Source organism: Symsagittifera roscoffensis, chromosome 10, assembly GCF_963678635.1.
Source record: "Symsagittifera roscoffensis chromosome 10, txSymRosc1.1, whole genome shotgun sequence".
NCBI lineage: Eukaryota > Metazoa > Xenacoelomorpha > Acoela > Convolutidae > Symsagittifera > Symsagittifera roscoffensis.
Window position 1 is genome coordinate 42,209,623 of NC_087071.1, and position 277,323 is coordinate 42,486,945.

Consider the following 277,323-nt stretch of genomic DNA (forward strand, 5'->3'; position numbering starts at 1 on the left):
TGGACTCACTATTTTTGTGACAGGCAATTTGGTGCTATTCGAAATTCGCGCTGCATCCCTCGGTCTCGAAGTTCTCTCGTATTCGATTTCCAGCTGACTCATTGTCATTACTGACCTGGTCACTGAGGTCATGATCATCCCCGGCGTGGTTACTGGATCTGGTTGGTGCCAAGAAATCACTTGAATCCTCTATGTCACTTGAAAATGTACTTAACGTTCTGCTTGTCTCAAACTGGTCTCAGTAGCCACTCCCTGATGTCATGGGTATTTCCATTCCATCGGTTGAACAGTTGGAACTTATTTGTATCCTATAGACATCTTCATCCTGATCATTATTGATGTTGATCTCATCATTTCCGCCTGTTCTCATCGAGATTGGAAAGAAGATCACCAGAGTTTTTTGAAATCTTTATGAGAAAGAAGAAAGCGTTACCATCTTTCCCGGCGCTCCGTGCATCATCGTGAAAGCTGTGAGTAAACTCACAATCGCTTGGTTGTCAATCGAAATTCCAGCGTCTCCCGACACTTCTTCCCGATCTAAACTTTCGGTTGAAGTCGCGCAGTCATGTCACTGGTCTAATCACAAGCCAGTTGTCTAGTGCTGTTCCATGCAATTTCCCAATCTTCACGACCTTGGTCGAGTACTGGACTATGGTGTACATCTAACTCCCTCGTTGCTTGTTTGTCTTTGTCTTCAGAGTCCTTTTGAATCCCGGCTAGAACCATTTCTTCTAAAGTTATCTGTACCTTCTTTATTTGATTCCTTACCAGAAAACGATCATTCATTGAAGTTTTCTCTTTCTACAGTAACAATTTCCTAGAATTATCACTCAGCTTAGGTATCATTAACTTATTTAGGTTCATTCCTATTGATTCCTTATGAATTTTACTGTGCTATTAACTTACAGATTTCTTGCGTAAAGATGATCAATAGTAGTAAGACAATACGACAATATTCTAAGGTTAAATTCCCTAGTGACACCGATTTTTTTTGAAATCATTATAGCGTAAAGCCAATTTATTTTCAAAAGCAAGCAATAGATGTGTTGTTCGGTTCAAAACTGCTTCAATATGATGATCCCTATTTTATAAAACATAGATATATTGCTAACAGGTTTCTTTAAATTGAAGCAGAAACTTTTTTTTCTAATCGAATAGAAAATCGCAACTAAATTGCTTCTTCTCGAGTTAAACTTTTCTCGAGTTAAACTTAATTTTCTTAGATCAATTTTAGAGTTGCTGAACAAATACTTTGTACCTAATTCTAGAGTTGCGTCAATATGTGAGTATTTACTTAATTTCTTGAGTGCATTTTTAAGTGATTATTTTGAGGTGAGGCGAGTTTTAGGTTGATCCATCTGGAATCGATTAAAGTTCCACTGTTCAATAAAAACTATCGGTATATTTAAGCGTCCGACCCTGTTCTTAATGCTTTCGCGGGAATAAGCTCGCGTACGTGGGAATAAGCTCGCGTACGTGGGAATAAGCTCGAGCTTCGAGAATAGCGCAGCCCAAACACACGGCAGTGAGACCGATAAGGAACGGAATCAAGCAGAAGAGAAGGCCGAAAAGAACGGAATAAAGGACACTTCGACAATATCTTCCACTCGGGAATACGACTTAGTAAATGACACACCGACCTCACTCAGCAACAATGAGCGACCCAAAGGGAAAAACAAACTGATGACACGATACGGGGAACCAATTTCATCATCATGTCCTAACCTTATCAACAAATCTAAGTGTTAGGAAAACCAGATTGCAGGAAAACTCAGTTTGTGTTCCTACGATGCAGACGATAAACGTTAGAATGTTGGAATATCTTCAGTTATGTGCAGTGCGCATATAGCCGGAGATATCGCAAAAGGAGTGCTAATTATGCAATGCGTGGATACCTGAAAGCTGGCAGTGAACGGCGCCAAACAACCGAAATCAAGGTTTGCTAGTCGCGGTGATCAGGAGAAACAAAGCTTGTCATCAGAGAAAAATGCCCCAATAGCAACTAAGTCGGCGTGCAAGTTTTTACTGTTACGATTATCAAATCGTTGAACTGGGAGCCAATTACGATTGATATAACGAAGCAATCAAGGCAGATTATGCCAGATGTGATCATGAAGCCTCCTGAAGAAGCCTTCTGACGCGGCCCAGGAATGGTACCAGACCCTAATCAATCGGCTATACGTGAATCGGATTATTGAATGCCTGACCCAACATTGTTTGATCTCGGGCGGAAACGAGATGAAAATATTGATACGGCATTTGGACGACTTCCTTTCTGGTGGAACGACGGAATGCGGCAATCGACTGAGACGATCGTTATAGGGGGGAAAAATGGGGTCAATTAAACGAGGTTTGAACTTCTCTGTCTATCAGTCAATACTTATTGCAATCATATTGAGGTGAGACCACGAATTAAAGTTACAATGTTTATCCAGAAAATCGGGAATATGTCAGCAGCAGACAACGAAATGACTGTGTTTATTAAGTTTGTAAACATGGCCAGACGACTGATCGGAAAACTAAAATGCGTGACAATACTAATCAGACCGGACCATGAAAAACGACCTAACAATTTCTTGAGCCTGCTAAACACGTGACCAACTTGAATTGTCACACGAGCGCTCAACATTGTGGCGCGACTGCACAGGAAACGTCCAGTACAAGCAAAATCGTTTCGAAAACTAGATGGCCCATTACTGTTAGAAATTAGATGGCCCATACGGAGATGCAAGCTACAAAGGGAGATTGACCAGGGGTCGAAAAAAGCAGTCGTTAGAGCCAATACCGAAGAGCAAAATTCACTGATTCACTTGCAATCGAAAACGGTGCGACGGACACATAAAGACCTTTTTGGAGCAGAGTCATGTGCGGCGAGGCGAGACTGACTAATGAGGAATGTTTGTACTAGAAAAAAATCATTTTTGACATGAGACTACAAGACAAATTCGACAATAATACTTTTTTGACTTTTAAGAAGTTGTTGAAATCATTCGTCGACTCGTCGCGATTCAATAACAACGTGAAATTGCGCACACGACTCAAAACGGTGGGGAAATTGCTGATGTACGAGGGAGTTTTTTTTCCAATTATAACCCGACGACGTTGATTTCAGTCAATTGTCTGACCAAAGCATTGAGCGACAGTGAATTGATGTGTGTAATCGAAATCCGGGATACTGATGCAAATCGACTTTATCATTTACAACGCGTTGAAGGAGTTAAACATGTTTGATTGCTTTAATGGAGAAGGAGTTGGAACCAAAATACACAAATGATGACATGTATGCAAGTAAACAGCCGGCATGGTCTTCAAAACAATTACAATGTGAACAAGCTACAGAGGGTGATGAAAATATGGACAGAAAAGAAGATACCAAATAGTTTTTGATGTATGTATATATATCGAAATCGATCGAAATTCCAGCGTCTCCCGGCACATCTTCCCGATCTAAACTTTCGGTTGAAGTCGCACCGTCATGTCTGTGGTCTAATCACAAGCCAGTTGTCCAGTGCTGTTCCATGCGATTTCCCTATCTTCACGACCTTGGTCGAGTAATGGACTATGGTGTACATCTAACTCCCTCGTTGCTTGTTTCTCTTTGTCTTCAGAGTCCTTTTGAATGCCGGCTAGAACCATTTCTTCTAAAGTTATCTGTACCTTCTTTTTTCGAGCTATTTGATTCCTTACCAGAAAACGATCATTCATTGAAGTTTTCTCTTTCTACAGTAACAATTTCCTAGAATTATCACTCAGCTTAGGTATCATTAACTTATTTAGGTTCATTCCTATTGATTCCTTATGAATATTACTGTGCTATTAGTTTACAGATTTCTTGCGTAAAGATGATCAATAGTAGTAAGACAATACGACAATATTCTAAGGTTAAATTCCCCAGTGACACCGATTTTTTTGATATCATTATAGCGTAAAGCCAATTTATTTTCAAAAGCAAGCAATAGATGTGTTGTTGGGTTCAAAACTACTACAATATGATGATCCCTATTTTATAAAACATAGATATATATATATATAGCTAACAGGTTTCTTTAAAATGAAGCAGAAACTTTTTTTTCTAATCGAATAGAAAATCGCAACTAAATTGCTTCTTCTCGAGTTAAACTTCTTCTCGAGTTAAACTTAATTTTCTTAGATCAATTTTAGAGTTGCTGAACAACTACTTTGTACCTAATTCTAGAGTTGCGTCACTATGTGAGTATTAACTTAATTTCTTGAGTGCATTTTTAAGTGATTATTTTGAGGTGAGGCGAGTTTTAGGTTGATCCATCTGGAATCGATTAAAGTTCCACTGTTCAATAAAAACTATCGGTATATTTAAGCTACCGACCCTGTTCTTAATGCGTTCGCGGGAATAAGCTCGCGTACGTGGGAATAAGCTCGCGTACGTGGGAATAAGCTCGAGCTTCGAGAATAGCGCAGCCCATACACACGGCAGTGAGACCGCTAAGGAACGGAATCAAGCAGAAGAGAAGGCCGAAAAGAACGGAATAAAGGACACTTCGACAATATCTTCCACTCGGGAATACGACTTAGTAAATGACACGCCGACCTCACTCAGCAACAATGAGCGACACAAAGGGAAAAACTAACTGATGACACGATACGGGGAACAAAATCCATCATCATGTCCTAACTTTATCAACAAATCTAAGTGTTAGGAAAACCAGATTGCAGGAAAAATCAGTATGTGTTCCTATGATCCAGACGATAAAAGTTAGAATGTTGGAATATCTTCAGTTATGTGCAGTGCGCATATAGCCGGAGATATCGCAAAAGGAGTGCTCATAATGCAATGCGTGGATACCTGAAAGCTGGCAGTGAACGGCGCCAAACAACCGAAATCAAGGTTTGCTAGTCGCGGTGATCAGGAGAAACAAAGCTTGTCACCAGAAGAAATTGCTCCAACAGCAACTATATCGGCGTGCAAGTTTTTTTGTTACGATCGTCAAATCGATGAACTGGGAGCCAAATACGGTTGATATAACGAAGCAATCAAGGCAAATTATGCAAGATGTGATCACCAAGCCACCTGAAGAAGACTTCTGACGCGGCCCAGGAATGGTACCAGACCCTAATCAATCGGCTATACATGAATCGGATTATTGAATGCCTGACCCAACACTGTTTGATCTCAGGTGGAAACGAGATGAAAATATTGATAGTGCACTTAGACGACTTCCCATTTGGGGGAACGACGGAGTGCGGCGATCGACTGAGACGATCGTTATAGGGAAAAAATGGGGTCAATTAAACGGCAGAGTTTTGAACGTCTCTGTCTATCAGTCAGTAGTTATTGCAATCATATTGAGGTGAGACCACGAACTAAAGTTACAATGTTTATCCAGGAATTCGAGAATATGTCAGCAGCAGACAACGAAATGACTGTTTTTATTAGGTTTGTAAACCTGGCCAGTTGACTGGTCGGAAAATTAAAATGCGTGACAACACTGATCAGACCGGACCATGAAAAACGACCTAACAATTTCTTGAGCCTGCTAAACACGAGACCGACTTGAATTGTCATACGAGCGCTCAACATTGTAGTGCGACTGCACAGGAAACGTACAGTACAAGCAAAATCGTTTCAAAAACTAGATGGCCCATTACTGTTAGAAATTGATGCAAGCTACAAAGGGAGATTGACCATGGTTCAAAAAGCAGTCGTTAAAGCCAAAAACGGTGACCAAGTTTCACTGATTCACTTGCAATCGAAAACGGTGCGACGGACACATAAAGACCTTTTTGGAGCAGAGTCATGTGCGGCGATGCGAGACTGACTAATGAGGAATGTATGTACTAGAAAACTATCGTTTTTGACATGAGACTACAAGACAAGTTCGACAATAATACTTTTTTGACTTTTAAGAAGTCATTGAAATCATTGAAATCATTGAAGTCGCGATTCAATAACAACGTGAAATTGCGCACATGACTCAAAACGGTGGGGAAATCGCTGATGTACGAGGGATTTTTTTTTCCGATTCTAACCCGACGTCGTTGATTTCAGACAACTGTTTGACCAAAGCATTGGTCAAACAGTTGTCTGATGCAAATCGACTTTACCATTGACAACGCGTCAAAGATGTTAAACATGTTTGATTGCCTCAATGGAGAAGGAATCAAAATACACAAATGATGACATGTATGCAAGTAAACAGCCGGCATGGTCTTCAAAACAATCAGAATGTGATCAAACAAGAGAGCATGATAAAAATATGAACAGAAAAGAAGATTAAAACTGAACCCTGATTAAAACTGAAGCTATACCCTTAGATACCCAAGTAGAGAACTAAGTTGATTAAATTTTACGTTAGAATGATAAAGAGGGGATGTTTAATGGTATAGTAGAGATGAATGTATTGTACTTGGCTGCGACCAAGTCTAGACGTTTGACCTTCAGGTCTGTAGACACAATGATAACATGTCCGATCTAGATTGGAACCTAGCATATCAAAGAGAGGTAATTTAAGTCATGTCTCGTTCATCCGCCTAGCAAAAATATGGCTCTAAGTTTTATCGAGTGCTTTTGGAATATGATTTTTTTCCCAGCTCAGTAAACATTTTAAGAGTAAGCTCATTGAAAATTACACCTATTAAATGTAATTTTTTCTCATTGGCAATGGATTTCCTTTGACTGCCCGCACCGAGCGCCCATGGATCATAATCGATTATATTGTCATAATATTGTCAGCATCTATAAAATGACAAAATAATCGATTATAATCCATTCAAAATGGATTATAATCCTAATATTTTTTATCCTAATAAAATCCATTGTAATCGATTATAATCGATTACAATCGATTATATTGGATTTTTTCGAGGGGTTATTCATTAAATTTACATTTTTGTTCAAAATTATCTCATTTCCTGTTTAGTGTAGTTGCTACGTGTTATGTTTCATAAAATGTTACAATTAAGAAAAAAAAAATATATATTTTTTGTCTCTACCTTTTTTCTAATTCATCGCAGTTTAACACTTCATTTTACCCCCCCCCCCCAGCCAGTTAAGCCCTCAGTACCCAGTATACTACCACCCACCAGTTTACTATCCCCCCCCCCCAGTTTAGCCCCCCCTCCCACCATTTACCCCCCCCCTCCAGTTTACCTTGCCCCTTTAGCGGGGGGGGGGGTTTAGAAAGCTTGACGGGGCGAGGTGATGACCAGTTTAACCCCCTCCCCGGTTTATTTACCCCCACCCCGTTCGGTTTATTTTACCCCCCCCCCCCCCGGTTTACTTCCCCATCCCCCCAGTTTATACCCCCCAGTTTACATCCCTCCCCCCAGTTTACCCTGCCCCTTTAGTTGGGAGGGTGGGGGGGGGGGGGGGGGTAAAAAGCTTGAGGGGGCGAGGGAACGAAGTTGAGACACGGCATTTAATAAAAGACAGGGCATAAATTCTGCAAACTTCTCGCTAAATTTGCAAAATTTTGCAAAATTAATCGAATTTAGTTCTAAAAATGAAATGGATTATAATCAATGGATTTTCATTTCAAAATAATCGATTATAATGGATTATCTTGGCAAAAAAAATCGATTTCAGTGACAAAAATATTGGATTATAATCGATTATAATGGATTATAATGGATTATATTTGTTCAAAAATAATCGATTATAATGGCTATATAATCAATTTCGTGGTCTGAATTTTACATCCGTAATGGATTATAATCGATTATTTTTGTCTCGGGAATCCATTATAATCGATTAGAATCCATGGGCGCTCGGTGCGAGTGTCCTCGGGTCGATTGCAGAAGTTTCATTTAGATTTTAGGCAGTATCTGCTTTAGAGATGTTTGATTTGTTTTTTTTAATCGTTACACATGATGATCTTATGCTATTCAGTATAGCTCTTTCCAAAGCTTTTTTCGGTTCGATGAGCTGACTCCTGGGGAATGAACAGTTATCAATTTTTCAACCACTAATAAGCAAGAGAATTTAAAGGTCGATTGTTTTCTCTTGTCAAGTTAAAACTATCTGTCTCGAAGATTTTTTAACACATAGGATAAACAAACCGTTTTATCGACAATATTTACACACCTTTTGGAAAAAATGTATACAATTCATTAGAAATTAAAAAATTAATGTAAGAAAATTTTACTAATCCTGAAAAACGAAATATGTTATATAAATTAATGAAAAAACAACTGGTTAGGTTGTGAATTTTTGATAATTTTTGAATTAGTTTTGGAAGATATTAGATTTAAAAGACAAACAACAAATTAGAATGGAAATAATGACACTTTTGGTGAAAAATCCTCTTTAATAAAAAGTTATCACACAGCTTGCCTCTCTTTTCAACTCCTAACGTGTATGACTTGTGTATCAGTTTGAAAGAAATCATTATTTAGGAAATGTCAGAGCGGATTTAAAAATTGCACTTCGGTGATCACAAAAAAAAATCACTTTTGACCTCAAAAAACTTTAAAGCATTTTTTTAAATTGTGTTTGAAAGAACTTGGGGTAAATTTCAGCCCTTATGTGTTTGCCAATGGAATTAGAGAACATATTAATAACTTCCATCAGATTTCCTCAGAATTCTTAGAAGCCGTTTTTTTGAAAATTCTACTCGAAACAACTTTTGAGCAACATTTAGATCAACATTTTGCTCAACATATTAATAACTTCCATTATGGCCTCAGAATTTTTAAAAGCAGTTTTTTTTGAAAATTCTACTCGAAAGAACTTTTGAGTAATATTTTGAGCAACATGTTGCAACCGTATTTCTTAATGGAAATAAAGACCACATTAAAATCATATCGCAAATTTTTTTCTAAATTACCAAAGGTTTAGTCTGGTTAAAGACAAGGACTTCATGTTTTCTCAGCGAAGTTTTGTTTGTTCTAACCGCTTGCTTTTCGAATCCTCCACTAACTTACTCCTATCTTTATTGAGTTATTGCATTGTCTTCTGGTAAAAAAAATCGGTCTGGTAAAAGAACTAGCCCCACTCCCCCATTATAAGTTTTCATTGAGGCAAAATTTATCAACAACTTGTAAAGAATGCAAAGTTATCACCAAATCACTTTTAATTTTTGATACCATATCTTTTTCGATATCATGTTTTAGGGCCTTCAAAACATTTTCTCTGCTCAGACACAAAATTGTTGCTCTTTTAAAACGAAACAAAATTTAAGGCTCATTTGAGTTAAGAGTTCACACTAAAAATTTTCATCCGAAACTGTTTCTCCCATATATCAGTAAACGAAACTATCGCATTTGTTCGGACCACTCAGGCGTGATTAGTTAATTTTTATTGTATTTATAACTTTTTCCTCGCAAAATTAGACACGCAACGACAAGTCGACTAATTTCGAGTAAAACAAAGCATAATAAACATTTTTTCCAACCTGATTTGACCAAAAATTGACGAAAAATTGGTTTAAAAAATAGTTTTTAGTCAAATTTAGAGCAAGTACAAAAATAGTGTAGATACGCAAAAAACTCGACAAAAAAACTTAAGTATTGCATATTAAAAAGAAATGCAATACTGATGTTGTAAGCCTACCTTTAACTGCTCTGCACTAACCACGCGCAAAGCAAATTCAAAAATTGAAGAAAAAGTTTAAGAATTTAAAATTTTATATGTAACACAAAAAGCAATTCGCCATTCGCCTGCTCCTTGAGGATTTGTGCAAGAGGTCGAAGATTCAAAGAATTTAGGGTTTTTATTAAATAATGAATCGAATTCGACTTTCCGGGTTAAACAATAATTCTTATCATTGATTTTCCAAAACGTAAATGAAAAAATTCTTGTCATACTCCCGCGTTGACATCCACGCAACAAAAAGACTAGTCATGCAATTTCTCCTTGAAAAATTAGTCAAACACTCCCATAATATGAGAACTGTATGACTAGCAACTTTTCCAAAACAAAAAAATTGTTATTAAGAGTCGATGAACATAGTTAAGACCCTTATATAGATCGTGATAATTTTTAACAGGAAAATTCAGAAAATGTTTTCAGGCAGAAACTTGAATTGTTGTTGATTTCAGCTCATTTCCTTAGTTCAAAGGAAGGCAAACTCCACTATCGAACAGCATAACGTGATCGACTTCTAGGTTGGAAAAAAAAAGATTTTATTTTTAGATTTCCCAGCGTAATGAAAGTTTGACCTATTGATCTATCAAAAACTGTCCATCAAAAAAATCGTTAGTGAGTTTCAAAGAACTTCAAGGTTTTTACTGAGAAACTCGAAAGTTGAGTTTTTCAAACCAAGTCAGAACTTCGTTCTGTTTTATTGACTTCACTGATTCTTTTTCAACTGTCTGTTGGCTATGTTCTTAATCATGAAGCTCATAAAACTAGTTAATGGTCAAATGGTAGTCTTCAAACTTGTTCGAATGGACAAAAAAAAATTTAATTCTTTTTTTTTGAAAAAGGCTAGTCATTCAGTTACCATACTTCGACTATATTTATAGCTGAATTAGGTTTTATAAGGACATTTTCATAGGGCTTCAGGAGAACTATGATTCTTGGCTTGTTTGAACGATAAAATTTATTCTGACTATGAACGAAGACTTTTAAAGCAAAATTTCGGTATGGTAAAGTTGAGTCAAATAAAGTCGTTTGTAAATCAATTCGAAAACTTTGACTATCGTCAAATATATCATTAACACAGTGCGACTTGCCTCTTTTCATCAAAAGTTATTAAACACGGAACTGCTCGTAGCACAGCAAAACCATTAGTATCCCGATTTTCCGTTAACGTCAAGGGAAATGTCTTTGGCTAACCAAAAACAGAGGATTTTTTTTTCCTTTCTCAGTTTATTTTCCTTGTTATTTTCCTTAGTTTTTTGGGCCGGGCAACAAATAAGAACCTAATTCAGTTTTTATGGATTTTTTGCTACTGATTTTCAAAAATAACGCAAATTAATTAGTCCAACGCTGTTCAGTCTTTGAACAGCATTGGACTAGATAGTTTGCAATAACTTTTGAAAATTATTAGCATAAAAGCAAAAAAATCGAATTAGGCTCGGACCCGAGCTTGAAATTTTTGCCTCCCAACTGGACCGGGCCTCAAACTCAGGCCCGGTTTCAACTCTGGTTCACAGTCGCAAGTAGTCTGACAATAAAGCACACGAAAACAACCAAATGCTATAAGATTTTTGAGTTTGAACCTGGACTTTTGAGACTGTTTACAATAACTAAGGTTAAAAAAGAACTTGGTCAAAAAAGCTTGTCGAAATTCAAAAGCTAGGTCAGTCAAGAGTCTACTTGCTGATTATAGGGTTTCAGAAACTCTATTCGATACTTATTTTGAAACAATCCTGTTCAGTCAGTTATCTCATTTGCGTGTTAATTTTTAGTTTTTTTTTCGGCAAATACTTTTTCCTTGTCGTTTTTTCATAGGCACCGAAACATTATGTAGTTGAATTATACACAATAAGTTTAAATAATTGGAGCTGCAAAGCACTGTGAAACAATAAAAGGTAAAACTATCGTTTGAGGTAACAAGACTGCAGGTAGCAGTGCTGAGATTTGAATATTCGCCCTGACGAAAAGGTATCTCACTGAACTTGTAGAAATTTTTTTGGCTACTCATCCCTCCACGCGCAGCTTTGAGTACAAAAGGGTATAACCCGTTTATATAAACCAGTGTACATAAACCAGCCAAAGTATAAACCAATCGAAAAAGTGCAGATTGTATAAACCCGTCGAAAAGTTACGACAAACAAAACTAAAGTATATAAAGCAGCCGAAAAGTTACGTCAAATGAATCAAAGTTGCATATAACTTTCGTAACTGTTATATTATTTTACATAACTATTACATAACAATTACACATTTTTGGCTGGTTCATGTACCACCGTATACACGCGTTAGTGGTAAAAACAAGCTGAATTTACCTCAATATGGAATGTTTGTGAGATTATTCAAGTAACTGGTTGGTTACTTGTAAACATGCACTTGAGAAAAATCATCATAACACTTTTAAGATGAAAATAATGTTCATTTCTATCCTTCCTATTTTTTGTTGCGAATGATCAGCGCAATGGTTTTTTTCGGCATTTGTTTTCTGTTTTTAAAAAAAGCTAAATCGAAAACGCCTAATTGAAAAGTCGAAATCTGATTAAATATAAACACTATCCAATCTTAATTTTTCCGTCATTTTAATCCAAAAAAAAAAGATTTCGATTTGCAAACTGACTTTTTTGAGGAAAAGAAAATAAAAACTTTATCTTTTTGAATTGCTGATTAAACTAAAAATTTTTGCAAACAAGTTGACTTAGCGGCATCAAATCTTCCAAATGGACTTCAAATCCGATCAAACATTGATAGTAATTATGAACAAAAAGTATATACAAATTTGTTTTCGACATAGCGCAATCTCTTTTGTTCAATTGCTTTTTCCAGGTAGTATAAGAAAACGATAGCCAGTATTTGAAAAACAAATTTTGATGTCATAAAAAACTGTTTCATCAATTTATTTGAATGAAGCTCGAAATTTGAAAAAAAAAAAAATTCTAAGGACGATAAAAAACCGTTTCCTGTGGAAGCTGCAATCAAACTAAGAAAGCCCATGAAAAAAATGAAATAGCGACAAATCGAAATTGAAATCCTGGCAGTCATAGTGTTTTGGGAACAAGTTTTTTATTTAGCTCAATCTTTCTGGGTCTATTTTATGGCACTACAAGAATAAGATGTGTTCTCACACGTGTGAACAAAAAACGGCGCGACAATCAGTTTATGAATCATTTAGGTTGAAGAGAAGCAGTTTTCTTCCACTGAATTGCCACTAAGCAGACAAAAATCTCGTCAGTTTGATCAAAAAGTAAAGTCCTTAATTTTTGATAATTTTCAAAAACCAACAGACTGAAGAAATGTTTGCTTTTTTGTTATAAATTCCATCTTTGAGATCTGGTTACAATTTAAAAGCAATACGTTCAGATTAATTCATTGGTGTTTTGTTTGATTTACTGCTTACACTTTTAACTATTTTATCGCTTTTACCTAATTGATTGATTTTCTGCTTACTCTTTTCTGCGAATTGTTTCACCCAATTTGATTTTTTATGTTCGAATTTGACCCAAAATGAACCCCTCAACTGACCAGTTTCGAAACAATTTTTTTTGCATCAAGATTTTTCATACTCCGTTAAAAAACCGGTCAAAAGAAGAAATTTGTTCATAGAAAAAACTCCTAGGCGCAACTTCAACGATCCTTGTCCTAACGAAAATTATCCGAGTCTTTGGTCTTCTCCTCATACAAAGTGACTTCATCACAAACCTTTAAAGACTTCTGTAATTTTGCTGAAAACCGAACAACAGTTTGTTCCCGTGGGTTAAACCAAATTTTTGAAGATAAACCAATTTTTTTAAATCAGTATCATTCAATCAGATTCCAAGTTGAAAATAGATGCTTTTTATACGTACATAATAAAGTGCCCATACCAGGGCGAAACAATGATTGTTGCTATTGTCATTTGATGACGATGAAAAAAATTTTGTATATTGAAACAAAGTTCATGCATTTTTTTAATTTTTACATCCCCACAGTCAATTTAGTGACACAATTTGTAACAAATTGGCAATGGCACCATTTTTCAGGGTAAAATGATTGCCTTAATGCTCCGCGACCACTGAAAGTGGGGAGGAACATTCTCTTCGGGTTTTAATTTTTTACTCATGTTTTTCAAAGCCGAATCAGGTACCACAAAAATGCATGGAATAATTTATCAATCTACGTACTTTGCAGTTCAACTTAAAGCTTATTGATGTGTCTTCATCAAAAATTTCTAAAGGTAACGAAAAAAATTGTCAAAAAATTTTTCAGTGTTGATTTGAAATTTAGGATTTTTAGTATAACTTCCAGCGAAACTGGTTTATAATTTTGAGCAAGCAGTTGTTGTGATAGAGGAAAAAGAAGTCAAAACTTATCAGTACTTTAGGAAAAAAATTCTTTTTTGATGTTTGTGTAAGCTCCTTTTTGTCAATAAGTTATTTTCAATTTGTTTTCTTTTTTTCAAAATTAGGTTGATTTTTTTGATATTGTTTGTTTATATATTTTTTTTCACTAAAACTGTTATCAATTAGGCAATATATCCATACTGTCATTTAACAATAAGTAAAAATGACCTAGACAATTTTCCTAAGTGTTATATTATGATTGATATCGGAACATTTTGTGCTATTTGCACAGCAGCGGGCTACCTTTTTTCTGATTCTAAATAACTTTTTTGGGCACAACAAAATCAATTTATGCGAAACTTTTTAATTGTTTTTCTCAAAATGAGACTTCTATAAAAGATCATAAATGGATATAAAATCTCTCCTAAAATTCTCTAAAAAAAATTGGGCTGGAAAATTTTTTAAAAACAAAATAAAGTGTATACTTTTGAAGTTGCACTCCTAAGGACATCAAGCCATACAAAAAACTTTAACTGAGCTCTGATGTTCATCTTATTTTGAGAAAAAAAATTGTGTGTTTTTTGGTTAGTTTTATCTCTCTGAGTATATTTTTTGAACCAGTTGTGAAAACGCAATCTGGTATTGGTCTTATTATTAGAGCAAAGCAAAAAACGTGTGTTTTTGGAGTAGTATAATCTCAATGAGTCTATTTTAAGAACCAGTAGCGTAACCTGTTGTCACCGTGGTAAAAATAAAAAAAAATTAATTTAAAAAAATTTGATTTTCAAAGTTTTCTGTTCAAAACAAGCAGAATTTCACCTAGACCGACCAAACGAAAAAATTGCCTATCATCAAATTAATCAGTAAGTTAAGTGATCTTGATTTTTTCCAAGTAAATAGAAACAATTAAAACGGCTTCTGTTAACACAGGTAGAAGAAAAATTTGAAAAGTTTTTTGTGATTTTCTGATCGGTTAACATAATTAGATTAAGTGACTGCCTACACTTCAAAATCACAAAACTAATCACGAGCGTTACCTAGGCCAATTTGAATGCTTCTTTGCATTTGATTTTGGTCTTTTTTGCGTTTTCCAAATTTTTTTTTTATTATTATTTTTTAAATTCTGTGTTTTTTTAAATCCGGCAACAATTGATGCCCAGTAAACTCTAAGTTCAAGTGGCAATAGTTTTTTCACTGCTTGTGATATGACAAAATTATTTAAATATCGCCAGACATCAAATCCAGCTTAAATGAAACAATGAACCGTAAATGAAATAAAGAAACTTTAGTTCTTTTATATGGGATAATCTCCCTACACAGAAGAGTAAAGAGAAAAAATTTGTGTCCCGCAACGTATTAATAAGGCAAATCTATTTTCGCGAATTCAATTAAGAAGGTATATTGAATTTTATTTTTCTAGAACCAAACCAAGACTGAAAAATTTATAATCTTTGAATTACTATCTTACGCTAGCAAACCCTTGAAAGCTTTGAATTGTAAAAAATATCTTCCGAACGGATATTAAACAACCCTCTCGCACAAGCATTACTTTGAAAACTGTAGAACAACTTGTCCACTTTGAACCATTTCAAGCCTATTGCTTTAGTGTTTCTCAAATCAGGATCTTGAAGTAGACTATTTGGACATATAAAGTCTTCCAAATGTCATCTAACCCGCAGTTTGGGCTGAATTTTTTTTCGGAACAACAGCAAAAAATGAATGAGTTAAGGGATGAGGCTCATATCAAAAAACCCCATTGAAAAAATGAAATGAAAATATAGCGGTTTTAAATGGATTTTGAAACGTAACCAATATTTTGAGAACAACAAAAACAACTTGTTTTTTGTCGAAATTCATCTTTTCTGCTTCTATTCTAGATCTACAAGAAAAATCATTTTTTCATCCCAATTGAGGTTTTTGAAATTGTTCAATGTTACCAAAAAATGTTTTAAAGTTTTCTAAGTTTAGGCTTGAGAATACTTTAAAAATAACAAAAATTGTGTGTACTTTTTAAATTGCACTTGAAAATAGGACACTCTCTCAAGAAATTGAATTGGTGAAATATAGTCACCCAAAAAACTTAAATGAAAATTGACAATGCTCTAATTTTCCAGAACAAAAAAGGCGTGTTTTTTTAGCGTAGTTAAACCTCTTTGATTCTTTTTTTAGAACCAGAAGAAAAACCCGTTGCACGCACACATATGAACCCTTCTCAAAAAGTGGAACTGGCGACATAAAATCATCCGGAAAGAACTTACGTGCAATCTGGTACTGGTCTTTTTAAGAGAGCACGACAACAAAAAAATGTGTGTGTGTTTGGCGTAGTTCAGTCTCTCTGCGTCTATTTTGAGAACCAGTAGGGAAATCTGTTCTCAACCGGGCCAATAATTTCACTTGAAACAAATTTCACTCGAAGACCAGTTGATTTTCAAATACTTTTAGTCACAACAAGCAATTTCTTCCATCAAAGATCATCAAAATCAAGCAGACGAAAATGTTGTCTATCGCCAAACTTATCAGTGAGTAAATTGCATTTTTTTTTCATGTATACAGTAACAAGATTTTCTTATCATCGCAAAATAATAGGTGTCCCAGGTGATCTTTAACGCCGAACAAACTGTTTAGAGGAAAAATATTTTGTTTTTTTTGCAATTTTTTTTTCATCGGGTAACAAATTAATACCAAGATGCTCGCTCTGATTCATTTGGATTTAGATCAATTGACTGCATACATTTTGAAATCACAAAATAACGGTTATACCACATTGGCTAGCCCAATTTGATTACTTTTTTCAATTGATTTTTGTTTGTTTTTTAGTTTTCCAATTTTGTTTAAGTTTTTTTGTAATTTATAATGAAATGTTTTTATTCTGACAACGAAATATGCTCAGCAAACTCCGCTGAACTTATTGGGAATAGTTCGTTCTACTGCCTATGCTTCGGAAGTATTAAGCAAATAGCGCGAGTTATCTAATCCAACCTAAAAAAAAACGAGTAGTTTGAAAAGTAAGCTCTAAATTTACAAGCCTCTAATAACTTTCAGTTCGCAGATCTCTGCAAACAAAAATTTCGTGAAAAACACTGTCAGGGATTTACAAGGTGATTTTGTCGTGACATTTGTGAGTTTGTTTCGAAGCTGTCCTTATCAGGGCAAAAAATTTTTAAACTTCGAATGCCTTTAATTGTCAATGAAAATGTTTCGACTAATTGAAGCAATAGAAACTTTCTAAGTGAGATTAATAAAAAATTCCTTTTTTTGCATGGACTAAATCAACAAAATGAATTTGCGTCAAAACAAAATTTATCAGACACAGCTATTTTCATTAGCTCTTTTTGGTATATATATTTATCGACTTTTGTTCTTCTAAAAGAACGAAGTGCTTTGCATGTGACTTTTCAAAGAGCTGAAAGCTGAAAAAACTCAATTGAGTTTCTCGCAGCGGCACTCTTCCCCCACCATTCCTCCTATGAGAATCAGTTTTTTGATCTGACGAGTAGTTTTCCGAGGTTAATTATGAAGAGCCAATTATTGTCATGGCCTAATTTTTCTGAATATCAGTTTTCATGAGAATCCGGCAATTTGAGCAGAAATTTTAATTAGAAAAACTAGTAGGCGGGAGTTGGGGAGGGGGGAGGGTAAGAGCCCTCGCAGCTTCGGACAACAATTATTTCAACTGATATTGAAAACTACTATAACAATTGTCTTGATAAAAAGTCAAACTTGTTTGAAAAAAAAACGAGTTCGAATAAACAATCAATTAGTTCTAAAAACGGAACAGGAAATGCAAGCTTTTCCTGGAAACTTTTGAAAAATTTGTAAGAGAAAACAAAAAAATTTCAACAAATCTCTGAAATGCAATGGCAAGAATTCTACTGTTGTAAGAAAAAATAACTCGACATTAGTTGCTTAAGGCATTTCAATTGAATTTTCTCATTCAACTGTTTAAATTATGCACTTTCAATTGTTTAAGTTAGGTTCTTGAACTCCTCCTAGTAGAAAAAAGTCTACTCAAGCAATAAAAGCTTTCTAAACTCTTTATAAACTCATACTACAACGAAGAAAGGACTCGACCTCTGAAAAACTGATCAATTTTGAAATACTACTTTAGCTAGCAAACCCTTGAAGCAGTTGAAATTAAAAAAATGTCTTTCGAACGGATTTTAAACAACCACCTCGCACAATCATTATTTTAAAAACAATAAGACAACATGTCCACTTTGAACCATTACAAGCCTAATGCACTAGTGTTTCTTAAATGAGGATCTTTAAGTAGTTTATTTGCAGATATAAAGTCTTCCAAATGTCGTATAAACCGCAGTTTGGGCTGAAGACTTCTTTCAGATGAAGAAAAAACATGAATGAGTTAAAGGCTGCAGTTCATATCAAAAAGCCCCATGCAAAAATTGAATAGAAAAATAGAAGCCTTCTAAATGTTCTTTGACTTGCAACCCCGATATTTTGAGAACAGCAAAAACAACTTTTGTTTTTTCGTCGTAGGTCAATTTTTCAGACTCTGTTTGAGAACTACAAAAAAATTCACTTTTTCATCAAATATGAGCTTTTGAAATTGTTCAATTGTACCGAAAAAGACATTGTCTGTAAACTCAATTTGGGCTTGAGAATATTATAAAAACAAAAAAGTGTGTTTACTTTCCAAATTGCTTTCGAAATTAGTAACCCCTCTCGAGAAGTTGAATTGGCGACCTAAGTCATCCAAAAAAAAAATAAATGGAATGTGGTATTGGTCTTATTTTAAGAAGAAAACAAACAATATCATTTTTCGGCTCAGTTTAGTCTCTCTGAGTCTTTTTTAGGCATTAGTAGAGAAACAAGTCACAACTCAAAATAGGAACCCCTCTCTAGAAATTGAATTGGCGACATAAAGTCATCCATGACAAACTAAATGCAATCTAAAAAGGTGTGTTTTTCAGCATAGTTCAGTCTCTCTGATTCTAATTTAAGAACCAGACGGAAAAACCGTTGCAATTAAAAATAGGAACCCTTCTCAAAAAGTGAATTAGCGACATAAAGTCATCCATGAAGAACTTGAATGCAATCTGGCACTGGTCTTTTTAAGAGAGCACAGCTAAAAAAAATGTGAGTTTTTAGGCAAAATTCAGTCTCTCTGCATCTATTTTAGGAACCAGTAGAGAAATCAGTTGCACTTCAAAATAGGAATCACTATCGAAAATTGAATTGGCGGCATAAAGTCATCCAGAAAATCTTGAATGCAATCTGGTTTTGGTATTTTTAAGAGAGCAAAACAAAAATATGTGCGTTTTCGGCAAAAATCAGTCTCTCTGTGTCTATTTTAAGAACCAGTAGAGAAACCAGTTGCACTTCAAAATAGGAAACACCTTTCAAAAAATTGAATTGAAGACATAAAGTCATCCAGAAAGTTCTTGAATGCAATCTCATATTGGTCTTTTTAGGAGAACAAAACATAAAATGTGTGTTTTTGGCAAATTCAGTCTCTCTGCGTTGATTTTAGGTAGGGAAACCCGTTTTCAAACGGGCAGAAGAAAAAATTAGTTTCACTTTAAAAAACCTAAGTGAAATCCAGTTGATTTTCATAAAATTTTGTTCACAACAAGGAACTTTTTCATCAAAATTCATCAAGACCAAGCAGACGAAAATTTTGTCTATGGTCAAACTTATCAGTGAGTAAATCGCAATTTTGCTTTTTTTTCAAATAAACAGTAACAAAAATTTCTTATCATCGCAAAGTTATGGGTAGCCCAGGTGATCTTTAACGCCGATCAAAGCGTTTTCGCCTTACACATTTAGAGGAAAAGTGTCTTGTTTTTTTGTAATTTTTTTTTCATCGAGTAACAAATTAATACCAAGACGCTCGCTCTAATTCATTTGGATTTAGATCAATTGACTGCAGACATTTTGAAATCACAAAACAACGGTTATGCCACATTGGCTAGCACAATTTGATTACAATTTGATTACTTTAAATCCAAATGAATTTTGTTTGTATTTTAATTTTCCAATTTTGTTTAAATTTTTTTTGTAATTTATAATTAAATGTTTTTAGTCTGGCAACAAAATATGCCCACCAAACTCCGCTGAACTTTTTGGGAATAGCTCGTTCCACTGCCTATGCTTCGGAAATATTAAGCAAATAGCGCGAGTTATCTAATCCAACTTAAAAAAAACGAGTAGTTTGAAAAGTAAGCTCTAAATTTACCAGCATCTAATAACTTTCAATTCTTAGATCTATATACACGAAAATTACGTGAAAACTGTCAGGTTCATACAATGTGATTTTGTCGTGACTTTTGTTAGTTCGTTTCAAAATTTTCCTTATCAGGGTAAACAATTTTCAAATTTCGAATGCCTTTAAGTGTCAATGAAAATATTTCAATTAATTGAAGCAATTGAAACTTTCTAAGTGAGATTAATAGAAACTTTCTTTTTTGCATGGACTAATTTAACAAAATGAATTTGCGTCAAAACAAAGTTTATCAGACAGAGCTATTTTCATCACCTCTTCTTGAAATAGAATGATTGATTTTTGTTCTTCTAAAAGAACGAAGTGCTCTGTATGTGACTTTTCAAAGAGCTGAAAGAGCTGAAAAAACTCAATTGGGTTCCTCGCAGCGGCTCTTTTTCTCCAACAATTTTTTCAATTGATATTGAAAACTACTATCAAAATTCACTTGCTGGAAAGTCAAACTTGTCTGGAAAAAAATGAGCTCAATCAAACTATCAATTAATCACTTAGTTCTAAAAACGGAACAGGAAATGCAATCTTTTCCTGGAATTTTTTGAAAAATTTGTAATCGAAAACGAGAAGTTTTCACAAAAATCTGACAAGCAATGGCAAGAATTCTCCTGTTTAAGGAAAAAATAAGTCGACAGAAGTTGCCTCAGGCATTTCAATACACTTTCAACTGTTTAAATTAGGTTCTTGAATTCCTCCTAGTAGAAAAAGTCTACTCAAGCAATGAAAGTTGTAAACTCTTTATAAACTCATGCAACAACGAAGAAAGGACTCGACCTCTGAAAAACTGTTGAATTTTGAATTACTACTTTAGCTAGTAAACCCTTGAAGCAGTTGAAATGAAGATAAAACGTCTTTCCAACGGATTTTGAACAACCATCTCGCACAATCATTATTTTTAAAAACAATAAGACAACATGTCCACTTTGAACCATTGGAGTTTTTGAAATAGTTCAATTGTATTAAAAAAAAACATTGTCTATAAACTCAATTTGGGCTTGAGAAAAATATATAAACAAAAAAAGTGTGTTTACTTTCCAAATTGCTTTCGAAATAAGTAACCCCTCTCGAGAAGTTGAATTGGCGACCTAAGTCATCCAAAAAAAAAATAAATGGAATGTGGTATTGGTCTTATTTTAAGAAGAAAACAAACAATATCATTTTTCGGCTCAGTTTAGTCTCTCTGAGTCTTTTTTAGGCATTAGTAGAGAAACAAGTCACAACTCAAAATAGGAACCCCTCTCTAGAAATTGAATTGGCGACATAAAGTCATCCATGACAAACTAAATGCAATCTAAAAAGGTGTGTTTTTCAGCATAGTTCAGTCTCTCTGATTCTAATTTAAGAACCAGACGGAAAAACCGTTGCAATTAAAAAAGGAACCCTTCTCAAAAAGTGATTTGGCGACATAAAGTCATCCATGAATAACTTGAATGCAATCTGGCACTGGTCTTTTTAAGAGAGCACAGCTAAAAAAAAATGCGTTTTTGGCAAAGTTTAGTTTCTCTGCATCGATTTTAGGAACCAGTAGAAAAACCAGTAGCACTTCCAAATAGGAACCCCTCTCTAGAAATTGAATTGGCGATATAAAGTCATCCAAGAGAAATTGAATGCAATCTGGCAATGGTCTAATTTTTGAGAACCAAAAAAAATTTGTTTTTCTACTTTAAAAACCAGACGGAAAAACCGTTGCAATTAAAAATAAGAACCCTTCTCAAAAAGTGAATTAGCGACATAAAGTCATCCATGAAGAACTTGAATGCAATCTGGCACTGGTCTTTTTAAGAGAGCACAGCTAAAAAAAATGTGAGTTTTTAGGCAAAATTCAGTCTCTCTGCATCTATTTTAGGAACCAGTAGAGAAATCAGTTGCACTTCAAAATAGGAACCCCTCTCTAGAAATTGAATTGGCGACATAAAGTCATCCGTGACAAACTAAATGCAATCTAAAAAGGTGTGTTTTTCAGCATAGTTCAGTCTCTCTGATTCTATTTTAAGAACCAGACGGAAAAACCGTTGCAATTAAAAAAGGAACCCTTCTCAAAAAGTGATTTGGCGACATAAAGTCATCCATGAATAACTTGAATGCAATCTGGCACTGGTCTTTTTAAGAGAGCACAGCTAAAAAAAAGTGCGTTTTTGGCAAAGTTTAGTTTCTCTGCATCGATTTTAGGAACCAGTAGAAAAACCAGTAGCACTTCCAAATAGGAACCCCTCTCTAGAAATTGAATTGGCGACATAAAGTCATCCATGACAAACTAAATGCAATCTAAAAAGGTGTGTTTTTCAGCATAGTTCAGTCTCTCTGATTCTATTTTAAGAACCAGACGGAAAAACCGTTGCAATTAAAAAAGGAACCCTTCTCAAAAAGTGATTTGGCGACATAAAGTCATCCATGAATAACTTGAATGCAATCTGGCACTGGTCTTTTTAAGAGAGCACAGCTAAAAAAAACGTGCGTTTTTGGCAAAGTTTAGTTTCTCTGCATCGATTTTAGGAACCAGTAGAAAAACCAGTAGCACTTCCAAATAGGAACCCCTCTCTAGAAATTGAATTGGCGATATAAAGTCATCCAAGAGAAATTGAATGCAATCTGGCAATGGTCTAATTTTTGAGAACCAAAAAAAATTTGTTTTTCTACTTTAAAAACCAGACGGAAAAACCGTTGCAATTAAAAATAGGAACCCTTCTCAAAAAGTGAATTAGCGACATAAAGTCATCCATGAAGAACTTGAATGCAATCTGGCACTGGTCTTTTTAAGAGAGCACAGCTAAAAAAAATGTGAGTTTTTAGGCAAAATTCAGTCTCTCTGCATCTATTTTAGGAACCAGTAGAGAAATCAGTTGCACTTCAAAATAGGAATCACTATCGAAAATTGAATTGGCGGCATAAAGTCATCCAGAAAATCTTGAATGCAATCTGGTTTTGGTATTTTTAAGAGAGCAAAACAAAAATATGTGCGTTTTCGGCAAAAATCAGTCTCTCTGTGTCTATTTTAAGAACCAGTAGAGAAACCAGTTGCACTTCAAAATAGGAAACACCTTTCAAAAAATTGAATTGAAGACATAAAGTCATCCAGAAAGTTCTTGAATGCAATCTCATATTGGTCTTTTTAGGAGAACAAAACATAAAATGTGTGTTTTTGGCAAATTCAGTCTCTCTGCGTTGATTTTAGGTAGGGAAACCCGTTTTCAAACGGGCAGAAGAAAAAATAAGTTTCACTTTAAAAAACCTAAGTGAAATCCAGTTGATTTTCATAAAATTTTGTTCACAACAAGGAACTTTTTCATCAAAATTCATCAAGACCAAGCAGACAAAAATTTTGTCTATGGTCAAACTTATCAGTGAGTAAATCGCAATTTTGCTTTTTTTTCAAATAAACAGTAACAAAAATTTCTTATCATCGCAAAGTTATGGGTAGCCCAGGTGATCTTTAACGCCGATCAAAGCGTTTTCGCCTAACACATTTAGAGGAAAAATGTCTTGTTTTTTTCGCACTTTTTTGTTTTTCACGTCGGGTAGCAAATAATACCAAATGCTCACTCTAAAATCAATTGTGTATCCTTAAATTGCGCATCGTCAGTTGCGTATCGTCAAATTTATCAGTGAGTACAGTGCTTTTTTTTTAAGTAAAACAGTATCAAGAAATCCTCTGAGAAGAAAAACTCTACTCGTGCAGTGAAATTATTATGAGAGCAACGAAATTTTCACTCGTCCTCTTTGAAATATGAAAAAATTTGTGAAAATGATTAACAAAAGAGATTGCTTGATAGATTTGAATATTAGAAACATCGTCTTCCGGACGAAAATTAAACAACTTTCACGCACAAACTTTTTTATAACCAAAAAGACAAAATTTCAGGTCTTTTGAAGTTGTGTTTCTCAAAATGAGGATATTGAATTAGTTCATTTGTTGATATTAGTCTGCCAAATGATCGCTAATTTTCCATATGGGCTGATGACTAGAGTAAAAACAACAAAAAATTGTGTCTTTTCACGGTTGCTTTTCAAATTTGACTCGGTGTCATGAAGTCTTCCAAATGGTCTCAAGTACAATTTTGACGTAGATAGTTTAAAGTAACCGAAATGGAAAAATTTGTCAAAATTAATAGCTTTTTTATTTTTGTATTAAGCTAATTGTTTCACTATGTCTGACCTTGAAAGTGCACACTCCTTTGGAATGAAACTATCACCATTTTTTAGCTCGCATTTTATAGAACATTTTAATACAGTCTTAGTTCGTATTCTTATATATTAATTTAAATAAGCTTAGTTTTTAGGGGCATACTATTTTAACATTTTAATAAGAGAGAATCTGTCTAGGTACGTCTTCTTTTTCTTTTTTTCAGTCAAACAAATTGATTTAGGTTTTTCTTTAAAAAAAACTAATTGTTTATTTAAAATTTAAAGAGCCCCTGTCATTGTGTAACTCATCTTAGATTAAATTTTTGCAATTTTTTCCCCATAAGTTTTTGATTTTTTTGTCAACAGGATCCACTAGAAGCCGAAAAGATAATGAAATGTTTTCGAAAACTTTTTTAAATATTTTTTAGCACAGCATGTTTCGCGCACCGAAGAAACATAAAAAAAATTCCTCAAAGTTTTGTACGTTTTCTCGTGTGTAGGATTCGAAAGTACTATTACTGGCTCTTCAGTAAACTGAATTTTTGCATTTTGTATAACAAAAAACTAGGATTTTAAAAAAAATAAATATCAAAAAGAATCATATAGTTTCATTTTTTTCAATTTTTTTGGTGCAAGGCGGTTTAAGCTAAATGATTGTTTTATAGCTTTTTATTTTGTACGCGTTGCGCTCGCCCCTCTTTCTCCGCCCAAAATTAGACTAGAACATTTTAAAAAAAAAACCTCGCACCAATTTTTCTCAGCACTGAGAAGCTTAGTTGAAAGTAGTTGTATGGAGTTCGAGTCACGATTACAAGCACATTCCGTAACCGAAACTGAAATTTTGAAAACGAAAAAAGTGCATGTTTGATTGAAATGCAGCTACTTAGCTCAGATTGATTGTTGGAAGGATGTTTAAGGTCGTGTTCTGCTGATGTGTTCATTGGTCTGCATCGGAGGTTTGAAAGGGTGGACTTGGCATTCTCTGACGACAGGATCATGTGGCTATTCTGATTGGATCCTTCTCGAAGGCAAATGTCACTTTATCAGTCCGAATTATTATCAGAAGCAGGAAGAGGCAGCAGCTTACTGTTCGAAATGGCGGTTCGTTCAAAATAATTTAAATAACACCAAGACCCCTTAACTTTTTCCTCGAGATGGCTTATGAACTGTGCGTTTGATCCCTGTGAACATGATTTTGACTGCTGTTTTTAAGTGTAATCTTCAAATAATTCAAACATTAAAACATACCGAAAACAACAAATCGTATTGAGAATACCTAGTTACTAAAAACAAACCAAATGAACTACAGTGCTGATTTAAATTATCCGGACGAAACGAACAAAACTTGAATTTTCAAACGCGTTTTTCTCAAATTGGGTTAAGATTAGACAAAAAGTGAAGAAGACAAAAGTTGCTTAGAATTTCACCAGAATTAATATGGTGTCATTTTTTCTCCGAAATTCTCAACAAAAATGTTACCCCAAAAATGGGTCATTTTGGCTTTTTTCAATTAATCAAGAATTACGCTGAAACTATTTTGTTAATTGATATGAAAATTATATCACAGGAAGCCTCTTACGCAGTTCAACAAAGTTTAAGAAGGGTTAAATCTCCAAAAACCAGTATAAATGAAAAAAATTTCACTTGATAGTCAATAAATGTGATTTTTACTATATAAAACCCAGAATCTCTGTTTAAAAATAAGTTTTGAACAATTTGCGCAAATTTTTGGCAAATTAACTCTTCTTAAACTTTGTTGAACTGCGTAAGAGGCTTCCTGTGACATAATTTTCATATCAATTAACAAAGTAGTTTCAGCGTAATTCTTGATTAATTGAAAAAACCAAAATGACCCATTTTTGGGGTAACATTTTTGTTGAGAATTTCGGAGAAAAAATGGCACCATATTAATTCCGGTGAAATTCTAAGCAACTTTTGTCTTCTTCACTTTTTGTCTAATCTTAACCCAATTTGAGAAAAACGCGTTTGAAAGTTCAAGTTTTGTTCGTTTCGTCCGGATAATTTAAATCAACACTGTAGCAAGTGGATGAATTAGAAACAATGAACTGAAGGAGAAATTCAACGCTACGAGCAGTTCGAAATTATCAGACACTTTGCTAAATTGAAATCGCCAATTTTTAAAGATATAAATTGTATGACCATAACTTTTTTTGATGGCGACAACAAATTATTTGCAAGTAATTTTGAAATTGCTCCGAAAAATTTTTTTGTTTTTTTTCAGCCATTTCATTTTGTACTTAAATTAAATTTTTCCAAAAAAAAAAGCAAATTTTAATTTTTTGTGTGCATAATTTAATCCTGGATAGACCAATGTTAGATTTTTTTTTTCGACGTTTGGCTTTTTTCAAAAACGTTTTAAACTCCTATTGCTTCTGTGTGGAATGTTTATGTTTGCCTTGATCAATATCTAGTAATTTAAAACATCAAATTTCAAAAATTATCATCTTGGGAAGTTTTTGACAAAATTTGAAAAAATCATGCTCTCAGGATATCTTTTGTAAAAGGAAACTTTTATAAAATTCAGGTCGCTTCCAATGCATTTTAATGGGAGACTGTCAAATTTTTGATGACTCTAAGTTTGAGTAACCAAAGTTTTTGTTACCTCTGATGATTTACGAACACAGCCCAAAAACTTCTAACCTAAAAAACCTTTAATTTTGGTTTTCGGGAAAATACTAGTCATACATTTTCCATATATGAAAAATCAAAAGTCATAGACTTTTCATGCAACCTTCTCTGTACCTATGGAAAAAAAATCGAAAAGTGCATGCTTAGAATTTTTCCATAATGAAAATTGTTTGATTAGGATTGGTCAACATGGGAAAGTTGCAAAATAAGAGATACGCATGAGCTGATGTAACAACTAATTTTGAGCCTCCTGTCGGGTTAGAAAATCGGCGTAGTGCGGTCCATGAGTTTGAGTTCTTGAGTTTTATGATTTGAGTCCAGAACCAAGGGACCAATTTTATATCAATTTCAGATCGATTATTTTAAATTGCTTCAATATTTTCATTATGAATCAGGGAGCATACGAAAAAAAGAAAGCGAGAGAAAACTTCATGCATTGTAGATAATCTATGAAAAAATTAGGAGACAGAAAAGCTTACGATTAATGCTTAAAAAATGTTGACTCTTATTATTTTACGATTGGTGCTAAAGAAAAAAGATGGTTATAATATTTAGTTTACCTTGCAGATGAAAATTTGCTAGTATACTTGAACCTCATTGAAAAATTGTTGTCTAAAAGTTTTTCTAAGGAGGTTTATTAAAAAAATTTTAGTCATCATGAAACTTATGAATAAAAAAACAACAGACATGCAAATACTTTAAAAGATCGTCTGAAAAAAAATCTAGGCATCAGTTTCAGAAGTGCAGGCATGCAAATACAACAACAGACATGCAAATACATTCGAAGACCGTATGAAAAAAATTATTGTCATCGATTTCATACATGCAGCTTTTGAAAAAAAAACTATAGACATGCAAACCCATTCATGGATCGTATAAAAATAAACTAGTCATCGACTTCATACATGAAGCTTATCAAAAAAACCACAGATTTGCAAACATACTCATGAATCCAATAAAAACAATCTAGTCAACGTCTTAAAACATGAAGCTTATGAAAAAACAACAGACATGCAAACACATTAATTGATCGTAAGAAAAAAATGTAGTCATCGACTTCATAGATGCAGTTTACGAAAAAAAACAGACATGCAAAATCATTCATGGATCGTATGAAGAAAAATCTAGACATCGAGTTCATACATGTAGTTTTGAAAAAAAAACAGACATGTATATAAATTCATAGATCGTAAGAAGAAAATAAATCTAGTTATCGACTCCATATATGAAGCTAATAAAAAAAAGTAGCAGACTTGCGAGTACATTCACGGATCGTTTGAAAAAAATTTAGTCACCGACATCATACATGAAGCTTATGAAAAAAACCACAGATATGCAAATATATTCATGATTCTTATGACAACAATGTAGTCATCGTCCTAAGACATGAAGCTTATGAAAAAACAACAATCCAGCAAACACATTCATAGACCGTATGAAAAAAACAGGCATCGATTTTTTACATAAAGTGTAAGACAAAAAACCACACACATCCAAAGACGTTTATGGATCATATGATAAAACATCTAGTCATCATTTCATACCAGAAGCTAAAGAAAAAAACAAAAGACATGCGAGAACAATCATGGATGGTATGAAAAAAAATTAGTCATCGACTTCATCAATGAAGCTGATGAAAAAAAAAGGACTGATATGCAAATGCATTCATGATCATATGAAAAAAAAACCGAAAAAATCTAGTCATTGACTTCATACATGAAACTAATAAAAAACAACAGACTCGCAAATTTATTCATTGATAGTGTTAACAAAGACATTTGGTCATTGACTTCATGCATGGACTAAGAACAAAACAACATATGCAAATACATTCATGAAAACTTTGAAAAAAATCTAGTAATCGACTGCATATATGAAGCTATTGAAAAAAATCAAGAGCCCTGCAAAAGAATTCATGGATCGTTTTAACAAAATATCTAGTGATCGGATTCATACATGCAGCTTATGAAATCAACAACAGACATGCAAATACATTCATAAATCCTATGAAAAACAAATGTAGTCATCGAATTCATACATGAAGCTTATGAAAAAAAAAACCACAGATATGCAAATATAATTATGAGTCTAATGAAAACAATATAGTCATCGCCTCAAAACATGAAGCTTATGAAAAAACAACAGACCTGCAAACGCATTCATAATTTAAATGGAAAAAAATAGTCATCAAGAAAAATTTTTTACTTGAAGCTTAAAACAAAAATGTATGCAAATACATTTATGGATGGTTTGATAAAAACATCTAGTTATCGACTTCATACCAGAAGCTAATGAAAAGAAAACAAAAGACATGCAAGTGCATTCATTGGTGGTATGAAAAAAATGTAGTAATTGACTTCATAATTGAAGCTAATGAAAAAAAAAACAACTGATATGCAAAGGCAATCATGATCATATGAAAAAACGAAAAAAAATCTAATCATCGACTTACATGAAGCTAATAAAAAAAAACAACAGACATGCAAAAGAATTCATGGATCGTAAGAACAAAATTTCTAGATAGCAACTTCATACATGTAGTTTTTGAAAAAAAAGACATGCAAACACATTGGTGAATTTTATAAAAATTTCTCACCATCATTTTCATACTTGCAGCTTATGAAAAAAAAACAGATATGCAAATAATTTCATTGATTGTGTTAACAAATACATCTGGTCATTGAATTCATTCATGCAGCTAAAAACAGAACAACAGATATGTAATTACATTCATGAATCCTATGAAAAAATGTAGTCATCGACTTCATACATGAGGCTAATGAAAAAATCAACAGCCATTCAAAATAATTCTTGGTTCGTAAAAACAAAATCTAGACATCGACTTCATACTTGTAGTTTATGAAAAAAAACAACAGACATGCAAACAAACACGTTCGTGAATCATATAAAAAACTCTAACCATCCTTTTCTTACATGCAGCTTATGAAAAAAACAACAGACATGCAAATGTATTCGTTGACCGTGTTAACAAAAACATCTGGTCATTGAATCCCATGAAAAAATCTAGTCATCGACTTCAGACATGAAGATAATGAAAAAATCAACAGACATGCAAAAAAATTCATGGATCGTATGAACAAAAAACCTAGACATCAATTTTATACATGCAGCTTATGAAAAAAAAGAGACATAAATACAAACAAATTCACGCAAACACATACATGCAGCTAAACACAAAACAACAGATAGGTAAATACATTCATGAATCCTGTGAAAAAATCATGAAGCTTATGAAAAAAAAACAGACATGAAAAATTTTCATGGATCGTATGAAAAAATCTAGTCAACGACTTCATCCATGAAAAACAGCAGACTTGCAAAGACCTTTTTGATCGCATGAAAAAAAATTCTAGTCGTCGACTTCATACATAAAGCTTACGAAAAAGAACAGACATAAAAAAAACTTTCGTGGATTGTGTGAAAAAATGTTAGACAATGTATGACATATCAAATAAAACGACTAGACAACGACTTCTTACAAGAAGCGTATGAGAAAAAACAAGAGACGTGCAAATACTTTTATGGCTCGTCTGAAAAAAAATCTAGTCAACGACTTCATACATGAAGCTAAAAAAAACAACAGACATGCAAACACTTTCATAGATCTTATCAAAAAAATCTAGTCATCGGCTTCATACATGAAGCTAATGGAAAAACAAAACACATGCAAATATCTTCATAGATCGTATGAAAAAAAATCTGGTCAACGACTCATACATGAAGCTTATGGAAACAAAACCAACCTGAAAAAACATTCAAAGATCGTATGAGAAAAACATCTAGTCAACGACTTCATACATGGAGCTTATGAAAAAATCAACAGATATGCAAATGCATTTCTGGATCAATTAAAAAAAATATCTAGTCATCGACTTCGTATATGAAGCTAATGAAAAACAAGCAAAGACATGCAAACAAATTCATAGATCGTAAGGAAAAAGATTTGGTCAGCGACTTTATTCATGAAGCTTAGGAGAAAAGCAACAGACATAATAATACATTTATTAATCGTATGAAAAAGCATCCAGTCAGCGACTTCATTTATGAAGCTAATGAAAAAACAAAAGACATGCAATACATTCATAGATAGTATAAGAAACTAGTCATCGACTTCATACATGAAGCTTAGGAGAAAAGCAACAGACATAATAATACATTTATTAATCGTATGAAAAAGCATCCAGTCAGCGACTTTATACATGAAGCTAATGAAAAAAAAAAGCTAATATGCAAACTCATTCATGATCATATGAAAAAAAAGAAAAAAAAATATAGTCATTGACTTCATACATGAAGCTTATGAAAAAGACAAGAGACATGCAAAAGATTTCATGGATTCTATGAACAAAAAATCTAGAAAGAGACTTCATACTTCTAGTTTTTGAAAAAAAGCACACAAGCGAACATATTCATGGATCGTATGAAAAAAAAATCTTGTCATCGAATTCATCCATGAGGCTTATGAAAAAAATTTTTTCATGCAAATACCTTCATAGACCGTATGAAAAAAAATCTAATCATTTACTTCACACATAACTCAAATAAAACGACATGAAAAAACATTCCTCAATCGTCTGAAAAGGTCTAGTCAACGACTTCATACATCAAACTCATGAGAAAAAAAAACATGCAAATACAATTACGGTTCGTATGAAAAAAAAACAAGTCAACGACTTCATACATGGAGCTTATGAAAAAAAAAACAGACAGGAAAAAACATTCATGGATCTGAAAAGAATATCTAGTCAACGGCTTCATACATGAAGCTAAGGAAAAAACAACAGACATGCATTCATGGATCAAATGAAAAAAAAAACATCTAGTCATCGACTTCATACATGCAGTTTATGAAAAAAAAAACAGATATGCATACACATTCGTTGGTCGTATTAAATAAGTTCTAGTCATTCACTCCATACTTAAACCTTATGAATAAACAACAAGCACGCAAAACTTATTTGGATCGTATGAAAAAAAAAACATATAGTCAACGATTTCATACATGAAGCTAAACAAAATACAACAGACATGCAAATACCTTCATCGGCTATATAAAAAAATATAGTCATCGACTTCATACATGAATTTTATGAAAAAAAAAACTAGAAATGAAAACAGATTCATGGATCGTTTGAAAAAAGTATCTAACCAACGACTTCATAGATGAAGCGAATGAAAAACCAACAGACATGCATACACCTTCATAAATTGTGTGAAAAAAATCTGGTCAACGACTTGATAGATGAAGCTTATGAAAAAAAACAGACATGGAAAAACATTCAGGGATTGTATAAAAAACTAGTCAAGGAATTCAAACATGAGGCTTATGAAACAAAAACAACAGATATGCACAGATATGCAAATGCATTCATGATTACATGAAAAAAAAACATCTAATCATTGTCTTCATATATGAAGCTAATGAAAAAATCAACAAACCTCTAAATAAATTCATGGATCGTATGAATAAATCTAGTCACTGACTTCATACATATTGTTTATGAAAAGAAACAACAGACAAGTAAACGTATTCGTGGATCGTATGAAAAAAAGATCTAGTCAACGACTTCAGACAAGAAGCTAAAGAAAAAACAACAGGCATGCATATACATTCACGGATCATATAAGAAATACACAGTCATCTATGTTATGCATGAAGCTAATGAAAAAAGCAACAGACATTCAAATACAATTATGGATCGTATGAAAGACTTATCTGGTCATCGACGTCATACATGAAGCTAATGAGAAACCACCATATATGCATATACATTCACGGATCGTGTGAAAAATATACTTAGTCATCGACGTCATACATGAAGCTGAGGAAAAAAGCAACAGACATGCATAAACACTTATGGATCTTATGAAAAATCATCTAGTCATCGAACTCATACATTAAGCTAATGAAACAAGCAACAGACTTGCATATACTTTCACAGACCGTATGAAAAAAATACTTAGTCATCGACGTCATACATGCAGCTGATAAAAAGCAACAGACATGCATTTACATCCATGGATTGTATGATACAAACATCTAGTCATCGATGTCATACATGAAACTTATGAAAAAAGCAACAAAAATGCATATACATTCATGGATCGTATGAAACAAATATCTAGTCATCGACTTCATACATGAAGCTAAAGAAAAATAACAACAGACTTGTATGTACATTCATGGATTGTATGAAAAAAAAACATCCAGTCATTGACCTCATACACGAGGCTAATAAAAAACAAGAAACATGCATATTTTTTCATGGATCGTATGAAATAACATCTAGTCTTCGACGTTATACATGAAGCTACTGTACAAAAAAAACATACATGCATATAAATTCAAGGATCGTATGAAACAAATATCTAGTCATCGAAGTCATGCATGAAGCTAATGAAAAAAAAAGAAACAGACCTGCATATGCATTTACGGATCGTTTGAGAAAAAACATCTAGTCATCGAAGTCATACATGAAGCTGAAGAAAACAGCAGAAGACATGCATATACATTCATGGATCGTATGAAACAACTATAGTCATCAACATCACACTTGGAGCTAATGAAAAAAAATAACAGACATGCATAAACATTCATGGATCGTATGAAACAAATATCTAGTCATGGAAGTCATACATTAAGCTATTGTAAAAGACAACAGGCATGCATATACTTTCATGGATCGTATGAAAAAAACATTTAGTCATGGAAGTCATACATAAAGCTATTGTAAAAGACAACAGGCATGCATAAACATTCATGGATCGTATGAAACAAATATCTAGTCATGGAAGTCATACATTAAGCTAATGAAAAAAGCAACAGACATGCATATACACTCATAGATCGTATGAAATAACATCTATTCATCGAAGTCATGTATGAAGCTATTGAAAAAAAAAGAAACAGACCTGCATATGCACTTACGGATCGTATGAAACAAATATCTAGTCATCAACTTCATACATGGAGCTAATGAAAAATTATATATATATGCATATACTTTCATGGATCTTATGAAACAAATATCTAGTCATCGAAGTCATACACGAAGCTAATGAAAAAATTTACAGACATGCATAAACATTCATGGATCGTATGAAACAAATATCTAGTCATGGAAGTCATACATTAAGCTATTGTAAAAAACAATAGGCATGCATATACATTCATGGATCGTATGAAACAAATATCTAGTCATGGAAGTCATACATTAAGCTATTGTAAAAAGCAACAGGCATGCATATACATTCATGGATCGTATGAAAAAAATATTTAGTCATGGAAGTCATACATAAAGCTATTGTAAAAGACAACAGGCATGCATATACTTTCATGGACCGTATGAAAAAAATATTTAGTCATTGAAGTCATACATAAAGCTATTGTAAAAGACAACAGGCATGCATATTGGATTGGATGAAACAAATATCTAGTCATCGATGTCATTTATGAAGCTGATGAAAACAAGAAACAGATATGCATATACATTTAAAGATCGTATGAAAAAAAACATCTATTCATCGACTTCGTACACGAAGCTAAGGAAAAAAGCAACAGTCATAACTTTACAATCATGGATTGTAAGAAAAAAAATCTGGAAGTCTAAGTTCAGACTTCTATCCTGACAAAATCAAGTGAAACATAAAATCAATCTATTTAAGTCATGCCGCAATTTAGTACATGTAAACGCTCAAAATTCGTTGTTTTTTATCCAAATGAAAGAACTTTTTTGGTCACTAAAGGGTTCTGTGTGAAAAAATAAGCTAATTTAGATGGAATTTATCCATAAACAGTTTATATGTGAAATTAAATTCAATTAACAATTGAGTTTTCTACATGTGGGAAAACTTTTAAGTTTGGGGCTGTAGAACACAATCTTCTAAGTGGAACTCCAGAACAACTGACTTGCATTAAGGGAAAAAACTGTTGGAAAATTAGATGACACTCATACGATGTTTTAATACGCAATAGTGTAACTTTCATGCAAATTTGTAGACACTGGTTACAAGTGAAAATTCAAGTTTCGTATATGTCTGACTAGTTTTTTTTTTCAAATAAGGAGTAAATTTTAAAAATTTCGTTCGAGTGCGTCCTAAAAAAATGTATGTAATTGTTTCATGATATTGTCCGCATCAGTCACTTCACTTTTTATTTTAATATTCAGAGCCAAAATGTTCACGCCCAAAGAAAAAGAGACGGGGCGCTTTGCAGTTGACTTCGTGAAAATGCAAAAAACAAACAAAGCGCAATATGTTTGGACAAGCTGGAAAATAGAACCCGAGTCTGTCAACAGTGGAAAAGGACTCGTGATCAAAAGTTCTTCCCGCTCCGACTGGGTGTGGCCCGAGAATATGTGGATGCCTAAAACAGGAGAGCCACACTCTTTAAACGGAGGAATAATACAGGATGATTATCATCGAGAGCTGTGTGTCGTAATGGGGAAACACGGGGCTGCTGATATCATGTGTGGAGACGCATCGGTGTGGCGGCGACAACATGTGTATGCTCTCTGCACATACGACTGAGACTTAAGCAGCAATGATGCAGCCCACAATATCAAGCAAAAAGTAAACAAGCAACACAAACCCTAAAAACATACTAAGCGTAGACGAGGGGAAGTTACAAGTTATAACTGGACTCGATGACAACACTTGCTCACATTTTATGCTATCAATTTGACAGGATATGGGTAAACAGAGTTCAATTTTGGGTTTAAAAGCGCCTAAGCTTTGTTGGTGAAAAAGGTATAGTCTGGGTATAAGAAATAACTTTCATCCATGTCTGTTTTTTAGTAGTTTTCTAGCATATTTTATACACAAAAGCATTGCAAGCTAGCAGAAAAGAAATAAAAGGAGAGTCACTAAAACCAAAAAAAAGAATAAAAAGGAAAAATGACTAAAATTTTGGCTCTATATGAGAATTTAAAAAAGTAAATTGTGCGACAACTAGGCCGACAAAACTTTAGAACATTCCCGTAGAACCAAAAACAAAATTGTTGTGATGAAAAAGTTTGAATTTTAATTATATTCCAGGACTTTTAGCACTAATTGCGTTCCATAAAAGGTATGTTTCCAAATAGGTCATCAGGCCGATAAAAAAGAAGCCGAATTTTTTTGCGCAGAATAAACTTTTTAAGCGAGAAAAAAAGAAGAAATTATACGAACCCAAGCACAGTAAAAATACCAATTGCAGCAGTGATTCAAAACGCTAAAAATAACTGAGAAGAAAACTGCCTACATGAGAAAAAAACATTTCTTAGACATGGCAATTAAGCGGACAAAACATAAGAATTGAATAATGGTCAAAAAATTTTTTGAAACGGCTATATTCCGTTTGAACAAAAACAGGACTTGATCAGATTTCAACATAGAACTTCGACGTTCTAGGCGTATTCAATATAAACCAAGATGTTATATGATTCAAGTGATTCTGTTGAAAAAGTGATTGACCAGAAAATATGACTAAATAACAATTTGATATCGCTTGCGATTAGCTGGTTATTTTACATTGTATGATTTTTTAAGGTTGTTGAAATCTTTGAATTGATCAGCAATAGTCTTTCTTGTTGCCACGATATAATATCTGACTACCAGTGGTCCTAACGTAAAAACACTGGTAAAAATTCTTTCCTAAGTTTTTGCAAGGGTGGTGTGATGTAAATGGAAAAGTGTTGAATTTGGTTAGATCGGCCGTTGCTTTCCGTTTGTGACAGACGACATTTTAAATCTCATTGCAGCCGAGACTGTTTCAATCTGTAGGTTTTTTTGCGTTCTGGTTGGTAGTTCGTAGCGTTGGTTTAGTGCTAGGTTGCGTCTCTTTCAGCGGTTCCTGAGCTGAACGTTGTTAGAACTTCAGGGAAGAGTGTTTAGCAAAGTTGACTACTGATTAGCATAGTAGCGGAGTTTGGGTTGAGTCAGTTGTTGAGTTATGGTTTTCTTTTTTAGAGAGTACAACCTTTTCTACTGAGTTTTGACGGAAGATCGGCTCAGTTTTCAGACTCGACAAGCTTTGTGTACTATCTAAGTTTTCGGTTTGAAATAATTGAGCTAGAAAAATTTACAATCATTGTCATCTGACAGCGATGTACTATTTTGAGATCCCCCTTTGTACTATTTTGAGATATCCATTTTTGGTGACGGACCCTAAAATTTTTCTAAAAGCGCCCTTGGCGCCAATATATTTTAATTTTGAGGGGGGAGCTCGCGCCAAAAAAACGCGATTTTTTCGTAAACATTTTCCAAAAACTGCCTAAAAACGCCTTTTTTGACTTTTTTTCAAAATTTTGCCTGCGGCGTTGAAATTTTTGCCAAAACAGTGTCTTTGTAGTGCTTTAAGAGAGCTCAATAAATCAATTTGGTCGACCTAAAAAAAAGGTCGACAAAATTTTAAATTTTAAATTTTTTTTTGAAATTATGCCCCCCCCCCTCGGGAAAATCCTAGATCCGCGCCTGTTCAGAGGGATTTGCATGTGGGTTCTTAGTTTTTGTTCTTCTTCTCTCAGCAATGATTCTTGAAAGAGAAAATCAGCGATTTTTTGACTTGTAACAACTAACTATTCAGATCTTCCCAACATGTTTTGCTTGTGTTGGCGAGATGCTCAACTATTGAAATTAACGTTTCTGGACATTTTTTAAGTGCTCTGTGTGCTCTTTTTGCAGTGCTCTTTACTGTTATTTGCCGTTTATTTTATGGTTTTTAGGAAAATGTGAGATTTCGGTTTTTTGAATATCTTTTATTTCGACAATGCGGTCTCAAGTTTAAAAGCGTTTAAGCATTGAAGAAGGTATTTAGGATTTTATATGGCTCCATCATTCGTGATTTTTTTTCAATTTTTAAAATCGATGAACCCATTTGACTTTTAATGCCAAGTCAACATAGTGGTGCAGAAGTAGCTTGCACTTCAAAAATGAAATATTTTTTCGCATCGGGTTTGGCGGAGTTTCTGTTTATCTTTGTTGCTTTTTTTTGTGTTTGTAGATGGGTGTGTTTGCTAAATTTTCCTGATTTTTGCGCAGCAATTCCGACAACACAAGTGCATTAATAGGTGCCAGTGGACAAATTAGGTGATGTTAGCGAAGATTATCAGAAAGTTCGATATTCACTACAAACAAATACCCAACTTGCGAGTTTGTGGCTGCGGATAAAACTGTTTTCCACGTTGAACGTGTCATTTAGCTCCACAGATTCGCTTTTTCCGATTCAGAACGTTTTATTCTGTGCTGTTCTATCGTAAAGGTTTTTAGCGTCAACCATAAACATACTAGTCTCTGGTTGATTTTTGTCGTAGTTCTGAAGCGCCGGGGCATTGGCTTTACTGTGGCAACAGTCGAAAATGTTTCACAGTGAAAATTAATAAAAAATTAATCCCTAAAAAACTAACAAAAAATAATCCATTAAAATGACAGATAAAACTTAATTCTCTCAAAATGAAAGATAAAGTTAATATAAACTCACATAAAATCATCAGTTAAATTATCCTTTTTTCCTCATAGCACCTTTTTAATCATTGAATGGTAATTTGAACTAATAGCTCTATTGTAATCTAACCTCATCTGATAATTTAAAACCACCGCCAATTATAAGCTCGAATACCACTTTTGAAAGTTGCAGTTTCCAAACAACTGATAATCAAAGCGAATATAATAGCAAGTGATTAAAAGACAAAAATAATGTTAAAAAAGAAACTTTTCGAAGAAAGTCATTTTAACATGCCGGAATCAACAACAGAACATTTTTTCAGATATATGTAATTTATGGGACGGCTGATTTTTAACGGCTTCGTCGTCGGAAAAAGTTTTTCATCCTGCTCGAACTATACTTTCCAGCAACTCTTCAATCCTCTCGAACTATGGTCTTCAACCTTTTTTCCTTCAAAACTTTAAGGGTATGTGCCCCCCCCCCCCCCCCCCCCCTCGTAATTTCAAACAACTGCATAGTTAGTTTTGAAGAATTCAACACAAGAATCGATTTCTTCAGTCGACAAGTTGCTGAAATCGTCTGGATTATTAGCCTAAAACTCAGTGTGATTCTAGCAGAACTGTCCTTAGCAAATAGTGCAACTGCTCACTTGAAACACATAGCGCTGATCGTCGTACGTCGAGAGGGCATTTTAATTCAAGATGATGATCTTCATATAAAGTGATCACAATTAATTCGTGTAATCATTGCTCGATAATAGTTCTCATTATTTTAGTGAAGATGGTTTTGATTTATCAAAAAATGATGAGCTGATCTGCATAAATGATGCCTGAAAAAAAATTATATTTCTTTTTCCTGATAATTCTTACTATATATATTTTCAATTATTTTTCTTTTTTTTTCACAAAACTTTTTTTAAATTCTTTTTTGATCTGAACATTCTGTGAAACCATTTGTTAGTTGTAGTGTTTATCGTTATTAGTTGATGCTAGAGCTGGCCAGGGGGGTGAAGCTTGGCTGCTACCCATGTATTAAGATGCGCTATAGAGTTCAGGTCAGTCATGCTATGTATTAAGATTAGTTATAGAGTCTACATTGTATTAAAATAGGGAATACCAATGGTAACGTTTTATGGCATGTGTAATGGTAAGTAGCTGAGTCTCTGAGAAGATACAATAGGCACTGAACCATTTATTGAAATGCGGTATCTGAATTACACGAAGTACATTAAAAATGAGTATAGAAGCATCTCGTAAGCGGGACTACCAGCTATGCCCCCCCCCCCAAATGGAGGCAGTATTGTCCTTCAGTTTGTCGCGGTAGCTCTAGAGACCCGCTGTCTAGAGGTGACATACTCTGAATACTTGGTCGTCTGTTGCTTGTTGATTCTTGCAGATTTTCGAAGCGGCTCTGTAGGAGGCGTCAATATCGTCGCTGACTGTGTTTGAGGTATGGCAGCGAGGGATCGACCGCATGATGATGGGCTTGACGACTCAACTGCCAAGCGACTCTGATTGTCGACGTTCGCTTCAGTTCCAGTCGCACTTTTGTCTTCGGTGTGGTCACCACTCTGTCGGTCTGGTGTATCAGTGCATCGACTGTGTCCGTTGGCGTTTCTTCCTGGGGCGATAACTCGACTGCTAGATCGTCCGTCGTCTATCGTTAAGAGCCAACGAGAGTCGTGGCGATAGCTACAGTTGGCTGTTGGTGCAACCGTTGACAGGTCTGGGAGTGGATTTTGGTGTGATAGTGATCGAAATCTCCGAATGTGTTTCCTGTTGCGCAATGTTAGACGTTGGTCAATTGGTAAGGCTTTTTTCACAATTCCTCTTTTGTCCCAACAATTAGGGTGATTACCTGACAAATTTTGCAGCATGACACGTTGTCCAGTGGTCAGACTTGGGAGTGTTTCAGCTGAATTTGACCATTATTCTTGATCTGCAGTGGAGCGTTTAGCAAGGGCTAATTCTCTCCAATCAGCGTCGCCAGGTCTCGTCCAAGTCGGCTGAACTTGTGATAAACCTGTATCACAATCTGGCGTGTTTCGATAAGTTGAAATTGTTTTGGAAAGTGTTATTGTATTCAGACCTCCGTCAAGTGGTAGACTTTCTCTCAGTAGTGTTTTGGCGGTTTTAACTGCAATTTCGGCGCGCCTGTTGGAATGCGGGTTGCCAACATACGTTTTCCTGTGATGTTTATATCAACTCCTGCAGGTTTCGCTTGTTTTTGCGATATCTTTCGTCATGCCTGGCCAGAAAACTGACTCTTCTGCTCTGAGGGTCTTACTGGTTACACCTTGGTGTGCACTGTGTAGCAGTCGTAAGACGGTTGGTTGAAGTGACTTTGGGATGACAGTACGCCCTCTGAAAAACAGGCTGTCATCGCTTACGCTCAAGTTACTGCAGTGCTTCAAAGGGTTAGAATATCATCTGCTTAGTCCAACGGGACTGTTCCACCAGCAATATGATGAATAACTGTACTGATAGTCGAATCTTTTGCGGAAGCGTCTTTGATTTTGGGAGCATCGAGTGGACCTTCGCTGTCGTCAATCGAGCTTATGATATAGTCAATCTCGCAGAGTGACTCGTGTTGTGTTCCATAGTTGTCGTTGGTTGACAGACATGCAAGTGTATTCCCAAGTGTCGCGTTTTTTTTGAGATCATCAGTACCATATCTTGATAAGGAGTCTGGTGCTCCGTGCAAACGGCCCGGTATTTGGACAAGTTTGAACTTCCACGATAGCTTTCTGTGTTTAAGCCTAGCAATCCGGGGGTTGTATATCTGCTCGAATCGTTTCTTGTTCAAAATACCAAGCAGTGGTTTGTAATCTGTGCAAATAACCAAGTTTTCGCAACCAAGGGTGTAGTACCTTGTTCTGTGGAGACTGTCGACGACATCGAGGCATTCTCCTTCTTTATGTGCGTAATTGCTCTCGGATGTTGTTGTAAACCTTGATCCAACCATATTAACTTTCGAACCTCCATGGCAGCAGTTAGGGATGAGCGACTCGCAGTTACAGTGTTTCTGCATGAGTAGATAACCTATCCCGGATTGGCACCAGTCGGTCAATAGCGTTGTCGGTTTTGTAGGATCAAAAGAGGTGACTCCTTTCCTTATTTCGAAGGCAATTACGTTCTTCGCTTCGTCAATTAGCGCTTGAACTTTGTCATCCCAGTATCATGAGCCGCCTTTTTTCAGAAGGTCCCTGAAAGGAGTTAGTTTAGGCTGGGTAGCGAAATAATGTGCCACTTGATTGACAAGTGCAGAGAATGATCCTAGGTCAGTTGCGTTTAGTAGTAGAGGGCACTGGTTAATGGACTCAATGTGAGCGGGTAGTGATCCCATCTAGTCTGGACCGATCCGCATGCCTGCCCAGTCAACTGTTTTTCGACAAAATGTGAATTTGTCCGGATTCTGAAGTATTCCATTCTGCTCTAGCAGCGATAAGTATTCGGATACCTGTTTGAAGGACTCTTCGATGGAGTTTGCGAACAGTAGAGAGCCGTCAACAACTCGTTTTACGTTCTCAAGGTGCAAAGTGACCTTGTCGAAGCGATGTGTGTGTATGCGTCACCTGATGATAAGTATCCTTGCGGGGCAGGGCAATACCGAAGTCGTCTCCATGGGGTGATGAACGTTGTAAGGTGGCGATCCTCTTGTTTGATTGCAACAGAGTGATATCCATTCCAAGCATCTGTGACTGTTTTATATGTGTCAAGCGAAACTATCGACGCTTGTTGAAAAGGCCACTGTGTATGGTGGGTCTGCCTTTTGCTAGCGTCATTTAGGTTTTGCATGTCTACAGCACTCCGTATCTCGCCGTTATGCTTACATACAACGATTAGTCTATGGCACCATGTTACTGGTGTATTCAGTGGTACCCATTCTAGTACGCCTAGTGCAACGTCTTTTTCGATGTAGTGCTTGACTTTTTCCATCCAGTGCACCGGCAATGTTGCTGGGGTATGGTTGGTTGGATCAGTGGTTAGTTCCTGTGGTGGACCGTGGAAGAGCGGCAATGGTTGGTGGGAACATGTGTTAAACGTTGATGACCGTATGAAGCGTTCCAGTTCATCGATATTCGAGTCCTCCAAGCTCATTGGGCCATCCGGGGGCTCTGGTGCTGCGCAGCGCTTAGGGAAGCCGCAAGGTGCTGACTCAGAAATATATAGTTTATTTAGGAGAGTAATATTATACAGACAGGTAAACAATAAACCGCATGTACAAATCAAACCCACCAAGGATCATGCAAAAAGCTATGCAGCTTATCGATGCATGACCCTGAAAAAACCTGCGACAGAAGTTGCGAGATAGTATCCGACTTGATGATTCAAAACAATAAATCTAGAAAATCTCCATTATCTTTAAGAAACAATGAAAACAATTTTTTAAAATACTCATTTAGTTGATGCTCAGTTAATTGGTTTAGGTCATCTGGTATCAGCTCGTTTGATTTCAAAAAATTATAATATTTAAGAGACACATTTTTCCATGAACGTTGCATTATTTGTGTTCTAGTTTTCATGCTTGGTAAAGTTTTTGCCACAGAGGCCCGAGTAACCCGACGATTATTCAGAGAATCCAAATTAAAAGTTTCAAGGGGAGTTTTACAACGAAATTGATTAAAAGTCTTTTTGAATATTTGTCTGAAATATAAGTCAAAAACGGTGTCAACCTCAAACAAATGTAGGATATATGAGGCTCAAATTTTCTCTTGAAACAAATAGTTTTAAAAATACGTTTTTGCATCACAAATATTTTTTCTAATAGGCTTTTCGATGTTGCACCAAATGCAATTGAAACCGTAGGAAATGAGTGGCTTTGCATAGCAGTTATAAAATTTAACCAGCACATTTTTCGAGAAATAGTTTCTACCCTTGAATAGTAAACCGTTAAATTTAGCTTATTTACCACAAACATTTTTATTATGACATTCAAATTTGAGTCTGTTGTCCATTTGAATTCCGAAATACCTAAAATCAGAAACCTCGGCGAGTACATTATTACCAAAAAAAATTTTTCATTTAAGTTATCCCGTCCAAACTTCATTATTTTGCACTTCTTTTGATTTATGAGCAGTTTGTTATTGTTGCACCAATTACATATTTTATTCAATTCTGTCTGGAACTTCGTTTTGGATGCAACTTTTCGAGCATCAACTACCGTTGTATCATCTGCAAATAATGTTAGCTTAACGTTGCTGGCCGAGGGCATATCATTTATGTATAAAAGGAACAGAAATGGCCCCAAAACTGAACCTTGAGGAACACCTTTTGTACATTCTAGCATATTCGAGACGGATTGATTCGAATAAACATATTGTTTTCTCCCTGTAAGATAGTTTGTCATTAAATTGTGAATTTTCCCTCTGAGTCCATATTGATAAAATTTGTCAAGCAAAATTTTCCGATCAATTGTATCAAATGCTTTTTTTAAATCAATAAAGCAGGAATAACCAAATTTTTTATTATCGATTGATTCACGAAAAAAGTCAGTAATGGACAAAATGGCATGAGTACATGAATGATTACTTCGAAAACCAAACTGATGCTCATCAATCAAGTTGTTTTTAGCGGCAAAATTAGATATGCGCTTGAAAATTAGTTTTTCGAAAAATTTACTTATACAAGACAACAAACTAATTGGACGGTAGTTATCGTGTTCAATTTTATCGCCATTTTTTTACCATGGTAAAATTTTTGCAATTTTGAGAAAATTAGGAAAACACTCTTTTTCGAAGCAGATATTGAAAAAATGCGCTAAATGGTCAGCCAGCACCGGAGCAGAAAATTTTACCATTTTACTACATATCCCATCATGACCAGTAGACTTTTTATTGTTCAAGTTTTTTTAATTTCCGTCAGTATCTCATATCGATCGGTATCATATATAACGAACGTGTTTTTATTAACTGGAAAACTTGATCTATACAGGTTTTGCTTGAAGTTTTTTGTTAGTTTTTCTCTAATAGTAACAAAGTGTTCATTAAAAACATTAACATCGAACGAAGCGGTATTCACATTTTTTTTACCACAGAAATGTTTTAAAGCATCATAAATTCCGAACGAGTTCTTCTTCCTCGTTATCAAGTTATCATAGTACCGGCGTTTACTCAACCTTATAGCTTTAATAACATTGTTCCTACATCAGGTGAAATTAGTTCTGTTTTCAATGGATGGTGTCTGAACCCACTTTTTGTGTAACACATTTTGGTTATTCATCATTTTCTTGATTTTCAGATTAATCCATGGGTGGTTGTTTTTATTCTTTTTTCGGATTTTTGTAAGCAATACTTTGAAAACTCATCAATCAAGATTTGGGTCATTTCAATGATGTAAAGGTCAAGATCATCATAATTAATTTTGTTCAGTCGATTTTTTAGCGAAAATAAAAATTTTAAACAATAATCATCATTCAGTAGTAAATCATACTTGAAATCCGAATGATAAGAATCCACGTTTTGCTTTTTTGAAATAATTTTTAGGTTACACATAAGTCCATAATGGTCACTAATAGTACAATTTATTGTTGTTACCTGAGTTTCCTCCACCGCAATTATATGGTCAATGCATGTACTTGATGATTTAGTTACTCTAGTTGGCTCGATATTTTGAACTTCTAAATCAAAAGAAAGCAGAAGATTTTTGTAGTCGAAAAAGTTGCGCTGGTTACCTATAATATCGACATTTAAATCACCCATTAGCAAAATTTCACCGCTTAATGCTTTCAATTCAAGCAATAAGTCTTCAAATAAAGTCAAAAAAAGTTCTAGTTTGAGATTTCGTCGACGATATATTATGCAAACATTTTGTGAAGTGTGATCGACAAAACACATTTTGATAACGATGTGCTCCAAACTGATTGGTAACTTAAAGTAACTATAGTTAAGGCCAGTTTTAATGAAATCTGCAACGCCCCCACCTCTAGCGTTTACGCGGTTTGAACAAACAATATTGTCATAACCTTCTAAGTTATATATGCCAATAGGATCATTGTCTGAGAGCCATGTTTCAGTCAGCCCGATTAATGCAGGCTTGTTATCAAAGGATTCAATTAAAACTGATAATTAGTTATGATGGGCTCTTATCTCTTATGGATTCAACATTTAGGAAAAATGCTGTTTGCGCTGTTTTCAGGTCAGTCATATCTCGCAAAAGATTTTTTCTAATGAAACAAAAGAGATTTACGGCAAAAAACTGTAAATAGAGTTGAAATGCTTTTGCCACTAATCAGAATCGTTTTCATGATTAATTATTTCCGTTGTTGACGAACTTGGACTGTGGAGAATCTCTTTGAAGTGATTCCACAAATTGCACCAATTTGACGGGATCCGATACCCTACTGTACAATTCATCAATCAGATGATTTCTTTCCACCTTATTTGGGGTTATTTCTCTGTCACGTTTCCTCACTGAAACAATAGGAGGGCGAGAAAAGTTGTTTTGATTATTTTGTACCACACGAGGATTTTGTTTTCTAGCATTATTTGCCTGTCTTGCCATCATTGGATTCTTGTTTTTGTAAATTTGATCAGCATCCTTCATATCAACTAAGATGTGCCTTTGAAATCCACCATCTGCTTTCGAAACGAAAACTTGAGGAGCACAATTATTTGTAACTGTGTACATTCCCAAACCCCGAGAATAATCAAGAAGCTCTGAATCGCGCTGAGTAAGTCTCTCTGTTATATACACTGGCTGCTTATTCACAGGGTGCAAAAAATCTTTCAATAGGTTTTTCATGCCATTAATTCTGTTTTTTATATCAAAGTAGACAAACTTCACTATAACCACACATTTTTGGTTTTGACTCACAGGGCCAGGGGGATGGCGTGCCTTCAGGTCGTAGCTGTTCACCTCCACGCCCATAACTTCGCTAAAAAAGGCCAGGACATCTTGGGTGAAATTTCCGGATCGTAAAAATAAATTTTGCAAAATAACACAATCTTTTGAGCTATAACTTTCCATTTCATTAACTTTATTCTCCAGAAAATGCACCCGATTTTGCAATTCAACAATGATATCATCCTTACCTTTTACATTCTCAATTAGCCCTTGTAATAGGCCTTTCAATTTAGGATCAATATTTACTGAATCTTTTATTTCATCGAATAGAGTATTGAGATTCGCCATTGAATAAGTTTGCGATGTTTTAAATTCGTGGCAAGCAAAAAGAGCAGTTTAGAACCGACTGTTTCTCATTGAAGGTCAATCTGTTCTGCTAAAAATGTCTGAACTCCACCAGAAATGTTGTTAACGTGGTCTGCTTATGTCTTCCTCGTTGGTAGAGGGAAACTAGCGTCAATGCATTCGAGAACGACCAGACACGTTCTACTCCAAAACAGTTTGTCACGACCTTGTACCACATGAAGGGTTAGCACTGTGGTTGTAGAATTGCTTGCTCCGTTGAATTTAACGTTCATCGGGATAGTTCCAATGACTGATAGTTCACGATTATCAGTGCTTTTTAGCACACTATTTCCTCGGTTGATATTTCTTGACGAAAGGTTGAGCTGCTTCATCAATCTTGGACCACAACACACCACCGATGCCCCTGTATCGGCAATTCCCTGGACAACTACAGAACTTGGCTTTGATCGTTCCGATGCTTTATGAACTTTGAGAGACACTGTCATCGTGTGGTTATGGATACTGTTTACGCCATTGACTTGTTGCTCAAGGGCAAGTATGTGCTCTACATGTGGATTAACCTTAGTGTTATCATGCTGATGAGCGATTCAATTAATGTTGTCTTGCTGAGGGACACCATTTCGTCTACACATGCTCTCAAAGTGATTTCTCTTCCGAAAGTACACGTATTTCCGTGTGCCGGGCAATTTGCACGCCATTCACTTGGAGTTCCTGGGTGAGCTGCATTACCGCAGTTGTTGCATTTTTCCGGTTTTTTGTTTCCTAGATTTTTTCAGATTCTTCTTGTAGGTACTGAGTGCTGCTGCCGTATCTGATTGCAAGGTACCTTGACTTAGTTTTGTGCTTCCCTGTCCATCACTATTTTTTATGCTTTGGTAAGCGTGATTGTGTCCAGTGCTAACAAGTATTCTTCAATTTGTCATCAGCGAGTCCAACGAGGAGTTGATCTAGTACCATGTGTTCACTGTAGTGTGTTAGGATGGATCTCTTAACTCATAGAGTAATTTCAGATAGGGTACACCGTCTGCTCGTCACGCTATCTTATTTTCGGCCGGATAGATACGTGCAACTTCTTAGTCTAATACCGATCTTAATCTTACTCTTATATCTCTTAGTCTCAATAGATCTAGATTATACTGGTTTGTTACGAGTCGGTCTCTTGGAAAAGGCACTTAAGTTGTAAGTTAAATTCAGAATGCTCTGGTGCTGAAATTACAAGTAATTTCAGCACTTAACAAATAAGTGGGTTGTTAGTTAGATGGAGTGTGATTGGTTGTATTTAATATTTTATAGGGATAAAATATCTAATTTATAACCAAAAATAAAATATAGTTTGGATCAGGTTCCACTAGTCTACCATGTTGTTGCAAGTGCACTCCACCTTCAGATTTTACTGACGTGCGGTGGCTTTCACTTGGGCTGAAAATGTCTGAACTGACTGTTCTGAACCTTGTCGTAGCCGCAGAAGTTCCACATTGGCTTTCGGGCTCTTACTATTGGTCGTTTGACATTCTTTAGCATCGTATCTTTGTTTTGACTCTGCAGATTTGCTCCATAGGTCGAGAACAGAACTTTGTTAATCTCAGGAGATAGGCAGTCCTGGAGGTAAGCTGATACATTAGTGTTGATTTCAGCGAGTGTTTTGCTTCGCGTCCTGAGTCACTGAGAAGATACAAAAGGCATTGAACTATTTATTGGAATGCAGTATCTGAAATACACAAAGAGCATTATAAATTGAGTATAGACAGATCTAGTAAGCGGGACTACCAGCTAGAAACAAAATTTGAATTTTTATGGTTTTTGTGTAAAAACTTCGAGTTTTTGGGAAAAATTTCAGGCGCGGTAATCAATTGGTGACTATCCTAGTTGTATTAGTTGTATCTTTAACGGGTTACATGGTAAATACTAACACTCTATCTGGCTATGCTGGAACTTGCTGAAAATTTGAAAAAAAAATCAAGTTTTTGGGAAAAATTGCAAAAAAATTCAGGTTTTTGCCAAAAATGCAAAATTTTCAAGTTTTTGGCCAATTTTTTGTTGCTTCTGATCTAATTGAAAAAATGTATTCGCTTGAAGAGTTTGAAGTTCACCTCAATTTTTATTTTAATTGGCATCAAGTTGAAACAATGACACAAAATTTTAAATAAAAAAATGAATTTTTCACAATTTTCTCTCAAAAGAATTGAAGGCGATAAATTATACCCTAATTTGAGCTAAAAAGTGGTTTTAAATTGCTCTGAACACTAAAAGGAAAGCTCGTATTAGCCTAATCAATATTGAAACTTCCATTTCATTGGGCAAATAGTGAAAATAATCGTAGTTTTTGAGAAAAGAAAAGTAATCAAATCTATCCCAAATTTTTCATTTTCAACCTTTTATTTGTGTAGTTAACTGGTTTTTTGTACAGTTCAGGGAGAATATTCATTGAAACTCCTAGATCAAACTCAATGATTCAACTCCTCCTCAGTTTTTTCTCAGAGAATAACCCAAATTTGTACCAAAGTTACAAGTTCCGAGAAGTTTTTCCACGTTAATAATCATTATAAACTTCAGATCAATGATGAAAAAAGAACTGTTTACTGCAAAAACTGACTAGAAAAAATAAAGAAAAATTTTTTCGAACAAGAATATTAGATTTTGGATGAAGTTCAACTTTTTTTAAAATTGATGATTATCTCTCTGTTGCTTCTACAACAAATTTTTCTTGATTTTTCTGTAGAAATGTTCTAGGATTTAGAGTTTTTCTTGCTTTCTGCTCAATACGCGTTTTCACTATTGATTTCACGTTGCAACACAACTTAGTCAGAACTGGGAAATTTCGAAAGAAATTAATATCAATTGAACAAACAATTTGCTAACAGAGATAAAATTAGAACTGATGACCTCTGATTATTACTATGTACATAGTACATGTTTGCCTTGAGGTTCCCTTGTTCAGTTGCTACAGTAAACCATTCAAGCAAAAAGACAATTTTTTGGATCATTAATTCTCACTTTTTTTGCAAAATAGTTATTGAATCGTTTTTTATTCTTGGTTTTCAACGGAAGTTTTCTCAAATAGTCTAAGTGAGAAAAAATCAGTGCTAGTTAAAGCATTCAAAAGCCCACGCAAAAACTGAAAAGATGAAGTTTTATTTTTAAAACAAATTAAGAGCAGCTCTATTGGTTATAACCTAATAACTTTAGAAATACGCTAGGGTACCTATATACTAACTTCTGCAACATCTAAGAACTTTCAAGAAAACGCTTAAAGAATATCACTTTAAAAAAGGAAATCAATGTGCAAACTGTACCAATTGAAAAAAAATTCTATTGCTCTACCTAAGTTTCGTATTGAAAAAAAGTGAAGCTAACCAGAAGAAAATTTTTTTGTGTGTCTAGTTGAAACCCTTCATGTTAAATTTTATATAATTAACAGATCCTACATCTGGTGCAGCCAAAGTATCAGTTTGCTTAGAAATTTGCAGCAAGCACCATTTTTTTTCTCTAAAAATCTTTCTTTATCATTTTTTTTGTTTTTATCCAAAATAACGAACTGTTAATCTTGAAAGCAAGTTTTTGATTTCTGCTTCATGTATCATCTTCCAAAAGATGTTGGAGTTGGGTTTGGTTCAAAAAAGTTATCCTCAAAACATCAGAATTTTCATACAAAATTACCTAATATATCAAATGATAACAAAATTTCCAATGATTCACACATGAGAAAAAATCCAACATAAAAAATCTCGAAGGTTTATTTTTATGCGTAAGATATAATTAATAAGCTAACTTTTAGGAAAAAAAATCTCAAAAACCTTCATGATATAAAATTAGTTTCTATCTCAATGTTTTGTTTTCTCAGTTACTGCTTCATCTACTATCATCCAATTTAATCCAATTTGAACAAAATTTTACTTAAAAATTGAATTTTAGTTTGAAAAATGTATCATTTCAACGACCGTTTAATAATCCAAAGCAGAATTACTACCATAAATCCTTTGCTGTAAAACTTTTCAAATGATTTTTTCAACCTGATAAATCTATGATGCTGTTTCAACTTTGAAAGTGTCAAAATAACTGTAGAAAATCACAATTTTGAATAAATCAACCCCATTATCTGCTAAATATTGCACTACTCCCTGAACATTTTTACAAGCACTAAAGAAGGAAAAGTTTAAAATAGTAACTAAGCAAAACTTTTCAATTTGTCAATGTTATAAAAATATCCAGTTTTGTACAGTTCTTGAAGAAATATTTGACCACTCATTAGCGTATATTATGCCTTTTTAATACAAAATTATCGCAATCAAAATCTCCTCAAGCTTGCAACCAATGGAGTTTTTACTGTAAACTAAAGTCTTTTGCATCGATTTCTATTGAAAATTTCACGACACTTTGAACTCGATTGTTGCTGGTTTTATCATCAAATAAAAAAATAAAAATGGCAAATCAAAAATTATGATGAAAAAACAGCATAGTTTTTACTAGAACTTTTCAAATTTACACAATTGTATAGACTTTCCAGATTCAGTAAAAAATTTTACTCATAGTAACTTTTCCTCTTTTTTTAACAAAACAAAATTATTATTACCTTTTCTTGGAGTTTGGAGACTGCTGAGAGTCTTTTCCATATTTAACTTTATATTCACAAAAAGAATGCTTCTTCTTGATATGGTTAGTGAGTTTCCCGCTGCTATATGTATAAGAGATACAGCTGGAACACTTCAAAACATCACAGGTTGTAGGATGTCTTGATGCATCTTTACGTGTATATTCTCTCACACATTCAAGACATGAATTCTTTCGTTTGACTTCAGTGGCTGCATCTCCAAAAAAAGGACGAATTTGAGAATAAAAATTTTTAGCTAAGAGGAGTTGAATAGCCTCAAAAATGAAAAAAAAAGTTTATGAATATTTGTATGTAAATCTCTTAACCAATTGTTTTTAACGGGGAAGAAAACCAGAATGGATATCATCCTATTTGGCCCAGCTGCCAAAAATCATCCAATCCAGCCATGGAGTTTTCAAAAGTTTTGATATCAACCAATTAGAACCGATCATTACTTCAGTTTTCAACAGTTCAACAATCAGAATTCCTCCACAGGTAATATTTGTGGTATTAACTAATCAGAATGAAGTATTCACAGATTTTAAAAAAATTCTTCGATCAAATTAAAATTATGATTATGAAACTTCCCAATCAATCAATTTTATTGATTTTTTCTATCATTACTAACACCTACATTTGACACCAAAGTAATATATAAATGAGATTTCTTGTGTGGATTATAAATTTTTTGATACTCATTTCAATTTTTGAAATTTTGATCAAATTTTTTTGAATTATTTATTTCTAATCAGTGCAAAAAAGAAATTACAAAAATATACAATTTTGTCGGTTTTCTGGTATATTGTAAGATAAACAACCGGAAAACTTTTAAATTTGGATAATCGGTTGAAAGTTACTCTGACAATTTTACAATTTGTATTTGTATCAAATTCAAAACTAAATCGAAATGATGTTCCTCATCTGCATTTCTTGTTTCCATTGATCTGTTTTTTACTGATCGACCACTCAATCTTAGTTATAATTTCAAAAAAAACTGCTTCCATTCAGATTGTAATAATAAATAGTTATTTATTTATTTCCAACAAATTTTGCGAAAATAACATAGTAATCCAAGACTATTGCGTGTCTACTTACGATTACTTCTGTTCCTTGGAGAATTGCAAGTTTCAATGATTTTTGAAAGGAACATCTCTTAGCCAAATTGTTCAGAGATTAGACAAATATCAATATTTATATCAAGAATTGATTGTTTTTACACTTTGTACAAACACTGAATCTATTCAAGTTTTGCCACATCAATTTGGGATGTATTCACTCAGCTTAGTTGCGGTGTTCATGGTGGAAAAGATATTTACGATGGAAAGGAGCTAAAAAACAACAAGATTGTCGATTCGTTCGGAAAAAATTCAAAACAAATTATCTAAATTCTATTCAAAAACTTGCATCTACGCAAACTCTGGGATCAGCATTTTAGACAGAGTTCAAAAAGTTGCAAACTTAAAGAAAGATTCTGATTTGTTCAAAATAAATAATGATTTTTGTGAAGGTTATGATTCTGTAATTGGTGAGCGTGTCAATTTTTCTAATAATTTTTGAATCTTTCTTCATAAAAATCTTGTCAAAGTTATATTTATTTCAACTTAAAAGCTTTTTCAACAAACAAACTTATCTTATTTTTTTTTACAAAATGCAAAAAGTATAATCACATTTTAACAAGAATGCGTATTTTTTGAGAATTTTTTTTTCAAGACGTGTTTTTTTTTTATTTTTTCGAAAAATTTCTGATAAAACGTAATTTTTTTGTTATGCAAATGCCAAAAACGCAATAATTTGGTTCGAAAAAACTTGTTTAATTATTGCTAAAAAGTTTTAATATTGGTGTTTTTGAGTGGTATTCCTATCTTCAAATCTTAATTTATTGATTTTTGATGTCTTAGAACCAAAGACGTGCAAGAAGTAAAATTCTTAATGATAAAAACCAGAACAAAGAATTTCATACATATGTTATTAACAATGCAAGAAAAACTTTCATGCTTATTGAACCATTTATTGAAACGCAGTAATTGAAAATACATTATAATATGAGTATAGACGCTTCTAGTAAGAAAATTGGAATTTTTATGGTTTTTGTGTGGAAATTTCGAGTTTTTAGTTAAAATTTCGGGCGCATTCTTTAGTTGGTGAATATCCTATTTGAATTAGGTGTATCTTTAACGGGTTAAATGGTAAAAACTAACGCTCTATCTGTTTATGCTGGAATTTACTGAAAAATTGAAAAAAAGTCAGGTTTTTTTGGAAAAATTGCAAAAATCTCAAGGTTTTTGGCTGATTTTTTGTTGCTTCTGATCTAATTGAAAAAGTATTTTTTGTGCAGATTTTAAAATTAACCTCAAATTATATTAATCTCAAATTGTAGACGATAAAGTTTACCCTAATTTGAGCTAAAGCTAAAAAGCGGGTTATAAAATGCTCTGTACACTAAAATGAAAGCTCATATTAGCTTATTCAATATTGAAACGTCCAATTTCTTGGCAAAAATAGTAAAATTTATTGTAATTTTTGAGAAATGTAAGTAAAAGTTAATCAAATCTATACAAAGTTTTCCATTTTTGAACTTTTATTTCTGTAATTAACTGGTTTTTTGTCCAGTTCATGGAGAATTTACCTAAAAATCTCAATTCAAATGAGCAATAAAAGCAATATTTATTGAAACTTCTAGGTCAAACTCAATGATTCAACTCCTCCTCAGTTTTTTCTCTATGAATAACCCAAATATGTCAAAAATTACAATTTAGAGAAGTTTTCCCACGTTGATAACAATAAAATTGAGATCATGATGAAAAATGAACTGTTTTCTGCAAAAACTGACTAGAAAAATGGAATTAAATTTTTTCTCGAAAGAATATCAGATTTTGGATGAAGTTCAACCTTCTCCAAAACTGATAATTATCTCTCTGTTGCTTCTACAACAAAATTTTCTTAATTTTTCTGTAGAAATGTTCTAGGATTTAGAGTTTTTCTTTCTTTCTGCTTAATACGTGTTTTCTTTATTGATTTCACTTTGCAAGAAGAAAATTTAGTCAGTACTGGGGAATTTAGAAGGAAACTATTATCAGTTTTGTACAATTCTTGAAGAAATATTTGACCACTCATTAGCGTATATTATGCCTTTTTAATACAAATTTATCGCAACCAAAATCTCCTCAAGCTTCCAACTAATGCAGTTTTTATTGTAAAAAAAAGACTTTTGCATCGATTTCTATCGAAAATTTCACGACACTTTGAACTCGATTGGTGCTGGTTTAATCATCAGTCGGAAATTTTAAATAAAAAAGTAAAAATGACAAATCAAAAATTATGATGAAAAAACAGCATAGTTTTTACTAGAACTTTTCAAATTTATCACAATTGTATAGACTTTCCAGATTCCATAAAAATTTTTACTCATAGTTACTTTTCCTCTTTTTTTAACAAAACAAAATTATTATTACCTTTTCTTGGAGTTTGGAGACTGCTGAGAGTCTTTTCCATTTTTAACTTTATATTCACAAAAAAATGCTTCTTCTTGATATGGTTAGTGAGTTTCCCGCTGCTATTTGTATAAAAGATACAGCTCGAACACTTCAAAACATCACAGGTTCTAGGATGTCTTGATGCATCTTTACGTGTATATTCTCTCACACATTCAAGACATGAACTCTTTCGTTTGACTTCAGTGGCTGCATCTCCAAAAAAAATGACAAACTTGAGAATAAAAATTTTTAGCTAAGAAGAGTTGAATAGCCTCAAAAATGAGAAAAAAAAAGTTAATGAATATTTGTATGTAAATCTCTTAACCAATTGTTTTTAACGTGAAAAAAACCAGAATGGATATCATCCTATTTGGCCCAGCTGTCCAAAAATCATCCAATCCAGCCATGGAGGTTTCAAAAATTTTGATATCAACCAATTAGAACCGATCATTACTTCAGTTTTCAACAGTTCAACAATCAGAATTCCTCCACAAGTAATATTTGTGGTATGAACCAATCAGAATGAAGTATTTACAGATTTTAAAATAATTCTTAGATCAGATTAAAATTATGTTTATGAAACTTCCCAATCAATCAATTTTATTGATTTTTTCTATCATTACTAACACATACATTTGACACCAAAGTAATATATAAATGAGATTTTTTGTGTGGTTTATAATTTTTTGATACTCATTTCAATTTTTGAATTTTTGATCGAATTTTTTTGAATTATTTATTTCAACCAGTGCAAAAAAAAATTACAAAAATATACAATTTTGTCGGTTTTCTGGTATATTGTAAGATAAACAACCGGAAAACTTTTAAATTTGGATAATCGGTTGAAAGTTACTCTGACAATTTTACAATTTGTATTTGTATCAAATTCAAAACTAAATTGAAATGATGTTCCTTATCTGCATTTCTTGTTTCCATTGATCTGTTTTTCACTGATCGACCACTCAATCTGAGTTATAACTTCTAAAAAAACTGCTTCCATTCAGATTGTAATAATAAATAGTTATTTATTTATTTCCAACAAATTTTGCGAAAATAACATAGTAATCCAAGACTATTGCGTGTCTACTTACGATAACTTCTGTTCCTTGGAGAATTGCAAGTTTCAATGATTTTTGAAAGGAACATCTCTTAGCCAAATTCTTCAGAGATTAGACAAATATCAATATTTATATCAAGAATTGATTGTTTTTACACTTTGTACAAACACTGAATCTATTCAAGTTTTGCCACATCAATTTGGGATGTATTCAATCAGTTTAGTTGCGTAGTTGCGGTGTTCAAGGTGGAAAAGATATTTACGATGGAAAGGAGCTAAAAAACCACAAGATTGTCGATTTTTGTTCGGGAAAAAATCAAAACAAATTATCTAAACTCTATTCAAAAACTTGCATCTACGCAAACTCTGGGATCAGCATTTTAGACAGAGTTCAAAAAGTTGCAAACTTAAAGAAAGATTCTGATTTGTTCAAAATAAATAATGGTTTTCCTGAAGGTTATGATTCTGTAATTGGTGAGCGTGTCAATTTTTCTAATAATTTTTGAATATTTCTTCATAAAAATCTTGTCAAAGTGATTTTTATTTCAACTTAAAAGCTTTTTCAACAAACAAACTTATCTTATTTTTTTACAAAATGCAAAAAGTATAATCACATTTTAACAAGAAAGCGTATTTTTTGAGATTTTTTTTTGATTTTTTCGAAAAATTTCTGATAAAACGTAATTTTTTTGTTATGCAAATGCCAAAAACGCAATAATTTGGTTTGTAAAAACTTGTTTAATTATTGCTAAAAAATTTTAATATTGGTGTCCTTGAGTGGTATTCCCTATCTTAAAATCTTAATTTATTGCTTTTTGATGTTTTAGAACCAAAGACGTGCAAAAAGTAAAATTCTTAATGATAAAAACCAGAACAAAGAATTTCATACATATGTTATTAACAATGCAAAAAAAACTTTCATGATTATTGAACCAGTTATTGAAACGCATTAATTGAAATTACATTGTAATATGAGTATAGGCGCATCTAGTAAGCGGGACTACCAGCTAGTAAGAAAATTGGAATTTTTATGGTTTTTGTGTGGAAATTTCGAGTTTTTAGGTAAAGTCTCAGGCGCATTATTTTGTTGGTGACTATCCTATTTGTATTAGGTGTAGATTTAGGGGGGTTATATGGTAAACACTAACGCTTTATCTGGCTATGCTGGAACTTACTTAAAAAATGAAAAAAAAATCCGGTTTTTGGGAAAAATTGCAAAAATTTCAAGGTTTCTGGCTGATTTTTTGTTGCTTCTGATCTAATTGAAAAAGTATTTTTTGTGCAGATTTTAAAGTTAACCTCAAATTGTATTAACCTCAAATCGTAGACGATGAAGTTGACCCTAATTTGAGCTAAAAAAACGGGTTATAAAATGCTCTGTACACTAAAAGGAAAGATAATATTAGCTTATTCAATATTGAAATTCTAATTTCTTGGCAAAATAGTGAAATTAATTGTAACTTTTGAGAAATTAAAGTAAAAGTTAATCAAATATATACTAAATTTTCCATTTTTGAACTTTTATTTGTGTAGTTAACTGGTTTTTTGTCCAGTTCATGGAGAATTTACTCAAAAATCTCAATTCAAATGAACAATAAAAGCAATATTCATTGAAAGTTCTTGATCAAACTGAATGATTCAACTCCTCCTCAGTTATTCTCTATGAACAACCCAAATATGTCAAAAATTACAATTTCTGAGAAATTTTTCCACGTTCATAATAATAAAATTGAGATCATGATGAAAAATGAACTGTTTACTGCAAAAACTGACTAGAAAAAATGGAGTTAAAGTTTTTCTCAAAAGAATATCAGATTTTGGAGGAAGTTCAAATTTCTTCAAAAATGATGAGTATCTCTCTGTTGCTTCTTCAACAAAATTTTCATGATTTTCTATAGAAATGGTCTAGGCTTTAGTATTTTTCTTTCTTTCTGCTTAATAAGTGTTTTCTTTATTGATTTCACTTTGCAAGAAGAAAATTTAGTCAATACTGGGGAATTTAGGAGGAAACTATTATCAGTTCACGAACAATTTGCTGGCAGAGATAAAATTAGAACTGATAACATCTGATTGTTACTATGTGTGTTGTACATGTTTTCTTTAAGGTTTCCTTGTTCAGTTGCTACAGTAAAATATTCAAGCCAAAATACATTTTTTGGGATCATTAATTGTCACTTTTATTGCAAAATAGTTATTGAATCGTTTTTTGTTCTTGAGTTTCGTCGGAAATTTTCTCAAAAATGGCTAGGTGAGAAAAAATCACTGCTAATTGAAGCATTCAAAAGCACATTAAAAAATGAGAGGATAAAGTTGTGTTTTTAAAACAAATTAAGCGCAGCTCTTATGGTTATAATCTAAAAATTTTTAGAAGTAGAAATACGCAAGGGTATCTAGTTCCTTATCTTATTCTTTTTACAAAATGCAAAAAGTATAATCACATTTTAACAAAAATGCGTATTTTTTGAGAATTTTTTTTTTCAAGACGTATTTTTTTTTGATTTTTTGAAAAATTTCTGATAGAACGTAATTTTTTTGTTATGCAAATGCCAAAAACGCAATAATTTGGTTCAAAAAAACTTGTTTAATTATTGCTAAAAGTTTTAATTTTGGTGTTCTTGAGTGGTATTCTCTATCTTAAAATCTTAATTTATTGTTTTTTGATGTTTTAGAACCAAAGACATGCAAAAAGTAAAATTCTTAATGATAAAAACCAGAACAAAGATTTTCATACATATTTTATTAACAATGCAAGAATAACTTTCAAGCCTATTGAACATTTTATTGAAACGCAGTAATTGAAAGTACATTGTAATATGAGTATAGGCGCATCTAGTAAGCGGGACTACCAGCTAGTAAGAAAATTGGAATTTTTATGGTTTTTGTGTGGAAATTTCGAGTTTTTAGTTAAAATTTCGGGCGCATTATTTAGTTGGTGAATATCCTATTTGTATTAGGTGTATCTTTAACGGGTTATATGGTAAATACTAACGCTCTATCTGTTTATGCTGGATTTTACTGAAAAATTGAAAAAAAAAGTCAGGTTTTTTTGGAAAAATTGCAAAAATCTCAAGGTTTTTGGCTGATTTTTTGTTGCTTCCGATCTAATTGAAAAAGTATTTTTTGTGCAGATTTTAAAGTTAACCTCAAAATATATTAACTCAAATTGTAGACGATAAAGTTTACCCTAATTTGAGCTAAAAAGCGGGTTATAAAATGCTCTGTACACTAAAAGGAAAGCTCATATTAGCTTATTCAATATTGAAACGTCCAATTTCTTGGCAAAATAGTGAAATTAATTGTAATTTTTGAGAAATTCAAGTAAAATTTAATCAAATTTACACAAAACTTTCCATTTTTGAACTTTTATTTTTGTAATTAACTGGTTTTTTGTCCAGTTCATGGAGAACTTACCTAAAAATCTCAATTCAAATGAGCAATAAAAGCAATTTTTATTGAAACTTCTAGGTCAAACTCAATGATTCATTTCCTCCTCAGTTTTTTCTCTATGAATAACCCAAATATGTCAAAAAGTACAATTTAGAGAAGTTTTCCCACGTTGATAACAATAAAATTGAGATCATGATGAATTAAATTTTTTCTCAAAAGAATATCAGATTTTGGATGAAGTTCAACTTTCTCCAAAACTGATAATTATCTCTCTGTTGCTTCTACAACAAATTTTTCTTGATTTTTCTGTAGAAATGTTCTAGGACATAGAGTTTTTCTTTCTTTCTGCTTAATACGTGTTTTCTTTATTGATTTCACTTTGCAAGAAGAAAATTTAGTCAGTACTGGGGAATTTAGGAGGAAACTATTATCAGTTTTTTGTACAATTCTTGAAGAAATATTTGACCACTCATTAGCGTATATTATGCCTTTTTAATACAAAATTATCGCAACCAAAATCTCCTCAAGCTTCCAACTAATGGAGTTTTTATTGTAAAAAAAAAACTTTTGCATCGACTTCTATTGAAAATTTCACGACACTTTGAACTCGATTGTTGCTGGTTTTATCATCAGTCAGAAATTTCAAATAAAAAAGTAAAAATGACAAATCTAAAAATTGTGATGAAAAAACTGCATAGTTTTTACTAGAACTTTTCAAATTTATCACAATTGTATGGACTTTCCAGATTCAGTGAAAAATATTATTCATTGTAATTTTTCCTCTTTTTTTAACAAAACAATATTATTATTACCTTTTCTTTGAGTTTGGAGACTGCTGAGATTGTTTTCCATATTTAACTTTATATTCACAAAAAGAATGCTTCTTCTTGATATGGTTAGTGAGTTTCCCGCTGCTATATGTATAAAAGATACAGCTCGAACACTTCAAAACATCACAGGTTCTAGGATGTCTTGATGCATCTTTACGTGTATATTCTCTCACACAATCAAGACATGAACTCTTTCGTTTGATTTCAGTGGCTGCATCTCCAAAAAAAATGACGACTTTGAGAATAAAAATTTTTAGCTAAGAAGAGTTGAATAGCCTCAAAAATGAAAAAAAAGTGAAGCATTATTTGTATGTAAATCTCCTAACCAACTGTTTTTAACGTGAAAGAAACTCAAAATGGATATCATCCTATTTGGCCAAGCTGTCCAAAAATCATCCAATCTAGCCATGGAGTTTTCAAAAGTTTTGATATCAACCAATTAGAACCGATCATTAGTTCAGTTTTCAACAGTTCAACAATCAAAATTATTTCACAGTTTTTAAAATAATTTTTAGATCAGATTAACACTATGTTTATGAAAATTCCCAATCAATCAATTTTATTGAATTTTTCTATCATAACTAGCACATACATTTGACACCAAAGTAATATATAATGGGATTTCTTGTCTGGTTTACACTTTTTTGATACTCATTTAAATTTTTGAAATTTTGATCAAAATTTTTTGACATATTTATTTCTAATCAGTGCAAAAAGGAAATTACAAAAATATACTTGAAGGACTATAACATCTGTGTTTGTATCTTAAGCTTATTTGATAGATGAAATCGTTACTCTAAAGAGTTTTTGATTTGGTTTGAATTCAAGATCAGACATATATATTTTTGTTTAATTTGATTAGTGTTATCTTGATGCATTTGATACATGTTTTCTTTAAGGTTTCCTTGTTCAGTTGCTACAGTAAATTAATTAAGCAAAAATACATTTTTTTGGGATCATTAATTGTCACTTCTATTGCAAAATAGTTATTAAATCGTTTTTTGTTCTTGAGTTTTGTCAAAAATTTTCTCAAAGATGGCTAGGTGAGAAAAAATCACTGCTAATTGAAGCATTTAAAAGCACATAAAAAAATGAGAGGATAAAGTTGTGTTTTTAAAACAAATTAAGAGCAGCTCTTATGGTTATAATCTAAAAGTTTTCAGAAGTAGAAATACGCAAGGGTATCTAGTTCCTAACTTCTGCTACATATAAAAAAAATGAGAAGAAAACGCTTCTGAAAGAATATCAATTTAGAAAAAGAAATCAAGGTGCAAAAAATTGAAAAAACTCTATAGCTCTACCTAATTTTCTTATTAGACAAATATCAATTTTTATATCAAGAATTGATTGTCTTTACACTTTGTACAAACAATGAATCTATTCAAATTTTGCCATATCAATTTGGGAAATATTCAATCAGCTTAGTTGCGGTGTTCAAGGTGGAAAAGATATTTACGATGGAAAGGAGCTAAAAAACAACAAGATTGTCGACTCGTTCGGAAAAAATTCAAAAAAATCTAAATTCTATTTAAAAACTTGCATCTACGCAAAATCTGGGACCAGCATTTTAGACAGAGTTCAAAAGTTCCAAACTTAAAAAATGACTCTAATTTGTTCAAATTAATTAATGGTTTTCGTGAAGGTTATGATTCTGTAATTAGTGAGCGTGTCAATTTTTCTAATATTTTTTGAATCTTTCTTCATAAAAGTTAATTTTATTTCATTTTAAAAGCTTTTTCAACAAACAAACTTATCTTATTCTTTTTACAAAATGCAAAAAGTATAATCACATTTTAAGAAAAATGCGTATTTTTTGAGAATTTTTTTTTCAAGACGTATTTTTTTTTTGATTTTTTGAAAAATTTCTGATAGAACGTAATTTTTTTGTTATGCAAATGCCAAAAACGCAATAATTTGGTTTGTAAAAACTTGTTTAATTATTGCTAAAAAAATTTAAAATTGGTGTCCTTGAGTGGTGTTCCCGATCTTAAAATCTTAATTTATTGCTTTTTGATGTTTTAGAACCAAAGACGTGCAAAAAGTAAAATTCTTAATGATAAAAACCAGAACAAAGAATTTCATACATATGTTATTAACAATGCAAAAAAAACTTTCATGACTATTGAACCATTTATTGAAACGCAGTAATTGAAATTACATTATAATATGAGTATAGACGCATCTAATAAGCGGGAATACCAGCTAGTAAGAAAATTGGAATTTTTATGGTTTTTGTGTGGAAATTTCGAGTTTTTAGGTAAACTCTCAGGCGCATTATTTTGTTGGTGACTATCCTATTTGTATTAGGTGTATATTTAGGGGGGTTATATGGTAAATACTAACGCTTTATCTGGCTATGCTGGAACTTACTTAAAAAATGAAAAAAAATCAGGTTTTTGGGAAAAATTGCAAAAATTTCAAGGTTTCTGGCTGATTTTTTGTTGCTTCTGATCTAATTGAAAAAATATACTTACGTGCAGATTTTAAAGTTAACCTCAAATTGTATTAACCTCAAATCGTAGACGATGAAGTTGACCCTAATTTGAGCTAAAAAAACGGGTTATAAAATGCTCTGTACACTAAAAGGAAAGCTCATATTAGCTTATTCAATATTGAAATTCTAATTTCTTGGCAAAACAGTGAAATTAATTGTAACTTTTGAGAAATTAAAGTAAAAGTTAATCAAATATATACTAAATTTTCCATTTTTGAACTTTTATTTGTGTAATTAACTGGTTTTTTGTCCAGTTCATGGAGAATTTACTCAAAAATCTCAATTCAAATGAACAATAAAAGCAATATTCATTGAAAGTTCTTGATCAAACTGAATGATTCAACTCCTCCTCAGTTTTTCTCTATGAACAACCCAAATATGTCAAAAATTACAATTTCTGAGAAATTTTTCCACGTTCATAATAATAAAATTGAGATCATGATGAAAAATGAACTGTTTACTGCAAAAACTGACTAGAAAAAATGGAGTTAAAGTTTTTCTCAAAAGAATATCAGATTTTGGAGGAAGTTCAAATTTCTTCAAAAATGATGAGTATCTCTCTGTTGCTTCTTCAACAAAATTTTCATGATTTTCTATAGAAATGGTCTAGGCTTTAGTATTTTTCTTTCTTTCTGCTTAATAAGTGTTTTCTTTATTGATTTCACTTTGCAAGAAGAAAATTTAGTCAGTACTGGGGAATTTAGGAGGAAACTATTATCAGTTCACGAACAATTTGCTGGCAGAGATAAAATTAGAACTGATAACATCTGATTGTTACTATGTGTGTTGTACATGTTTTCTTTAAGGTTTCCTTGTTCAGTTGCTACAGTAAAATATTCAAGCCAAAATACATTTTTTTGGGATCATTAATTGTCACTTTTATTGCAAAATAGTTATTGAATCGTTTTTTGTTCTTGAGTTTCGTCGGAAATTTTCTCAAAAATGGCTAGGTGAGAAAAAATCACTGCTAATTGAAGCATTCAAAAGCACATAAAAAAATGAGAGGATAAAGTTGTGTCTTTAAAACAAATTAAGCGCAGCTCTTATGGTTATAATCTAAAAATTTTCAGAAGTAGAATTACGCAAGGGTATCTAGTTCCTAACTTCTGCTACATCTAAAAACTTTCAAGAAAACGCTTCTGAAAGAATATCAATTTAGAAAAAGAAATCAAGGTGCAAACAATTGAAAAAACTCTACAGCTCTACCTAATTTTCTTATTGAAAAAAAGTGAAGCTAACCAGAAGAAAATTTTACTGTTTGTCTAATTGAAATCCTTCATGTTAATTTCATATAATTAAGAGATCCTACATCTGGTTCTGCTAAAGTATCAGTTTGTTAGAAATTTGCAGCAATCTCCATTTTTTTCTCTAAAAATCTTTCTACGTCAATTTTTTTGTGTCCAAAATAGTGAAATGTAAATCTTGAAAGCAAGTTTTTGATTTATGCTTCATGTATCATCTTCCAAAAGATGTTCGAGTTGGGTTTGATTCAAAAAAGTTATCCTCAAAACATCAGATTTTTCATACAAAATTACCTAATATATCAAATGATAACAAAATTTCCAATGATTTACTCATGAGAAAGAATCCAACATTAAAAAGTCTCGACGATTTATTTTTATGCGTAAGATGTAATAAATAAGCTAACTTTTAGGAAAAAAAATATCAAAACTCTTAATGAAATAAAATGAATTTCTCTCTCAATATTTTGTTTTCTCAGTTACAGCTTCATCTACTATCATCCAGTTTCATCCAATTTGAACAAAATTTTACTTGAAAAACTGACTAGAAAAATAGAGTTAAATTTTTTCTCAAAAAAATATCAGATTTTGGATGAAGTTCAACTTTCTCCAAAACTGATAATTATCTCTCTGTTGCTTCTACAACAAATTTTTCTTAATTTCTCTGTAGAAATGTTCTAGGATTTAGAGTTTTTCTTTCTTTCTGCTTAATACGTGTTTTTTTTATTGATTTCACTTTGAAAGAAGAAAATTTAGTCAGTACTGGGGAATTTAGGAGGAAACTATTATCAGTTTTGTACAACTCTTGAAGAAATATTTGACCACTCATTAGCGTATATTATGCCTTTTTAATACAAAATTATCGCAAGCAAAATCTCCTCAAGCTTCCAACTAATGGAGTTTTTATTGTAAAAAAAAGACTTTTGCATCGATTTCTATTGAAAATTTCACGACACTTTGAACTCGATTGTTGCTGGTTTTATCATCAGTCAGAATTTTCAAATAAAAAAGTAAAAAGACATATCAAGAATTGTGATGAAAAAACTGCATAGTTTTTACTAGAACTTTTCTAATTTATCACATTTGTATAGACTTTTCAGATTCAGTAAAAAGATTTTTTTTCCTTGTAATATTTCCTGTGTTTTATTCATAGTAATTTTCCATATTTTTCTTGGAGTGTGTTTGGAGACTACTGAGCATCCTTTCCATATTTTACATTATTTTAAGAAGAAAAATGCGTGAATGCAAGTAGTGAGTTCCTCGCTGCTATATGTATAAAATTTATAGTTCGAACACTTCAAAACACCACAGCTTCTACGATGTCTTGACGCATCTCTTCGTGTATATTCTTGGACGCATTCAAGACATGCCACTCTTTCGTTTCAGTTCAGTAGCGGCACCTCGATATAAAAACGAACTTGAAAATGAACGGGAGAGTTAGAATATCCCTAATTTTTAGATAAGAAGAGTTGAATAGCCTCAAAAAATGAAGAAAAAAAAGTGAATGAAAGTTTTTATGTAAAACTTTTAACCAATTGTTTTTGACGTGAAAGAAAATCAGAATGGATATCATCCTATTTGGCCAAGCTGTCCAAAAATCATCCAATCTAACCATGGAGTTTTCAAAAGTTTTGTTATCAACCAATTAGAATCGAGCATTACAAGGAAGTTTTTATCTTTTTTGACACCAGAATCGAGCTTTTACCCAAAAAGGAGTTTTTAACAGTTCAAAAATCAGAATCGAGCATTCCTTCACAGTTAATGTTTGTGGTATCAACCAATCAGAATGAAGTATTCACATATTTTAAAATAGTTTTTAGATCAGATTAAAAGTATAATTATGAAACTTCCTAATCAATCAATTTTCTTGAATTTTTCTATCATAACTAACGTATACATTTGACACCAAAAAAATATATAAATCAGATTTCTAGTCTGATTTATTTTATTTTTTCGATATTGATTTCAATTTTGATGTGCAAAAAGGATTTCTTAATGATAAAAACCAGGACAAAGAATTTCATACATTTTTCTGTAAACAATGCAAGAAAAACTTGCATTGTTAGGTTGTGTGTCTTAGGGGGTGTGTGATTTCTTAAAAATTTACATGTGGAGGTTGTGTGTCTTGACTGTGACATACTCCGTCTTCATGTTGTATGTTGCTCTTTCATATACTCTATTATACATGTTGAGCTCCTGATCTATAGTTGATTCTTTTCCAGATTTGGCGTCAAATATAGGTACGAGTCCAAGGTTTTCAGCATCGTGAAAAACAGTATTCCGGGTTGCCTACATTGCTTCTTCTTCTTTTTCACTAAGATAGACATGTTGGGACTTTTCAAATTGTCAACTTTTCTGTAGTACATTTTTGAAGAGCAAACTGATCAGATGAGTAGAAAAGAGAAAATAATTTTGAGATTAAATGAAAAAGGAAGTCAGCAGTATGAATCATCGCGACTTCCATAAATGGAAGTAGTAACAAAAATGGAAAGTTTTGTATGAATTTTCCCCAAATGGAAAATGTGTAGGTGTTACTACTACTATATAAATCCACATTTTTCTGCAAAAATTGTTCTTCCCAACGGCAGCTGCTTTGTGTCAAGCTCTTCCCAGCTTTTATTCAGATGGTAATAATAAATCATTAATTATTTGTTTCTAACGAATTTTACGAAAACTTCTGTTCCTTGGAAAGTTGCAAGTTTCATTTAATTTTAAACGGAGCATCTCTTAGCCAAACTCTTCAGAGATTAGACAAATATCAATATTTATATCAAGAATTGATTGTCTTTACACTGTTTACAAACACAGATTCTATTCAAGTTTTGTCACATCAATTGGGGAAGTATTCAATCAGCTTAGTTGCGATGTTCAAGATAATTTACGATGGAAAAGAGCTGAAAAAACACCAAGCGTGTCAAGGACACGACTCGTTTGGGAAAAGTTCAAAAAACATTATCTAAATTCTAATCGAAAACTTGCATCTACGCAAACTCGGAGCTCAGCATTTTTGGACCGAATTCGACAAATGCAAAACTCAAAAAAAGAATCTGATTTGTTTAGAATAATTGATTGTTTCTTTGATGGTTATGTTTCTGTAATTAGTGAGCGTGTCAATTTTTCTAAAAAGTTTTGGAAATTTCTGCATAAAAATTTCGTGAAAGCTAGTTTTTTTTCATTTAAATTTTTTTTTCAACAAACAGTTTTATGTTATTTCCTTACAAAATGCAAAGATATAACCACATTTTAACAAGTATGTGTGTTTTTCGAGAAAATTTTTTTCAAGACGCAACTTTTTTCATGATTTTTTAAATAATTTTTTGACAAAACCGAATTTTCTTTTGTTACCTTGTGAAATTGTTGGGTAGAAAAATTTGATTAATATTGCTCAAAAATCTGAATACAGGTGTCTTTGAGTGATATTCTCTATTTTCAAATCTTAATACATTGTTTTTTGATGTTTTAGAACCAAAGACGGGCAAAAAATGATTTTCCTTGTGATAAAAAGCAGAAAAAAGTGTATCATAAATCTTTTTATTAACCATGCAAGAAAAAATTCATTTATCATTTTTTTCAAAATGCAAAATTTTTTTTATTTCATATCAAGTATGCAAAATTCGAAGTAAAATTTTTTAAAAGATTTCAAAAATTTTTCGATTCTATTAAAATTTTGCAAAAGAATTGAGAAAATTGTTGCAATTTGCAAAATTTGCAATGGATTTTCAACAAGTATGCAAAAAATTCAAAAAAAAATTGGCAAAAACTTAACATATTTTTTGTTATGAACATGCGAAAAATCACAGTTTTCAATGTAAAAAATTGTTAAAATTTTTTTGTTTAGAAAATATCAATGTTGATGACTTCGAATGCTATGCCTATCTTAATACATTTTTTTTCTGATGTTTTTGATCAATATACAAGCAAAAAATAATTTTCTGCATGATCAAAACCAAAACAATGAATTCCATTTACTTTAATTATAACAGTGCAAAAAAAAGTTGTATAACCTTTCTTAAAAATGTGGAAACAATTAAAAAATTTTTTCTGAATTTGCTAGATTTTCTTTGATTTTTTCAACAAATGTACAAAAAGGTTATGAAATTTTTCGCCAGTTGCAAAATATAAAATGACTTTTTCAACAAGTATGATAATTTTTTCGAGAAGAAAATTTTTGCATGATGCAAATTTTTTTTTTGATTTTTTGAAAAACATATACAAAAATCCAATTATCTTTTTCTTAGGAACATGCGAAAAATCAAAAAATTTCATTGTAAAAACTTGTTTAATTATTGTTTAGAATATATCAATATTGATGACTTTGAGCGCTATTGACTATCTGAATACAAAGTTTTTCTGATGTTTTTAATGAAATTTTCTCAATTTAAGAGATTTACTTCGCTTTCTTTAACAAGTGTGCGAAAAATTTTATGAAAATTTTCGCCAGTTGCAAAAACCGTTATGATTTTTTCCACAAGTAAGCAAAACTTTTCGAGAAAAATTTTCGCTTGATGAAAATTTTTTCATGATTAAACGAAATGCAAAAATCCAATTTTCTTTTCCTTATGAAGATGCGAAAAATCAAAGTTTTCATTGTAAAAATTTGTTATTTTTTGTTTAGATAAATCAAATTTGATGACTTCGAGTATAATTCATCATCCTAAAAAACTGTTTTTATGATGTTTTTGAACAACATACATGAAAAAAAAAAGATTTCTTTATGATCAAATCTGAAACAAATAAATTTATTTACTTTTATTATTATAAGTGCAAAAAAATGTATATATTTTTTAAAATGAAAATTTGTTCAAGGAAACTTTCCTAAAATTGCAAAGTTTTCATTGATTTTTTAAATAAATTTGCAAAACACATTATGAAAACTGTGTAAGTTGCAAAAACTGTAATGATTTTTTTGAACAAGAATGCGAATTTTTTCGAGAAAAAATTTTTGTACGACGCAATTTTTTTCATGATTTTTTGAAACACATATTGCAAAAACTAATTCTGTTTTTCCTTATGCAGATGAAAAAAGGCAAAACTTTATTGTGAAAAATTTGTTGAATCATTGGCAAAAAACTTTCAACATGTTTGACTTCGAGTGCTATTCCCTATCTTAATACAAAGTTTTTCTGATGTTTTTGATTAACAACCATGCAAAAAAATAGATTTTTTTATGATCAAAACTAAAACAAAGAAACTCATTCACTTTAATTATTAACAGTACGAGAAAAAAATTATATTTTTTTTAAATGCGAAAAATATTACGAATGTTTTTTCTTAATATGCAAGATTTTCTTTGATTTTCTTAACAAGTATGCAAAAAATGTCATAAAATTTTTCGCCAGTTGCAAATTATGTAATGATTTTTTCAACAAGTATGCAAAACTTTTCGAGAAAAATTTTGCAAGATGCAAATTTTTTAATGATTTTTTGAAAAACATATACAAAAATTGAATTTGCTTTTCTTTAGGAACATGCAAAAAATCAAAAATTTCATTGTAAGAACTTGTTAAATTATTGTTTAGAATATATCAATATTGATGACTTCGAGTGGTATTGACTATCTGAATACAATGTTTTTCTATCGTTTTCAAGCAATATACATGCAAGAAAAAAAATTTGTGCAAGATCAAAGTTAAAACAAAGAAGTTCATTTTTTTAAATTGTTAACAGTGCTAGAAAAAGTTGTATAAAGTATTTTTAAAATGCGAAAAATTTTAATGAAATTTTTCTCAATTTAAGAGATTTACTTCGATTTTTTTAAAAAATTGTGCAAAAAATGTTATGAAAATTTTCGCCAGCTTCAAAAACTGTAATGATTTTTTCTACAAGTATGCAAAATTTTTCGAGAAAAACTTTAGCTTGATGCAAAATTTTTCATGATTTATTGAAAAGCAAAAATCCAATTTTCTTTTACTGATGAAGATGCGAAAAAAAAAAGTTTTAATTGTAAACACTTGTTGTTTTGTGTTGAGAAAAATCAATATTGATGACTTTGAGTATAATTCTTCATCTTAAAAAACTGATCTTCTGATGTTTTTGACCAACATACATGCAAAAAAGAGATTTCTTTATGATCAAAACTGAAACAAACAAATATTTTTCCTTTTATTAATAACAGTGCAAAAAAATGTAAATATTTTTTTTAAAAAAATATGTTCAATGAAACTTTCCTAAGTTTGCAAAATTTTCTTTGATTTTTAAATAAAGGTGCAAAACATATTATGAAAACTGTGCAAGTTGCAAAATTTGTAATAATTTTTTGAACAAGTATGCAAATTTTTTCGAGAAAAAACTTTTTTATGACGCAATTTTTTTCATGATTTTTTGAAAAAAATATTGCAAAAACTAATTCTATTTTTCCTTATGCAGATGCAAAAAGGCAAAACTTTATTGTGAAAAATTTGTTGAATCATTGGCAAAAAACTTTCAACATGTTTGACTTCGAGTGCTATTCCCTATCTTAATACAAAGTTTTTCTGATGTTTTTGATTAACAACCATGCAAAAAACTAGATTTTTTTATGATCAAAACTAAAACAAAGAAACTCATTCACTTTAATTATTAACAGTACAAGAAAAAAATTTTAATTTTTTTAAATGCGAAAATTTTTACGAATGTTTTTTCTTAATATGCAAGATTTTCTTTGATTTTCTTAACAAGTATGCAAAAAATGTCATGAAAATTTTCGCCAGTTGCAAATTATGTAATGATTTTTTCAACAAGTATGCAAAACTTTTCGAGAAAAATTTTTGCATGATGCAAACTTTTTAATGATTTTTTGAAAAACATATACAAAAATTGAATTTACTTTTCTTTAGGAACATGCGAAAAATCGAGAGTTTCATTGTAGGAACTTGTTAAATTATTGTTTAGAATATATCAATATTGATGACTTCGAGTGCTATCGACTATCTGAGTACAATGTTTTTCTAATGTTTTCAAGCAATATACATGCAAGAAAAAAAATTTCTGCAAGATAAAAGTTAAAACAAAGAAGTTCATTTTTTTAATTGACATTAGTGCTAGAAAAAGTTGTATAAAGTTTTTTTAAAATGCGAAAACTTTTAATGAAATTTTTCTCATTTTAAGAGATTAACTTCGATTTTTTTAAACAATTGTGCGAAAAATGTTCTGAAAATTTTCGCCAGTTGCAGAAACTGTTATGATTTTTTCCACAAGTATGCAAAACTTTTCGAGAAAATTTTCTGTTTGATGCAAAATTTTTCATGATTTATTGAAAAGCAAAAATCCAATTTTCTTTTACTGATGAAGATGCGAAAAATAAAAGTTATAATTTTAAACACTTGTTATTTTTTGTTGAGAAAAATCAATATTGATGACTTTGAGTATAATTCCTCATCTTAAAAAACTGTTCTTCTGATGTTTTTGACCAACATACGTGCAAAAAAGAGATTTCTTTATGATCAAAACTGAAACAAACAAATATTTTTCCCTTTATTAATAACAGTGCAAAAAAATGTAAATATTTTTTAAATGAAAATATGTTCAATGAACCTTTCCTAAGTTTGCAAAATTTTCTTTGATTTTTAAATAAAGGTGCAAAACATATTATGAAAACTGTGCAAGATGCAAAAACTGTAATAATTTTTTGAACAAGTATGCGAATTTTTTCGAGAAAAAACTTTTTTATGACGCAATTTTTTTCATGATTTTTTGAAAAACATATTGCAAAAACTTAAGCTATTTTTTCTTATGCAGATGCAAAAACGCAAAACTTTATTGTGAAAAACTTGTTGAATCATTGGCAAAATACTTCAATATTTTTGACTTCGAGTGCTATTCCCCATCTTAATACAAGTTTTTTTTTGATGTTTTTAATTAACAACCATGCAAAAAAAGAGATTTCTTTATGATCAAAACTAAAACAAAGAAACTCAATCTCTTTGATTATTAACAGTACGAGAAAAAAATTATAATTTTTTTAAATGCGAAAATTTTTACGAATATTTCTTCTTAATATGCGAGATTTTGTTTAATTTTTTAAACAATTATGCAATAAATTTATTGAAAAATTTCGCCAGTTGCAAAATATGTGATGATTTTTTCAACAAGTATGCAAAACTTTTCGAGAAAAATTTTTCCATGCTGCAAATTTTTTTATGATTTTTTGAAAAACAAAAATCCAATTTTCTTTTCCTTAGGAACGTGCAGAAAATCAAAAGTATAATTGTAAAAACTTGTTAAATTATTGGTTAGAATATATCAATATTGATGAATTCGAGTGCTATTGACTATCTGAATACAATGTTTTTCTGATGTTTTTAAGCAATATAGCTGCAAGAAAAATAATTCTGCAAGATCAAAGTTAAAACAAGTAACCTCATTTTTTTAAATTGTTAACAGTGCAAGAAAAAAATGTATAAAGTTTTTTTTTAAATGCGAAAAATTTTAATGAAATTTTTCTCAATTTAAGAGATTTACTTCTTTTTTTTTAACAAGTGTGCGAAAAATATTATGAAAATTTTCACCAGTTGCAAAAGCTGTTTTGATTTTTTCCACAAGTACGCAAAACTTTTCGAGAAAAGTTTTCGCTTGATGCAATTTTTTTCAAGATTTATCGAAATGCAAAAATCCAATTTTCTTTTCCTTATGAAGATGCAAAAAATCAAATTTTTTCACTGTAAAAACTTGTTATTTTTTGTTTAGAAAAATCAATATTGATGACTTCGAGTATAATTCCTCATCTTAAAAAACTGTTTTTCTGATGTTTTTGACCAACATACATGCAGAAAAGATATTTCTTTATGATCAAAACTGAAACAATTAAATTTTTTTACTTTTATGATTAACAGTGCAAAAAAATGGATATTTTTTAAAATGAGATTTTGTTCAATGAAACTTTTCTAAGTTTACAAAATTTTCTGTGATTTTTAAATAAATCTGCAAAACATATTATGAAAACTTTTCAAGTTGCAAAAAAATTGTAATGATTTTTTTGAACAAGTATGCAAAATTTTTCGAGAAAAAATTTTTGTATGACGCAATTTTTTTCATGATTATTTGAAAAACATATTGCAAAAAAACTAATTCTATTTTTTCTTATGCAGATGCAAAAAGGCAAAATTTTATTGTGAAAATATTGTTGAATCATTGTTTATTTTGAGTAAATACTTAGGTCTTTTGATTTTGGCGTAAGATTGAGAAGATAGCTCGAAATTAATGACTTTTTCAAAGCAAATCTCTGGAAATCTTATTCCAAAACCTGACCATCCAGGGTTTCGAGCTTTGAAAATCTTCCAAGAAACGATGAAAAAAAGACTTTTCTGGGGAGTTTTGACAAATTTGGGAATGGGGTAGGGAATAAAAAGGGTTTTTCCTTGTCAAATAGAGTTCAGCCGTAAGTTTAGAGCTTTGATACCCAATACACGGTTCAAAAGTAAAGTTGATTGAGTAAATTTCCCTGAATAGGCCTTTGCTTAGTCGGAGAGCTCTTTTTTGGACAACATAATCATCAACCAAAAATTGTGAAAAAAAGTAAGAGTGTACCTCTATTTCATCAATAAGGAAATCACAAGGAATATTTTTCTTTTTGTTGTAGAGTAACCAGAGGAAATTAAAATGTTTTTTAATTGACATTTTTCAAATCATTTTTTTTTCATCCTAATTATGTCTGGAAACTGCTGAGTTATGATTGGTTGAAATGTTTTTTCAATATACAAAACATTTGAAGGAAAATTTTGTAGGCGATGACATCATTACCATAAAAAAAAATTGCGTGGTTGATGACGTCACTTCTATTTAAAACATGACGTCATTACCATAAAAGGAAAATTGCGTGGTTGTTATTTTAAACTGCAATTGTGATCATATTTGGAAATATGCGTAGGCGATGACGTCATAAGTAGTATAAGTACGCTTTTTTATTGAATAAAATCATTACCTTTGCTCGCCAATCAGAAAACATTCGATTGATTTTTACTTCAAATTGTTACTTTACGAACAAAAAGTAAAATTATTATTTAACTGGTACTTTAAGTTTTTAAGTTTGGATCATTCGAGAAGTCCTAGTTTATATATTTTTTAAAATAATGCCTGCCCTTGACTGAAACGAGAAAGTCACATGTGAGGACTTTGATCGGGAATGCAGGAGATCTGATGCTGCAAGACATAGTAGGATATGTGAAAAGCAGGAAGAACATAAGTGTTCCAACTGTCACTTTTGTAGTAAGAAGGAAGAGGAGACGGTCTATCATGTTGTCAAGAAGCAAAAACGTTCAAGTTTCAAGCAGTCGACGGTTTGTTCTTCTTTTGAAAAAGAGTTTGCGAGCTAATACTCTCTCCAACAACATCGATCGATGGAAGGGGCATGGAACATGGAGCAAAGCAAAGGAAAACTAGCGGAATTGAACAAGATTATTGAGGAAGAAGGGCCAGATGGCGAAAAACTGAAGCAGGAACTGAGTGGTTGCCAACATTTTCTGCTGGATACGGAGATGGAAAATGGGAGACATAAGGTATTTAACTTCTATTTGTCCACAGATATTTCACGAGAAGCTTGAAGAAGTCTTCAACAAGCTCGATTATTCCGCAAAAATCAACGGTTTGTTTTTTATTCTTCGAGATATTGAGACTGGTGAATATCGATACTTCCATGCCCATAAAAACAACACTTTGTTTGAAAAATCCCACATATTGTGTAACAAAGCAGACTTGATAACAATCCAAGGAAAAGTAGAAAAAATTGATATTGTGGAACAAGGTACCCAAGAACTTCGAAACACAAAGTGGCGATTCAAGATGATTTTTAACGTTACAATTTCTGCTGCTCTGCTCAAAAATATCCCAATGGGATGTCCGGACTTTATCTTACCCGAACGTTTACTGAAAAACCATTCTGTTAACTGTCTTTTATCTAACAAAGACGAGAAACCATAAAAAAACCATTTCTGTTTTTTCCGCGCATTGACCATGTACATGAACAGACACAATGATCTCGACTCTCACACTTCTAGATATTTTTCCGAATTTGTATCAAAATCTGGTTATGATCCTAAAAATTTTCGTGGATTTTTTGTAGAAGACTTACCTGTTGTCGAGGAAATTGTGCAAAGAAACATTTTTATACACCATTTTGATATCCAGAAGGGGAATATCTAAGAGATTTAGCTCGATGATGTATTGACAGATATGTAAAAACAGTCAAACGATTGAGATTTAAAAATCATATCATTCATACAAATACTATAGATAATTTCATCAAATGCTTCCGGTGTACCGGTTGTGACTTTTTCTTCAATAAATCCGACAATTTTAATAAAAAATTTTTGAGATGCAAGAATCGAGTGAGGCATGTTTACCCAAAAAACGTTTAAAAAAAGCCAGAAAGATTCACTTTTCTAGATTCCGAAAAAAAAAACATTTTATTAATCTAGCAGTTTTCGATTGTCAGTCAATTTGGAATCCCACAGAAAAACTAAAGGAGACACAAACTACAACCTGGATTGGAAAATATGTTCCAAATTTAACCTCTATATAATCGAATCTGATTGATGAAACCATCATTTGTACAACAAGGATCCACAGAACTTGATAATTGATTTTGTCGCCAACTCGAGCTGTTGCCTAAGGAAAGTAAGCTAGAGATGAAAAAAAACATTCACGGGTTTGAAGTAGCTGTCAATGAAAGAATGAAAAAGATCGTTGACCAGCTGATCGAACGGGGTAAAAATTATTGAAGTAACCAATTTGAGTGCGTTGGAGATGAATGCGTTGAAGGAAAATCAGCTGATTGATTTGAAACAGCATCTGGAGAATTATGTAAATACTTTACCTGTTTTTGGATTCAATAGCGATAGGTAAGACTTGAATTTGACCAAATCCTTTCTTATCCTCGTTTTGATTCCTGATAAAGAACAAGAAACTTCTGTCATCAAAAAAGCGAACGATTTCATTTCCTTCAAGTTTGGATACCTACAATTTCTCGACATTATGGGTAGAGCAACAGTTCTGGAGTCCTTTCTTAAAGCCTATAAAGAAAGCGAAACCAAAATATTTTTTTCCCTATGAGTGGTTTGATAGCACAGAAAAGCTTGATTTCTCACGACGACCGCCATATGAAGCCTTTTTCAGTAAACTTAGAAACAACAAACCTCTAGACAAAAACTTAATTGAATATGAGAAACTGAGGAAGAGTGGGCTTGATGAACAACACATGAACAATATTGATGACTTCGAGTGCTATTGACTATCTGAATACTATTTTTTTTGGATGTTTTTAAGCAGTATACATGCAAGAAAAAAAATTCTGCAAGATCAAAGTTAAAACAAATAATTTCATTTTTTTAAATTGTTAACAGTGCAAGAAAAAGTTGTATAAGTTTTTTTAAAACGCGAAAACTTTTAATGAAATTTTTCTCAATTTACGAGATTTACTTCGATTTGTTTTAACAAGTGTGCCAAAAATATTATGAAAAATTTCACCAGTTGCAAAAACTGTTATGATTTTTTCCACAAGCATGCAAAACTTTTCGAGAAAAGTTTTTGCTTGATGCAAATTTTTTCAAGATCTATTGAAATGCAAAAATACAATTTCTTTTTCTTATAAAGATGCAAAAAATCAAACTTTTTCACTGTAAAAACTTGTTATTTTTTGTTTAGAAAAATCAATTTTGATGACTTCGAGTATAATTCCTCATCTTAAAAACTATTCTTCTGATGTTTTTGACCAACATACATGCAGAATAGATATTTCTTTATGATCAAAACTGAAACAAATAAATTTATTTACTTTTATTATTATCAGTGCAAAAAATGTACATTTTTTTAAAATGAGATTTTGTTCAATGAAACTTTTCTAAGTTTACAAAATTTTCTGTGATTTTTTAAATAAATCTGCAAAACATATTATGAAAACTTTGCAAGTTGCAAAAACTTATATGATTTTCTTTGAACAAGTATGCGAAATTTTTCGAGAAAAAATTTTGTATGACGCAATTTTTTTCATGATTTTTTGAAAAACATATTGCAAAAATTAATTCTATTTGTTCTTATGCAGATGCAAAAAGGCAAAACTTTATTGTGAAAATCTTGTTGAATCATTGGCAAAAAACTTCAACATTTTTGACTTTTAATGCTTTTCCCTATCTTAATACAAAGTTTTTCTGATATTTTTGATTAACATACATGCAAAAAAAAGAATTCTTTATGATCAAAACTAAAACAAAGAAAACCAATTACTTTAATTATCAATAGTACAAGAAAAAATTTTAATTTTTTTAAATGCTAAAACTTTTAAGAACATTTTTTCCTAATTTTCTGTATTTCTTTGATTTTTCAACAAGTGTGCAAGAAAAAAGATTATGAACAATTTTGCAAGATAAAAAAAGGTAGTAATGATTTTACCTTGTAAGCAAAAATTGTGATGTTTTTTTATCGTGTCTGTAAAAAATCTTCCGAAAAATATTCTGAACTAGGTACAAAAAGTCCTAAATTTCAAAACAAAAGACATCATCCAAATAATTTATAAATCAAAGAGATGTCAAGCCGCTGAGTTCTCAAAAAGTTTATTTTTCCTCCATCGCCGGTGGTTGTCTTGGTGCTTCGCTGACTGGAGTCCTTGGCTCAGAGAGCTCCTCATCCTCTTCAATTGTAATTGGGTTCTCCGCAATCCTTCTTCTTCCCACGGAGAGTTCGTATCCAATCAGAAATAAATCATAAATATCCTGAAATATCCAATCATAAAAGTTCGTATCTAATCAGAAATAAAGTTCCATTTACAGCAGTGTGTTCAAATTGTCGTTTCCAATCCAAAAAATTGTTTGTTTATCTTAGGTTGTCGTATCCAAAGAGAAAACTCACTTTTTAAGGACTTAAATCTCCCAAATATGCAAAAACTTACACAAAGGAAAATGCAAAAAATGACCACAGGTTGTTTACTGTAAAAAAAAAGAACTATCGCCAATAAAAATGAAACAAGATAGAAAAAATTCAAGTAGCATCTCTGAAAAATTCCTCATCAATCCAATTGAATTTATTGTATATAATCAACGCAAAATTGTTGATTTTGAGTAAATACTTAAGTCCTTTGATTTTGGCGTAAGTTTGAGAAGATAACTCGGAATTAATGACTTTTTCAAAGCAAATCTCTGGAAATCTTATTCCAAAACCTGACCAACCAGGGTTTCGAGTTTTTAAAATCTTCAAAGAAACGATAAAAAAAAACAACTTTGCTGGGGAGCTTTGACAAATTTGGGAATGGGGTAGGGAATAAAAAGAGTTTTTCCTTGTCAAATAGAATTCAGCCGTAAATTTAGACCTTTGATACCCAATACACGGTTCAAAATAAAGTTTTTGATGGAGTAATTTTGCCTGAATGGGCCTTTGCTTAGTCGGAGAGCTCTTTTTTGGACAACATAACCAACAACCAAAAATTGTGAAAAAAAGTAGGAGTGTACCTCTATTTCATCAATAAGGAAATCACAAGGAATATTTTTTTTTGTTGTAGAGTAACTAAAGGAAATTAAAATGTTTTTTAATTGACATTTTTCAAATCATTTTTATTTTTCATCCTAATTATGTCTGGAAACTGCTGAGTTCTGATTGGTTGAAATTTTTTTTGAGAATGCAAAACTTTCGAAGGAAAATTTGTAGGCGATGACGTCATTACCACAAAAGGAAAATTGCGTGGGTGTTATTTTAAACTGCAATCGTGATCATATTTGGAAATATGCGTAGGCGATGACGTCATAAGTAGTATAAGTACGCTTTTTTTTCAAGAAAAATCATTACCGTTGCTCGCCAATCAGAAAACATTTAAATGATTCTTACTTCAAATATTATTTTACGAACAAAAAGAGTAAAATTCTTATTTAATTGGTACTTTAAGTTTTTAAATTTGCATCATTCGAGAAGTCCCAGTTTAATTTTTTTTAAATAATGCCTGCCCTTGACCGAAACGAGAAAGTCAAATGTGAGGACTGTGATCGGGAATGCAGGAGATCTGATGCTGCAAGACATAGGAGGAGATGTGAAAAGCAGAAAGAACATAAGTGTTCCAACCGTCACTTTTGTAGTAAGAAGTAAGAGGAGACGGTCTATCATGTTGTCAAGAAGCAAAAACTTTCTGGTTATGATCCTAAAAGTTTTCGTGGATTTTCTGTAAAAGACTTACCTGTTGTCGAGGAAATTGTGCAAAGAAACATTTTTTTACACCATTTTGATATCCAGAAGGGGAATATCTAGGAGATTTAGCTCGATGATGTATTGACAGATATGTAAAAACAGTCAAACGACTGAAATTTAACAATCATATCTTTCATACAAATACTATAGATAACTTCATCGAATGCTTCCGGTGTACCGGTTGTGACTTTTTCTTCAATAAATCCGACAATTTTAATAAAAATTTTTTGAGATGCAAGGATCGAGTGAGGCATGTTTACCCAAAAAACGTTTAAAAAAAGCTAGAAAGATTCAATTTTCTAGATTCCGAAAAAAAAACTTTTTATTAATCTAGCAGTTTTCGATTGTCAGTCAATTTGTGTTTCCACAGAAAAACTAAAGGAGACACAAACTACAACCTGGATTGGAAAATATGTTCCAAATTTAATCTCTATATAATCGAATCTGATTGATGAAACCATCATTTGTACAACAAGGATCCACAGAACTTGATAATTGATTTTGTCGCAAACTCGAGCTGTTGCCTAAGGAAAGTAAGCTAGAGATGAAAAAAAAACATTCACGGGTTTGAAGTAGCTGTCAATGAAAGAATGAAAAAGATCGTTGACCAGCTGATCGAACGGGGTAAAAATTATTGAAGTAACCAATTTGAGTGCGTTGGAGATGAATGCGTTGAAGGAAAATCAGCTGATTGATTTGAAACAGCATCTGGAGAATTATGTAATTACTTTACCTGTTTTTGGATTCAATAGCGATAGGTAAGACTTGAATTTGAACAAATCCTACCTTATCCTCGTTTTGATTCCTGATAAAGAACAAGAAACTTCTGTCATCAAAAAGCGAACAATTTCAAGTTTGGATACCTACAATTTCTCGACATTATGAAATTATTGGGTAGAGCAACAGTTCTGGAGTCCTTTCTTAAAGCCTATAAAGAAAGCGAAACCAAAATATTTTTTCCCTATGAGTGGTTTGATAACACAGAAAAGCTTGATTTCTCACGACTACCGCCATATGAAGCCTTTTTCAGTAAACTTAGAAACAACAAACCTCTAGACAAAAACTTAATTGAATATGAGAAACTGAGGAACAGTGGGCTTGATGAACAACACATGAATAATATTGATGACTTCGAGTGCTATTGACTATCTGAATACAATTTTTTTTGGATGTTTTTAAGCAGTATACATGCACGAAAAAAAATTCTGCAAGATAATTTCATTTTTTTAAATTGTTAACAGTGCAAGAAAAAGTTGTATAAGTTTTTTTAAAACGCGAAAACTTTTAATGAAGTTTTTCTCAATTTACGAGATTTACTTCGATTTTTTTTAACAAGTGTGCCAAAAATATTATGAAAAATTTCACCAGTTGCAAAAACTGTTATGATTTTTTCCACAAGCATGCAAAACTTTTCGAGAAAAGTTTTTGCTTGATGCAAATTTTTTCAAGATCTATTGAAATGCAAAAATACAATTTCTTTTCCTTATAAAGATGCAAAAAATCAAACTTTTTCACTGTAAAAACTAGTTATTTTTTGTTTAGAAAAATCAATTTTGATGACTTCGAGTATAATTTCTCATCTTAAAAAACTATTCTTCTGATGTTTTTGACCAACATACATGCAGAATAGATATTTCTTTATGATCAAAACCGAAACAAATAAATTTATTTACTTTTATTATAAACAGTGCAAATAAATGTATATTTTTTTAAAATGAGATTTTGTTCAATGAAACTTTTCTAAGTTTACAAAATTTTCTGTGATTTTTTAAATAAATCTGCAAAACATATTATGAAAACTTTGCAAGTTGCAAAAACTGATATGATTTTTTTTGAACAAGTATGCGAAATTTTTCGAGAAAAAACTTTTGTATGACGCAAATTTTTTCATGATTTTTTGAAAAACATATTGCAAAAATTAATTCTATTTTTTTTATGCAGATGCAAAAAGGCAAAACTTTATTGTGAAAATCTTGTTGAATCATTAGCAAAAAACTTCAACATTTTTGACTTTTAATGCTTTTCCTTATCTTAATACAAAGTTTTTCTGATGTTTTTGATTAACATACATGCAAAAAAAAAGAATTCTTTATGATCAAAACTAAAACAAAGAAAACCAATTACTTTAATTATCAACAGTACAAGAAAAAATTTTAATTTTTTTAAATGCAAAAACTTTTAAGAACATTTTTTCCTAATTTTCTGAATTTCTTTGATTTTTCAACAAGTGTGCAAGAAAAAAGATTATGAACAATTTTGCAAGATAAAAAAAAGGTAGTATTGTTTTTACCTTGTAAGCAAAAATTGTGATGTTTTTTTATCGTGTCTGTAAAAAATCTTCCGAAAAATATTCTGAACTAGGTACAAAAAAGTCTTAAATTTCAAAACAAAAGACATCATCCAAATAATTTATAAATCAAAGAGATGTCAAGCCGCTGAGTTCTCAAAAAGTTTATTTTGCCTCCATCGCCGGTGGTTGTCTTGGTGCTTCGCTGACTGGAGTCATTGGCTCAGAGAGCCCCTCATCCTCTTCAATTGTAATTGGGTTCTCCGCAATCCTTCTTCTTCCCACGGAGAGTTCGTATCTAATCAGAAATAAATCATAAATATCCTAAAATATCCAATCATAAAAGTTCGTATCCAATCAGAACTAAAGTTCCATTTACAGCAGTGTGTTCTAATTGTCGTTTCCAATCCAAAAAATTGTTTGTTTATCTTAGGTTGTCGTATCCAAAGAGAAAACTCACCTTTTAAGGACTTAAAGCTCCCAAATATGCAAAAACTTACACAAAGGAAAATGCAAAAAATGACCACAGGTTGTTTACTGTAAAAAAAAGAACTATCGCCAATAAAAATGAAACAAGATAGAAAAAATTCAAGTAGCATCTCTGAAAAATTCCTCATCAATCCAATTGAATTTATTGTATATAATCAACGCAAAATTGTTGATTTTGAGTAAATACTTAAGTCCTTTGATTTTGGCGTAAGTTTGAGAAGATAACTCGGAATTAATGACTTTTTCAAAGCAAATCTCTGGAAATCTTATTCCAAAACCTGACCAACCAGGGTTTCGAACTTTTAAAATCTTCAAAGAAACGATAAAAAAAACAACTTTGCTGGGGAGCTTTGACAAATTTGGGAATGGGGTAGGGAATAAAAAGAGTTTTTCCTTGTCAAATAGAATTCAGCCGTAAATTTAGACCTTTGATACCCAATACACGGTTCAAAATAAAGTTTTTTTTGATGGAGTAATTTTCCCTGAATGGGCCTTTGCTTAGTCGGAGAGCTCTTTTTTGGACAACATAACCAACAACCAAAAATTGTGAAAAAAAGTAGGAGTGTACCTCTATTTCATCAATAAGGAAATCACAAGGAATATTTTTTTTTTGTTGTAGAGTAACTAAAGGAAATTAAAATGTTTTTTAATTGACATTTTTCAAATCATTTTTATTTTTCATCCTAATTATGTCTGGAAACTGCTGAGTTCTGATTGGTTGAAATTTTTTTTGAAAATGCAAAACTTTCGAAGGAAAATTTGTAGGCGATGACGTCATTACCACAAAAGGAAAATTGCGTGGGTGTTATTTTAAACTGCAATCGTGATCATATTTGGAAATATGCGTAGGCGATGACGTCATAAGTAGTATAAGTACGCTTTTTTTTCAAGAAAAATCATTACCGTTGCTCGCCAATCAGAAAACATTTAAATGATTCTTACTTCAAATATTATTTTACGAACAAAAAGAGTAAAATTCTTATTTAATTGGTACTTTAAGTTTTTAAATTTGCATCATTCGAGAAGTCCCAGTTTAATTTTTTTTAAATAATGCCTGCCCTTGACCGAAACGAGAAAGTCAAATGTGAGGACTGTGATCGGGAATGCAGGAGATCTGATGCTGCAAGACATAGGAGGAGATGTGAAAAGCAGAAAGAACATAAGTGTTCCAACCGTCACTTTTGTAGTAAGAAGTAAGAGGAGACGGTCTATCATGTTGTCAAGAAGCAAAAACTTTCAGGTTCCAAGCAGTCGTCGGTTTGTTCTTCTTGTGAAAAAGAGTTTGCGAGCTAATACTCTCTCCAACAACATCGATGGAAGGGGCATGGATTATGGAGCAGAACAAAGGAAAATTAGTAAGACTGTAGCGGAATTGAACAAGATTGTTGAGGAAGAAGGGCAAGATGGCGAAAAACTGAAGCAGGAACTGAGTGGTTGCCAACATTTCCTGCTGGATACGGAGATGGAAAATGGGAGGCATAAGGTATTTAACTTCTATTTGTCCACAGATATTTATCGAGAAGCTTGAAGAAGTCTTCAACAAGCTCGATTCTTCCGCAAAAATTAACGGTTTGTGTTTTATTCTTCAAGATATTGAGACTGGTGAATATCGATACTTCCATGCCCATGAAAACAACACTTTGTTTGAAAAATCCCACATATTGTGTAATAAAGCAGACTTGATAACAATCCAAGGAAAAGTAGAAAAAATTGATATTGTGGAACAAGGTACCCAAGAACTTCGAAACACAAAGTGGCGATTCAAGTTGATTTTTAACGTTACAATTTCTGCTGCTCTGCTCAAAAATATCCCAATGGGATGTCCGGACTCTATCTTACCCGAACGTTTACTGAAAAACCATTCTGTTAACTGTCTTTTATCTAACAAAGACGAGGAACCATACAAAAACCATTTCTGTCTTTTCCGCGCATTGACTATGTACATGAACAGACACAATGATCTTGACTCTCACACTTCTAGATATTTTTCCGAATTTGTATCAAAATCTGGTTATGATCCTAAAAGTTTTCGTGGATTTTCTGTAGAATACTTAGCTGTTGTCGAGGAAATTGTGCAAAGAAACATTTTAATATACCATTTCGATATCCAGAAGGGGAATATCTAGGAGATTTAGCTCGATGATATGTATTGAAAGATTTGTAAAAACAGTCAAACGACTGAGATTTAACAATCATATCATTCATACAAATACTATAGATAACTTCATCGAATGCTTCCGGTGTACTGGTTGTGACTTTTTCTTCAATGAATCCGACAATTTTAAGAAAATTTTTCTGAGATATAAGGATCGTGTGAGGCATGTTTACCCAAAAAACGTTTAAAAAAGCTAGAAAGATTCAATTTTCTAGATTCCGAAAAAAAAACTTTTTAATAATCTAGCAGTTTTCGATTGTCAGTCAATTTGTGTTCCCACAGTAAAATTAAAGGAGACTCAAACTACAACCTGGATTGGAAAATATGTTCCAAATTTAATCTCATCATTTGTACTACAAGGATTCCCAGAATTTGATAATTGATTTTGTAAAAACTTGAGCTATTGCCTGAGGAAAGTAAGCTAGAGATGAAAAAAAAACATTCACGGGTTTGAAGTAGCAGTCAATGAAAGAATGAAAAAGATCGTTGACCAGCTAAACAAACGGGGTAAAAATTATTGATGTAACCAATTTGAGTGCGTTGGAGATGAATGCGTTGAAGAAAAATCAGCTGATTGATTTGAAACAACATCTGGAGAGTTATGTAATTACTTTACCTGTTTTTGGATTCAATAGCGGTAGGTATGACTTGAATTTGGCCAAATCCTACCTTATCCTCGTTTTGATTCCTGATAGAGAACAAGAAAATTCTGTCATCAAAAAAGCGAACGATTTCATTTCCTTCAAGTTTGGATACCTACAATTTCTCAACATTATGAAATTATTGGGTAGAGCAACAGTTCTGGAGTCCTTTCTTAAAGCCTATAAAGAAAGCGAAACAAAAAAATCTTTCCCTGTGAGTGATTTGATAACCCTGAAAAGCTTGATTTCTCACGACTACCGCCATATGAAGCCTTTTTCAGTAAACTTAGAAACAACAAACCTCTAGACAAAGACTTAATTGAATATGAGAAACTGAGGAAGAGTGGGCTTGATGAACAACAAGCTCTGACAAAGCTTCAAATCAAGACTGTGCCAACATCTGATTTGGATAATTACAATTACTTACTTGAAGATTGGCGGCAGTACGGAATGACGGTATTCAAATCCTTTTTGTAGTGGTACAACAACAAGGATGTTCTTCCAAGCCGGCAAAGCAATGCAAAAGAAATTGTTTCAGTTTTTTCATATCAGGGGAATTGATATGTTGAAACTTGGATGTACTTTTCCAAATCTACAAACATATGCCTACCTAAGTCTACAAATGACAAATTTTCTCCATTTTACGAAAATGATAAAGATTTGTTTGAAAAAATACGAGAAGGCTTGACCAGTGGGCCCTCCATTGTGTTCACTCGAAAAGCTTTAGTTGGTAAAACATTCATCAAAAACTCATAAAATCTTTGTAAATCACTCGTTGGAATTGATGCTACTCAGCTTTATACTTTCTCAATGTGTCAATATATGCAAAAGCGACTGAACATGAGATGCGAGTTTGACACTGATATGCAGAAAGTTAAGACTAGTCATTATCGAACAAGTAATTTTGAGAATATGGTCATGTCTTTTTTACCACAAAGGAAGACGACCAGAGTGTAAAATAAAGAGTTCTTTCACATCTGATAAACAGAAAAAATTACTGTAAAACAGTATTCAAAGCAAAGAGATGCTACCACCATTTCTGTTTGTGCCAAGAAGCTCGTCCCTCCTTAACAGAGCAAGATATTGGGCGAGGAAACAAAAAGAGAAAGATTGATGATTTGCGACGAGAATAAATTAAAGAGAAAGTATACAAAATTGAAGAAGCTGGGAGTGTGAGTGGTGTGAAAACTTCAAAACCATTGACAAGATTAAAAATCATGTTAGAACCCATTTTCCTCACAAAAGATTTCTTTCTAAAGACTCTTTTCTAGCAAAAAATAAAAAATAAATCCCTTTTTGGCTATGTTCAAAGCATTTTAGTTGTCCCATATGAACTTAAATCAAAAGTTGCGAAGTTTCCTCCAATTTTCAAAAAAACTGAGGTTGCAGGAAACGATATTGGACATTATATGAAGAACTATGCAATTGAAAACTTAATTTTAAAACATCCTCAAAGAATGCTGATATCTAGTTTTAAGCTAGAAAATGGAACAGTTATAACTTTTATATGGAACTTGGATTGCAGTGCAACAAAATTCACCGTTTTGGTGAATATTCTCTTCGGAAATGTTTCAATAGTTTTGTTTAGTCACTTGATGCTAGAAGAGAAGGAGATGAAAACCCTCTGTCAGTAGTTTCAGCGAAAAAAATATGACGCGTTTACGCAATTCCTCCTATGGATATCAGATCATGGAAGAACCGAGGCATACAATTACGAAGTATCTGAACGATAAAAAAAATTCATAAAGCAATCAATGAGCCATTTTCCCGAAAATTGAATGCAGTTGAAAATGAATTGTATGAGGTGGAGTTGTTGAAATCAATCATTGAGCACCGAGAACGCATCAGTGTTGGCTTTTCCTACTTAAGTATGCAAAGCTGAGAATGTTGGAACTCTGCTATAACTTCTTCGACAAGTTCAGTGATGTGAATAAATTTGAAGAGTTGGAGATGGATACAGACTCAGTTTTTTAAGCACTTGGTGAAGAAAACATTTATGACTGTATCCAACCAGAAAAAAGAGTCATTTTGGAAAAGTTGAGGTAAAATTCTGCAGAAACTCTTTCAAGGCAGACGCAATATCTGATTCTCCGCTCGAACGTGTTGAAGAATCCATAAAAAACATGATAAACGGGAATCGGGACTTTTCAAAGAGGAATTTAGAGGTACAGAAATGCTATGTTTGTGAAGCAAAACTTTTTGCAGCTATGACATCAAGTCAGATTGAATTCAGCAGTAAAAAATTGAACAAACCAGTATTAGAAGATTCTGGAGATGGCAAAGTATAGGAGTGTTCTCGATAAAGCAATTAACCTCACATCTACTAACAGAGGATTCAGAACGATAAAATTTATGGTTGCTACGTATGAACAGACGAAGAAAGGACTTAGTTATTTTTATCCAAAAAGACAAGTTCAAGATGATGGAATCATGCATTGAATTTAAAAGAAATGTTCTGATAAAGTAAACTTTTTCGTGATGTCTTATTGTATTGGTTTTATGATACTAAAAGGTAAACTTTTGCGGTAAACTTAATGTACAATGCAGTGATTATATACTTTCTTTGTATTTACTTTTTTTCTTAAATTTTCAATAGGTTTTCGGAAGTTTCAGTTGGTTTCAGCATAGCCAGATAGATCATTAGTAGTAACCATATAAAACGTTATAGATACACATCATACAACTAGGGTAGTCACCAATTAGATAACGCGCCAAAAAATTTTCCAAACAACTTGAAATTTCTGCAAAAATCTAAATCGTATCTTATTACTTAGGGTCAGCCATCCTTCCCCGCCCCCCCTGATCAGCTCCAAGATCTACTACCAGTCAGCCATTTTAGTCAGCAATTTTGTTAAAATTTTAAAACTGGAAGAACGTTTATTTGTAAGGCGAGCTCGAATTGCACTGTTTTATCCGTATTTTTTTTCAAGCACGGTTTGAGCAGTTTTTTTTTAAATTTTTGTTGCCCGCTGATGTAGTTTGATATGATTGTGTTGTACGTTTTTTTCTTGTTCTTTTTGAGCTTTCGGGACAATCCAAAGTTGTTACCATTCGCATGTGAAAAACTCTGGTGATACTGACGTAGAATGTCGCGAAATTTGAGATTCCCGTTAAACACAATTTGCGAGTTTACGGTTCTGATCAAAACCTTTTCCAAGGCAAACGCCTCATCTAGTTCCACAGATTTTGATGAAATGTTATTTTATTAGAGATAACTCTTAAATAACTTAAATATATAAACGTAAAAAAAGATAAAAACGAAATAATATGAAAGTTAAAACATTAAAATTGGGAGGGCCGAAGAGAATAAAAGTATCGAGGTCAAAAGTAAATGACATGTTAAATCAGTTAGTCTTAAGATTTAACTAAGTAAGCTGAAAACAAATGTGAAATCACATCATACCTCAAAGCAGGTCAAACTTTAAATGGCAGTATTTGTAATTAAATGCTCCTTTACTCCTTTTCAAGGATAAGAAAGGAAAAATAACTGAAGCACCTTATTATTCTGCACCAAGTTTGATAGGGAAATTAACTAGAAAAATAATGTTGCAATCAAGCTTGTCGACTCCGCACTAACTTAAGCAAACTGTAATACGACGGATTATAAATTTTAACTAAAATGTTATTGGCGTTTTAAATTAGATCAAGAGTTATAAATGTACTTAAATACCAAAAAGTATAAATTAACGGTTGAAAGCCATTAATGGGTAAGAAGTCCACAGATGGTTGAGATGAAGCTTTGCTCCAAAGGATTTAAAAAACAATTAGAAAACAAAATCCACTGCCCAAATAAGGTATTGTATATGATGAGTATCAGCGAACATGAATGGGGGTATGGGTTGACATTGGTTATACGGGACAAGACTAATTACGAAACGGAAAAACAGAAAAAAAAAGAGTTTTGTTTTCAGTTTTCATTTCCATCGATGAATGTTTCTAATTCGGCATCGAACAGTTGGCATTCAAATCCTGCGTTCTCGGCGTAGCCATCAATGGCTCTTCTTAAGGAATGCCCCGTAGAAGAGGGGGAATGTATGTAGGATAGGTTGGTATCCGATAGTATGTCCAATTCATCCCAAGGATTTTCACGTAATAATGTTGGCTCTAACTCGTTTGAGCAGGTGTTACCAAAATGATTGCGTTAGTAACTGATCCAGATGTTTCGTGGAACTGTCTATATTGACTATGTAGTAACCTTTAACATGGAATTTCTGCAGACCCATATTTCGGTTGGAACAACGTAAAAACGTTTCGTTACCAGGGTTAGAAGCTGTCGGTTGATCTATAGCGCCCTTGTCTGATGAGTTGACCATCTCGTTAATTGGGAAATTAACTACGGGTTCCATTTATTGTTTTGAATTGCTCCTATCCGGCGAAATAGCATGGGGCTTGAGATTACTTGAGGTATCTATTTTGGGTACCAGTTTTGGTTCAACCGACTTGGTGGGAATGATTCTGGGTTGGACATATTGGCATTGTGATTCGTTTGAGTAATCGTCTAAAATCTCAAGTTTTACATAAACAAGGGTTGTGAGAGGGTTAGTAGTTATTCTATGGCGCTTCAAATTTTTTGAAGTGATTCAATCCCTCACCTTTTTTCTACAGACAAAACCGCCGGCTATCCATTCCCAGTCACTAATGTCGTAGGTAACCAAAAGAATGAACTTGTTTTCATTGGAAGCTAGGTGACATGGGTTATAAATTGTCTTTTTTGCGCGAAAAAGCTGTCTTCAAGAGGAATTCTTCGAGAAGTTGGAGACCCTCGTCCTGGTGTTGTTATCCGATCTGGCCAACTCGATCTGTTTTCTAATCTTCGGTCCAGGTATCCTAGACGTGGGCGTTTTCCTCTGATTCGAGCGCTTCGCGCCAACTTCAAAATCAAGGCCAGGAAAAAATGGGAATGATATCTTTCCTCTGAAAAAAAGGAAATTGGATTTAGGTAAAGCAATATCCGATTTTCTGTTAATTTTTCATCGGATAATTCGACCGTAGATTTAGAAGCTTTTACTAATTTCTGTGTAAATTTCTTGTAAAACGGATTTCTGTTGATGATCTTTTTTGTTTTCCGAAGAAATTTGCCTTTATGCGGACTCTGGAGTGGCAGCTTTGACGAAGAGGGGTTTTGAGGGGGATTCGTGTCCCTTTTCCAGCTGCGGTTAATTTTCTTGGGGATCACGATATCTTTGTAGAAATCCTCAATTCTGTCGTCGTCTTTCTCGTCTAGGTCTCTTTCCTTGAATCGTATTGATTTCCCTTTGTCTAAAATTCCATTGCATTATTTACAAACTGCGAGTTTTTTCCGAATTGTATTTGGTTTTCTATTAAAATTTATTTGGAAAGAGCTCATTTATTTTTTGATTGGTATTAAGATCGAAGGTTTCGAAATTTTTTTGAGATAGCGTCTTCTATTGACTATTATTGAAATTCTTGCGCCATTTCCAATCAACTAGTTTTTACAGAATTTATTGTCAGAATTTCAAAATAATGTTATTAGAGTCTTTAAAATCCTGATTGTTAAAACAAGATGTGTGATCTACCCGAATAGATTATGGAATCCCATATAGAAAAATTTAATCTTGAAAAAAGTCAATAACTGTTTTTGTCGATTCAGATGTGGTAATTTCTGCTGATGGAAACTTTGAGAATCTGTCAATACATAACAAAATTATATGTTTGTGCCCCAGTGAGAATCCAAAGAACCAGCGAGTTGCAGATTAGGTTCTTTGTTAGTTTCGGAAAAAGGGGTTTATTTGCTATTTTGCGAATTCGGGTTTACACTTTTTAAGTTATTACCCGTCATGGTGTTACGGGAAAAGTTAAATTAATCACCTCGACCTTGGCTTTTAATACCTCATTTAACGCCAAACTGGTTGCTCTCCTAACTGAAGATGATTCAAGGTTGAGCCCCATCGTTAAAGGACTTCAAAACAAGGTCGAGACGATCATTTTAATTTTGGATATTTTCATCTTTTTGTAAGTGATCTCCCTCCATGATTCCGACGGATTACTTTATATGGATGGCAAACTTGTGATTCCATTTACTATTAGAAATGCCATAATGAAGACTCTACATGAAGCAAAGGCTGGCCAGTTCGGAAGGAAATGTCAATTTTTCGCGTTTTTTATTTACAAGTTTTTCGTGCTCTGATAACAGCACGGGAATTGTAAAAATATTTGAATACTGGAATGGACAGAATGAATATTTTTTTATTTTCCATATTTACAGCATTTAAAGTTTTTCTATCTGAAGAGGAACTGAATATGCTGAAATTACGAAATAACAAATAAAAGGTGTAAAATTTGAAAGAGAAATTTTTTAAAGGATTAATATCAGAATAATCCGAAGGAATAAATTTCGAGATACAAAATTCAGTTCGATCATTTTTCAAGATACAAACTGGAAGAGTCGAGCTATTAAATTTTAGGACTGATGCTAAAACTAATTACGTAATCTTGGGAACCGGAATTTTTCAAAATTGAACCAAATGACTTGCGGAATTGTTTTTGATTATCCGAAGGATAAGTTGCTCTATTTATAATTTTAGTAATCGTTGCCAATTCAAATTCTTTGGCATAATGTAATGGGGTAGAACTGTTCCCGATGCATTTTTTGAGATCAAGTCGGTGAATCCCATATCCTTTCTGCCATGTGTTCAATTGTAAAAATAAATGGTAACAAAAGCTGAACCCAAGTGGTAGGTGTTATTCCCGTGGTTTGTTGAAAGAGAGGAAACTAAGGATTTATCGTTCAAGCTAGAAAACGAAACAGTTATAACTCCTCTGCTGACCTTTCTGTTTGGAACTTGGCTTGAAGTGCACCAAAATTTACCATTTTGTTCAGCATACTCCACAAAAATGTTTCAATAATTTGTTTAATAAGTGGATGATGCTAGAAGAGAAGAAGAGGAAAACCTTCTATCAGGAATTGTATCAGAAACAAGAACACTTTTGGGTAATTGCTCCTATCCAGACATACACTCACGAAATATCTCAATGATGAAAAGACACAAAAAGCAATCAACGAACCACTGTTCAAAAGACTGAAAATAGTTGAGAAAGACTTGTATGAGGTGGAGTTGTTGAAATCGACCATTGAACACAGAGAATTCATCATTTGTTCAGCATACTCCACAAAAATGTTTCAATACTTTGTTTAATAAGTGGATGATGCTAGAAGAGAAGAAGAGGAAAACCTTCTATCAGGAGTTGTATCAGAAACAAGAACACTTTTGGGTAATTGCCCCTATCCAGACATACACTCACGAAATATCTCACTGATGAAAAGACACATAAAGCAATCAACGAACCACTGTTCAAAAGACTGAAAACAGTTGAGAAAGACTTGTATGAGGTGGAGTTGTTGAAATCGACCATTGAACACAGAGAATTCATCATTGTTGGAAATTTCACATCAGTATGCAAAACTGTGAGTGTTGGACCTGTCCTACAATTTTTTTGACAAGGTCTGTGAAGTAAAAAAAATTCGAAGAGTTGGAAATGGACACAGAGTTGCTTTACTTAGCTCTTGCTGAAGAAAAATTATACCTATCCAACCAGATAAGAGAGCTGCTTGGGAAAAAATGAGGGAAATAGTCTGCAGAGATTCTTTCAAAGCGGATGCAAAATCTAAATTCTTTCCACGAGCGTGTTGCAGTACGCATAAAAAGAATGATAAACGGGAGCCGGGCCTTTTTTCAAAGAGGAATTTAGATGTACAAAAATTCTATGTTTGTGTAGCAAAACGTATTGCTGCTATGACAACAAATCCGATATGTTCAAGTTTAGCAGCAAAGGATTAAGCAAACGAGCTCTAGACGATTTTGAAGACGGTTCCATGGCAAACTCCCATGGCAGGAGAGTTCTTGATGAAAGAGTCAACCTCACATCTACAAACAGAGGTATCAGAACTGTAAATCAGATGGTGGTCGCAAATGAGCAAACAAAGAAAGGACTTGGTTATTTTCATTCAAAAAGAAAAGTTCAAGATGATGGAACTCATACAAAACCATTGAACTGATAAGATCTGATTTAACTTAAATACGATGTAATTTTTTGTTGATTTTTATTATAAATTTGCAGTAAACTTAAAATACGACAGAGTGATTTATATATTTTCTTTGTAAATTTTTTTTTCTCAAAAAACCCAATTTTTTGAAGCTTCTGTGTGTAGGTTTCAGCATTGTTTCAGATTGATAGAGCACTGTTTCAAAAAGTACAATCAGCTAATTAAATTGTTTAATCGGTCGAATTACACCAACTCTTATTGTGTTTTGAGGTTTTTTGAAAAACTTTCATTTTTTTGATAAAACTATAAGTTTTGAAATTCTTACCATTGACTTCACATGCACCAAAAAACATTATTCTTTCATGCAACAACCTACACGTAGTCGATCATTGATATTTAATAATTACATAGCGTGCGCCGATATTTGCACACCAAGCCCAAAAATGTTTCGTTTTTCTTACCATTCTCTTAACACCACACAAACCATGAAATTTCGTAATACATTGTAGACTCTATACCCAATGTTGTTACATAGCTGGGAGACCTGCTGTTCTATTTCCTGTCTTAAAACATGCGGGTCTACCCCCCCCCCTGGACAACACCCCCCTCCCTGTCCCTGATCAGCTTCAACATCTACTACTTGCAATAGTCCTCTGTTTGGACCGTACACCGAAATTGAGGTCTCCTTCGCTCCTCTCTCCATCAGGTAGTCACTCAACCTAGCCTGACAAAAAAAAACATTGGCCGCACTCATTACCAAAAAGCTTAAATATTTTCTTGGCATTTGCGACGCCATTGCTGGTAACGCTGCTACAACCCCTGCTCTTTGCTTCCATGATAACTTGCCTTTGCTTCCATGATAACGATTTGTTTTTGTAAAACGTGAACCTGCAAAAGCGTCCCTTTGGTATAACAACTTCATCATGAAAGACCCTCTTCATTTCTTCGAGAGTTTCGTTGTACCCTTAGGTGGGATCAAATTCTGAAAGACCTAAAAGTAGGCTCCCATTGAGTATAATTTGGTCACTTTCGCGCTCTGTGAGTTGCGTCTGCATAAGTCATTAAGCTCTTCCCGACACCTTATCAATTTCCTACCGCAGAATTGCTGCGATGTATTTTTACTTTCGTATTCAGGTTCAAAATGTGAGCGGTGGAGACTTCTCTTGACCTGTCAGCATCGTGTGGGTTCTGTCTGGTCTGATTTTCACGGTTTTCAGTGCTCGCGAAATTTCAAGTTCGTGACGTGTCTTTATTTTCAAACGAATTTTTAAAAATTTTTTCTCGAGAATTCAAATTAACCTCTACCAATTCGTCAAATTGCAGGATCAGATCTATGCCATTCTGCCAGATTGGCACAGCGCAACCTTCCGGCGAAGCACGAATTAGAGAGAAAAAGCCTTAACAACGAAAAAGTGCTTGAAAGGAGGGTCGAAGTATTCTGGAAGTTTCAATTTTTCAAAATTTCGATTAACGAGACGGTGAAAAACGAGTAGAATGAAGGTAACTGACGCCTGTCAGTCGTTAATAGGTTTTTTTTCTACGCTCTTTCGCTGTGTAGTATTTGGGCGAATGTTACATAGACGTTTTTATGGCGCTCCTGGGTGGGCCTGTTAAAGGCATGAGACCATCATGATCAGCAAACGTTTCAGCGACGAACCCTCTGCTCCGGGCGTATGCCCGAGTTAGAGGCCTTAATGACCTTTATTGTACTAGGGGGAAGGTGCGTACCCTCCGCCTAGTACTATTTAGCTTTTTAACTTAGTTAACACCGAAAATTCCGGGGGCCGGAGGTTAGGTGGGAAGTCATGAGCCCGCTTGTCCCAAGGTCCCGGGACCAAAAACAATTAACGAGAAAGCGTAAAACCAAACAAAAATAGTGTATAACCAAGAAAAAGCCAAAAACAAATTTATTTGAAAACAAAAAAGTACAAAAAACAGTAGAAAAATCCAAAAAAGACCAAAAACAATAAAAAACATAAAATGACAGTTTATATGTTATTTCCGGACGAGATGTGATCTGACCTTCCTATTTGTTGTTGTTTCAGATTGATTTATATCATTTCTGATAGAAAGATTGTGTGTTTTGGTGACGGGTTGGGTACCCTCCCTTGAGTGTAATTTGAGTATTTAAGCACGTTAATGGTGATTTTGCCGGTGACCGGAGGGTAGAGTGGCAAGCTGACCGACGTGTTCCACACTCAACAGGGACATCAGGGACAACATCCATAAGGATTGTTGGGTATCGTTGAAACAATTTTAGTATCGTTCGTGTACTATTTCATTAAAACTTAAGTGGTGGGGGGCACGATTGGCGCGGTCCGATTGTACCCTCCGTCGATCACAAATTTCCGAGTTAAGGGTCTTAAATCGGGTATTTTGGTGCAAAGGAGGGTATAGTAATTTTCATTAACGACTACTAATAGATTATTGTCCTTACTATATATTACTTATCTCCTATTTAGACCCGAGAAACACCAAAATTTTGTCGAAAATTACTGATTTTCGACCAAACTATAGACCCCCAAAATTTTGGATAACCGAGCTTTTCCGAACAGCAAAAGCTTTTATACAGGGAGTTACTACGTAGTTCGGTCCCTCTAACTAAAGAAACCCTACGGAAAAAGACTTAGTAGAAGTTAGCGAAAACAAAGATTTTTCTATCAAAATTTTGATAATTTTCTGAATTATGTCAATCTGTTTCGGGGATCGAGTTTTTGAGTTTTTGAAGTTAGAGCAATAAAATTTTTTGTGTTATGAGCGTGCTAGCACAGCGTGCTCGGTTACTAGAGAAATTTTTGAGTAACCCACCGACTAGCTCCGTGGATAGTGCTAACAACTTAGAGATTGGAAAAGGAAGGAATCGGAGGGTCCAAATTTGATAGTTATTGGCCAAATTTTTGTCTCCAAACCAATTTTGGTCCGGTTTTTTGCATTATTCCAGTGCCGTACGGGGCTACTACGCTCTTTCCAATTATTTTTTGGCACTTTCACTGAGAATTGCGGAAAAAGTCTTTCAGAACCTATATAGGTGGTGAAAAAAGGCCATTTTGACAAACGCGTTTTTGGTGATTTCTCAAATACTAGCGAACCGAACGGGATAATTTTGGTATCATAAGTCGACATTTTTGACCACTTTTTCGGACCATAACCGTTTTTGGGTTGATAATCTCGGAAAAGAAAATTTTTTTAGAATTTGTAGGTTCGTAGGGTCCAAATTTTGGGGAACCCTCCGAGCGGCAGAAAATTTTATAAGATCACCTTTTCATCCTACTGGGAAGGTTGACCGTGTCAACCAACCTGGTTTTAAGTCAGTTACACCGCATTCGCAGGCTTTATCGCGGTAAAATAACCCTTTTTCTTGATTTTTAGGGAACCCTCCGAAGTAACCCTCCGGAGTCAGCTAAACCCCTTAGCAACCCTCCTTAGTAGAAATTTTCCACGAGACCCTCCGAAGAAGTTAAAACAACCCCCCATAGAGAATTTAGCTTGTTTTGACGCTTCCTGAAGCTAGTTGAAGGCCCTTCTAAGTGAGGTTCGAAAATTTGAAAATTTTGGAAGAACCCTCCGAAGTAACCCTCCGAAGCATATTACGCCTCTTATTGCCCCTCCTTAGTAAATTTAGGGGGACCCTCCGAAGTAACTTGGGTGATTAAGGTACCCTCCGAAGTAACCCTTCGAGGTAAGCTAAGTGTCTTGACAACCCTCCGGAGTAACCCTCCGGAGTGACTTAAGCCTCTTAGCAACCCTCCTTATTGAAAACTTAGGGAAACTTTCTGGGGCAATTTGAGAAACGGAAACTATCCATTTGGGGTTGGGATAAAAGGTCAACTAACAACGGGCGTGCATATTAAGATCATAGGAGCCCATTTGACACAGAAATTCGTGATCAACTTTGGATTCTAGATCGGGTGTATCAGAAGTACCCGAACCACATTTTTTTTATTGTGATTTTGGTTGTGTGGTTGCCTTGAGCTACTTAATAGGAAACCTCGGGCAATCCGGGAACACACAGAAGAAGACCTGGGTGAATGTATTAGGCAGATACACACTCACTTGAGAAGAAAAGTTGTTCCCTGCTCTCGTGCACTTGGAGCGTTCAGGGTGTGGGGGAGCTTTTTCATAGACTTTAGAAATTTTTCGATTAGAGGTTGCCTTGAGCTACTTAGTAGGACAGCTCGGGCAATCGCAGGACACCTAAAAGAAGACCTCGGTGGGTGTATTAGGCAAATACACACTTACTTGTGAAGACTGTGTCCTGGGCTTCGTTCTTTTGGAGTGTTCCGATCGAGGGAAGTCTTTTTCTTTAAGACTAACTTTTTTATTTATCTATTCCTGAATCATCACTGCTTTTTACAAAAGATTGTTTGATTTTAACAAAGCAGTGACTTGATAAGAGTGTGGCGATAATTTGATACTGACGAAAGGTCGCTGTCATCTGTAGTATATTCTTATCTGATAATCAATTGTGTTTTGTGTGTTGATTATATCTTGTGAAAATTTTGTGATACTGTTGTACTGTACAACGGGGTTGACTTAGCATCAAATCAATACTGAGTAGGCCCTGTGTATAACTTTAGCTGAGTCACAAATTTTATCATTGAGAAATCCAAGAGACATTTTTGATACTTACGAGAGATCGAGTAGGCAGCGTTAAGTAATTTAACTTGAACTTGTTTGCGGTACGTTTGCATTGCCATTAATTTGTGCGAGTATTACTGTTTATGAAAAAAAATTGCAGCGTAGGGACTCATTAGGATCGACTACTAAGATTCCTAGACTGAGCAAGGAAAGCACGCGAAAATTTAAATCTAGGCGTAGCCAATCTTCGTTAAGCAGCGCTTCCGACGTTTTTGCTGAAAAAGAATCGACTAAAGGTCAAGCTGATCTTTCAGTGTGCGAAATGAAACTAGGGAGCGAGAAGAACCGCGATGGCAATCAAAGGCGGAGCGCCGAGGCCGGGCTGGCAAGCGAAACGCTTGTGGACCCCTTTGACGAGGGGAACGGACGCTTATTCGACCCGACTTTGAGCCGAGCGAGGACCTCGAACTGTAGGAAGTCGAGAGGACAGAAGAGGCCTCGGAGCGTTCCGAGGTCGAGCCGCGAGAGGAAGTGTTATTCAGGGGAATGTCCAAATCGGAGACTAAGAGTCATAAGTGGAGAAGAGAATTTTCACATTCAGCCAATACCCACTCATCTCTGGCCAAGCAGAGCAACAACGCGATGATGTCTTTTATAAGCCCGAGTGAAGAACAACCGGGTTCGAAGGCCAAGAAAAGCTGGAAGTCTTTGTACGATGAGCGCATGGCGTCACTACGAACTGAATGTCTGTCTTCCAGTTATGACCACCCGGAGATAACCCATCCGGATGTGAACTTCACACAGTGCCCAAGGAACGATATGAGCAGGAAGGCGTCTTCCGCCTCGCCGACCAGGCCCATGTCAGATGGGATAACGATGGGAGCGTCCTCAACGTTCCACAGGTTGATGATGTCGATGGGCAAGCAAAAGGGTGGCGCGTCATCAAGTACCAGGCTGCAACCGCAGTTGACGTAATCTTCTCTAGGGCTAACCACGCCATTGGGGGCAGCTGGCGATATAAGTGACATGTTTGCTGGCGTAATGACTGGTCTGGATGAGCTGAGACGGGACATGATTAAGGGAATAGATCAAGTTGACGAGAGAGCTCACCAGGGTCGAGAGTATTTGAGAGATGAACTGACGCACGTGAAATCGCAGGCGAGAGTTGATCAGGCTCAATTGATTCGCAATACAGATCAATGCCTGGCGGAGAGCTTGGCACAGGCAAACAAGGAGTCAGAGGAAAGAGAGGCTAGGATGACAAGAGAGATCGAGCTATTGTTGAACGATCATGACAATACCTACGCTCATACGATGACTAGCCTGGAAAAAGGTTAGATGCCAAATCTGACCTACTGATGCGGAAGCTTGACGAGATTTTAAATGGGAGCAATCGGGAGGAGCGTTCCAACCCAAGGGAGCGCTCACGCCAGGCGAAAGATGGAGAAGGCACAGGCAGCTATGCCGGGGGCCAGCAAAGTTCGAGAACGAACTACGAATCTAGGGATAGGAAGCGGCCCAGGGCAGCCCCCTCGAGGCCTAGCTGGACGAATCCAGTCCCGCCGGAAGCAGATGCTACCCCGGAGACAAGGTTGCCCACTGTGCCACAGCCACAGGTCAGGTCAGTGCCAGATCTGACTACGGTCTCGCAGAACACAACGATGTATGCCTCGATGTTTGAACCTGTGAATAGATCCCTCGAAACATTCATCACCAAGCTCTCGAAGTCAACCGAGAGAGGAGAGAGGTCAAGAAGGACATTGAAGAAGCCGAAATCATACAAGGACTAGTCAGACGGTTGCATTGATACTTGGATAGAGGTGATGAAGTTGCACTTTGAAGAAGAGAGTCTCTCCAAGAAACAGGAATGTAGCGCACTAACAAGCAACCTGGAGGGTACTGCCCTAAATTGTGTATTGGCGAAAAGAGCCAATGAAAGAGACAGCGCTCGCAAGATATTCGACATCCTGCTGAACCGTTTCGGCTCTGGAGTACAAGGGCACCAGGCTATGGTGAAGTTCGAAAACAGGCGTCAAAGAGATGACGAATCCATAGACAAATTTTTGGACGACCTTGAATTGCTTAGGAGGAGAAGCAATCCCGATAAGAGAATATCCGAGCAAAACTTGGCGATTGCTTCGAAGTTCATGGACGGAGTAAAGAGTGAGGAGTTGAAAACGATGTTAGCCACACACTTCACCCTGTCGCTTGACCAGGTACCCACGCCTGATGATTTGCGTATGAAGTCACGTGAACACTTGCTCATAAAACCATGGGCGCAAAACCGTTACAGCAATTATGGCAACTACAGCGGGACAAATACTGGCGCGAGCTCCAGTTGGTACAAGCCTCGCGACGACATGGATAAGAGAAGATCATGTGCGAATCGTGGTTCGATGGACCATCATGTTTCCGCGTGTTCTGCTTACAAACAGAACATGAAGGCAATAGGCTACTTTCTCGACGACGTCGATGCGACCGACGAGGACCACGAAGAGTACGTTAGAGGGCTCATCATGAAATATGGACCGAGGTGCTTCTTCTGTAACTTGGAGGGACACTTTTCAAGTCGGATTGCACTCAGTGTTGGGATGCAGTGGCGGACACGAAACACCCCCACCACGAAGAGGCGCTTTCGGTTGTCAAGGCCAGTCGAGCACGTCTGATGAACCAGGCCGAGTCTCGGAGAAAAGAGACGACACCGAGCACCTTTACGACCAAGAAGGTGAAGACCTTGCTTGACGAGGTGGTAGCCTCGAACCTGGAGGCAGAGTCGGCCGGCCCACTTAAAGTAGATTGAGGTTTGGCGGCAAGGAAAGCGTTACAGAATGTCAAACAGGAACTAGTCACAAAAGAAGTGGAGCAATGAGTAAGGTCGGAACTGGAAAGCACAGATCTTCGGGAAAAGTTTAACATTCTGAGTAAAACGACGGAAGAAGAGGACAAACAGGAACCCAGAAGGCAGGGACTAAAACTGAATGTCATATCTGGTAGAACTTTCGGAATGACGAAAGAAGGGACAAAGATAATGTTCATTATCTCAGTCGCAGAACACCAGGTGGCCAAGAACTTGAGTGAACCATCCGAGATTACACTAGTCCACCTGGACATTTATGCAGACTACCTGAGGGAGAAAGATCCCGAGCTGGATTCCAGGGCAGCAGGTCCGAGGCTGATGAGAGTGGATGGACATTACATCGAGGTCCATGGCCCATATCCGATTCTGATGAATGTGGACGGTATCAATATCTACACAAAAGCTCACGTAACTGATGCGAGTGATCAGGTAGGCCGGATATACATTGGCCAAGAAGAGCTGAAGGTGCGACGAATAGGACACAATGCAATGCTTGAACAGGATGCGGCCCACATAGGTTGCGAAGCCAATCTGGCAGCACATGTGCTAGATGTGTAGGGCAGACAACTTTCAGCGAAAGGACTGTTAGACACGGGTGCAGTGGTCAGTGTCATGCCACTCAAAACCTGGACTGACATGGGCTTTGACAGGTCGGATCTGATACCGACAAACATAAGACTGGCAGCTGCCAATCAGGGAGCAATCTATGTGACAGGACGGACCCCTATTATATCACTGCAGCATGGGGGAAGACATCTTTGGATGAGCTTCCTGGTGGTGGAAAATTTGGACGAATCCGATCAATTCATCCTGGGAAGGGATTTCGTGCGCAACTTTGATGTCTTGATCGACCTCAATGACGGGTTGATCAGGATCAAAGATCCGGAGAGGAAGTATGAAAAGAAACCTCTTAATAAGATCTTAATTAACCAGGCTAAGGTGGCGATTTTTCTTGATCGAAAAGTGAGATTGAAACCAAACCTAGCCGTGGTAGCGACGTTCAGGATGAGGAATCTTAATGAACTCAGTAATGACAAACACGTGTGCCTGGTACCAAATCCAAACAGTAAGAGCTCGGCTATTTTAGGAAGAAGCTTGTCACTCACTCAGAGAAGACTGTGTGTGAGTGTGTTGTTGAACACAGAAGCAACAACAGTGACAATACAGAGGGGAAAGAAACTTGGCTACGCATTGCCTCTGAACACAGACTTTCAGAGTGTGGAGAACTTGAAACAATTTGATGTAACTAAATGTCCCTTGCATGCGAACCAAGAATGTATACTGAAGAGAATAAATGAATCGAAATCTTCTAGGAAACTGTTTTCAATGAAGTCGGAAACAGATGATGGGTTGTCTAGTTGTTCGAATTTTCCTGAGAGACCGACAGAAACAGAGTTAGCAGCGGATAAGCCGGTACTACCTGAGATAGAACATTTGAAGGGTAAAATATCAGACAAGGAACTAGATTCGCTCAGGGTGGTGCTAAGTCGGAATGCAGACGTTTTTTCGAAACATAAGGTCGACATAGGTTGCTGTAATTTTGTAGAACACGAGATTGAGATACAAGAGGGCTCGGTACCTCATAGGGAAGGGGCGAGAAGAAGGAAATCGAGATGTTAATGGAGTACGACATGATCGGGCCGTCAAAGTCCCCGTGGGCTTGTGGCGTGGTCATGGCCAAAAAGAAAGGGGGCAACTCAGGTTTTGTTGTGATTTCCGTTATCTGAACGCAGTGACTATAAAGGACGCGTCTCCTATCCAAGCTGGGAGACGCGAAGTTCTTCACGACGTTAGATTTGGGCTCGGCGTTCTGGCAAGTGCCACTCCGAAAGCAAGATCGTGAAAAAACGGGCTTCGCGTGCGAGCTGGGATTGTTCCAGTGGAAGAGGATGCCGTTCGGATTGTGCAACGCGACGGCCACATTCCAGCGACTGATGGCCCAGGCACTCACGAGTGTGACGAAGAAATACGGAAACCTCATCATGTGTTACGTCGATGATGTCGTGATCCTAGAGGATCACATAGAGAGGTTGGAAGAGGTGTTTACTTGCATGAAGCAGGCGGGACTGAGATGTAAACCCTCGAAGTGTGAAATTCTCAGAGACTCCATAAAATATCTAGGCCGCCTGGTGGATAAGCATGGAGTGAGACCAGACCCCGAAGCGGTCGAAGCGGTTTTGACCTGGAAGGCGCCCAAGACAGATACACAAATGATGAGTTTTTTGGGGTTTGCTAACTATTATCGGGAGTTCGTCAAGGGATACGCCGACTAGATATACCCCATGCAACAGTTGATGAGAAATAAAGGCAAAACGTTCACTTGGACCGATGAGGCACAAGTTGCATTTGAAAACATTAAACGTGAATTTTGCGAGGCACCAGTCCTCGGCATGCCAACAGAGAAGGGATCTGCTAGTCCGATCCAATCTGGTGCAGCAGGAGCATACCTGGCTGGGTATAAACAGCATTGCTCTGCTAAATAGGACAGTGAATGTGGCGCCGGAAGTCATGGGGAAACTTCGTGACTTGCGGGATAGAGAAGTCGACAGACATGATCGTGAGTGGATGGAGACCATGCAGCGATTGACCGTAACTGAGAAAACGGAGAAGAGGCCGGTGATCATTCGCGGTCGCGATGTGGAACGGGATTGCCGGTCGATAGTGAACCGGCTGGTGACCTCAATGCCGAAGGATGTCTTGTTGAGGACTTCATTCACAGAACGTGAGAAACCGACCTCGGTCCAAGTCACTGAGGAAGTCAGGGTTATGTCGAAATCCAGCTTCACGAGAAAATTACATTTCACAGATGCAAAAGCAGAATACGAGCCGGGCTCAGATAGCTCTTCCGGGGACGAAACAATGTCCGGGGAGTCGGACACCTTCAGGCCCGTGCAGGACGATTTGTCCGGGGAGAGGTTGATGAGACCACCTAGGGTCAGAATTTTGTCCGGGGAGTCGGATTCAAAGCGACCAATGGACAGAGTTTTGTCCGGGGAGTCGAGAAACATCACAGACAGAGTGGAACGTGATGGTGTGGAATCACTCGGCTCAAGTGATGACTCGAGGCCTCAGTCCTGGGACAACACATCCGAGACTACTTCCAATTCTGATGTATCGGATTTTGCGATTCATTCCTTGTTGGTGGACTGGAAACAGCGCGGGCTGGACAGGGAAATGCATCAGGATCCGGACAGAGACAGATACACCTCCGATGAGGAGGGCACCGTGGTGGATAATGCTGCTGATGAGCTCGAGCTGATAGCAGTTTCCAAACGCCCAACCAGATTACTGCCACATGGTACGGTTGTCCGTACCAATCTGGAGCCATCTGTGCAGGAAGCGACGCCTTTGAAGAAGATATGGTGCGTCAAGTTGATGGACGATGCTCATGCTCCGGAGATAATGAGCGGGTAATTAAACGTGATAAAGACGTATCTGAAAGCCAGATACCGGCTGTCGGACCTCCTAAGGGCTCAACAAAATGAGAGAATGACGAGCAGTCTGAAAAGATGGATCGAGAATGGAGCACCTGACAAAGGAGATTTGGAAGAAAACAGCTACAAGATCTTGAAGCAGTTCTACCTGAAAAGAAAAGATTTGTTGTACCTGAACAAAGACAGAACCGTAGCCTGTAAACGTAGAGAGGAGGACACGGTCCTTTACAAGTGCAACTCGATAGTGTTACCACAGTTATACCAGACCGAATTGCTCTTTCGTTCACATGACCAAATGGGCCATCAGGGAGTGGACAAAGTGTATAACAGGATACAGAAACGATTCGAATGGCCTGGCTTGAAGGAGGCGTGTGAAAAGTGGATCTCTGCGTGCTTGTCGTGCCAACAGGCGAAGGACCCCAGGGAACTAAAATTCCCTCTGCAGTCAATAGAATCATCGGGAATCAATGAAGTGGTGCAGATTGATCACCAGAAGATATGCATGACAGCCACGGGCTATAATCAGGTGCTGGTAATGATTGATCATTTTACGAAATATGCAGAGGAAGCACCCTGCATGACAGCATCAGCGGAAGAAACATGCGATCTTTTGATAAATGTGTGGATAGCGAGGCACGGCTGCCCCATCACGTTCCAATCGGACAATGGCAAAGCATTCGTGGGTGATCTCACGAAGGAGTTAATGAAAAGGTCGCAGGTAGCACAGGCCCACTCGACCACTTATCACCCGCAAACGAATGGCCTAGTCGAGAGGCAAAATCGCACGCTGGTATCCATGTTGAGAGTTTATTGCTCACGCTACATGGATGACTGGGATAGACACTTACCGCAAGTGATGGGTGCTTACAACAGCACAGAGCACTCCACCACGGGAATAAGTCCGCATATGATGCTAACGGGTCACGAAAAAGGGCTTCCGTTGACTTTTTTCTACCCTGAATATGAAGGGAAGAGAACAGCACCGCAAACGTCCGTGCGGGATATCATTAGAAGACAGCAGGACCTCAATGAATTATGCAGGAGGAACACGCAACAGGCGCAAATTAGACAAAAAAGGAGGTTTGATAAAAGGACTGCCGATGCAAAAGCCTACTCAGTGGGCGATTACGTCTGGGTGTTTCAGGAAGTAGTTCCACCAAAAGGAACCAAAAAATTATTGAAGAAATGGCGTGGCCCATTTCAAATAACAGAAGTGCACCAAGGAGGTCGGTTTGATCGACTGAGCACAGGAAGAGCAGCTCATTACGAAAACATCAAACCGCACAATGCCTCATCATTGGACTGGTGCATCTCAGCGGACATGCAAGAGGGAGACTATTTGATAGTGGATCTTGCTTGTGAGGTGAATGAAAGAGGCACTCGTGACAAAAACGACAGAATTGAGGTGGTGGATGATTGCGATCTACCACTGGGCCTAAAGTTGACCGAGCGAGTAGAGGTGGATGACGAAACTCTACCTTATGCCGAAGAGGACTGGGACTGCCCAGAACAGACTGAAATTGACAAGGGAATACAACCTGACTTTCCTCTCACCATGGAGACACGCCAGTGCAAGAAGGGAAGGGATAAGAAAAAGTACAACCCGTATGGCGAGGATTTCGTCATAGACAGGATAGTTTTAAATGATATGATGGAGTCGCTGTTTGGACTGGATGAAGTAGCGGTGCCTAGAGAGATCGACTTGGTAAATGACATGGATCAAGATTGGATCGACGATCGCTCCGAACCAGAAATGGAGTTCGAACCAGAGGTGGATCAGACTCATGAGCAAGAATTAACGAACTTGCGAGTGCTCGAATGGCTCCACGATCTGCCGACGGATCCTAAAGAGACAATCTTGACGATTCAGGATGTTGATAAAGACGGCATCAAATACGTCAGCCATGACAATACCGAGTCCAACTGGGTCGCTCCAGATGGCCCTCTACGCGTTCCGCATTCCAACCTCGATCTGCTCGATTTTGGGCAATCGACGGGGACGTCGATGGATATTTTTGTCCGGGGAGTGGGGGTAGGACTCACCCACACCGAGAACTTGATCATTAAAAAATTAAAATTGGCAAGAGAAACCGGAGAATTGGAAACGGAAGGCGAGAACGCTAAAAAACCACCTTTCGGACGGATTTTTGAATCTTATTTCGACCTACCGAACCATTATTCAAACAATATCGTCATAACGGACAGCGATTTCATACTCACGGAACGTACATGCGCTATAGCGATAACCGCGGACGTAAGCTTCAAAACAGCACTAGCGGCTGACTTTAAAAAAGTGTATTAGAATATCGAGTTTTTATGGAAACAGACGCCTGGTGTGGGAGGGATGATAGCGCTGCCCCCTGTTGCATCACAGATACCAGGGAAATATTTGTGTTTCCTGGTTACCAAGGCCACTGATAGGCAACACGTAGATCCAGAGAGCTTGTCATTGGCCTTGATTCGACTTAGGGATTTTCTGGTTGAGAGAGGAGTGACCTTTCTCTCGTTACCAGTCTATGATCCCATTAGGGGAAAGCTATATCCGAGAGAGTTGTACGCCCTTGTGCACGTGATATTTTCAGAAACTGACATAGAGGTTTACTTACATAAAAAGTACTATCTGAGCATATGCTAGGAGTTGCATTCGGCGATAAGTGGTTTTTATTAAGTTCATTTTATAGAGATTAGGATTGAGTTAGGTTAGCTACTAGGGATTATGTTTTTAGGTAATAATGTAGATATATGATGTTTTTGTGTTATGTTATTGTTAGGGCATGTTATATGTGATGTTTGGATGTTTGTGTCCTGAAAGACCTGAAACACTCCAGGTATTGAAAGTGACAGCGCTCATTCGTGTTACCTCGAAAAGGTTGAAGGTGGACGATCCACCTTGGTGCTAAGTTTTAAATCATTAACGAAGAAAAATTTCAATGGATCGTTTTAAAGAAAAAAAATGTGAATGATGTTTTATCCTGAAAATGGGACCGCATGAAATGATGGTTTTAAGTCGTGACTTGTTTTTTAGATCTTGATTGATCAAATCTTGTTTAATGAATCAAACAAACTCGAAGGAACTTCACGACACGAGAATCAACACGTTAGAAATGGGTGATACAAATGAATTAATGGAATTCCTCTCAGCGAGTCTAGGAGCGACTCTAGACGAGATCTATCAGCGGCTGATTGATTGTGATTTTACACGAGAAGTCCCGGGATTGGCGATGTTTGTGGTCGCGCTCCTCAACGCGTTGGGACGAGAGGGTCGAGGTAATTGCCCCACGGAAGTGGTATTGATGCTGGCCTTCGGTGAGTCCGGGACCGCCGAGAGAGGTCGAAACCGATTGATGAGATGGCGCCGAGGAGAAATGTCCGGACACGACTTGGCTCGTGAGCCGGGACTAGGCGAACAAAGGGATCACCGGCTAGGTGAGATGCCCCTACCTGTTCAGCCCGCGCAGCCGCTTGTCGGAGCTAAAAGACTACGTGATGGGCCGGGCCCATCACACTCAGTAGACTCCCCAACAGCTGCTCCTCCTCTCAAGAGAGTGAAGGTGAGCGAGATCGAGATACAGACCTCGGAGACGATCGAGACCTTGGAGAAGAAAGAAAGGGATCAGAACGAGCTGTGTGCCAAGCTGCAGGAGTACAGCACAATATCTCGAGAAAGGGACGAATGGAAGAAGAAATTTGAAGACCTGCAAATAGCCTACAAGGAAGAGGAAATAAAACATCTGAAGGAACTATATATGGCGAGGGTGAGTCAAGTGTCACCGGAGGTTCTGGCTACGATGAACTCCTTGGAAGCATCCAGGGACACACGTCCCAGGACGAGGGCACAGGAGCTGTGCGCACCGAGAGGGCCCGAGGCTCCTCAGCAGACACTACAGTCTGCTCCCAACCCGAGAAACACGATACCAGACCCCTCCGACACCTATCTCGCTCCTCAGTTTCAAGAGTCATTCAATCAGGTGGCTAGAGCAACAATGGATGAGATCAACAGAACCACTGGGCCGACATTGGGTAGGGTCGTCCCTTCCCAACGCTTTGATCATTCTTCCAGCAGCTCAGAGCGAACACCTCGAACTGTAGTACCTGCAGGGACTGCGCATGACGGGACAATTCAGAGATCTCGCGTGGTTGATATTAGAAAGAATCTAACGTTGCGCAACCAGTTCGTGCAAGTGGCCACGGAGCATCCTCGTGCTTGTTTGAATGGCATGGGCTGGAACCCCGCCATAAGCAACCAGGCGATTCCCTCAGGGAGTCGTCATTTGGTTATAGGGGACAGTTTAGTGAGAGATCTAAACGAGATCTTTGTCAACGGGCAGACTACTGTCCTATCTTTTGGAGGCGCTTCCGTAGCTCAAGTCATCAAAATGATGGAGTTCCAGGGAGAGGATCACCTAGATACGTTGGTGATAATGCTCGGGACCAATGACGTTTCGAGGGCCCCTGTAACCCCAGAGGGCAAGTGGGAACCCCTACTGGTCTGCCTTCTGAATGAACTGAAAGAGAAGTACAGACCCAGACTTGTGGTTCTATGCACGATACCACAGAACCCGGAGATGGGCACGCCGGTTGCAGATTTTATGAATGGTAACGTGACCCGGTGGAACGAGATGACTCGCGGTCTGGTAAGGAGCAACCCCGGCGAGCTGCGACTCATGGATCTAGAAAACATGCTGCGCATGATCGATCACCTCACGCTCACCAGGGACGGCATACATTTCAACACCCAGCAAGGGAGGCGCTGGATAAACGACGTGTTCCAGACGCAGTTGAGGGAAATGGAACAAGAATTGAGGACAACCGGCTCACTGGCTAGGACCAGTTCGACTGGAGGAGGTAGAGTGAGGGGTAATGGGCCAGAATCACTCGCCAATCGCCTCGGGCCCCTGGCAATGGAAACGGGTGCAGCTGCTCCCGTCGCTCCGAGCTCAGATGTGAGAGCGAGGTTGGGGACTGCCCCTCCTCCCAGGACTCAACCGTTGGAGAACCGACTTGGCAGATCGGTTGTTCAGAACCGGATTAGCTCCCAGACCGTGTCTAGGTGGAGTGACACGTCTGCCACAGCAACTCCTCCTTCGACAACAGGATAATCCACGAGCGCCGTGCCGACAGAGGGAGTCGAACCAAACAGTGTGCTGCTCTGGAACCGTCCAGATTCCAGCGGTTGGGGACAATATAAGACAGACATGACGGCGAAATTGAACATGAACACGTTGACGTGTCGGGAGGATGCAAGGAAGATGATCGGTGGAGAGGGTCCCACAGTGTCGCGATTGTATCGAATACCGGGTGTGGATTGGCTGGTAGCGGGACAGGAACAGTTCAGCTCCGCGACTACGCTCAGGTACGTGGACCTCAATGGATTGCCTCAGGACAGTACCCTTGGACCCTTGAATACCCGATCTCTCACAGACGTCCGTCGGAGAGCCAGAGAGCTGACACCACCTGCTAGGAAGGGTAAGTTTCTGGCAGAGAACAAGCCCAACAACAAGCATCACAAGATGTACAGACAGTTTGCTAAACCTCCCGGCCAAGCGCCTGGTGAATATTCGAGAGACTATCCCCGAGAGATATGCAGGGCTGATGGCACCAGTGGTGACAGCCTGTTTGCCGCCTATGATCCCTTGGATATGAAAGCTGCCAAGTACCTGATAGTGGCCAGTTCGGATTATCTCTACACGCCCCGTTCTCTCTTTTGGCCTGATGTGATTTTCTTGACGGCGCCTAAGTTGGACTGGGGACAATCAGCAGCTGCTCCAAGAGAGTAAAGGTGAGCGAGATCGAGATACAGACCTCGGAGACGATCGAGACCTTGGAGAAGAAAGAAAGGGATCAGAACGAGCTGTGTGCCAAGCTGCAGGAGTACAGCACAATATCTCGAGAAAGGGACGAATGGAAGAAGAAATTTGAAGACCTGCAAATAGCCTACAAGGAAGAGGAAATAAAACATCTGAAGGAACTATATATGGCGAGGGTGAGTCAAGTGTCACCGGAGGTTCTGGCTACGATGAACTCCTCGGAAGCATCCAGGGACACACGTCCCAGGACGAGGGCACAGGAGCTGTGCGCACCGAGAGGGCCCGAGGCTCCTCAGCAGACACTACAGTCTGCTCCCAACCCGAGAAACACGATACCAGACCCCTCCGACACCTATCTCGCTCCTCAGTTTCAAGAGTCATTCAATCAGGTGGCTAGAGCAACAATGGATGAGATCAACAGAACCACTGGGCCGACATTGGGTAGGGTCGTCCCTTCCCAACGCTTTGATCATTCTTCCAGCAGCTCAGAGCGAACACCTCGAACTGTAGTACCTGCAGGGACTGCGCATGACGGGACAATTCAGAGATCTCGCGTGGTTGATATTAGAAAGAATCTAACGTTGCGCAACCAGTTCGTGCAAGTGGCCACGGAGTATCCTCGTGCTTGTTTGAATGGCATGGGCTGGAACCCCGCCATAAGCAACCAGGCGATTCCCTCAGGGAGTCGTCATTTGGTTATAGGGGACAGTTTAGTGAGAGATCTAAACGAGATCTTTGTCAACGGGCAGACTACTGTCCTATCTTTTGGAGGCGCTTCCGTAGCTCAAGTCATCAAAATGATGGAGTTCCAGGGAGAGGATCACCTAGATACGTTGGTGATAATGCTCGGGACCAATGACGTTTCGAGGGCCCCTGTAACCCCAGAGGGCAAGTGGGAACCCCTACTGGTCTGCCTTCTGAATGAACTGAAAGAGAAGTACAGACCCAGACTTGTGGTTCTATGCACGATACCACAGAACCCGGAGATGGGCACGCCGGTTGCAGATTTTATGAATGGTAACGTGACCCGGTGGAACGAGATGACTCGCGGTCTGGTAAGGAGCAACCCCGGCGAGCTGCGACTCATGGATCTAGAAAACATGCTGCGCATGATCGATCACCTCACGCTCACCAGGGACGGCATACATTTCAACACCCAGCAAGGGAGGCGCTGGATAAACGACGTGTTCCAGACGCAGTTGAGGGAAATGGAACAAGAATTGAGGACAACCGGCTCACTGGCTAGGACCAGTTCGACTGGAGGAGGTAGAGTGAGGGGTAATGGGCCAGAATCACTCGCCAATCGCCTCGGGCCCCTGGCAATGGAAACGGGTGCAGCTGCTCCCGTCGCTCCGAGCTCAGATGTGAGAGCGAGGTTGGGGACTGCCCCTCCTCCCAGGACTCAACCGTTGGAGAACCGACTTGGCAGATCGGTTGTTCAGAACCGGATTAGCTCCCAGACCGTGTCTAGGTGGAGTGACACGTCTGCCACAGCAACTCCTCCTTCGACAACAGGATAATCCACGAGCGCCGTGCCGACAGAGGGAGTCGAACCAAACAGTGTGCTGCTCTGGAACCGTCCAGATTCCAGCGGTTGGGGACAATATAAGACAGACATGACGGCGAAATTGAACATGAACACGTTGACGTGTCGGGAGGATGCAAGGAAGATGATCGGTGGAGAGGGTCCCACAGTGTCGCGATTGTATCGAATACCGGGTGTGGATTGGCTGGTAGCGGGACAGGAACAGTTCAGCTCCGCGACTACGCTCAGGTACGTGGACCTCAATGGATTGCCTCAGGACAGTACCCTTGGACCCTTGAATACCCGATCTCTCACAGACGTCCGTCGGAGAGCCAGAGAGCTGACACCACCTGCTAGGAAGGGTAAGTTTCTGGCAGAGAACAAGCCCAACAACAAGCATCACAAGATGTACAGACAGTTTGCTAAACCTCCCGGCCAAGCGCCTGGTGAATATTCGAGAGACTATCCCCGAGCGACCTCGGTGGAAGGAGACGACAAGAGATATGCAGGGCTGATGGCACCAGTGGTGACAGCCTGTTTGCCGCCTATGATCCCTTGGATATGAAAGCTGCCAAGTACCTGATAGTGGCCAGTTCGGATTATCTCTACACGCCCCGTTCTCTCTTTTGGCCTGATGTGATTTTCTTGACGGCGCCTAAGTTGGACTGGGGACAATCAGCAGGCATGATGATAAGTGTGCGAAGGGTAGTCAGCATGGAACCGCAGGTGATAGTGGTTGCAGGCTCGAATGATCACCTGCAGAGCAAAGGGTTGTTGTCCCGACTGACGGATGGATCGATCCCGAGCAATTAGGTCATAGGAGAGGCGATAATGACATTGCTCTCGGCAATGGCTGAGGTAGAAACATCAGTAAACAACGCTTCACTCAAAATGTGGTGAAGGTTGTCTTTGTGTTATCACCAGGGTACGCCACATTGCCAGAACCCCTTCAGTTTGTGTACACGATGGCCACAACGATAGCAGAGGGACGATTCAGCGAGATAATATCCGCGCCAAACAGAACGGTGGACCCCAACAACTACTACCCATACCGATTTGAGCTTCCTGCCGTTTGGGCTGACATTTCTAATGCCATACAGGGGTTCAAGGATTGTAGCACAACTCGGTTGGTGCTGGATGAAGTCCTGGGGTTGGAGCTGTCCAATTTCGCCAGATTATTGAAATTGAGGCCAGGGGTAGATGACGATCATTTGTTAGTACAACAGGTGGCTGATGATCTCTGGTTCAGACAAATGGATCAGGCGGAGAATGAGCAGGGGAGGACGGTTAGAAAAAATATGACACCTGCAGAAGAGGATCTCATGGCATTGGCTTTGCGTACGAAGCCAAGCACCAACGCATGGTTGTACTTGTCACCGAGATTGTGTACCTTGGGGGAAGATGCATTCGAGCATGCACCGGCGGTGATCAAAGAGATACACGCGTATCTGAAAAACTTGTTTAATGAGAGGGAGTTAGCCGGGGGCATGATGTTGCAGATGATGCAGGACGTGAAGATGATGTCATTGGATAAGTTCCAAGCTGATATCTTGGCCACGAGGGCACAATATGAACAATCAGACGCTGTCTTGGGTGGAATGGGAGTGGGATGGACGCCATCCTTCTTGTCAACATGTTACCCGAGGGCATCCAGGAACTTGGTCGCGAGCTTCGTCAAGGATATCCGGAAATTGTCAATCGGCTTGATATTGGCCCTGTATGTGACATTTGGTCACGAGAACTTCGTGAAGGGACCTGCGAATCTCTTCACCCAAGCTTTGGCAGACCTGAGATTGGACGGGCTCCTGACCCTGATTGCTATGACGTATGCTCGGCTAGGCGATCTGCTCGTGCTGTTGCGATACCCAGAACAGCTCCAGGGAACGAGTCGTGAATTCAACGCGCAGTTGGAAACCGCCTCGCTCAAAAAGATGAAGGACTGGAGGATCCTCTTGCTCCAATATCTCCTGCAACAGAACAGGAGCGTCACAGGAGAGGATAAGGTGGCGACGGATGCGGGTGAATGTGGAAAGTACTGTGGCATGCCCTTGCTGACGGATCTGGCTGTCGTGATCCGGATCGATCCGCTGGCTCTGATTCATGGACTACGGGAGTTCGTCACGGTGGTCTATGGACCGGTGATGTCATTTGCGTTCCCCGATGTGCAAGTAAAGGCATACAGGAACTCGGTGTTGTATGTCAACCTAGTTTCGGTAGTGGATTGCTCCGTGCTGAATTGGGTGGAACAGAAGGAGCTAAGAGGGTTAGCCAGCGACGATAGGCTGTTTGGAAGAATAGCGGAGCCGGGTTGTGTGTTGATGGACTTCAACAACAACTTTAAGTATCGAATGGGCCGCGGGACCTTTTCCATGTCCAGTTCAAACCCGAAGCTTTGGAATCTGCGACCAGTGGTGAAGGATTCCGGGGAGGCGTTGAGGGTCCCACTTTTGCCAGAGGCCTACGCACACGTGAAAGAGAACCAGCAAGCGTGGCTTTCCGGGTCCAGGCCGCTGCCGGACCAATGCCCTCGATACCCACCGATAAGGAGGATGTTGTTGGGAGTCACATCTCCAGTAATTGCCCCTCGCATCGGAGCGGCTCGTGATGCGGAGAAGAGAATGCTTAAGTGGAGTGAAGGGATGGAGCCGCGCTTCATCAGTTGGAACGTTGCGGCCATGCACACGTTTGACTTCACATTTCCTGATGCCTGGAGCCGGAAAAAGATCAAAGCATCACCTTCCAGGAAACCAGAGGTCTCCACTGGGGTGTGGAATGATGTGTATACACCTGCAGATGATCTATCGAGATTGAAGTGGTCAGGAGAGGTGAAGGTAGTAATCCTGGAGGTCACAAAGGAGTGCAGAGGAGGCACGTACATAACGCTGGATGATCTGGCGCCACATGGCGAGGAGTCGGTAGAGTTCTTAGTGAACGATGAGTTATTCTACCATGCAGGGATCTGACCGTACCGGCTCGGCCGGACTCGGGCATGGATATGCGACAAGGCCCTTCGGGACCTAAGCCAAAACCAGACATGAACGATGACGAGCGGATGGATCAGGACGATGATCACATGGAGGTAAAGTGAGAGAAGTCGAGTGAAATGGACCTGGGAGCATTGGAGAGGGACTTGCTGGAATACCAGTTTAGTGAAGACGACGACGGGGAAGTCGATGGGAATCTATTGCTGATGACACCATCGTCTTTCATGTCCCCTACAAAGGAGGCGCTGGCCAGATTATCCCCAGTGGAACCAATAAGCCTGGCAATGGACTACCGGAGGAGGGATCTACAGAAACTGCTCCATGAGTCACCAAGGAGGAGGAAGATTGAGGAGAATATGAGGGTATCTTTCCTGAGCACGCTACCGGAAGAGGAGTGGGAAAGATACCAGAGTGAATTTGAACGTGACACGGGAGTAACCTGGAACCGGGTGATTTTCATGGAGAGGACATGGGACGTGATACGCAGGTATGGGACGCAGTCCATAATGAAGGTGGGATTAAACCAACCCATCATGCGCGAGGTTCTGGAGCAAATAATGAACTACGTAGAGTTTGATGTTCTGACCGAGTCAGTTACAGAGGACAGTGCCGATGATCAGCAGATCACGAGAAAGTTACCCGTCAGACGAGCTAAAAAAGGGCTGAAGCGGTTAAAGAGAAAGACCGGAAGCAGAGCCGTGAACCAGAAAGTGGTGAAGTCAAAAGCCAGCACAGTGGTGGCCTCCTTGGCAGGAATAGCTCATTCAGGCGAAAGTGGGCAAGGAGATGGTGCGATGCTGGCCGGGGGAGAAAAAGAGAAACTGATACCCCCTATGTTATTGGCAGGTTTGACCACAACGGCCACGAGGTCAAAGAAAAATGCACGGACTCTGGCGGATACTAAGCTGGAAATGGAGGTCATCAGTCAGTGTTGATCTGGAGGACTTGATGATTACAAGCCCTCGCGAACCAACATGGCCCGGATGAAGCTGGAGGGACAACTCGACGTGGTCGAGTATAGTCAAATCACTGTACCAGACTCAGTACACGTGGGGGATCCGGCAGGGGGTTATGTGGAGATGCTGAAGGCGAGGAATTCCGCGAGAGGGCACCTGATGGCTTGGAACGAGAAGCAAGCCATGCAGGAGTATCTGAGGGAGTTGACGGAGAACTCCAACTTGAACAGGAAAGAATACGGCACGGTGATGTCCTCGGAAGCAAACGAAATTGGCCTGGAAAGACTGCTAGAGATCTCTTGGAGGGCAGCCCTCCAAAGATACTTTGACGAGACGATGCATGCGCCGGCGACGGTGGCAGCATACCTAGCCTATCCATGTACCAGGACTGACCTGCAGGTACGATTGGCCTGGTGTTTGATGGGAATTATGAAGGCGGAGTATGAAGCCAATAACGACTCGAAATCAAAGGAACAGGAACTGGAGTTGATGGAAGCCCTGCGAATGTTGATTTCTAGAGACGATTCTGCGATAGCCTGGGCTAAGCGGAAGGATGCCCTTTGCTTTGTAAGGTTCGTGTGGATCGCATCCCCACTCCTGTATTGGGAGAATGCATAAAGACCATTCGGCAAGGGGGAGTTGATGGTGAAAGAAACTTCCTGAGGGCACTCCTGGAGCTGTATCAAGACATGCCGCTAGCCATACCAAACAAGGAGTCGAACGATATGGAGAGCTACCGTCGGCTGGAAGAAGTGAGAAGGTATTCCAACAGAGAGTTGAAAGTGAGCCGGGAATTAATTGAAGCGGTCTGGGGACAGAAAGACTATTCGACATTGGGAAAGTTGAAGTCGTTCCAATATGTGTCTGGCATACCGGGAGTGGCATATAATCCCTTCGTAAATGAGGAAGCCAGGGAAGCGTACTTCGACTATGAGCAAGTCATAGTACTTGATTTCAGGGTAGAGCGAGTCAAAGAAACTGGCATGTTGATGGTTGAACAGTCCAAGCTGGGTATTGTTTTGGAGAAACGAGTGGTCGAACCCTCGGTTCCCGAGCTGAAGGGGCAAGTGAGTTTTGATTGTGGTTCTTGGGATGGTCCCTTGAAAACCAGCTTAGTAACCATGTGGGAACTCATGAAGCCTTCTTGGTTTCCACATCCAAACGCCGGTTTAATATGACGGCAGATATTACGTTGGACTTGGATGATGACGCGAGTTTGCACGATCTGGCCATGATACACCATCTGCTGGCCATAAGAGTAACGAAGCAGAAAAACAACCCATCCACGGAACCATCCGAGGGAAGTGCATCGAGTGACTGGCTGAGACAGGGCACCTGTCTAGCTCACAATTGTGGAATGGACGGACATGTATGCATCTCTGAACATTGCTTGATTACGCTGAGCGAGCAGCATCGCCAATTGGCACAACTGTATGGAAGGTTGAGCATGTCAGATAAAAATGGAATGGAGTTGATTGCGGACTGTCATGGGGTAACGGAAACAAACTTGATCACTGCCTTGGGATTTTGCAGCATGACGAGCTCGATAGAATCGCTGGAACGCCTAGAGAGTGCCCATGAGCTAGTGACGTCCCTCAGTGTGGAAGTATTCCCCGGAGCACTACAGACAGAGCAGAAGATCGGAGGCTGGCGAGAAGCTCTGGAAAATGAAATGAATTTGAAGGATAGTGAGGCCTATCATAGACCTACTGGCTCGAAATATCTGGTGGGTTCGAGCTCTGCAACATATTGAAAAATAGATACCCTACGCACATGGTGGTGGTGGATGCGAGGACACCGCAGGTGTTGGTCGACCAACTCTTCTCTGTGCCAAAGTGCGTAAAGTTGGCCAGAATGTCGGAAAGGTCGTATGATTTATTGGCGAAGATCATTCGGGCCGTCCCGAAGAGATCTGAAGGCGAATTGCAAGACGTAGTGGGTGAGGAGTCCATGAGATTGAACGAGGGTAATGTGAGTGAATTTCAGAAGCAGAAATTGAGTGGAGCGTTACCCACTGAATTCCCCACCATAGAAGAAAAGGACGAGGTGCCTAGAATAATAATGGCGACCTGGTAATATTGGGTAAGCTCGCTCGAAGAGGGTGAGTAACTCAATGACTTTCCTAGCCACAGAGTTTCTTAGTTTTAATATCAAAAACGACTGCATAGATAACTAATTATACTTGGTGAGTGACGTTAAGTTAATTTTAACGGGTGCGTGGCCGTGCCACGTTCCAACTTTTTAATCAGCAAGAGCGAAAAGAAGTTTTATGGCAAGATGACGTAAGTAGTCAGAAAGGAAATTTTATCTAGGACACTCCTCATGGTGCAAATTTTGTGAAAATGTTGAAAGGCAGTGAGATGTAGTATGATGCCATTTGTGACACGTAGTGAGTTGAGGTGGAGTAGATAAATTTCATTTTCTTATGCGGTTTGTAAGACTGATTCTAGAGAACTGGAACACTACTTGACGATAACCCGGTGTTATGCGATCAATAGGGACATTGACGGGGACTGTCCGGGGAGTATGTGCCATTCTACCAGATTGGCACAGCGCAACCTTCCGGCGAAGCACGAATTAGAGAGAAAAGGCCTTAACAACGAAAAAGTGCTTGAAAGGAGGGTCGAAATTTTCTGGAAGTTTCAATTTCCCAAAATTTCGATTAACGAGCGAGTATTTCTCAGAAATACGAAAAACGGCCATTTTGACCAAAAAAGTTGAGAAAAACAGAACAACACCAAATAGAGTAGAAAACAGTCGCACGAGAACACAGAAAAACGAAGCCTATTATCGTGACGATCACGCACGATAAGACCCTTAGCGGAAGAAGATAGTGGGAAAAGAGGCTTCGGTGGGGAAGTGGTGGAGAGCAGTACCCTCCCGTGCCGCGAATTGGGAGAGATAACGACGATATCTCGAGGAAAACACGGAAGCGGAGGCTTGGTCCCCCAGAGACTGATATAAGGTGAAAGACTGTAGTAAACTAACTTTTTAGCTACTCTGATGCCATAGAACTTTGAATTGACATCGGTATTATTTGATATTTTAGAATATGAGTAGCTAGGAAGAGGAAAGGGTCAATCCATCTCCAATGGATTTAATATAGAACTGTCACCAAAAATATAATAAAATAGGATACTCGAGCCGTGTTTTTAATAACAATCACGTAGTCTGAGGATCCGAGACTCAGCTATGTGGTTGTGTTCGCATGTAGACGAAAGCTGATCAAAAGTCGTTTGACTGATGGCCTAAAAATAGTAACTTTTTACTTAGCCCTTAGCAGACCAGAAAATCAACTGGCAAGGTCGAGACGGTGAAAAACGAGTAGAATTAAGGTAACTGACGCCTGCCAGTCGTTAATAGGTACTTTTTCTACGCTCCGTCGCTGTGTAGTATTTGGGCGAATGTTACACTCTGTTAATCCATCGAAGCTGTCAATTTTCTCACTCGGATGCTCCTATAAAATTTCGATATTGCCATGCATTTTGGCGCCATTTTGGTCTAATGACTCTAGTTTGACTTTCTGTAGGAGGCTCAGCCAGTGTGCTTAGTTTCCTTAGGTCATGAGGCTGACTAGAATGAATTTTTCGCTATAGCTGGAAAGCGACTGTATGGTATGAAATTTGAATTAATGATGATTTAGTTATTATAAATTGCGGGTAAATGAAGTGAATAAACTATGGGAAAATTAACATTCGTTTTTAATTGAGTTACAAATTATCTTGCCATTTAAAACATGCTTTGTTTGCTCGATGGTATTTCTCGACTTTTTGAAAATTTTTCAATGTGGTTCGAATCACTACTGAAACGTCTTCGATGTGATATTTCAATCAACCAAGTCCGATGATTATTTGATACCTGATTTTGCGTGGAAAACAAAAAGAAAAAACTAAAACAGTCCTGAATTTAAAGTTCCTCCCGATTTTCAATGGTCTGAACTAAAACATCCTTTGTTGTTGTATCAAATGTAATTGTTATTTTAAGGAATCATGTTTCTATAATTATACTAGAAATCACCAGATTCTTAGTCCTGATATATCCGTGCAGTTTCGCTCGAATGTTGAAGGTTAACAAGTAAAAAAAAACTTCCATCGTCTTTTTTTTCACTGTTAACATCGAACACAGTGATTATACTTTACTCTTCCAAATCAAGAAAGTTCCTAGGGTTTTGACTGGATAATATTATGAAGGTTATTCTGACTGTTAGCTCGTTTACTATGATATTTTCAAAATTTTGGCATCAAAATTTTTTTCAGTCTTGGCATTTTTTTTGAATTTTTGAAAATGGTGATTCCAAAAAGCGCTAAAATACTCAAAAAAAACTAACGTTTCTTGATTAACAGTAAGTTTTTACGTTATGAAACAGCTCTGTGTTCGATGTTATAGCCTTCAGCTTTCAATCCAATTCAGTTCGGGAAATGGAGCCGCAGAAATGGAAACTGGAGACGCAACACAACTATTAAACCTCAATTAAATTCTTTGAAATGGGTTTGTATGCTTGTTATTATAACAGCGCTATCATGTTATGCAGAAAAACATGACACGTAGAAGGCATTTTTCAAAAATATGCGCGCTAAAGCAAGAAGATAATTAAAACTTAAAATATTTCCACTCGATCGTTAAAAAGCTCTTGCGACCCCCAGTTTTTCAGAAGGTGAACTTGAAAAATATTGTCCATTATCTAGTAATGCCGCAATGTCAAAAATTTTCAAAAACTTTGTAAAAAAAAACACTTTATATGCCAGTTGAAAGTATTTTCAGATGTACAAGTGTCAGTCAAATTGTGATGATAATTATTGTCAGATTTACCCAAATTTAGTGATGCAAAATTACGCATTTAATGATTGTATCACTATCTTACGAAATTACCATTAAAGAAATTTGAAATATCTCCATGAAGTTTTTCATAGTTTACCTCTGTTGAATCTTTTTTAAATGATAGTATACAAAGATCCTTAAAAGTTGTTTTTGCTTTTCTATACGTAAGGATATTCTTGAAATTAATTTTGTCATCATGTGACCTGTTCCAAATTGTTACTGGTTTAAAAAAGAGAGTTTTTGATGTATTGCCCATTAAATCTTTCGACATAATATAATTTTTTTTCTTAGGTTCATAGTTATGTGATTGTTTTCATATTGAATTTTTTTTGTAAGCTGGTTATAAGGGATGATTTATTCTCCAGAAGTGGCAAATTACTTTTCAGTCGATAAGACTGTTGTGTTTTAGTTTGAAATCAGATGATGAAGCGCATTTTGCACGATCACAGCAACTTTTAGTTGCCCAGCCAAGTTGTTTTTTTTTTCTAATGAGATTGTCAAATTTGTTGAACTTCCATTTAAAAGGATAGCAGGATAGTGCATGTGACTGATCACGAGTGCGTTCATTAGTAGTAGTCTTGTTTTGATAGGAAGGAATTTTTTGATCGACTGTAGTTTCCTAATCCCGCTGGCCATTTTTTTAAGATCATTTTCTTTTCGTCTTGAAATGTCGAAATTTCGTCAAATATTACTCCGAGATATCTCACATTGACTTTTTCTTCAATAAAATTTTTGTCCAGGGCAGTTGTCTGATTTTTATCATCTTTTCTAAAATGTTTTCTACTGAAGATGATAAGTTCTGTTTTTTTTTCTTGTTGGAGGATTCTGCATTAAGTTGGAGGAAGTGTCTGCGAAAGTACTGTGATAAACAATTGCAGTTGTTTTCAAGCTTTTTTTAGTGCAGTTTTAATGTTTTTATCCTCACAGAAAAGAATTGTGTCATCTGCATATTGAAATACTTTGCATGAGTTCGTCTATTGCTTGTTAAGATTCGCTGCTAATTTTATATATTAGAAGATCGAAGCTTAAATTTTCAATGCAAGAATAAAGACTTAGAATAATGGCTTTAGGTTTTGAAACATTACCAAACCCATTACTAATAAAAGGAACATTGCCCTGAAATCATACATTTGTCCTGAGCTGTCTTGCATCTTATTTTTGTTTTAGACGAATGAATTTGTTTTCAGCTTTTTTGTTTTTTGCTCCGACGACTGAACACTATGTCGTAGGGTCTTTTTTAAATTTTAAAAGAAAATTTTGACTAAATCAAGGAAAACTCGCAGCGTGTCAAGCTTGGCATCTAATTAACGATCTTTTGGTCGTGACTCAGATTTTTATTAAAAAGACAGAAAGTTGTCGCAACATGAAGAAAAAATGGTCTGTTTTTTTTTTCATTTGAAGTTAGACAAGGTTTGATGAGAGGCTGACCTCCCAAGTTCATTTCTACTAGATTTTAAACAACTTTTTTGTGCGTTACTTTAATTAGATACGCTCTTTTCAGCATTTTTCGCCCAATTTCGTCTAATATCACTCGCCAAGGAACAAAGATTATTTTGAATTTAGATTACCAAAACTGGCGAACCCGTGAAAGCGCAGCCAATCTACTCCAACTTAAAACCATTGATGATTGAATATGTTCATTCAGCTAAATTATTTGGTCCAAGGTTCGAATCCATGAGAGAAGAACTAGGTAATAATTTAACAATTTTGAACACCATTTATAGATATATCGTTCTTCTTATCTTGTACGTGAATTTACAGAAAAAGCACCTCTATTAGCATTCGACACTGAAATGATGAACAAAGCGCAAGATGTCGTTCTTTTGCAAATCGGAACTCTTTTTGGTCGAGCCTATGTTTTCGATATGCGAAAGCTAGAGTCATGTCAGAAACAGCTTTTGTCGGATTTATTCAGCGACAAATCTCTTTCTATATTTGGATCTGGATGCGCTTATGACGTTTCCTTACTTAACCAAACATGCGGGTTCCAATTATCGAACTTTTTCGACTTTATTGATTTAGTCTCGAAAGTTTTGCCGGCAAAAGATTATGATGTCCTTCTGGGCTCGAAATCTGGCTTAAAATGGATGTGTAACAAATTGATTGCTTTCGACTTTGCGAAGTTGCACTGGACTGAATATGAAAAATTTTCCTATGAAAATATCCCAGAAAAATTGATCAGCTATGCTGCTCTGGATGTTTTAACATTAATTGATTTGTATTTGAATCTTCATTTCTATCACAATAATTTGCCATTGATGACTTCTGATGAAATACTTCAAAACTGTAGCGCAATTTGTGCGTTTGGCTCTAATCGTTTTACGCCAAAAAGACACGCTTTGAGTTCAATACGAGAAAATTTCAAATATACTTCTTGATGTTTTTGTTTGCAGTGAAAGCCTCATCATCCGTAGTACAGTGCGCGTTTACCTTAGCCATTGCTTTCAGTTGGACAATTTTTGTACGGTCTAATTAGAATGAAGTGTAAAGGAAAACTTTTAAAAGCAGTTCATTACTAAGAAATTACAGTTAAAGCTTCTTTTGCTGCAAAAAAGCTGAAAGCTAGTTTTGCTGTTAAAGCTGCAAAATAAATGCTTTACGCTCTCTACAATTGCTCTACTCGTTGAAAATTGGACTTAAAATCAAACCGTTTTTTTTTACTGCGAGAAAGTTATTGGATTGTTTTTAATATCACTCGAATCACGATTCAAGAGGCTTTAGTATGATATGTTACTCAATCTTATCTGGCATTTGTTTGTGGCATCTGGTTTTTCGTGAAAAAAAAACAGTATTAACCGGTTGATCTGCAAATAAATCACTGTTCCGAGCATAGTTATTTGAAATAATTATTTTGTTTTTTCTTTTCTTTCAAAATTAGACAGGATTTTCTTGCGCGACATGGGGACAAGATCGTTATGAACTTTAGCATTCGCTTTAATTGACTACAGATGTCTTTCAAAAATGAGTAGCCAAACCATGAAAATTCTAAAAAAAAAATTAAATGGTTTCAAACTTTTTAAAAAATCATTTTTCGAATAGTTCGTTTTTCAAGTGACAGGTAAGCGCTACATTAAAACTTCAAATTAAAATTTCAGACCGGTTTTTAGTGACACAGAAATTGTTTTGACGTTCAAATTACGCAAAGGGACACTAATCTGTACATATAATAAAATGAAGTTTGTCTGTATGTCAGTGACCAAACTCCTCCTAGGATAATATTCGTATGATTTTAAAGCTTTGAATATATGCGAATTATGTGAAAAGTCATGGACTAAATGGTTTTTCCAATTTTCAAAGCTTTGAACATATGCGAATTATATGTGGAAGGTCATGGACTACACGGTTTTTCCCAATTTTTATTGACCTTTTATTGACGAATTAAGCTTTACCAAAGTCGAATTATTGACAAATCAACCCAAGTCCTTCGAACTGGTTGAACCGAATAGTAGTTTTTCCTTTTACGACGTCAGTATTTTTTTTTCATGATACTAAATTAAATGGGGCGAAGGATCTTTTTGCGGTTAAACCAATGATATCCAGCATCATTGATGAAAATGGGAAAAAGAGTTGCAGTACAAGGACTCGGGGTACTGATAAATATTTGAAGATAAAACTTACTTTGAGTGAATTACGGAATGTTTTGTAATCAAAATTAGGTACCTAGCGACAAATGGCTTCACAGCTACTACAACAGAATCATCTGAGTCCTTTGAAGGCCTAGGGCTCAAGTTTGTCCCTGATTTTTCTTTGATAACCGAAATTATTTCTTTAAAAGTTTGCGGACTATAATTTGTCTACTTTGTCTATAATTGTCGCCATAGTTGTCACAGCATGGAATTTGCGTATGATGTCAGCAATTATCAACAAATTGAAAAAAAAATGATGTATTTGTTTAATGGTGGAAGTAGTTGAGTTCCCAGAATTTTACATATCGCCTCGGCAAATGATTTTTATGAATTAAAAGGGCGCTAGAGAATGGCACAATCGTGCCTAGTATTCAAATATTTTATAGAATAACAGACACGCTTCATAATTACCCTTGCGAGAAGCAAGGGTATTGCAATCGGCTACTAGACTTTTTTTCCGTAAACAACCTCGTCCACTAGATCTGCACTTCTAGAGGAAGATACCTAAGTAGTATCTTCCTCTAGAAGATAAATAGTTGTAATTAGTTCAAAGTCGTTTCAGGTTTTTCGTGAAACGACTTTTTTCATGTTTTTGGTTTTCGTACATGTTTCTGTCGGTTCATTCTCCGTTTTTTAAACGCCATTTTTTTAAAATCTGGTTTGGTTTTTATTAGTTTACTTTTTGAAGCATGAGTTTTGTTCCAATTTAAACAGTTTTGCTATAACTGGAACTTCACAAATATTAAAAATTACCATCCCTGAGTTTTTTTTTAAATTTTTTAAAATTATTTTAACATTCAAACGATTTCAGTTTATGTTGTATCGACATAGTCAGCTTGTTTCGCGAAATTCCGCGCAAAATATATCCGTTTTGGCCTATGTGTTTCAGTTCGGATGGGCCGTGAAAACTATTTTAAAATTTTTTTTATGACAAGAGTTTTGTTTTCGGCTCATTAGGTTTCGACCCAACGTTTGTTTCCTTTGTTGTCGCTCGGTATTTGATTTCCATTTTTTAAGGCCTGTTTATGAACTGCATCCGATACAAATATGAAGTTTTTGAAGCTGTTATTTTCAATTTTTGTCAAGTTATTTTCAAGTAATTTTCTCCAACATAATTTTTTAGAAATTTTTTTGACTTGTCTTTTTTTCATTCACTATGTCGTAGCGCAATGTGTTTTTTTTTGCATCGCAAGTGTTGCGAAGCTCCGTTTCGCCTCCGTGTATTCACAAAACTTCAATCAATTTGCTCTTAAGCTTGATCTTTTTTGAATGGCAAGTGGCGTGAAGCTCAGCATTGCCTCTGTAAAATTCGGGTTTTGAACGATTTTTGGTGGTGGGAGGGGGGGGGGGGCAGGGCATTAAGGATTTTGGTGAAGATGACGTACAGTTTTTTATGTCGAATTAAATGAGTATTCAGCTATACCGAAATACTTTTTTGCCAAAATTTTTTCCCAGATGCGAATGTTTTTTTTTGCTTTCGAAACGCAGTAGGGATAGTTGTAAAATAGTACCAAAGGAAGGCCTCTAAAACCCCCTGTTGTCTGGCATTGCTAGAATACCCTATACGAATAATGTGTCGATTTTGTTAAAATAGTTACAAATATTTCAAATAGTTTTTTTTTGTTTTTTTTTAAAGTTTTTAAAAATGAGTTTAGGTAAAATTGTACAGATTTCTTCAGATTTCGAATTATGAGCAGAGGTTCCAGTGCTATATCGTCAAATGCCTCTACGAAACGAAACACATATTCAACCTTAGCTGGTGGTGATTATCTCAGCAAGGAGGATGAATACAGTCGATTGAATGCAGAATTGGAAGCGCGCACTGCTTCTCTGTTGAAGGATGCGGAGTCTGTGTTAAAACATAATGAGAAGTTGCTGGGAGAAGATGGAGATACAAGCGAAGAAGTTCATATGAGGTGAAAAATTGTTTTGATTATAAATTTTCAGTTATTTGTCAAAAACTAGAAAGACGCATCCACCAGCTCTTCAGTTCTTTGAAGAGAACCAATGTCGGGCCGATGCTTAATATTTTCATGCAGTTGTTGTGGTTATTTTTCTGGGTTTGGTAATGTTGCCTCATCCTCAAAGAAAAACGAGAACGAAAAACATCCGACCTTTTCATGGGGAGAAGTGATTATTCACTGCAAAAATGAAGATCCACTAGAGAATCAAGTAAAAATATTTCTTACGTCCTTTATTAATTAGACCGTACGTCTAATTGACTAAAAGAAAAGACGTATCGTCTAAATGATTCCTACCTTTTGTATACATTTAGAATAAACCTCCAAAATACCAATTATATTGACTAGATTTTTTTCGTTAATGCGTGGTATCAAATGAAATGTGTAATTGTTAATCTGAAATAGGTTTCGCTTGAACTAATTACTATTGTTGTAGCTGAAAAAGCAAAATGCTTTCACAAACCGCTTAAAATAGGACTTTTTCGAAGTTATTTACTCTTGTATTAATTGAGATCGATTTGTGTTTTTTTGTATCAGATCCCGAGGCATTGGATTCTCATTTGGAGATGTCCGCTACGAAGAAGAATCTTACGAGACATCACATGACACAAAGTATGACTCGTCCAATGCCTATGCAGAAGACACGAATGAAGATCCGAAATCGTTAGAAATGTCACATGAAGACTATGGAATGTCTCTTGAGGAACAACTGAGATCAGGTGGTGGAATGGGTGAGTGCTTGGACCACGGCGTTGAAAAAGAAATTGATGGAAATAATTTTAATAAATTGAATTTTAATCGATTTTTCCCGTAATTTTTTTGCTTGTAATTAGCAGGCGTTAGTCAATCGGAAGATGGGACTTTTTTGCAAATACGCAACTTGTCTAACAGAAGCATTGATCATTTGATAGCTTGTTTAAATCAGTTTAATTTCTGAATCTCATGAACGTTTAAATGGAGGTTACGTCCATACGTGGCAGTCCGAAAGGCAATGGTTCGAATGCGGCCAGGACCTCATGTTGATAGCTGATTTTTTTTAGTTTTTGGGCCTTTGAGCCAACGTTTTTCAGCTTTTTTGTGGAAAATTTTGACCTCCCATGGAAAACTAATTTATATTTAATACTACCGAACCTAACAGTAGTTTCATTTTAAAAAAATTGACCAATAGAGAACAATGAAAAGTGTTTTGAAAAAAAAATTACATGATAAAGGCCAGTTGGCTGAATTGACAGGTGGGACTCAAGGGATGCCAGGAAGTTCTGCAGGCACTGCAAGTGGTAGGAACAGTAGAGCAATGACAGCCATGGGATCCAATGGTAATGTCCTTCAAAACAAGGTCAGCTTAGCAATAACTTATTTTGATCGTTATGTATTAGACATTGTCTGAGTTTTTGAGATAAGTTTTTTGAAGAACAATTCAGGTTTTCAGTGCATGTTAGTTTGATGTGATGGACAGTTTTTTGTAATACACTTAAGTCATACTCAGTTTCCAGATATCAAGCGTAGTTCCAGTGAATCTGAAGAGTATTCCATGAACAATAGTTTTTCTCCAAAAGGCTGTTTACAAATGACGGCAAATATTCGATGTAAAATGTAAATCAATTACAAGTGCTTCAAAACGATGGGAACAGTGATAAACACTTTCCTCCTCTTGTTTATAAGTTATTGAAGTTCGTAATATCCATTGATTTTTATCTCACCAAACAAAATTCATTCCAGGGTCGACAAGGAGCGAAAAGTGCTTCCGCAGTATCCAAGCCAATTACTCCAAAGCGACCAGTCTCAGGAGTTGCCAGAACAAACAAGACCCAAAATGTCAAATCGAAAGCTGATTTTGTAGCTACTCCTAGTCAAGTGGCAGCTGCAACATTACAAAGCACGATAGCCAGGTAAGAATTAATAATTTCGAGAATTGGTGGACTAAAAAACTGTTATTTATTTCATTCGTTTGAGGTATAATAGTTTCTCAAAATCACAGAGATCCCAGATTGGAAGGGTGCATAAGAGCATACACATGTTTCAGTTACGTAACCTTGTTACTGAGTTTTCCTAATTTTTATGTGATTGACTATGCCAAACTTCGTCTCAGTTTTGATTAGGTAATTACATGCTATTCCACCGTATTTTAACCTCAAAGGGAAATTCGCTTCTTATTTCGTATTTTTATTTTTGCTTCATTAATGACTGCGGTTTGTACAGGATAGAAAAAGAGAGTGATAACACAGCAGGAGAAGCCGATAACACCAATGAGGCAGATGACCTTGGAGTTGCGAGTGAGTTGGGATCTGCAGCTGTGAACAGATTCCTGAAGGCCAAACTAAGAGTGCTTCAGGAGGAGCTAGACCGGATGTCGAGGGAGTTGAACAAAAAAGAGCAGGAGAATCTGAAAATGCAGCACAAGCTGAAGGTGGGCACATAACCAAAGAGAACAATTTTTTTGAGCTGCAGCATTTTTAGCGGGTTTTAAAAAAATCGGATTATCAAAAGTGCAGTTAATTGTCTGGTTCTGAGAAAACATATCTTTCCAGGGTTTGAACGGTTAATCTAAAGGATTGAAGTGGGAAATAAGGTCCAGTTAAGCTCGTCAACTATAATAGTGTGTCCCCTAAAAATTAGATCTGAAAGATGGGTTCCGCTTTTTTGAAGTTTTCAAGAACGAAGTAAACAATTGATGCAAATGCTAAATTTCACTTAGCTGTAATATTTTATAGCTCAATTTGTTTTCAAGAACTGAACAACCTTACGTACGTGTACCCAGTTTCTTAAGTAAGGTTCAGTGTTTTTAAGTATCGATAAACGTAGTTCAGACCTTTTTTGAGATCCTGTTAATTTTTCGTAGTTGTTCAGGAAAAGTCTTAACATCACTTTAACTCCTTATTTGATCACTATTAAACTTACTAATTTATATGATAACTTGTTTAGGAAGCAGAAGAAGAGCGTGGTAAACTGCAGAAGTCGACTAATAACCAGCAGAGTCAGGTGGACAAGTTCAAGAGGACAGTGGACGAGTGGCGGAGGAAGAGCGAGTCGGCCGAGTCACAGTTGATTCTACTCAAGAAGGAGTTGGAGGTACGAACATAGACATATGCATTTTATCCTATTATTGTTAAGATAAATAATATTCATAATAATGTTTTGTTGTTTAACTCAGATACTTATGAACATGCATTCGTTAGTAAAATGTTTCCAAGAAGGATTTAGAAGTACAAAGATAGACTGATAACATTTTGTCGTATTATATTGATAAAAATAACATTAAGATATTAAAAATAATATTAATAATAATAATTTGTTGTTCAACTCAGATACTTATGAACATGCATTGGTTAATAAGTTTTGCTTAGAAGTGCGACGATGCACGGAAATATATAAGACTCTCCTTTTTAAGATAGTATTGTAACATTCGTCTGCTACAGTCACACATGAGGCTTAAGAAAAATAGGCCCTATAACCACTGGCTCAAGGGTCAGGGACACTATCTCTTGTGTTTTCCCACCTCAAGAACGGTCGGAGCCAGTTCGGTTCGCTTGTGACATGAGACTACGACCCGTTACAGCTTAAAGGCTACTACTAAAATATCCCCCCACTCTAGAATTAAGAACGTCCCCATACTTAGGTCTCTAGATACCCAAAATACATGAACGCCGTTAAAAACCGGGTTGGAACAATCCGTTAGGTTACTTTTTATTAGACAGTGTGACTTTGATCCATTTCAGATGGATCAACCTAAAACTCGCCTTACCTCAACATAACAATCATAAAACACACTCTAGAAATTTAAATTAAGGACTCACATGTTGATGCGCTCAAGCACAGGAAGTAATTAAATGGGTGAGCAACTCTAGAATTAACTAAGGTAACTAGATAAGTTCAATGTTTATCAGTTTGAATGGTAAGGGTAAGTTTGAACTCAAGAACGAAGTTTTATGTGGACCATTGGGACACTCAAGCTGTCCACCCTTCCGTCGAAGGTTCACTCTGGTCCAGTTCGAATAATTGCTCTCTCGGGAATACTCTGTCTTCTATTTCAGATAGGACAGCTCTACTCTTGTTCACTATGATGGAAATTGCGAATAGCAATTTCCCACTCGTTTTTTTCTGACAACTTTCCCGCAATTGTTCTAAAATTGTTCTCTTTTCCTTTTTTGATTTTCAGTTCTCGCGAGAAAATCGTGCATGACATGTTCCATTCGAAAATTTAAAAATTTAAATTTCACTCCAAAATCAAGTGTTTTCTGCTCTTCTCAAGGTCAAACTTCCAAATATGACCGACTGGCACATACTCCCCGGACTCGAGATCGATGTCCTCATCGCGCGCTGTCTTCTGCCAGTGAGTCCCAGAAAAACCGAGTGTTGCTCAAGATACAGTGCCAGTGGTCATTTACAGAAGTTTGCAGCAGATTTAAGATTATCTACACCCCAAAATTCACGACCATTTAAAATTTTCACACTATTGCTAAACAGCAACCAAAATCTGCATTTACCTGCACCTTTGAATTTTCGCTTTTCAAGCCAATCATTTAAAAATCTCTTTTGTCCTATTCAATCAGGAAATTGTCATGCAGCATTTCGATTTATATAATAGATATAGTATATTAGTAACAATATTTGCTTTGTTAAAATTTCTTTTTCGTGAATCCAAGTTTCACTCGGATTCACACTCAAGCCCCCTTTCCCTCTCAAGACTCAAGATCCATCCGATTTGCCCATTCATCTCGTACTCTTCGCCTTGGAGGTACTGCATCCTGAAGTGCTAGATGCGGCAAACTGTCTCAACAGTTCCTCTTCATCATCGGAACTAATCACAATCTCCTCCCAAGCCTTCAGCTGTTCATAGGATCGCATCCATTCTCTCTGCTCCTGCAATCTCTTTGCTTGGTTGGGTAGTGCCTTCACCCTAGCTTCTCGGTTCAAGCAAAAGGAGTTGTGCAGGCTCAAGCTCACGTTCTTCGCCAGGTCTTCCTCTAGTATCGACTCCCTCGCTTTGGTATTGTCTCTAGACATCTTACCCACTCTCTTCCATCCCGTCGTGATCGCATTACGATGGGTTAGCAGGGGTCTCTTGAAAGCTTCCGGCCCAATCTCGGCCTGGAACTGTCGATACTCCTTTTGATGTTTTCTCATGTGATCTTTCGTTGCCCTGTACAGCCAAGACGTCAGTGTCGCCCGAAACCATGGAAAGTACCTCAAGCGACTCCATACGTGCCTGACTTCCGTCGGTATGGCGAATACTTTGCACGCAGTCTCAAACAACTCAAGTCTCCTGCTGTAGTCTATCGCGTATATTGACTCAGCCGTTGGCGTCGTCGCCTCCCGATACTTCGTTATATTCTCTTCTATCCATCTCAGAGCTAACATCGTACTCACTACTAAGAGCGTCACCTTCTGCCGGTGATCCGGTAGTCCGATTGACCGAATCTCTTCCACATCCCACACCAGGCAAAGGTTCTTGTGATCTGGATACCACACCGTTTGTGCCAAACAGTGGCATGGGCATTCCCCATGAGAGATCTCAATGCTCCTGAGATTACGCTCCCCTGAGGCTTCCAAGAGAGGCTCAAGCTCCATCATTTTCTCGTGCATCGTGTCATTGTCTTCCAGGTTTGGAGTACTTCCCACAGATTTCCCGATCACGTTTTGTCTCTCGTGATCGCTTGTGTTTTCTCTTTCCAACTTCAGAAGATCTTCTCCCCAGATTTCGCTTAAGTCATCTCTCAATTCTTTTGGTACTGTCACTTTGATTTTTCTCAACAACTTGTGCGAGTGATGCGACATCCGAGCCAACCTCACGCACTTGGGCACTGAGAAGGCCTTGTCCACCAGTATTCTCTGGCTGGACACTTCCACCATCGCCATGTGTAGCGGGTAGTGACTTCCGCACAAGTTGGCCATCATTGACCCTATCAGCGATTTCGCGTTCAATGGCAAGCCATAAGCTTCGCTCAGGGGAAATCCCATTTCCGCCTCAAGACCAACTTTCCAGCTCCGGATGTGTTTTTGAGTCACCTGCAACACCCCGGGCCATGATTCTACGCTCAACGCCGTCACTAAATGATGCTCAGACTCCAGTCTCTCCAGTGCCTGCAGACCACACATTCTCGAGAAGAATCCGAGAGCTGTCGCTATATTCACCGTGGTTCTCGCGTAACATTCCGCTATTATTTGCACTTCACTTTTCTCCCTTTCTGTGATGTCTTCGAACCAAGTGACCAGGTCTTCTTTTTGAAACGACAGTATCCTGACGCATGACCGTCCATCGCAGATGTGCTCTCCGTTCCCACACGTCGAATCCAGACAGCTACCCGGCTCCAATTTCTTTGCTGACCCGGGGTCGCTCGTCCTTTCGCTTGGCTCTTGCATCTGGGGTGTGATTAGCTTATGTAGCACACTCAACTTCGCCAGATCTTCATCTTCCGTTGGGGCTAACCTCACTCGCTCGGTGGTTTCCTCGATTAGACTCGCATGGGGATGTGGACACCAGGAGGGTCTTAGTAGCTTCCATATCACTCCCAAGTTCGTGGTTAACAAGCCATTTCCACCGCCCATGTTCACTTCAACTCTCTTGTTTGAGCGCGGTATGCTTATCACCTCTGGTGTTTTCTCAAGAATCAGTCCCAGGCTCGGCCCCTCTTTCTCCACCGCGTCTATCTCCATTATCCTTTCTGTCCAAAACTTCAGTAGCTCCGCTACCTCATGGTTTCTGTGGGCTCCTCCAGCTTCCGAGTCTAAGAAGGGATTGTAGGCTATTCCCATCACTCCAGACACATATTGGTATTCCCCCTTCTCACTGAGTCTCGAGTACTGTTCTGACGAGGCCAGGTTACGGTGAACATCATGTTCTTCCTCGAACTTCTTATTAGAGAACCTCCGTACCTCGTCCAGCTTTCGATGGTTCTCTAAGGATAGTCTGGAACCATCTTCTTTCTCTATTCCTGTACTCTGATATACGTTCAAGATGATCGTTGAGACTCTTCTCTCCATGGTCTTACTTCCACTTGCTCTCTGGTGGCATGCCAGGATGGTGCTATCAGACATCATTGACATTGTCCATCTCAAGAAACATGTGGCATCTTTTCTTCTAGCCAGGCTCAAGCCTGAATTGTCCCTGGCCACGTGTTGCATCAGTGCCTGATACACCTCTAGCTTCTTGCTTCCCAACTTCAGCCTGTCATACGAGGTCAATGTCTCCAACTCTACTCCCACCAGACTCCAGGTGAACATTAATTGTCCCGCAGTTCTAACGAAGGGATTCGCCATTAGTGGCGGTGCTGATGAGGATGTTCTCATCGCCTCTTCAAAATGATCCTTCAACAAACTCTGCCAGGACCTCTTCAGATGACTTGCCATCTCTATCTTATTAACCTCGGCTTTTTGCTGGGTGGCCCAATTGCGTCGCCTGCGAGCTATTCCACTGTCCAACTTCTTCAAGCAGTCCTCCATTTCCTTCAATGTTTCGAGGGCCACCCACCACGTCCGGGAAGTGTTCCTCGTCTTGTTCCTCTCCAATAGATCACTCGTCACTTGTTTGCCCATGTCCTGATGTGCCTTCGAGATCCATTCTTTGCCGATCTCCACTTCCCCTACCTGTCCGTTCGTTGAACCTCTCTTCACGTTTACCTTCTGAGGCTTGAAGTCTTCTTCTGACGTCGAACTGGTGGAAACCTCTATTTCCTTTTCTACTTCAAGTGGTTTCCTGAGCTCCGAGCTGTTCTTGTATGCCGCCGTCTTGCATCGGGCCAAAACGATGGGCGCCGTCTCTCTCAAGTTTCCTTCCGAAACAGCATCCACTGAAGGACTACCCCATCCTTCCACTTCTCTCTTCCTCTTGCGAGTCTTCACCTCTCTGCTCGAGGGTGTTGTGGCTATCATCATTGATTCGACCTCTCCATCCACTCCTTCCAACTCTTGCCTCCCCCCTGCTCGAGCCTTAAGGATATTAGTACTTTTAATCATATTACTAGTCCCAACCTTATCCCTTTTTATATCATCAACCATTTTATCCACAGTTTTTTGTTTCAGAGTAGAGCTGTCCTCACACTTCTCTTTTCTAGTCTTCGATCGTGCGTTCCTCAGCTCCACTAGCTTGTTCAGCAGCTCTTTTCTTGCTTTCTCATCCAGGCCCGTTCCTATCAGGAGCGGTTCCCCGAATCTCACTACTGCGTCCCACAGTTCCTTCTTGAACTTGTCCAGCGTCGTCTCGCTGCCCACTTCTCGATTGAATTCCTCCAGGAACTCCTGCCAAGCGTCATCCTCGAGAGATCCCAAGAATATGTCCCTGTTCCCTTCGAACGTGTTCTTCCCCCTTTCCTCCGAGCTCAAGAGTAACATCCCCATATTGAAGGTCTCACCTGCCAATGGCAACTCTAGGTTCTTCCGCGGAGACGGAATCAGGGGTGGTGTGGCAGTATCTGCCCAATTCTCCTCGCTCAAATCCTTCAACAGCTCTTGAGTGGTGAGCTCCTCCCCTGATTGCCCTGGTTCAGGCGTATTCCCCACTTCCATGTCTTCACCAGCTTCACTGAGAGTTTCATCCATACTCTCTTCTTCTGACTCATGTCTCCTTCTCTCGAGAATTTTCTTAAATCGGTCCTCGACGGGTCCGCTCCTGTTGTCTCCAGGTGCGTCCACGGACAGTGGTGATGGTGTCGCAGGATCCAGCTTTTTGTATTCCGTCAGTGCTACGTGCAGTTGACCTGCTGCATCTAGTTCTGTTCCTTCCTGTCTTACTTCCACCTGTTCCAAGCCATAGGGCGCCTTATATTTTCTCGTGGCAAATTTCATGTCGTCCACCAGTGCGACGTGCCCCTCCATCACGATCATCCTGCCATCATCCCATATGGGCAACATGTTCTCAAGTTCTTCCTTCTCAAGAGTTCTCAAGACCTTCCTCACCTCATACCCTGGGGGCTGCGAACCTCTACTCTTTTTCGCTTGCGTCGTCCACGAGTTTACCTTCATCTCGCTGGTGTGGAAGTAGACCGCCGCCGTGTAGCCAATGAACAGGGGGTCCCAGCCATCAGTGAAATCCTTCTGCATTTCCTCCGCCGTCATCCTCGCCATTATGGAGGGAACTACCAAGGGACTATTCATTCCTAAGGTCATCCTCCTGACTGTCGGGAACTCAGGCATGGTGGCTGGTAGGATTTCTTTCTCCATTATGGCCTCCAGCTCCCTCTTGACTAGTGCAAAGCACTCCTTCCAGGCGGGGATTCTCAAGACTTCTCGTCCGTTGGCCGTCAATGGGTTTAGGTTCCAAAACTTTGGATACATTTCAATGGGGCCCTCTCGCTTGCCTCCCATTCTACATTGCATTTGTCCCCTGAAGTTGCACACCATCATCTCGGCATTTTTCACTTTTCCGAAGAGTACCGTGTTGCTCATACGCGCCCTGAGCACCTCCTGCTGACACCAATTCAGCGCTGTACCATCCAGTACGCTGATGAGACTCAAGTGCGTCACCGAGTGACGATACGTTATCACCAGGGGATCTGGAAACGCGTACGTCACTGCTGGACCATAGATGCAGGTCACCACCTCCTCTAGACCCCGGATTATCCCCATTGGGTCCGACCTCATTGCCAGGCACAGGTCCGTCAACAGAGGCATCCCTCTGTTCGCCTTCTCCCATTCTTCTCTCGAGGTTGGGTTCTCATCTTCACCCGTCATGTATCGATTCTGCATCATGAGGTATTGCACCAGCAGTGTCTTCAACCCTGCGGCACACTTGTAGGAGCTGGTTTCAGTGCTCGTGTGGACTCTCCCCATAGACAGAGGTTCTCCATATTCCATTAACCGATGAAACGACACCAATTCCCCATGGGTCAAGAGTATTAGTGCCAGATACCCATCAACTCGAAGTGTCTCCACTCCTCGACTAAACATGTATGCTGGGCCCATGTTGAACAAGTATCTGGGGTAAACCAAATACAGAGCCAAAAGCAGGCTGATGGACATGCCCAGTATCTCCTGTACGAAGGCTCCGAAGATAGTCGCCGTGGTGCCGAACACTCCTGCCAAGAATTCTCTCTCCCAGCAAGGACTCAAGAACTTGAGAATCTCGTAATCTCTCCTAGTCTTCAATTCGCCGTTGGCGTGCTCTCTCCAAAATCCTCCGATCGTCACTTCATTGGCGGCCGAGACAAATCTAACCACCGTCATGTCTCTCGTTTCCGCTAGCTCCAGTTGCTTCTCTAGAAAACTCCAGATTTGTTTCACGAGGAGTGGTGCTTCCTCCCTCGTCTTATTCGTGACGTTCTCCAGCCTTGGTGTCAGGAATGGCCACCAGCCATTCTCTTGAGTCAAGCGATATTTCATCGATTCTAACTGTTTCTCCGTCTCGACCACATTTCTTCTCTCGTTGTTGGGACCTCTAGTCCTGCTGGTGGAATTTGCAACTTTCACATCCATACTTCGGAACCACAGGCTGGCCGTCAACTGGTTTATCGCCGGGTGGTCGTCCCCGATGACTGGGCTGAACTTGAGTTGTCTAGCAAAGTTCGATATCTCTAGCAAGAGTACCTCATCCAATACAATCAGGACGTCGGCCAGTCTGTAAAAGCCCCTCAGTGCATGAGATATGTCAGCCCATGCCGCTGGTAATTCTGATTTGTAAAGTCTCAAGTTCACTGGCTCTAGCTCTCGATTGGGGGCTGCCATCAGAATCCGCCATTCACTCCCTTCCGCTATCAAGATCAAGACCGCATACACGAATTGCAGGGCGGGTGGCATGCTAGCGTATCCTGGGGATGTGGTAAACACCACCTTTGTCTTGGACCCAAATCTCGAGGCTACATTCTCTTGTACCTCATTCATCGCCGCAAATAACGCCTGAATGGCCTCCCAGATCTTCCTTGATGTTGGAACCTCCTTGCCTTTCAGTTGCTCAAGAAGTCCCATCGCATGCAGGTGGTCATTCATTCCTGCAAACAATAGCAGCTCCGGTTCACAGGGCATCTCCGACTTTATTGCCACCACTAGGGTCAACATCTGGTTCAATTCGGCTCCTGGCAAGGAGTATACCAGAGTCTCCGGCCAGAACAACTTGGGAGACGTTCCTTCGAAGTCCGATCCCGCCACAATGACTACTCTTGCAGCAGCTGGATCTGCTCTATCGTAAACTGCCAGAGTTTTGGCCAGTTGGGTGCCACCACAGGGCTTCCCGTACCTGGGATCTTCTGCCAACTTCGGACCTTCGTAAGCGGCATCAGGCAATTCCATTCCTCCCGGATTGAGTAGCTTGTCTACCACCTTCAACTGTGCCGGGGTTGCCAACCTGATTCTGGCGATGCTGGTTCGGTGCTTGGGAGGTTCTGCTATAAGTCCCGGACTCCCCAGCAGCTTGAGAGGTCTGTAATTAATGGGTCCCATGATCGTTTTTGTGGGAATTCCCGTCAGGTCTGTGGTCTCCATCAACTTCGCTCTCGAAAAATGCGCCTCGTGTGCTTTCAACCAGTCTACGCAATGATGTCTATTCAAGTCCTCATGCGACACTCGTTCGATCCCCAGGGTTTCCGCCAACTCTCGTCTGCATTCCAAGGTCTCCAGATCCAGTTCCTTCACCTTCTCAGGATATCTCAAGCGGGTAGTCTCCCTAGACTTCTTTTCTCTCCTGTCATCTGCCACCACCACGGAGGACATCGCCGAGGCCGGAGGTGTTGATGACTCTACCTCCTCCGACTCCATTGGTGTGGCACTCTGCAATCGGGTCTGATTGCTCCTCGAGCTGTCTCTAGTATCAACTCTCGCTCCCAATCGACCAGCCAAGGCCCTCGAGGCAAGGAATGGTGGGTTGGGAGGTGGCCCTAAAGTGAATTGGGCTGTCTCCAGCAGGTCCGCTTCTAGCGTGTTTATGTGTTCCTGGAAGACGTCGTTCAGCCACTCAGCTCCCCTTGGCCTATCGAAATGGATTCCATCTTTCGAGGTGTCTTCAGGGAATCCCTTGTTCTCCATGCGTTCTGCAACGTCCAACAGCCTGAGAGGAAGCACACTGTTTCGGTGTATTTCTCGGATCGCCTTGTTCAGGCTCCGCACCCTCTGGTTCATCTCTAGGGAGTGTTGATCAAACATCATGTTATAGGGGACCGTGCATATCGTCAGCAGGATGGGATCCATTTGGATCCTCAGCTCCTCAAGAAGGCAACTCATCTTGTCGCACAGCCTCGTCACTTTCCTTGCTTCTCCTCTCGACACGTCGTTGGTCCCAACCATCAAGGTGACTGTGTAAACTTTGGTCATTCCTAGCATGTCCAGAGTTGCCAACATCTGTGGCGTAGCAGCTCCAGCGAAACTCAAGACTCCCGTCTGCCAATGTGACCGGATCTGGGTCAACACCCGCACCAGGCTGTCCCCTATAATCAGGTGAACCGCACCCTCTGGCACACGAGGTGGCGCTAGATACTGCACCCAGGCTGCGTCGTGGAAGCAGTCCCTCCTGGCTTGCTGTTCCGCATTCCAGTCCAGCCGACTATGCTTGTGGTAGTTCCCCTCTGTGTTCTTCTTGTAGCTCGCGATCACGACGTTTCTGACCGGCTGTTCCCTCCAAGTTGGGGGAAGCTCTGGCCTTGTCGATCTTTCACGACTCTGCTGCTGCAATTTCTCGCCCAGCTCCTTCAGGCGCGATGAGGCGCCACTCACCTGACTGCCGCTCGAGGTCGAGGTTGGTGTATATCCTGGTAACACCACATCCATCAGAGGACGTACAGGTTGGGTCTCTAGATTGCGCAAGGAGGGCGTCGCGTCATTCGGTATCCAGACCTCCAAGCCTTCACTCATGTGTTCCCTGGCCTCGCGGTCAAGGTTGAACCGTCCTCTAGCCCTGGGAGCTTCATCCACCTCCATGCGCGACTCCGGCCTCGAGCTTGTCACCACTCGTTCGTTAGACCTGGCTCCCTTTTGTGCGTCAAGCTCGCGTTGTCGCTGTTCTATCCTTTCCAACTCCGACTTTAGTTGATCACGATTCGCGACGTTCTCCCGCACCCTTAGCTCCTGCTGATGTTCAGCCCTCAGCATCTCAAGTAATTTCAACGTCTGATCTCGCTCGTCGACTGCCTGGTCTCTCTCCAGCTGAAGCTTCTCCCTGTCCAGCTTCGCCTGATCCCGATCGAGGTTCGCTTTATTCCTCTCCTTCAGCGCCTTCTCGAGCTCTTTCTTTAGAACCCCCAGATCCGGATATGCCTCTGTCGTCTGTTGCGCTCGCGACATCGACGGCACCTTACTCGAGCTCTGGCCTGTGGATCTTGCTGTTGGTCTCGTCGGTAGCGGAAACTCTCCTGCGCCGTGTTCGGTGTTGTTACTCAGGCCAGGATTTCTTGCCAAGTCAAAGCCCCTTACTCCTCCATCCGCATTCCAAGATAACCATCTGGTCTGTTCTCGATTTGATATGCCCTCGGTGGTGTAGCCGACCATCAAGACAGCCTCCGTCGCAGACTCCCTGCACTCACCCTGGTCCTCCAACTGGAGGATCGCATTCAGCATCACCGCCATTCTCTCGTCTATCTGGGTGTAGTCCAGGTCCCTCAAGCGTCTGTACAGCTCGTCAAGAGTGGGCTTCTTCAGAGCCGCGGGCACGGAGTTCCAGAATCGGTCTGCCATTTTTGCAACTTCGGGATGTATATAGGTAGATGTTAACCAGCTCAAGAATTACCTTACCAACTCAAGAATTACCTTACCAACTCAAGTATTACCCAATTCAAGAATTCTCTAGAAATGTTCTCTTGCAACTACTTGCTGTAGATTCGGATTGTCGCGTGTTCAATCAAGATTCTCTCTTTTTGTTTCTCGCTTGAGTGTAGTTGGATTTTCAACTTTGTTTTTCAAACTCGATCTGAAAACAGAAAGCTTATTAAAACTTAGCATTGTCACGTTCCTAACCTAGAGACCCCCCTTTTACCCATATGATTAAAATCCTATCATTCACATATCACTTAAAACAATTCGATTGGATTTCCCTTAAGAACATGCAATTTCATTTTATGTTTTAGCACCATCAATTCTTTCTTTTAAAATTCAATTGTCATGCCAATCATGTCTTAAGATCCCTTTACCTGCGCCGCACCCCAGTACCTAACTCAAGACTCCTCCCTCACACCCGACTCGATACCTCCATGTACCCGACTCAGGCGATGCTCAAGTAGTACTTCTTGTGAAGATGCACCATTATCTCGGTTTCTGCAAAGACCACATGTAGGATAGCATACAATTCCCTCGAGCTCAGTTTGCCCCTGTTTGGGTCGTACACCGGCATCGAGACCTCCACTATTCCTCTTTCAATCATGAAGTCACGTAGTCTTGTCAGTGCCAATATCACGTGTTCGGGATCAATTGTGTTTCTGTCGTTGACTCTCGTTACTAGGAAGCAGAGGTATTTGCCCGGGACTTGTGCCACTGACGGTGGAAGCGCTGCTATGCCTCCCAGTCCTGGCCTCTGTCTGAACAGAAACTCTACGTTCTGGTACTCTCTTTTGAAGTCAGCCTCCAATCTTGATTTGAAACTCATGTCCGCCGTGATGCAGATCGCGCTGGTCCTGTTTGACAGGATGAAGTCGCTATCCGTTATCATGATGTTCTCTGAGTATTCATTGGGTATTTCGAATTTCGTTTTGAAATTCCTTCCTATGGTAGGCTCTGGTTCTTCTTCCTCCAGTTCCAATCCGCTTGTTTCCCTCACTTCCTTGAGCTTCTTTATCATCAAATTTTCGGTGTGGGTAAGTCCTACCCCCACTCCCCGGACAAAAATATTTATCGACGTCCCCGTCGATGTAGTCGGGTCTGAATTGTCCTTGGGGATGTCCAGTGGCCTGTCTGTTGCTGTCCATCCGAAAAGAGGGTCCTCTGTCTTCATGTAATTTGCTGCTGATACATCGATTTGCTGAATGCTTTGTCCTTCGCGGCTCTCGTCTTTGACATCACGCATCCACTCTAGAATCCTCAAGTTCGAGTTCTCCCTCCTTTCTATTTCACTCTGCTCGAGATCCGTCTCCAATTCTGGCGTCGAGTAATCATCCTGCGGATAATGTCCACCATCGTCAATCACTTGCCATTCCTCTTCGGCCTCCAGTTCACCTGCGCTTAGTAGTTCATCGCCCAACTTGTCTGGCTGTATCTTATCGATCAAGAAGTCATCCCCGTACCTATTGTACCTCATACCTGTTCGTTTACGATTGCCCGTTCTGGTTTCCGGTGGTGTTGGTCGATCCGGTTCCATCCACTTCGGTACCTCGTTTTGCTCGGGATCGTTCCAGTCTTCTTCTACAAATGAACCTGCATCCGACTCCACCTCTATCTTTTCGTTGTCGTCCAAACTCAAGTTCTCATTACCATCATTTTTCTCTCTAGTGCCTTTCTCATTCACTTCGCACGCTGGTTCCACCACCAGGTACTCAAGACCTTCCATGTCTTTTGGCAGGCACCAATCCTCCGGAGACGGAATGTGAGGCTTCAGATTTTCGTAATGTGCTGCTCGCCCTGTACTCAAGCGATAGAACCTTCCTTGTTGATGTACTTCCGTAATCATGAACGGTCCTCTCCATTTCTTGAGTAGTTTCTTTGTTCCCTTGGGCGGTATGACATTTTGGAAAACCCACACGTATTGGCCCACTTCGTATGGCTTTGCTCTTAGTATCTTTTCGTCATATTTCTTGCGTTGCCTCATTTGCGCTTGCGCCGTGTTTCTCCGACATAGCTCGTTTAGCTCTTGTTGTCTTTTGATCGCTTCCTTCACGTATGCTTGAGGTGACGTCCTCTTCCCCTCGTACTCCGGGTAGAAGAATGTTAGAGGCATTGCCCTTTCCCTGCCTGTCAACATCATGAAAGGACTGATACCCGTCGTTGAGTGCTGAGTACTATTATAGGCTCCTACTACTTGTGGCAGGTATTTGTCCCAGTCCGTCATGTATCTCGAGCAGTACACCCTGAGCATGTTGACCAGTGTCCTGTTCTGTCTCTCTACCAACCCATTGGTCTGTGGATGATAGGTCGTCGAGTGTGCTTGAGCAATGTGTGATCTCTTCATCAATTCTTTTGTCAAGTCCCCCACAAAAGCCTTGCCGTTGTCTGACTGGAAAGTCATTGGACAACCATATCGCGATATCCAATGCGTTATCAGGTGATCACATGTCTCCTCTGCTGAGGCTGTCTGGCACGGAACCGCTTCCGCCAACTTGGTGAAGTGATCTATTATAACTAGTATTTGGTTATAACCCGACTCCGTCATGCAGATTTTCTGATGGTCTATCTGCACCACTTCATTGAATTCCGAACTCTCGACAGACTTGAGGGGAAATTTCATCTTCCTTGGGTCTTTTACTTGAAGGCATGCTAGGCAGGCATTCACCCACCTCTCGCAAGCTTTTCTCATTCCCGGCCAGTCAAACCTGTGAAGTATCCTTTGTTGTACTTTATCTATCCCCTGATGGCCCATCTGGTCGTGTGATCTGAAAAGCACTTCCGTTTGGTACAGTTGTGGTAGTATGATGAGGTTGTGTTTGTGTAATATTTTTTCCTCATCTCTTCTCTTGCACGCTACCACCCCTTCAGCTGTGTGATAAAGTAAATCTCTCTTTTCTTTGTAGAACTGGCTCAAGATCTTGTAGCTGTCTTCCTCAAGTTCCCCCTTCTCCTTGACTCCCGAATGGATCCATTTGGAGAGGTTACTTGTCATTTTGTCATTCCTCTGGGCCCTTATTAGGTCAGACAGCCTGTATCTCGCCTTAACGTGCTCCTTTAGCGCCATGATCTGTCCATTCATTTCACCAGGGTTGTGGATGTCATCGCTCAGCTTCACACATATCATCCTTTTCACGATTTTCATGTCGTCTTCTGGTACCAGATTCGTTCTGACGTTTGAGTTGCACGATAGTTCCCTTAGTGGTTTTCTTGAAACTGCTATTTTCTCGAGCTCTTCACCACCTCGTACCTCTTGTATTTCCAGATTGTACGTCCCTGAAGATGGATCCGTCTGTAATTCCCTGTCGTGCTGTCTTATCTTCTCTTCCGCCAGTATCATGCATAGACTGTCTTGGTCTTCGCTGCTCTCATCCGAGTCTTCATCCCATTCTTCACGCTCCCCGGACAATTTCCCTTCTCCGGTTTCGTCTTCTTCCATGAATCTGGACCACTCCCCGGACTCTTGATCTAGTCCCAGGTGTTCAACTTCTTCTCTGAATGTTACTTTTTTATCCCTGACTTTTGTCTGCTCCAGAATTTTGTCGGGGATTTTTTCAACTAGTGATCGCACAACTTCCTTGCTATCAGTGATGCTTCCTTTTGAGACGTCAGTATTGTTCACTGTTTCTTCTCTCCGAAGTATGGTTAGTTCCGGTGCCTCCTGACCTTTCCCTTGGATCACGGGCTTGTCATCTGATAGTTTCTCAAGCAACCTCATTAAGTCTTCATCTATTCGGACCGTTCCCTCCTCTACCTGGGTGAGATCATAACCTTTTGCCTTGAGTGTCTCCCTCACGATTTTGGACTTGAGCATTATTCCTATCGGAATCCCACTGCTTTTCTTCAAGATGGTCTTTTCAAGAGTTTCTTTCGGCAATTCGGGATGATCTTCAATCGGTTTGCCTGATTTGTCCAGCCATCTCGTGAGTGGAAGACTGTCGTACGTTTCTTTGTCCATGAAGGAGAAGCCATCTTTGATCTCAGGTCTGTCCGCCTCTCTTTGTTCTTGCCTCTCGTAGAACTCCGTCTTCTTACTCAAGCTGTCAGCATTTTGATGTTTATCTCGTGTTCTGTGCTCAATTATCATGTTGTATCCATCCAAGCGAACTATCCACCTCCCAATATAGCTCTGGTCCATTGAGTACGTTTTCAGCCAGCTTAGTGCTCGGTTGTCGACTCGCAGCTTGAAGGGCTCACTGCCTAGGTATGCTCTGTATTTTTCGACAAAGGTGACCACCGCGAACATCTCTGCTTTCGGTGCTCCGTACTTCATTTCTGTGTCACTTAGGACCTTGCTCCCGTATGCTATTGGTCTCAAGACTGTCTTCCCATTCCATTCTTGTTCTTGATGGAGAATCCCAGAAATAGCGACTACTGACGCGTCCGTGTCTAGCACGTACATCCCCTTCTCTGTCGGCATACCCAGTACTGGTGCCTCACATAGCTCTTTCTTTATTCTCTGGAATGACTCTTCTGCCGCGTTGTTCCACGTGAACTTCTTGCCCTTATGTCTCATTAGTTGTTGCATCGGGTATACCTTGTCCGCATAGCCCTTGATGAATTCTCTATAATAGTTGGCGAAACCCAGGAAGCTCATCAGCTGGTGCTCCGTCTTCGGTGATTTCCAGGTTAGGACTGCTTCCACGGCGTCTGGATCAGGTCTGATGCCGTGCTTATCTACCATCCTTCCCAAGTATTTAATCGAGTCCTTGAGTATCTCGCACTTTGATGGTTTACACTTCAGCCCCGATCTTTTCATGCACGCGAACACCTCGTCAAGCCTTTCGATGTGGTCTTCTAGTGTCGGCGTTGCTATTACCACGTCGTCCACGTAGCACATTACCAGGTTGCCGTACTTCTTCGTCACGCCTATCAACGCGTGTGCCATCAGCCGCTGAAACGTGGCTGTTGCATTGCAGAGTCCAAACGGCATCCGTTTCCATTGAAACAGACCCAACTCGCAGGCGAACCCTGTCTTGTCCCTGTCTTGCTTCCTTAATGGTACCTGCCAAAAGGCCGAGCCTAAATCAAGAGTCGTAAAAAATTTCGCATCACCTAACTTCGAGAGGCTCTCATCAATTCTAGGTATGGGATAGGCATCCTTCACCGTGACGGAGTTCAGGTATCGAAAGTCACAACAAAACCTTAACTGGTCGCCTTTCTTTTTGGCCATCACTACTCCACACGCCCACGGTGACTTGGATGGTTCTATCATGTCATACTCTAGTAACGTTTCGATTTCTTTTCTACACGCGTCCGATTTGTGTGGGGTCATGCGCCTCGCCCCCTCCCTGTGTGGTACCGCGTTTTCCTCAAGTTCAATTTCATGTTCAACAAAATTACAACACCCGATATCCGCCTTATGCCTTGAAAAGACCTCCTCGTTTCGCTCTAGTACGTCCTTGATAGCTTCGAGCTGTTCATCTTTCAGTTTGCCCCTTAAATGTTCAATCTCCGGCAGAACCGGTTTATCAATTTGCATTTCATCTAGTGTGGGTCGCTCTGGAAAGTTCGAACAGCTCGAAAGCCCATCGTCCGTTTCTGACTTAAGTGATTTGATAAGACCTGAAGAATCTTTTATTCTCTGCAATCGTCTCAAGATACAAATTTTGTCCCTGTGGTTGGGACAATCAACAACTTCATTTTGTTTTGAGTTTTCAATTGTTTCATATCGAGTTTTAACCGGTAAAGCATATCCCAGCTTCCTCCCTCTCTGTATCGTGATCGGTATATCAAGGGTATTCAACAAGACACTGACGCAGAGGCCGCTCTTCGTTATCGAAAATGATCTTCCTAAAACAGCAGCGCTTTGACTATTGGGATTCGGAACTATACACACTTGCTTGTTGTCACTTAGTTCATTATAATTTTTCATCCTCAAGCTTACGATTGCCGCTTCATTAGCTTTTAACCTCACTCTCCTACTCAAGAATACCGGTGCTTTGTTTTCATTCGCCATTATTAAATTTACCGGTTTGATTGCGTACCTCCTATCCGGGTTCCGTATCCTGAACATTGCATTATTTAGATCAATCGTTACGTCGAAATTCCTGATGAAGTCTCTGCCCAAAATGAATTGGTCAGATTCATCTAGGTTTTCTACCACGATGAAGCTCATCCACAGGTTACGTTCCCCCAAATTGAGGGCTATTATCGGCGTCCTGCCCAGCACCCGTAGGGCCCCTTTGTTTGCAGCTGACAGCCGTATTCTCGAGTCTATCAAGTCACCTTTGTCAAAGCCCATCTTTTCCCATGTTTCGATTGGTATGACGCTCAAGACTGCTCCCGTGTCAAGTAATCCACGCAACTGAGTCTTTTTGCCATTTATGTCTAGCACGTGCCCTGTCACGTCTGCTTCCGTCCCGATGTGCATTGCATCTTCTTCAAGCATGGCACAGTGTCCGATCGATCTTACTTTCAATTCTTCTTTCCCTACATAGATTTGTCCAATTAGGTCTTCGTCGCATGTTATCATCGTCTTGGTATAGATGTTGATTCCATCTATATTTAGCATGACCTCGTGTGGACCATAAGCTTCAGTGTACCTATTATCAACACGTACCGATTTGCTGCCCCCTCTCGTGAGTAGTGCCCTGAGCGCTCTAGAAGTCGTTTGTGGACTTATTCCACTCAAGTAGTCTGCATACACGTCAATGTGCATTATCGTCTGGTCGCTCGGCTCGCTCAAGTTTCTGGTTACCTCGTGTCCGCCCACTGTGATTATCGACATTATTCTTGCTCCGATTTTCGATATTCCAAAAGGTTTACCTGTCACCATTTTCACGGTGTTACAATTCCCGGTCTTCATTGAGCCCGTTCTAGCCTCTGGTATTGAGTTCGATCCGGTTAATGCTCCGTTAAAATTCTGTCTTTCGATCTCCAACTTTAGTCGTTGCTCTATTTCTTTCGCAGCCAGATCTTGTTTCACTTTGGCAATTGCTTCCGTCGCCGCTTTCTCATAATTTATCTCTAGAGAGCTTCCGGCCGCGGACTCTAACGCACCGCTAACATGTGTCACAGCTTTCACTGTCTTCGTCGGCAATTCGGTGTTTGGTGCCCCCAAGTTCCTAGATTCAAACTCGTTTTGCCTGTTCCGCTGATTCTGCACCGCCGCTAATGCCAACTTATGTTTGGGGTGATTCTGGTCCTTGACCGCTTCCCAGAACAAGGGACAATCCATTCTGAAGTGCCCCTCCTGGTTACAGAAGAAGCATCTGGCGCCTATCTTGATGATTAAGCCGTTATAGTACTCGTGTTCCTCCATCTGGCTCATATCCTCTTCATCCGGTGCATAACCTAGGCTCTTCATGCCTTGTTTGTACGTTGTGCAGTCAGCCACATGATGATCCGCTGACCCGCAGTTCGCGCATGATCTGCGCTTGTCCATATCATCTCTAGGTTTGTACCATGATGACCTCTGGGGTTGGCTTCCCCCTTGCGTGTTCCTGTTTTCGGAATATGAGTACTTCTTAGGTTTCATCAGCATGTATTCTCTTGATTTCTGTCTCATTTCTTCTGGGGTGGGTGCGCTGTCCTTCGACAATGTGTAGTATGTTGCTAACATTGTCCTTAAGTCATCACTTTTCACCCCATCGATGAACTTCGAGGCAATGCTAAAGTTCCGTCTATTTGTCGACTCCTCTGGGTCACTCCTCCTTCTCAAGCTCTCGAGGTCATCTAGGAACCGATCTATTGACTCGTCGTCCCTCTGCCTTCTCTTTTCAAATCGCATCATCGCTTGGTGACCCTTCATGCCTGACCCGAACCGATTCAGCAATATCTCGAAGATCTTGTCCGCGGTGTCGCGTTCTTCCTCCTTCTTTGCGACCACGCATTTTAATGCCGTTCCTTCCAAGTTGCTCAGTATGGCTGTACATGCTTGTCTTTCGTCACTCAAGTTGTCTTGTTCTAGATGTAATCTCATCACTTCCACCCAAGTGTCAATGCATCCATCGGAGTCGTCCTTGAATTCTTTTGGCTTCTTGAATGTCTTTCTTGATTTTCCCTCTCTCCTGTCGCTCGAGTCAGTGTTCCTCGTGGCGAAGGCCTCTAGAGTCCTGTTCATCATCTCCCAAGTGCTGGCCCATGTCATAGCATCTGGTCCTGTGTTGCTGTTAGCTGTTGAATCTCCCGGAGCAGCCGTTGTATTCGACGTTCCATTCTTCATTATTGTTTTCGCAGTTGTTGGTGCTATGCTTATCGCATCCCTGGTTAAGGGCAACGGTGTCGATTGCCGTTTGTTCCTTTGTGGTTCTACAAAGTCAACTCTGGTGCTTTGCGTACGATCCGCTGCCGGTCTTTCTTGTGGAGTAGAACCTCTCAAGATTGCATCCAACTTCGCCTGTATTGCACACGAACTCTCGGCTTGACTCTTGCTCATTGTGTCCATTCTCCTTTCCAGGCTCCCTAATTGGCTGTTGACATCATCATATCGGTTCTTCAACTGTTGCATGTCTGTTTTGATGTTCTTTTCTCGTTCTTCATTGGTGGCTTCTACCTTGTCTGACATCTCCTTGAGTCTCTCCTCTGTTGCCTTAGCCAGGTTAAAATAACTGTCTAGATACTCGTGCTTGTTGTATCTTATCTCCTTTTTTATCACCTCTCTGTCTTCTTCACTGTTCTTAAGTCTTTTGTCGATCTGATTTAATTTCGCCAACAAGTCGCCCAGCTCAATGGTAGTCTCTTCATGGTCAGCCGTGAGTTTCTCTTCGGCCTTAGCCTCTGCTTTAGCTTGTTCCTCATTCTGGCCGGTTTCTGTCGTTTTCGTGCTCACTGTACCAAATGTTCGTGCTCTTTCTGCTTTTGGTTCTTCAGTCACGTTTTCTTTCGTTTTTATTCCGAACATTATTCCCAATTTTTCCGTAAAAGATGTCCTCTTTACTTGAGAGTCTTCTTTCACCGTTTCTTCGGTGTTGCCTATTGCATCTTCCGCGTCATCTATCGGTGAGAACTCTATGGGTTTCTGGTTCGGTTCCTCTGCATTGGGCATTGGAGTTGACTCTGTCGCCATCTTCCTTGTTTCATCCACACTTTGATCTGGTGTCTCTAGATCAATCTCGATGGTGGGTTCTACTCGCTCCCCTTCCGTGCCCTCTTTCGCCCTGTTCTCCGCTGTACTCCTTGTGCTGACCATGTTAACTGAAAAGTTCGTCTTCGTTATCTTTGGGCCCGTTGATGTCGTTCCGCGCAGCGATGAATTATATTTCGTGTTTGATCCACTTGACCTTTTTTCGAGCACCGGTACCCTACTCCGCCTCATTATTTCTATTTACAACTGCTTTTATTTACAATTTTATTATATACACGATTCTATTCTAAGGGTAAAAAAAAATATTTTTTTTTTTTTTTTTTTTTTTTTTGGTCACAAATTCTGTACAACGTGTTAAAAACCTTATCCAATTCTCTTCCTAAAACCTCCGAAAAATTTTCCTTAATTTGGTCTTAACCCTACCTATTTCGATTTGTCTTATTCTGTCTTAAAACGCACTTGTTGTAATTTGACTTCAATTTCTATACCGTCCCAAGACTATTCGTCACTATCACAGTACTCTCCGTTAGTGTCCTAAGACCCTTGTACCAAGACCACTGTTCCAAGACTAGTGTCCCAAGATTACTGTCCTAAGACCAGTGTCCCAAGGCTAGTGTCCCAAGACTACTGTCCCAAGACCAGTGTCCCAAGGCTAGTGTCCCAAGACCAGTGTCCCAAGGGCAGTGTCCCAAGACCAGTGTCCCAAGACTACTGTCCCAAGACTAGTGTCCCAAGGCCAGTGTCCCAAGACTACTGTCCCAAGACTAGTGTCTCAAGGGTAGTGTCCCAAGACCAGTAGCCCAAGGCTGGTATCCCAAGACTAGTGTCCCAAGACCAGTGTCCCAAGGGCAGTGTCCCAAGACCAGTGTCCCAAGGCTGGTGTCCCAAGACTAGTGTCCCAAGACTAGTGTCCCAAGACCACTGTCCCAAGACTGTCCCAAGACCACTGTCCCAAGACCACTGTCCCAAGACCACTGTCCCAAGACCACTGTCCCAAGACCACTGTCCCAAGACCCTGTCCCAAGACCACTGTCCCAAGACCCTGTCCCAAGACCCTGTCCCAAGACCACTGTCCCAAGACCACTGTCCCAAGACCCTGTCCCAAGACCACTGTCCCAAGACCCTGTCCCAAGACCCTGTCCCAAGACCACTGTCCCAAGACCACTGTCCCAAGACCCTGTCCCAAGACCACTGTCCCAAGACCACTGTCCCAAGACCCTGTCCCAATACTCGTCACGGAGTGTCTTCCTCGTTGTAGGGTCTTCTTGAACCACCGTACTTTGTACCACCACTCAAGCTCTAGTAAAATTTTCCCAAAAACCCTCTCTTAAAAGCCAAATGCTGACCCCCCCTCTTCTTTTTGGTTGTTTCTATTTCAATGTAGGTGCGCAGGTATCTTGTGATCACCTGTTCGTATAAAACCAAACACAAATCCTCAATAAAATGCAACAAAAAATTTTAAGTAAGAAAAATAATAAAAACAGAAAAATGAGCCCCACCTAAAATTTAAAGGTGACCAATGTCTACCTTTCGTCTAAAAAAAATTGTCTGGTACCTAATTGCCACGCGTTTTCCTCCCCCCACTAGTGATCTTATGGGGTATCACAAAAGCTGTCTATATCCGGTCCCCCCTACCAAACCAACCAGCGTACCAGTCTTAACTCGAGTTGAATTTTGGATCTCCACCTAATATTACCAACGCGTGTTAATTTCTAATGTAACTAAGTCAACGATGTCGACTAATTAGTTACTCTAATTTCCCCCTTTTTACAATTTACAACCGCCAACCTCTAACTTAACCAGCCCCCCTTCTAACCTCCCCCCTTTCTAGCCCCCCTTCTTAAGCCTAAAAATTACTTTAAGCGCCGGGTGCTAAACTTCTCAAGAGAAAACCGTAGACCTGTTTCCAGGCCTGCTCAAGTAAAAACGTTCCTCAAAACTGGGGGATTTCGCTTATCCAATTTTACACTTATCTCCTATAATGTAATGTGGATTCTAACGATACCCGTTCTGCCCAACTCGAGAACTCGAGAATTGCCAAATCCTTCTTGGCTGCTTTCCCACTCGACTGGTCACCTGTTCCAGTCCAGTCTCCTATTGGTTCAGCCAAGTGTCCCTGAAACACTTTCCCACTCGGCTGGTCACCTCTTCCAGTCAAGTCTCTTATTGGTTCAGCTCAAGTGTCCCTGAACCACTTTCCCACTCGGCTGGTCACCTCTTCCAGTCAAGTCTCCTATTGGTCCAGCTAAGTTCCAAGCTATCTGAAAACCCTTGACAACGCCCCACTTCGGGCACTTTATTCAGTTTACTGGTTTAAATTGCTAGGTTGATCGAAACGATCGAACTTGTAAAACAGTATGGGTATACTATTTAATTAATATAAAGGTTTGATCCAACTAATCTGGTGTCAAAGTCACTGTCTTTTTTCGTTTTATGGTTTTTGTTCCTTTTTCTAATCTTTTTTGGTTTTTGTTTTGCTTTTTGTCTTTTTGCTCGTGTTTTTGTCCCCCTAGTTGCCCCCCTTTACTCGGTTAGCTAAGCCTCGTTCGGAGAGCGTACCAGGAAATTTTCTCGAGTTTTCTTAAAAAGCTATCACGGTACAACCGGAAGGTTTGCACGTTCCTGTCGAACCGTACCGCCGGTACTCTAGAATGGGCATTCAGCCCGAAGCTGTCTCAAGTGGGTTCGACTCCGTAGTCTTGATGTCGTAAACACCCAGGAGCGCCATAAAAACACTATGTAACATTCGTCTACTACAGTCACACATGAGGCTTAAGAAAAATAGGCCCTATAACCACTGGCTCAAGGGTCAGGGACACTATCTCTTGTGTTTTCCCACCTCAAGAACGGTCGGAGCCAGTTCGGTTCGCTTGTGACATGAGACTACGACCCGTTACAGCTTAAAGGCTACTACTAAAATATCCCCCCACTCTAGAATTAAGAACGTCCCCATACTTAGGTCTCTAGATACCCAAAATACATGAACGCCGTTAAAAACCGGGTTGGAACAATCCGTTAGGTTACTTTTTATTAGACAGTGTGACTTTGATCCATTTCAGATGGATCAACCTAAAACTCGCCTTACCTCAACATAACAATCATAAAACACACTCTAGAAATTTAAATTAAGGACTCACATGTTGATGCGCTCAAGCACAGGAAGTAATTAAATGGGTGAGCAACTCTAGAATTAACTAAGGTAACTAGATAAGTTCAATGTTTATCAGTTTGAATGGTAAGGGTAAGTTTGAACTCAAGAACGAAGTTTTATGTGGACCATTGGGACACTCAAGCTGTCCACCCTTCCGTCGAAGGTTCACTCTGGTCCAGTTCGAATAATTGCTCTCTCGGGAATACTCTGTCTTCTATTTCAGATAGGACAGCTCTACTCTTGTTCACTATGATGGAAATTGCGAATAGCAATTTCCCACTCGTTTTTTTCTGACAACTTTCCCGCAATTGTTCTAAAATTGTTCTCTTTTCCTTTTTTGATTTTCAGTTCTCGCGAGAAAATCGTGCATGACATGTTCCATTCGAAAATTTAAAAATTTAAATTTCACTCCAAAATCAAGTGTTTTCTGCTCTTCTCAAGGTCAAACTTCCAAATATGACCGACTGGCACATATAAATTATATATATAAAAATAATAATTTTTCAGCTGAGATACTTATAAGCCTGTATTGGCCAATAAATTGTTCCCAAGGAGTTAGAAGTTCGAACATGATTGGATACGTTTCTGCCGATTGATAATTTGTTGTAGCCCGAAGATTAGGTATAGAAGAACAATTGGAGATATTCGTTTGAAAATATGTCCAAACAGTGTCGGCATTCAACCTATATTTGATATGAAACAGCAAGAAAGATTTACATAACTATCATTTGGGCTAAATTGAATTGATTTTATACAGTTTGGCCAAATGAAAACCGCTAATTATTTCGATTTTTAACTAAATGAAAATGGTGAAGTAGGAATACAACGTTAGCTACGAAGGAAAACCCACAAGAGCCCTTGGTTGCTTTCAGTTTCTCTCCTTTTCAAGAAATAACAATATGAAAATGCTTAACAGTTCACGTTATGTTAAATTTAAAAGGCATATTGTTAAGGATTAATTATAATAACTAAAACCATTTTTTAGCCTAATTGTTGTGATAAACTTATTAAATAGTTTCAGAGGCAGTAAATGATCATGACTGATACCCAACCTGACAATATCCCTAATGCTGATGCTGATTCAAACAACATATTGCAAATGCATACTGAAGCTGAAACCAATACCGAAGATATTCCCGCACTAAGGTACCAAGGTATGACGCCCATCCCAAAGTCATGCAGTAAACGGGGATGTGCGGTGCTGAGCCCCATAGAACAGGAGACAACTGCTGATAACAACCTAGTGCAATTAATCCAAACTACCATCAAAACATCAATCAACGAAATTATCCCAATAATGTTTGGAAACCTGAAAAATGAGATGAAAGAGCTGATGAAGACTATGGTCACGGATGCTACGGAAGACATGAAGAAACAAATTCTCTCCGAAGTTAAAGCTCAATTATTTGCGCAAGAAGCACGCTGCTACCTCAAAAGTCTGTCAGAAGCTGAGATGGTGGAAAGCTACACTCGAAGAGAAAATATCCGGATTATCGGTGTAGCGAGCGATACCGGAACGCGAGAATCCAATGAAGAGACAGCAAACAAAGTGATAAAAATTGCAAATGAAATCGGTTCAAGCGTCAACAAGCAAGACATATCTGTTGCTCATCGCCTGCCGGGTCGGGGCACCACAAAGCCAATAATTGTTCGTTTTTGTCGCAGAACAGCTAAAATAGATATATTGAAGAAGAAACGCCAGCTAAATGAGACTGAGGGCATGAAAGAGGTGCATGAAAGAGGTGAAAATATTCGAAGATCTTACCAAGGCGAGACTCAACTTTCTAAAATTGATGAAAACAGATGAGCTCATCGCTTCCGCTTGGTCCAGAGAGGGCAATATATTCTTCCAGTACAGAAATGACAACTATACAAATAAAATTACTGGGCTCTATGAGGGTGGTCACACACTTGGTTACTATTATAATGATGTTATAAATTGCTTCACTGGTGTTTTCAACCAACCGGAGGCCCCCTCCGGAACCTAAATTTTCTGTGCTACATATAAATGTTCGCTCTTTGAAAGGTCATCTTAACGAATTGGAAGCACTAGTATATAGTCTTGAGTCTCCTCCCCCCATTCTATGCCTATCAGAAACGTGGCTAACAGAAAATGATGATAATAAATGATGCTATCTCATTGATGGTTACAATAAGTTTGCAACATGCAACCGTAAAACTCGCGGAGGCGGAGTAATGATACAAATACGCAAAGATTTCAAGCTTATAAAACAAATCAGCACAACCCTCGAGGAATGCATTCTAGTGGTTATTGAAAAAGATAACTACCAATTCAAAGTAGCAGTAATCTACAACCCACCTAGAATTAACAAACTACGGTTCATAGATACATTCGAGAATTTTTTAGAAGAAAACTATTCGCCATCAACTCCTTTTATAATATGTGGCGACATTAACATTGACATATCAAAGATTAATCAACTATCGAACAATTACATGAACTGTATTTTTGCTAATGGATTCGAACTAGGTGATACAAAAGCAACAAGAGTTACTCAAACATCAAACACTTGTCTAGATCATTTCATTTATCAAAACCTGAATGAAGCCTATCAACACACTTTAGAATACCAAAATTTCTCTGATCATTTTCCTGTCCTCTTGCAATGGACTCCACCTAGTTTAAAAAATGAAAAAACTCAGACTTTTCGTGACCTTAATTTTGTCAAAGATAAAGATAAATCCAATAAGTACATAAACTCATTGCAAATTGAACTGAATGAAAAAGAGTTAGAAATCTGCAATATTGCAGATCCATCAGCAGCATTTAACATTTTTTCTGCGGTTTTTAATAAAGCTACCACAAATTTTGCACCCATGCGTGAAAACACAATTACTGATTTAAAAAAACCGAAATGGTTCAACAACAAGTTGAAAAATTTAAGAACCAAAAGAAACAGAGCACATCGTTCATGGAAATGTCAACCAAATAATTCCAATTTATTGGAAAATTTTAAGAACTTAAGATTTAAGCTAGAAAAAGAAATTAAAGGGGCAAAACGGAAGTTTTACCGTAACAAATTCTCTGCTTGTATTGGGGACTCAAGACAAACATATAAATTACTCAATGATTTAAGTGGTAAAAATATATATGATGCAAACGTACCAATACTAGAGTCATGTCAGCAGCACTCTGTAACTCCATAAACTTTTGATGTTGCTGAACGATTTAATGTTTTTTTCTCCGAAATTGGCACTCAACTTAAAAAAGACATGGACTGTCTACCATTACCACCTCTTAAACAAGTGGGACACTCAATGTTTCTTTATCAGGTTACTGAACTTGAAGTAGAACAAATAATTAACAAACTTGATAATAAATCGTCGTCGGGTGATGACAATATTAATAACATTTTAGTTAAATTGTCGGTATCTGCTACCGTTCCGTATTTAACCCTGTTAATAAATAAATCCTTCAGCCAAGGCATTTTTCCTGATAAATTAAAAAGAGCAAAAGTCATACCCATGCATAAAAGTGGTTCCAGAGTTGATGAGAATAATTACCGACCAATATCGCTTTTAATTGTCTGGAGTAAAATATTTGAAAGAGCCATGTACACTCGTATTTACAATTATCTTGAAAAATTCTCACTTATTTATAGTAGACAATTTGGGTTTCGGTCAAAGCATAGTACAATAGACGCGCTCGTTGATTTTACTGAAAAAATGCGGTCATGTGGTAATCAAAATGTTGTTACTTTCTTTTTTGATTTGAAAAAAAGCATTTGATACAATTGAACATTCTCTTTTATTACAGAAGTTAGAGTCCTATGGAATCAGAGGAATTACTTATGATTGGTTTGAATCGTATTTAAAGAACAGAAAACAACGTGTAGAAATAAATGGCGTTTCTTCAAACTGGTCTTCTATAAAATGCGGTGTTCCTCAAGGATCAATTTTGGGTCCCTTACTCTTTCTTATATATATAAATGACCTTCCTCATGTTTGCAAATCATCTGAAGTTGTCCTCTTTGCAGACGACACCAATGTCACTGATTTAGGACAAGTAAATGTTGCAATTGAAAATGACATCTCTTACTTGAACTACTGGCTAAATGCCAATAAATTAGTTATTAATATGGATAAAACAGTACAAATGAATATTAAGACTTCCAATTCAATGACCTTTCAATTAAACAGCTGTGCTATTAAAACTGAACCTGTTTGTAAATACCTAGGGATATATGTAGACTCAAAATTATCCTTCTTTTCGCAAATTGATTATGTAAGAATGCGATTAGCGAAACAGTCAGGCATTATTTCAAAATTACGGTATTTTGCTCCACGTCATCAGCTTTTAGACTACTATCGAACTAACATTAAATCAACTATCCAATACGGTATTCTTATTTACGGTTGTTGCAGCTACTCTTCTTTAATGCCGATTTACATACTTCAAAGAAAGATCTTAAAATTGATTTACTTCCGAAATCGTCGCGAACAATCGGATGACATTTTTATTAGAAATCAACTGCTAACCGTGCACGAGCTTCATGTGTATGAATTACTAAAATTTGTACTCCGATCAGTAAACAAACTACACAGTGAGGATTTTTTGAATAATGTGTTTGAATTCGAAAATCCCACTAAAGTAACGCGTAGGGCTAATTTAAACCTCCTTAAAGAATCATTTAGAAAAAAACGATTTGAACGGCAATCAATTGCCTATCGGGGGTCTAGGCTTTACAACGTATTGAAAACTAGAGGCTTACTCGAAGATGGGATAGAAATTGCAAAAATTGGAAAAATTACAAGTTTTTATAATAAATTTAAGAATGGATACCTGCTAGGTAACAACGAGCTGGCAACTTTAGTTTTCAGTTTTTAATTTTTGTGTAATTTCAGTACCTTGGTTAAATGCTAAAGGACAATCAACTATAGGTTGCGATTTATGTGAAAAAATATGACCCTCCAGAACCTTTTAGTTTAGGAGATATGGCCCTTTTTATGATTTTTTGAAGCGACGTGTTCCCATGCCGGAGCATCAGCTGAACTGCTATAGGTAGCGCTATGAAGAACAATATGTTTTCAATTAGGTAAAAATCAAAATCACGTATTTTTTTGTTTTTTTGTTAATTTCTTCTTAAAAAAAAAAAAAAAAAAACTTATTTTCTTTCTTTTGTTTGATGTTAAATTCAGTATGTGTGCTATATAAGGGCAACATTTATGTGGACCAATGGTCTCGTTAGTTGTCCATTCCGATGATAAATGCATTGATGAAATTACTTTTGTTTTGCTAATGACTATATTTATCAATCGGAAAAATAAATTCTTTCTTTCTTTCTTTCTTTATTTGAAACATTGTTTCGGGGATTGAAAAATCAAAGGTCTGAACATTCAGAAGGTGCGAAAAATTTACAAGGAAACTGAAAAAGAGCCGATATTTTTCAACTGCTGCACACCTATCTGTTTAGGCAGTGAAGCGTGAGGCGAACAAGGCGGGGGGAGGTGCAGGGGGCAAGTCAGTGACAGAAGTGAGACTGAACAGAGCCCTGGAGGAAGTTGAGAAATACAAGTTACGTTCATTTTAGTCTACACATGTGTCGTCCCTCTATGTTTTAGAGGCACTTTTCGCTTCTTGCAGCTTTTGCTCATAATATTTCACACTCGAAGTCCGCTAAAAATATGGGGGAAAATGAAGAGTGGACAGGGGGTGAAGCTTTTTGTACCAAAGAATACTTCATCATTTTGGTGTTTATAAAAACTGAGGCGTTGATGAAGCAATGTGTCAAGTCGTTATTGAAAAAAGTGTCTTTGTTTAAATTGCTGGTAACATTTCATTCATTTCAAACACCGTATGCCCGGCGTCATTCTGAGATTTCGAGCATCTCGGACGAAAAAAAAACTTGATTGTTTGAGAAGACGAAATATAGTCCAGATTTAAAAACCTAAAATAGTCACAATTATTAGCCCAAATGGAGGTTCACTAGCTGAAAAAGGACGAAATGCCGATTTGGGAGCAAATTTTCTTTATTTTAATGCAACAAAAATTTCTCTTCAAATGAGATTGTTTTGCAAACAAATGTTATCAATTATATTTATCCCAGTACCATCAGAGTTCTTAATAATAATAATTTGTTTCCACGTGAGGTTATTCCTTAAACAAATTTAGAAGCAAGGAGTTTTTTAACAGTACCATTACTTGAGAGAGCACCATTATGATATTTATTTTGCCCTTTGAAGTAATTTTCTTTGTTTCAGACACAATTGGCAAAAGTTAACCAAAATTCGAAAGAAACTTCAGACACAGAGCGAAAGAGAATGGAACAGCTGATAAACGAAAACAAGAAACTAGAGAAACAGAAGTCAGAACTGATTGCGGGGTTCAAAAAACAACTCAAGTTGATAGATTTGCTGAAGAGGCAGCGAATGCATATCGAGGCTGCAAAGTTGCTGCATTTCACAGAAGAGGAGTTTATGAAAGCGCTTGATTTGGGCTCTTAATTTTTAGATCTAAACTTAGATCGAAGTTTTAGCTGCTGCGACCTCTCGCTTTTATTAGCATAAGGTGGTTTTTGGTGTATCATATGAAGATAAAACCAGCTAAGCCTCATCTGATAAGTTAAGAGAGTACTACAAAGAAAATTAATTATTTCAGGTACCTGAAAAAAAAACAAGACGGCAAGAGAACTTCAAAAAATACTGAAAAGCCCAGTCTTAATTATTTACCCTATTTATATTTCAATTTACTTGAGGTTTTTGTTCATAGTAGGTGTATACGGGATTCCAAATCTCCAAAACCTACCACCTTCCGAAAATTGCGAGATACTTTTTAGTTAAAAAAGAGGCGGTGTCGCACCTAGTTAGTCGTTAAAACAGCTTTCTGTCGTTACTTTAAATTATTTGTAATGATGTGCCAATTGTTTTAGTTATTTGTAAAATAGCTTGAAAGAAAGAAAATAGTGTAAAAGTGTAAATAAAGAGCTAGTGTTAAATGTTTTGATATATTTTTTAAGATAATATATTGATTCATGATAAACCAAGTGTTGGATCTCAATTAGTTAAAACAAGCATAGTCTGTTACTAAGATTTCATTTCCTTAGCGATAGCCAAGATTGTACGAATACGCGTCTTTTTCTTTACAAAAATCATCATCATCTTCGTGGTTGTTTATACGCTCTTTCATAATACTCAATGGTGTGATCTTGTTAGCTTTTCTTCCAACATTAGGTGGGATAATTTGTAAAGGTTCACACACTCCATGTCTCTAAAATGAGCTCAAATTTTCTCGTATTTCATTTTTTGTTCTGACTTCTTTTAATGGATATCAATGTTCCAAGATGAGCAAGATTTAAAATTCTGTGGCTCTTTAATGAGCTAAACTGCAAAAAGTTTCTGCTTAGGTTTTTGTGGATTTGTTACCGCTTGGTAAGTTTTGTTCCGATACTAATTTTTTATTCGGTTGTCTGGTCTTATTTTTTTGACAACTATTATCATTCATTTTGATAGATCTAGTCGTTTTGCAAGTGGTGCGAAAGTAGCTTCGCCTCAGTGGTAGAAGTGTTAATAGTTCTGGACAAAAATGTGATTTCCAAGGGTAAAAGTTTTCAAGGAGAAAATGTAATGAATCAGCTTGTTCACCCGTTCATTCTACTGATTTGCATTCACGTGTTACCAGTAGAATTTTCACCTTTTTGAAGGACATATTAGTCAGTTGATGTCTAAATTTAAGATTTCTAAAATCTTTTGAACTACGTCTGTTTGAGGCCGCTTTCTATTGTTTTTCTGAATGATGTTGCTTTTTCCGACTGCATAAGTGTCTGCTATAATAGCATGAAAGAAAGGATCAATCAATGATATATGCTGGAAAATGATATTCCAACCATGAAAAATGTTTTTTTTTGGTAGTTTTTTTGGTGCGCCTAATAGTTCTCTACGAACATTAACTTGGTTACAGTTTAACGTTTGTAGATGACATCGAGTACTCTTAATTGAATCTAATTATTGTATATAAATATGTCAACATATTATCCGAAAACGAAGGTTTCCAGCAGAGTTTGTCGCGTCTGTTTTTGAATAAATATCCGCTGGACCTGTGGCACCAAACTGGATGTTGACATTTCCAGGCCTGCACTTCACCAGAAACTGGGGGTCGTTGAGATCACGTGTCCTAGGAACACGACGTCTCAGGTGTTTCGGACACGTGCAACGTGCCTCGTCATGCATCAACTCCGTCACCAGCATAGAAATTCCTGGCCGCAGAGGTAGAGGGAGACCCAGAAAGACGTGGTCAGAGTGTGTGAGTAATGATGTTAGTGTCTGCAACCTGTCTGGCACCGATCCGCGGGACAGGGAAGGATGGAGAGCAGGAGTTAGACTGTGCCAGGTGTTGCCAACCCCAGTGACTGAGACTACCGCAGCACCGTAAATACCAAAACCGGTTATGATATGATGATGATGATGATCAGAAGTTTATCCGGATTTTTGAAGAGGAGTATCAATTGAAAGACCGCTTATTCCTCTGTGTGCTTGCATGTCGGTGGCGGTGTCGCACCTAGTTAGTCGTTAAAACAGCTTTCAGTCGTTACTTAAAATTATTTGTAATGATGTGCCAATTGTTTTAGTTATTTGTAAAATAGCTTGAAAGAAAGAAAATAGTGTAAAAGTGTAAATAAAGTGCTAGTGTTTAATGTTTTGATATATTTTTTAAGATAATATATTGATTCATGATAAACCAATTGTTGGATCTCAATTAGTTAAAACAAGCATAGTCTGTTACTAAGATTTCATTTCCTTAGCGATAGCCAAGATTGTACGAATACGCGTCTTTTTCTTTACAAAAATCATCATCATCTTCGTGGTTGTTTATACGCTCTTTCATAATACTCAATGGTGTGATCTTGTTAGCTTTTCTTCCAATATTAGGTGGGATAATTTGTAAAGGTTCACACACTCCATGTCTCTAAAATGAGCTCAAATTTTCTCGTATTTCATTTTTTTGTTCTGACTTCTTTTAATGGATATCACTGTTCCAAGATGAGCAAGATTTAAAATTCTGTGGCTCTTTAATGAGCTAAATTGCAAAAAGTTTCTGCTTAGGTTTTTGTGGCTTTGTTACCGCTTGGTAAGTTTTGTTCCGATACTAATTTTTTATTCGGTTGTCTGGGCTTGTTTTTTTGACAACTATTATCATTCATTTTGATAGATCTAGTCGTATTGCAAGTGGTGCGAAAGTAGCTTCGCCTCAGTGGTAGAAGTGTTAATAGTTCTGGACAAAAATGTGATTTCCAAGGGTAAAAGTTTTCAAGGAGAAAATGTAAGGAATCAGCTTGTTCACCCGTTCATTCTACTGATTTGCATTCACGTGTTACCAGTAGAATTTTTACCTTTTTGAAGGACATATTAGTCAGTTGATGTCTAAATTTAAGATTTCTAAAATCTTTTGAACTACGTCTGTTTGAGGCCGCTTTCTATTGTTTTTCTGAATGATGTTGCTTTTTCCGACTGCATAAGTGTCTGCTATAATAGCATGAAAGAAAGGATCAATCAATGATATATGCTGGAAAATGATATTCCAACCATGAAAAATGTTTTTTTTTTGGTGCGCCTAATAGTTCTCTACGAACATTAACTTGGTTACAGTTTAACGTTTGTAGATGACATCGAGTACTCTTAATTGAATCTAATTATTGTATATAAATATGTCAACATTTTATCCGAAAACGAAGGTTTCCAGCAGAGTTTGTCGCGTCTGTTTTTGAATAAATATCCGCTGGATCTGTGGCACCAAACTGGATGTTGACATTTCCACGCCTGCACTTCACCAGAAACTGGGGGTCGTTGAGATCACGTCTGTCCTAGGAACACGACGTCTCAGGTGTTTCGGACACGTGCAACGTGCCTCGTCATGCATCAACTCCGTCACCAGCATAGAAATTCCTGGCCGCAGAGGTAGAGGGAGACCCAGAAAGACGTGGTCAGAGTGTGTGAGTAATGATGTTAGTGTCTGCAACCTGTCTGGCACCGATCCGCGGGACAGGGAAGGACGGAGAGCAGGAGTTAGACTGTGCCAGGTGTTGCCAACCCCAGTGACTGAGACTACCGCAGCACCGTAAATACCAAAACCGGTTATGATATGATGATGATGATCAGAAGTTTATCCGGATTTTTGAAGAGGAGTATCAATTGAAAGACCGCTGATTCCTCTGTGTGCTTGCATGTCGGTGGCGGTGTCGCACCTAGTTAGTCGTTAAAACAGCTTTCAGTCGTTACTTTAAATTATTTGTAATGATGTGCCAATTGTTTTAGTTATTTGTAAAATAGCTTGAAAGAAAGAAAATAGTGTAAAAGTGTAAAAAAAGTGCTAGTGTTTAATGTTTTGATATATTTTTTAAGATAATATATTGATTCATGATAAAGCAAGTGTTGGATCTCAATTAGTTAAAACAAGCATAGTCTGTTACTAAGATTTCATTTCCTTAGCGATAGCCAAGATTGTACGAATACGCGTCTTTTTCTTTACAAAAATCATCATCATCTTCGTGGTTGTTTATACGCTCTTTCATAATACTCAATGGTGTGATCTTGTTAGCTTTTCTTCCAACATTAGGTGGGATAATTTGTAAAGGTTCACACACTCCATGTCTCTAAAATGAGCTCAAATTTTCTCGTATTTCATTTTTTGTTCTGACTTCTTTTAATGGATATCAATGTTCCAAGATGAGCAAGATTTAAAATTCTGTGGCTCTTTAATGAGCTAAACTGCAAAAAGTTTCTGCTTAGGTTTTTGTGGATTTGTTACCGCTTGGTAAGTTTTGTTCCGATACTAATTTTTTATTCGGTTGTCTGGTCTTATTTTTTTGACAACTATTATCATTCATTTTGATAGATCTAGTCGTTTTGCAAGTGGTGCGAAAGTAGCTTCGCCTCAGTGGTAGAAGTGTTAATAGTTCTGGACAAAAATGTGATTTCCAAGGGTAAAAGTTTTCAAGGAGAAAATGTAATGAATCAGCTTGTTCACCCGTTCATTCTACTGATTTGCATTCACGTGTTACCAGTAGAATTTTCACCTTTTTGAAGGACATATTAGTCAGTTGATGTCTAAATTTAAGATTTCTAAAATCTTTTGAACTACGTCTGTTTGAGGCCGCTTTCTATTGTTTTTCTGAATGATGTTGCTTTTTCCGACTGCATGAGTGTCTGCTATAATAGCATGAAGGAAAGGATCAATCAATGATATATGCTGGAAAATGATATTCCAACCATGAAAAAGGTTTTTTTTTTTGGTAGTTTTTTTGGTGCGCCTAATAGTTCTCTACGAACATTAACTTGGTTTTAGTTTAACGTTTGTAGATGACATCGAGTACTCTAAATTGAATCTAATTATTGTATATAAATATGTCAACATTTTATCCGAAAACGAAGGTTTCCAGCAGAGTTTGTCGCGCCTGTTTTTGAATAAATATCCGCTGGATCTGTGGCACCAAACTGGATGTTGACTTTTCCACGCCTGCACTTCACCAGAAACTGGGGGTCGTTGAGATCACGTCTGTCCTAGGTACACGACGTCTCAGGTGTTTCGGACACGTGCAACGTGCCTCGTCATGCATCAACTCCGTCACCAGCATAGAAATTCCTGGCCGCAGAGGTAGAGGGAGACCCAGAAAGACGTGGTCAGAGTGTGTGAGTAATGATGTTAGTGTCTGCAACCTGTCTGGCACCGATCCGCGGGACAGGGAAGGAGGGAGAGCAGGAGTTAGACTGTGCCAGGTGTTGCCAACCCCAGTGACTGAGACTACCGCAGCACCGTAAATACCAAAACCAGTTATGATATGATGATGATGATCAGAAGTTTATCCGGATTTTTGAAGAGGAGTATCAATTGAAAGACCGCTTATTCCTCTGTGTGCTTGCATACAACCCTAGAGTCTTTTTATACGTGTCCCCTCTGTCTGCAGCCTTCAAAAAAGTGTGGGGGAAAATGTGACCCTTATTTTGATTTTTAAGTTTTCTCGAAAAATACCCCTCCCAAATCTGAGTTTTCTGGTTTCATCGAAAAGAAGGGTTTCTAAAAGCTCCATGCATGAGCTGCTACGCTCGAATTTTTTCTACACAAAGTCATGGCCCTCGGAATCGTCAAGTTTTTGATTTTTGATCGTTTCTTAAACTATGAATATTCTCGCTCGAAAACTACCCTGCCGTTTTTGAGTTTTTGCATTCGTTTTAACGAACGGGTTTTGGGAAGTTCATTTGCTTATGCGACTACTCCCCAAAATGTTTTGTGACACCAAAAACTACGCCCCATCGAAATTTTGACATTTCTCGAGAAGTTCACTCCCAAATCTGAGATATTGAAATCAAATTAAAAATACAGATTGAGTGAATCTCTTCGGCATTAGCGACTACGCCCTATTTTTTTTTTTATAAAACAAAAGGCTATGATTTTTGATTAGTTGACCGTTTTTTGTACTTTTCACGCTAACTGTCCTGCTAAATCTGATGTCACAGGTTTTAACGAAACAACAGGTTGTTGAAAGCCTAATTTTATAATTGGCTAGGCCTAGTTTGTTTAAGTAAAAAAGATATGACCTTCTAACAACTTAAAGCAGGTTGCTTTCGTATTTCCTTCTGCAAGAAAAAATTTACGTCTTTGCAAGTTTTTGTAATCTTTTTCACTTTATTTGAAAAATAACCTGCCAAATGCGAGGTTTAAGAGTTCGATCGACAAAAAAAAACATTTCATGGGAATCGTTCCGCAATAAGTGGCTCCTCCAATACGGGGTCAACCGAAAAAAACATGATGCAGGAAACTTCCCTGCAGAAGCAGCTATGCCCTAATCGTTGTACATGAACAGAGGTACAGATAATCTTCTGATCTATCTCATCCTCTGTCGATCAGCTCATTCTGCGGACGTTCAATTCGTCATTCGAGGAAGGATGTATCGTACATATCATTTCCCGGTGTTTATCTAGCCTCGATTTGAATAAGTTTATTTGAATGCTTGAAGTTACAGACTCTGGTTGTTAGTTCCTGTCGTTTATGGCTGCTATAGTGAAGAAGTTAATTCAGTTACAGTCTCGTGACATCGTGGTTATCAATTTGATTTGAACTTAAGAAAATGAAAACTTATCGTTCGTTTTTTGGGAAGCTTTTTTTTCGCAAAAACTAGCCCGCTAATTCTGAGGTTAATGGTTCAATTGAAAGAACTTAGCGCAACGATCTTCCCTGCATAAAAGTTTCATCCTTTTTTTCAAAAAAATTCTGAGGTTAATGGTTCATTGAAAGAACATAGTGCAGAAATCTTTCCTGCATAAGAGTTCCATGCTGTTTTTTTTTGAGATCGGCCGGCCCAATTTCTGTTGTTTTGATTGCGATCCGAAACCGCGTGTTTTTTTAAATCAGACTATATGAATGGTATTGTTCAAACTAAACTTTTTCAGGTTCGCGTTTTTCGTTCCAATTTTAGCGGCTTAATTTCCAATTCAATTTTCTTCTTACCAACCGTGTAATCTAAGATAGTATGATACTCTGAGCTGAAGATCTTACCTTGGTTTTTCAGAGAAAGAATGGAATGTTCGTTTTTTATATGCAAGTTTGTCTTTAACTAACAGTTTTTGAAGGAATTTTTCTTGAAGCAGTTGAAATATGTTGCTATCTGTGGTTTCGAACAAATTTTCATCCAGTTGAAGTGGAATTAGAATATTAGCCGGAAATTAGCAAGTATTTTCAAATTATAACAATTAGTTTTTCCAGCTTAACAATTTGCCAGGTTAACAATTTGTCCAGCTCATTCGCAATTCACTGAATCATTGAATAACTGGTTTCATAATTAATTCTACTTTTTTCTATGATGATGTTTAACCTTAGGTAACAAACATGCCTGGCACTATGAATTTCCAGTTTTCGAATCCAGGATGGACCTGTTTTTTTTTGCAACGGAAATTGATTTTTGTCGGCTTAATGGTCACACTTTCTCTGCTCATCCGATATAGAGTTAAATACCACGCTTAGCATACAAAGAGTTGGGGTTCGGGTCCGTGAAGAAAATGTACTTTGTGTCAACTGAAAATACCATTTGTTAAAGTTATCGAACTGATATGTCTGCTTCTTCCATCAGATTCATCTTGCGAGCATTTTTTCATAAGCTTTTCTATTATATTTGCGGGTAATCATAATAAAAATTAATGATTCGAAGTTTGTCTGAATTTATTGTAATTTTCTAATTTTGATCTTGGAAGTTGTGAAAAAACTTCATCACATTTATTTACGCTTGAGATTAGTAAGCGTCATCAGATCGGAATATAGGTTTTTTCCATGTTCATTATTAGTTTAACTGAATCAGTTGACAAATCGGGTCATTAAAAAAACAAAATCAAGGAGTGAATCCGCAATAACAGTGCACATGCCTGAAACTAAAATTGTGTCTTTGTTTGGTTGAACTGTTTGAAAGAGTTTTTAAAATTTATTAAGAGATATTTTATATATCTGGCATATTTTTCTGTATCGAAGGAGCTGCGAATCTCCGCTGTGTTAAATTTTTGTTATCTTCAAAGTTCGTCAGGTCAGTTTTGACTCCTAATGATACAGAAATGGTGTTTTGGTTCAAATTTAATGCGATTCGGCCATTGTTTTATCTCCAGTTGATTTTTTTTCAGATAATATATTCTGAGTCATGGCTGATTGGGAATTTAAAATTGGGAAGCTGATTTTTACCTTCATCCAGTGATGATGATTCTTAAATTGATTCCGATACTATAATGAGTGCTATGTCTGAGAGCGAACTTGAGGCTGAAAGTGTTGGTCCAACCAATTTCGAGTCTTCTCGGAATGATTTTGTTCCGGAAACTGAATCCGGACCATTAATTAATCAATGTGAATCTTGTTCAGAACAAACTGAAACGGATAATCTGTTCAAATGTTCAACTTGTATATCAACGGCGGATCTCTCAGGTACTCCACTGTACTATTGTGATACGTGTATTATTTTTCTTCATGTGAAGAAAGGTCATGAAATACTTACTTGACTATAATTCACTCAAGCCGGAAATTTGTTCTGAGCACAAGATGATATGTGCATTGTTTTGCACAAGCTGTACAGAAATTCATTGTACAAAGTGTGTTTCGAAACATACGAATCACAACATCATGTCGCTGAAGGAGAAGGCTTCCGAAGTTCGGTCAAAAATTTTCGAAAAGTTGTCGGAGTTGGAAAACAGCGAAAATTGCATCAGAGAAACAAAAGAACATCTTATTGAGAATCGGGATTCACACATAATTGGATACGAAAGTTTAGTGCAAAAGATTTCATCAGAATTGGACAAAGTTAAACAAGCTGTACTAAATCGAATCAAAATTGAGCATGACAAAGTCATGGGTGCTGGGAAAGAATCTGATGATAATTTGGAACTGCTTTTCAAAAGTGAAAAAGATCTGCGTGGCTTACTCTCCCAATCAAATGGTCTTATGGTCACTAAGTTCCCGGAAATTAATTTACAAATTAGGACTGTTCATGAAGTTCAGCAAAGTTTAGTTAGCCTTGAGGTCAAAGACATTGAGCACAAATTTGAGGCATATGGATTCGAAGCAACCGCGCAAGACTTCTTGAAACAATGCATTGAAAGAATTCAGATGCCTTTACTGAAAAATATCAGTGAGCCTGAAGTTTTGAGCGAGGATTCAGATAATCAACTTTTGGATCAGAACGTGACAAGATTGAACTTATCGGACGATCATTTCGTCTATCTCCGTGATCATGAAAGTATATACAGCATCTGTGCAGTGGAAAAAGAAGTGTTTGTCTATGAACATCAGTTTGTCGAAAATGAAAATAATGATACAGTTAACGCAAACGGAAGCGCCAATGCCTCTCCGCTGCAGTATCCAATCCCAGCCGTATTCGGAGCTGCAAGAGCAGCTCCGCTGCCCTCTCAAAACCAAAACGCATTCGGAGGTGCCGGAATTTTTACGTCGGTAAATCCACCACTCCAAGCTCAAACATCTACAACGAGAACATCGTTGCGCAACTCGTGCCACGTTTCAATGAAAAGACTTGCATTGGGAAAGTATACGTGCCCAGAGAAAATAAAGCAACTCATTGTTTATCCTCATTTGTCCTCAAGTACAATTTATATTTTGACTGATCTATTCAATTTAGTTTTTGAAATTGAAACCAAGAACTTTAGATACTTCAATCTAGTCGATAATTCAGATCGCGACAAATTGTTGGTAATAAGTGATAAATCTCAAAATGGATACAAATGGAGTTTGGCGACGAAGACTATAAATTGTACCGCTGCAGAAGTTGGTGGCTCATTTCCATGCGAATCAAAACCTACTGTCAAAATGTCATACTACGATACAAGTTTGCAACTGCTTTGTGCGGTTTTGACTACAGAGAATGACGTAGTCTTGCTCTTTAACAAAAACGTTTCATCATTTTCTTTGAACGAGCCAAGACGGCGACCCCCGACAACTACTCCCCAGAGAACTATGGTTTCAAAAACTGTCAGAGGGAGCGTTCACAAAGTGAAACAGATTGACGCTGTGTCTATAGTCAGTGGTAAAATTCTCATTTGGTCTCTGCTCACCAAAAACATCACTATCATTAGTAATACTGCGTTTCCTACTGTGGAAAGCGTTGTGCCGTTTAAATACGAATTCAGATATTTTTCGATACCTTACTTAGGGACAAATCTTCTGTTCCTCGTGAAAGCCAAAATGGAAAGACTTCAAAACGAAGATAAAGAAGTTTTTATGGTCAGAAAACTGTAATATTATTGTATATATCCAACTTGAACATAAGCATTTCGTAATTTGCATAATTACCAGCATCATGATCGGAAAAATAGCTTCAGATAGACTATTGTTGCGATAATTTTGTAATTACGTACAGCTTGTACATAATTGCAAATTTTTTAAGCGTTATTTAGCGTTATTTTCTTATTGCACTTCATAGAGCTGCTTTTTGTCGTGTTCTCGCTTGTGTTTGCGAAGCGAAGCTTTGCCTCTTTGTAAAAATTGTTGTCTTTATTGGAAAACTTCAGGATGGTCTTATGATCACCAGATACCCGGAAGTTAAGAATCAAGTTAGGACTTAAAGAAGTTCGGCGGGATTTAGCTGGTCGTAAAAACGAAGGCATTAAGCATAATTTAAAGGCAGATGGATTTTAAGCAACCACGCCAGACTTCTTGAAGAAATTTTTCGAAAGAATTGAGATGCCGTTGCTGAAAAACATCAATGAGCCTGAAAGTTTGAGTGAGGTGTCAGATAACCGGAATTCGAATGATACTGAGAAGAGTTGATGGGACGATCATTATGTATATCTCAGAGGTTGTGAAAGTATATACAGCGTCAGTGCAGTGGGACATGAGGTATTTGTCTATAAACTTCAGTTTTTCGATGATGGAAATGATGTTATTACTTCACGCCGAGACGTCTACAGAAATATGAGTGCATCTCTGCACTTCCTCTGACCGACGACGCCAGACGCACTACGAGAGACGCAGGTTTCATTTAAAAGACCTGCATTGGGAATGTATACGTGCCCAGAGAAAATAAAGCAACTCCTTATATATCCTCATTTTTCAAATGCAATTTATTTTTCGACTGATCAATTCGATTTGGTTTTTGACGTGAGCCCCAATTGCTTTAAGTACTCGGACATGATACTTGATCGCGACAAACTCTTAGTGATTAGTGACTCTTCTCGTAATCAATATGCGTGGAATTGGGAGACGAAAGCTATAAATTGTACTGATGCAAAAATTGGTGGCTCATTTTAGTGCGGATCAAAAGCTTGTGTCAAATTGTCATACTATGACTCCGACAAGCTCGTTCTTGTGGCAGCAGATAATGATGCGATCTTGCTTACTAGCAACTATGAAATTGTTCGTTATAAGAATAGTATTGAGTCTCAGACTCCCCAGGAAGCTATCATTTCAGAAACTGTCGACACAGAGAGTGTTCATAAAGATTGACGCTGTGTCAATAGTCAGTGGTAGAATTCTCATATGGTCTCTACTCACCAAACATATCCATTAGTTAAACGTCGTTTGTGCGAGTTTTTGTGCCGTTCGAATGCGAGTCCAGCTATTTTTCTTTGCCACACTAGACAAATTCTTTTCATTAGGACCATTATCACTGCCTCGTCAAAACTTAAATTGAATCCTCTAATCAGACGAAGTTCAAAGATAAAGAAGTTACTGTGTTCTGAAAACCTAAATACTTTTGTTTCTATAGAAAGCTTGCACATTGAAGCAAATTTTTTATATAGCGTTTTATAAAGATTTTGTTCTGGCTAGTCTATCCTTGTAATAATGAAGTTTTTTTTTCTATTTGTAGTCTAGTAGTTAGCGTGAAATGAGGCTATTATTTTTGTAATTAGCTCACGAGCTGAGCTGCGTTCAGCTCCTGGTTTGAAAGAAAGAAAGAAAGGAAAATTCAATTTCTTTTTTTGTTTTGATCATTTGAAAGATGGGGAGGAGCTTTGTATTCGGGTGTTTTTTCTTTCGTTTACTTTTGAGCGCTTAAAGCAACCGTGTAGGCTTATTTACGGTTATTTACAGCCTTTTTGAGTTTACAACAGCTTGTTTATGCTTAATTTCAGTTCCTGTTTCATAAAAACAGGTATTATGAAAAAGTTGATGGGATCGCGTTTTTTTATTTCTTTTTGAGACGCTTTGCAGTTTTTTTCCTTTTTCTGTAACCGATTTAAAAAATGGTAAGAATGAAAAAAAAACCTGCTCCGCTGGGTGCTTGCATAATCCCCTAGTCTCTTTCGTACTACCCATTCTACTGTGAGGAGAATATTTGACACAAACAATTAAAGAAGATTTTGGATTTTGTTTTCATTTTCTCATAAACTACCCTCATAAATCTGAAGTTTAAGTTAAATGGATAGAGCGGGTTGTGGGATGCTCCCCTGCCTAAGCGGCTACGCCCAATTTTTTATACACAAAAAGTTATGGACCTCGGAATATCGATTTTTTGGTTTTTTTTAACCGTTTTTTGATAGTTTTTGACCTTGCTCAAAAGTCATCCTCCCATATATGAGATTTTGCAATCGATAGGAAACGTTGGAGTGAAGTCCAAATTTTTTAATTACCTATTTCATCCCACTTCAGTAAAACAAATTCAAAAATTGTCAAACAGGTACATTCAGCTGTAGCTGGGCCCCTAGTTTTCGAGTTGTTTTTGTTCAGCCAAATAGATCCCTTCAACATCCGAGTCGGCTAGTTTTCCTCTTATCGCAACGTGTCAACTGTCTTTGATATTTACCCCCGCGACGCTTTTAGCAGCGGGTTCGAGACAGTTATCCATTTTTTTTTTCAAAAGTTATTTCAATGCACAATTTGTGTGCTAACTTTATTAAATCTTTATTTTTTGCTGATATAGCCCTGTGTGCAAATTTAAAAATCTTTTTAATCTTGATTACTTTTCGAAAAGTTGTGGAATTCAGTAAACTTGTTTGTTTTTTATGCGCGCGCAAGAGCGACTTCTTTAAGTGCGATCTTTCAATCAATCTAGAGCGATCATTTAGTCATTCCAACTTGAATTTAGGCAATCAATGGTTCAATATTCTCGAATGTTTTTGAAGTATTTTTTTTGAGATTTGATCTTTTTGTCATTTTTGCTTCTCTTTACTGATTGCATATAGGAATGCATTAATTTTCTGTATACTTTCAATTATTTCCTTTGAGAATATCAAGCGAGAATTGACCCGGGTTTTGTGTAATGAAATCTAAGCTGTGTGGATAGCTACATTTGGAAGACCGATGAATTGTAGATTCTTAGGACTAGTTTTAGAGGCGTCTCCTGCTCTCTCCGTTATAGAATGTAAAAATGGAGGGAACATTTTAATGCTTAATTCTTCAAATTGGAATTTAAGTTTAGAATGTCCTACAGTATAGATGATTAACTGTTGATCCACGGAGGGAACGTTTTGATGCTTGTTTCTTCAAATTGGAATTTAAGTTTAGAATGTCCTACAGTATAGATGATTAACTGTTGATCCACGGAGGGAACATTTTGATGCTTGTTTCCTCAAATTGGAATTTAAGTTTAGAATGTCCTACAGTATAGATGATTAACTGTTGAAAAATGTGTTTTGTGTTGTTTTAAACAGTCTTTTTGCAAGCAAGTGGTACGAAGCTGCGCTGCCTTCTCTTCAAAGTTCGTCATGTCAGTTCTGACATCTAATGATACAAAAATGGTATTTTGATTCAAATGTAGTGTGATTCGGCCATTGTTTTATCTCAAGCTGAAATATTTTTCCAGATAATATGTTTTGTCATGGATGTTTTGGAAGCTTAAAATTATTTTTTGATACCATCTTTACCTTCACCCAGTGATGATGATGATTCTGAAATTGATTCCGATCCAATAGTGAGTGCTATGGCTGAGAGCGAACTTGAAGCGGAAAGTGTTGGTCCAACCAATTTCAAGTATCCTCGGAATGATTTTGTTCCGGAAACTGAATCCGGACCATTAATTAATCAATGTGAATCTTGTTCAGAAGAAACTGAAACGGATAATCTGTTCAAATGTTCAACTTGTATATCAACGGCGGATCTCTCGGGTACTCCACTGTACTATTGTGATACGTGTATTATTTTTCTTCATGTGAAGAAAGGTCATGAAATACTTGACTATAATTCACTCAAGCCTGAAATATGTTCTAAGCACAAGATGATGTGTTCATTGTTTTGCACAAGCTGTACAGAAATTCATTGTACAAAATGTGTTCCGAAACATACGAATCACAGTATCATGTCGCTGAAGGAGAAGTCTTCCGAAGTTCGTTCCAAAATTTTCGAAAAGTTGTCGGAGTTGCAAAACAGCGAAAGTTGCGTCAGAGAAACAAAAGAACGTCTTTTTGAGAATCGGGATTCATACACAGTTGGATATGAAATTTTAGTGCAGAAGATTTCATCAGAATTGGACAAAGTTAAACAAACTGTACTAAATCGAGTCAAAGTTGAGTATGACAAAGTCATGAGAGCTGGGAAAGTATCTGATGATAATTTGGAACTGCTTTTCAAAAGTGAAAAAGAGCTGCGTGGCTTACTCTCCCAATCAAATGGTCTTATGGTCACTAAGTTCCCGGAAATTAGTTTACAAGTTAGGGCTGTTCATGAAACTCAGCAAAACTTAGTTAGCTTTGAAGTCGAAGACATTGAGCACAAGTTTGAGGCAAATGGATTCGAAGCAACCGCGCAAGACTTCTTGAAACAATGCTTTGAAAGAATTCAGATGCCTCTACTGAAAAATATCAGTGAGCCTGAAATTTTGAGCGAGGTTTCAGATAATCAATTTTTGGATCAGAATGTGACAAGATTGAACTTATCGGACGATCATTTCGTCTATCTCAGTGGTCATGAAAGTATATACAGCATCTGTGCAGTGAAAAAAGAAGTGTTTGTATATGAACATGAGTTTGTCGAAAGTGGAAATTTTGGTGTGATCCAAGCCAAGCCTCCAAGCCAATGCCAATTCGGAGCTGCATACGGAAGTGCCAGTTCCTCTATGTGGTTCAATCCACCACGCCAAGCTCAAAGATCTACAACGAGAGCATCGTTGAGCAACTCGGGCTACGTTTTAATGCAAAGACGTGCAGTGGGAAAGTACACGTGCACAGAGAAAATAAAACAACTCATTGTTTATCCTCATTTGTCCTCAGATACAATTTATATTTTGACGGATCAGTTCGATTTGGTTTTTGAAGTCAAATCCAAGTCCTTTAGTTATTTCAATCTAGATGACAATTCATATCGGGACAGTTTGTTAGTGATAAGTGGCGATTCTAAGTATGAATATAAATGGAATTGGGAGACGAGAACTATAACTTCTGCATATGCAGCAGCTGATGGCTCATTTCAGTGCGGATCAAAACCTGTTGTCAAAATGTCATACTATGATCACAGCTTGACACAGAGCACTTTTGTGATTTTGACAGCAGATAACGATGTGGTCTTGCTTGTCAACAAAGTGAAGTTAGGTAAGCCGATTGACACGAATAGTCAGCGTCAAACCCCAAACAACACTCTTCTCAGCGTCAAACCCCAAACAAAATCCTCCTTTTCTTGGAAATGTAGTATGCATTCACAAAGGGTCAGAGAGAGTGTTCACAAAGTGAAACAGATTGACGCTGTGTCTATAGTCGATGGTTATATTCTCATTTGGTCTCTGCTCACCAGAAATATCACCATCCTTAATTCCAGTAATTTTACTGTGGCTTGCGTTGCGCCGATCCAAGCTGAGCTCAATTATTTTTCAATACCATTCCTTGGACCTGATATTGAATTCCTCGTGAAAGCTAAATTTGAAACCTCTAAAAACAAGTTCGAATATAAAGAAGTTTTTATGGTCAGAAAAGTGAAAAATGAAACTTTGTAAATATAAACAGCTTGTGCATAACTGAAAATATGTTATATAGAGTTACACATTGTTGAGCATTTCAAATAATTTCATTGTCATGAGAAAGGTGTTCTTGTGAGTCTATCCTTGTAATAAATAATAAAAATTTAATCTATTTGTTAACTACTAGTTACTATACTAAACTACTACACGTAGTGAAACGAGGTTATTATTTGTAATTAGCTCACGAGCTGAGCTCCATTCATTTGCTGATTTGAAAGAAAGATTGAAATTATGTTTTCCCTGCTCTGATCTAAACATGCTTAGTGCTAAATAAAGAACCCTAATTCTGTTTTTTTTTTTTTCAGATGTAAATATGGTGGAAAACACTGCCTCTTTCAAACTACTCCAGGATGGGTATGAAGGAGTGGCTCTGACAAAAATGTTCCCCGCTAAGGGATTCTACCCCTCTACATCCAGTGGGGGTGGGGCATGGTATGCGGCTAAACTACTAGACGAGCAGCAGAGGGTGGGAAAGGAGAGTAGAGAGACGGTAAATTACTTGTCATTTTTTGACAATTCATATGATGGTTTTCAAGACTCAGTTGCAATTTTGGTGTTTGTTTGGGTTGCATGTTTTTTAGTTGTATTTTTTGTATCAATTTCATAATATTTTCTCTATGGATATGGGCAGTGTTCACAAGTTTTGGAACGTTATCAAAACGAGCTTTCAGATGCTACAAAACTTATGACCAGGCTTACAGGTGTCGAAAGTGTCGTCCGCCTCATCAAGGTGGGACCTGCTACAATGAATTGGATGACACCAATTTCCCCGACGGAATAAAGGCCCTAGTTAGAAAGGGAGATGTAGGTCTAGAGGCTAATAAAAAAACGAAAGGTCTTAAGCTGTTGTTTGTTAAAACTTATTATTACTCTATGAGTAATACCCGGAATACCACTCCGTGTAGATGTCGAATCCGTCTAATGAATTTAGTCATATATATATTGTCCTACTAGTAAATGTAAATAGCCGTACTATGCTTCTTATGTGCTAAACCATATATATTTGGTTTAGCACAAAAATATATGGTTTCGAAAATAATAAATATAAAATATATAATCCGGACGGATCACAGCTGTGGTAAATTGGGCCTGATATGAAGTTCTATCTACTGTTCAATTGTTTGCTCTTTTTAACGTGTCGTGGATTTGGGTCTTGGATTAATTTAAATCGTTTTTTTTTAATTCAGCCAAATTGAGTTTCCAAGCTGTTCAGTATATTTGTAAGAAAAAAAACGTTCCGGAAACATGAGTTTTGGCTGCTTTTTTGTGAAATTTTAGCCTAAAAAATGCAGTTTTGGGCTAGACTTTTTCTTAAGTTGTTTTTTATTGTTTGCAAATAGTAAAATTGGTGTCACAAAGAGTTTAGGGTATAGGGTCAGTCTGAGTCCTAAAGGGTGTCCGAAGGGGGTACAAATGGTTCTTCAAGTAAGTGGCGAGGGAGTCGAACTCCTGTTATGGAATTTCACCACTCCTAAAATTCGCTACTTCTCTGTCGGAATATATGAGTTTCTATGATTTTTCTGCTTTGAATAGTTTAGCCACTTAATTGGTCAAAAATTGATGATTTTTAGGTTAATTGGTGTTTTTGATATGATTTTTTTTGCTTATATGTGCAAAAAAATAACGACTTAGAAAAAAAAGAAACTTAACGACGTTGAAATGAGCATTTTAAGAGCATAATTAACTTGGTTCAGACTCGTTGAGCTAAAAGAATATGGCCAACAATTTGGCATTGCCAATAATTTTATTGTGTTCACTTCTATAGGCTCTTCAAGTGCGCAGTTATTCTCGTCTGAAGAAGGAGAGGGTAAGAATGGCCAAACTGAAGAGACTGTACGAGCAGGGACAGATGGATGAGAATGAGATGCCGATTGAAGAGACTCAGAGTCAAGTTGACGAGAGGGAGACACACTTGGACGGGTTCTATTTGGTGAGTTATGACACCCTGACACCCCCCCCCCCCCCCGCACACACACACAAACACACGAACATGCACAAAGACACTTTTTATGATACATATTACTTTAAAGGAACGGTTCCTTTCACGCTCAACGGTTAAAGATATGCAAATTTTGTATTTGGTAACAAAAAGTTTTGGCAATAGAGTAGTGGGGTTGATAAAAATGCTTGTGCCATGACATATCCATGACCATTCCATGGCATAGCTTTTCGAGCTAAGCATGGACCTCCGAATAGTTGACATGGGTGTTTTGATGAAGATGGAATTGTCTTTTTTTTCAGTTGCGCACCCATGGAGTGAGTGACCCTGGAGATTTGAGTGCCATCGACATCTCCGCAAGACCACTCGAAACTGTTAGTCCTCAAAGTTTTTATGGCTACTGGTTGTATTTTAGTGTTCATTCTTATGAACAAATATAGGGACGGCTTAAATTGGAATTTTACGATCAAAATGGCGATAAAGGCGTCCATAATGAAACCTGTTTTCAAAGCCTGAAGGTTCTCGCCTTAAATTGACTACATTCCTCCCGGAGAAAAGTAAATATACTTGTGTAACTATCGGAATCTTTTTGAATATTTTTGCGTTTCTTTGGAGTCTTGTAAACAAATGTTTGTAATTATAGCGAGTAGTTCATTTTTTTGTTATGTTTTAGGCCAATGATGAGGATATGGAGTTATTTGAGAATGTTATTTACATCAATGCAGCTGAGACTCTGCTACCATTTGGTAAAAAAATATCTCATTAAAGGTTTTAACTTAATAGTAAAGTTTAGTACAAAAAAATCAGTTATAAGCATCACCGACGAAACTTTTAAACATCACCGACAAAACTTTTAAGCATCACCGACGAAACTTTTAAGCATCACTAGAGGGCTTGAGAATTAGTTTTAGTGCGTAAATGGGATACTTAACAATATCTTACAATATTAAGTATCACGTTTACGTACTAAAACTAATTCTGAAGCCGTCTATATTTCTTTGAGATCTCGATAAGAATCTTGCGGTGTTAAGTATCATCGAATCTCTTCCCAAATACCTGATCGATTAGTTAAGCTTACGCTAATTTTTCATCTAGTCAGTTTTTCGACTCGAGTATGTGTTGTCTCCAAGCATGTAATATCAATTAACCCTTAAGTTAATTTCTTTTTCCCAGAAACCTTCAACCACTTCCCCTCCCTCCGAGAACTAGAGACCCCCCTGTGCGCCATCAGATCCATCCGAGTCAACATGAACGACTTCGACTGTCTCGAACTCCTAGACCTCTCCTACAACAACCTCTCGCCTGAAGATGTGGCTTCCCTCTCTATTCTGCCCAAATTGAAGGCACTGTACTTGACAGGGAATGAGTTGACCTATCTGCCGGAGTCACTTTGTTCCAATGTCAAGTTCAAGTCGTTAGTATATATAGTTTGCTGGATTAACTTGATTTCGAAATAGGAAAACAACACTCCTGTTGTTTTATCTAGAAAATAATAGCTCAAATTCATATTTAAACCAGTACGTGCACATGTAAAAACAAATTTTTAAGCGAGCTACAGTTTTCAATCGTCATAATATGTTCTTCTTTTTTGTATAAACGCCGCAGAAAACCCATAAATACCGAAGGTTACGATTTTTCAACTGGCAAAAACGATGTTGAGAAAATTTTGTATTCTGTTTCAGAGATGAAAATTCGGCTGCAAGCGCAGTCGAAGTTGAAGCTTTCCAAAACTTGGAAGTTCTTCACCTAGACGACAACCGATTCCAAGACGCTAACACGATTGCGATCCTAGCTGGGCTAAGACATCTGAAATACCTTTCTCTGGATAACAACTCAATCAGCGCTGTTCCTCATATAAAGATCAAGAAAGGAAAGCCAATTGAAAGAGTTCACGTGAATGCGGTCGAATTCAACGTGAATGATAACGATGACGAATTAGACGATGACACAATCAGCGGCAAAAGTCAGAATCTTCTAGAAGGAATCGATGACATAACTGCGGCCAATGAAGGTTCATTGAGTGATGCGAAATTGACCAATAGTCTCACAGGAGTTGATTTGACTGCTAATTCTAGCGGTCAAAATGGAAACAAAGTCGAAGGGTCTATAGGCCGAACGATTCCAGAGGAAAGTGAATCAAACGAAGAGGGAACAGTGGTTCCGGTGAACAGTTTGATCAACTCCACAGGGGCAGAAAAGAGTGAAGGTGAAAGTCAAGAGCAGATTCTAACGGCGTTTGAAGAGTTGCGTATTTTCAGCATCGCAAACAACCAGGTAGGTGTAGTACTATAGAACTTGATTGTTTGAAAAATGAAACATATTACTTGAATTTTTGAAGTTTTTCTGTTTGACTGGACTTAACAGGAGATCATTTAATAAATTTCTTTGATAGCGAAACATCCCTCCTACTATTTTTGCCGTACACTTCAAAAAAAACTATTTTGTCAGCCGCATTTTAAACTAATTATTTGCGGGTGTTTGCTATTTAGACGGCGGTTTCCTGTATTGAAGATACAATAGCAATCCACTCAAAAGAAGAATTATTCCACTCAACATTTCAGAAAAAAAAAACAGTTTCAGAAGCACTAAGTTTTTGTTGAAGTCAAAATTTAGCAAAAAATGAAATTTTTCACTGGATAACTCGTAAGTGGTAATTAATTACGGAAAGTGTGGTGTGGATACGCTAAGGGTTTAATGGAAACCCACTTGGAGCTTACCCTGGTAAAAAATAAATTTAATCAACATGCTATCATCAGCTTTGAAACTTATTTAAGATTGAGGCTGATTTCTTATGTCTTAAATTGGTGTTCACAGAAGTCAAAAATTATTAGTAATCTATTTCCAACAAATCATGAAACTGTTTAACGATTTTTGCGCCTGTATTTGAGATTTAATATGAGACGATTCATGTCATGAATATAATGGAAAAAAAACTAAATAAAAAAAAAGAAATTTTGAATTAACGCCCCCCGTTTTAGACAATTTTTCGAGTTCCTGAAAATGACTATGCTCTTTGATGCAAAGTGAAACGACCCAAGGCTTTATACTGCTTTATCTTTCCCTTTTTTGTTTCAAGATTTTTCTCCTTTATTGCAATTTTTTAATAATTTTTTTGACTAAAATAAAACTATTTTTTGAATAAAACGATCTTTTGCTTTGAATCATAGTCATTAATTTTTCTATCGCAAATAGCGAGATGCTCAGATTCGTCTCTGTGTTTGAACAATCGTAATGTCCGTTTTTCTGTGCAGAGTGCATCGTCCTTTTTTTTCTGCGCAGATTGCGAGTGAGGACGGAGTGTTGCCTGTGGTGGGGTGGCCCATGTTGCAGCAGGTGAACATAGCGGGCAATCCACTGGTGGCCAAACACAATGGGGAGCCCCCTCTGCTGAACAGATACCTCACCAACAGACTAGGAATCACACTCAAACGGTAAACAAAACTTAGTTGATTAGATACATCATAAGATTTAATCCATTTGGGCTAGCTAAAACTGTTAGCACATGTACTATCCATATCAGAGGTAGGATCAATTAAGTGGTGTCAAATATGAAGAATATTCGAATTTCCAAATAGATATATCGATAAAGCAATCTGATTTGCACTCAAACGGTGAATTGAACTGAGTCGATTAGAAATGGATTAGAAAAGGCAATTTCCTGTGCAAACTTGGACAATAGCCACTCACAACTATGGCCAAGTTTGCGATGTTAAAATAGGAAACGGTTCGAATCTTTGAATATATACATCAGTAAAAGACCCTGGTCTCCACTGAAATGGCAGAGCATTCTGGATAATTGGATTCGATGCTTTAAAGTTAACTCAGGTTTGTCGTGCCAATTTGAACAAACAAATTGAAAATTTTGCCTCTTATTTGCTGAATTTAATTCCAATTTCGAGAAATAGTTGCGCAAAACATGCTCGAGCAAAACATGCGAGAATGGTTTTCAAATTGACCTTGTTTAGAAAAATGGATTGCGTATCCGAGTTCCGTGTTCTATTGAATATGATAATGTTCTTCTACCATTTAGTTTGATTGTGTTTAGATTTGACTTGCCACAGAAATCGAAAGTGCCTCACGATCCAATCATTGACAACCCGACATCGAAACCGCCTACTCACAGAAGGGTCTGTATTTGTCTTTTTCTTTGTAGTCTACTAATAATTGTTCTATATTTCTCGCTAGAATTAATAATGAAAAATAAATTGCTTCCCAACGATATCTACTTACGGAGTTTTTTAATTATCCTTGCGATAAGCAAGGGTTTTGTAATCGGGTACTAGACTTTTTCCCGTAAATAACTTTAGGCACAGGACTCTCTTTTCATCTGGACTAGTTTCCTAGAAGCCTCGGTTAGCAACAGATTTACCGCTACAAATTAATTTTTTCTGCATGTTACCATTTCAAACATCTATCAGATACGAATTTATCGCTTTATGTTGGTTTTAATTTAACCAACTCGTTTTGTTTAAATTTCATTTTTTGTTTTCTTTTTTTTTCGGCTTGTTAGGTTTCGGCGCTTTTTATATCGGCTTAGTGGCCTCATATCACATTGTATCGTTCGACGAGCGGATTTTGTGATTGTATGTGTTTTGAGGGTGAGGGGGACTTGATAACTTTTTACTCGGGGGTCTTGAATTTTGTTCGGCTTTTTTTATTTTCTTTTCGTTTTGACTTAATTGGTTCACTTGGCACATTTTGTTTCAAAACTATGATAATTCATTTCGATAGATCTAGTTTTTTCGATATTTTCAAATTTCCGATTTTTTTTCGACGTAGCCGTTTCCTTCTTTTGTATCGCAAGTGGTGCGATGCTCAGCTTCGCATCTGTGTGTAAATTTACAAACACAAATCTGAACCGTATTAGAGAAAGCAGTTGGGCCAGTACGATTCGTTTCCAACACGACCCGAATAGTACTTATGAATGATTTATGTTCAAACAAGGTAATCTGACATTGAAAATTGTCTAGTGCACTTCGCTCCTAAAGCTGATTGAATTTGAGTTTGGCCAAATAATAATTTCATTGAGTACAATAAACTGCTATGATTGCTATATTTATGAAGAAAACTGAAAGATTCAAAGTTTTGCGTGCTGTGCCGTTGAATGTGATGTTTTTACTAATAAACAAATTTATTTCAGATTCCAGAAGTTGTGCCTCCCAAAAAACGACAACCCATTGACTTCATGGCCATCGAGTATCCAGGGGTGTTTGATCCCCTTCCCAGCAAGGAAAACACTCTGGAAATGATTGAAACAAGGAGGAGGAATCTACACCAGCAGTTTATTCCAGAAGTCAACCATGAGGTGAGAGAACGAAGTTAAAGAGCTATAACAGATTGAACTTTTAACTTGACAGATTGAACTTCAGATTGACAGATTTAATTAGTTTTTTGTTCGGCTTTTTTTGCTCGCCTGGATGACGTTGAATTTGCGTTGTTTCTTTATATTTAGCTCTTGCTTGCATCTTTTCAAAAGGCAAACGTCCAATTACCCAAGCGATCGATAAGCAATGGTATTGCAATCGGTTACTAGACTTTTTCCGTAAAGAATTTTGTTCCCGTTCACGGGATGATCTCAAATTTAAAGATCTCCCTTTTCAGCACGTTTAACACCGCGAGTTAGTGTTTCAAGTTTATGGGTTACTGGATCTACTGGTAAAAGTTTTACAGATGTAAAGTTGGTTTTTCGTAGGCATAATTGATTTCGGCACAATTTTTGGAAGTGTTTTTTTTAAAGCCGTGTTTTTTTTTGGAAAATTCTATTCAATTAATTGTTTAATTCAAATCAAAGAACATAACACGCTCAAAGGTTTTACATACACGTTTTTATCAAGCTTTTTTATACACGCTAAAACTTTCAGGTTTGAAAAGAAAAACTATGGAAACAATTTTTTGTTTGATTTTATTTTCATTTTTTTTTGAATGCATGGTTTTTTGTTCTGATCGTATTCAGTTAGTTGAAAAATAAATTGCTTCCCAACGATATCTACTTACGGAGTTTTTTAATTATCCTTGCGATAAGCAAGGGTTTTGTAATCGGGTACTAGACTTTTTCCCGTAAATAACTTTAGTCACAGGACTCTTTTTTCATCTGGACTAGTTTCCTAGACGCCTCGGTTAGCAACAGATTTACCGCTACAAATTATTTTTTTCTGCATGTTACCATTTCAAACATCTATCAGATACGAATTTATCGCTTTATGTTGGTTTTAATTTAACCAACTCTTTTTGTTTAAATTTCATTTTTTTGTTTTCTTTTTTTTTTCGGCTTGTTAGCTTTCGGCGCTTTTTATATCGGCTTAGTGGCCTCATATCACATTGTATCGTTCGACGAGCGGATTTTGTGATTGTATGTGTTTTGAGGGTGAGGGGGACTTGATAACTTTTTACTCGGGGGTCCTGAATTTTGTTCGGCTTTTTTTATTTTCTTTTCGTTTTGACTTAATTGGTTCACTTGGCACATTTTGTTTCAAAACTATGATAATTCATTTCGATAGATCTAGTTTTTTCGATATTTTCAAATTTCCGATTTTTTTTCGACGTAGCCGTTTCCTTCTTTTGTATCGCAAGTGGTGCGATGCTCAGCTTCGCATCTGTGTGTAAATTTACAAACACAAATCTGAACCGTATTAGAGAAAGCAGTTGGGCCAGTACGATTCGTTTCCAACACGACCCGAATAGTACTTATGAATGATTTATGTTCAAACAAGGTAATCTGACATTGAAAATTGTCTAGTACACTTCGCTCCTAAAGCTGATTGAATTTGAGTTTGGCCAAATAATAATTTCATTGAGTACAATAAACTGCTATGATTGCTATGTTTATGAAGAACATTGTTTCAAGTTTATGGGTTATTGGATCTACTGGTAAAAGTTTTACAGATGTAAAGTTGGTTTTTCGTAGGCATAATTGATTTTGGCACAATTTTTGGAAGTGTTTTTTTAAAGCCGTTTTTTTTTGGAAAATTCTATTCAATTATTTCTTTAATTCAAATCAAAGAACATAACACGCTCAAAGGTTTTACATACACGTTTTTATCAAGCTTTTTTATACACGCTAAAACTTTCAGGTTTGAAAAGAAAAATTATGGAAACAATTTTTTGTTTGATTTTATTTTCATTTTTTTTTGAATGCATGGTTTTTTGTTCTGATCGTATTCAGTTAGTTGAAAAATAAATTGCTTCCCAACGATATCTACTTACGGAGTTTTTTAATTATCCTTGCGATAAGCAAGGGTTTTGTAATCGGGTACTAGACTTTTTCCCGTAAATAACTTTAGTCACAGGACTCTTTTTTCATCTGGACTAGTTTCCTAGACGCCTCGGTTAGCAACAGATTTACCGCTACAAATTATTTTTTTCTGCATGTTACCATTTCAAACATCTATCAGATACGAATTTATCGCTTTATGTTGGTTTTAATTTAACCAACTCTTTTTGTTTAAATTTCATTTTTTTGTTTTCTTTTTTTTTCGGCTTGTTAGCTTTCGGCGCTTTTTATATCGGCTTAGTGGCCTCATATCACATTGTATCGTTCGACGAGCGGATTTTGTGATTGTATGTGTTTTGAGGGTGAGGGGGACTTGATAACTTTTTACTCGGGGGTCCTGAATTTTGTTCGGCTTTTTTTATTTTCTTTTCGTTTTGACTTAATTGGTTCACTTGGCACATTTTGTTTCAAAACTATGATAATTCATTTCGATAGATCTAGTTTTTTCGATATTTTCAAATTTCCGATTTTTTTTTTGACGTAGCCGTTTCCTTCTTTTGTATCGCAAGTGGTGCGATGCTCAGCTTCGCATCTGTGTGTAAATTTACAAACACAAATCTGAACCGTATTAGAGAAAGCAGTTGGGCCAGTACGATTCGTTTCCAACACGACCCGAATAGTACGAATAGTACTTATGAATGATTTATGTTCAAACAAGGTAATCTGACATTGAAAATTGTCTAGTACACTTCGCTCCTACAGCTGATTGAATTTGAGTTTGGCCAAATAATAATTTCATTGAGTACAATAAACTGCTATGATTGCTATGTTTATGAAGAACATTGTTTCAAGTTTATGGGTTATTGGATCTACTGGTAAAAGTTTTACAGATGTAAAGTTGGTTTTTCGTAGGCATAATTGATTTCGGCACAATTTTTGGAAGTGTTTTTTTAAAGCCGTTTTTTCTTTGGAAAATTCTATTCAATTATTTCTTTAATTCAAATCAAAGAACATAACACGCTCAAAGGTTTTACATACACGTTTTTATCAAGCTTTTTTATACACGCTAAAACTTTCAGGTTTGAAAAGAAAAATTATGGAAACAATTTTTTGTTTGATTTTATTTTCATTTTTTTTGAATGCATGGTTTTTTGTTCTGATCGTTTTCAGTTACTAACTCAAGTTAATTTTAAACTATTATTTGAGCCCTTTCATTTTAAATCAATTCACAGTGATGGCACAGCGTATTGTTTAAGTGCTTAAATTTTTTCTAAATTAGTCCTTCTCAAATAAACTTCCGGAAAATTTTGTTTTTATATTTTGATTTGATTGTCTTCTCTACGAAAATTTTTGGAGCGTGTTGTACGATCTTTTAAAATCTAGTTGTTTCTGATAGAATTGTTTTGAAAGTTATGAAGTTGCGTGTTTTTTTCTCTAACTGGAGTCTTTTTTCGTCTTTTTCATTTGTGATCTTATTGTTTGCTGGGGTTCAGCTACCTTACCGACCATTTGAAAATTGGGGAGGGACTTTGTATTCAGGTATTTTAGTTTTTCTTTTTTTTTGTTTTCCACGCAAAATCAGCTGCCTTAAATAATCATCGGAGAAAGTTGAGTGATTTATAATTTTGAAGCGCTTACAGAAGTGATTCGAACGATTTTAAAAATTTAATTTTTTTTGTGTCGAGAAAATTGTAGATTTTTTGGCTAGTTTTTATTGAGGGAGCAGACTTACAATAGTGTGTTTTAATAACTTTAAAGCTTATAGTAGCTCAGTTTAAGCAGTAAAACCTAAAATTCAAAAAAAAATGAAAGATTTTTTTGATTCTTTTGTTTTTCTGGTCATTTCTCTACAAAAATTGATTTCCAATTTGCTTTTTTTGACTGTCGAATATGCTTGTTTCTCTCAGAGCCTTTTTTCTCACCACCGAGAACAAACTACTAAAATTGGAAAAACTTTTTATTGTTTTTTGTAAGACTATGATCGGAACATTCTATGCTACTCGCACCGTAACCGTCTGTCCTTGTTTTAATCTGAGAATGTTTCTTTGACTGGCCAAATAGATTATATTATTGCTGCAGTATTTCTGTGTAATTGTTTTTGGATGGAAAGAATTTTTTGACGCGTTGGCTCATCTGAAATAACTGCTCGAGTCCTGAGTTTTTATGAGTTTTTACGAGTCCCAATATCGTGGAAATAGCTATTAATCATTTTAAATAGTGGATAAGGTATTGTTTGACGAGTTCTAACTGTAATCGACTAAATCTCAAATTTACGGCAGAAAATTTTCAAATAGCTCTTAATAGCTGTACTTAGCATTCGATGGAGGTCGAATATAATAGTTAGCTTCTGATCAATTTTAATTGAAATTATCTCAAATTTGATGGTAGGACGGCCTTGAACATTCAATCAATTTGATGTTTTAGTTATGCAGTTTTTTTGATCGAAAATAGTTTTTTGGTTTGGAGCAAAATCGATAATTTTTCTAATACATGGTAATAAGTATATTACATCAATGAATTTGGTGGGGTTTCTCCCTCCCTACTATAAGTTAAGAGGGGTCAGTATTTGAGTATTTTAATGTGCTAGGGTTCTATTAAAAAGTGTATCTGTTTTGGTTGGATTAAGTTTTGCTGAGTAGTATTTTGGGAGTCAGGAAAATCAATTTGGTCGACATAAAAAATTTTCATAAAAATGTTGTAATTTTTTAAATACCCCTCCTCCTAGCAAAAAAGCCAGGTTAAGCCTGAACTTGGAATAGAAAATTACTACTGCTTGGTCGTTGTATTAAAGTTTATGGTAGTTTGTTAAGCTGAATTTTTTGATTTGATCTAATTATCATTTTAGGCAGTTCCTCCGTCATTGCGAGCCATGTCCGCCAATCAGAATGCGCCCTTGCCTCCGATTAGTTCGACCAATCAGAATGGAGAGGAGAGTTTGAGGCCCCAAAGTGGACCCGATAACATGCAACACATGAGATTGTGAGTAATTGGTTATGTATTTTGAATATTTAAGAGGTATTGATGAGTCATGGAATTAGAATTTGGGAAATTTCCTTTTTGCTTTATTGTATTTACGAAACTAGGAATGTCCATTCATTTTGGGTATATTAGTATTGGTTGAAAATAATCTATTTTAAAAATACTTTTATTGAGCTCATGTTATTGAATGAATTTGAATTATTTATCTCACTCAAGTGAGTTTTTTCTCGTTTTAATTATTTCTCTTTATTTGTATTTTTTGGTATTACTTTATCGTTAGTTTATGTTCCGAGGCTGTGATTATTCAGGAGGTATTATATATGCTTAGTTTTTATGCCCTCGAGTTGATAATATAATTCAAATTTTTAATGGTCGCATAAATAATTTTTGGATTGTGATCATTCTTTGGTTTTTCGTCCTATTTTATTATTTTAGAGATGAGCATATTAAGTTTATGTTTAACTTAGAAAACTGTTATGTATAATCAAAGAAGGGTGAGGATAATATTAATTTGATTCATATTTTTTCTTTCAGTGCTCCGAGTGAGATGGAGAGACTGGCCACTGAAGATGTCCTCATTCCCAAAGGGGGTTACCAGAGACCCAAAATGGCACCCATAGTAGACGAGGAGGGAGAGGGAGGGGAGGCTACCGAGGAAGACCAGGAGAATTTCTTCATGACTCAGGTTGGTCGATAAAATATTGTCACACAAAAAAGTTCACTCATGAGGTGGTTTCAGAAAATGCAGCTTTTACTTTTAGTCTTTCCGCTGAGTTTTAAGTCAATTTATTGCAGAGATTTAAGTAATTAGTTCTGAAATATGTTATGAATAAGTTTTTTTGGCCAAATAACAGTCTTTTTAGTGTTTCAAGGAGAGCGCGCAAATTAGTTTAGTCGTCTAAAATGTCAGAATTCTTCAAAATTTTTGAAATCCCTCACCCCGCCGTCACGAAAGTCATAGATCTCTCCGGTATATGATGGTTCAATCGCAAAAAAAAACAGGTAGTTTGCATATAATATAGTTTGCCTAACTTTTTCCATGATTTACAGACTTTGTTAAGTTCTGTCTGTGAATATCAATAGAAGATCGTGGTTTAGATAATTCATGAAACCCAAAAAGCAGTAAGTTATTTAGAGATGTCGGATATTCAAATACTAGTGTCTGTACTACTCCTTCTTAGTTGAAGAAATTGGAAAAACTCTGTTTGCATCTACAGGGATACCTTGAATTTTCTGCTATAGTTCTGTCAACTGATAGCGTAGCGATGAAGTCAGAATTGAAATGGTTCATAAGCGAAGTGAATTATCTTATGAATTTTTTTTTTGTGAGCTGCAGCAGTTTTGGACTCAAGAGTTTTTTAGGCATTACAAAGTCAGGGAGGTATGAAATGGATGTTTAGATTATTAGGTTGCTACAACAAGATTTCTAGCCTTTGAATATAATTTACAAAAAAAATCGATTTGTCATTTCGCCTAATTTAGTTTTTAAATGAAAATTTGAATGTGTTTCGGAGGGTGATTTTTTTTCCATAATAGAACTAAAATTTTACATTACCAGATTGACGATGAATATGCAGAAGGTGGATCGAATCGTTCTCAACAAGGACAGAATGGGGAAAGAGTCACAGGCTCTAAACAGACTGGAGGTTCGAAGAGCTCTAGCAAAAAAGGAGCTTACCGGTTATTGTATCAAACTAACGAGGATGAGGAGAAATTTTCACTCAATTTACCTAAAGGTTGGAATTGACTTATTGTTGTTTTAGGACATAACTTCTTTCTGCTTTTGAATATTTTTTCTAAATATTTACTTGCATTAACTTAAACAGAGCGAAAAATATTTCAAATCTAAAATCTAATTTTTAGGAATAATACTTTAGTAATTTTTGCTCTTTTCCAGTGAAACCTTCTTTGCTTTCGATGCTCAGTTATGTTTTAATTTTTGCTGGTATTTGAAAAAAGTTTCACTGGCATTGAAACAATTGTTAAAGAATTATTTGAATATGTTTGCTATGTTTAATCGTTTGTTTCAGACGTGCAGAGCAATGTGAAGGCGTTGAAGTATGCTCTGAAACACCCAGTGTCCTTCAGTGATGCGCCTGCTTCCCATGAGAGGATCATGCATCTATACCAGCCAGACAAATACAAGGTGGGTCGTATTGACGGATTTTTTTTCGGGCTTAGTATTAGTTTTCGACACTGGCGAAGTGGAGTTCCGCACCACTTGTGATACGGCCTTAACATATCCTGAAGTCGATCTGCCAGAAAATGAGACAAAATCCTCTAAATAGGAAACTTAGCTAGCAAAAACAATATGAAAACTTAAATCTGCCAAAATTTTCATGCGTCGAGCTCGATTTGTCTAGTACGAAAGTCAGTTTACAAAAAAAAGTATTTCGATTATTACAAATACACGCTAACAGAGAATACAAAGCTTATAGTGCCTGGGCAGCCAAAATATTACAATAAAAACTTGAGCGTTACCGTGGTGTAAAATTTTGAGTGACGTGGTGGAGGGGGAGGGTTCTCATGCTTGAAGGACCGAATGCTTGAAAAATTTCAGCCAATCAAAATCTCTAAGCGTTTCTATTGGCTAAATGCCTTTCTCACAAAATCGAAGTCAAAATTAACAGAAAACGTATTAAATCAGTGGAAAGTAATCAAAAACATTACAATTTGCGGATTACAACCGCAATACTTTTCAGATAATTATCAAGATTAATGAGGTCAAAATCATCAGAATTTTTTAGTCATGAAAACTCATCTGCTTATTATTTAATCGGTCAATATTAACACGAATGGCCTGGATTTATTTTCTTACTTTGAAATTTTTGCGATTTACTTTGGGATTTTGAATACTCAATTTTGATTGGCTGAAAGTAAGCTGAAATTAATTTCAAGCATTCGGTCCTTCAAGCATAAGGGACGCCACCGTGGTGGAGCATAAACACACACAGTCTAATTTGCTCTTCAGAGAACACAAATGAGGTATTTAAGCCGAGGTTTTATAAGCCGAAATCGTTTAAGTCGGTTGAACCTTTAAGCGAATATAAAAATGAAATTCAACAAAATTGGAGTTGTTATATTTATAACTATGACAAAAGAACAAATTCGAATAGATTGGGATTATTTAATTATTCTATTGCCCGCTGGTTGATCAAATAGCAGAATTGACAAAACAGCCGACAAAACGATTCAGTTAGTTTTCTTGAACAATCTAATTGCAAGAAAACAATATGCATTAATTTAATGATGCTTGCTAATCGCAAGCGTAATTCAACGTTTCAAATTGTTTGATATAGAATAATTTTATCTAGTATCTCAAAAGGAGCATAAAACCTCGAATGTCGAACAAAGACTAATATAGGCCATAATGTTTTGTTTTATTTTTCCGGGAAAAAGTCTTTAAATTATTCACGCTCAAATTAGATTATAGCGGTTTTACTTCTGATTAACAGTCGATGAACGTAGTTCAGACATTTATACAGTTGGCGTTGATTCTCTTCGGGAAAAGTCTTAACAATTTTTTCAGGCTTAAATTTAATTTTTCGCGGCTTGATTTAGTTTTTTTTTCAAGATCAGCTCATTTATTTTGCTACAAGAAAGGCAAATTCCACTATAGCAGCGAAAGTTTAAAAGATCACGAAAAACGTGATGCATATCTAATTTCGGAAACTGAATTTTTTATCCGATTTTCCAGCAAAATTAAAAATTTACCGTTTGGTTGTTTTCTCAATCTAGGACTATTTTTAGCTAAAAAGTGTCAATTATAATTATTTCTGGAAAATCAAAGAGCTTTAATGTCATCTTTTTTTGAAATATCGAGATTTTTTCATAAAAAAAGTCAGCTTTTTTTTTCTGTTTACTTGCGTTCATTGATTCTTTCTGTTGGCTGTATTCTTTTTAAATTCATATTTTTTTTTTTAAAAATGAAAGAAAAACAAAAGTGAAAACTTCTTGTTTCAAAAAGGGATTTCAACTTTCAGATTTTCCAACTTGAAAAGTGATTGATTTAAAGCAGCGGAATTTTTGTTTTTGATTTTTTAGTGGAATGAAATTTGAGTCAGTTTTATGATAAAAGATACTTGCAATTCAAAGAGCTTTGAGGTGCGAAAATTGTTGATTGGCATTTGGTTTTAGAATTGAGTTTACTATGTACTTCGCTGCGAAGTTTTTATTCGCAGCAAAATAAAAAACGAATTTTGTTCCAGTTTCATGAAATTGGAATAGTTTTTATCGAAAAGTGTCCGCCGTAATTTTTTCTCCATCTTTAAGGAACGGTCAAATTTGTGAAGCTCCAAAAAAATAGAAAATTGTTAATCAGTAGTTTGCTGGTTTGTTTGAGTTCATTAACCTTTCTCTTTCTCCCTGTTTACTGTTTTTTTCCCATTTACAGAGGCCCTCTAAGCCGAAGAAAGTGCAACAGTCGAAGGCTGATTTGTTTTACGACACTCTTTCTGACCTGAAACACAGAGTGGCATACGTGGAAACTAACTTGGAAAAGGCTTTAGTCGAGACAACCAACGACTCCAGGAGGGCGAAAGAAGTTAACACACTTGTGAAAGAGGTCAGTTTCGAAATTGGGTCCAAGTCTGATAATTGGGTCCCTGAAAAAAGCAGTTATTAAATATGGGTCAAGCGATTTTGGGAGAAACTTTAAAAACTACATGCACGCAAGTGCTCACCCTGTTTCTATAAATTTGAAGCACGAAAGTATTTCTTGGACCTATCTAAGGTTTAGCGACCCAACTATCATACTTCTACAAGTAATTGAATCGACTCTGTTGAAATGAGGTAAATTTATTGGATGACAGTGGTATCAAAGCTAGGAATATGATATACTGAGGCTAACAAAGAATTGAAATTGGACTGAGCTGGGGACATTTTATGAAATTTTAATGATATTGAATGTCTTGTTCATGCTGTTTGACTCTATATTTGCACTAATAAAATCTAGTTTTGCACTTAATAAGACGGACGGTTAGGGTCCGCACTAGTAATGATCTAGTTTGGTCTTGACAACTTTTTTGAATTTCGAAGTTTCATTTTAGATCCAACAAAACTACAAGAACTCGTCTGGCAGCAAAGCGGTGAAATTATAGATGTGATGGAGTAAAAGAGAGAAGCACTTCCGCATAGAGATCTATCTACTTACTTAGTTAAATTGTCAATTGTACATTTGTAAAAAGAATCCAGATTGTATATTACTTGAAATCAAATTCAAATTTATCAAGATCACTTTTTATTGTTGAATAAAATCTGTTCATTTTGTATTTCTCTCTACACTAAATGAATGACATGGTTTTTGTGCTCATAATCAGAGATCGGGAAGAAAATAATTTTTCGGTAGCTAAAAGTACTTACTTTTTGGTGGCCTAAAAAGTAAAAAGAACACCATTTAGTCTTATCATCGCATGAATCAACTTTTGCACGCTTGCCATCTGTATTTTCTGACAGTATTTTCTGAGTTTTTGCTTCAAAATACTGGACAGTCTGAAAGTTATCCGCGCATGATGGAATTCGGCAGGATTTTTATCACAATTAATTTATTGGTTTTTTTCTGTTTTTCTGCTTTTTTCAGGACAAGTTAAAGCAAAACTATGTATTTTTGCTTTTTTCAAGGAAGAGCGATTTTTTCATCGATTTTTTTTTCATAAGTATTTACTTTTTGTCCGCACTCTGCTGATAAGGCGCAATGGGTTAGGCTGCTGCTGTCGAGAGTAACTTTCGAAAAATTTCTGCCACCTAAGCTTGGTAAGAATGTTCTGGTAAGCTAAACATTCTGAATCAGAAATGTTGTAGAATTTTTAATGATAACGCTTCAGACAAGACCAACTCGATTTAAGTTTGATGCTAGACCTACACGTTTTTTTTCTAATGGCAAGTTGTCTTTTCTAAGACGAGTGCACTAAAATCAAGAAGCCTATCTATTATGAATAGTATTTTTCATTTATAAGACGAGCCTGCTAAAAACAACAACATTCCCTCTTTCGTTAAATCGCATTAATTGAGCTAAAGAGCTCCGTAATTTATTAAAACAAGCTTTCGAAAGACATGTGAACACTGAAATTGAATTTACGCGTTTTTGCTTGAAGGTTGATTTGAAGCTCTTAGGAACATACATAGGTACTTTATTCTTTCAAAGGTTTTGATTTTTTAAGGGAAGTTTGTTTACGATCAAATTTGATTATTCACGGTTCGACTTATGATTAAGTTCAATTTGTTTGTTATGTTAATTACAGGCAAACTGAAAAAATGCCTCAAAAATGCGAATGACTTCTAATTTCAAAAATGGACTTCATTTTTCTGAATTCGCAGCGAATTGAAAAATTTACTTTCAAAAATGGACTTCCTTTTTCTGAATTCGCAGCGAAATGAGAAATTTACTTGTTGATGCAATTTTCTCTAAATTAATGAAAGTTAACGAAACAATTGTCGCTAATTTAACAAAACAATTGTCAATCATTAACAGTATTCAAAATTCAAAGAGCTTTAACCTGACATTTTTTTCTTAGGAATTCGAAAGTTGAATAGCGTTCAAAAAATTTAAATCTACTTTTTTTTCGGTTTTCTTGTGCTTTTCCAACAGTCTATTGGCTATGTTTATTATTTCAAGGCAAAATTGTAGTTAATTTTAAAAAATTCGGTCCTTATGTTGTATGCTAGTTAAACGTCATATTTTGAGTACAAAAAAGTTGAATTTAAGGCAATATTTTCGTTAAGTTCAATTTTTTTGTGGTCCGAATGTTTTCTGCTACTTAAACGCCAGGTTTCGAGTATGAAAGTTGAAAACTGCAAGTATGCGACGAAGTTAAAAGTTAAACTTGCGGGTGAAACAGTATAACTAGAACTATTTCGCCAGGAACCATAGTCCAGGATATTTCGCAAATTGATTAGAAAAACTCTGGTAATACAATTTGTTGTGTTTTAAAATGCATGATACTGCAGTCCCATACCCATCAAAAGCTGACAATTTGAATAGAATTTTAAATAGATATTCCAACTTAATTTTTTTTTTGTACAGAAAATATTTTTTTCTTATGTAACATTAGAAATATACAGTTTTCTTTAAAGAATAATCAAAATCAGCTCACTGCTCAACTGCAACGAAATAATTTAAACTAATAAAAAAGAAAATCATGTACGGCAGAGTTTTTGTTGTGGCTGATCAAAATTTATGAATTTTGAATCTGAAAAAACTCATCAGATCGAACTATGTTAAATGTTTACCTGCTGACCAATGTTCTATCATTTAGACAAAGGGCAAGAGTCGTGAACTCGTTTGCAGCTAATCCTATCAAGCAAGCTGTACAGCATAACTATATTCTCTTTCCGACTTTCGAAGAAAGTGAGGAATATATATGCACGGGGTGGTTTTTTTTCAACTCAGACAGTTTTCAAAGGAACTTTTTTCTCGGAGGAATGATCCATGATTCTTCGTGGGCTATGCTGAGTTCGCAAATACCATATTAAGCTGATACGATTTCAGCTAAACTGCTCGTTTTATACTTTGATGCTGAAACTGTAACGCACATTGATTACGCAAGTCGAATTATCCCGTACTAAAAATCGCTCCAACATGAATGGAGGCAAGTTATTTGGTCTTATTAATTCCATACACGACTCAATTTTTAACTCAAATTTTGATATTATCAGGTAATAATTCACAGTTCATCATTTCTTTTTCAACCAAAACCTATTCAGGGCTAGATGAAAGGCAGTCGGATCAATCAAGGTTTTGCCCTGAAACGAGTAGTCCTGTTTGTTTTTAGAGGGAAATGCAAAAAATGTTCAGGTTTCATTCTAAAAAGGTTTTCCGAAATACTGTTTCTTTAAGGTCGTCTGAAACATCGAAAATATAATCATCCTTGATGACGCGTGTCGAATTATCCTGCACTACAAATTGCTTCAATATGAATTGAAACAAATTAATTGTTCTAATTATTTCCATACACGACTCGTTTTTTAACACTTGAAATTAGATATTATCAGCTTATAGTTCATAGTTTGTCAGTATTTCATTAACCAAAAAATATTCGGGACAAATTGAAGGACAGTCAAAAGGTTCAGGGCTTTGCCCTGAATCATGCAGTCTTGTTTATTTGCTTAGGACGATGCAAAAAAAATGTTGAGGTATATTCTAAAAAGTTTTTCAGAAGTACTATTATATGGTAGTCTGAAACATCTAAATTATAATTTTTCGAGGACCTACATTTTAACCACACCATAAATTTTAAGAGCTGGTGTGTGTATCAGAAATACACGTCGATCGAAGATGAATGAAATGTCAATTTAAGGCCCGTGCATCGTGAATCGGGTTCCAAAAATATTATTTTACAAAAGTTTGTAATTTGTTGCAGAATCGAGAAACGTTTTGTTATTTAGACCAATCTACTGCTAGATTGATCATTAGCGTTTTTAGAAGGGGATCGGTGGTGGCATGTGCTCGACACCATTACCACCCCTCGGCGTCTTTTTTTTTAGATTACAACTCTCTGATTTCAAATGCTCCTTTGTCGCCAATACGCACTAAATTTGAGAGGTGAACGCCCGCCAAAAAATGCGATTTTTGGTTGAAATATTCCAAAATGCCCAAAATATTGATTTTGTATGTTTTTACGCACAAACTCGCCTGCGGTGCAGAATTTTCTAGGTGAGCTCGAAATTTTTTGAAAATCCGAAATTGACGAAACAAACAATTTCTTTTAGTTTTTTTGCAGCTTTCCTGTGTGCGAAACATTCTGTGCTACTTGCACGGCTCCCGACTGTCGTTGTTGCTCTTATAAGGTAATTCTGATCCTCGTTCTAAAAACTCAGTACAAATCTTTTACCTCTTAAATCACCCGTTTTCAGATTGATTGACTAAAATGACGAGTCTGCATCTCTTTGGTGGGTCCAAACTGCGTTTTCTGATCTACACTTCATTTTTCTCGGGCACTGTAGTGTATTACGGGGCCTTGAACAAACAGCAGAAAAGAAAATTCCATACCAACAAAGCTGGTATTGGACGATTTTTGCTGCTGTCTTTTGGTGGGATGACAATTAAGAGGGATTATAGAAAGAAGTAAGGTCACACAAGAAATGTTCTTTTGAATGAAGTTTCATAATAATTTTTCAATCATTCATTGAAACCTAGGCCATAAAATGTATTTTTAAAAGTATGACAATTAAATTTGAAAACGCAAAGGGCGATCAAAAATTGAATTTTTCTTTGAATCAAAAATAATTTTTGTGCGATCAAAAACTTAATTTTTGATTAATTTAAGTTGGAATGAAGAAACTGGCCCAAAAATTGGAAATATTGAAGTTGAAACGCTGAGTGGTGAATTGACGTTAGGTGTAAAGTCATGATATCAAATTTTAGGACGATCTGGGTTAGGAACCTCGAATTTCACTTAGATCGAAAGGACTTCCATGAAAGAAAAAAGAAACATTTTATATCGTTCAAAATAGTTACCCAAATTAAAACAGGTAGTTTTTTTTTCAAAAATGAATTTTCAATGACGTTAATAGTATTTGTTTTCTAACGAAATTGCAATCGTTCTAGCCACAATCTATTGCATTTTCATAAGGTGAGGTTGACCGTTTTTTTCAGTGTGATTAAACTGTCAGAAGGAACAGAAGCCTACAACTTAGAACTGGAAAAATTCCACGAGCGCACAGCAGATTTGATTTACAAAGCAGGTATGTTATGAATGGCAATATAAAGATACAATTAGAGTTAATTTTCCCGTTAAATATCCCACTTGTGAAATTTTAAATGATGATGTCTAAAAATCGTTAATACGGCAATTTGCATAGAGACCATCAGAATTGGTATTTCAGTGAATAAATCAATTTTGTCGACCTTTGAATGGGTTCAATTTTCAATTTTTATTGGGTTCCTTGGGAAGCTGGTGAGCGGAAATTACTCTTTATTCCCCGGAAAAAAGACAGAAAACTAACTGAAAGAGTCATGTGGTCCGTTGTCAAAAAAACGGCTTAATGTTCATAAGTAGTTTCGAGCTAATGGTCGAAATACGCCAACAAAAGAACTGGTTGATCCGATGAAGTGGTTGATCCGATCTAAGAACAGGTTCTTCAAAATGTTTGGTACCTTTCGCTAATTTAGTTTCCGGAAAGACGTTGAAAAGTTGTTTGGTGAAAATTGACCTTCTTTCGGTTAGAAAAACGAGAAAGAAGTGCCTAATAGGCTGTTTTTTTTTCATCTTCTTTTTTCCATTGATGTATTTAATGAAATTGCGTTAATCGGGGAAAAAACGCAAAGAGATGAAAGATAGTGGTATGCTCTTCAGGGTCTTTTCAAAAGACATTTTCATATGTTAATTTATATGTTTTTCGATATTATATAAAGGTTTTTGGAATGATTTTTTTGCAGCTCTTCAAAATAAAGGTCTATACATCAAATTGGGCCAAGCAGTGGCTTCTATGAATCATGTCTTCCCACCAGTTTACGTAGAAAAACTATCTCAGCTGAATGATATGGCTTTGGTATCAAAAGAAGACGACCTAGATCAGGTATCTTTTGAAATCCTTTATTCGATAAATGCGACACTTCCATAATAGTATTTCAAATCTAGAAGAGAGTTTGCTTGTTCTACTTTCATTTTGGCGCAAATGTATTTCTATTAACAGACATATATATTTGAGCTCAAAATAATCAAAAGACAACTGATTGTTAATTGAATTGAGCATCCTAAACCGGTTTCAAATTTGTCATGGGTTATGTTTTAGAATTAATTTTGTAACAAGGGAGTCGAATCATTTAGGATTTGAATGAAATCTGGCCTCTTGCAAGAATTTAAAGTCCACCTCTTTTTAAATAATTGATGCCTTAAACATGTCCTAATTTGTTTATTCTGTCGAAAATTATATTATCGAGAACTTGTTGGAATAGTTCCTTGTTTAAAAAGCTGAAACATCTAATTGGCTGATGCTAATACGAATTATAAACCAGATAATATCTTTTGACTGTGTTTTTTTTTTCGGATTTAAAACTTGCAGAAAACGAAGGCGGTTTTAAACAATCGAAAATGCAACGGAAAAATTTAATAACACCAGGATTAACATAGCTTAATCGTATACGTTTTAAAACATGGGTAACTATATCTGGAAGCAGTTTGCTGATTAGATGTTCATGGAAGACTTCAACCAAAGTCTGAACCAGATGTTCATCGAGTTCAAACGGGAGCCAATAGCATCTGCCAGCATAGCTGAAGTATTCGAGGGTAGATTGAGAGACAGTGGGGAGAAAGTAGCTGTGAAGATGCAGTTCATTGATTTACAAGACAGATTTGCGGGTAAATATACGTAGAGGTCAACAGATTTCGTGCTAAAAAATTTATAGGTAACAGATCTACTGGTAAAAACGATAAAGTTTAATATATTCGAAAAACAGAACAGCTAATCATCATAATTGGGAGACTTATTGATTTTTAGGGTCTCACACACTAGTGAATATGAGTCCATATAACGCCACCGCTTTCCGTAATGTTTGATACTACAATTTTATTCAAGTGTTCCGACCACTCGGAAATAGACCGCAGTCTTTTTTCCACTTGCAAAAGTAAGTGTCTGGTAATCGGGAACTAAACTTTTTTTCCCGTAAACACCTTTTCTTACAAATTTTCAACTTGCTTTTCTGTTGAATCTTAACAACTTCCAGTTTCGTTTGCACTTGGCGTAGAGGTAACGCCGCAGCCTTTGCGCCATAAGGCCGTAGTTGGAATTCCGGTCGGCCTTGATTTTTTTTAGTATGAATGGAACAAATTTACTGGTTGCTTGAACATCTTCTGCATAAGTGGCTACGTCCTTTTTTTTTACAGTAAAAGGTATGATTCTTACAAAAGTCAATTTTTTAAACCGTTTTTTGAAAATATTTGAGTTTCTGGGTTCAATCGAAATTACAGGCTGCGTGAGTTTCTTCTGCATGAGCAGCTATGCCCAATTTTTGGATACTGAAACATGTGATTCTCGGAAAAATGAGTTTTTTTTTTGATTTTTTGACCATGTTTTGGAAGTATTTTGTGTTTTCTCGATAACTATCCTGCCAAATTTGGAATCAAGGGTTAAATTGAAACAACATGTTGTTGAAAGCCTATCTTAATAAATGGCTGCAACCATTTTTTTTTTAGAAATTTTTTGAAATTTTAACTGTTTTTTTACTTTTCTCCAAAACTAACCTGTCAATTCTCAGGTAAGTGTAACAATGTCTTCTAGTATGTGAACGTAACGTTCCTGTGAAACTTGAACAGCACCTGAATGTATTGTTAGTTTTTTATTTCGAGTTTCGAAGAAAGTAACAAAATAATCATGTTAGAGCATTTTTACAGAAGTTTTCGCACCATCTGAAAGATATCGCTGTACGGTGCTCAGTTTAAAAAAATTATTTCCTCTGTTAACACTTTTTATAAAGTTTCGGGTGTTCGATTTTGGAATTACTCCCGCGAATGTGTGGTCAATTAGAGGCACTTGTGTGGTAAATGCGAGAATGAATCCAGCTCATAAATTATACCAAAATTAGTTGAGGAACGCTAATTAATCCAGGTATCGTGTTTATAGATGCGAAATATATCACTTTGCTTCTCGTGTGAGGGGTGCGGAGGTGAGACTTTTAACATTTTTTGAAATAATTTTCGAAATGTTGAATTTAAATCTTTTTCAAACATCCGAAGGACAATCGGAACATTCAGGACTTCGCCCTTTAGTTTTGATGAAGTTTGCTTTTTCCTGTTTTATGAAGGTAATCTAACCACTGCTTGAATGGCAGCTGCTATAGTTGCTATAACCGGTGAACGTTGACAGTTCATCATTTCTTTTTTAACCAAAACCTATTCAGGGCTAGATGAAAGGCAGTCGGATCAATCAAGGTTTTGCCCTGAAAAGAGTAGTCCTGTTTGTTTTTAGAGGGAAATGCAAAAAATGTTCAGGTTTCATTCTAAAAAGGTTTTCCGAAATACTGTTTCTTTAAGGTCGTCTGAAACATCGAAAATATAATCATCCTTGATGACGCGTGTCGAATTACCCTGCACTACAAATTGCTTCAATATGAATTGAAACAAATTAATTGTTCTAATTATTTCCATACACGACTCGTTTTTTAACACTTGAAATTAGATATTATCAGCTTATAGTTCATAGTTTGTCAATATTTCATTAACCAAAAAATATTCGGGACAAATTGAAGGACAGTCAAAAGGTTCAGGGCTTTGCCCTGAATCATGCAGTCTTGTTTATTTGCTTAGGACGATGCAAAAAAAATGTTTAGGTATATTCCAAAAAGTTTTTCAGAAGTACTATTATATGGTAGTCTGAAACATCTAAATTATAATTTTTCGAGGACCTACATTTTAACCACACCATAAATTTTAAGAGCTGGTGTGTGTATCAGAAATACACATCGATCGAAGATGAATGAAATAACAATTTAAGGCCCGTGCATCGTGAATCGGGTTCCAAAAATATTATTTTACAAAAGTTTGTAATTTGTTGCAGAATCGAGAAACGTTTTGTTATTTAGACCAATCTACTGCTAGATTGATCATTAACGTTTTTAGAAGGGGATCGGTGGTGGCTTGTGCTCGACACCATTACCACCCCTCGGCGTCTTTTTTTTAGATTACAACTCTCTGATTTCAAATGCTCCTTTGTCGCCAATACGCACTAAATTTGAGAGGTGAACGCCCGCCAAAAAATGCGATTTTTGGTTGAAATATTCCAAAATGCCCAAGATATTGATTTTGTATGTTTTTACGCACAAACTCGCCTGCGGTGCAGAATTTTCTAGGTGAGCTCGAAATTTTTTGAAAATCCGAAATTGACGAAACAAACAATTTCTTTTAGTTTTTTTGCAGCTTTCCTGTGTGCGAAACATTCTGTGCTACTTGCACGGCTCCCGACTGTCGTTGTTGCTCTTATAAGGTAATTCTGATCCTCGTTCTAAAAACTCAGTACAAATCTTTTACCTCTTAAATCACCCGTTTTCAGATTGATTGACTAAAATGACGAGTCTGCATCTCTTTGGTGGGTCCAAACTGCGTTTTCTGATCTACACTTCATTTTTCTCGGGCACTGTAGTGTATTACGGGGCCTTGAACAAACAGCAGAAAAGAAAATTCCATACCAACAAAGCTGGTATTGGACGATTTTTGCTGCTGTCTTTTGGTGGGATGACAATTAAGAGGGATTATAGAAAGAAGTAAGGTCACACAAGAAATGTTCTTTTGAATGAAGTTTCATAATAATTTTTCAATCATTCATTGAAACCTAGGCCATAAAATGTATTTTTAAAAGTATGACAATTAAATTTGAAAACGCAAAGGGCGATCAAAAATTGAATTTTTCTTTGAATCAAAAATAATTTTTGTGCGATCAAAAACTTAATTTTTGATTAATTTAAGTTGGAATGAAGAAACTGGCCCAAAAATTGGAAATATTGAAGTTGAAACGCTGAGTGGTGAATTGACGTTAGGTGTAAAGTCATGATATCAAATTTTAGGACGATCTGGGTTAGGAACCTCGAATTTCACTTAGATCGAAAGGACTTCCATGAAAGAAAAAAGAAACATTTTATATCGTTCAAAATAGTTACCCAAATTAAAACAGGTAGTTTTTTTTTTCAAAAATGAATTTTCAATGACGTTAATAGTATTTGTTTTCTAACGAAATTGCAATCGTTCTAGCCACAATCTATTGCATTTTCATAAGGTGAGATTGACCGTTTTTTTCAGTGTGATTAAACTGTCAGAAGGAACAGAAGCCTACAACTTAGAACTGGAAAAATTCCACGAGCGCACAGCAGATTTGATTTACAAAGCAGGTATGTTATGAATGGCAATATAAAGATACAATTAGAGTTAATTTTCCCGTTAAATATCCCACTTGTGAAATTTTAAATGATGATGTCTAAAAATCGTTAATACGGCAATTTGCATAGAGACCATCAGAATTGGTATTTCAGTGAATAAATCAATTTTGTCGACCTTTGAATGGGTTCAATTTTCAATTTTTATTGGGTTCCTTGGGAAGCTGGTGAGCGGAAATTACTCTTTATTCCCCGGAAAAAAGACAGAAAACTAACTGAAAGAGTCATGTGGTCCGTTGTCAAAAAAACGGCTTAATGTTCATAAGTAGTTTCGAGCTAATGGTCGAAATACGCCAACAAAAGAACTGGTTGATCCGATGAAGTGGTTGATCCGATCTAAGAACAGGTTCTTCAAAATGTTTGGTACCTTTCGCTAATTTAGTTTCCGGAAATACGTTGAAAAGTTGTTTGGTGAAAATTGACCTTCTTTCGGTTAGAAAAACGAGAAAGAAGTGCCTAATAGGCTGTTTTTTTCATCTTCTTTTCTCCATTGATGTATTTAATGAAATTGCGTTAATCGGGGAAAAAACGCAAAGAGATGACAGATAGTGGTATGCTCTTCAGGGTCTTTTCAAAAGACATTTTCATATGTTAATTTATATGTTTTTCGATATTATATAAAGGTTTTTGGAATGATTTTTTTGCAGCTCTTCAAAATAAAGGTCTATACATCAAATTGGGCCAAGCAGTGGCTTCTATGAATCATGTCTTCCCACCAGTTTACGTAGAAAAACTATCTCAGCTGAATGATATGGCTTTGGTATCAAAAGAAGACGACCTAGATCAGGTATCTTTTGAAATCCTTTATTCGATAAATGCGACACTTCCATAATAGTATTTCAAATCTAGAAGAGAGTTTGCTTGTTCTACTTTCATTTTGGCGCAAATGTATTTCTATTAACAGACATAAATATTTGAGCTCAAAATAATCAAAAGACAACTGATTGTTAATTGAATTGAGCATCCTAAACCGGTTTCAAATTTGTCATGGGTTATGTTTTAGAATTAATTTTGTAACAAGGGAGTCGAATCATTTAGGATTTGAATGAAATCTGGCCTCTTGCAAGAATTTAAAGTCCACCTCTTTTTAAATAATTGATGCCTTAAACATGTCCTAATTTGTTTATTCTGTCGAAAATTATATTATCGAGAACTTGTTGGAATAGTTCCTTGTTTAAAAAGCTGAAACATCTAATTGGCTCATGCTAATACGAATTATAAACCAGATAATATCTTTTGACTGTGTTTTTTTTTTCGGATTTAAAACTTGCAGAAAACGAAGGCGGTTTTAAACAATCGAAAATGCAACGGAAAAATTTAATAACACCAGGATTAACATAGCTTAATCGTATACGTTTTAAAACATGGGTAACTATATCTGGAAGCAGTTTGCTGATTAGATGTTCATGGAAGACTTCAACCAAAGTCTGAACCAGATGTTCATCGAGTTCAAACGGGAGCCAATAGCATCTGCCAGCATAGCTGAAGTATTCGAGGGTAGATTGAGAGACAGTGGGGAGAAAGTAGCTGTGAAGATGCAGTTCATTGATTTACAAGACAGATTTGCGGGTAAATATACGTAGAGGTCAACAGATTTCGTGCTAAAAATTTTATAGGTAACAGATCTACTGGTAAAAACGATAAAGTTTAATATATTCGAAAAACAGAACAGCTAATCATCATAATTGGGAGACTTATTGATTTTTAGGGTCTCACACACTAGTGAATATGAGTCCATAAAACGCCACCGCTTTCCGTAATGTTTGATACTACAATTTTATTCAAGTGTTCCGACCACTCGGAAATAGACCGCAGTCTTTTTTTCCACTTGCAAAAGTAAGTGTCTGGTAATTGGGAACTAAACTTTTTTTTCCCGTAAACACCTTTTCTTACAAATTTTCAACTTGCTTTTCTGTTGAATCTTAACAACTTCCAGTTTCGTTTGCACTTGGCGTAGAGGTAACGCCGCAGCCTTTGCGCCATAAGGCCGTAGTTGGAATTCCGGTCGGCCTTGATTTTTTTTGTATGAATGGAACAAATTTACTGGTTGCTTGAACATCTTCTGCATAAGTGGCTACGTCCTTTTTTTTTACAGTAAAAGGTATGATTCTTACAAAAGTCAATTTTTTAAACCGTTTTTTGAAACTATTTGAGTTTCTGGGTTCAATCGAAATTACAGGCTGCGTGAGTTTCTTCTGCATGAGCAGCTATGCCCAATTTTTGGATACTGAAACATGTGATTCTCGGAAAAATGAGTTTTTTTTTTGATTTTTTGACCATGTTTTGGAAGTATTTTGTGTTTTCTCGATAACTATCCTGCCAAATTTGGAATCAAGGGTTAAATTGAAACAACATGTTGTTGAAAGCCTATCTTAATAAATGGCTGCAACCATTTTTTTTTAGAAAATTTTTGAAATTTTAACTGTTTTTTTACTTTTCTCCAAAACTAACCTGTCAATTCTCAGGTAAGTGTAACAATGTCTTCTAGTATGTGAACGTAACGTTCCTGTGAAACTTGAACAGCACCTGAATGTATTGTTAGTTTTTTATTTCGAGTTTAGAAGAAAGTAACAAAATAATCATGTTAGAGCATTTTTACAGAAGTTTTCGCACCATCTGAAAGATATCGCTGTACGGTGCTCAGTTTAAAAAAATTATTTCCTCTGTTAACACTTTTTATAAAGTTTCGGGTGTTCGATTTTGGAATTACTCCCGCGAATGTGTGGTCAATTAGAGGCACTTGTGTGGTAAATGCGAGAATGAATCCAGCTCATAAATTATACCAAAATTAGTTGAGGAACGCTAATTAATCCAAGTATCGTGTTTATAGATGCGAAATATATCACTTTGCTTCTCGTGTGAGGGGTGCGGAGGTGAGACTTTTAACATTTTTTGAAATAATTTTCGAAATGTTGAATTTAAATCTTTTTCAAACATCCGAAGGACAATCGGAACATTCAGGACTTCGCCCTTTAGTTTTGATGAAGTTTGCTTTTTCCTGTTTTATGAAGGTAATCTAACCACTGCTTGAATGGCAGCTGCTATAGTTGCTATAACCGGTGAACGTTGACAGTTCATCATTTCTTTTTTAACCAAAACCTATTCAGGGCTAGATGAAAGGCAGTCGGATCAATCAAGGTTTTGCCCTGAAAAGAGTAGTCCTGTTTGTTTTTAGAGGGAAATGCAAAAAATGTTCAGGTTTCATTCTAAAAAGGTTTTCCGAAATACTGTTTCTTTAAGGTCGTCTGAAACATCGAAAATATAATCATCCTTGATGACGCGTGTCGAATTATCCTGCACTACAAATTGCTTCAATATGAATTGAAACAAATTAAATGTTCTAATTATTTCCATACACGACTCGTTTTTTAACACTTGAAATTAGATATTATCAGCTTATAGTTCATAGTTTGTCAATATTTCATTAACCAAAAAATATTGGGGACAAATTGAAGGACAGTCAAAAGGTTCAGGGCTTTGCCCTGAATCATGCAGTCTTGTTTATTTGCTTAGGACGATGCAAAAAAAATGTTGAGGTATATTCTAAAAAGTTTTTCAGAAGTACTATTATATGGTAGTCTGAAACATCTAAATTATAATTTTTCGAGGACCTACATTTTAACCACACCATAACTTTTAAGAGCTGGTGTGAGTATCAGAAATACACGTCGATCGGAGATGAATGAAATGTCAATTTAAGGCCCGTGCATCGTGAATCGGGTTCCAAAAATATTATTTTACAAAAGTTTGTAATTTGTTGCAGAATCGAGAAACGTTTTGTTATTTAGACCAATCTACTGCTAGATTGATCATTAGCGTTTTTAGAAGGGGATCGGTGGTGGCTTGTGCTCGACACCATTACCACCCCTCGGCGTCTTTTTTTTAGATTACAACTCTCTGATTTCAAATGCTCCTTTGTCGCCAATACGCACTAAATTTGAGAGGTGAACGCCCGCCAAAAAATGCGATTTTTGGTTGAAATATTCCAAAATGCCCAAAATATTGATTTTGTATGTTTTTACGCACAAACTCGCCTGCGGTGCAGAATTTTCTAGGTGAGCTCGAAATTTTTTGAAAATCCGAAATTGACGAAACAAACAATTTCTTTTAGTTTTTTTGCAGCTTTCCTGTGTGCGAAACATTCTGTGCTACTTACACGGCTCCCGACTGTCGTTGTTGCTCTTATAAGGTAATTCTGATCCTCGTTCTAAAAACTCAGTACAAATCTTTTACCTCTTAAATCACCCGTTTTCAGATTGATTGACTAAAATGACGAGTCTGCATCTCTTTGGTGGGTCCAAACTGCGTTTTCTGATCTACACTTCATTTTTCTCGGGCACTGTAGTGTATTACGGGGCCTTGAACAAACAGCAGAAAAGAAAATTCCATACCAACAAAGCTGGTATTGGACGATTTTTGCTGCTGTCTTTTGGTGGGATGACAATTAAGAGGGATTATAGAAAGAAGTAAGGTCACACAAGAAATGTTCTTTTGAATGAAGTTTCATAATAATTTTTCAATCATTCATTGAAACCTAGGCCATAAAATGTATTTTTAAAAGTATGACAATTAAATTTGAAAACGCAAAGGGCGATCAAAAATTGAATTTTTCTTTGAAACAAAAATAATTTTTGTGCGATCAAAAACTTAATTTTTGATTAATTTAAGTTGGAATGAAGAAACTGGCCCAAAAATTGGAAATATTGAAGTTGAAACGCTGAGTGGTGAATTGACGTTAGGTGTAAAGTCATGATATCAAATTTTAGGACGATCTGGGTTAGGAACCTCGAATTTCACTTAGATCGAAAGGACTTCCATGAAAGAAAAAAGAAACATTTTATATCGTTCAAAATAGTTACCCAAATTAAAACAGGTAGTTTTTTTTTCAAAAATGAATTTTCAATGACGTTAATAGTATTTTTTTCTAACAAAATTGCAATCGTTCTAGCTACAATCTATTCCATTTTCATAAGGTGAGATTGACCGTTTTTTTCAGTGTGATTAAACTGTCAGAAGGAACAGAAGCCTACAACTTAGAACTGGAAAAATTCCACGAGCGCACAGCAGATTTGATTTACAAAGCAGGTATGTTATGAATGGCAATATAAAGATACAATTTGAGTTAATTTTCCCGTTAAATATCCCATTTGTGAAATTTTAAATGATGATGCCTAAAAATCGTTAATACGGCAATTTGCATAGAGACCATCAGAATTGGTATTTCAATGAATAAATCAATTTTGTCGACCTGTGAATGGGTTCAATTTTCAATTTTTTATTGGGTTCCTTGGGAAGCTGATGAGCGGAAATTACTCTTTATCCCCCGGAAAAAAGACAGAAAACTAACTGAAAGAGTCATGTGGTCCATTGTCAAAAAAACGGCTTAATGTTCATAAGTAGTTTTGAGCTAATGGTCGAAATACGCCAACAAAAGAACTGGTTGATCCGATGAAGTGGTTGATCCGATCTAAGGACAGGTTCTTCAAAATGTTTGGTACCTTTCCTTAATTTAGTTTCAGGAAATACGTTAAAAAGTTGTTTGGTGAAAATTGACCTTCTTTCGGTTAGAAAAACGAGAAAGAAGTGCCTAATAGGCTGTTTTTTATCTTCTTTTCTCCATTGATGTATCTTCCTCGGATGTGAGAAAACTATCTTCATCAAGTTTTTGTTTATGAATATCTTCATACTGTTCAAAAGAATCAGCAAAATTGATGGCTTGGTCAAAATTCCTAGTAAAATAGAATCTTAGTAAAATTGTTTAACTGAGGGTTGAAGCACTTTCTACTTAAAGTTCACGTTCTCTTATAAAGTTCATTGACGATGGCGCGATCTTATGAAAACTTCATTAATCGAGGAAACAAAACGCAAAGAGATGACAAGTAGTGGTATGCTCTTTAAGGTATTAACAAAAGACATTTTTTTGTTAAATTAGTTTTTTGATGTTTTATAAAGGTTTTTGTAATTATTTTGTCTTGCAGCTCTTCAAAATAAAGGTCTATACATCAAACTTGGCCAAGCAGTGGCTTCTATGAATCATGTCTTCCCGCCAGTATATGTTGAAAAACTATCTCAGCTGAATGATATGGCTTTGGTATCAAAAGAAGACGACCTAGATCAGGTATGTTTCAAAATCCTTCATTCTATAAATCCAACTCTTCCATTATAGTTTTTTAAATCTAGAAGAGCGTTTGATTTTTCTACATAAATTTTGTCGCAAATATATTGCTTTTAACAAACATAATATATTCGAGCACAAAATAATCAAAAGAAGACTGATTGTTAATTGAATTGAGCATCTTTAAGCGGTTTCAAAATTGTCAAATGGGTTCATTTTCAGAATTAATTTTGTAACAAGGGAGTCGAATAACTTATGATTTGAGTGAAATCTGGCCACTCGCGAGAATTCAAGGTCCACCTACTATTTTTAAGTTATTAATGTCCGAATAATAATTTCTTTAGCCTCTCAAAAATACATCATCGGGAATTGTTCCTTGTTTTAAAAGCGGAAATATCTTATTGGCTCATGCAAATACGAATTATACACCGCCTAATTTTATTTGTGTTTTTTTTGGATTTAAAATCTGGAGAAAACGAAGGTGGTTTGAAACAGCCAAAAATGCACCGGAAAAATTTAATAACACCAGGATTAACATAGCTTAATCGTATACGTTTTAAAACATGGGTAACTATATCTGGAAGCAGTTTGCTGATTAGATGTTCATGGAAGACTTCAACCAAAGTCTGAACCAGATGTTCATCGAGTTCAAACGGGAGCCAATAGCGTCTGCCAGCATAGCTGAAGTATTCGAGGGTAGATTGAGAGACAGTGGGGAGAAAGTAGCTGTGAAGATGCAGTTCATTGATTTACAAGACAGATTTGCGGGTAAATATACGTAGAGGTGAACAGATTTCGTGCTAAAAAACTTATAGGTAACAGATCTACTGGTGAAAACGATAAAGTTCAATATATTCGAAAAACAGAACAGCTGATCATTGTGAATTAGCTACTCTAATTGAGGGACATTTTTTTGTTTTTTAGGGTCCCACACTAGCGAATATGAGTCCATATAACGCCACCGCTTTCCGTAATGTTTGATACTACAATTTTATTCAAGTGTTCCGACCACTCGGAAATATACCGCAGTCTTTTATTTAAATTTTTTTTACACTTGCAAAAGCAAAAGTCAGGTAATCGGGAACTAATTTTTTCCCCGTAAACACCTTTTCTTACAAATTTTCAACTTGCGTTATTGTTGAATCTTAACAACTTCCAGTTTCGTTTGCACTAGGCATAGAAGTAACGCCGCCGCCTTTGCGCCCAAGGCCGGAGTTGGAATTCCGGCCGGCCTTGTTTTTTTGTAGTATGAATGCAATAGAAAAATTTTTCTGGTAAAAATTGATTTTTCGGTCTTGTTTCATGGTAGTTGAAGGGGTTATTTATTATAGTTTTTCGGGGGACTTGAAATTTTTTATAAAGGGTTTATAATTTTTTTTCGTCTTAATAAGTGTCTGCTCAAAGATTGTCGTCTTTGTTTTCGCTGCGTAAGTTTTGTTCCGTTGCTAATTTAAAATTCGATTGTTCTGTTTGGCATGGTCGCTCAGAAGGCTTGTTTGACAAAAACAGTCACTATGAAAGTTTATGGGATTGGGTTTTTAATGTTTTTTTGAGTCGCTATAGAAAAAAAATTTTTGCAAAAGTTATAGTTTTCCAACCGATTTTTAACAAAGTGGTTTTAACGGAAAGATCGCGTATTCTCCTGTGTGCATGCATACTCCCCTAGTCTGTTTTTGCTTTGTCGGTGAATATTTGACCTATATTTTTGATTTTCTTTTGTTTTTTTCTCAAAAATTACTTTCCCAAATCTGAGATGTGAATTCAATAGAGATAACGGCTAATTGGAAGCTTCCCTGCATTAGCGGGCACTCGAGAAACTTGTTTTTAAATTTTTTGATTTTTCTCGACAACTACCCTCCCATATCGTAGACTTTGAGTACAATCCAAAGAACGCGTAGTGGGAAACTCCTTTGCAAAGCGAATATGCCAAAACAATTTTGACACGAAAAGTTACAGCCTTCGGAAAAGTCAAAATTTTGATTTTTTTTGACAGTTTTAAAAACTTTTCTCGATAACTATCCTAAATTTGAGTTTATGGGCTCAAGAGAAATTTACTGGTTGCTTGAACCTCTTCTGTATAAGCGGCTACGTCCAATTTTTTAACAGTAAAAGATATGATTCTTGGAAAAGTCAATTTTTTAAACCGTTTTTTTGAAATTATTTGAGTTTCTGGGTTCAATCGAATTTAGGGTTCAATTTTTGGACACTGAGGGATGTGATTCTCGGAAAAGTCAGTTTTTTTTGAATTTTTGGCCATGTTTTGGAAGTATTTTAAAATTTGTTGATAACTATCCTGCCAAATTTGGCATTAAGGGTTAAATTGAAACAGCATGTTGTTGAAAGCCTACCGTATAAATGGCTGCAACCATTTTCTTGCAGAAAATTTTTGAAGCTTTGACTATTTTTTGGAAACTTTTTGACTTTTCTCCAAAACTATCCTGTCAGGTTAAGTGGTCATTCGGGAAACCCGGTTAAATGCCTAATAATTGAAAACAATGTCTTCCAGTATGTGAATATAACAAACCTGTGATACTTGAACAGCACCTGAATGCTGTTGTTAGTTTATTCTTTCGATTTTCGAATAAAGTAAGGAAATAATCAAATTAGAGCGCGGAAGTTTTCGCACCATCTGAAAGATATCGCTGTCCTGTGCTCAGTTAAAAACATTTATTTTATAAAGTTTCGGGTGTTCGATTTTGGAATTACTCACGAAAATGTGGGGTCAATTAGAGGCACTTGGTGCTTCCAATTGTTCAGCAGCGAGTAGTGAGTGCGAGAATGAATCCAGCTTATAATTTATACCAAAAGTATTTGAGGAACGCTAATTAATCTAAATATCGTGTTTATAGATGCGAAATATATCACTTTGCTTCTCGTGTGGGGGTGGGGAGGTAAGACTTCAAACTTTTTTTGATATAATTTTCGAAATGTTGAATCTAAGTCTTTTTCAAACATCCGAAGGACAATCGGAACATTCAGGACTTCGCCCTTTAGTTTTGATGAAGTTTGCTTCTTCCTGTTTTATGAATGTAATCTAACCACTGCTTGAATGGCAGCTGCTATAGTTGCTATAACCGGTGAACGTTGACTATAATTGTTCAATAGGTATACCAATGGAATCTCAACTACCAGTTACGTTAACACCTGTCAACAGCATCTGAATCATAAAAACAAAAACAATAATTGCTGAATTAAAAGACTATTTACATTTGTGAGCGTAGTGTAATAGTATAAATCTACTTTTTTTCCAACCAAATTCTCAAATAATTTCGTAGTCTCAGTTTGATCTACCGGTCGGGCATTTAATGACGCATTTGGCAGTGCGTTTTTAATATTTTGTGACATTTTTGCTGCATAGCTTTGTCAATTTATTATCATCAGAAGCTGCTTAATTGGTGGCTAGTGTTGGCGGCTTTTCAATGGCCCGTGGTGCACAGCTGTGAGGACGTGAACCTCATAACCATGAGGTCGGAGGCTCGAATATGCCACATTTCAAAAATTTTATTCAAAGTTTATTATTCACATTTTCTTATTTCTCTTTTAATGCTGCTTTTTGTCGCGCAATCGCCTGTTTGAGAAATGCTTCACAGCTTTTCCCTATTTTTTTTCATCGAATAAATGTCATTTCCAGTTGATTTTAATAGAACCTCGAAGCATGCCTGATGATCTGACAAAGATACCTTAGTAGTTAGCGTGCATTATGGAGTTTATTGGCTATTTACGATCTGATGATGCAAAACATTAGGTCCTCTCTGTCAGGTCAGCTACAGTGCTTCGATTTCCGTTATCCAGTTGCAATGCAAATTTTGTTCTGAAGCTTTCCATTTGGACGGTCTGTTTACACTGGCGTCAGCTTAGTGTGTTTTTCTGACCTTTTTTTCTAATTTAGTTAAATAGTTAATTATTGTTCATTAAAAGTGTTCACTTATTTGGAAATTTCACTGTAGCAGTAGAAATTGCAAAGCATCTGTTCTCTGCTTTATTTGTGACTAGTATTTAATCTTCTATTTGCTAATGAGCTTCCGTGACTGAGTGGTTAGTGTCTGAGACTCTAAATCTCAAGTTCGCAGGTATGAATCTCAGACGTAGCCGATTTTTAAAGCACTCAATCCTTATCACACTTTTATGTTGCTCTATAATATCTGATTTGTAGAATGATAGAAATTTTAAGCATTTCTCTACTCAAGTGGATCATAGTGTTCTACTACGAAGAAACTTTTTCCCAACAAAAGCCGCAAATTAATGTTTTCATTTGGTGGTATATTGCCAATCATAGATAATAGCAGCTGCTGCTGTATCGGTGGCTAGTGTTAGTTTGCTTCAAAGTGACAGTATCTCAGATGTCAGGACCTGAGACTCCTAACTTTTAAGTTGAAGGTTCAAATTCGGAACTTTGAAATAGTTTAAGTTTTTTATTTGATGGAACTTCTTTTGCTGCATAGCATTGGCAATTAAATCGCTACAATTGCTGCTTTATTAGTAGCTAAAGTTGTTTATTTTTCACGAGATCTCGGTGCAGATGAGAAGGCGTGAGACTCCTAATCTCGACGGCCGAGTGAGGATTCCGGCACATTGCAAAACTTTAAGTTTTATTTATACCTTTTTTTCCTATTACAACTTATTTTTGATTTCTTTGGGTTATTTTTATCAAAAGAAGTATTTACATTAGTTATTCGTGAAATTCGGATGTTGAAACTCAGTTCTTTTTCTGTTTCATTGCGTTCATGATTTCTTTCCAACTGTTTATTTTTTTGCATTGCTTACTGGGGTTCGGAAACTCTGTGCTACTTTCACAGAAGCGTTCACGATATTGCATGGTAGAGGTTTTATTTGCAGTCATCTTTCATGGTATAGAAAAACCGGGACAAGTCATGATCAATAACAAAAGTAGTTTTGTTGCTGTGGGTATCAAGTGTATCTTCAGTTTGTTTCGAGGCAAAGTCTGTTCACGTTCTTTTTAAGTTCTAGCTGAATGAAAGGTAGATTATGTTCGTCAATAACTAAATTTCTACAAGTTTTGGAGATTCAAAAATTGAGATGAATTGTTTAAAAGTGGGCTTCGGTATCGAGGTTTTCCAGTGAAAGATAAGAACTCGAATCCCAAAAACTCTCATTGATAAATGATGCTGGAAATTCAAGGAGCTTTATAGGGGTGCATTTTTTTCTTCTTAATTCGAAAATTGAAATTTGTTTTGAGTAATTTTTTTCGGCTTTAGGCTTTGATTTTTCTGTTTTGAAACGGATATAATTTACGCAATCTGGTTCCATTAGTTTGTACTTTTTTCAATGATGTTTGTGGTTTTTTCCCTTGTGTTTGCGAACTGCAACTTCTTTTCTGTATTCACAAATTGTGGTTCGAACGACGATGCGCTTCAAAAACCAATGGCTAGTTTAGAATAAATAGTCGAGTGTTGCTAAAACCTTTTCAGATGTCACATGAGCATGATCCTCCGTAGTACTCGCGACACCCTCGGCCTCGCCCGGACGAGGAAGTTCCTCCTGGGAGTATCCGGCTCCTCGATTCTAGCGTACTCCTCCTACCATCTCCTGTTAGACTCGAAAGAGAAGAGGAAAGTGAGAGTGTACTCGTCTGGGGTGAGGAGGTTTGCCAGGATGGTCTATCTGGGAGTGAGGGTGTTAGCTGACGCCCAATACAGGTCTCTAGCTCTTCCTTTTCTCATCTCTTCCTTTCTGCTGTCTCTTAGTTTAAACCATGTGTCATGGATAATGCAGTCAAATTATAGTTTGAAATTGAATGAACTCTCCGTTGCCGAAAATAGTTTTTTTTTCCGACATAATCTCTAATCTTTGCGCAACAATTTTTGGTTCCCTGTTTGAAGTTTTGAATTCCTAGGCTCATGATTTGAAAATCTGTAAACTTTTTTGTTTTTGTAAATTTTGAATCAGTGACTCAGTTTTTGGTGGTTATTTGGCCTCTATTTGTAATTCTTCTATCTATCTTAGTCCATGTCCGTCTCTCTCTTTTCCATGTTTCTGCACGTAAATGACTTGTTGTTGTTGTTGTGCTTCAGTACGTGGCATTTGTCCTCTGCCTCTGAAGCTGAAGTGAAATCAGTTATGGATGAGCTGCATTGGAGAACTGCACGTCGCTTCCACGACACAGGTCAGCAGTAAATCCAACCACTTCGCTTATGCTTCCACTTTTGTCTCTCATATTTGCTCTTTTCTTACCAATTAAGTTTTAAAAAAATTAACAAATCTATCAATATCCAATCCACTCTCGGCTCTTTTTGCTTGTCCTTTTTTCTAATTTGTCGTAGAAATAAGGTTCAATCCATTCACAGTTTTATTTTAATAGTCCTTTTTTCTCCCGTATTTGATTGAAAACTATTACCAACAAGCTCATTTTGGCACCTCTTAGACTATTCTGGTTTTCAAATGTCGTGGTCGTTATTGTTAATAACTCGCGGTGGACATAGTAACCTTGCGAGATGTAAAGGTCGATGTTTTTGGGCTCTTTTTCTTTGAGTCTTTTGTTTGAGTGTACGGCTGGTCGGAATATTCGTTAATCTGTGTTGCAGCGATTGAGAACGGAGGTCTGTTCATTAAATTCGGACAAGGTCTAGCTGCCCTGAACCACCTACTTAACCCGGCCTACATCATCACTCTGTCCAAACTGAACGACATGGCTCTCACGTACACTCCAGATGAGACAGAGGACATTTTCACTGAGGATTTCGGAAAAGGGTCACCAAATTAGGGATGAGAATATTTAAACACTGACAGAAAAAATTATTCCATTTACAATTATATTTTACTGGACAAAATAATCGAACTGATATTGTATCCATTTTGCAACCAGAATATCCCGTCTTCGAAGTCAATCGGGAATTATCTTTGCTCTTGAGAAAAAATTAGTCGATTCTATTTTTGATTTTTTTTTTGGTTAGATAATTTGCAATGCAGGCAATCTTTACCCATTTTAGTACTATTATAGCTCTCAATTTTGATTGAAAATATGAAACAGTTTTTGTTTTTTCATCACTGATTTTTTTGGTAGTTTTTTTGGGGCTTTTCTATTTTCGCTTTTCATTTCTAATACGAATTGGGTTAAAGAATTTCAGTTCGAGACTTTTTTTGGTTACCCTGATTCGTATTGAGAGCCAGCGATATCTTTGCCACGTTCGACCCGAAGCCTATAGCGGCAGCAAGTATTGCCCAAGTATTCGAGGCGAAGCTGAAAAGCGGAGAAAAAGTCGCGGTCAAGATGCAATACATAGACCTGCAAGATAGATTTGTAGGTATGTTTGAATGCTCAGAAACAATTTCAATGATTTTGGAATTGAAAAGAATAAAATTGAATGTGACTAAATTAAGTGGTGTGACAAATCACTTTCCTGTTAATTTTTCAATTCTAATTTAGAATTTGGTTTTTAGTTCTATCGTTTCGAATAAGTGGTTTGCAAAGATTATGAAGGTCTTTAAAAATGTCATCTTAATATATAGTACCGAAGGCACTGCTGGGGTTTTGAACTCGTGGTCTGCAGGATGCATATTCGTATGTTTTTTTTCTCGCATCATGGGCTGGAGATGTCTGGAATCTTTTTTGCTACTCGGAGAAACTCATTTTGATTGAAGAGATTCATGCATACCTAGGTAACATTTCAGGAAACTGTATGTTTACACAAGTACATTAGCACAATCCCTTGATTCGCTTTTAGTTGTATTTGCGTTATTGAACAGTATGGGCTATATACGCTGTACTCAAGCGCCATATGTGCGAATCAGAAGAAAAAAAATAGCTCCAGCGGTTTATGGAGTAGAATACTACCTGTGATTTGGCAGGCAGTGCGATCGATCGATTCTGTTGATTCTTTTCAGTTGATTTTCATTTCAGGGTCTTAATTTTTTTCTCAGGTGTCAAGAAATCCATGTTGCCGTTTGTTGCTTGTGAGTGTAGAGTTTTAGCGTTACTCGAAAGTCAGAAACAATATTGTTGGTAAAACAGGGCAGAGCTGAATGTTCCGACTGCCCTTTAATTGGTCTCTAATAGTTTCGGGTAAAAGAAAATATTGGAAAACTATGAATTTTGGACAATATCGAAGATCAAGTGTGAAACTACTAGTCGTACCAAATTAATACGACCGTAGCTAGCCTCAATTCAAACAAGTTTTTCTTAAACTAGCCTCAAACTGATTTTGTTTTGCGGGATATTTCGCCACGCATAAATAATTCGCTTTATGCTTTCAGCATTATGAATATAATCTTCAAATCGCGCATAAATTAGTCCAGATCATGGCTATATTGGCTGTTTTCAAACTCGCAGAACTTCGGAAAAAACGATTGGAGATAAAAATATAGCCATGAAAGATTTTTCCTGCAGAAGCGGCTACTCTTTAGTTTTTTGTTGAAAAATGTTAGGTCTTTGGGAAAATAACAAAACTTAAAAAACTTCCGATCTTCTTACATATTTTAGTAGACAAACAACTTAGGTTTTGGTCAAAGTCCAATTTTTGAAATCTTTTTTTTTCGTCCTGCATCAATACAGCAAATTCAAAAATTATCAAACACGTAGCTTCAGCTGGAATCTAGGTGTCCGTCATGGAGACGTACGATAATTCTGGTTCACCTAGGTTTTTCTACATTTTTCATGTATCGCAAATGGTGTTATATCGCAAGTGGTGCTAAGCTCCGCTTCGCCTCTGTGTATAATTTATGCATTTCAAAAAAGTTTCAATATTCGGATTAACGTTTGTAAATCATTTAATAATAATAAAATCGATATACAATGAGTTTCTATACTCTTTTGTATTAATTACTCTAGCGTCAGCTTGGCGTGTTGTTACGAACCTTCTTTTTTCTAACCTAGCTCGCAAATAAAATTGTTGATTAAAAGTGTTCAACTTTTTGAAATTTCACACTGTAGCATCGAAAATTGCATAGTATTTGTTCTCTGCTTTTTTTGTGGCTAATGTTTAATCTTCTATCTGCTAAGAAGCTTCCGTGTGTGGTCTCTAGGTCGCAGTTTCGAATCTTGGACATAACCGATTTTTTGCTAATTCGTGGCTTATTTTATATTTTTCTTTTTGCACTTAATAAAGATGCTTTTTGTCGTGTTCTCACTTGTGTTTGCGAAGCAAAGCTTCGCTTCTGTGTAAAATTTTGTTTTAAGAAATACGTTTTGTGAGCCTTTTGCTTTTTGTCCAAATTGCTAGTTTTCCAGAAAAAAGTTAAACGTCTAAATTCATTTTTATTAGTTCCGTCTAAATTCACGCCACCCAAAAACTATCTAATGATCCAGTTTTTTCAAACTGAATGAATTTAATCAATAAACGTTCAATAGAAATTGTTTCGAATTTCCGAGAGATTTTAGGATTACATATTTATATTTTGAAATTTCGAAAATTTTTCCGAAAAAACAGATCAGTGTTTTTTCTGTTTCCTTGCGTTCATTATCTTTTTTCCTACTCTCTGTTGGCTATGTTCTAGAGTGGCAGGTTAATTTGGTCTATTCATTATCTGGAAAATTTTACCATCATCAGTTTTGTTAAGAAATGTCAGATGGCTCTAAAAATTTACATATGGACTGAGAACGCTATTTCAAACGTCCAGATTTTTTGGTATTCTTACTTGCTCTTATAACAGAAAACCTTCAGTACAGCTGAAATTGGGTGATTATCGGGTAGAAGGGCATAAAAGCCGAATTCTCTTGAGTGGAATATAATTATTAAACAAATCAGATATACCACATTCACCAAAAAACATTCAGTGCAGCACAAATTTTTTATTAAAAAAAATTGTTTGACCAAAATTTTGCGTTTTTGTTTTTGAGCGTTTGTTCTCCCCTTTAAAATTATCTATTAAACAGTAACAATGGATAATACTAATTTTACATTTAAATACTAATTTTCATCTAATTAGGAATTTCTCGTGTAATTTCTTCCTTTTTCATTTTCGTCTAGTTTCTTTACTCTTGGTTTTCGTCAAATATCGCTTTCTTCCCATTTTTACACTCCTAACGAATGTCATAAAAAATCTCATCTTCAGAAAATAGTAAATGCAACAAAAATTTGAAAATAGTCAAATTAAATTGCTATCTGCAGTCAACTAAATCAAAATAAAGTCTCTAGTAGTTCCATAATCTCATTCTTGTGTTCGGTCGTATTTTCTCTTTTATGACCTTCATAGTATTTGGGTCGTTTTGATATCCACTGACTTTCTAACATACGCGCCAAATTAATTCGATTGTTTGATGGCCTGATTGCATAAACAAATAAAATACTTAAAAGTAAAAATAACTGGACTGTAACAAATTTCATTTTTTCCCGAAACAATCGTAAAGAGAAGTTTTAACTATGCTGAAATTTTTGTGATATTCTACTCTTTGTTTAGTATGAAAGATCTAATTTTACTTAGTTTGAAGATCGCCTCAATATCTTTAAAACACTTGCTAATTGCAAGTAAGTGTAATGAAAATTTAAAGAAGTTCATGACTTTTCTCTAATTACTGGGCGCAAATATAACATAAAAGTGATATTTAGAATGAAATTTATTGAAGACCTTTCAGTGCGACGTAATTGTTTACGAGTGAATGACCTACTCAATTTTGCTAGAATGTCTTAATGACGTAAACTAAACACGCATTTGCTGTATTGGGTAAAATTAACATCCTCCCCCTAAATCATTTAAGGAAAATAATTTTAATTGATTCATCAGCTGAAATTTTAAGCGTATTAGATTTGAGAGTTTCGTCTTTTTTCTCTAAGAAGGTTTAATACAAGTAGTGGGGGAGGGGGTGTATTACATGGAAATTATGCATGTAAATTATACAGCATGGCGTCGATTAAGTATTGAAAGATATTAATTCTTCTTTAACTTGAAAAGTTTAATTAAAAACTCTTTGAGAAAATTTTGCTCGAAAACTTTCTGCTGTTACTCCATAAACTGGAGAGACAATACTGAGAGATAATATTGCTATAGCAAACAACTTCAACAGAACAATCTTTTGTAGTTTCACTGAATTGTTTTCATTGATGATTTAGAGTCCGAAAAATTTAACTCGGTGTGAAGTAAATTGGCCATTTGTTTCGCCAGACTAATTCAATTCTATGCAACCCCCTGGATGAGTCAAAATGATGAAGAAAGGGATACTCAAAAAACTGGGAATTTTAATCTTCTTTTTTACCTTGGCAGTGCTAAGTTATGAAAAGAAACATTAATGCAACAGCGTGGATTTTCACCGCTCGAAATTTTCAAAACCACGAAAATGGAAAACACTTTACGCGTGCCTCGAGATAGAATGTAACAATTTTAGTGCCCATGAGAACTTGTTAAAAAGTTGACATATTGCTCGTGGCTCTCAAGAACTTCCTCCATAGATGGATTTTGTGCATTTATATATAAATTTTTTGTATTTTCCACTATCCAAAATCAAATCAGCATACCAATCAGGAAGGCTTTAAAGGAGACTAAATTAAAATTTTGTGTGATTTTGTGCACTTAACAATGATGATTTACGTGCGAGCGAGCGCGTTTCCTTACAAAATTTTACCTAATTTTAAAGAGTTCTAATAATCCTAACAAACTAATTTTAGTGAAGCTAGGTAATTGCAATCATTTTGCCGCTAGACTCAATTTAATTTTTCACTTTGATGATTTTGCCAGTTGATAATCTTTCAAGCATATTTTCGTATTTTTAAAACATTTTTATCGATTTTTTTTTCAGTTTCTTCTATCGTTTCTTGCTTGTGTTCGTAGAGCTTTGCATCTTTTGATTTTCTTTTCTGTCGTGTTCCGAATCCGAAAAAAGGTATATTTCTATGTCGAGAAATTTGCTCAGTATTTTTGTTCCGATCATTGAAAATGGGGAGGAACTCTGTATTCGGGAGTTTTTCTTTTGTTCTTTCTGCACTAAAAATCAGGTAACACAAATAATCATCGGAAAGGGTCGAGTGATATATCAAATTAAAGCCCTTTCAGTCGTAATTAAAACGGCATTTAAAATTCAAAAGTTTTTTCTCTGTCTAGAAAACCCGGTTTAAATTTTTTGTGTTTATTCTAATTTCGAGCGAATAAAGCGAGCGAGCGGGCGTAAAATAGGCTTTGTGTAGAAGGAGGATAACCCATGAAAATTCTATCAAGCCCCGAAACTTTAAATTTATTCTAGTAAAATTAGCTTTTATAGTAGTTTAGCGCAATTTTGGGAATCAAAAAAACCTAAGTTCTTTTTAAAAAACTACATTTTTTGTTTGTTTTTTGGGCCATTTTTCGACCTAAACTAATATCCATCTCGCCAATTTTGAGAACAATTTTGAATATGCTTAAGTTATAGGATTTCTTCCGATGTTTTTAACAAACCACGCACAAAACAAAACGACAAATTTTAAAATGAAAACTTTTCTGTAGTTTTTTTTTCAAGAATATGGTCGGAACATTCTGTGCTACTTGATCAGTTACCGGCTGCTCTAATTAATTCTATGTTAGCATTTTGTGAAACCAAATTAACGATTAATTGCGGTTTTGTGGGCTGCGTATTCTTCAATCTTGTGAAAAAATTGTTAGAGTTTATAGGAGGTTCTTCCGTTTTGGCGCATCGGTAGTGATGGAGCCCAGCATTTACAATGTGAGCTCTTGTAAGATAGAGCTCACAATTGAGCGCACAGCCATAGCTTAGTTAACCTTAAATAATTAACCTCCAGGTTAGGCCTCTAGTTGGTTAACTAAAACAGAAGTTCTGCTATTATATTACTTTGTTCTAACATGATTTTGATTTGTGTCAGGTGACATTTGGACCATTAAGTTTCTGATGGACATCGCAGAGTATGTGTTCCCTGGCTTCAACTTCAAGTGGGCTGTGATTGAGCTCTGCGACACTCTCAAACAGGAGTTGGACTTCATCAACGAAGGCACACAACAAATAAATACCAACTATGTTCATGTCGTTTAATTTTTTGGGGGGAAAATAATAATTCTGAAGCGTTTCTTTAAAAAACTCTTTCACATGAGCTCAGAATGTGTTACGGATTTTCTAAAAAATGTCATGAATAAAATTTTGGTTGAATTACCTTAAGGAAAACAATTATTTTATTATTAAATAAATATTTTCTTTCAGGTAATTCAACTCAATTTATTGTCCGAGCTCTTCTAAAAGGCTTAAAGTCCAAATTTGTCAAAAAACAGCTACCGTGTCAAAAACAGTTTTTTGTACGCTCATATAATGTTCAGTCGGTCAAAAACAAATTTTCGATGTGGTAAAAGTGTGTTACAGAGGAATTATGTTGAATTATGGTTTTTGAACTTTCTGAAAGGAATGGGAAAGGGTCTAGATTGTTTCTCATAAAACGGATATCATTTATTGAAAATACTCTATATTTAAATATTTAAAAAAATGTATTTTGCTAATTTATACATTGACATTGGCTGGTTTGAAGGCCCATATTGATTCTAAAAGCGGAAAAGTGATAAATTAGTTATAAATAATCAGTTTCTTGATTGAATGTAGCTGGTTTGAAGGTCGGAATGCCGAGAAGTGTGCAGAGGATCTAAAAGGGTTCGATTATGTACATGTGCCCAAAGTACACTGGGAATACACTTCGAAGAGAGTGCTCACGACTGAATTCATAGAGGCATGCAAAAGTGAGCAGACATTTAGTAAATTGCAATACAGATTCAGCGGTGATGTATTTTGAACAAGTGAACTTTAACTTTGCTCGTGAATGTGAGTCTCAGTTAAAACTGTTTTTTTTTTGAGTCGATAAATGTTGCTTCTAAAATTGCTTCTTTTGAACATGAATTTCAGGTTAAACTATTAAAAACTATAAACGAATATGTTTTATTGCTACTACCCAGCTTTTGCCGACGGCATGAGTCACTTTTTTCCCCAAAAACTATTTCGTTGCCCATATTTTTTATCTTCAAAAGTTGGGATCGAGTGCCAAAATGCCGTTATTTACCCTAAACTTTACCCTAAAAGAAAATTAGATATTCAAATTTGCAAAATAGAAAGGTTTTATCATTTGTGTTTTATTTTTGATTTATGTTTTTCTGATTAAATGTTTGGACTATGCTCTTTGCTGCACGGACTATTTTAGCTTTAAACTTAGTGTGGTTTCTTATTGTTATTATTAAAAATTTCAGTTGATGACGCGGAAGGCATGAAGTCGAACGGAATAGATGTTAAAAAAGCATGCGAGCGAATGTGCCGAGTGTTCGGATACCAGATATTCCAGTCTGGGTTTGTCCATGCTGACCCCCACCCGGGCAACTTGTTCGTGAGGAAGAACCCTAATGGAAAGGGGGATATCCAGCTGGTGATTTTGGATCATGGCTTGTACCAAAGGGTGGAGCCACACGTACAGGTGAATAATGAATCTATTTTAGGGTTGTCGAATTCCAGAAACCAGAGTTGTGACTCAAGTATTTTTAGAAAGATGTAAAAGAGTGATTCAAGTCAAAGTTGGTGACAGCATTTCAAAAACTTGCATTGCTAGCCTTGGAACTTCTGTTAAAAATTGCTTCTTATAATTCACTTTGAGCTTGAGTGCAACATTATTTTATGTTAGTTTCAATAGAAGAAACTCGCAATTTTTGTTCCGACCATTGAAGATGGGCAGGAACTTTGTATTCGGGTGTTTTTTTTTGTTTTCCACGCAAAATTAGGTCCGACGAAAAAATCGGACTGGATTGAGTGATATATCATATTCAAGCTCTTCCAGTCGTTATTCGAACGACAACAAAAATTTTCCAAAAAAAATACTCATTGTCGAGAAAAAACGGTGTGAAACATTTTTCGTCCTATTTCGACCAAATAAAGTGGTGATAACTTGTTAAATTGGTCATTTAAGCTGAAAAAACTTCATTTTACCAAAGCGAATTAGTTTTGATAGCTATATTTGGCACTTCTCTGGCATGAATATTTCTTAACCAAAATTTCAGAAAACATTGTTAAAAAAGTTACAAAATTTCGAAATTTTTTTTGAGATGTTTTTTCATTTTTTCTTTGTTATTCTTTTTTTAAAGACAATTGGTCGATTTTTCCACGTACAAAAAACGATATAATTTGAAGAACATTTGAAGAACTTGTAATAATTTGATAGAACATTGCAGTTTTTATGAATATGGTCGGAACATTCTGTGCTATTTGCACAGCAACCGGCTATCCTTGTTATTTTATATCAACGTCGAATTATGTCAATTGCTTGCATGTGGCAGATGAAATGAGATTGTACTGCAAAAAACGAGTCTTCTAGATATGTTCTAATGACATCCCAAAAGTTGACTGAATCAGGTTTTTGCAATTCCTGCAAACTGTTCTCCTTCGATAATTTCAGAAAACGAAATTGTATTAAGGCATCCACTTTGAGCCCAAGTGCAAAATTGGTCTTGCCTATCAGTAATTTTTGTCAAGACTTTTGAGCGAGTGTTTTTGCTTCACTGTCTTATGATCGGTTTTTAAATTCAAATTCAAATGTGTTTTCTTTTAGCATTTTTTTATTCAATAGAAGAAACTCGCAAATACTATTTTATGTCCACAAATTCTGTTCATTTTCCACAGAAGAAGCTGGGCAACTTCTGGAAATCGATGATCCTAGATGAGCAGAGTAGTATGTTGCGAGATGCTTCTGAACTGGGGGTGAGTGGACTGCACGACACTGCCATTCTGGCCGCCATTCTCATCCAGAGGCCCTGGTATGTCAATGTGCCATTTGCCACATACTTCAAAAGTGAGTTTGCTTATTCATAAATTAGACTTCTGCTGTTCGTGCAAAAACTGTAAAGCTTTACAAACTGTTTAATGCTGTACTATTTGTTATTTTAAGTTTTTGTTTAAAAAATTTGTCTTCTCAAGTTTTTATTTACAGCAAAAAAGCGCAATGTGGTTGAGGTTTTGCCTATTTCTTGAAAAGTGAGAATTCAAAATTGTGCAATCAATTTAAAAGTATTAGCAAAATATAGTTTGATGCACACAAAGAAGGCTTTTCCAAAAAGTGGGACTGTAAATATGGAGGTATATTGAAAAAAAAGTTTTTTTTTGGAGGTTTAATCTATGGAGGCTTAACGTATGCTTTAATATTTTATCGTCATTTTTAGGCTTTTTTAACGGAAACGGTCACTGTTCCTAAATTGCAACTTTCAATTTGTTTTCAGCCATGGACCAAAGTGACTTTGCACACATGAGTGGCTTTGTGAAAGACCACTTCAATAAAGTGATGGCAGTATTGAGAGCAGTGCCTTTATCGCTTCTTCTAGTTATCAGAAATATCAACACTATCAGATCAATAGTACAGACGCACGGGGAACCAGTTAACAGGCAAGTTTTACTTTATTAGTAAATATTAAAGGTAATGAGCGTAATTCAGGTCTTGAAGATTTTTTTGTGCTTTTATAAGAAAGAAGTCTAAAATTTGTTCACGCTCAATTATTTTTTTCCGCAGTTTGACTTTTGATTTCTGTTTAAATTGACTTTCTTTCCTTTGTTAAAAGGAAAGTAAACTCCACATTCGAACAACAAAATTGTAAGAATTACGAAAATGTGATCGACTTATCTCGAAAATAGAATTTAGTTTTCAGATTACTCTGATGCCTAAATTTTGCCTAATGATCCAGTTTTTCAAATTAGGTTATTTTAATCAAAAATGCGCCAGTCTGAAATTGTTTGTGAAATTCAAACAGCTTAAAGGGCAGATATTTTTACATCAAATTTGGCAATCTGAAGTTTTTTCAAACATTGAGTCAGTATCTTATTCTGTTTTCTTGTGTTTATTACTCTTTTCCAACTGTCAGTCGGGTATGTTGATTTAAGTGTTTGCAAAAATTGTTATACGAATAGTATTTTGGGTTTGTACTGATTTTTAAAATAGTTTTAAAATGGGTTTGGTCAGTCCACCACAACACTTACGGTGGGTCTGAAAAGCATTAAGGATTTACTGTTTAGCTAAAGATTTTTCTTAATCGCTCAATTTAATAAACAGAAGTATTAAAAAATATTTTAGGAAAATTTATTGTTTGAACTGTTATAAATATCCTCAGACAATTTTTTTCTGCAGTAGTACATATTCCATGCATTCTTGTCTTCTTGTTGTCCATGTGTTGTCTCTAGATTTGTTGCCCGTGTTCACGCGTTAGTCTTAACAACTTCTTTCCTGATATTTGTTTCATACACTCCACCGAGCATTTGTAACGATGTCTGTTGCCTGACACATTTTTGCACTTTTGTTTGCAATCCTCCATCTTTCTGTTCAAATATAAAGAGTTTCAAGAAAATTATTCGAGTAGATGGAACAAATTTGAATTTCTTTGCCGTTTTATCATATTTACACAACTTTGCGAATCCACTTTTTTCTAACCCAGCTTCAAAAAGAACTCATTTGGTGGCCTTTTTGCATTCGCAATTTCATAGCGTCTGTTCTATCTACTTTATTGGTGGGTGGATATGAATTGCGCTTTTTTAAGTGAGCATGGCGCAAATGCGAGGACGAGGCGTTTCGTTTTTGGCTCATAGAGAAACTTTTGTTTTTCTTAATTTTTTTTTTCATTTTTTCGATTTTTAAGAGTAATGAACGCAGTGAAGACTCTTATATCGGTCTTGCAGGTTTTGTTTTTTTTTTCAGGAAATGTCCTAAAAGTCTTTAATAACTCCAGATGTGCATTCATACATATTGCTGCATTTATGAATGCACTTAGGTATATATACACTTTTTGAGTTCATTTGAAATTCATCTGCGGAAAGTGACAGAAATAGCATTCTCCTAATACGAACGTGGGAATGGCGCGAAACAAAAACGTGAATGATTTCTAGTTTCGAAAGTGGAATTTAATTTTTAGATTTCCAGCGGAATAAAAACTTTACATATTGATCTAATTTTCTCTACTTGACTTCATGTTATCAGAAAAGCACCCATCATAAATTTTTAGAAATTCAAAGAGCTTAAAGGGCATCTGTTTTTTTTTCTTTGAAGTTCGAAAGTTGAGTTTTTTTTTTTCAAGAAAGTCAGTGTTTTTTTATGTTTACTTGCGTTCATTACTCTTTTCCAATCTTCGATTGGCTATGTTTACCGTTTAAGAGCTATTTTTGTCGCTCGTGTTTGCGAATTGCAGCTTTGATTCTGTGTCGCAATTTTTTGAATTTTCAATTGATTACTTTGTCTGAAAGGAAAAACTAGCGTTGGCATGCAAATTTTTTTTATTGAAATTGATAATTTGCTCTATTTAATTATGTTTGTCTGTTCCGATTCTTTTAATTCTCCTTACACAGATAGGAGCAAAAAAAAGTAGCGGATTAAAATGCATTTTTGTTGTAACGGTCACGCTCGACAGATGACTTGTGTCTGAAAGGTTATTTTAGCATGCAAATTGCTCAGAATTTGTTTAATTGATCAGTTTATTGAATTATGTCTGTCCGAACTTATACGTATATACAACTTGAATTATTCCCATGTATTCACTACTTGGGTGAGCAGGTCTTTTTACAACACTTCTTATTCACGGCGAAACTAACAGAATATTTGTGCTCGGGGTGTTTTTTTTCTTCAGACCAATTTCGACTTCTTAGCTAACAATTTTTGATTGAATTTTTAAAAATCATTCAAAAGGTATTTTTTGGCCTAATTTTGAAAAGATATTTCATTTGTGATCATTTTTTGTAAAGTTTTGGGGTTTAAAGATTGCCATTTTGGCCAATTTGGGACATATTTCGTGCTATTACGCGTAAGCGGAGATTTAATCCTTCCTAAAAATCGTTGCAAATTTGTCGAAGGAAGCTTATTTGCCATAAGTGATTTGTTGCTATGCGCAAAATCTATCATTTTGTACTTTTTATGGCGTATGGGGGGATGATTTGCACAAAAAATCTCAAATTAAGAAAAAAAATTTCTTTTATTTTATTACATTTAATTTTTTCATGTTATTTTTGCTCCATAGACCTTACAAGGCAGTCGGATTATTCAAGGCTTCGCCCTGATACGAGCAGTCCTGTTTAAATCTAGCAAAGAGTCTGGAATAATTAAATTACACGATAGAAATTTGTAACTATTGGTCAATATTTAACAACGTCTATGTAATTACTTAGGAAAATTTAGTATCCGCTTTAGTTTTAAAAGTTCTCATAGTTTTATGATTTTTAAACAGAAATTAAAAACGACAAAGTTCGATAAATGAATAGCAAAAAATTACCCGCCTGAAAATTCACTTGAATAAAGAACTGGCTGGAAAATCAGATTGACTTCTGACAGAGTGACGAAGATTTGTCTCTATTTTTTGTGAAATAATCTTAAAAAAATATACGCCTTTACGTAGTTTTTGTTTTTTTTTTTGCTCTAAAATTTCAAATGAGATAATTTTTGTTGGCCATCATTTACTTGCCTTTTCTTCTCAGCTTCTTTTTTGTCCGTCTCTGGTGAAGTTTCACGCAATCTGCCCAAATTCAAGGCATGGAGATAAACACTGGGTAGTTTTTGATCTGTCAATTTTCGGCCGAAGCCAGGTGTGAAAAAACAGCAACAGTTAATGAGCAACAGCACAAATATAATCGGAGCATAATTTTTTGACATTGTTGACTAAATTTGAAGATCTTCGGTAAAACTTCAGTCAACTATGCTTTAATAACTCAACTAATATATGAAGTGACATTTAAACGGTGAAAGAGACAAACTGAAAGAGCAAAACTCCGTGAACTGATCATTGTTTGAAAACGATGAAGTTTGATTGATATTTATTTTCTCGTCATTTTTGAATTTGACATTTGCCAGCTTTAATTCAATTGGAGGGCTCTGGCACAAATTTGATAAGTCTATTTATTGTATTTATGAATGAAATGGCCAGAAGTACTGAGACCAGGTTTTTTCAAAATTATGTTGCTGTTGCAATATTTTGTCCCCCCCCCCCTCCATTTTGATAGACAGTATTATTTGGTGAGAAAATACTCTCTGATGAAATATTTGGTAGTTATTTGTTTTTCGGTTTTCGAGTAGTCATATTGCAATATTATAGTTTAAAATGTACTGGTAAGATGTTATTACTAAAATGTCAAAATGTCAGAAGAAGTTATCAAGGCTTGGTTTTTTACTCTCAATTGCTCAATTATTCTAATGTAAGTATATGTATGGATAGTAATACTTGTGATTCAATTTATTTTATTTGTATAATCGGTTTTACAATTTTTTTACATTTTTCTATCATGATTGCCTCATTTTTTTAATTAAAGAACAGTTTAAACGATGATGGTCGGAAAAACAATCAATTTTCCTTTTTTTAGGTATCGAATCATGACTAGCTGCACGGTCAAGAATAGTTGGTCAAACTACAGAGAATATCTGAGGATCCAGTATCGACTTTTTCTCATGGACGCCAAAGAAATGCTGCACAAAACACTGCTCGGTATTTTCTTCACACTTTCAAGGACAGGAATTCCGCTGTTTTCCAAGTTTTCGAATCTGAATTTGGAAGTTGAGAAGAAATCTGTTTTACTGTAGAAAACTTGCTAAATTGTTTTACTTTTATTCTAAAAAGACTTGAAAAGATAATGAAAGTATTGGACGTTGTTCACCTTTATCAGGAACGAAGAATTATGAATTAATAACTTTAACAAGCTGTTTTCATCAAAAATTTATCAAGCTGTAGGCTCTTGTCCACTTTCACCCACCTTTCATTTTTTTAATAATTTTTTTACGTGTCATTATGGCTAAACGTGTGATATTACGTTTTAAGGTATGAAGAACAAATATGTTCACTCCCCATGTCAAGTTTCATAGCATTATGACAACGTTAAAGTGGTTTTTCAACACTGAAATTGAAAGGTGGGAGGGGGAGTGGTGGAACTTCATTAAAATAAGTTTCATTTTTTGATCTTTTAGTGTTTGTGTTTTATGATCTTTTCTTAGTGAGACAACTTTTTCCTGTCTGTGAATATTTTTATATTTGCGGGAAAGTCTAACAATTTGTTCACGCTCAATTTAAATTTTTCACGGTTTGATTCTTGTTATGTTCAGTTCATTTCCTTGGCTAAAAGGAAGTCAAACTCCCCCATCGAACAGCAAACAAATAAATTTTGCGAAAAACTTGATCGACTTCTAGCATTTCAAAAACTTTATCTATTTAAATTGTTTTTTTTCCACTTTGAACGTCGAAGTTGAAAATGTTGAAACGTTTTTTCAAACGAGTCATTTTTTCCATTTCCTTGCATTGATTGACTATTTCCCAATTGTCGTTTGTCTATGGTAAAAGCTTCTTTATTTTAAGCCGAAGACTGCAGGCTCGAAGCAATCGTTTGCTCAATTTTTATGTATTTTTAGTTAAAAGGTACCAGGAATCATACAGTAAATCGGCCTCCTAAGACATTCGTCCGTCTGAATGGAATAATTACTTGCGAGAATAATTGTATTGTAATTGTGAATGAGAACTATATTTTTCGTTGAAAAATTTACTGGAATTATGACATCAGGTACGCTATTCCAGCTGGTAACTTAGAGTAGTCATTTTGCGCCTGCTTGAGGCGGCAAATTTGGTGGGTTAATTCTGACCTGAAGAAGTGACACTGCCAGCTTAGTTTCTAGCTTAGGTTTATCAAAAAAAATTCTGAAGTTTTAAACTATCAATACGAAAAGCATAAAAAATATTTGGATCATCAATGCCTCTATTGATGATAATATTTTCTTCAGCTCATGTTTTAGAGTCAATGAACGTAGTTCAGATTCTTACATAGGTCGCGATCATTTTTTTCTAGAGAAAAATCTAAAAAACATTTCAGTCTCCAGTTTTTTTTGGCGGTTCGAATTTTTTTTTTTGAAGTTCAATTAATTTCCTTCATTAAAAGAAATGTAAACTCCGCTATCAAACAGCGAAAGTTTAAAGGCCACAAAAAATGTGATTGACTTCCAATTTTGAAAATGAAATTCAATTACCGGGTTTTCCAGCGAAACAAAAAAAATTAACTATTGATCTAGTTTTCTCAAACGGGCTAGTTTAATCAAAAAAGTGCTAATCATAAAATGTTCTAAAAATTGAACGAATTTTAACGCCATCCGTTTCTGACTAAGAATTTTGAGCGGTGAATTTTTTTCAAGAAAAAACAAGCCAGTTTTTTTCTGTTTTCTTGCATTTTTAGACTCTTTTTCAAATGTCTGTTGGCAAGGTTCAAATTTTCAGAAACAATATTTCTCTTGCTGCTTTCTGTGTTTGTATAAGACTCTACCAATAATTCAGGCCGGCAGAGAAGTTATCATGGACGTTCAAAAATTTCACCATTTTGGTTGAGCAGCTAATTATTTCTGAGTTTGGTAACCTCTGATATCTGAAAAACAAGTTTTTTGCAAATTTTCATGAAACTACAAAATTTGTTTGTCCTATTCTTCATTCTGAGATGGTTTCTTTTAAAATTGTGTTTCTGAGGTTCTTTACTTTCGAAAGACTTCTAGCGAAGGTAGCGAATTTAAATTCGATGGCAGAAACAAAACAAAGTTTGCTAAATGAGATCGAAGCCTATTTAATGAGAAATCTACCTCTGTGATAAAGCACGACTTTTGATAACACGCAGTAAAATTTCGATTAATTCTCTCTGGTCTAATGAGTTAAATGCTGGATTTAAACGAAACTGCATCGAATGGTGGATATGACAGCCTGACAGGCCAGCTTCCAAGTAGCTTCAAGCCTCCCCTCCGATGGGTCGGAGGAAGCTCAGAAGTTTCGGGGTTTTGGTTATGGAGCGTCTGCCAGCTAATACTCTGCTAATACTCACATTACTTCTTCCCTCCTTCATTAATCGGAACCCTGGTCCCTACAAATAATCCCTTTGCAACCAATACATACCCCGTAACCAAGCAAATGTGGCTGGATACATTTCAAATGTAGAGGCCTTAAGTTTTCAAAAGAAAGTCACCGTGGTCTTTACTGCCCATTCTTGACTGCTATGTAAGTTTTATCTCTCCTAGGCACCAAAGCCACTTCTCTCCCAATAACAATTTCCACCAACCACAGTACATCGAGGCCCATTCATCTCTTTTTAACAAAGCACCTCCCAAACGCCACACACCACAACCCCTTTCTCCACCCTTGATTTTTTCATCACTGATGGTTGCAACCAAAAACAGCCCTCAATTACGTACTGTTCTTGCTACACATAAATTTTTAAACTTGCCAGCAAAACTTCTTTTAATCACCTGCAGTTCTCCTCCGTGTCATAACTGTCTCAACTCTTATGAGCTCCATTGCGCAACTGCAGTGGAGCTCATAAGTTCAACAATCCTTTATGAGTGCTTTAAAAGACAACGCAGAATTCTTGTTAACCGACCAAAACCCGCCACTAAATCTCAACGACTCAGAAGTTTTCACTTTTGTTTATAACCACTATAAGCCCTTTCTTAAAAAACGATGCAAACCTCCTAACCCAGTTCCTAGCAGAAACCTCTACCTCAAAAGTCATTTGTATCCTACCTCCAATCATCGACTCCTCTGAACAGTACCGTCACAGAACCCTCCGATGTAAGCGTTTCTCCTCCCCTTTTACTCCAACAGACCTGTTGTTAAAGCCTTTTGAAGTAGCAAATTTCATTAGCCTGGAGTCTGATGAGCCTAACCCGCCCAACATGGGCTAAAGAAAGAAAGAAACGGAGTTATAAGTTATTAAAAGTCACACAGCACGTTTCCCTAACTGAAAAATCTGTAAAATGGCAATTCACTTGATGTTTGACAAAATGTTAGTAATTTTTGATGAAATATCGGTTGTGAAATACACACTTTTAAAGACGTTCAACGTAGTTCAGACTCTTATTAAGGTCGTGCCAAGTTTTTCGTTAGTTTTTTTTCAGAAAAAGTTTTAAAATTTGTTCAGGTTTAAAATTTACGCTTTTCTTACTTTTGATTTCTTTTAAAGTTCTGTTTCATTTCCTTTGTTAAAAGGAAGGCAAAAACCATTAATGAACTGTGAAAGATCATGAAAAACGTAATCCACTTCTAGATTCTAAAGTGGAGTTTAATTTTCAGATTTCCAAGCTGGAAAAAGATATTCTTTGATCCAGTTTTCTCAATTTAGGCTAATTGGTCGAAAAAATGTTATTCAAAAATTGTATTAGAATTTGAAAGAGCTTCAAAGTTATTTAATTTTTCTGTGAAATTCATAACTTGAGATTTAGAAAAAATCATTGTTTTGTTTTTTGTTTTACTGCCGTCCATTCACTTTTTTCCAACTGTCTATTGGCTATGTTTCGAAAAAAAAGATACATTGATGCAATAATTCTACAACTACTTTGCGAGACGTGACTTACTAGGAATGATCGACTTTCCAGTTGAATTAGAATTTGATTATTGATTATTGCTAGGCTTATCAATTTAAACAAGTTATAGAGTTTTTGACAGACTTGGGGTAAAACAGCCTGTGCCCCTGCTGCATTTGGAGCTCTGATGTGATGAAATATCATTAAAACCGATATCATTCACGAAAAATGTCAGATACAAATCTGAGCCGTGAAGTCGATAATGAAGAGTTGCATTTAACCAGAAAAACATAAGAAACTTTTATTTCCAAAAACCTAAAACATATACAAGGCTTTGGGCGTTTTTTGGCCAAGAAAATATTTGAAGCTTGGCATAGATGGAAAAGTAAAAGAAGCTCTTTCAAAAAAATTACATTGAACTCCCTCATAAGATAAGTTTGTAACTTCTATAAAGGTATATATTTTTTGGAAGGATGGAGTAAAAAAACAATTAACAACAAATATATAAACTCGTTACGATATGAAAAATTGTCATGCTACTTTTGCAAAACTACCTTTAAATAACTTTTGATAAAATTTACTATCAAACCAATTTGTTTTGACTCGTTTTTGTTGTTATTTTAAAAATCAATCACCTAGATGGATGTGAATGACATACAGCAGGAATCAATTATTCTATGTTACTATCAGCATCATACTGAACCGTCGGAAAGAAGATTTAAAATTATGATAATCTTTGGCACTCTTGAGAATTGGTAGATAAATTACTTGAATTAAACTTAACTTGCAGAGATTCAACCCCTTGCCGACCCAGAGGGTCTTCCCTTTGTACTATTTTAAGATCTCCGCCATTTTTGACAGGCGGACTTCAACTTTAATTAGCACTCTCGACTTTCAAAAGGCGCCAATATTAATAAAAACAAGTTATTAGCTTTGGGTTTGCGTTGATGGATTATCTGGCAGTCTCAGTATAACTTCTTAGAAAAAGTATTGGTGAATTCCAATTAATTTTCAAATTGAGGAGCAGGTACGCTGAATTCAAAATGGTTTATGTGGCTTAATTTTAAACGGATTGTGGACCAAAATGAAAGGGAGAAGAGACAAATGATATTAAGGGGGGAGGAAGTGGTGCGCGCGCCAAAACAACGCGATTTTTTTGTCAACATTTTCCAAAAAATACCCAAAAGATACCTTTTTTGGCCTTTTTTTTTCTCAAATTTCTGTCTGCGGCGCAAAAAATTTAGTCAAAACAGTGTCTTTATAATGGTTTGTGAGAGCTCAGAAAATGAATTTGGTCAACTTGAAAAAAAGTCGATAAAATTTCGAAAATTTTTTGAAAATTCGCCCCCTCGAGAAAATCCTAGATCCGCCCCTGTATAGCAGTATATTCAATTATTTGATACATGCAATATTTTGGTCTCTGCAAATTATTAGTATCAGTTTTTTTGCTTTTTCGATGTGTTTTGACGAATTAATTTGAAAAACGTCAATAGACACCATTACCATCCAAATTCTGCACTTGTTTGAAAATTGGGTAGTCTCCGATAACTTCAATTGTGATGTGGTGTTGGCAAGTGTCATATTGGCAAGTGTGATAGTTCAATGTTCGGGCCGTGATGGAACGTAAAACCAATCAAAAATTGTTTTCCTGTTTCTTTGAGACCGGAAAGCAAACGTTTCTTTAATTTCTTTAATTTTTTAGTTTTCTGTTTTTTTAAATTTTTAGTGGAACTAAAAATTTTGCTAACGTTAGTGGAACTCTGAATACGTCAGTCTTGCAATTAACTTAACGCAAAGTGAACTTGACCTCGGTATCAATAAAAAGATCTATTTGATAATAATACTGTGTACTCCTAGCGCAGCTAGATCTGTACACTATTCTCCACCAGCAGGAAAATGTTTTTGCAACATGTTATAAAATTGATAATACTCATAAGAGTGTAGAATCTCAGATCTTGCTTGTTTTTGTTTTTTAAATGAGGTTGTTTAAATTTCAACTTTCTTTGTAGACTACTTTGATTTCTTTTTCTCTGAAGCCGATTTCTTAAGCTGTTTTCTGTTATTTTCGGTCTTATTGATTTCCTAATGCGCTTCTTTGTGTCTAATATGATGTTTTCGTGCTTCTGTTTAAACAGTATTTTTCAAGTTCCCTTAAACTTCCCTGCTATTTTTCAACTTCCCTGCATTATCTCCTTGTTGCTTTCCTAAAGCCAACTCTGTTTTGATTGCTTCTATCAATGCCGTTTTTACTCTCCGATAGCTTCAAAAAGGCTAAATTGAGCTGTTAAATTGTAAGCTTTGTTTAAGTTTGAAAAAATGTTGGCAAGTGTGATAACTCAATGTTCGGGCCGTGATGGAACGTAAAATCAGTTAAAAAAATGGAACGTTTCTGAACTTTTTTTTAAGAGCGTAGACTTTAAAAAGCTGTCAAACTACCAATCTCTTTGTGAAACACTGAGTATTACAGTCTTGCAATTAATTTAACGCAAAGTGAACTTGACCTCGGTATCAATTTAAAAATCTATTTGATATTAATACTGTGTAATGCTAGCGCAGCTAGCTCTGTATAACATTCCCCACCAGCTGCAGGAAAATGTTTTTGCAACATGTGGTAAACTTGATAATACTTATCAGAGTATAAAATCTCAGTTTTGGCTTGTTTGTTTTTCGAATGAGTTTCTTTGAATTTCAACTTTTTTGTAGACTCCTTTGATTTCTTTTTTCCTCAGCCGATTTATTAAGCTGTTTTTTTTTTTAATTTCGGTCATTGATTTCTTAATGCTTCCTTGTGTCTAATATGATGTTTCCGTGCTTCTGTTTAAACAGTATTTTTCGAGTTCTCTCAAAGGTATATCTGCATTATCTCTTTGTTGCTTCGCTAAAGCCAACTCTGTTTTGATTGCTTCTATCAATGGCGTTTTTACTTCTCGATAGTTTTGTGCGTCCACCTCAAATATGGACTACTTCAACATAAACAACCAAGTATGGGTGTTTCTTCATATTCTGTTCTTTTAATTTCTATACACTCCTTGCCTGCTGTGGTTTGTCTATCCTCTCTTTGTTTTTATTCCATAGCAACCGGTTTTGTTTCGTATTTTACGCAATGACAATTAAAAAGATTCTGGAACAATTTTGTTCCGGCTGAGTTTATCTGTAGCATCATTACGACTGTTTAGCCAAACTAAAGTTTCGTGAAAGTTTTTGATTGATATTACGACAATTTGTTAATTATGTGTTCATCCTCTATGGGTTCTCTAGAAATATAATCTACGATCCCCATATCTTTGACGGGCAAGTAAACGTGGTAACAGTCGATTGAACCTTCTAGTTAGTCGCGATTGGTTTTTTGCCCTGTTGCTTTTTATTGCTGGCTGGCTGTAGTAAGACAGCAAAAAGCTGAATTTATTTCTCCTTGTAATTAATGAGCAGGTATAATTGCAAAAAATGGGTTTTGGAGAAGACAGAAAACGGAATCCTAGGATCAACCAAACGCTTGCTGTAAAAAGTCATCAGTCGCTAAGTTAGATAGCAAAATTGTGTCTTTTACAAAAAAAGATTTGACTCAGCCTGTTTTTCGAAATTTTTTCTGCAGTGCAGAAAATTTGGACGAAATAGAGTCCTTATGGGGATTTGTGAGAGCTCAGATTAATTTGGCCGATCCAATAAAAGGCCGATAAAAGATAAAATTTCGAAATTATCTTGAAAATCCACCCCTTCGAGAAAATCCTAAATACGCCCCTGTGTATGAAAATATTCAGTTATTCGATATACACGCAATGTTTTTGGTCTCTGCATTTTATTAGTATTAGTTTTTTTGCTTTTTCGGTGCTTCTCGACAAACTCATTTAGAAAACGTCAATAGACACATGCTATCCAAAGTCTGCAATTGAGTGAAAATTGGGTAATTTCCGATAACTTTAATAGTGCTGATTTGAGCTGTTAAGTTGTAAGCTTTGCTTAAGTTTAAAAATATTTGGCTAACTCAATGTTTGGGCCATGATGGAACTTGAAACCAATCAAAAAAAAAATTTCCTGTTCCTTTGAGAGAACACCCACTAAAAAGTTGTCAGATTAGCAATCTCTAAGTGAGACAAGAATTTACTAGCCATTTACTTAACGCAAAGCCAATTTGACCTCGGTATCAATCAATATATCTATTCAATCAGAATACTGTGTACTCCTAGCGAAGCTAGCTCTGCCCAATATTCCGCACCAGCAGGAAAATGTTTTTGCAACATGTGATAAACTTGATAAAACTTATAAGAGTGTATAATCCCAATTTCTTGCTTGTTATTGTTTTTTGAGTTTAAGACCGTTTACCCACAGTTGAAAGGACCAACACAAGAGCCGTACAGCTCATCACGGCGAACCGCTGTTGTGTCCCTGTATTAAAAATTACATGCAATTTTTTTGGTTATTTTTATGGGCTGTGTAAAGTTGCTTCACCCTCAAGCAACGAGCACTTGAACTTGTTTAAATTGCAACTTTCTTTGTAGACTCCTTTGATGTCTTTTTTTCCTAGCCCGATTTCTTAAACTGTTTTTCTTATAACTTCGGTCATCGATTTCCTAATGCTTCCTTGTGTTTAATATGATAATTCCATGCTTCTGTTTGAACCGTATTTTTCAAATTCCCTCAAACGTATGTCTGTATTATCTCCGTGTTGCTTTACTAAAGCCAAATCTGTTTTGATTGCTTCTATCAATGCCGTTTTTACTTCTCGATAGTTTTGTGCGTCCATCTCAAATATAGACTGTTTCGCCATGAACAACCATTTCAACGGTTCTAATTGTTTTGATTTCACAGCAACCGGTTTTGTTTGGTATACAAAAACGAAAGCTTTGATGTCTGGATAGTCTGAAGGTTCTCGAAATATCCGTTTTTACACAAAAAAAACCGTATCACCATGGGGAGGAGGGATTGCCCAGACAGACACATTCAACTAGTGAGACCAAACTTTTAATTCTTTACAATTCATAAAATTATTTAACTAGTTCAAATTTTGCAATAAAAATATTCGAATTTGTGGTAAAAACTTGACATTTCAAAAAAATTACTGTTTTCAGTTTCAACGGATAGTAAGTTTCATATTTTTGTTCTATAAAAAATGCATCATCCTCACCGTGTCGAAAATTTTTTAGTTTTTTGTTTGCCAAAAAAATTCCAAAATTAAACTTGCATAAGGTTCCCTTGTTAAGGAGAATTATCAAAAGCTCGTAGATATGGTTCTCATGAACGGTCAGCCAATTTTTTTTCTCGAGAAATTTTTTCACTGATCTGGGCGTTTTCTGAAAAATATACATTTCAAAACTTTCTTTTGCATAAGGAAAAGTGGGTTTGAGTAGTGACTATATTGTTGCGATAATTTGTAATATTTGGCCGCCTGCTACACATGTTCTAATAATAAATTGCATTGTTTTCCAAATCTCATTTTAACAAATTCTATGTCACTGATGAATAACGCTTGTAAGCTAAATAAAACTTTTTTGACAGGAAACTTTTTTGACAGGAATTTAATTTGAAATCACAATTAGAAACACTTGACTTAACGTTCATTCGCTAAGTTTTATTTTATTCGGTTACACGCTTCTTTATTATCAAACTTCTATTTAAAACTTTCAGATCAGACTCAATTTTGTAGGGTGCGCATCCCATAGCTGTTAAATTTTTATCGACTGCAAAAAAATTCCGCTAGTAACAATTTCAAGAATGATCATTAAAATAAGTATTGAATATTATAGATTCTAAAATGGACTTATTTGGATCTATGCATTTTTTTACTCCATTCTCAATAACTGCAACACTCTGTATGTGGTTGAGAAAATCAATTTTGAAAGAACTCAGTGAACTGCTGACGAGTCTGTTTTTTTTTCTGATTTGTAACTAGTGGTCCTAGTAGTAGTGTTAGGGATTTTATATCTTCACAAAGGGTCGAGGCCCCGTCAATGCTTTCGTTTCAGATCACTTAATTATTTCTGCAAAAGTAAATGACACAGTTACATGAAAGCTTCCGTGCGCACTTGTTTTTTCCGCAATGAAGCTTAAACTTCTTCTATAACAGATTCAGTAGGGCACCTTGGAAACCAGGTCAGTGTCTTAAATGATTCCTAAGAGCATTTATAAGGCGAAATGCTGATATAAATGGTATCAATCTAAATAGTATCAAACAGTCAGTACAATTAGAATTAATATTTTTTAAAATTTTTCTTTGCCTCTGTAAAACTTTTGAGTATATGTCAGTAACTGAACTGTGGTTGAACAGTTCTTTCGTAATCCGTGCTGAGATAAGGGCAAGGTGTTTTGAAATTGTTCGTGCAACCTTTTGAAATTTTTTTCCAAAAATTTTTGAGATAACTTGAAGCAGTGAAACTTTTCAGTAATTTTCGATATCGTTTTTGTCACATACTCTGCTAGTGCATCATTTGTACTAAGTCTACCACGGAACCCATATTGCTTAGGATACAACAGGAAAATTTTTCCCAGGCAAGTTTTCACCTGTTTTCAAACTGATTGTTCAAATACTTCACTGCAAACAATTATTGATCTATAATATGGGCCGATGCTTGATTTCATCTGTACTCGATGCTTCTCTTGCAGAGAAAAAACCAACGTTTTGCAGAGGTGTTCGAGAAATAAAACGTGTTTTGAAACTTAAAGTTGGTCATGAACGCTAAATAGGGAGCCACATTTGCAGTCAGAACTTTATTTGTCATAAAACTAACTAAAGGTCATCTGAAAAATTTTTAAAATCTTATTTGTTTTTTAAAAAAAAACTTTTTATGCATTTGTTTTGATGAGGCTAATTGAAAAAGGAACATTTAAGTACTTTTCTTTTAATTGTAGCAATGTAATGAGTGTTATTCTCATGGTTGTAGAAAATGTATTCTTTTTTTTCCGCAAAATCAGCATCTGCTGGATTATCGCAAAAACTATGATGCGATTGCAATGGAAGCAATTTGTCACATTAAAAGCTTTTGCAACTAGTATCAATTTAAATTCACATTGCGTTCAGAAAAAATTGTTTTTTGAATTGCTTCACTTCTAATTACAATTGCTCTCTGAAGCTAAAGACTTTATCTCGAAAAGTGTTTGCTTAATTTTGACTTCATTTCTTGTTTCTGCGCGCTGCATTTCTTTTGTTTCTTAGATTTAATGGTCTGTTGGTAATCAAATTGGGCGCGTCTTCGATTGGTTTTTCGTGCATTTTATATGAGCAAAGTTATGCAAAACAGAAACGAAAAAACTCTGAAAAAACAAAACACTGCATATATGTTTTGATCAAAAAAAAATTTTTATTAGGGGTTGTTAAAAATCAACATCTCTTCTCCAAAAATTATTTTACCTATACAGCGATTTCAGAAATGATGTATCCGAAATTGAAGTTTATTACTGAAACCTTAAGTTTTTGATGTTCAATTCAAAAATCATAGGATAAGTAGCAGACAAACTTTTGTGATTAATTAGCTTCGAAACAAGGAATTGTACGTTATGATATCTGAAAAAAAGTTCAAATTTGGTAACAAGTTTTCTCAAAACCATTTCAAGATATTGTGTTTGTGCTAATCTGGATAAGTTTACTCTTGTGCAAAGGAAACTTGCTAGAATCGCCATATACAATGAGAGGTTAATTTAAAGAAAATTCTTATCTGAATATTGATCCAGCTTTGCTACAAATTTTTTCTATTATATCATTTTCTACGAAGTTTCTTTTTTTTCTACTTTTGGTTTGCTTTTTTCTAAATGTTTTGTGGTATGTCTCTAGTGTAATTTATATGACGAGCAAAAAGTGATTAATTCTTTTTGTGCCCAGACCGCTGCAAACGGTTTGAATTCTTTAGTTGAGTATTTCGTTTCTTGAGTATCTAATTTTTACTCAAATGCGAATCATATTTGAATTCTTTAGTTGAGTATTTCGTTTCTTGAGTATCTAATTTTTACTCAAATGCGAATCATTAATGACGAGCAAAAAGTGATTAATTCTTTTTGTGCCCAGACCGCTGCAAACGGTTTGAATTCTTTAGTTGAGTATTTCGTTTCTTGAGTATCTAATTTTTACTCAAATGCGAATCATATCGGAAACCACTTTTCTGTATTGAATACGTGCTCTAACATTGCCTCTAATCTTTTGTGGCTTGGTTCGCACTTTAGATTTGCTTCTTTTTGAGTTGTAAAATTTTGTTGTTGAGATGTTTGTCCCTGCTTTTTTTCGTTTTTTCGAAATACTTTTTGTGATTTTTCCATTGAAGTTTTTTCACCGGTTCTATTTGCTTTTTTTCTTCTTTTTTGTCTTCCTCTTTTAAGTGTTTTAAGAGTTGTCTCAAGCTTTCTGTTAGTGATGCTGCGTTCGGTATAAATTTTGATAAACAATTTGTAAAGTTAAAAGATCGCAACTGTTTGAGTGTTTTTGGAGGCATTAAATTCTTTTTTGTTTCTGTTTGCAATGTTTTTGCTTAATAACCTTCAATTGGTAAACAATGAAGTAAACTAATCCTTTTCCTCCTTTAGCAATTCGCTGTTTGAGATTTTTGGTGTCGGGTTTTTTTCATTTGACCTTATCAGCACTTCTACTTAGGACAATTTACATTTTACACTTCGCTTGTTTGCCTTTTGATACTACTCGAAAATGGTCGAGAAAGCAAAAAAATTGTCTTCGCGTGCTTCATGGTCCTAACCCTAGCTTTTTGGGATTCGTTTCGCATATCAGTCATTCCATAGACCCCATCAAAAACGTTTTTTCTTTGCGTTTCTGTGAATTATACTAAAAATTGCCTTGCTTCGCTGTATCCGCAGCTAGGAATAATTGCCTGTTCGTGAATCTCAAATCTAACACTGTGAATATTAGCTACTCTTCCTTCTTCTTTTCATTAATAATCTGACCGTTTCCGTCTAGCAGTTTTTAAACATTCATGCTTGTTTTTGTCAAGTTATCAATTTCGCATCGTATGCCAGTTTGTCAGCTGTAACTATAATTGGAGCTATGAAGCAACCACTTATACTTTTTAAAGTTTTTCCTTGCGGCCCTTGGATAGTAGTTTTTCAGTTTCTTGTTCTTCTCTCTCCTGAATGTGTATGGGCATTCTACTATCTTTCTCTTGCATAGCGCAATGATAGCTCTGTCTGTCAAATAGTTCCTTGAAGATTCCGTAAAAAATTGCAGGTAGCTTTTGACTTGAAAAAAGAAAACTTCAAAACCACAAATCTTGATTTTCCTTATGAGGTGGGTGCTCTTTCGATCCATGATATCTAATTTTCACTGTCGGTCCATCTCGCGAGATATCTATTCTTGTTCATATCATGTTATCAGGATCTGCGTTGTCCCGATGTGAATCCCCATTATTTTGAATGGATTCTTGTTGTTGTCTATGAACTGTATAAATACATCTAGAAATTGTTCTGTCATGAACATCCTTGATGAACGTCTTCTAGTCTACATACTTTGCATCTAGCTACTTGCGCAGTTATTGCTGCATGAATCCTTTCTCCTGTTTTTTTTGTGCGTTCTATTGAATAGTTATGTCACATCTTTCGTTTCTTAAAGGTTAACGTGAAATTTTTTACCAGATCAATGAAAGTGAGTATTGATGACATGTAGCTGCTTTTGTAAAATATCTTTTTTTTTTCATTTTTCACTCAGAGATGAGAATAGTTTTGGTACTTATCTACATTGTACTTCGCTGTTTTTTTTCTTTAAAAATAATTTTTTTGTTCGGGAATGGTTTTTATTGCCCTGTGATGCTTTTGCTCTCGGCGCAGGTTCTGTTATTAGGTTTGTTGGTGGTTTCAAGTTGATTTTAGGGTCAACATTTTCTTTCAATGTGACGGTCATAATAAATTGATCCAGTCACCCAAATTAGGTCTAATATCCTAATTGAAGGTTCCTGCTGACTGTGCCTTGTATGAACTCAATGTTCGGGCTGTGATAAAACATAAAATCGATCAGTTTTTTTCCTCTTTCTTTGAGAGCGTACACATTAAAAAGTTGCAGAAATAGCTATCTCTGCAAGAAGCACTGAATAGATCAGTCATGCGACTAGCTTAGTGCAAGTTGACCTTGATCTTGTTAACAAGCAATCTATGTATATAAAAAGCAATACTGTGTGCTGCTAGCTCCGCATCACAACAAACAATCGAGATTGAGAAATTTGTGTTTGACACTTTTTAAAAACTCGAACTGGCCACAAAATAAACATAAAGTGCACTAGAAACATAAAGTGCACCAATTAGTAGTTTTTTGGCGACTAATTTGATTCATTGCTTTTTGGAACCAGTAACAAAGTAAGTAAACATCAAATATGTTTTTTATTAATTCAGAATAAGGTTCTTTGAAAGATGAAAACATCCGAAATCAAGCGATGTCTTTGATTTCGAAAACTGAAAAAAAATGTCACAAACGATTTAATTGAAATTAGTTATATACAGCAATCTGATGTAAAGTTGGAATGAGAGACGAAGCACGTTTCAATAAATTGTTTTTGACAAACTCTATTCTGAAAGGTAAAAAATAAACCACTTTCTGAATTAATGCTCCGCTCACTTCAAAAATATGATATCATCTCAATAGACATATAAACATATTAAAATTATTATCCAAACTTGACTAACGAGAGTGATTTGACGTGAGTAAAAAGATCAGATGCGGTAGTTCAGATAGGATAAGACTTTTTATGACGGAGATACCCAAATGAGATCAAGTCTCTGGTTTGAACTGCAGATTGAGAAGAACTGGGCTTGAAAGAGGAGACCTGCCTTTCGTCAAACTTGTTGCAAATATAGTGCAATCGTCGACTGTGCAGTGTACTGCAAAGAGATTGTCGATAGGTTCAATGCTTTCAATTTTTTCGTGTCGCACTAATTCGTTCTTTGTTAGTGTTTTCTCCGTCTCGTTCTCAATTTTGAATATCTCTTTCTCAAAATCTACTCTGTAGATGTGACAAGTGCATTCATAAACACTGGCTGCCCACAAACACCCATTGAGTGGATTTAGTCCTTCTGATGGCATCCACACTAAACTATTGCAACAATTATGATCATCGAGTAAAAAAATTTTAACAGAACCAGGCTGTTTTGTTGATAATTTTTTAGATTTGAAATTAGATTTCGATGAAGTTTGTGTTGTGATGTAGTTTGAAGGCAGTGAAACTACAGCCACTACGAGGCGAGGGGTCGACTGTCACAAGAAATCAACAGAGTTGACTCATTTAACATTGTAATAGCACTTTGCAGAGACATTGCGGGAATGTAAGATATGATATTGAGTGGAACAGTGCACCGTCTCATTTGATTATGGTAGATAGTGACACTCACCCATTTCTCATTATATTCCCTTTTTCGGTTGCAATCAAGTACTGCCAACACTACCGTATCGTTTTTTGCGCACAAAAACCATATTATGTCTTCACCATTGATAATCCCATTAGTGTCTAATGCTCTCGTCTTCTGAAAATTTTTGGTGTTCACAATCTCTAATCTATTTTTAGAGTAGTTCCTTTTGCTACGTATGCTCAAGTAGAGATTATTGTTTTTATCCAGTATAAGATCATGCAGTTCATCACTAGCTCCTCTCATTTCCTCCCAATCCATCTGACGTGTTAATTGAAGTTTAACACAGTCGATAACTGAAATAGTATCTGGAAATCGAGACAAACAAATTATCTCTCTAGTGTATGTATTATAGGAGGCCTTAACAAAACATTTTGATGTACCGCCAATTTCGCTTTTGGTTACCCCAACCAGTTTTTTCTGTCTTTCTAACCGAACCTCCGTATCTTCTGTTCTCATGGCGCTGGTGTTTTTATCAGTCTGTGAGGTAGATTGGTGCAAAGCCTGAGGTCTATCAAAACCTGAGAGTGGCTGATGTTCTATGTCAGTTGCTCTTTTGCTAAGCTGCTTGTCATTATTTGGTTTTGAACCACTGCGCACTGACTCGCTATCTTCCTCGTCGCAATCTTCTAGCTTCTCACCAAAAATCGTTGCGTATTTTCGCTCCATAACTTCAAACTGGCTCAAGACTTTTTTCTTGAAATCTTGGAAGGACGCTTTGTGAGAACTAAGCAATGTTCGAACTGTCTCTGATTTTGTTTCAACTTGCTTCACCGAATTCATTTTCAAAATTAGCTTTTGTTCCTTTTCGGCTGTTTGCACTTTTTGATGTATCATATTCCAATCGTTTGACGAAAAAAGACGATTCATTTTATCGCATTCTGTTTTGTATTCGGATAGGCTCCTTTCGATCTGTTTTTGAGGTTCAAGGTTAACCCCAATCATACTCACATTGTGTATTTTCCAATCGACGTGATCAGAGTCCCAGCACTGTTGACACAGAGAAACCTCGCATACATTGCAGAAGAAGCGAACAAGATCTTCAGAATGGTTATCGCAAAAGACGAACGACTCTGGATGAGACACAATATTAGATGAGGCCATTGATGCAGCTGTAGAAGGTCCTAAATGCATTGTATCACTATTTAAATTGAAAAACAAATAAATAAAAAGATTAGCTAACACATGTTTTTGGCGTTTCTGAATTGTTTTCAGACATATTTCATAAATTTAGTCAAAACTTCTTGGTCAAGACTGCAGATTTAAATAACATTTGGTTTAATGAACATAAATTACTCTTAAATTACATAATGATAGAATTATTTACTCTTGCCTTGTGTTACCGTTCTAAATATCTAAGCAAATGTGTAAAAAGGCTGGAGAATTACTGCTTACTGTGCGACGTCACTCCTGACAAGTTTTTTTTTGTTTACGACCAACCGAAGACAAGGAACATGATCGGAGTGAAAGTTTATCTATCTCTAAGTAAGTCTAGCTTAACAGTAAAAGTGATGTTTCAAGCATCTTTTTTTCTGGCGACTGATCTTCGTAACTCTTTTAACTCTTTTCTATCAATGTCAAGTTCATAAGTTTCATATTCCCCGGGGCACACTTAGAAGTGTGAGTTTCTCTGTCTGTCTTTTGATTATCAGAACTTCATCTGTTTTTTTTTGTTTTTTTTCCCTCTTTTTTTGTTTTTGTTTCTCCTGTTGATGTCTGTGTCCGTCCTTCATCTGTCTTATTTATATGCTCTCGTGGGATCTGGTTTTCGTTGCGTCCTTTTCTGGTGTTCATTAGGTCATTTTTTCTGGATACTTAAAATATCAAATTCTTTGATTGATTCTCCTGGTTCTCTCAAAATTTTTTTGTCCCTTCTTCTTTGCTTACGTTTCCTCAGGATCGGATCAAATTCATCAATGTACAGACAATTTGGTCAAATTTTACCTCTCCAGCTCCTCGATGCTGTTGTTGTGCCACATTTGAATAATCAATTGTGTTTTGTGGTGTACTGTAGCGTGCCATAAATCATTACGTCTAATAGAGAATCTCCATTCATGCTCTTTATGAGGCAGTCTGCTATCCTTTTTTCCGAATGAACAAATACCTGGTTAATGCTCTCAAAACGCACTAATGATCTGCTGTGTGCGACCTCTTTTTTGCTAGATTGGCATTTTGTAGCTTTAAATTTCAGCAAAGATTTAACCTATCGGACACTCATGCTGGCGTTAAAATTCAAAAGTGTTTTTCAGCTTCTGCTCATACCAATATTCAGAATAACAGTTTTCCATCAGAGAAGCTCATCTGACGTTTGTCTCGCTGCTTGTAGTTTGGCCACGTATATGTTCTTGACGCTGTTAATTGTTTTTGATCACCAGTGAAAGAGCTATTGCCTTTGAATTATGTCTAATAATTAGTAATTTTTTGTTTCATCGTGGCTCGTCCCGCATGTTGGCAACCGCGTAAATTTCGACGTCCATAACTTCGTTCACCGTTATTTTTCTTCCAATAACACTTTATCACTAAATTATATTTCCTTATGATTTTTATGTGAGATTGAGTGTTGAGTGTGGATAGGCAATAATCGTTATAACCTTTTTGCTAAGCCCGGCCTTGTTAATGTGGTGACTTATTGCAATTGTTCAATTACACTCCTAGCCATAGTCACTTGCTCAGGAGTAACCCTCTGCTCATCTGACCCGACTTCGTTGTTAATGATCTCTATCTATTCACCTCTATCAATTCTGTTTGCTTTAATGTTATTCGGCCGTAAAGATTGCTTGTTCTATCGTTTTCTGTCTGAATTTTTAATCCAAGAATTTCAAAGTTATTGTTTTCAATTGTCCCGTGGAAATTGTTCATAGCGCTTTCTTTTTGTCTCATCGTTGCTCGTCCCGCAAAAGTGTCGTCGATGTGTAGAGCGTGTTGCCGGTTGTTCTGTTGAAAACTTTTTTGTGGCATTGAATAAGCAGTGAAATTAGCCCGATATGTCGTCGACGTGCAGAGCTTGTAGCTCGATGTTCTCTTTAAGATTTTAAGGCAGTGAATCATATTGCCTTCCTGTATGAGTTCTTCGTCTAGTTTTTGTCTTTATCGTCTTGTAACTGTTGACTACTGCATCAGCCAATCCGTTTGCAGCCACTCTAAGTCTTCACAGTCTTCCAACGGGTAGATTTGCCTCTCTCGGAATTGATACGTAAAATGACCACCGTATCTCGTCAAATTAAAGAATGACGTTACTCACTTCTACACACTGGAGGATCCAGTTTTTTGTAAGCTTTCATCGATTTGGCAAAACAGCAAGCTGAGTTTGAGACTGAATATGGGCGTAGTCCTCTCAAATTTTTTCGTTCCTCTCCTTATTTGCTATGATTGTCACGCGGCTTTTCAAATCTCTCACTACAGCCTCAGCTATTTTCCATGTGTCGACCCATCTATTTTTTAGTATTTTTCTTCCTTCTCCATTTGGTTCGGTTGCACTCATTTTTTGAATCACTCCGAAGGTTTTACATACTTGTAGCTCTTCTGATCTAGATTGATCTAATTTTTTTTTTTTTACTTTTTTGACATTTATAGAAAAAATTAATTCAGTTGTGATCAGTTTCGGTGTGCCTGAAGTTTTTTGGTTCTCCAGATCTGAATGTAAACGCTACTTTTCTAATGTGTTTTTTTCGCTAATAATTTCGTCATTTGTGAGTAGTCTCCGTGTTGGGTTGCTTTTTGCCAGTTCTGATTTGTCTATTGGCTCTATATACTTGTTTTCCGGTCAATGGAGAAGTTGCCAGCCTCTGGGCTACATCTCTATCTGTTTCGCCCACCCTTTCTTGCTTGTCTGTTCGAACTTTCTGTTTCGTCCATTGACCTTTTTGGCGGTTTTTTTTTACGACAATGGCAACCCGTTCTGCTTCTTTTGTTTCCGATAGTTCAGTGCCGACCTCAATCTGGAAATCAAATGATTTTTTTTGGCTTCTCTGTATGATTTTTTATCCGTGTCTTCTTCTTATCACTGTTTCCTTCCTCCTGTACTGTAAAATTTTTTGTCTTTTTATTGATCTCGCGCCTTGATCCTGGCTGTCGTCTTTTTTATGTTCAATTTTTAATTAAGTTTTCAAAAATGATCCATCTTGAGTTGTTAGACTTAATATGCTGCTATTGTTTTCTTGGGTTGTTATTGATGAACGTAGTAGATGCTCGTCAGGTCTTGTTTGTTGTTCCGTTCTTGTTAATACCAATCACAATTCTATCATTCAACCCCTTTGATTATGTCCTATTCCAGGCTCCTGCGCGTGTAATGAAACCAATTGACTCACTTTCATTGATTGGTGTTGGTTTTGAGAAAATTATTCGGTATTCATTTTTTATTGTTGTTCCGACTTTCGATACGAAAGTAACGGAATATTTGTGCTCGGGGTGGGTTTTTTTTTTCTTCAGACAAATTTCGACTTTTTAACTAGCCATTTGTGACGGAATTTTTTTTACATCATTCGAAAGGTATTGTTGTCCTGAGCTCAAATTTGAAAATATATTTCACCTGTGATCATTTTTTGTAAAGTTATGGGGGTTTAAAGATTGCCATTTTGGCCAATTTGGGACAATAAACGCGCGATATATTTCGCGCTATTAACGTGTAAGCTGAGAGTTAATCCGTCTTAGAAATCGTTCCAAATAGGTTAAAAGAAGCTTATTCGCCATAATTGGTTTGTTACAAGGAGCTAAATCTATCCTTTTGTATTTTGTATGGCGTGTGGGGGGATGATTTTCATAAAAAATTTCAAATTTTAGAAAAAAAATTGATTTTGTTTTATTTCCTTGAATTTTATAATGTTTTTACTGCTCCATAAACCTGAAAAGGCAGTCGGAACATTCAGGGCTTCGCCCTGATACGAGCAGTCGTGTTGGCTTTTTTTCTCAATCTGTTCAATAGTATTCGCGCAAGTAAGCTTTTCTAATATAATCATTTAATTTTGGAGATGGTAAGGTTTTAAACTTTGAATTAGCAAATGAAAATGTTGTTAAATCGGAATTGATGTTACGCTGATATTCTACTTGTTTTTAGCTTTGAATGTTGTGTTCATCAATTTTTTTGAGTCTCTGCGTATTTTATTTTCAAACACTTTTCTACTTTTGATTTATCTCGTTGCAAATTGTATTTCATATGTTCGTTTTTATTTCATACCTCTTTTTCGGTTTTTGATCCAAATTCTTCTATTGAAATTGATAACTTTGAAACGAATTAATTGTTTAAATGACCAATTTTGCAATCAGTATTTGTTCCAGTTGAGCTAATGGCATCTTTTGTTTCACTGTGAAATATTTCCTCCCATGTTCGAGTTTTTCCGAATATGAAATGATCTTTTTTACGTAATCCATCTCTAATGTTTTATTCAAACAATTTTTCATTTTTTTTTATTGAACGAGGTTTTGATGAACGAATAGGGGGTTTGTGTTTATGTTTCTGCTTGTTCTTTGGTAAAATCATGAAATTTTGTTTTTTGTGAGCCATCGAGTGTTTGGTTTTTCGATATGGTATTTTTCTTCTGTGCACCAATTTTTCTACAGATTGACTCGAGTCTGATATGCAGGGTTGATCTTTTTTCAAAGTTTTATCAAGACATTTCGCACTTCACTCATTATTAGTTTCGCAGTGTCTACCCGCACTCTTTTTCTGTGTTAATTTCCTTTCATTGATGTTGAGCTTAACCCACACTTTTATATTAGTTAACTGATTAATTTTAATATTCTGTTTTAGACTTTTCTAATTGCCTGCTTTAGTACCGGCGGTTTCACTTACCGCTTCAATAGTTTTAAGGTGTTGTTTCAGTAAATTTTTAGTTTTTGTAGCATTTTCGAGGTTATCTGGAAAATCTTCTAGGCTTAATATATTAATAGCTAGGTTTATTTCACAAATTCGCGGGAACGGGGTTACTCCGCGTATGTCTAATTAAAAACTTGTTGTCAAAGTTACTTCCGCCTGTGCTTCTGTTTGTTCCTCCGACGCAACTTAAGTCTTAACTAATTTAATAACTCTAGCCTAAGTCTTAACTAACTTAATAACTCTAATAACTAACTTAATAAAAAGAAAAAGTACTGGGGCTGTTTTTAACAACTATTTTGGAAGAAGCGCATGATTGATTTTCATTTCTTTTATTTAATAGTTTTGAAAAATCCAAACACGACGCAAAAAAACCTGAACTGTGGTAACAGCAAATTACCAAATTTCGTTCGAGTTTTTTTACAGATTTTTTTTTGTTTTTTTTTCTTCAAAAATCACTGTTATACTGTTGTTGTTGTTGTTGTTGTTGTTGTTGTTGTTGTTGTTGTTGTTGTTGTTGTTGTTGTTGCTGTTGTTGTTGTTGTTGTTGTTGTTGTTGTTGTTGTTGTTGTTGCTGTTGTTGTTGTTGTTGTTGTTGTTGTTGTTGTTGTTGTTGTTGTTGTTGTTGTTGTTGTTGTTGTTGTTGTTGTTGTTGTTGTTGTTGTTGTTGTTGTTGTTGTTGTTGTTGTTGTTACTTTTTGTTGTTTTTGTTGTTCGTAGCGTTGAAAAAGTGTTTTTGTTGAAAGTTGACGTTGATTGGGTAGATATATTTTCGGAGCGTTATTTTGGTCAGACGATTGAATTATTGATGAAATTACTGCTGATTAGAAAATTGAGAATTGCTATTGCTGAACATTTTTTTTGGTTTGATAGTAGATGCTTAATCAAAGTTGATTTATTTTGTATCTGAGGTGGTCGAAATTGACTTGAGAGTATAAAGTTTTCACTTTTCGTTCTAGACTACGTACGTTTTTTTTGGGTTATATTGTAAACTTTTAATAATTCTGCTACAATAATTGCACAAGTAAAAACCGAAAAAAAATAACTTGGAAATCAAATCGAATGACGATAATTATCATATGCCATAAACAATTATCGGCTCAAACATCCTGTTTTGTTTTTTACTTTCTGGAGCATATAACCTATGAGTTGTTTGCCCTCAATTTGATTGACTTAATTTTTTCAAGTTTTACTTTTGCATTTTTGTAGCTCGACACTTTTAGATTACGATCTCGGAGCTCAAGCTTTTGTTCAAGTATCTTAATATTTCAAAGTTCATTCGCTTATGTTTTTTAATTGGAAAAAAATATGTTAAATATATCTATAAATTCTTAAAACAATTTACTTGAAAATGCGCGGTTCAAATAACCACAAAATTTGAATATGAAATTTGAAGAAAACTTTTGATAAGCAGATAATTTTGCGTCGCTATACCTGCCTTAGAGACTTTGATCCAATTTGTTTATTTTGTTGTTAAATTTTTTTGCCAATTCAACAACAAAACATTGCTTCTTTTTTTGCAGAACCGTTTACTTTGCACATCTAAAGGTTAAAAAGTTTGATGTAAAATCGAAAAAAAGAGGCGCTAAAAAAACTAGTTCTTGTGACCAGTTTTTTTTATAACCACATACTTTTGTAAAACCTTTTTTCATGCCCAAACTCGTTAAGGTAGAACTTGTTCAAAAAATGTATATTCTTATGTATATTTTTTTAAATCTCGCAATGGTTTTTGTGGGTAGTTTTTTGCCCGTTCGGAGGTTTTAGTTTACAACTCGCAGTATTTTTTGAAATTGTGGTCTTTTTAAATCTAATTTGAAAAAGACTAATTTGAAGTAAAGAAGAAAAAGTGGATTGGATTAAATCGGGCAAGGTTATTAAAGTAAACAGAATGAAATACTACATAGTAAGCATCGAATTTTTTTTTTTGAGCAGATAGGATCAATGTGTTGCATCGCGTTTTTCTCTTCTTTATTATCTTTTATCATATGCCGAAACTCACAGATCACATTCTGATTTTCCTTTCAGGAGCTTGAACTTCGGACTATTTTTCGTCATTGTTAAAACAGTCGAACAATGTGAACGGAACAAAACTTACAAAATTTTTCTGGTGGTGTGAGGAGGAAGTGCGTAATTTATTTCGCTAGTTACTCTCAATAAAAGTTGTTTACCCTGGATAAACTACTGAAAATTTGCTTACCTTGTTGTAATTGGGACAGAAGCTGTTAAAGGAAGTTTAATTTCAAAAATATTTACAAAAACAAGGCACGGTTCAAATAATCACAAAAAAAATATAAAATATAAGAAAAAATAGAGGGTAAATTAGAGATGAAGCAGATAAAACTAGTGGAAAACTGGTTATCTATATTTTTTGCTATCTAATTTCTATCTATATATATTTTTTATGTTGGAAAATATCTAATTTTTTTGTTTGTCAGAATTTTTTTTTTCAAAATATCTGCATCAACAAAATGGGACACAATAACCACTAGATGCGCAAACAAACAGTTAATGCAATCTGTACGCTTGGTTTTTGAAAACGTGTCTAATCAATACAAAATAATAGCTTACTTTTAGTATAGTCGTTCAATTTGCACGAGCAAAGTAAGAATGTTTGTTATAATATCAAAAAAAAAATCGCTCATACTAGTTATTATGGTCAAAATTTACAACCAATGAAAAATTTTTTCTCTTTCTTAAGCTTTTTCAGCAAAAAAAGCTTTCTATGAGTGTTTTTTTTTCAAACAATGGCTTTTAAAATTAAATTAGCCGAGGTTCTCTGTAACCCGATTACTAATTTGATTCTGAACTCAACTTTTTTAACAACTGATTTTTGAGTTTAAAAATGGTTTCTTTAGAATTGTAAGCGAGTTGAAGAATGTATTTTAGTTACTACTGACAAAATTAATCAATTTATTTTCGTTTGTTTATATTGGTGCTTTTTTGGGCTTTTAGATAACTCATTAAACACTTTACAAGTAACTGACGATATATCCAGGAAAGTGCGTTTTAACTGCACTGTTTTATTGTATTCAGGGGCGGATTTAGGGGGGTCCCCCCTTTGGTACTTTTTAAGAAATCCATTTTTGGCCGACCAACCCTAAAATTTTTCTAAAGGCGCCTTTAGCGCCAATTTATACTAATTTTGAGGGGGAGCGCGCCAAAAAACGCGTTTTTTTTGTCAAAATTTTCCAAAAAGTGCCCAAAAACGGCTTTTTTGACCGGTTTTTTCAAAAAACTGCCTGCGGCGCAGAAAATTTGGCCAAAACAGGGTCTTTTTACTGCTTTGGGAGAGCTCGGAAAATCAATCTGATCGACTTAAAAAAAAGGTCGTCCAAAATTTCGAAAATTTTTGGAAAATCCGCCCCCCCTCGAGAAAATCCTAGATCCGCCCCTGATTGTATTAAAAAGATTTCATTGACTTTTGAAAACACAAAGTACGGCATTGAATGTTGCTGTACCTCGTGTTTTGACATAGTTTTGTAAAGAAAAAATCTGTATTGATGATGTTTTTGACTCGCTTTTTTTCAATATGAAACAGTAAAGTTTCAAAGCGCCCCAACATTTTATTAAAATAGATGCAAACTCTAATTTTGCTGAATTTCATAACTGAAGCATATCAATGTCCAGAATTTTTCGCAGCGGTGTAGAAAAAAAGGTATCCGAGTGAAGATACGTTAGAATCAAAGTTTCGACAAAACTTGTTTCAGGTTTTGGCTATGATGCCATGTTTTCCTCAATTAAGTGGACGAACCACTAAAGAAAATGTGAATTTAAACTCGTGTTTTGAAGGCCAAATGGAGGATATGTTTTTTAGACCCAGGTAAGTTTTAAACTTAAATAATTTTGTTCCACATGCTTCTTCAAGGATTTTCGGAACATCCGATACCTTATTGGTTTGAGTAGTTCTATTCAATTAGCTGCCAATTGAAAGCAATACGTATTTGCTGATTTCTGTATTCTTATAAGACACTCGTAATGACAAGGCCGATGAGAAATTGTCATAAACATCGCTAGAAATTAACAACTATGTTTCATTAGTTTGTTTGCGAAACTAGTCTCATCTGAAAATTTTCCAATCTCAGATAACTGAAGACTATCACTTTTATGCACAGTTTTGTGAAACCACAGACATGTGTATTTGATTAATTAGAACAATGCTCGGTCATCTTGACTCACTTAGCGATTTCTCTTAAGCTATAAGTCTGATTTTTTTCCAAAAGGAGAAATTATTACAGTAGCAGCCGAACTATTATGAACGGATATAATAAAACAAATTAGAGTTCAAAGGATAAAAAAATTGTTTCATGAATACCACTCTTTGTGTAGTGGGATTTTTATCTTAGTTTTCACATCCGTTCCAATTGTTCATTGATCACTGTAGTCCGCAACTAGATTAATGGTTGAGCCACTAGTTGGTTATTTCAACCAATTCCTATCAGGGTCTTGGGTAGTCAGTAGTTCTCGATCTGCGTTTTCAGGCATCCAGCTTAAAATTATTTTAAAATATTATCGCCTACTAAAAATTTTTTATTGAATGCATTTTGATCTTGCTCTTCCTGCTAGATCCTGCTCTTGGGGACAATCTACAAGTGTGTTTTTTTAAAACTAAAAAGTCAATTATTTTCAATTTTTTTATTGCGCAAATTTGTAGGTTTTATAAAGATCAGCGTCTTTTGATCTGTTTAAAAATAAATGGCTACTTATCGGTTTGTTGTCCGCTTTTAGGGGCAGGACAAAATGAGCAATCTTGTTTTTTTTTGATATCCGATAGAATAGTATAAAAAAGCAACGGGTTTACTTCATAGAATTCGACCTTGAAAAAATAGCTAAAATCGGTTCAGTTTTAAAAAAACTAGGAAAAATTAGGTTGAAACACTGAGGATTTTTGGCTTAAAAAGAAAATCTATTTTGATGTTTGGGCAAAGTAAAATTATAAAAGAGTCTTAGGTAAAAATTTAAGACACAAACCTGCTATGTTAGTGTAGTATTTGCAACACCACAACTCAAGCTTTTTGAAAAAAAAAGTTTTAACAGTTGTTCAATACAAACAGTTAAATTGTCATCAAACAATTAACATAAATCGTCAAATGGATATTGAGTAACTATTTGATAAGAAAAGGATGCATATTAATGAAAAAATATATATAGTTTATTTTCAAAAACATCTAGTTCTTTTCAAATTTTAAGGTTCTTCTTGGAGGCCTTCAATTCTTTGTCTGTTCATTTATATACTGGAACATCCTTTGAGCCACTTGATCTTTGTGTTAGTCATCGCCATCAATTTTGGATCGCAGCCTTCAGGCTTGGGTTTTGATCGAACTCTTCCGTCGGTTAAATGTGCCATGAGCCTTCCGTGCTTCTCCTTGTGCTGAGTTTTTATTTGGTAAATGTTGTTGACAACTAGTTTTTTCGCAAAATCAAACTCAGTGCCAGAAGAAGCACGGAAGGCTCATCTCGCAGTTTTAACCGACGGAAGACTTCGATCAAAACCCAAGCCTGAAAGCTGCAAACCAGAATTGATGGCGATGACTAACACAAAGATCAAGTGGCTCAAAGGATGTTCCAGGATATAAATGAACAGCAAAGAATTGAAGGCTCATCGCACATTTAGCCGAAGGAAGAGTTCTTCTTGCGCTGAGTTTGGTTTTGCAAAAAAAATAGTTGTCAACATTAACCAAATAAAAAGAGAAATTGAGACGTTTTTCCAGCGAAATTTATCATTAAACACTGTGTTTTAAAGTTGATATCGAAACGAAACCAACAAAACATGACGCAAAAAGACACCCGAACAACAGTATAAGTAAATAAATAACGTTAGCTAAAAATCGCGGGTTGTTTTGTGTCGCTGTCCTTAGTCCGTGTACATACAAAACTTTGTTTTTGAGTTCGAGAAAATTTTTTTCCCATAGTTAATTGATAATGAGTTTTTATTGTTAGCGTTTTCAGAATTTTTTGTGCTTTAGCGCTTTTATGCTTGCGCGCACTAAATAAATATCACTGAATTGGTTACTTGTCTAAAATTTTGAGTCCCAAAAGCTGCAAAAAGCCACCAATATTTTTTGTTTGGCTCAAAAATTAAATTGGTGCCATGAGTTTTAACGGCTAGATATAGTCACCAGCATTAGTTTTATTGCCATTAATCTACAATGGGATTAGTAGAAACTTTTGCTGGCTCCTTTTTTTTTAAATCAAAACTGGCGCAAAATGGTAGTCAGTTTATTGAGAATGCAAGAGATGAGATTATACTTTTGAAAAACTTCTGCTAACTTACAATTTTTGTAACAATAAGCATATGCGACGTTAAAAAATGATTACAACGGTCCCTCTGTAAGCCTTAACCCATTCCTTTTGTAGATAGATTGCTGTTCATTACACAAACCTATATTATCATCAAACTTTTTATATAGCTCATCAAATGGTCAATGGTTAACGATTTAAAAAGAAATGGATACATAACAGAAAAAACTACTCCTTTTTTAATAATAGGAAACAACTATTTCAATTACTTTTTTTTAGTATTTCTCCGGGAGGCCTTCATTCCTTTATTTCAATCCTAGAGTGTCCTTTGAGCCACTACCTTGATCTTTTTGGTGTTGATCACACTTGGTTCCGGGTTGCTCCTTTAAGCTTAGGTTTTGATCGTATTCATCCTGAAGGTGAATTTTCTGATGAAAGTTTTTTTTACTTCTTCTCTGATTTTGACTTGTGGTACCTTAACAGGAAGTTTCCAATTCATGATCATCTGCCAAGTATCAGTACACATTGATGTTTTATGTGTCTAACAGAATCTGATTATGGTCAATCTGATTGTGGTTAAGTAAACTCGCTCCGCCAATTTTTTCTTCAGTCGTGCAGGACATTCTTCATATTTCGCCTCGCCCAATTATTTTATTAAGTAGCGCTGCTCTGTAATAAACAAATTTTTTAATTAATGAAAAACCCATTTTTTAATTTAATTTTTTCAAAGGTCTTCTAGGAGGCCCTCAATCTTTCATTTAAATCATGAAACATCCCTTGAGCCACTTGATGCCTCTTCGTGGTAGTCATCACCATCAGTTCTGGATTGCAGCCTTCAGGCTTGGGATTTGATCGAACTCTTCCAACGGTCAAATTTGCGATGAGCCTTCCTTGTTTCTTCTTGCGCTGAGTTTGGTTTTGCGAAAAAACTAGTTGTCAACATTTACCAAATAAAAATAAAAATTAAGATTTTTTTTCATCGAAATTGATTATTAAGCACTGTGTTTTAAAATTGATAACGAACGAAAGCAAACAAAAAATGACGCAAAAGGACAGCTGAACAACAAAATATCTGAAAAACAACATTAATTATAAAAAATTCAACAGTCACGGTTATTTTCGATTCCTGGCACTAGTGCATGTACATAAAAAATACATTTCGTTTCGAGTCCGAGAAAAAAAATGTCCCTTAGATAAGTGATGATGCGCTTTTATTGTTGGCAGTGTGTTTCAGAAATTTTTTTGAAATTAAGCGTTTATAAGCCCGCGCTCAGTAAGTAAATATCACTGAATTGGTGGGTTGTCTAGAACTTCGAGGAGTAAACTGTAATAAAGTCCCAAAGGCTGCGAACAACTAATAATCATTTTTCGCCTTGACCTAAAACTAAAAGGGCGCCATGAGTTTCATCGTCTACATATAGTCACCAGCATTAAAATTATTGGCATGAATCTACGACTGGTGAGATCAAAATCTTTGCTCGCCCGTTTTTAAATCAATATTGGCAAAAATTAATGCCAATTTGTTCAGATTGTAAGAGATGAGATTTTCTGTCTGAAAGTATTTCTTCTAGTTGTACAGTTTTTGTAACTATGAGCATATGCGAAGCTTATAATTGGTTTCATTGGTCCTTTTGTAGGCACTAACTCGTCCCTTTTCTAGACAGTGTTCAATACACAAACATATATTATCATCAAAAAATTATTGAATTTTTGAGTTTTCTTGAATTTTCAGTAAAAATCGCTGAATTGGTGAGTTTTCCAGAATTTTGGGGAGCAAACTGTAATAGAGTTCCTAAGGCTTATTTCTATTTCAATAATTTTTTCAAATTTCTAAAAGATGAAGCAAGTAAGCAAGGTTTTAAAAATTGTCTCTTGCACTTCTTAAAGTATCCTAATTGTTCAAAAAAAATAAAATTACTTTGTAATAATTTTTTGTTTAAAAACCAGGCAAATTCTAATAAGAGTATTGTTTGTTAAAACATGGTATACATTGAGGGTAAATTTATGCACTTTTTCCGGTACGTACGACATAAAAACGAGTCCGTTTTTGGTAAAACTTTAAGTCCTGACTTTTTATAAGCAGCTTTGACCAAGAATGTTTTTTTTTGCTCAGGAGGCTGGGGTTATTCAAATCACCCAGATTTTCATCCAGAACCTCTCAAAAAAGTCCAACTACACTTAATTCAAAGCAAAGGAAAATTGGGCTTCCTTCGACTGTTGCTTCACTGCTGAAATCTTTTTTATTTAGAATAAAACCAGATGATTCATTAACCAAAATATTGAAAAAAAAGTCAAGACATACAACAATTTAGTGTAAAAGTTTCAGGGAACGGTTCATTGCGCTTGAGATTTGTTCGAAATTAGAAAACCACAAAGCGAGACATTTTTCAAAATTAATCAATGATCTGCCAATATTTTGAGATAAATTTAAAAAATACTTTGAACTTCCTTGATTATTAAATTAAATTCAATGTATGTTCGAACCATTAACAAAAAAATATTAATATCAAAAACAATTTGAATAAATCAGATACTGTAAGGAATCAAAGCATTCAAAGTTTAAACCCAATGTTTGGTTACGAACATTGAAGAAAACAAAAAAATTGACATGATTCTCAATTTAAAGTTGAAAGATGAAAAAAATCAGGATTCGAGTAAGGAAGAATATTTTGTCGAGAGTGAAAATATCAGATTCAGTAGTTCAGATAGGATAACCTTTTGAATGGACGGATGTATCAAAATGAGATCGTCTCTGGTTTGAACTCCAGATTATGAAGAACTGGCGCAACTCTCCTCTTTCTGTTGTAAAAACTTTGGTCATCTGTGCAGAGTACTCACCTGATATTCTTTTGATATGTTCAATATTTTTAATTCTTCCGAGTGTTTTCTCCATTCCGTTTTCAGTTTTGGATAGCATTTTCTCAAAATCGTTTTTTTGTTACTGCACCATTCCCTATCTTTGGGGCTCCTACAATCATGTAATGCCACTAAAACAGCCTCAGTTTTGCATACAAAAACACATTAATTCTACTTTTTGTAATCCCATCATTGTCTAGTTCTCTCATCTTCTGCATGTTTTTTGTATTTACAATCTCTATTCTGTTTATAGAGTAGTTCTCTTTGCTGCGTATAGACAAGTAAAGATTATTGTTTTTATCCTGTGTTGAATCATGCAATTCATCACTATTTCCTCTCAATTCCCTTGAATACTATGTCTTTTGGAGCCTCAAAAAACTAAATAAACATCAAATCTATTTGGATGAAGTCAGCATAAGGTTCTGTAGGGGATGAAAACATCCAAAATCAAACCATGAGTTTGATTGCGACCACTAAAGGAAACGTTACAAATGAGTTGAGATTAGTAATATCCAACAAATTGGCAAAAAACTTGATATAAATTGGTGATGTTCGAAATCATCTAGCTCTAAAATCTTTTCATTAAATGATTTTTGATAAATTTCATTCCACAAAGCAAGGACAAACAACTTCTGAAATAATGCTGATCCTCACATCAAAATTTTGTTATGACCTCAACAGAAAGTGAAACAGACTGAAAATTGAAAATCAGCATTCGAGTAAAAGCGACTAAGTTGATGAGTGATGATGAGATCCGATGCAGTTGTTGACTTGAAAAGCGTTTTGATTGGTGGAGATAGAAATGAGGTCAAGTCTTTGGTTTGAACTGTAAGTTGAGAAGAATTGGAGCTCTTTCTGTGCTTGTTGCAAATATATTGCTATCATTGACTGTACAAAATACTTTACAGGCTACCTTGACAGGTTCAATGATTTCAATTTTTTCGAGTGTTCTCTCCATTCCTTTCCTTTTTCTGTTTTGAACAGCTCTTTCTCAAAATCCACTCTGTAGATAACGGTTTTCAAAATAACTGCTCGCCCACAAATAATCAGCGAGCGGATATGACCGAGTTTAGTCCTCCTGATGGCATCCACACTAAACTTCCGCAATATTTCTGGTCATATAGTATAAAATATTAAACAGGCTCTGGTTGTATATTTGATAGATTTTTAAATTTCAGATTAGATTTTGATGAAAATTGCGTTGTGTTGCAATGTGTAGGCAGTGAAAGTAGAACCACTATGTTGGTACCCATGCCACAGAATATCAACAGTGTTGACTCAATCATCATCGCATTAGCACCTAGCTTAGGAAAGCTGCTCAAGTTAATATTGAGTGGAACAGTGCACTGTCTCATTTGATTGCGGTATATATTCACACTGCACAATTTAAAATCTTCTGGGTTCCTACAATCATATACTGCCAACAACACATTCTCGTCTTTTGCACACAAAACCCAATATACTCTACCCTTTATAATCTCATCGGTGTCTATTGATGTCACTTTCTGCAAATTATTTGTATTCACAATCTCTACTCTATTTTCAGAGTCGTCCTCTTTGCTACATATAGACAAATAGAAAATAATATTTTTTTCAATGAAGGATCATGCACTTCTTCGTTATATCCTCTGTATTCCTTCTACTTCACATAACAGATTTTTTCAAATTCCCATCTGGTTTCATCAAGTCCGAAAACTAAAATTGGATACGAAAATTTTTCTTTGTTATATGTATTGTAGCATCCCCGGCGGATATGAATTTTGGTTTCAATTATGCCGGCCAGTTCTCGTTTTCTTTCTAACGGAAATTCGGTATCTTCCTTTCTCATTGCACTGGTACTGTCATCGGTCTTAATTCCGTCTCTATGTGAGGCAGACTGATGCAAAACAATTTTGTCAAAACCTCGATGCTTTCACTATGCCTGTTGATCCTTCGCTAAGTTGCTTGTCATGATTTAAGTTTGAAACACTGCGCACAGAGTTGATATCGTTTTCATCCCAAACATCAAAAATGTTATCAAAAATTATTGGATGTTTTTTTTTCCATTATTTTGTTAACGATTTTGTTTCAATTGCATAATTGAGATTGTTTTCAAAATTTGCTTGTGCTTTGTTCTGCGGCTTCCACTTTTTGAAGCAGCGTTTTATAATTGTTCGACGTAGCAAGACGGTTCAATGTATTGCATTCTGTACTGTATTCGGATAGGATTAAAATTTGATATTCAAGAATAACCCTAATCATACTGTTATTGTGTTTTTTTCCAATTAGCGTGATTGGTGTCCCAGCCTTGTTGACAGAGAGCAATTTCACATATGTCGCAGTAGAAGCAAACAGTGTGTTGAGGTTGGCTTTCACAAAATACGAACGATTTGATTTCGGGATAAGGCTCAGTAGCTGATGAAGCGACTGATGAAGCTGTAGAATGTCTATCTAAATGCGATGTAGCAACGTCTTAAACAGACAGTGAAAAGTTTCAAAAATTACGCAACAAACAATTTTTGGCGATTCAGAAATTCAATCCAAAGTATTTTAAAAATGTAGCCAACCATTGAAACGAATTAGACAACACGAATTTAGACAACTCTGAACAATGAACAGTGCAACGCAACTAACAAAACTTAATACAGAATTTTTTTGTGGTTTTTTTTAAAGTTCTTAGCAAATTGACTAACTCAATTCTTTAAACGAAATATTTACTTTACTAGCGACAACTGAAAATTGATAGCTTTTAATGCAATTGAACAACAGTTAGTATCTAAGTAAACTGTACTGTACTGTACACCTATTAATTTTTTCAATTCATCCAAAAGCGTAATAGAGAACACAATTCACTCGAAAAACCATCAAACAAAATGCACGTGAATGTTTAACGTACTATTTTTGCTAAATTAATGCTCTTCATACAGTCACGGGACATAAAAATTGCAATTTTTTGTATTTTAACGAGAAAATCAATGAACATTTTCTTCATGTTTTTGTCGTTTTTCTTCAATAAGATTTCAGATAAAGGGTTGAAAATTTGACAACGGTTCAATAAAAATATTTGAAAGGACTTAGACGTGCCAGAATCTTGTGTGCCAGAGATGTCGTGTTTCAAATGCAAAAACTAGCTAGCCAGTATAAAATATCTAATTTGAGAAGTGCTTTAACCGTGGAAAAATTTTCTCAAACAATATAGGATTTTGAATATGATTTCAAATTTCAAATTAGTTCTGTGGGAAGCTTATGCACTTGACTTGATTTTTCTTCCCTCGAAAATGACAGATAGGCGATACTCGCAGGACACGATTTCACGACATGGTGCAGTCAACTGAGGCTTAGAAGAATCCTCTGAAAACTCCTCCATTCTAGCATATGCTGACAATGGAATTTTTTTTTAAAAGGATGGTTGTACTAAAATTGGCTATAATCACCAAAGAGAACTGAGAAATGCAGGAACTCCTTCGAAACCGGCCGGCACATCAAGCATAACAACGACTCCACTTCTGGAAGAAGAAATCACCAAAGAAACAAATCCTCAAAGGGAGGTGGCAATTTAGAAGATAGTAGAAAACTATAAAAATTGAGATTAAACAGGCAAAAATAGATAGCAAGGGCGTACCAGGCGGCACACTCCCATAATATGAGGCCAACATTTGAAGCAAAAAGATACATTTACTTAATTTTGGGACAGGAGGACTAAAAATAGTTTCGGTACGAAGACCAAAAATAGGCTGACGGATGATTACGACGCGAGACTTATGGACAGAGTTGTGAAATTTATTTGTCACAACAAAGCCTTAAAATGTTATAATTTTGTTTGTCGAACTCAAAAGAAAAACTAGTTATTTGTATAAATTCACTATAACCTTGTGAAGCTAGCTTCTAAAGCAGACTGCGGGGACCGAGAAGAAGAAGGAGTCCGGGATATGTTTGAGCACAAGTTAAACAAAATATCTCAGAATATTTTTTGGGGGAAACAAGAACGCCGAGAGAGGCCTATATGCATGCGATAAGACGAGAGAAAGGGATCGAACACAGCATATTTTACAAACTTAGCCAGTGCCAAGCAAGAGGAAACCCGTTCAACATCTGGCAACAACCAATGGAAGCCGCCAACCGAAAAAAAAAAAACAAAAGACAGTTTGGCTGCAGGCGAGCAAGAGACAATTCCACTTTCCAAAACAGAAGTCAAAGCCAACAAACACACTGAAGAACAACCAGTCAAACAAACCGCAGGAAAAAACACAATCAATGCAAAAATTGCGTAAACACATTATCGGCAACATTTCCGATTGCGTAAGAAGGGCAAGAACATCAGGCAAGAACCAATGGGGTTCGTCAACCAAAAGAAAAATAAAACACCGTTCGGCATCGGGAAAGCAAGAGGCAATTCCATATCAAAAATAGAAGTCAAATCCAAGGTACCCAGCAAAAAACAACGAGTCAAACAAACCACAGGCAAAACAAGCTATGCAAAACATGCGGGAACACATTCTCGGCAGATCAAGTTTAGAGAAAAGGGTAAAGCTGTTCCGAATGCGGAAGAAGGGCACACATTAAAAAACAATTGACGAACAGTGAACGTCAACTACGTTATTGACCACATTCAAGAAACAGAGGAACAAAAAACGGAACTATAGGAAGCATTAGCATTTACTGAATTCACATACGCAAATTGAGGAAAGACAATTCAAGAAGACAACTTCACAGGTATGAAAATACAAGAAAAATTTAATATCAAAAAGACAAAAAGTTATGAAGAAGAAGAATGAAACGGTCATTGGATGAAGCTGAACAAAACTGGGGAAACACTCGTCGCTCTGACGGATTCCGGCATTCACTTTCATTCGTATACAAACTAGTGGCAGCTCGGCTAATCACTGTTAAATGAAACGGCATCTGGAAGCAATTACCATAGAAAAGTCCTGCACCCGACCTGAGTTGCTACAACGGAGTGTAATGCGAGCCATTGGGCAGAACAATTTCATTAATGCTTAAAAGGGGATGAATTGTCCAATCAGCTCCTTTCATGGTAGTGAACAGTTATAAAGCCAGTGTAGTAGAGAGAAAACTTCTACCGAAAATCAAGAAAAGCTACAACATGAAAAATTTAAAATCCAGATGCTTGTGATTTTTGTTAAGAAACATGAGTTGGATCCAGGAACCCCCAACTTGGCTGAAAGAAATTTACCAAGGTTTATATAAACAATTCGGTAGATCCAAAAACTATGGATCTACTCTGAAAATTGAGTTTGTCTGAAAAAATACAAAACTAATGAACAGAAATTGTGCAGGGTATCAATTCATCTAGACAAAACAGTAAAACAAGAGATAAACAAGCTGATCTATCAAGATCGCTCTAAGAAAACGGAAAAACTCAGTGACCAACAAATCATCAACTCAGTTGTGATTATCTTAGAAAAAAATCAATCGATCAAATTGGCACTAGGTTCAAAACAAATCAATAAGTATGTCTACAATATCAAGTACCAGATGCCAAATACTGAGTTCTTGTTGGATAACATGACTCAAGCAAGCAAATCAGTGAGAAAAATAGAAGTTTTCCTCTCAGCACTAGACTTAAGATATACTTGGCTACATATCCTTTTGGAGAGGATTACAATGGATGAGTTTTTCCTCCTTCATGTTGTTAAACCATAAGATAGATAGTTTAGAAGCAGAATTCTGATAATTATGTTATTTGTCATTTTTCGGCAGCATAATGAGTAAGTCCAGCTCATCAGATTCGCGAGAAACTTATTTGAGCCCATAAATTCAAACTCCCTCTATTGTTTGTATGTTTGTTTCCACATTCGGAACACTTCTAAAACTAGTAATGCTATGCTGGCTAATTTACTTTTCAAAATAAAATTTTTCAAATATCGGTCCGGTTAAGCTTTTCAAAAAGTTTCACTTACTTTTTGTCAACATTTGAACCCTTTATCTTAAATAGTTGCAGAGAGAACAAACAAATAAGAAGAAAAAGTTCGTTAGTTTCCTCGTTGAATTTTTTCGTTAGTTTTTGTCATACCAAATAATTTTTTCTGTAAAACTAGCGAAACTAGACAATCTGATCTATATGCAAAAGTTGATCTCAACAATACTTGATCTCAGCAAAAAAGATCATTTATTTATAAATCTATTGAAACTAGGAAACTAAGAGTTAAACCAAGACCAGTATAAGACAGAGGAGTTGTACAAACTAAACCGGCCTGCAACAGATTGCGTGCATAATGCACAGACAGTGTATAGACTAGAAACTTTTTTGAGTGAAGAACACCGATTGATCTCGTCTCAAGACAATATTTAATTCTCTTTTTTTCTCAGGAGAGATCATCGAAAAAAAATAAATCACTTACTCTTTCAAATTTTTTTTCTAATTTCATTTTTTTAAGGGTTTTTTGGACCTAATGACAAAAAATAACAAATGACTTTAGATGACTTGCACTAATAATATAGGTTTTTATAGAGAAATGTGATGATACTATGGTTGAGTTCCATTTTCTTACCTGTGTTGGATTTTTACTGGGTCTCATTCAAATTCTTTGGACAAATTTGACACTTCAAATCACTGATTTCGTCATGTACAGTCCTAACTTGGCTTCTTGAACTTGACGATGATGCCATTGATGATGTTGATGTTGTTGTTCTTGTTTTTGTCGTTTTGTTGTTGCTGTTGTTGTTGTTGTTGTTGTTGTTGTTGTTGTTGTTGTTGTTGTTGTTGCTGTTGTTGTTGTTGTTGTTGTTGTTGCTGTTGTTGCTGTTGTTGATGTTGTTGTTGTTGTTGTTGTTGTTGTTGTTGTTGTTGTTGTTGTTGCTGTTGTTGTTGTTGTTGTTAATGTTGTTGTTGTTGTTGTTGTTGTTGTTGTTGTTGTTGTTGTTGCTGCTGTTGATGTTATTGTTGCTGTTGTTGTTTTTGTTGCTGTTGATCTTGTTCCTAGAACGTCTTGCTTTTATTCTTGTAAAATTCTTTTAAAGAGATTGCAGACTTGTCACAAGTGATTATGCGGGGTTTTGGCAGAAATATTGATTTAATTTCGTTGCTGTTATTTTTTTTTCAGTGTTGAAAAAAATCACAGATTCAGAACACTGAGTTCTCGCTGAAGTTACTGCTGGTGGAAAAAATGGGTATCACTGGACTTCTTTTTGCATGGATAGCTGATAATTTGTGGAACCTTCGTTTAAATGTGGGCATTAAAACATAATTCGCTCTTCAAATTTTTGAACTAATTGAATTTAAATTTATGAACCACAAAACGCTGGTTTTACTTCAGGTTTATTATGAATCTCGATTTGGATACAAAAATTCAGCCGTTTTTAGACTTGTTTTTGAGTTTAATTTACAGTTTCGAGTAATTCAGTCATAGCCCAGATTCATAATTATCAAAATGTCAAAAAAGCAAATTCACTCAAGCTCATAAATATTGAAATATCAGAAATGAAAAGTTTTTTTTTAGTATTGTCTCAATACGTCAAAACATATCGATATCCAGTCAAGCACGACAGAAACATTACTCGAACACGGTCAAATGTACTTCAAGCATGGTCGGCATAAACTTATTGCACGGTTGAAACCTGCTGTAAGCACGGCCGAAACATTCCTCCAGCTTGATATAAACATACTTGGAGAACCGTCTACCAGCGGTAAGAGAAAGCAAAACTGGGAAAACTTCGTGTGATTACCGACTCTTTTCTTATTAATTTTGACATCGATTGACAAATAAGCACCACAAAGGATTGAAAACTAGAGTAAAAAGAGCAATTTCATGTCATATTTCATTCGTCTAAAAAACGGCAGGGTATTTTTTAAAGCATTTTTTAATCTGATAAAAAAAAAGGTTCAAGGTCTGCGACTAACGACCAACTTTTAGAGATTTGTTTTTGATAGTGTGTTCATTTTATTTCCCCATATTTCAGATTGAGTTATTTTGTTGGGCGAAGCTAGTTTTTTTTAGCACACCGAGGCGTTTTTTCTTGCAGACTTTTAGTGTGTCGACACTACTATAACCACATTAAGTCAAGCTGTTGTAGACTATTGGGGAGCGGTGGTGAAGTGGTTACGTCTCCGCCTCTCAATCGAAAGGTCGGATGTTCGAGGCCCACCATTATCCGTGCTCGTTGCTTGAGGGTGAAGCAACATTACCCAGAAAAATAACCAAAAAAAAACAATCGCATGTAGTTCTTAAACAGGGGCACAACTGCGGTTTGCCGTGATGAGCGTGGATAAATGGTCTTAATCTTAATATGGTAGAGAACCGAATCCACGATCTGACGATTTCAATCTATCGCCTAACAATTATGCTATAACATATTAAGATTACGACCATTTATCCACGGGGGAAAGGACCATCACAAGAGCTGTACAGCTCATCACGGCAAACCGCAGTTGTGCCCCTGTTTAAGAACTACATGCAATTGTTTTTTTTTGGTTATTTTTCTGGGTAATGTTGCTTCACCCTCAAGCAACGAGCACGGATAATGGTGGGCCTCGAACATCCGACCTTTCGATTGAGAGGCGGAGACGTAACCACTTCACCACCGCTCCCCAATAGTCTACAACAGCTTGACTGACTGTGGTTATAGTAGTGTCGACACACTAAAAGTCTGCAAGAAAAAACGCCTCGGTGTGCTAAAAAAACGAGCTTCGCTCAACAAAATAACTCAATCTGAAATATGGGGAAATAAAATGAACACACTATCAAAAACAAATCTCTAAAAGTTGGACGTTGGTCGCAGACCTTGAACCTATTTTTTATCAGATTAAAAAATGCTTTGAAAAATACCCTGCCGTTTTTTAGACGAATGAAATATGACATGAAATTGCTCTTTTTACTCTAGTTTTCAATCCTTTGTGGTGCTTATTTGTCAATCGATGTCAAAATTAATAAGAAAAGAGTCGGTAATCACACGAAGTTTTCCCAGTTTTGCTTTCTCTTACCGCGGGTAGACGGTTCTCCAAGTATGTTTATATCATGCTGGAGGAATGTTTCGGCCGTGCTTAAAGCAGGTTTCGACCGTACAAAAAGTTTATGCCGACCATGCTTGAAGTACATTTGACCGTGTTCGAGCTATGTTTCTATCGTGCTTGACTGAATATTGAGGCAATACTAAAAATTAATTTTCTTTTCTGATGTTCCAATATTTATGAGCTTGAGTGAATTTGCTTTTTTGACATTTTGATAATTATGAATCTGGGCTATGACTGAATTACTCGAAACTGTAAATTAAACTCAAAAACAAGTCTAAAAACGGCTGTATTTTTGTATCCAAATCGAGATTCATAACAAACCTGAAGTAAAACCAGCGTTTTGTGGTTCATAAATTTAAATTCAATTTGTTCAAAAATTTGAAGAGCGAAATATGTTTTAATGCCCACATTTAAAGAGTCTGCTTTTCAACATCACTAACTAAGATCACCTAAGCAAATATCCCGTGGAAACCTTTTTTTCAAATTTGGCTATACTTTCTGCAATTGAAAATTTTGAAATTAGCTGAGCCATAAACAAAAAAGCGTGCAAAATTGAATTGCATAAGTTGTCGAAAATTATAATATTTTCCGTCTGAATTTTGACAAGCCGGTCGTCTGATTGTAGACTGCAATTAATCGAGGCTAATTATTGCCCACATTACTTTGCTTGCGAAACTGCCTATGATACAGTGAGCTGCAGTTCTCATTATTGTAATTTTTTGAATTTAATCCGGAAGATCCGGATTATTGCTGGAGAATTTAGAGCAAAGTACTTTAAAGAATCCGTGAATGGTGAAATGGTTACCTAATTTATACTTATGGCTGGGGAATTTCGAACGCATCCGATTTTGCGGCGTCATCTGGCCGTGTTTGGATTTGTGTTTACAATCCCAAAAAATGAGCGCTCACTGTTATTCGAAAAACTTTTTTTTTCAAATGATTGTTCGAAGTATTGTCCTTTAGATTTCGAAATGTTTTTTTTTTCGACCATTTAAAGTCAGGAGAAATGTTTGCCTTTTGGAGTGTGATAGTTTTTTTCGTTTCCAACGGAAATTCAAGTTTTGTAAAACTTGTTGTTTTTAAGCAAAAGCACTTTTTTCAAAATCTACTTGCACACTTTACTCGCTCGAATATATACTTAAACTCAAAAATTTCAAGCTGCTTTTTCATGAATCTGAGAAAATTTAAAAATTTTTGATGTTTTTCGAATTACGACTAAAGGAGCTTTACTATCACATATACCTTGAACCATTTCGAGGTATACCTCGAGGGGGGATTTTCAAAAAAAAATTGTGGTCCTTTTTTTTAGGTCAACCAACTTGAAAATTTGAGTTCTCCCAAATCTCTATAAAAACCTTAATAAAATTTTAACTCTCTATAAAATTTTCTACGCCGCTAGAAATTACAACTTGGAAAAAATAAATGGATATTGTACCTGGTTTTGTGTGGTAAACGAAAGAACAAAATGAAAAAACTAAAACGACTGAAGACTGATTTGTTTTCTTTTTTTATATGACCGAGCGATTATCATCCATGGAACCTTACTGTTGTCTACAATGTAATTGTTTTAAAAAACGAAATTCTTTTTTTCTAGCGGTTGCCTAAAATGCATGTTACAACAGAATATCGATCTCGATTTGAAGCGGCTATCTTTTTGATGTTCTTAGAAACATATTCTGTTAAGTATTCTGTGAGTTCATATACTTCATAAATGTTAATAAAAGAAATGACCTGCCAAAGAATAACCTCGTAAATCTTTCAAATTGCTGCTAAATTTCTATTTCTTTTAAAATATTTTTGAAGCATACCAACTCACAGAATAATTAACAGAATATGTTTCTAAGAACATCAAAAAGATAGCCGTTTCAAATTGAGATCGAGATTCTGTTGTAACATGCAGTTTAGGCAACCGCTGGAAATGAAGATTTTCGTTTTCGAAAATGATTACACTGTATGCAGCAGTAAGGTTCCATGGATAATAATTGAAATTCGTGGTCATAAACGTTTCCATTAGATTTGATTATAATTACACATTGGGACTACGCAATCGATTATAATCATTTATAATCCATTAATTTTTAAAAAATTAAATCGATTATAACACATTTAAAATCCATTGCAAGAATTATGAAGGAATTCGATCTATGTAAATTTTTCCTGCTATTTTTTTCTGCTTGCAGCTTTTTTTGCACTAGTCACTGCCTACTCGATCTCTAAACCTACTCACATTTAGAATATTTTTTGCAAAACCATATCCCTCAAAACCAATTTTCTCAATTTCAAACACCCCAATTGAACACGCCCAATTTTACACCCGTTCATTTACATTGATACCTACACTTACACCCACCCCACCTGCAACCTACCGTACCCCACACACATCTACCTTATCTCACCTACCCCACCCCTCCCCCGCCAATCCCCCACCCCTCTCCGTCTACCCCCACTCTCACTTAGCCCAACCCCGTAAGTATTGAAGGGTGGGGACAGAAAGATCTGAAGGAGGGTGCCACTAGTTTACGGTATTATTCACCTTGTTTAATTCATAGGTAGGAGGTAAGTGATGGGTTAGGGGAGGTGATGGTAAGTGAAGGAAGTAAGAACGGAAGAACGGTGGGAGTTAGTGGGAAAATTTAAGGGGAGGGGAGACAAAAGGAGAAAAGGTAGAAAAAAAAGTCTAAACTTTTTGCTAAATCCAACACAGCATAGCGGTTGCAACCTTCAAATTTTAAATATTTTCTTACAACTTTTTGAAAAATCCAGGCTCTCACTCATAAAAATATTTTATCATTCCTTATTAAATTATCTTTATGATCCATTATAATAATTAAATTTGAAATTAATGGATAAAAGTGATCTCTAACGTGCTTCTTTTATAATCCAATTTTTTAATCCGATATACTCGTTTTTTTTAGAAGTTTGTAGAGACAGACCAAGAAAATCCTTGATAATTGATTATAATCCATGAAACCTCGTTACAGGATACAGTATAATAAACATTCAAGGCCAATTGATTCACAAAATTTATTAATATATCTCAAAATGAGTCAAATCCGACTTATATTGAGAAATTTCATACGGGGTCTAAAAAATCCGACGGCTTTGATCTGAAATGAACCGGAAAAAACTTTCTTGCACTTCTAGTTTATAGGTGAACAACTTTTTTCAGCCATCATAAAACGTTTGTTGTCACCTTAACAGAAAAATAGACAAGCCAAAAAAGTCTACACTTAAAAGACGTCGTCATTCTTCCGGGTTATGAAAACATTGATTGTCCTTTTCGTATTTTTAAAGAAACTAACCGGAAAAGTGCTAGAATTTGATTTGAAGTCAATTTATTTACGAAGATAACACCTTGTAATTACCCGAAATTTTCCGAAAATCAGAGTGTAGGAAAATAATGGACCAATAAGGCGTTTTTAACTATTGTTAAGAAAATGTGGGAAAAGGAAGATTCATAGAAAAAAAAACTTTGTCCTAATACTTTGAAAAAGCTAAAGCAAGAAAAAAATCAGTGTTACAGATTTTCACAAGCTGCTTTTTATTAATCTCATAAATCAATAATTCTCAAACTTTTTTGAAAATAAATTATCTAAAAATCAAAACTATAGATAAAAATCCAGAAGTAAAAACTAAATATAGTTGTTTTTCTAAGTTTGGCTGGTCAATAATTATGTCAATGATGGTTCAATTATTTGATTGTTGTTTTTCCTTAGAACTGTTTAATAGAAGAAATTGTTTCAGAGCATATGGGCGTTTTTTTAAAGTAAAGAGCGCAGATTGCTTCTTTCCTTTCCATTATCAGAAATTTTTGTTTTCCTTGCCAGCTTATTTCTGTACCTACAAATTTTTCTTCAGGTAGAAATTTCCAATGATGTCTAAGTTGTCTTAAAGAGCTATTTAAATATCTTCAAAATGTTGAAAAAAATTCTTCATACACAGAAGACGAAAAATTATTTAAAAGTTTCGTTAGAGGTTAGAATTTAAACAGCATGACTGAACATACATTTTCCTTAAAATCGTAATTAAATACGTTTCTGCGTTTAAGTTTCAATTGGAACTTGGATGAACAGCAACAGCGCCCCTCTCTCGCTACAATTTTGCGCAAAGAAATTAAAACTATTTTGGAAAAAAGTTTTGAGTATAACTTAAATGGATTCAACCCACAGTCTTACAGAGTAAAAAGTGAGCAGCGTTTTTTAAGTTATTAACGGATTGCGAGTGCAATCTCCTGCCACAATGTTGTACACAATCTAACTTGCTCATTTTTTTTTCTAAAAAAAGCACTTGGATCAAGTGTCCAACATCTCTCTTGCTGAAGTTCAGATCATTCACCCCAGCGTTTAACTTTGATTCAGTTTGCTAAACGGTGGTAAAAACTGTCTATGTGCAAGTTTGCTGTTAAGCACCCGAGCATCTCATTAGTCGATGGTCAAATCAAATTATTAAAATGGTAGAAATCGAACGTATTTTTTTCTTCAATCGAGCTGGTCAATCCTAGCGAGTTTATGTTGTTTGTAGTCAAACATATTTTGATATGTCTTGATGATCAACACCTTCACTTTTTAAATAGAAATCAATCAAGGACACTTTTCCATAGTTTTCTTAAGTGTCAATGACGTGCTATAAATTATTTGGTTCATGTTTTTTTCTATAAACCTATTTAATAGAAACATTTTTTTCAGAGCATATGATCGCTTTTTGAAATTGAAGAGCCGTAAATTGCTTCTTTTGTTTCCTTTATCACATTTTTTTGTTTTTCTTGTTAACCTAAATTTTTGCTAATAGTTTTTTGTTAACTAAAAAAATAAAAGAGTTTCTAAGTTGTCTTCAATTGCTGTTTATCTATCTTCAAAACATTAAAAAAACCTTTAAATAGAGCAGACAAAAAACTATTCAAAATGTTTTTATAGGTTAGAATTTGAATCGCATGACTGAACATGCATTTTTCTTTAAAGAAATAGTGAAATATGTTTCCGCGCTTGAGTTCAAAAAATTTTGGATGAACAGTAAAAGCGCCCGTTTTCCCTGTTTCATTTCTGCGCAGAGAAAATAAAAAAAATTTTGGAAAAAAATTTCAGTTATGAATTAAATTGGTCCAACCCAAAGTCTTACAGAGAAAAAAAAGTCACAAACGTCAGTTCAGGCGATTTACAATTTACAGATTACGAGTGCAATCTCATGCCACCATTTTGCTAGTCATTTTTAATTGCTTTTTCTAATAAAAAAGCAACTTGCATTAAGTTTCCATTATCTCTCTTTCGTAAATTCAAGTTCAGATTGTTCAGCCCAGCGTTTAATTTTGATTAAGTTTGTTAAGCGCTGGGTATACTTTGTGAAAGTACAAGTTTCCAGAGCGTGAGCACACGAGTATCTTAATGGTGAAAGGTCGAATCAACTTTGAAATCTGGTGGAAATCGAACGTATTTTTTTCTTCAATCGGACTGGTCATCCCTAGCGAGTTTATGACGTTTGTAGTCAAACCCATTTTGGTATGTCGAGACGATCAAAACCTTCTCCGTTGAACTATAAAACAGTCAAACCTTTTTTTCTTGAGTTTGAGTCGGTCAAAACATACCTCAACTCGGATTAGCCAAATTTTTAGTTCATTTTTTTGTTAGAGCCTCTTATATTCAACTGACTCGTAACCTAATTTTTCTCATTTTCTTTGACGCATAGTTTGCTCAATTTCAGAAATCAATAGAGCTTTTTTAACTAAATAGAGATTATTTAACCAAATAACAACACTATTTGTTTTGCCTAAAATAGCTATCTAACTTTGCGATGTTGGAAGCGACGTTACAACGGAAAAAAGTCAATATTTAACGTACAAAAACTCGCTTTGAGTTTCAATAGCTTTTGAAATATTTTTTAATTACAGCTTCGCGCATCTGATTTTCGTTGAAATTCGCAAAAAGAACTGGGCATTCTTAAATATTTACCAGGTAGCAGCAGCAGATCTAAAGTTTTTTTGAGAGGGTTATTGAGATTTTTACCTTTGTATAGGCCGACCAAAATGCTTATCAGAGATCTCCCAAATTAAAATAAAGACCTTGAAGGCCTTTTTTTCTTTAATTCAATCTATTCTCCAGGCCGTCTTCTGAACGCCTTGCGAATAATATTGATGTCTGCAGGCCAAAAGGGGATATTTTAAAAAGTACCAAAGGGGACTTTATAGGTTGTCAGGTAGTCTAATCCCTGAGGGGGCATCCCCCTAAATCCGCTGCTGCTAGGAAGTATACCTTCTCAAGCTGGTATATGTTGAAACGAGAAAGTAGTTGTTTAAGTTTTTAATAGTATCACTCCACAAGAATAACATACCATCTCAAATGTTTGTAAAGCATTAAAATGACGCAAAAAATAGAGCAAAAGACAAATCTCTAAACATTTTAAAATGTGTCAAGATAACATTGCTATGGATAAAAATTCACTTAAAAACTTTATATATATATATATATATATATATATATATATATATATATATATTTAACATATAACAAGTAACATTTTCAGGTTGTGGTTGTGATATATGCATTTCGAACAAGTTTATCGAAAAAAAAATTTCGATTTTTTTTCTTTATTTTAATCTTGTAACACATATCTCATAAAAACGGTTTTGCTTTTTTTATAATCACGGGGCATAGAAGTTGCAAACGTTTTGTTTCAACGTGCTAACTAACGAGCGATTTTTCCGTGGCGTATCGTTGCTTCCTCTGCAACTAATCAGCAAATAGGGTCACAATTCTCACAAATGCTAGATCAAGCTATTTGGAAGGAGCTAGCTAGATCAAATAATGGTTGAAGGCGTAAAATAGCCAGTAAAAAATATTTAGAAAGCTGATCAGCTTGACTTACTCTTCGTGCGGTAGAGGAAAAGATTGTTTGAGTAACTTTATCAGGCGTCAAGTCAAGAAACGGCTAAATATTTATAAGTTAATTCGCCCTGGTGATCAAAATAAGTGGATCAATCGAGCAATCCCCCCCCATTCTCGCGTGTGGGGGGGGGGGGGGGATATAGCTCAATAGGTACTTCAGACATGTTTATAACCACTTGAAAATAGTTTGAATGATATGATAATATGAACGAGATTCTCCAACCAATATGGAACGCCAACTTTTACAATATCAAAGCTCAAAATTACATTCAAAGAAAACAAAATCAATAAAACTGAGGCACATAAAGCGACTTTTTTCTGTCCTAAATGAAAAAAAAAGCTATTGCGTACAATAGTAAGGTGCTGAAGAGAGGTTTTTTGGTATTCAGATACAAGTTCAGAGCACCAAGCCTGATACTCGTTTTCCTCAATGAGAGGCAAGAGTCGCCCATACAAAATTTTGCAAATTAATTTTTTTTTTCAATTTTTGATTTTTTCTTTTTCAAAATTTTTCTCGATACTCATATAAAATTAACTTCAGTCGATCATTTGATTGCGTGCCATAAACACATCAACCATCTAATTGCGTTTGTTGGCGCCTTTTTGTGGTGTCTTAGTTTTTGCTTGGGGGGGATAGCTCAATTGGTCAATACGGGGGGAGAGATTGCTCAATTGATCCAAATAAGTTAATAAAAAAATTTCAAGAAGTATTCAGTAAAATGACGGCTCCGATCAATGCAAATTAACTTCGTAAGTAGTTATTTTGTCACTTATAAGTGGCCAATTTTTGTTCCGACTTTTGATACGAAAGTAACGGAAAATTTGTGCTCGGGGTGGGTTTTTTTTTTCTTCAGACAAATTTCGTTTTTTAACTAGCCATTTTTGACGGAATTTTTTTTTACATCATTCGAAAGCCATTGTTGTCTTGAACTTAAATTTGAAAAGATATTTCACCTGTGATCATTTTTCGTAAATTTATGAGGGTTTAAAAATTGGCATTTTTGCCATTTTGACCAATTTGGGACAATTAACGCGCGATATATTTCGTGCTATGAACGCGTAAGCGGAGAGTTAATCCGTCTTATAAATCGTTCCAAATTGGTTGAACGAAGCTTATTTGCCATAATTGATTTGTTACAAGGAACGAAATCTATGTTTTTGTACTTTATATGGCGTGTGGGGGGATGATTTTAAACAAAAATTTCAAATTTTGGAAAAAAAAATTTCATTTTATTTTATTTCATTTAATTTTTTATGTTATTACTGCTGCTCCATAAACCTTAAAAGGCAGTCGGAACATTCAGGGCTTCGCCCTGATACGAGCAGTTTTGTTTGATATTTGCGCCCATTACATTTTACTGTATGTGTTGCTAAAACAAATACGATAGTTTTTTGACGCAGGACAAGCCAACTCTTTGTCTGCAACTGTTTGTCTGGCGTTTTTCTATAGCATAAAGAACCAGTAAAAGCTCATCAATTTCATTTTTTTGTGGTTTTCACTGCAAGAAAACTTCGTAATTTAGTTCTGATGAAGTAGCTTTCTTACGCCTTCAAAAGAAAAATCTGGATATTTTGACCCGGCTAACTTATTTCAAATAACTTCTTCTAGCATGCGACAAAACTTCAACAAAACTTCAACAAGTTGTTTCATTTGATCGTTGAAACTCAGAAGTTACATGACTGTCGATGACTGTAGTTTGTATTTGGTAAAATTATTGGCTTTTTTTTTTCATTTTGTGAAGTTTCTCTGCTGTTTGTCCGTTCCGCGTAAGAATAATTTGCTTGCTTTTTTTGACTGGTAATTTAAGAGCTCTGGGTTAAGCCCAGTTAATTAATGCAAGCTTCCTGATTATTCGATCGGTCCTTGAGAGAGTCCATCGTGTCAAGGCGCCTGGACACCTAGTTTGGAAAACATTTTGAAAGGTTTCTTTAACAAGCAGTTTCTAAGCTTATTTCTAAGCTGGTTCATTTTCTGTCAAAGTTGACTATTGTGAGCTCATTTTTTTTAGCGTTTGTTCATTTTGTGGAAATTATAAACTCGACTTTGTTTCGAAAACGAGAAATTCTTTCAAATTTTTTTATACAGTTAGATGAAGCCGAAATGCGATAGTTCTCACTTTATCCACAAAATTTCAAAAAAAAATTTAATTTTGAAAAAATTAAATACCGACTCTTTCATTTTCTATTTACTCGAAAGGATCGTAATTATTTTTGGACTGAAAACTGGATGCTTCGATAAGCTTCAGTAAAAGTTTCAACACAAAAAGATGAATTCAAAATACTGATTTACAAAACTAAAGGCACTGTGATTAAGTTTTAATCTGTGGTTAACACTTTTTTAATCTAATTTTTAAAAGTATATTTTTCGGTGTAGAGTTTTTTCAGCCATTCAGCTGATTTGTTCTTTCTACATGTCAGTCGTTCTTGTTCACGTTTCGTTCTTATCTTGCGAGCCATTTTTGTCTGAATATCAAAATTTTCACGTTAAGTTGTTCAGTTCATCTCGATTTAGTTGACTTTTTATCTGCATCGAAGCAAGCACTGAAACTGCAGTTCGCTTTGCTCTTCGAATTCCTCGATGCATTCGTTTTGGCAGCGAAGAATGAAGTCGTCTCGGCCGTTCGCAAATCGATGTGTTATTCTCGGGTTGTCAACTAGTCGTCTCGACTCCATGTGGTCTTCGTTGCCAGCTACTCGTAAATTTTCATAACCGAATGGTAATGAAACGATGGTTTGGGTCAAAAAAAGACCAACGACGATTATTGCAGAAATTGATGCGAGTTTCATTTTGATGTTTTGAAAGTTTTAGTTCTTTTAAGTTTGAAACTAAATCAGTAGACTCACAAAAGTTGAAAGTATCAACTACTATATTTTAATTTTCAACTTATTATCCAGAAAAATAATGATAACTAATACCAGTTGAAACTTTTTCAAAAGTGGTTCCAAATTGACTTTCAGGATGCTTAGCCGGATCTTACAGGTGTATTGATCTCGTGACCAGTTTCGATTGGTCAATCCACATTTTCTGTTGATTTGTAATTTGTTTATTATTCGTAATCTAAATAAATTGCAACCACGAGTTACTGTAAGGTTACTTTGATTATATTACTCTTAGGGGGCGATAATTTATTTGATTTATGAAGTTTGCCGGCGTACAATTTGCTATTATGGTAGGTTTAACGGGAAAATCAATATTTAAGTTACCAACAGTTTATGTTGTCGTGTTTTGTTTGGTATGTTTTGGAAGGTGTATTTAAATGATATCTAAATTGAAAGTTAAAATGCTTCGGAGGTGTACTTTCACTTTCAAATTGATGCAGTCGAAAGATTGGCACTTTTTCCGGTAGTTTTGGAACAAGTAAACATTAGTTGCGATGATGATAAACATTGAAACAAACTTTCAATACCTGAAGTTCAACTTGAGAACTCGCTAAGATCAACCTGAAAGTATTTTGACGGCATTGCGGTTTGACATTTCTCAAAGAAGAAAAATATTATCGGTCTAAAAAATCGCAAAAAGATGCCAGAGTGGACGTCCATACAACAAAAATCTCAGCCAAGCAATTAAAAAAAATTGTCTCTAAAAAAGTTCTTGTCATACAACTCCCATGCAATGGGATTTGGATGATCAATCTTCTATTCGGTTTACAAAAATATAGTAAGAAAAAAATTTCAAAAATCTCCTAAAATTTTTAAACTAGTTTTCTTTTCACTTGTTCAATTCAGTACTCAAACAAGATTTTTCATATTTAAAATTTTTAAAATAGTTGTTCAAAACTTTCAGTGAAAACAGTTTTTCAAGATTGGTTTCTTGCATTCAAGGGAAACCCACATTCTTGTTTTTGATCGACTCCAGACACTCTAACTTGGATAAAATTACGCAAGCTTTACAATCGGCTAAAAAAACTCAGATGCGCCAATTTTCAAAATAAAATTAGTGATTATAACTTAAAATTGCATCAGAGCTGGATTGTATTTTATGCAATAGCTCATAATGCAGTTTTCATCAGGTTTTAATGTCATTCTTACCTATGGGTATTTAACACTGAGGTTCAAAACAAACCCAAAATTTTTTTGAAGAAAAGCAAAGAAACAAAAATTGCTTGTTTTTTAAGTAACAATACTAGTAATACTAGTTCGTTTTGTCATAGAATGCCAGTCATAGGTTTTTTCATACAGTGTTATTGAAATGTATCGGAAAGTGTACGGTAATTGTATTACTACATTTTTTGGAAAACATGGGTACATATGTTACCGGCATTGATTTTTTCTGTACTTATTCAGCCCCTCCCTTGCATCCTTGCTGGCTTATTAGGTTTTATTAAGGTTAAACTGAGAATCATTGAGTGAGTTTGTTTCTCTTTCTTGATTCGAGATTTAACAAATGTAGAACCAATAAGAACTAAACTTTAAGAAAGGTCCTCCGAATAAATTTTTTTTGTGAAAAGCTTAATAATAATTGGTGGCATGAAAAACGAAATAACTGACACAAAATTGTTTCTTTATAAAAAAACTTATGAGAAAAATTTGCAGCCATAAAAAATGAGTTCGGTGCACAATAACTTTTTTATGATTTGAGGATAATTAAGGCTCAGCATAATGTGAAAAATATGAATCATGGTATGCCAGTTACAGCATTTGTTAGGTAAATGAGGTTTTGCACAAAGTGAAAAATTAACTGTAGATACGCTAATTACTCCCGTAAAAAATTGCTGTTCGATAAAAGCAAAAATACCACTGAATTTTTTCTTTAAGTTTTGTTTTTTTTTAAGATGAAAAGATATTTTCGGTATATTAGAAAATAAACTAACAAAATATGAATTAGGAAAATAATGAAAGATAATTGTTTGTTAAGAATAAGATAGTAGGATATTATATTTAGATACATATATCTTTGCCGAAAAAAAAACGTTTCTAAAATCATTTTTTCCATTATAAATAAGTACGCAAAAAAGGTGCAGGAAGATCACTTCAATTATATCAATGATCGA

At 36.2% G+C, this 277,323-nt stretch overlaps 6 protein-coding genes and 1 long non-coding RNA gene across 7 annotated transcripts; all 7 read left to right on the forward strand.

The window, feature by feature from the left end:
- The first annotated feature begins 16,229 nt into the window (after positions 1-16,229).
- LOC134855662 (uncharacterized) lies at positions 16,230-35,630 on the forward strand. Its single transcript, XM_063872231.1, has 3 exons — positions 16,230-16,388; positions 25,144-25,327; positions 35,065-35,630. The coding sequence occupies exons 1-3, from the start codon at positions 16,364-16,366 to the stop codon at positions 35,423-35,425; spliced, it is 570 nt and encodes a 189-aa protein (XP_063728301.1). The 5' UTR covers positions 16,230-16,363; the 3' UTR covers positions 35,426-35,630.
- Positions 35,631-117,886: 82,256 nt separating this feature from the next.
- Positions 117,887-121,590, forward strand: LOC134855225 (uncharacterized). Its single transcript, XR_010164461.1, has 4 exons — positions 117,887-118,460; positions 118,781-118,882; positions 120,776-120,902; positions 120,974-121,590. It is a non-coding gene; the product is annotated as an uncharacterized LOC134855225 (long non-coding RNA).
- Positions 121,591-124,504: 2,914 nt separating this feature from the next.
- Positions 124,505-157,640, forward strand: LOC134855318 (testis-expressed protein 9-like). The gene is made up of 8 exons (XM_063871814.1): positions 124,505-124,754; positions 125,337-125,530; positions 126,032-126,135; positions 126,519-126,688; positions 126,999-127,206; positions 127,722-127,868; positions 156,076-156,175; positions 156,861-157,640. The coding sequence occupies exons 1-8, from the start codon at positions 124,528-124,530 to the stop codon at positions 157,103-157,105; spliced, it is 1,395 nt and encodes a 464-aa protein (XP_063727884.1). The 5' UTR covers positions 124,505-124,527; the 3' UTR covers positions 157,106-157,640.
- On the forward strand, positions 151,633-190,380 carry LOC134855316 (X-ray radiation resistance-associated protein 1-like). Its single transcript, XM_063871812.1, has 16 exons — positions 151,633-151,653; positions 173,323-173,509; positions 174,785-174,949; positions 175,261-175,332; positions 175,632-175,704; positions 176,132-176,372; positions 176,641-177,232; positions 178,238-178,389; positions 179,004-179,085; positions 180,099-180,263; positions 185,014-185,147; positions 185,682-185,832; positions 186,706-186,883; positions 187,178-187,293; positions 189,541-189,711; positions 190,196-190,380. Exons 2-16 carry the CDS (start codon positions 173,333-173,335, stop codon positions 190,244-190,246), a joined length of 2,520 nt encoding a protein of 839 aa, XP_063727882.1. The 5' UTR covers positions 151,633-151,653; positions 173,323-173,332; the 3' UTR covers positions 190,247-190,380.
- Positions 190,381-194,001: 3,621 nt separating this feature from the next.
- On the forward strand, positions 194,002-196,458 carry LOC134855069 (uncharacterized aarF domain-containing protein kinase 5-like). Its single transcript, XM_063871449.1, has 4 exons — positions 194,002-194,208; positions 194,740-194,828; positions 195,523-195,662; positions 196,276-196,458. Exons 1-4 carry the CDS (start codon positions 194,012-194,014, stop codon positions 196,456-196,458), a joined length of 609 nt encoding a protein of 202 aa, XP_063727519.1. The 5' UTR covers positions 194,002-194,011.
- Positions 196,459-199,134: 2,676 nt separating this feature from the next.
- On the forward strand, positions 199,135-201,590 carry LOC134855070 (uncharacterized aarF domain-containing protein kinase 5-like). The gene is made up of 4 exons (XM_063871451.1): positions 199,135-199,341; positions 199,874-199,962; positions 200,655-200,794; positions 201,408-201,590. The coding sequence occupies exons 1-4, from the start codon at positions 199,145-199,147 to the stop codon at positions 201,588-201,590; spliced, it is 609 nt and encodes a 202-aa protein (XP_063727521.1). The 5' UTR covers positions 199,135-199,144.
- Positions 201,591-204,266: 2,676 nt separating this feature from the next.
- LOC134855317 (uncharacterized aarF domain-containing protein kinase 5-like) lies at positions 204,267-226,668 on the forward strand. Its single transcript, XM_063871813.1, has 10 exons — positions 204,267-204,473; positions 205,004-205,092; positions 205,986-206,125; positions 206,722-206,890; positions 218,863-218,988; positions 219,596-219,718; positions 220,220-220,440; positions 221,637-221,805; positions 222,230-222,392; positions 226,335-226,668. Exons 1-10 carry the CDS (start codon positions 204,277-204,279, stop codon positions 226,549-226,551), a joined length of 1,614 nt encoding a protein of 537 aa, XP_063727883.1. The 5' UTR covers positions 204,267-204,276; the 3' UTR covers positions 226,552-226,668.
- Positions 226,669-277,323: the final 50,655 nt, after the last annotated feature.

Excerpts from the sequence above, each read along its gene's own strand:
- LOC134855662 (XM_063872231.1), top strand. The coding sequence starts at position 16,364 with ATGTTGTCTATCGCCAAACTTATCA. Across the intron at positions 16,389-25,143 it reads GTCTATCGCCAAACTTATCA|GTCGTGTTCTGCTGATGTGT; the intron begins GTGAGTAAATTG and ends AGGATGTTTAAG. Across the intron at positions 25,328-35,064 it reads GCTTACTGTTCGAAATGGCG|AGCCAAAATGTTCACGCCCA; the intron begins GTTCGTTCAAAA and ends TTTAATATTCAG.
- LOC134855318 (XM_063871814.1), top strand. The coding sequence starts at position 124,528 with ATGAGCAGAGGTTCCAGTGCTATATCGTCAAATGCCTCTACGAAACGA. Across the intron at positions 125,531-126,031 it reads GAGATCAGGTGGTGGAATGG|GTGGGACTCAAGGGATGCCA; the intron begins GTGAGTGCTTGG and ends CTGAATTGACAG. Across the intron at positions 126,689-126,998 it reads TTACAAAGCACGATAGCCAG|GATAGAAAAAGAGAGTGATA; the intron begins GTAAGAATTAAT and ends CGGTTTGTACAG.
- LOC134855316 (XM_063871812.1), top strand. The coding sequence starts at position 173,333 with ATGGTGGAAAACACTGCCTCTTTCAAACTACTCCAGGATGGGTATGAA. Across the intron at positions 174,950-175,260 it reads ACTTGGACGGGTTCTATTTG|TTGCGCACCCATGGAGTGAG; the intron begins GTGAGTTATGAC and ends CTTTTTTTTCAG. Across the intron at positions 176,373-176,640 it reads TCCAATGTCAAGTTCAAGTC|AGATGAAAATTCGGCTGCAA; the intron begins GTTAGTATATAT and ends ATTCTGTTTCAG.
- LOC134855069 (XM_063871449.1), top strand. The coding sequence starts at position 194,012 with ATGACGAGTCTGCATCTCTTTGGTGGGTCCAAACTGCGTTTTCTGATC. Across the intron at positions 194,209-194,739 it reads AAGAGGGATTATAGAAAGAA|TGTGATTAAACTGTCAGAAG; the intron begins GTAAGGTCACAC and ends CGTTTTTTTCAG. Across the intron at positions 195,663-196,275 it reads AAGAAGACGACCTAGATCAG|ATGTTCATGGAAGACTTCAA; the intron begins GTATCTTTTGAA and ends TTTGCTGATTAG.
- LOC134855070 (XM_063871451.1), top strand. The coding sequence starts at position 199,145 with ATGACGAGTCTGCATCTCTTTGGTGGGTCCAAACTGCGTTTTCTGATC. Across the intron at positions 199,963-200,654 it reads AGATTTGATTTACAAAGCAG|CTCTTCAAAATAAAGGTCTA; the intron begins GTATGTTATGAA and ends ATTTTTTTGCAG. Across the intron at positions 200,795-201,407 it reads AAGAAGACGACCTAGATCAG|ATGTTCATGGAAGACTTCAA; the intron begins GTATCTTTTGAA and ends TTTGCTGATTAG.
- LOC134855317 (XM_063871813.1), top strand. The coding sequence starts at position 204,277 with ATGACGAGTCTGCATCTCTTTGGTGGGTCCAAACTGCGTTTTCTGATC. Across the intron at positions 219,719-220,219 it reads ATTCATAGAGGCATGCAAAA|TTGATGACGCGGAAGGCATG; the intron begins GTGAGCAGACAT and ends TAAAAATTTCAG. Across the intron at positions 222,393-226,334 it reads CACGGGGAACCAGTTAACAG|GTATCGAATCATGACTAGCT; the intron begins GCAAGTTTTACT and ends TCCTTTTTTTAG.